Genomic DNA, 288,358 nt, shown 5'->3' on the forward strand with positions numbered 1-288,358 from the left:
TTACACTAAGTCAGTGACCTTACGTATAAAATTTACCAATTTAAACATGTTTCTAACGTTATTGTCAATTTATAATTGTGTTTATTAAAATGATGTAGCCACCGCCGCTGCCGTACTTAGATATAATAATATAATTAATAATTATAATAAAAAACAGCTAGGCTAATACTTAAGGCACCACCTTAGACCCAAGTCATAAAGTGACTTTTAATGCCTTTAAACAGGGTTTCAATGCGTAAGAGCTATTTGTGCTTAAAAATATGGCACAATGGGACATTAATCTATTGGAAATATCTTACCAATGTTATAACTCTAGGCCACAAGTGGAAGTGATAATTTTTTGCAATTTTTAAATTTAAATCATTATTAATAATTATAAGTTTATAGTTTATTGTATAGAAGGCCTAAATTAGAATGACCAATAAATAAATATAATAATAACATTTGGCTTTTTTACAATAGACGAGTTTGATACGTAAAACAACATCAGTATATCTATTGTTATAGTAAAGATATCTAAATCTTCCGTATGAGGTAATTTTTTTAATAGGTAAAAACTACTTTAGTTACGTAATACATAAACTTAATGATGCCTCTGTACAGATATCGAAACTATAGTCGTTGTTCTAGATTTAAGTTATTAATATAAATTAAAACTTTTTATACAAAACTAAAGTGGTCTTTACATATTTTAAATATAATCGTTTGTTACATTGACGATCATATTTCTAGATGGTGCTACAGAGCGCTTAACAAAATGTGTTAAATATGTGATTAGTTTGACTATTTAGCTTAGGCCGAGACTAGTCTCCGGAAGTAGAGTTAACATAATCTTCCGGTACAACAACCGTTTCATTTCCTCTTGAGTATTTAAGGAAGAACTTTTAATTACAGATTATTATAGATACAGAAAGCGAATTGTATGTTGATTCCCGCTCTCATTCAAGGATGATATTAAAGCTAGCAACCGTGGGAATGCGGTGGAAGTGACCTTGAATGTTTCTTCTACGATGACGCTGCAAAAAGCGATCACGCAGAGCTTCAAATCATTCGTTTCTTGAAATATTTCACATCTTTTACCAGAAGGATTTCCTGTTTTCTAGTTAAATTTGGCAGCACATTTCCTTCAATGTGCCTTCGTAATCTGTCGCTCACTTCGTCAGAAACCACGTTAATATGCTCACCGTCTTCCGGAACTTTTCTTATCCTTATTCTCTGAGAATATCAATATGACTGAAACCAGACGTATCTTTAACCCTGACTAACTAACAATTTAAGATAACTAAGTCCGATTAAGTCAATGGTCAAAAGTACTAACGCTAAGATGAGAAAAACTCTCAGAATTATTCTGATACACCACGATTGCAACCTAATTTGTTGGCCTTCATGGAAACAAAGATAATGTAGAACTCCGTACCCTAGAATCCAATTCTCATTAAAGGTTTTATAACGAATCGTTATCACGACCAATTTGGATGACGCGCATCATCAAATTTGGCCGTTATATTATCTTTAGTTGGTTACCATTTTAACAACGGAACTAATCTTTTCGGAGTTCCAGCAGGAAGTGAGTAAACGCTTCTGACTATATGCGATGCAGTTATTTCGAATATAGGGTACGATATTTACATTATCTAACTATCAAGATTTGAAATTTGCCATACTTCACAGTCAAATTCGAAACCGCGTGTATCTCTCATTTAGCTCGCGTTACTCAGTTTTGAGGAAAATATCGAATTCTTTCGAACTACCACTATGTCGAGTTAATAATAATTTAAATTTACACAGCTGAGGTGAAAGATGTACCGTACTGGTGCTACATGGTGCCTACGAAAAATGATCTAAATGTAACTTAACGCAGAATGAAATTGGAAAAAGAAAGGTTTCTCTTCGTGCAGTAAAAATTAAAAAAGCATTGAACCAAGTATTCAAAATTCAACCAAACTTTATTTTAAGTACCATTCGGTAAATAAACTCCTTTCTTATATGAAAAGTTTCCCGCGCTAAATTTATAAGGAACATATGGAAAAGGTTTAATGATTATTGGTCGAAAAATATTTTTTTAAATACGAAATAACTGGAAATGTTATTTACCTTTCAATTAATAGTTTGTGCATTAGTTATGAAATATATAAATTCAAGGGTGTACATCCACAACAAACCACAAGCAGTAAGGGTAATATGCTAAGCCAAAACAGGCAGTCAACAACAGTGGAAACCAAGAAAAATGAACGTTCACAATTAATTACTTTACTTTGATATGGCTGACGTAGAGTCATAACAAAACTTAAACCTTTTTTGACGCTGTAAATAACGCAAGAATGGTTTCAAATAAAATGGCAACGTATGTCGCGGTTGCGGCAAAACATAAACTGGTTACACGTGTAGGTTAAGGAAATTTCTTCTCTAAAAATAAGGATTATCCGCTCATAATAAAGGATAAATATGTAACATGAGTGAGAATGGCAAATTTGACCACGTTTTTGAAAGCTTTATTTTATCCTTAGATTCCTCGATTAAATTAGTTATTTTAAACACAAAGCGGGACATCATACGTCAAATAATAACTCGTAAGTATGCCGTATAATGCTTTTTCTTTAATGAAACCTGGTTGATATATGATATGTTTAACGGAAGTTAGTGAAGCGGAATTTCTCGCGTATTTCTAACAGGAGTTACGAGGAGTAAACGAGTTTTCCATTTTTGGGTTCATTTAATTATGTGACATTTGGTAACATTGTACCTTTATAAAAATGCGGAAACATGTTTTATCTATTTCAAGACCAAGACGCTTTGGCTTGGAGCCAGCTATATTAGCTTCTGGTCCATAAGCAAATGGTGGAAAATATCATAATGAACGGTAGATCCATCAGCTAAGGATATTCTTGGCACTTGACGCGTGACTAATTCAACATCCAGGGCAAGCGGATTCTTAGCTTTTGGTCGGAAATAAGACTTCTAACTTAAAGTAACAGGCTGGGGCATTGCACAATGGAAATAGGGTTGAAGTGTGCGGCTTCCTATCCCTTTCAATAATAATTATAATAATGTGTCGGTGGTACTGGGGTAGAACACTCATCTGTCATGCAAGAACGGATCGAGTTTGGATTCCGAAAGTGACGAAAATACGTATACCGTGAGCATTTGGTTTAAGGGGTTTTCCCTCGAGCTCTTCCATCAAAACTTGTCAAGGTTAAATTTAATAGTTAGTGTAGGGAGCTGTAGGCTTTCCACCACCCTCCTACGCATTGTTACCCGGCCACCTGAATTAATGTCTTGATAAAGCCGCTAGATGACTTGGGCTTAAGCTGCTGCCTTGCGTATTTGCCTAGTTGATTATTTTAAGGTTTTTTACATTGAATGATAAAAAACTAAAGATTTATAACTTTGTCGATGGACAGTTAGGTCTACCTTCTACGATTAATTCACAACAACAACTAAACAAAGAAAATGACGGCCATATTTAGTCACGCTTTCTTGGACAGAAATAAAACCAAACCTTACATTAATATTAATACTACTTTACAAGTCTACGCTTCGTCTTAATACTTCTTCCTTTGAATGGGTTTTTATTGAAGTGTGTGGCTCGAAAAAGTGTACGATACTAAAAGGAGTTTGAACTTAAACTAAAAATCGTCCGCTGTCAGGCGTTATGACTTGTTTAAACATAGATAGCGCCAATTACTCCAGGTTTTTTTTAAACCTGGTGTTAAAAATGTTAAGTTCATTGATCCCCCCCTTAAGATGAAAATGCATTCTCACTTTTATTAGGACAAACACGAAGCTGCATCGTTTGCAGAGATTTTTACCCGAGACTCAGAAAGTGCCTTCGCCATCTTACAGGCGTAGTAGCCATGGGGATAAGGAGCCAATTTAATATTTGTTTTATTGTTGCTTTACTACAAGGTTTTAATATTGGACTAATGAATACAGGATCTTTTTTGAGCTATAATATCTCATAAGCAAGCGCGAAACACTCTTTTTCTTATTCCTCTATTGGAAAAACAATCTATAGTAACAATTGTGCAAGTGCGAAGGTGTCACAAGATGGTGCATTTTGAATGGAGAATAAAAAAAATTAAAGAATTTCATGATGTTAACGAAACCGTAATATATTTTAGTACATTTTAAAATTTCGGAGGATCCAGTAAATAGCCTGCATCCACGGGCAAAGTTACGCCAGTTGGAACGGATGCATGTTTACTCAGCAAGAAAGAAACTGCTTTTTCTTTTTCTTCGAGTTCTATTGATTAAAAAAAATGTCACCATCAATTTCAATGACAAGAACACTTCAAAAGCTTAATATAATAATAATAATAATAATAATCAGCTAGGCACCACCTTAGTCCCAAGTCATCTAGCGACTTATTATGCGTTTAAAAAGTTGGCCGGGTTGCAATAACACCAGGAAATGGAAGCTTGTTCAAAACATTTTCTTGAAATGCCTTGTTTATCGTTTTACTAAGTCAGTATTAACTATCACAGGAGCAACACAGTTCACACGAATCTGAATTTAAAGAAAAAATGAAAAACCAATCTTGATTTAGAATTTGGGAGAACGATTATTTATACCTAATGGTATAAATTAATGGACACCATGGTCCAACTTTCATCTGTAACGATACGAGAGAAGGGAAAAGGTTGCCTGTGTTTGTTTCAATTGCGTAGAAAGATGTTAGTTTTAGGGGTACAAATAATCCAAAAATAAATAAAATTCCATTAAAAAAAACTGGGGCTGCAGCTCTAAAAGCTACATGATATTTACCAAGTTATATAATTTTTCGCTTTCTCAAATATCAAGTAAAATGGCAAAACCAAAGCGCAGGCTATTAATGAACCTTGAATAGCGAGGCCCTGAAATTTAGCTCTATTTAATGTTGTAAATCTCTTTTTGCCAGCGTGCACACTCCTTAAGTTATTCTGTGATGATTGTATCTTTCGATGTATTAGACGTGGTTTTAAGTTTTGTTTCGGTATTATGGTGATAATTTTAACCAGAGCCTTTTATGTTTTACGAAGGCCCGTGCACGGATTTTTGATAATTTTGAAAGGTGACATTTTATTTCGCGGTTTTCGGCGGCCGCACGGAGGTCGTTTTCATTAGTTCGTTACGTCATATGGTCACATGTAACATGATGTTTTGAACGACTATTTTGTAGCAGGTGTCGTGAAGTGTACATTTGTTGATGGTTTTCCTTCGAATTAACATACAAACTTATGAAATATCAAATATAGGAATTGTTTTTATGAATGTACGGTTGTTTTGTAACTAAAAGCTTTATAAAACTATATTCGAAAAATGGAATATTATACTTAAACCTTTGCCAGTTCGTTTTTTTGTTCTGCAGCAAGGAATTAAAAACCAATTTTTATTTAAGGAGGATTAATATAGTGGATTCATCGAGGTAGGCTACATTTGACTGTAATATTAATTGCCAGTATTAATGCTGTGATACTTAAACAATCAAAATTGTGATGTGCATATTACCTAATTGTAAAGGAACAGAAACCTAGACTGTTAATTCGTCTGTGTGAATATACCTAAGAAGCTGACATTTTCCTTATTGATTAATATGATGGTGTTATTACCAACGCCATCGTGGTTTTTGTATATTCCTTCACGGAAGCTAAATCCACCTCCAGAGGTCGCAGTGATCCGTTCTTATATCATATAAGAACATCAGACGTATTCTGCGCGACCTAGTGTTAAGGTAAGTTGAATGTCATCTTACCTTAGAGCTTTTATTGGGAGGGATGCTGGCGACCCCCGCGTTTCACCCCTCTGGACATGATTAGCGCGATCAGAGTGAGTCGACTGACGTGAATCGCAACTTCCGTCATGTTTTCCATAGACTACCAACAGTAACTCAAAAGTTTGAAATTTATTTAGTCTTTGCTGTTTTCCGCCATTTTTCCAATTATTTCCCAAAATGCTGGAGCTGTTCCTGTTATAGCTGCTGTTGCGGAATTAGGCTTAGGATTGTTAGAGAGTTATATAAACTAATGCCGAACTCGAAATCTAGATGGCGATAATGTTTCCAAGCGGGATTCTATTAGCTAATCACGTGTCTCTTTGGTTTTAGTTCTAGAAAAATCTATGTGTCAGTCTACTTTTGTACGTAATCATAATAAACCGTATAATTTTATTTAGCTCTGTATTTTCGATTTATTCCGTAAAAATCTAACAAGGATATCGAATTTTATAGGAGGCAGCGACGAGATCCGTTCCAACTGCCGAATAGAGAGTTTTTAGCACAATATTGGATGCCGAAAGACGATGTGCTAATTATTAAGGCTTTATTTAGAATTGGACAAGCAGTTTGTAGGCGCGTTCGTGATAACTGTTGAACAGGAATTTCAAGCTGCTCTGATGCTTAAGGGCTCTGGTTCGTTTCAACGAGTAGAAGCAAGTAGCTACGAAAATGGGATGAGCCAACCATCTGTCAGTAGGTCAATAGGAAGAGTAACAGAAGCCATTATAGCTAGGATGCCGAATATGTGTGCATTTCCCGCACAATCAGAGTACGCTGAAGAAACCAAGGTACGTACAAATGACTTTATTCAACATATAATACACGAATTCTGAGTTTTACTTTTCAGGGGTTATTCTTGAGTAGATGCGTGTTACCACACGTTCTTGGAGCGTTGGGCAGTACACATGTCAATATAAAAGCACCGAAGTAAAATTCAGTTGACCGCAAGAACAATTATTCCATCAATGTACAAATAGTCTGCGATAATCATCTGAAAATTACCAACATTTTTGCTGGCTGGCCTGGCTGCATCCATGACTCATTTATTTGGAGTCACTCGGGTATGTTACGAGATTTCGTGCATAATAGAATGCCTGTGGGATAACTGCTTGGTGATAATGGGTATGGCTTGCAACCCTGTGTTATGACTCCATTTCTTAACCCTAACACTCCAAAAGAGGTTAAAATTAACATACGCCACAAGCGAGGTATTACATAACTTTCGCCCAAATAGTTCCCAAACATTTATGTCATCTATCCTATCAAAGGGAGGTACGTCATTGAACGTTTGAATGGCATCCTGAAATCCAGATTTAGGTGCCTAGATGACAGCGGAGGGTATCTGTGCTATGAGCCTGGAAAAGCCTGCTGTATCATTACAGCTGGCTGCTATTTACATAATTATAGCATAAGCAACAACGTTTACCATCCCGTCGCACCTGGTAAAAAAACACAATCAATATCAAAGACAATTAAGTGAAATAAATTTTTCCACCTGTAGCTGATGTAATGCCACGATAATTAATTGAGAGAGCAGAAGAAGGCAATCACTACCTGGATCAGGGGAGACTACTTACAATTGAGCATTAGAAGACCAAGGTTAACTTACCGCCTTTCAAAGTCCAATCCATTTGAGTTATTTCATTTCCACACCACCTCGGAGGTAGAAATAATGGCGCGTTTTTGATAACGAGGTATCCCATCCCACCAATTGCGTGAAATGATATTATAACCAGAATACATTTTTATGGAACAGGTTGCTGAGGAGGCTGCACCGGAACACCAGTAATTGCGGCAACTAGTTGACAGAAGGCATCTGTCTTCCTAGGGTCGTTATCAAGAAATTACTCAAAAACATCAGCTGTTCGCGTGGAGCAGTCAGCCAGTGTTTTGAGGTGCGCATTAGTTTCCACCAACTTCTGAAGGTCATCAAAATTTACATTATCGCTGAGGCTTTTAAATGGTTAATGTGCCCTGAATGTTTATTTCGAAATTATATTAACTCTAAATGAATAATGTCTATGACCAAACACTTCAGGTATAATAAGTCTGAAACTAAAAGTGCCATATAATTCAAACTTTCATGGCACATTAACCATTTAAATGGCCTAGTGATACAGTAAATTTTGATGACCTTGAACACCTTTTTCAAGGTCATTCACAAATTATCTCTATTATCAACAGAATCAAAAATTCAATTCGAACTAGAATTTTTCTTATAAATTTTTAACCAAACATTTCTCATTGTTGAAACATTAAATGTGTGCTTCTTTGGTCAATAGCTAAAAAATATAAAAAAATGAAAAAAATCGAAGGTGACGTCATTTCCGTTTTTTGGGGGTTTCTTAGATTATTATTATTATCTTCCAAACCAATATCTGCAGGTAATTTTTGAAGCAAGAATACGATTCCTTGTCCAAAATACACCTCGAAAACCAATTTGCGATAGTTTAAAGGTATTTCGCTGGAAGATATGGCCAAAAATGTTGATTTTTGGGTCGGCGGAGCCTTTGGTGTGGGAAAATTTCAATTGTTCATAAAATGGCCAATTTTATCGATATAGGGCCAAAATTTTGGAAATGGTCATTATTTCAAGGCTACTTACGCACCAAAATGTGATGTACAAATCGGTGAGGTAGTACCTCCTAACCTCTCGATTTGACATGGACTGACCCTGTACAAAATATTACACCATAAATAGACAGAAGAACCATTGTTTTATTTTAAAACTTTTGTATTTCCTTCTCTTTTAGTTGTATTCCTAGGGTGGCATTGTATTAAATTAATGGCAATTGGATATGAATATAAGCACCATTATTGAATGTAAATTCTAAATCCTATGACAATTGCAATTAAACCTTAGTCATGCAGGCTGCAACACGTGAAATTTCTAGTGATTAGAGACTTACGTAACAGGTGGCGGAAAATATGATTTGCATAGATGGCAGTCAAATAACGTTTGGAGGTCACGCTGTAGATGGCAGTCAAACCAAGGTCAAATTACGTTTGGAGGTCACAATGTAGAAGGCAGTATTTGTTTTTGTTTTTTTCTCAAAATCGATGGCACTTCATTATGAGCTTTGGGTTATGCTCAAATAGATGGCAATGAAATATTTCTTCCGGCAACCGCGTAACATAACTTTGACTTTGATTCACCCTGATCCCGCTAATCAGGTCGCTTAGTCCAGAGGGGTGAAACGCGGGGATCACTAGCACCTTATGGGATGCCAGCTACCAGGCCCACTTTGAAGCTTTAAAACAACGGCTTACCACCGCACCTGTACTTGCTTTTTTCCGCCCCTCCCAAAGCATTACCATCTCTGTCGTTGCTAGTCCCACGGGCGCTGGCGCAGTACTCCTCCAAGATAACCAACCTGTTTAATACGCCTCCATTACTTTGAACCCCACACAGTGCCGCTACGCGAACATAGAGACAGAATTGTTGGCTGTGGTATATGCTTGCGAACACTTTAATTATTACATTCTAGCCACAAAAGTCACTATAGAGACTGACCACAAACCACTTCTCTCAATCGTCCACAAGCCGCTACACCTCTTGTCGCCCCGTTCACAGCGACTCTTATTACGCTTGTCGAGATACAGTATTAACCTTGTATATGTTCCTGGAGCCAGTTTACACATCGCTGACACACTCTCAAGAGCGCCACAGCCTTCAAACACATTCGAAACATCTGAATTGGACGGCCCGTGCGCCGCTGTCCACACGTTAACAACACTCTCCGATGAAAAATATTCCAGAAGGCCTTTTCTAAGGATGTTACCATGACAGCCTTACGAAAATACATCGAAACTGGATGGCCCCAAACCAAGAAAGCGGTTCCAAAACCCTTACAGGCTTACTGGCAGTATCAAAACTAACTACACTACTCAGAAGGCCTACTGTACCGCGGCTCGTCTCTCGTAGTTCCACCCTCACTACGCACTGAGGTTCTCACTCAATTACATTCTACTCATCAAGGCACCTCCGCTTGCATCGCGAAAGCCAAGTTTCATGTCTTCTGGCCTAACATGATCACCCAATGGATTCGCACATGTTCTATATGTCAGTCTCGTGCCTCATCCAACTCACATCAACCATTAACCCTTCATCCAATTCCCTCTCTGCCCTGGGAAGTGGTCGGGACTGATCTCTTCCACGTTGATGCCAAAAACATGATAATAATGGTCGATTACTACTCATCTAAGCCCAGGAACCAACTCGCACCACGGCTCACGACGTAATCAAATTTATGACTCCACACTTTGCTCGTCATGGCGCTCCAGCAACGATAATATTGGACAACGGACCACCCTTTTCGTCCCAAAAATTCAAATGATTTCTCACACAATGGGGCGTTCACCACATTACATCAAGTCCTTTCTACCCACAATCCAATGGTCTCACAGAACGGACTATACAGACAATAAAGAATGCTCTAATCAAGGCCAAGGCGTCAGGAAAAGGCCTCAATTACGTACTCTAAGAATACAGAACCACAATACCACTAATCGTATGAAACCATTACCTGCATTGCATAATGGCCAACGTATGCTCCACCAAATTGCCCCACGCTCTTCGCTTCCAGCGCGTGTCATACGAACTGGTCCAGAACCAGAACCAGAATCCTATGTTATCCAAGATTCACAGGGTCACATTTATCGTCTTAACAGCATCGCACTGCGCCCTGACTAAGCCTACTACACGCCCATACGGACTTTCTACGGCAAGTCTTTCCAAAATACCACACATTCTCCAGGAGCGCCCTCTTTCATCCCTTACACCGTTCCAGTTCCCCCTTCTCCGTCGCTGCTTAATCCTAACTCTCCCACTCCGCCCCTTATACTTCCTCGACCTTCTTCCCCTTCCAATCCCCTCTTTCCCTTTGCCAAGCCTTTTACCGTTTGTGACCGTGCAACTACTTCTACTGCCTCCAGTGCAAATTCCAGTTCACAACTGGTTCAACAACCGACCCCCGCATTGTCCCAGGCAACGCTTCCGGGCACCCTCCTACTTTGCGAACGCCCATTTCCACCCGAAGATATCGTATTGTTCACCCGCCCCCTCGCTACCTCAACTCGCTTTAAAAAAAGTTATATATTTAATATTATATAGTTGTGATTCCCACCACCAGATGTGGTTATATATGTATTAAGAAAAAGTACGCCTATATGCACAGGCAGACGGAATAGGCAGATATAAAAATAAGAATTTATACCAGCTAGTCAATGTGACTTAATGTAAAAAAATAAAGTGCATTTGTATTAGTTTAAAATAGTTTTTGGTAATCTTTACTATTACAACAACTACATCTTTAGTTTTAAGCCCTTGCACGCCGTGAATTCAAATTATGGGTCAGGTCTTCATTTTTTCTGCCAGTGTACGTTGTTAAAAAACACATACCCGGCTATTTGACAACAAATATGCTAGACCCTGCGTGGCTTATTTTTTAATATGTAAATTGTAAGTTATATTTTAACTTAGTTCTTAAACACTTTTACTTCACAAACATGAAATTGAATACCCAAGACAGGACGATTTAAGTATCTACCAGGCCTCGTACCATAATTAAAAATGAATATACTAATAGAGTAACCGTATTAATATGGAAAAAATTAGTGGTTGCCCTCCTACGCATTATAACATATGGCATTCAAAGTCACTCGATGACTTAGCCTTAGAAGATGCCTTGCGCTTTCGCCAAGCCTAGCGGATTATTACTTTTCGAATAATACAATAAAAAAATAATTTATTGAAAGCAACGGGGAAGAAAAAGTAAGCTTTCGTCGCCAGTCTCGTGACCGAGCTAGAGGTCGTCTAAGAAGACGACAGTTTTAACTTTCAGTTCAAGTAGTTTACTTTTGTAAATAAATGATACGACTCAATTAATGTTTAAGGACCATTTTTCCAGTAACGTTTTATATAAAATATAAATATTTTTTTATATAAAATATATCATAATTTATAATTTTCTTTAAACATAACGCACCTGAGCTGTTATTATAATCAAGGTCAGGAAAAACAATGAACACTTCACTACTTTATCGTTGCGATTACGATTAAAATAATCAGGCATATATTATAGGCCGAACGAGAGTTTTCAAGGATATGTCAGGAAGCTTTGAAATCACTGAATTCAAAAGAAGTCTTTTAATGATGTTTTGATAAAGATCTCCAAGATAAGAAAATTACGTTAATTAAGCAATTTAATTTTCGGAAATTTAACTTCGTTACGCTGTCATAACAATTAAGATTTGTTTACGGTAACTGTACAAGAACAGAAAAATAATACTTTATTTGTATTTAATATTTTCCTTATAATGTATGTCATTATCAGCCCTTCGAACGAGTAAAAAGAAAGTATATCAGTCCCAATTCTTCATAAGTCAGGGTCAGAATGTAAAGGTTTTCAAAGACTTCTTACAGATTTCTATCGGCTGTAAACGCACATATCATTCGACAACCGGTACAAGCGCACGCTGTCTCGAATTGAGAAAAAGATGGAGTTTAATTTCACAGGAAAACGAGTGGTGGTTACCGGTGCTACTAGAGGTAAGCTGTATTTAAAAAATTCATACCTTAATTTTAAATTTTGAATTTAAAATGTAATGTGTATGTTGTAAAACCGTGCTTACATCAAACATGACTAATATAGCTTAAGGTGATATGAATGGAAATTGTCTATAAAATATGGCTGGCCACAGATCTTATTTGGATAGTATTGATGTTAAGGTCATTTATAATTTATATGGCACCAGCCTTTCAAGCGTTATGGCCGTAAAGACGTTTAAGGTGAAACTATTCGTAAATGGCGTTTTCTGATATTTTTCTATAGCTGCATGGGCTTAGTTAATAAAACAAATCAAACAAATTTATGTTACTCTAAAAGGTAGGCTATTGCCACGTCTATCTTTAACGAAATCCTTTTCATTTGTCTCTTTTTACACAAAGGAAAGATCGTCTGCTACGATAGCGTTCACTGTTATGATAAAAAGCTCGTGATTTTGTTGTTCATTTTGTAGGAGTTCAAATTTAAATATAATTCAGAAATATTTCTAGTTTCTTGTGCAAGACAAAACTATTGAAAACACTGACAATTTAAAAGTGCGCAAAAAGTTTATTTTAAAAACATCAATATTTATATTTAGTATAACATTAATATTTATGTTTTTAAAATAAACCTTTTGTTTTAATTTTTCGATGTCCTTTCACTTTTTAACCAGTAAGATAATTTTTTTGGAATACAGTACGAATTATAGGTTTAAAAATTCAAATTAATGTCGAAATACTTATGATCGCGATATTTATTAATTTTATAAAACCTTTATGTAATAAAAGTATAAGAGAAGAGTGGGATTAATATATTTTGTTAAATAGATTCTAACTAGGATTTTCCAAATTGGTCAATTATAATTTTTCGTAATATGTATGTGATTGATCAATACTTTATGAATGCGTATGTGTTTTCATATTCCCCACAAATCTTCGAACAATGTTAAGAAATATTGCTCAAAAGAAAGGGAAATCTTAGCTCTATGTATATAAAGAGCCGCACAAAGACGAAATTACACTACTTTTAATCGGCTTACGTCAATTGTCGTTGTATTTAAGCAAATACCGCGTAACATTAAAACAGTTTTTTAGTTTTAAAGTTTTACTTAAATTTAAAGGTAAATTCTGAAAGAAGGATTAACAACCTTAGTCTTCTATCGGAAATATATCTGAATTTAACAACTCATGTAATAACACGTGCCTTGAGATAAACAATAAAATATTTATAAAGGCCTTTCCAAACGTTACGTCGTTTTAAATTTATGCAACGTAAAGGTTTTTCAGTGCTAACTTCAAAAATTAAGATTTGCTTTTTTGTTATAGAAATATTAAAATTTTTTTAAAGAGGAAGAATGATATACGCAACACTAGGGGGCTTTCCCGTTGTTGTTTAATAATAATTAAGATATGCCAATGAGAGTGCGTCGCTCGACATTATCAAATATAAACAAGAAAGCCCCCTAGTGCTGCGTAGCGCCATCTACATCAAAGTTTCTATAAAATTATTTCTCATTCAAATTAACTGAATCAACTGCGTCTATATTTGGCCAGGTATTGGACGAGAAACTGCCAGGCTACTGCATAAGCTTGGAGCCCATGTCATAGCAGTTTGCAACAACCAGCAATTTTTGGACGAACTGCTTGCTGAGGTATGAAAATGGAAATATATCATTCCATACATGCTTACTTTTCTTAAAGATTTTATAATTATTAAGAGTTATTTCTAGAATGACCTAAATTTAAGGAATAATTGTTGAATTATACACGAAATCATAAGAATGACAAAATATCCGAAAAAGTTTAAAACCTATCACAAAAAGCAAAACTCTAGCCTAACATAGTTTACTGGTGGAAGTAATTTCTAACTTGTACAGTTCTTAATTTATATCGAAGTCAAAGGTTGATTCGATCCATCGCGACTTTTATTTATTTTCAAAGACCTATGAGTCCAAAAATTTAGATTTTTTTTTTGAAATCTTAAAATTCTGTTAGGGTTTAGCTTTATCTCCTTTTTACATACAATCCCTAGGGATCTGTGTGTATTGGTTTAACGTACTGTGTCCATCGCCGCCGGTGTTCACACGTTTTATCTCGGTATCTTAGATGTACTAAGACACATGATACGTCAATCGATTGGACATGTCTGGACCTCACCGGCAATGTTAACATTGTGGAGAATTTGCCCTTTTTAGTAGTTTTGGCCAATTTTGGAATTTTATTGACTTTTAAGTTTATAGGTTTACAATTTTTTTGAAATAAGGACCAACTTGGTTGAAATTTATACTTTCGGTTAGTACTGATTATTTCTGAACAACGATTTCATATTTTAATTTCGTACCAATTGATGGAGGCGTCATCTAACTCGTTCAAAAACATTAGAACTTCCTGCCAATAGACACAGGCACCATCGATTTCGTTCGTGTTTCGTTTTCCTGGCCATTTTCTGTGCGATTCAATGGTCAAATTTAGTATTCAAACGGACTTGAACTGGATTTAAGCTCAAGCGTGACCGATGCTTTACTTAAGAGTATCTAGAGATTTTGGAATAAATTAACCTCCTACCAACGAATGCGGAAATCATTTAAACTATTTGTGAATTTAATTAACCAAAGCTTCCATAGACACTTCTTCTCCAAAATAGAAACTTCTACACTAATATGTAATATTTCTTTCCGCAGCTTCCAGGTATTAAACTGCTGCATGTTGATTTGGGTAATTGGGAATTAGGAAAGGCTGCTCTGGAGACCGTCGGACCTATTGACCTATTAGTAAATAATGTCGGAATTTCCATTTCTGAATCTGTTCTGGATGTTACCGAGAAGAACTTTAACATGTAAGAAAATGTGAATCAGCATTTACTTCCTTAATTATTCGTAGGATAGGAAATGATAATGAAAAGTGTAGTTTCACTTTCGTTAATCCCCTCAATCGGAAATGGGTTCAACCATGTTTGAGTTTTACAATCTTGTTATTCCCATATTTTTGCCGATGGACACCTCGTAAATCGGACTTCGTGGAAAAATATTTAGATTCAACCGTTTTTTGAGAAACAGAAGTGAAACTACAACTTAAAGAGCCATCGAAAAATTTTGATTTGGAGGGTGGGCATTCGAAAGGGGGAAAATAGCCCTCAGTCGCGTGGTGGAAGAGGAGGAGCACACCGAAATTTAGCCTTAGTCTTTCAAACGATTATTTTCCCTTCAAACAGATTAATTTGATAAATGTATCCCGTCAATAATGTGAACCAGATCGAGTCATTCTTAACTTAGATGTCTGAGGCCTGAATATTCGGGGTCTCGATAGTCCAATGGTAGTGGCGTTGGGACGGTAACCCAAAGGTCGTAGTTTCGATTCCTGCCCGAGGTGATATGATTTTTCTTAGTCACTCTGGTATGGAACAATTCGCAGAGGTATTCGTTTTTTTAAAAGACGCTTCTAATTGTATTAATTCCTGCGTAATAATAAAATAAATTATCAAGATTAATTTGTAATCCTTTTTATTTACATGTAGCCTCACTGATGTAAACTTAAAGTCCACGTTTTGTGTTTCGCAAGTAAGATACTTATCATTTTTGCATTTTCCAATGGAGGAATATCTTAAGCCAGGGTTACATTTACCCCTTAAATCACTTCATTTAGATAACGTGTTTTCGAAACCAGAGCGAGAAATCCCTTCGTGTTGGTTCTGGAAGCCGCTTCGCAAAGTCGGTTCACTTGGAATTCATTTGCAAAATAACAAGGCGGGGAACTTAAAATACTTTTATTTACAAAAAATTATGCGACGAAAATTCGAAATAAGGTCAAATCCGGTTATTATAGCAAACATCATTGACTAATGGTCGTAGGAATAATGTTCGTTAACAAACGGAGCGAGCCAAGAAACAATGGAAATCGCTTCGAAATAAGTTAATAACCGATTTTACCATCAAGTGTAATAAGGCGCCTAAGACCCGAAAAATTCCTCGTCATTAAAAATGTTTTACTTAAGGGCCTCAAAGAAACAAAACATTAAATTTAAATTTTGTCTCCGTGTATATTATTTCTTGGCACTTAAATTGAAAGCTTCTCTTAATTTCCGTGCTTATTATCAAGGGGTATCTTATTGAAGTTTGAAGATGTACATCTGTTTCTTCCTATAGGTTGCCGCAAAATCAATGATTGATCGTGGCACAGGTGGCGCTATTGTCAACGTGTCCAGCGTCTGCGCTTTGGCTCCACTGAAATCCCTTTCGGTGTACTCTGCCTTAAAAGCCGGCACTTCTAACTTAACGAAATCCATGGCTCATGATCTGGCGAAGCATAAGGTAAGGCTCATTTATTCCAATCTTTAAGATTACCGATGAAAAGATAACTAAGCAGTTAAAAAACCACATGGACTATCAAATTAAAATGGTCCTTAACGGGTGATGTTGTGCAATAACTGTTGGCTTTACTAGGGAGTGAGGGTCCCCGTCATGCAAACTTTATGGGCGTTGGCGCACTGGGATATGTTAGACATTATCATATGGTCCTAACTCCACCTCCGACGTCAGTCAGGTAGGGGCTAGAAACTGGGTTTAAGTTAAGGCTAACGGTGATGGTTCATGATATCTGGTATCTCGGACGAGCTGATAGCCTGCTGTGCGTTAGCGGTTCTAAGAATGATATGGTGTGACTCTGTTTCGCAGCCTTTTGAAGGCACACTGAAATATATGGTCATAGCTGTGCCGTGTTACGTGGGTTACATTGTGCTCGTCGTTCCCTTTATGAGCCTTTTTTGAAGGGCTAGGCTCTTTAGTTATGTAGGTAGGGTGTCAGCTGGAAGTTGCTTGAGCATCCATTCTCTATGCCACAGTTGTGCGTGATGTGGGAGCCTATCATTTAATTGCTGCGCCTTTTGTCGAGATGAGTGGCTTGCGTCAAGTGTGCGACTACCCATGACTGTTTTTTGTCACCTGTCCGGGCTTGTGGACGCTGGCACAGTAGGCTTTTTGATTCATTTGAAGCACCAGTATATAAATTTTCTGACCACATGTCATATAAAATGGTTATTTTATAAACAAGAGTGTTAAAGCATCCGCAAGTCGGGTCATTTTACAAGCGGGTTTTTTAAATTACATTTTGACAATCAACGTGCTTCGTCTTTTAAAGGACTTCTTAACTATTTATTTATCTAAAAATTGATCTGTACAATCGGTAAATTGTGTTTTTTTTCCGCGTTTTTGGTAACGTTTTTATTTGTTTGGAAAGTTTTAACAGCAATATTAAACCAATAATGTACTTATTTATTCTTAATGATATTGACTATGTTAAGGCGATCCGCTGACTTATGCTCTAGTTTTCCGCGGCACTTAGTAGAAATTAAACGACGTTCGCCAGATTTCGGTTTTAAAGAGCAAATAAGATACTGTGATGTTTTTAATAAACCATTCTTAAAATCGACATTAACATTTCGATGTTGAAATTTACCCCCTTTCTTCAAATTTTTTGACATTTTGTGAAAGATATATTGAAAGTTAAGAAACTTAAATATTATCAGATTATGAAATGTCTATCTAAGTTTTAAAGAGATTGAAAGCGAAGCTAGCTCTTTTTTGGCATTTCCTAAAATAAGGCTATTTTTGCAGCGCTTTATTAAGTCGCTAAGTTTTGATGACATTTCTCACACGCTCTTAAAGTCGAAGTCTCTGTAAGGAAAAGTTTTATAAAAATTATTTATCGAACAATTATTAGAATTTACATTGGAAAATAGCTCACTGCATAAATAATAATAATTGAGCTATAGCTTGGTTAAAAGTTTTATTTAAAATGGACTAATTGGCTTAATATTTCATTGATAGATTCGGGTTAATGCAGTCGCGCCTGGAGTAGTCAAAACGCATATGTCACAAAATGTAAGCCTAAATGAAGACCTCATGAATCGAATGTTGAGCGAGCTTCCAATACCCGTCTTCATTGGTCAGTATATCGTTCCTTAATAGCTCAATTCTTACTCGTCCGCTTTAGAGGCTTTTCGTTAAGATCAATTTACAATCTGAAGTTCTCGTTACAACCCTGAAACGGTTTGCTTATGAAAAAATTTATTTTTTTGTATTTCTTCTACGATTGTTATCTGCTTTTATCATCCATGCATAAAGATTGTTTTCATTTTTATGTCACGAGGATTAATGAATATTAATAAATTGCATTTTGGTTTTGGTTACATAGACAAAGTGCATGTTTTATTTAATCTATTTCAACAATAAATTCACTTATAAAGAAAAATACTCTTTAAGACAAGTGGTCACTTCGAGAGGTCGGACACTATTATTTTGTACGGGATTTCGGGATTTCGAAGAGATTTTGGCGATTTTATCATTACTTTTTTAAGAGATTTTGGGCTTTCAATGTTAGTTTACCATAGAGAGAGTTAAAAGATTTTGCGATTTAAGACAAAGTGTACGGGATTTTGGTAAATGTCCGACCCCTCGGGTCACTTGCGTAAAAAATTATAATGAATGGGTTCGATGCATGCCCTCAACAACGTATCTAATGTTCTGACTCCGCTAATTTATATTTGCACCTTAAAATTATTATTATAATACCTGAAATAAATACTTCAAAAAGTCGCTTGATGACTTAGGCCTAAGGTGGTGCCTTGGGTATTAGCCTAGCTGATTATTTATTTATTTAAAGTAGGTCTATAAATTTATTTATAGCTTAAAATAAACAAAATATTCATTCTATTATAAAAAAAAAACAAATATGAATTCACTTTGCCTGGATATCGATTCAAATCATTTCGAAGGAGTTAAGTGACCCAGGCTAAATCGCTTTTAACCGTTTCAACCCGTTTCCTGCCTTATAATTGCGAACCTACTTTTAGTAAGGTGTTAGTAGGCGTTACGTTATTTTATGAATTACAAATTAAAAGCCAAATATAAGGTGACATATAACCAACTTGCTACAAAACTCCGTATTATGAATTAATAAAGTAGTTAAGTCAGCACATCAATATGTGTAGGAGCGTAGACGAAGGATTAAGTTTCACGTACAAGTTTTCATGTGCTGGCTTAAACTGTCCAAGGATTCAATAACTTTGTTTTTTTAAATAATATAGAACCGATAGAAATTGCGAAGGCAATATGTTTCCTGTTGAGCGATCACGCGTCTGTTATTACCGGAGTGACTCTGCCCGTCGACGCAGGATACTTGCTGAAACTACCACTTGGAGACGAGATGTGAAAGACCACGTGATGGATTACTTGAAAAACCTCCAGAGTTGGCCTTTGTTAAAATAATAAAACGTTCTTTGATAACTGATTGTTTTCCTGAAATAAAATCAACAATTATTTAAAATTAAAAGTGTTTAGAAATACACTCTTAAAATGGTTGGGTTAAAAAAATATAGTTAAAATATATTTAACCCATCATTAGTAAAAAATAACTAAACTTTGGGTTTTGTCGATTAGATATTTTAAAATGGGTGAAAATTTTGGTTCAAGATATTTGACCCAACTTTTAGTAAAAATTTAAAACACAATTTTAGTCACTTTTAAGTATATTTGGGTTATTTAATACATTCAACCCAATCAGGGGTTTCTTAAAAAGATTCATGTGATCTTCTACGTATAAGACGACAGGCTCGGCAGCGCTGTCTCATTTCTAGAGAAACTAAGACTTCTAATTTGACGAATGCCGAACGTGTTGCTCTCCGTTCTCTTCGAGGTAGGGGTGATATTGTGATTAAACCTGCTGATAAGGGGGGTGCTATTGTAGTTTGGAAGAAGGATCTTTATGTTGCCGAGGCCCTCCGTCAACTTTCCGACACCGATTTCTACGAAGAGCTTCTAGTTGATCCAACATCCGAGTATCAAACTAAGATTATTTCTGAGATCAATGAAATGATCGAGGCTACAGATCTTCCACCCATGGCGATATGCCTTATCGTTGACAACCACCGGACATCTCGCTTCTATGTACTACCTAAAATCCACAAACCTCACAACCCGGGTCGTCCAATTGTCTCCGCCTGTTCCTGTCCTACGGAGTACATTTCGAGTTTCTTGGATAGTGAAATGCAGTCGCTTGTGACCTCTCTTCCGAGTTACATTAAAGACACAAGTGATGTTCTCCGCCATTTCTCTTCTTTCTCCTTTACAGGTAGAGAAAGGTGGTTAATTTCTAAGTATATGAAATCTTTCCTCACGCTGATGGTTTTCGTGCCCGCCAACACTTTTTGAACAAACGGACCGACTAGTACCCTACCACCTATACCGTCGTTAGTCTCGCTGAACTTCTGTTGACGCCGAACGCTTTCTCTTTTGACGGCAAGTTCAACAGACAGGTTAGCGGTGTTGCTATGGGTACTAAGATGGGACCAAGTTACGCGAATTTGTTCGTTGGCTGGACTGAGGAGCAATTCTTTTCAGGTTACGCTGGCCCTACTCCGGATTTACATGGTCGTTTCATCGATGACGTTGCCCAGTCCGCCTCTTGCAGTCGTCGTGACATAGAAACCTTCCTCGCATCCTTTTGCGCCATGCATCCTACCCTGGAGTTCACGGTCGAAGTCTCCGAGACAACTATCAACTTCTTGGATATGTGTATTTCGGTTTCCGGTGATGGCGTGTCCACTACTTTATATCGCAAGTCAACTGACTGTCGTGCATACCTTTTGCCGACATCTTCCCATCCTCGGCACACCACTAATTCAATTCCACTTTCCCAGTTTCTTCGCTTACGCAGAATTTGCTCTTCAGATAATCACTTCAACAACAAGGCCATCGAAATGGGCGATTGTTTTTCGGCAAAAGGTTACTCTGACAAGGTTCTACAGCTTGCTCTTACCAAGGCCTCTGCTCTTACACGCGATGATGCTCTTGCCGTTCACCCCAAGAAGCCCGCCACTGAGAGACCTTCTGTCGTCTTGACGTATCATCCGCAAATTCATCGAATCGAAACTGTTATTCGGAAAAACTATCACCTTTTACAGATGGACCCAGACACAAGCCATATTTTCAGTGATCCGCCTAGATTTTGTTACCGCCGTGATAATAACGTGCGCTCTATCCTTGTTTCTAGCTCCTTGCCGGGACATGACGCCAGCGCGACTTACGAGGGTACCCAAAAGTGCAATCGTCCGCGGTGTAACACTTGCGCTTTTGTGTCTGGTGATCTACTGGTGCGTGGTCCGAAGCGAGATTTCCAGATCAAAGGGTCTTTCACCCGCACGACGTCCAATCTCGTTTACGCTCTTAGTTGTAAAGTCTGCTCGATGCTCTACATCGGTGAGACTGAAAGGCGGCTCGCAGACCGGTTCAGGGAGCATCTCAACGACATTAGAAAGACGCCAGCTAAGAACCACGTCACCCAACATTTTAATCACGTTCACAACATCAATGACGTTTCCATCCGCGTCATGAAAACTACTAATCTTCCCACGAAAGGCCGCCGCGCGGAAGAAAACCGCCTCATTTTTAATTTAGCCACAGAGTTGCCGTCGGGGTTAAACATCAAATTAGTTTTTAGCTAGGGTGGTTCGTATTTTAGTGGGTATTGTTGTGTTTTTTGCGGTCATCCCGACGAACGCCCGCGTTCGACATTGCTCGATTGTCGTCTTTTTCGAACGAGGACGGTTTTTTGGTTGTCGGGTAGGGGTTTGTTCGCAAGCATTTGATGTTTGGTTTCCTCACCTCTCGTTTTTCTTTCGTCGTTTTCTCCCCTTTAATTGTTCATCAAACTTATTGCGAACATCCCCCTTTTATGACAGTCCCTTTTTGCTTTTTTAGTTTTTCTAGTCCCCCCCCCTTTTTGTCGCGTGTTTGTATTCTCTTTTGTTGTCGCGTGTTATCGTCTCGCGCCTCGCGTCTTTAATATTTTTAAACATTTTCAAATTGTCGGTTAGTTGTAATAAAGTTTTTCGCCTTGAAGGCCTATCGGCCGAAGTACCGCATATTTTTCCCCAATTTAAGCTTAGTTTTCTCCCCTACTTCTTGGTCTCTTTACTTGTCCGCGTTTTTACTCCTCACTCTCTAGACCATTGGTGGTTCTCGTGTTTTTTTTTTTTTTTTCATTTCTAGAGTGTTCGAACTTCGAAGCAGCCATTTTAACGGTTGGATTTTTTTCGGCCGTTTGTACTTTATTTAAAGATGCAAAATTGACATTTGTCACCTTTGAAGGACTATAACCTAGGAAATGACATAGAAAAGGTAAGAACTGTCTTTAAATTTTTTTTAGATTATAAATTTTATGCATCACAATTTGCCCAGATTTAACGACAAGATATTACTAAATTTTTAAAACGTGTGCAAACCGAAAATGTGTTTACGGCTTTTTTGGTTTTGTTATTGTTTTTTGTTTATTATTTGTCAAGGAATACAGTAATGCGAAAAGTTTTAACCGCAATTTATTATTTAGAAAGATATGATAAATATAAAATTGTTATTTGCCAGCAATTTTGGGTTAAGTGTAGAATAGCTGCCCCCCACCCGATTTTTTTATATATTTTTTTTTGGATAGAGGGCATTTTTTTTGGGCGAAAATGAATATTAACAAAGATAAGCATTTTTAAACATTGGCCTTTTGCAGTGAATTTTCCCTAGGACGATTCTTTAAATTATTAGATTTTAATGCGTTGTGGATAACGTGGCGCTGATGACGAAAAAGAAAATGTGGAAATGCAAAACATAATAACTTACTTTTATATTTCAGGTATTTTCGCCGTATTTCAATGCATTTTAGGGGTTTTGGCGGGGATAATAGGTTAGGTTATTTATATTATTAGGTTGGATTAATATCGGGTTGACGATACTTGATGCGTCAGGCTTGGTGCTGTCCTCTAGGTTGCGTTATAGATGGCCCATAGGTTTTTTTAGTATGGGGTTGGGGAGGCGCCGGGCGCCCCCAGCGCTCGAGCGAAGCGAGTGCGCGGCGCCGTTAGGCGCCAATACTTAGAATACATTCGACGTTGTTTAAGTCAACATCACACAGATGACATAGTATGGTTAAAAAAAGGCTAAAATGCGTTGAAATACGGGGAAAATTCCCAACCCTTAAAAGTTAGTACTGTTTTGCATTTAAGCCTTTTTCTTTTTCGTCATCAGTCCTACTTTATCCAAAAAGTATTACAATCTAGTAATTTAAAGAATCGTCCTCGTCATCAGTCCTACCTCATCCAACGCATACAGAAATCTCGAAATATGTCGTATTTTCCGTTGTAAAAATTGCTTGCAAGTAGCAATTTTACATCGATCATATCTTTTTAAATAATAACTTGCGGTTAAAACTTTTTGCATTACTGTAATCCTTGACAAATAACAAACCAAAAAAAAACAAAATAAAAACACAAAAAAACAAAAGTACCTATTGTTAAAAAATCCCCTCTTTTAAAATAGGTTAGACCTTGGATTGTTGCTTAGCAAATTCTACAGGGTATTTTAAAACTCGTTATTGTACGTTAATTTCGAAATATTTAGGCCTATTTCTATTTTGGGGATTTTTTAACAATAGTAATTTTTGTTTTTTGTTGTTGTTTTTGTTTGTTATTTGTCAAGGATTACAGTAACGCAAAAAGTTTTAACCGCAGTTCATTATTTAGAAAGATATGAAAAATATAAAATTGTTACTTTACACCAATTTTCACCACGGAAAATACGACATATTTCGAGATTTTTGTACGTGCTGGATGAGGTAGGACTGATGACGAAATAGATTTAACGGCAAGACACTACTAAATTTAATGTAAGAAAAATTGAGTAAAATAGAACCAAAAGACCACAAAACAACACAACCCCAATGAAATTTGGACAAGGTAAAGTAGCCGAGAGCAAAAGTAAGACATCATTTATCTGTCTTAAACAAATATACAACCGATAAACAAGATCCAAATACCAAATACCACTGTGAGCAATTCGGTTAGGGCTATGCGCCAAATTTTTCATACAAATGTTTAATTTTTATTTGTAACGACTACCGAAACGGTATTAAAATGATCTTGCCTTATCTCATTTGTTGTTTCTCTAATTTCAAAATATTTAACAAAATTACATTATTTTAAGGTTTGAGTTAATTGTGGCTTGTGTAAATTGAAATCTCTTAATGTATTTCTAATGTTTATAAGAAAGGTTAAGTCTATAACCTGCAAATTGAGTAGATAATTAACCTATAAATGGGTGGGTTTCACTAGCTTTTGAAAATCTACACGAAATGGCTTTGAGCTTTTAACTAATAAAGTGTTAAGATACCTGTCTGATTGATCCAAAATTAGTTATTTTCTCCAACCCAATATGGGCTAAAATAGAAAGTTAACTAAAATTATGGTTGAATTTTAACTTAAGTTATGGTTACATTTTAACTAAAATTTGGTTTTAAATTTGACCCATATTTGATTAAAGCCAAATATTGGATTGTAATAAATGACACATATTGGGTTCAAATTTAAACAACCCAATAACTATATTTTAGTTGAGACTGAACCCAATATTGGATTGTAATAAATGACTCAAATTGGGTTATAATTTAAACAACCCAATAACTATATTTTAGTTGAAACTGAACCCAATATTGGATTGCAATAAATGACACAAATCGGGTTATAATTTAAACAACCCAATAATGGTTTGAAATAAGTGACACAAATTGGGTTGAAATTCAAACAACCCAATTTTTAGTTGGTTGCATACGGACCCAAAAATGGGTTTCCAGAACAACCCAACCATTTTAAGAGTGTAGATTTCCTCAAATTGCAAATGGTTTAAATTTTAAATGAAAACCATTGCTGAGTGCTAACTATATTTTTAAAGCATAAATTCGAGATACTTAATAATTTTACATATTTAACGTAAATAAATTTAGATAACACATGGTAGACACTTCAATGGATTCAACCAAAAAGTAAACAATTAAACTAAATACACAAACAAAGGTTTAACAATCATTAATTTTAAATGTTTGATAAACCATGGCGTTAGAATTTAAAAATAAAAACAACAGTATTTTAAAAGCCAAGATACTTCATGGTTAAAAATTTTTTGTTTATTTACATTGGCGAGCTTTCGACCGCGGTCCCTTTTCAAGCCGAGAGATTTATTGTAACTCTCGGCTTGAAAAGGGACCGCGGTCCGAAAGCTCGCCAATGTAAATAAACAAAAAAAAATTTAACCATGAAGTATCTTGGCTTTTAAAATACTGTTGTTTCTATTTTAAAAGGTTTAACAAGTTAAAAATATATAATACTTAACACTACAAGTATTCTATCGTCAAAGTGGCTTCGGTATAAGCCTAGCTATTTATTCTCTGGGATACTAATAATTGGGAAGAAAAATGAATACTTCGAACCTTATTTTAAGATGACTACACAATATAGTTTTTCTAAATTTTGGAGTAAAAACCTAAAGCAAAGATATAGAAGGTCTTTGAAACTAAGAATTTAACTATTCCACATATCATTATGTTATTAAATTAGGTTGTTTAACTATCATTAATTGTCTTTTCTTAATTATGTGTTTCATTCGAATTTTTGTTATTTTGTGGAAATATATATATATGATAACAGAACTACCACTACTATTACAACTACTACTACAACTACCACCACCACTGCATTTTTTGAAGGCTACAAAACCTTTTGTATCCTTAAGAGGTAAATACATAATTTAATGTATTATTGTAGAAATAACAACTAAATCCAACGGTGCTCGAACGTTTTATAAAGAGGAGAAGCCAAGATTGCCCGAAATGAAAGTAGACTTTCGCTTATCGTTGTTTTAAGTTCCATTACTCTCATGAACTTCAAGAAGAGTCAATAATCAAAATATATTCTTTTATCGATAAATTTGCCTTTTTTATCTTTGCAATATAATACAGCTAAGCCTAGAATTAGGAATCTGCTTTTAATTTGGAAATAAAAAGTCAGTGCCTTGCCAAGAATGGCTGGATGGTTGCTTCGACCTTTGCTTGTGGCACTGGGTGAAAACTCGGAACCGCTCCTTCTGTATTTGTTGAGTTTTTAAGTTATCTCCCTGTTGGTTGGAGGGGTCTTAAAATCAAATCAAATCATATTCATTATTAATTTTTAAGATTTTCAAAAGCGTTGCTGAGTTTACTCAAAAAAATGGACCATTGAGCTCTTCGTCTTCCCCCTTTCCATAAAACCTTCCTCGGGTTAACGGTAATTTTAAATGTTATGAGATGTTCGCTTGGTTGGAAAGAAGGGCTTGCAACCACCCTACTACGTAATTTGACTTGAGGCATTAGCTTAGCCGATTCAAATTTTGAAGGTTTGTTTAAAAATCCCAAAAACACTGTATATTCATTGGTGCTAAGATTTCCATTTTAGAATTATCGACACTGAAAGTCGAGGTAGATATTTCCAAGGTCTAGATGGCTTTTAGTATATTAGCGTTTGCTTATTTTAAGATTGAAGTTATATTTTTGAGAAATACTTACTAAGATAAGAAAAAATGGAGTTGAAATGTAGTGGAACTTTTCTATTAAGGGGAAAACGTTTCTGTTGCCAATTTTAATGTTTTGGAACACGCTGCCGAGCCATCGAGCACCAATGTAAAGATGTAGCATCACAACTATGCTAAGCTATCGATTAAAACTAAAAGAAAGATGAAAAGTAATAGTAATTAATGTATTGTATTTCGTAAATATTATCATATTATTTTATCACCTGATTTTCGTGTTTAGAAGTTGAGGTTGGTCGGGAGCATTTTCAAAAGAAAATTAAATACATTTTGATGAAGGCTTCAGAGCTAAATTTTGTAATGATGCCTGGAAGAACCCTTAACATCAAAGTAAGATTTAATTTTGTGAAAATAACTTTATTTCTCTCTAATAATGTGACCATTATTAGAATTACTCCAAAGGAATTAAACAGAAACAACAGTTAATTGTCTCGGTCAATTATGCGAAGTAGATCAACCTGGTTTTGACAGGAATATTTTTATTCTATATTAAATTTTTTGTGCGTGAAATCTTTTAACATACGAACATAGTTCCCTGTAATATCACTATTGTTATTTTTTTTATATTTATTCTTTCCTTTTCTCCCTTTTTATAAATACTAATTAGTATATAACTACTGTATTGTCTAAATGTACTTACCACTACATATAAGCTATACTAGCTTCGTCTCTCGCGTTTCAAGCTTTTTTTTTTAAAACAAAGACATAAAAATGCTTGGCAGCCTCCAGTCGATAATTTAAAGACAAAATGGGGAAAGTTAAAAAATTTAAGAAAGCGTGGCAAATTACCGAAGATACCCTAGTCGAACGGGAACCGACGTATCTGGCCAGATATACGTCAAGCCCCCAATAAAGTTGAAACCCAAGCTACTGCCTCCAAGCGACCCGCAATTGAAGACGACTAGCAGGGAGATTACCCGAGGTGTTTATTGCCAATTTTGCCCATCGTCGGGCGTAATGTAGACCTATATGAGATCATATGAACGAAATTGTTTTTGACCACTTACAACAAAATTAATAATATTTCCTTAGTTAACTCAAAAATTGTTACAATTTTACCCCAAAAATGTTCCATTTTACCCAAACTTGATGAAATTTAACTAAATGTGGTCCAAATTACACATTTCATGATTTTCGTATTATTAAATCATTTTCGTAGCTAGGATCCTGTGTAACCAAGAAAATCCCATTCTTTTTTAAATGGAGATTTTTTGTTTTAAGTGATCAACAACATTTTCGGTTTCCAAAGCAAATCGAATGGTTAGTGCAACGTCTCCTTTTGGGAAATTTCCTATCTCATATAGGTCTACATTACACCCGACTTTGAACAAAATCGGCAATAAACACCTCGGTTACTCTCCTTGTAAATTGGGTCTAACCAAGATGACCATGGAGTCTTCGGAAATTATAATTTGTTAATTGAAATGAAATGAATAAATATAAATGTCCCAAAATTCGAAGTTTGAAATAAAAAGCACAAACCGGCAGACCGAGTAAACAACGTAAAAGCGATAACAGGGAAAGAAAGCCGCAGCCCAAAACGAAGATGAACACCCAAGTGTTATTCTTTGAAGCCGAACTCATCAGCCATTAAAACGTCCTTGGAAACAGGTTGCTCCGGATACCTTTCGCACGAAACTTAAATTCGATCTCAGCAATCTTCAAAGACACATTAAAATTAAATATTAAGACACCAAGGATGATAGCATTTTTCCGACACGTTTAGCACGACGCCACAAGAGTTGCTTTCATGAAAGGATTGGGAGTGTTCAACGATGGAACCATTTCATCAATTCTGGCGGAAATTCCTCGGGCACCGGTAAGCGAAGGGACAATCGAGAGTTCTTCAGTAAAACAACGCCGACCACCCGTTCCCCTTGCAGATTCCCAACTGCGGTCTTGATTGTATTCTGACGAAACTTCAACGTCTCGTCGAAGATATCATTCCACGCACATCAAGGAAGAGTGCTTCCCCGCCGAAACAGTTGCCATTTTCTCAGAATTGACCTAATGGTTTCGTTGTATTTTTAATTTCATAAAGGGAAAACAAAACTCACTGTTTAACACATTCTTTAAAAGGTACAAACAATCTTAAGGAACAGGTATTAACTTTTAATAGCTTAATATTTATTCGAATATCCTCTCGCATTTTAATGAAATAATTTATAAATTATTTTAAAAATGGTGTATTGGTCATCAATTTTTAAGAAAGTGCTTTAGCCTATGGTTAAGTAACAACAAACTTTTCATATTACCGGATATAATTGAAAACAAGTTATGTTGGATTCGACCTAAGGTAGATTGTATTTTATTTTCTTGCTCGATTTCTTCGATATAATTTCATAACCTTTGGATCTTAACCCTTCGATAATTTAACTTTCATGCTTATAAAGTTGATTTTAAGAATATTTTCCAACAGGGTTCCCGGATAAATAGCAATCTCTAATTTATTAAAAATAGAAGGCTTTGACAAATAAATAAAGTGTAATTTTTCTATTAAAATAAAAAGAGAACAGGAATTTTTTCTGCAAATGGTATAAAATTGTTATAATTTAAACATCCATCTGGTTTAAAGAAAATTCGTGTGACGGTACGAAATGGACTAGAAGCGGAAAGGTGTAAGCTGCCAGCGAAGGTTTCACCGTCAAAAATAATGTTTCGTTTGAGACCTCGCTCAAACTGTTCAGGTAGGGTGAAAGAGTGGTTAGCACTTTGGACTGGCACAATGGCGGATAAAGAAAAAAACTAAAGGGGGGGGGGCACTAAAAGACATCTTGAGCTATGGGTGTAATAAAAAATCAACAAGTCACATGCAAAGCTTAAGCGTCAAGGGGGGAGCTCTCCTCGCTGGTCCAAGGGATTTTCCTTCGAGTTCTTCTGTGCCCCTTTATATTAAAACTTGATGAGGTTACCTTTAATAGTAGGTATAGCGAGCTGTGGGATCCTGTGGCATGAAGGTCTTTCCACAACCCTCCTGCGAATTATAACCACTTGAATAAATGTAATTAAAAGTTGTTCGATGACTTGGCCTTAGACGGTGCTTTGGTTATTAGCCGAGCCTAGCTGATTATTAGTTATCAATTAAAACAATTCAATAATTAAAAAGGAAAGCAATGAGGATGAAAAGGTAAACTTTCAACGCTATTGTCGTGACCGAGCTAGAGGTCGCTTAAGAATTTAGTTTTTCGCATAACAAAAAGGTCTAGTAATCTACTTTAGAAAATAAATGATACGACCTTATAAAGGTCCTTCTTCAGCGAACGACTATTACTAATTTTTCGTTTCAAGGAAACATTAGTAAAAGTCGTTCGCTGAAGAAAGACCACGGTCTGAAAGCTCCGATTTAAATAAAAAAAATTTTAAAGCCATGAAGTAGCAGCTTTTTAAAAAAAATAATAATAATTCATAATTCAACTCAAAGTTTTAACATTTATAGCATCTGTGTTTCTTTATCCTAAACATTTACAGAACACTGACATTGTTAGTTCTTAAACAACTTGAACTTCACTAACATGAAATTGAATACTCAAGACAGGACGATTTAAGTATCTACCAGGCCTCAAACCATAATTAAAAATGAATATACTAATAGAGTAACCGTATTAATATGGAAAAAATTAGTGGTTGCCCTCCTACACATTGTATCCACCGGAACATATGGCATTCAAAATCGCTCGATGACTTAGCCTAGATGAGGCTTTGCGTTTTAACCAAGCCTAGCTTATTGTTAATTTTAAATTAATCCATTTCAAAAAAAAATTGTAAGCAATGGGGATGGAAAAGTAAGCTTTCATCGCTAGTGTCGTGACCGAGCTAGAGGTCGTCTAAGCAGACGACAATAATAAATACATAATTGATACGACCTCATTAATGTCTAAGAATCAGTTTTCCCGTAACATTACCAAATATTATTCCTAGTTCTGCGGTTCTATATGCTAAGCCATTGCAATTGTTTTTAAAAATCGGTTCTGAATCAAATTCAGTTGGCTAATAAGTTATCATTGTCATCATATTAATTTTCGCTTTTCGTGTCATTCATTCTAAAATATAATTTTTTTAATTTCCTTAAAATTACCAAAATAGAATGCCCCTGAGCTGTTATTATAATCAAGGTCGGGAAAAACAAATACCACTTCTCTACTTTATCGTTGCGATTACGATTAAAATAATCAGGAAAGTAATATAGGCCGAACGAGAGATTTGAAGGAAGCTTTAAAATCACTGAATTTAAAAGAAGTCTTTTAATAATGTTTTGACAAAGATCTGTAAAGATGTGTTTACGGTAACTGTAGAAGAACAGAAAAATAATGCTTTATTTGCAATATAATATTTTCCTTATAATGGATGTCGTTATCAGCTCTTCGAACGAGTGTAAAAAAGTATATCAGTCTCAATTGTTTATAAGTCGGGGTCAGAATGTAAAGGTTTTCGAAGCCTTCGTACAGATTTTTATCGGCTGTAAACGCACATTTAATTCGACAACCGGTACAGGCGCACACTGTCTCGAATTGAGAAAAAAATGGAGTTTAATTTCGCCGGAAAACGAGTGGTGGTTACCGGTGCTACTAGAGGTAAGCTGCATTTGAAAATTCATAAGAAATAATAAAACCACTATTGTACAACAAAAGTTTTTTAAAACTTGCTACGACCGTTTCGACGTCCATAGTAGCGTCGTCGTAAGGCACATTTACAATACTAACACAAAGAGCCAGTTAAGAGCACGAGAGAAACAGACACAATGTTATCACAGTTCGAGTATAACATAAGTTGTATTTACATACGTCAAACAAAACCACAAATAACCCTGGTTTGTGGAAATTTTTATAATGTGAAACAATTTCTTAAGCAGGGCCATCTATATTGTTAATTAAATTATTTTTAATTTTTGATTTGACAATTTCAACCGATTCACTTATATTAAGTTTTATTAAGTTATTTTCGTGCATCGGGCCTTCTTGAACATGATCTACAAGGCCTAATGTGTTTTTAATGTCAGATCAGCTTCGTGCTCTTTTACTCGTGCTGAGAGACATCTTTTGGCTTGCCCTACATAGCCCATTTGACAATTACCCTTATATGGATAAATTTCACTCTCTTCTAAGTTGGTAACCTTGATCCAGAAATACGAAAACAGAATTCAAATAAGTCTCGGTCTCAATCGTAATCGTGAATTGAGTTTGGGCTCACCTTAGATATGAAAACAACCAAAATCAGTCTTGAGCTCGGGCTCAAGTACTATGTTCAGCTCAAGGTTGAGCTCGACGAACGTTAATTTTTAATACGGGCTCAGGCTCGGGCTCCAAGTAATGTGAATCATGAAATGTGTTCAAGCTCGAGCCCGAAGTAATTTGTATCTTAACAGGGACTCAAGCTTGGGCTCACAAGTTTCAAAATTCGTTCTGGAAAACCGCAGCTCGGGCTCGGTTTTAACGTGGAAACTTATCGGTCTCCTCTCAGGCTTACAATATTTATGTAAAATACCTGATATCGGTCTCAAATTGAGCTCAGGCTCACTCGATGAACCCTTGACCCATGGGAAGATGGATATACACAGCACTAGGGCTCTTTCCCGCTTCTGTCTAATAATTATTTAAAATGTGTCACTAAGCGTTCGTCGCGCGACATTATAAAATATAAACAGGAAAGCTCACTAGTGCTGCGTAACGCCATCTTCATCATCGTTTATTTTAAATTATTTATCACTAAAATTAGTTTAATCACCTGTGTCTATATTTGGCCAGGTATTGGACGAGAAACTGCCAGGCTACTTTATAAGCTGGGAGCCCATGTCATAGCAGTTTGCAACAACCAGCAATTTTTGGACGAACTGCTTGCCGAGGTATGAAAACGGAAATATATCATTCCATGCATGATTACTTTTCTTAGAACTTATATAATTATTAAGAGATATTTATCGAAAGAACTTACATTTTGGATTTTTGGTAAATTACACACTTAATCATCAGAATGATATAAAAACGAAAAATTTAAAAAGTCTCTCCTTAAAGGGAATAGAACCTCCAACACGTTCTTTATGGAAGACCCCATCAATTTCCTTTATTCCCTTCACAATCAGCGATTATCAGCGCCGCAAGTGTGAAAAGCCATGGGAGGCAGCGGACAATATTGGAACCCTCGGAGGGCGACAGAAATACCAGAGGTTATATTCCCTTTAAAAACCTTCTGGCTAAATTGTACAGTGTTTCATGTTTATATAAGTTTGAAGTTAATTCGATCGATCACGTCTTTTGTTTGTTCTTGAAGACCTTTGAGTCCGAGAATATCGAAATGTTTGCAATATCCTAAATTTGTGCTAGGGTTTAGCTTTTACTCCTTTTTACATACAATCCTTAGGGATCTGTGTGTATTGGTTTAACGAACTGTGTCCAACACCGCTAGTGTAGGCACGATTTCTCTCGCTACGTTAGAGGTACAATGACACATGATATGTCAATCGATTGCGGGATCAGGGCCGCGGAAGTGGGGAATTGCCCATTGTAGTATTTGCGGCAATTTTGGAATTTGATTGATTTTCGAATTTCATACAGGCGCCATCAAATTCGTTGGAAATCAAAATAATTTCGTACCAATTCATACAAGTGCCATCTAACTCGTTCGAAAAAATAAGTATTTCTTGCCTAATTACTCATTCGAAAACATTAGAGTTTCGTGCCAATTTATAAAGGCGCCATCTAACTCGTTCGAAAACATTAGGATTTCGGGCCATATCACACAGGCGTCATCTAACTCGTTAAAAATCATTAGAATTGCGTGCCAATTCATACAGGCGCCTTCTAACTCGTTCGAAAACATTAGAATTTCGTGTTTTTTCATACAGGCGCCATCTAACTTGATCACGTTTCGCTACTTTTTTTTCAAAACTAGGTAACTCAAAAAATTCATTTTTGTTAAATTATGATGATAAGATATTTGTTAAAATTTCAATTTAATATTTGAATTGTGTTATTTAATATCCGTGATATCTTTTTGGATTTCTTTTATAATTCTTTGTATTCTAGTTCATTATTAGTCGCATAACTAATTGTGCGAAGGTTAATGGTTTTTTTACTTTATTTTTCTCGTTTGAACCACAAATCATTTATACACATATATATCAATAATTATTTGAACTGAAAGACAAATTTATGAAACATAATTATGTACCTATGATTATAGCAAACGCACCAACGTAAATAATATTATAAGCCAATGAAACTACACAAACATAATTATTTAAAAATATTTTAAATGACTGATATCATTGAGATAGAAATATAAATTTTTCTCAACTCTAAACCATGATGATTGAACATTATTTTTTTTGCGTTCTCTAAAAGATTGGAATGAATTTACGATTAACAAAATATTTGTTGTAAATAAGCTTGAATACCATTTTCATGGCGATTTTCTTAAAAATTCATTGGTCAAATTTAGTAGGCCTATTCAAACGGACTTGATCTGGTTTTAAGCTCTAGCGTGACCGATGTAATACTTAAGAGTATCTAGAGATTTTGGAATAAATTAACCTCCTACTAACGAGTACGGAAATCATTTAAACTATTTGTGAATTTTTAATTAAAGAAAGCTTCCATAGACACTTCTTCTCCAATATATTAACTTCTACACTAATATGAAATATTTCTTTCCGCAGCTGCCAGGTATTAAACTGCTGCATGTTGATTTGGGTAATTGGGAATTAGGAAAGGCTGCTCTGGAGACCGTCGGACCTATTGACCTATTAGTCAATAATGTCGGAATTTCCATTTCTGAAACTGTTCTGGATGTTACCGAGAAGAACTTTAACATGTAAGAGAATGTGAATCAGCATTTACTTCCTTAATTATTCGTAGGATAGGTTTATGAGAATGAAAAGTGTAGTTTCACTTTCGTTAATCCCCTCAATCGAAAATGGGTTCAACCATTTATTTAGCCCGAGTTTTTCAAACAATTCTGTTTCCCTTTAAAAATATTAATTTGTTATACTTTTTATTTACATGTAGCCTCACTGATGTAGACCTAAAGTCCACATTTTTTGTTTCACAAGTAAGTTACTTATAACTTTTCCATTTTCCAATGGAGGAATATCTTAAGCCAGGGTTACATTTACCCCTAAAATCGCTTCATTAATGAACTCGTTTTCTAAACCATCGCGAGAAATCACTTCGTGTTGGTTAAGAAAGTAGCTTGGCCAAGTCGGTTCGCTTAGAATTAATTTGTAAAATAACATGGCGGGTAACTTTAAATACTTTTTATTTACAAAAAAATAACACGACTAAAATTCTAAATAATTTCAAATCATGTTTCTTTAGCAAACATGATTAACTAATGGTCTTAGGATAAATTTTTGTAACCAAACGGAGCGAGCCCAGAAACAATACAAATCGCTTCGAACTTAGTTTATTACCCATTTTACCATCAAGTGTGATAACGCGCCTAAGACCAGAAAACTTCCTCATAATAAAAGGAGCAGAACATTCAATTTAAAATTGTGTATTAGTGTACATTAATTCTAGGCACTTAATGAAATTGAAATTTTCGTTTAACTTCCTTGTATATTATCAAGAGGTATCCTATAGAAGTTTGATGATGTACAAATGTTTCTTCTTATAGGTTGCTGCCCAATCAATGATTGATCGTGGCACCGGTGGCGCTATTGTCAACCTGTCCAGCGTCGCCGCTTGGGCTCCGCTGAAATCAATTTCGGTGTACTCTTGCTTAAAAGCCGGCACTTCTAACTTAACGAAATCCATGGCTCATGATCTAGCGAAGCATAAGGTAAGGGTCATTTATTCCAATCTTAAAGATCCACGGTGAGAAGATATCTTATTAGTTAAAAAATCGCATGGTCTGTGAAATTTATATTTCCCTTAACGGGTCACGTTGTGCAATAATTGGTGGATTTACTGGGGAGTCGGGGTCTTCATCATCCAACCCCTAAGGGTAGTGGCACACTAGGATATGTTAGACATGATCAAATGGTTCTAACTCCACCTCCGACGTTAGTCAGGTAGGGACCAGAAACTGGGTTTAAGCTCAGGCGTACGGTGATGGTCCAGGCCACATCTGCCTACTGTGCGTCAGCAGATCTCCATCTGAGGTGCTGTGACCCGGATTCCAGCCTTTTGGAGGCACACTGAAATATGGGGTATCAGCTGTGTTGGGTTCCGTGGGTTGCATTGTGCCCGTCGTTTCCTTTTATGAGCTTTTTCTGAAGGGTTTGGCTCGTTACCTCTGTATGTAGGGTGTCGGCTGGAAGTTGCTAGAGCATCCATTCTCTGTGCCTTAGGTTAGCTTATCATTTCATTGTTGCGTCTTTTGTCGGGATGAGTGGCTTGCGTAGAGTGTGCGACCGTTATTAGTAGGGGTCTACTAACCAAGACTGTTTTTGTCACCTGTCTGGGCATGTGAATGCTGGCGTAGGGCATTCTTATAAGAACACCGCTGTAGTAGGCCTTAATTGATTCATTTGGAGCACCAGTATATAAATTTTCTTACCGCATGTCAAATGAAAATGGCTATTTAAGAAACTGGAATGTGAAATTGCATTTTGACAATCAACGTACTTCGTCTTTCTTAGGACTGCTTTACTATTAATTTACCTACAAATTAATATGTCCAATGGTTAAATTGTTTTCCTATCGGTTTGGAAAGTTTTAACAGCCTAGCTGTTTATTATTTTTATTTTTACATTAAACCAGTAATTTTTTATTTATTCTTAATGATAATGACCATGTTAAGGCGATCCACTGATTTTATGATCTAGTTTTCCTCGAGAAAAAGGAAAATTTAAGCGACCTTCACCAAATGTCGGTATTAAAGAACAAATAAGATAATTTTGATTTTTATTGTTAGGCAGCATTCTTGTTATAATTTTCTCATAATTCACCTAATGGCTTCGTTGTATTTTAAATTTAATAGAGGTATAACTTACTGTTTAACACATTCTTTAAAAGCTTATATACGCAGGAACGACGTCCTGCCTAGCTCACAAAAATATACGATTCCATGAACAATAAGGGAGTAAAATTGTAAAACTTAAGATATTTTGTAAAAGAGATATTGAAAGTTAAGAAACTTAGATCGACATTTCATAATCTTAGGCTATTTAAGTATTACAGAGATTGAAAGCCAAGCTCTCTTTTGGCATTTGATAAAATTAGGCTATTTAGCAGCTTATTATTAATTCGCAAGGTTTGATGACATTTCTTACACGCTCTTAAAGTCGAAAGCTGTGTAAGGACAAGTATTATAAAAATAATCGATCGAACAACTTGATAAAAATTGTATTTAGAATGGACTCTTTATTGTCATGCCATTTCATTGATAGATTCGAGTGAATGCAGTCGCGCCTGGAGTAGTCAATAATGTAAGCTTAAACGAAGACCTCACGAATCTATTGTTGAGCGAGCTACCAATACCCGTTTTCATTGGTCAGTATATCGTTCCTTATTAGCTCAATTCCTACTCGTCCGCTTTAGAGGCTTTTCGTTAAGATCAATTGACAATCTGAAGTTCTCATTATAACCCTTAAACGGCTTTGCTTAAAAAAATTAAGTAATGTTTATGGATTTAATTTTATTTAATTTCTACTACGATTGGTATCTGCTTTTCTCATCCATGCATAAAGATTGTTTTCATTTTTATGAGACTACGTCGGCTTATGTCACGAGGGTTAATGAGCATTTATAAATTGCACTTGGGTTTTGGTTACATAGACAAAGTTTTATTTAACCTATTTCAACAATTAATTCACTGATAACGAAAAATACTCTTTGAGACAAGTGACCACTTGCATAAAAAATTATAATGAATGGTTTCGATGCAAGACATCAAAACAACGTATCTAATGTTCTGACCCCGCTTAATTTATGTATAAATAAAGCTTGACAGAACCTGTGCATTGGATAATTAAGAAAGAAAACACCACTTCAATTACACAGTAGAATTACCATACCTGATGATGCTTGTGAATAGAAGTGAAACTAGTTTTTTTATAAAATTTAAGTTTTTAATCAATTTTAATTTAACTGTGTAATTGAAGTGGGGTTTTCTTTCCTAATCAATTTATTCATAGATTAAAATTAAATAATTAATCATTCTAGTATAAATAAAAAAACAAATACGAATTTGTTAATAATTAATTGATAATTTAGGATATGGTATAGAAATACGATTCACGATCCCCAGCTGTACAAGTTGGTCTAAAATTAGTTGAAAAGTAGAAAAAAAGTCGGTTAATGGTTTTGGTCGGCAGCCTACCAAAATTCGACTTTTTAAAAAAATCTATTTATTGTCGGAAAATGTTCAGATTTTTGTCGGTACCTTTGCAATACAAAACCGTCGGACCAACCTTAAGGGTTAAAGGTCGCCCTACCCGATGGGTCAGATGTCACTCTGGTCGACTATCCGGAAAATGGTGTGTTCGACATTCTTCCTACAATTAAGTTGGTCGTTGGGCCAACCTTATATTTGACAGTGATGTAAGGACTCAATCGACATAATACCACCGTCCATACGTACCTTTGGCCTAACTGCCGTAGACGTTGGACCAACGTTACATTAACATGTGAAATAATTGTAGGTTTGACAATACACCACCGTTGTGGCGTACGAATCCCTACTACTACATTGTTTGCACTGCTAATTGAACGATCTTATAAATAGTCGGCCATGCATTGAAAAATAATCTGTGTTTTGTATAAATGAACTTTATTGAAACAGAATAGAGGGTTTGAATTTTAAACGCAAAAAAATGTCTCTATTTTAAGATTTCATAAACGATTTTGAAATATTCTTCGAAAAACTTCTTTTCCGTGGTCTATGCGTTAAAAGGGATATAAATAATTACTTATTAAAATTAAAATTTTCGAGCTGTACGTTTCTCACATTCATTTACTTATTTTAGTAGGGAAGAAATAAAGTAAAAGAATATCGTTCGCGGAAGTTTTATTTGTCTGTTTGGATGACAACGTTTTGCTGACTAGAACATATACGCTCTTTTTTCGAGATCTCCATGTGAATGTTTAGTAATCTAAATAAGATCGTTCAATTGGCAGAGTAAACTAAGAAGTGGTTGGGGTATTTGATCAGACTTACCATTATTATACAAATAAATCTAACGTTATTCCACCGTCAAAAAAGTCGAACCTACATTATCTACATAAATGATAACAGTCGGCGTTCGGTTCACACCGAGGGATACATATGTTGGTCCTACTATTAGATCAAAGGTTAATGCAACGTAAACCCATCGTCTGAACCAAAAGTCGGCATAAGATTGGACCTAACATTTAAGGTACAGTCGGGTGGATTAACATTGCCGAACATCGGCCTTTGTGACATTTAACCCGGTCGACCCGACAGTACGCCGATAATCGGGCCAACCTTCTTTTAAGGTCATTGGCCTAACGAGTTTATGCTGCCAGATTTGAATAATATTTTAGTGACCCTTCTATCCTGTGACATTTAAGCCGTGTTCACACTTTGCCTTGATATCAATTAAAATCGTTTCGAAGGAGTTTTGTAAAACAATTTTTGTCGCTTTAAACCGATTCAACCCGTTTAATTGTGAACTTACCTTTAGTAACTCGTTGGTAGGCGTGACGATATTTGTGAAAAACAAATGAAAAGCAAAATATAATGTGACATTTTACCAACTTGCTATAATATTCCGTATTAGGAATTAATAAAGTAAATAAGCCAGCGCTTCAAAATCTGGAGTGTAGTCGAAGGATCAAGTTTCACATACAAGTTTTCCAGTGCTGGCTTAAATTTTCCAAGGATTCAATAACTTTGTTTTTTAAATAATATAGAACCCATAGAAATTGCGAAGGCAATATGTTTCCTGTTAAGCGATCACGCGTCTGTTATTACCGGAGTGACTCTGCCCGTCGACGCAGGATACTTGCTGAAACTGCCAATTGGAGACGAGATGTGAAAGACCACGTGATGGATTACTTGAAAAACCTCGAAAGTTGGCCTTTGTTAAAATAATAAAACGTCCTTTGATAACTGATTGTTTTCCTGAAATAAAATCAACAATTATTTAAAATTAAAATGTTTTTAGAAATTGATTTCTTCAAATTCCAATTTTTTTAGTTTTAAATAAAAACCAATGCTGAGTGCTAACTATATTTTTATAGCATATGTATGGGATATTTAATAATTTAACATATTAAACGTTAATAAATGTAGAGAACACGTGGTAGACACTTCAATGGATTCAACTAAAAATAATAAATAAATAAACTAAGTACACAAACAAAAGTTTAACAAGATAAAAATAAATAATACTTCACACTAAAAGCATTCAATCGTCAAAGTTGTTAGATGCCTTGGGTATTAGCCTAGCTTATTATTATTTAATTTGTGATACTTATAATTAACACTACGAACCTTATATAAAAGTTAGAAAAAATTAAGTTAATTAATGAATACATTCAGTTGCACAACATAATTTTTTTAAATCTTTGAATTAAATACTAAAGTCGAGATATAGCAGGCCTTTGAAACTAAGCATTTAACTATTCCACATATCATAATGTTATTAAGTTAGGTTGTTTAACTATCATGAATATTTTTTCAAATTATGTATTACATCCGCAATTTTGTTGGTTTGTAGAAATATATTAATCCGTATAACTAATAATTTGCATTCATGAAAACTGGTTCTATGATAACAGCACTTTTCCCTTTGCACATTTAGAAGGCTACATAACATGCAGCAGCTGTATTATAAAGAAGCACATACATGTATATATATACAATTGTAGAAATTACAGTTAAATCCAACTGTGATCGAACGTTTTATAAAGGGAAGAAGATAAAATTGCCCGAAATGAATCTGGATTTTCGCTTATCGCTATTTTGAGTTCCATTACTCTCATGAACTTCAAGAAGGGCCAATAATCAAAATATATTCCTTTGTGGATTTATTAGCCTTTGTTTCTTTGCGATGTTATAAAGCTTCTCCTAAGTTCATGAATCCGCTTTTACTTTTCAAATTAAATGTTAGAGCCTTGACAAGAATGGCTGGATTTCGATCTTTGCTTCTGGCAACATTTGGGTGAAAACTCGGAACCGCTCCTTGTGCGTTTGTTGAGTTTGTCAGTTATCTCCCTGCAGTTTGGAGAGGTTTTCAAATTAAATTATATTTATTAGTTATTTTTAAGGTGTTTAAAGGGGTTGTTGGGCTTAGTCAAAAACGTGACTTGTGAACCATCGAGCTCTTCGGTTTCCCCTTCTATAAAAGAAGTTAACGGTAATTTGAAATGTGAGCCGGTCACCGGCAAATGGCTTCACGAATCACATGCCACAAGTTGACTTGAGCGTGTACTGTTTCTTGGGTATTAGCTTAGCTCGAATGTTGCTTAAAAATTCATAAACACTTAAGTTTTTATTTTATAAATATCGACAAAATTTCCACGGTCTTGATGGCTTTTAGTAAAATAGCTATTGCTTATTTTAAGATTGTAGTTATGTTTCGAGATTAACTAATTAAGATTAGTACAGGGAGTAAAGGGGTGTCGAAATACGGGCGAACTTTGCGTTCGGACACGGCGTTAGAGCAGAGCGTGCTACATTAAAATAATACGGGCCACTATGACAATATAATGTCATCTATTAGGGATAAAACGTTTATGTTGCCAAATTTCGAAGTCTAGAACACGTTGCCAAGCCATCGAAAACCATTGTAAAAATGGAGCATCAAAATTATGCTAAGCTATCGACTAAAACTAAAAGAAAGAAGAAAAGTAAAGGTAATAAATGTAATGTATTTCGTAAATATTATCACTTTGTTTTAGCAACTGATTATTTTGTTTAGAAATTTCGGTTGACCGTGAGAATTTTCAAAAGAAAGTTAAAGACATTTTGCTGAAGGCTTCAGAGCGACAGTTTGTAAGGGTGACTGGAAGAACTATACACATCAAAGTTAAATATTATTTTATGAAAATAACTTTATATCTCTTGTAATGTGACTATTTTTAGAATTAATCCGAAGATATTATTAAGAATAAAATATTCACCATAACAGAAACGACAGTTAATTTTTCTCGGTCAATTCTGCAAAGTAGATCAACCTGGTTTGAGAGGAATATTTTTTAATATATAACTGTAGCTGTAATTAAGATTTTCTGGACTCATTGAGTGAATCATTTGATTTATTTAATTCGTTCTTGATCCTTAACTCTACAGAAAAAAAACACTGTTGTTTAAGTACTTATTACAAGAATATTCAGTGAGCTTTTTAAGGAATTCATATCAAAAAAGAGAGTCATTCAGGGTATTTCTAAAATTATAAAGCAAGATGCCAAGATTATCCATCAAGAAGCTGGCTTCGCAATAAATCACCGTGAGGTTTTTTGGTCCTCATGCTGGCAACGATTAAGAACAAAAATGCCAAAATGGAAAATAATTTCAAAATTGTCCATGACACAAGATCGAAGAGGTTTCATATTTTTAAAGGAAAAGGGACTGGGATTTTTCCTCCAAGTGGACAATTCATTAGCACCACATTACCAAGCGGGAACAATTTCAATTGAAAACAATAACCGGAATGATTTTATTTGAAATTTTTACAAAGTGGAGAGAACTGTGGAGTAGTGGAAAAAAATAAAAAAAATCAAATTAAAATGCTTCAGCATTCTGCTTAATTGCTACCTTCAACCACAAAATTAGACATAAAATACAGGAATTAAAATAATCAACTCTTAACAAAACTGGCAGACGCAATGAACTAAAAGTAATTAGTAATAACAGGAAAAAAATAGAAACATTATATTTTTAATAACTTAAGTAATTAAAATGGTTGCATTCCTAGTATAAAATGTTTTTACAAATCCAATTGTGGTCTCATATCTGTTAAACGAGGTTTTCGTTTTGTTATTACGTATACAGTTTCCGATTTTTGCACTCAAGTTGTATTCGTTTGTTGTTGTGGTGATATTTAACTACCGTAGGATTTTCTCTAGAGCCTGAGGCGGTTCTTTGCTTACCGAAATAATCCTCTAAAGGGTAATGATTTAATTTGTACATCGATACCGATGAAGGTCTTTTTGCGATCGAAAACGTAATAGCTGATATGGTTGAATACACTAAAAAAAATCGGTGGTCGTAAAAACCATTATTAAACATGAATAAGCTTTAATTATAGCAAAAGCGTAACGATATTAATATTAAAAATTACATAAGAATTGAACAAAACAAATATGAAAATGTAGACCTAGTACACAACGTAAAAGCGACAACAGGGAAAGGAAAGCACAGCCCAAAACCAAGATGAGCGCCGAATTATTATTTTTTAAAGCCGTTCTCTGCGGCCATTAAAATGTCCATAGAAACAGATTGCTCCTGATACCTGTTCGCACGTAACTTTAATTAGTTCTCCAAAAAAAGAGAATCAGCGACCTTCGAAGCCATTTTAATGAATAGAGCCAGAATTAGATTTGGAGAACTTACTACAGAGCCTGGAATTCTGGAAGCGCAAATGCCTTACAAAAGTAAAAGGGGGTAAGTTTTTTTCTCGTTGAAAATTCCACCCCCCCCCCTAAAAAGGAGAGAAGATTCTCTAGGGACGCTGGGTAACGATACCGCCATCTAACGTGAGCTAACGAAATTAAAATAACGTACGTTTTACAAGACTTAGATATTAAGTGTTGTTAGACATGGAAGGGTGGGACAGTGATGACACCTATTTATCTAAGTTACTAATATATTTAAAAAAGTTTATTTGTTCAGTCAAGAACCGCGTAATTTAAAACATATGCTTCAATATTCTATACATTTTTATTTATCTTTAATGCCAAAATTTCTATATACAAATTTACTTACTTCATAATTTGATTCTACATGATAATTAAAATTTATCATCTTTGAAATATCACAAACTAATGTCCCAACAACCATTGATTCTGTAAGGGTGGATTAACTCTTCGTTTTGATGTCAACATTGGTAAATTGGTTTGCTTTTGAATCGTTTTTACACACAATCCTAAGGATTTGTGTGTATTAGTCACACGTACAGTGTAGCCGTTGCCGATGCCGCCGATGCCGCCGTGTCACGCATACCTCTTCAACGGTTAGGGCTAGAAGAGTCAATGATATCTCGTTCGAATGTACAAACATCGCCATTGATAGCCTTTCTTAAAGTTGTCAAATCGGAGCCCAAGAAGTTGGTCATTTGCCCAATTTACAACTTTCGGTGATTTCCTTTATGTGGTAGATATTTTCTTTAAAATTAAGTCCAATAACGTTAAAAAAAATATTATTGGATAGGTTAGGATTCACTTGGAATACAACTTCGGTTATATCAGTAAATATTAAAGTTAAGTATAGTTTTCGGGGTTATTTACCGGACCCCAATGTTCGTGGTTTTATATTTCCGCCTGAAAGTCGACATAACGTTCCTTAATTTAAGTCCGATTTTCATGAAAGTTATATTTTTGAATAGCTGTGGTTTACACTTAACCTAGAACTGCAAATACGTTCCTTAAACTTAATTCTAAGTAAGGTTTTTTGGGCAGCGTATACGGACCCCCGCAATTTCCAACATTGTAAATCCGCGTGTTTATAGAGGTCTACGCGCCCGTTTCCCTCTGGCGTTTTTCAAAGCCGTTCAGAGTGGGCCGCACTTTCAACGTATGAGCAGAAGTAACAATTAAGTATGACACTGATCGGCCTAGTCTTCGGCGTATGACTAGAAGTAACAAATAAGTGTGATCAAAAGTAACTAATAAATGTGATCAGAAGTAACTAATAAGATACTAGAAAAAATAAGTGTGATCAGAAGTAACTAATAAGTTACTAGAAGAAATAAGTGTGACACTCAACGGCTGACTAGTAGTAACAAATAAGTGTGATCAGAAGTAAAAAATAAAAGTGACACTGATCGAAGAAATTTTCGATGCTTTCAAAGTATGACTAGAAGTAACAAATAAGTGTAAATATGTTTATATGTGTGACCGGGGATATATTTTGGTTGCGATACCAGCGTTGCAGGTTGCTGTGAATAGCTCAAACAAACTTAACACATTAGAAGGATTGTGTGTATTCCGACCGTCGTACGTCTTGTTCTCTTTAATTTCCGGCTTAAGAAACCGATTTAAAATTGGCGAAGGCTTAGTATTCTTTGCCGTTTTTTGGTTAATTTTTTCCAATTTTTTTTCGAAATCACATGCTACAGACTTATTTTTCGTTTTATATTTCCTAATTAAATAATAACTATATTGAGTTGATGCATCCTAGGATCGAGGATGCAAATTCATATTCCTAGATGCATCTGTATTACTTTCTAAGCTGTTAATATCCATAAGAGATCGCATAGACGTTTCAGCGGTTTTATCGGCTGCCATTTTTCCGTGTTTCTATAAATTTCCACCAGGTACCGATCTCGGTCTTACTCCCGTGTGGGGGTGGGTGGGGGCAAAATTGTCATCCCACCTAGTCTCCCCCTCTCTCTCTCTGGTAAGTCAAATGATAACTTCCTCTAATCTACTTCTGATAGAGCCCAACCTTGAATGGAACCAGAACTTTCGCGTTAGGCATCTTCAGAGCTTCCGTGGTACCAGTGACGGCGTTAAAGGGAAAGCAAGACCATCACCAACCTTGAAAAATTAAAAAGGCCCTAAATCCTACCAAAAACATCAAATGATTTAAAATTAGCGAGTACATTTGAGATATTAACTTCGAAACCCAAATGATATTATTTATATATTATTTTAAAAATGGTGTATTTGTAATCAATTGTTTAGAAAGTGCTTTAGCCAACCGTAAGCAAGAACAAACTTTTCATATTACCGGATATAAATGTTGCTCGATTTCTTCGATATAATTTCATACACCTTTGGATCTTAACCGTTCGAGAATTTAACATTAATGCTTATAAAGTTTAGAAAATATTTCCAACAGTTTTCCTGGATAAATAGCGTTCAGTAATTTATTGGGCTTGATCAAATAAATATGGCGTAATTTGCTATTAATTTCAAATAAAGAACAGGGTTTTTAATTTAAACCTTCATTTTAACGAAAATTCGTGTGGCGGTACCGGATTGGCTAGTCGCGCAATACAGCGAAATGGTGCAAGCTGCCAGCAAAGGGTTCACCGTCCAGTATGCCTCCAAGAAAATACAACATCAGGGAGACGGTACGTTTAATTACACTGTTTATAAACCACTTTCATGAGGGGAAATTGTAGGGTGGTTCGTGACTTCGAAAGCTGTTATTAGTCGAACGCCTAAACAGACTTAATTTTCAGAATTTGTCGAGCTGTATTTTTAGTACGACAATAAAACTGAATAATATCCAGGTGCTCTTGTTCAATACATCTTGTAATTGATGAAATACAGCGAACACAACCAAGCAGCAACTTACCAAATAATATATTTTTAAACCAAAAGAAAATTAAATTAAGAACATTTCAAGACAATAATCTATAAAATAACTAAAGCATACCTTTACCGTACCTTATTTTTCGGTAGAAACTAATTTTACAATGCATTAGGAGTGCTTTGCTTTTTTTTTATTAAATTAGGTTTTTTAAAACGAATTGCACTAAAATGACTGTCTGGTCAGTATTTATCGTGTTTTATTTTATTTTATTTCGTGGATTCAAATTAACATTTCTATTGTACCAAAATAAGGGAAAATATATAAATAATTACCTTTATTATTTGTAGATGTAATATCCCTTAGTTTTTCGAAATAAATGGAAATTATTTATCTAGTGAGGCCTACATCAACCACACTTTTAAAAAAGGGTAAATGATTTGGATTTCCCTCATGATGGGATAAAAAAAAAGAACATATTTTAAAATACAAAAATATTATCGTTTCAGACCTTTCTGAAACTGTTCAGGTGGGATGGAAGAGTTGTTAGCACTTTGGACTTAAGCAAGAGGAGCCAGGTTTGATCCTAGCTAGTGTCACTGCGTGAAAACTGTAAAGATCTCCTTCTACGTTATAGTTTCAAAGTGCCCTCCTCACTGGTCCAAGGGATGTCACTTCGAGTGAAAACTTGATGTGGTAAACTTTAATTGTAAGTATAGGCAGCTATTGGCTCCTGTGGTAGGAGAGTCTGGCAACCACCCTCCTGCGAATTATAACCACCTGAATAAATTAAATTAAAAGTCGATCGATGACTTGGCATTAAATGGGGCTTTGGTTATAAGCCAAGCCAAGCTGATTATTAGTTTACTATGGATACAATTAAATAATTAAAAAAGGAGAGCAATGGGGATGAAGAAGTTAATTTTCGCCGCTATGGTCGTGACCGAGCTAGAGTTCGTTTAAGGAGCCGGCGGTTTAACTTTAGGTTCGAATAACAAAATGATTTAGTAATCTAGTTTGGAAAATAATTGATACGGCAATATTTGTGTCTAAGAACCGGTATTTTAATAACATTAACAAATGTTATTCCCAGTACTTCGGTTCTATTAGTGTGCTTAGACGTTAAGAGAATCGGTTCTGAACAAATTTCATTTGGCTAATAAGATATTATTGGCATCATTTCATTTCTCGCTTTTCGTTGTTTTCAGAAAACCAAGTTTTCCCAAATAATAATGTTTTTATATAACATATATCATCTTTTTGAATTTTCTTAAATATAACCAAAACAGAATGTCCCTGAGCTGTAACTATAATCAAGGTGAGAAAAACAATTACCAGTTCAAAACTTTATCGTAGCAATAACGACTACAATAATCCGGAATGTATTATAGGTCAGTGACGTAGCTGTGCGTTGCACGTTGACGTGACTGTGCATTGTATGGCAACTGTGGATTTTACAGTTACTTAACTGTGCATTTTACGGAGAGGTTACTGTGCGTTGTACGGTGACGTGGCTGTGCATTGTACGGTGACTGTGAATTTTACAGGTACTAAGATATGCATTTTACGGAGACGTGACTGTGCATTGTACGGTGACTGTGCGTTGTACGGTGACGTGACTGTGTATTGTACGGTGCCATGACTGTGCATGTTACTGTGACATGATTATGCATTGTACGTTGATATAAGTTATTTTACATTGATTTTGCAGTATAAGTAACGGTTGAGACATGTTTCATATTACTGATATAGAAACATCAATTGCACATTGACCAGTAAAATTAGATATTTTCAAACTGTAAATTACCCATTTCTCAAACCTACATTTTTCAATCAAGGTTTAACATTAAATTCATAAAAACCGTTAATTGTGTATTTGTACATTTCACGCTAATACTAAATTCAATTTTTAATCAAACCGTATAAAAGCTACAGAACTATGATTAATTTAAATGAAACCATCTTATTTCAATCACACATTGACATGTTAAGCAACTGAACTGTAAATGACATTTTTAGTTAATTAAAATTATTCTTTTACCAAAAAGGATAATTACTTTGGTGTCATTTGCTTTACATGATCAAGAGTAATAATACATCATAATTATATATTCAAAATATGATCCATATTCTATTTGGTATTAAACAAATCAAACTGCATATCTACTGTAAATAACCTTTAATGCAACAATTTTACATTTAAATTAAACAAAAATATAACTAGTATTGCCATCAACATTTGCCGGAACGAGTTTCATATGAAAATACAATTGCCATATTATTTTGAACCAAGGCTTGTAATGATTACCAGATCTCTCTCCTTTTCGAAATTTACCCTTTTAGTCATAATTCTTTAAATTACTAGACTAGACTACGTTGTCATCATCACGAATAGATACCTTATTGTGGCACAATAAGTAGCGCAAATATAAAATATGTATAAAGTAATAAATATACCAAGAGATAAGGAATACAACTACACACTTTCATTCTTCTAGATGAGCTGGTAATTAAGAGTAACAAATATAAGAAAGAGATCTGGAAATTATAGAACATTGATGTAAATAAACCTTACTATTCCACTGAGAGGGTCAATGAACATAAGGCGCCTGAAAAAAAACATGATATTAAATACAAAGTGTTAGATAAAACGTAATGAAGTAAAAATTGGTCATTATTTCCAAAACATTTTAATACAATAATTTAATATTTTACCAAGAATGAATTTATTTATACCTAAGGAAAATGTATATTTCGAAACATTTTTAAGGGTCCCCCCCCCTTACGATCCTCCACACCCGTGGGGGGAGCTTAAAACTAACATAGTCGCTATTTCCACTCCGGTACCTTAGCCGACTCAATTATCTTATATACCCAAATGCCCCCCAAAAAAATAATCGTAGCCTCCTTATCCATTGGATAAAGTGGGCTGCAGGCTGCAGCCAAGCGACGCCGCATGCCGAAAGGCGGCAGCTGATGTCCATTGCTATGAGGCCACCACAAAGAGAGGGCGGCAATTTGTTTAGCCCAAAGCTACAAAATATCTAAAGAGGGCCCTGAAAGCAATATAAACCACTCTTGTGTGCATGTGTGGTGTACTTAAAACTAACATAGTCGCTACCTTCACTCTGGTACCTTAGCCAACAAAATATAATTTATTCGCCCAACTGCCAAAAAATAATTAATATCCACCACACGAGTGTGGTGTACTTAAAACTAACTTAGTAGCTACCTGCAATCTGGTACCTTAGTCAGAAAAATATAATTCATTTACCCAACTCCCAGAAAACAAAATAGTATAAACCACAACTTGTGCGGTGTACGTAAAACCTACATAACGGCTACTTCCACTCTGGTACCTTAGCCAGATCAATTATTTTATTCACCCAAATCCAAAAATAAAAACAAAGTTAAATCCACCACACCATTGTGGTGTACTTAAAATTTATTAACAAAAAACAAAGCAATATCTACTTATTGCTACCTCCACTGAGGTACCTTAACAAAAAAAATAATTTAATCACCCAAATTATATTTATAATTAAAGAAACCGACGTTCAGTTTCTTTAATGATATGCACTTACATGTAATAAAATATTGTTAGGGATATTAAAGAGGAACAAGAGGTAAAATAATTTAATAAAAATTTTATTTCAGCTACAAAAAATGTATTGTACAACTACCATTGGTAGTAAGCCTTGGTAATTTTTAATCAAATATTTTACCTCTTGTAGCCTAACAGATAGAGTTTAGTAAGGTTGTTGTGGTCTAAAAAGTTCAGATTTACTTTTAGGGGCCTAATTTTGAGGAGCTAAAGAAATCTGACCTTTCTAATAATATGCCTTAGTTAAAATTACTTACAACGAACCACGAGTCCAATGGAGTCCACGATATCTGTTCTACCAGTTACCACTGTCCTGAGAACACTTTGTTAGTTGTATAGCCTTCCTGGATTTAAGTTAAATTAATATATTATATTATAATATAAAATATGTATTTTAAAATTGAAATCATGATGATTACCTTAATTTGAAATAGCCACACAGCAGTGACAGCTTGGATTAATAATAGTCTCTACCTGGATATATCACTCTAAACATTTCTCAACTACAAATGGCTTTTGCGACTGCCGCGCCGCGTCGCGGAGAAATTTGGAAACTCCCGTAACAAAAAAGGAAATTTCCGGTGTGGAAAACACGTGCTTTTAAACCTTTTCATTAGGCTCATAGATCTACTATTTTGATTCAATTTAAAAAAGGTAATTATGATTGAAGCATTATATTTAATCTATTTAAAGTAATTAATTATGATAGAATTTAGTGACAATGTTGGAAAATTGTTACCAGTTAATTTTTAATGCTCCTTTTGTTCCCACTAAATGCTATGAGGATGATGATGAAAGCTGATGATTACTGGAGTTGTTATTGCAGGTTCTTTCAATATTGGTGACAGAATCGATTTTCTGGGTTTTCTCCATATCTTCATAATCCGTGGCGTATTTTTGTCTCTAGGTTAAATTTGTTGATCAAATAGCTTGAAGAGTAGTAAATATAATTAATCTATCTCTTAAAGGTTTGTTTCATTTACAGTCACAAACTTACATTGTCATGAATAGGGTCAGGATGTTGAACAGAAGGCCCATTGCCTTCGACAAAATGCCTACTACATATGTAAGTATTTTCATTGATATTTGAGATATTAAATTCTGGTCTGGCTTCCTGAAGCCAAGCTAACCATCTTTTACAAGTATTAGGATTTGAAATTGGCTTTGCAAATGGAAAAAACTTCACCCCAGCCATATGCTCTTTGTGATAAAAGCGTGAATCACTTCTACAACGTGGATAGGCACACCGGTTTACGCGCATTTTGATAAAAGTTAAAATACCTAACTTTGAATAATAATAATACTTAGTTACTCATGCATAATCTCTAATAATTGTTAACAATACAACTCCCGAAAACGGAATACTCTTTAACCCTAACCGCCGTTTTATTTGAAACGCGGAGAGCAGACAACCTCGGTAAGCAGAACCCGTAACAAACGGAAGCCAAATTAGAGGAACTTCCTTTGAAAAACAAGTCGTCGCGCACTTTTTTTCACTCCCTTTTATGCGCATCGGCAGCCGTGGCGAAATGCACGCGGGAAGGTAGAGTGATATATACAGGTAGAGACTATTATTAATCCAAGGTAACAGCACAGAAAACGCCAACGTGTTACGTGTGTAAATTCCTCGCATTCAGTGTTGCCAATGTTTGAGGAGTAAAAATTACACGAGAGTCAGTGCTGCCAGGTCCCGAAAATCATTGTACTAACGACCGTAAGTCGTTTAAACCCTAAAAACATTTACACCTTCGCAACGCAACAAGAATTGGCTCTAAATATGAATTCTGTACCGTTTATTAGCGTGTCGTTGGCTTTGGTGTGTTTTTTTAAGAGTAATCTTGATTTTTGATACCGAAAAATCTTAAAGAAAAGTTACTTTTCACTGGACGTACATTATTCCTATTTTGCTGATTTTGAAGGAAATTGAAGTGGCAGACGACCATTTAACAGGACTATCAGACATGTTTGTTGTTGAACTGGTTTTTCATTAATAAATGTATGACAACCATAGAAATCGGATAATAACTAGAACAATTTTTGCAATTGTAGATGAGTAAGTATCTTTTAGCCATATCTTTTATCGTAACAAAGGTAGATTTTTTAAGCTACAAAACTAGCGGGAGAGGCCTCCATCGGGATTCGTGATCCACCCCGGGCGTCAAAGGGTCTAGGTATGCCACTACGTAACGTATCTTTGGTTAGTAGCTTAGTCGGTTTCCCGCTAAATTCGAAAATGATAGACATAGTTCAAATATAGTGCTTGGTATAATATTCCCCCGATCTATCCGAAACCAGATATTTTGGCTTAGGTGTTTTAAACACTAAGGGGCTTTGTGCTGATAAAAATCTTGATTGTCCCGTTGTAAATCTCGTTAATGGTCAGACCTATTGTTATTGTGTTACTTATGGTACTACACAGTTGAAATTGTAGTACGCCTCGAAAACAGCTTGAAAATATCGACATGCATGATACTGTCTGGAAACTCTGCTTTACGCTGGAGTTACAAAATTTTCAACCATACCAAATCCCCCAAAATGATTTTAGCCACGCTATCTCCCAAAAGTCACCCGAAAAATACCAAATATTATTAAAATGATTTACAAAATACAAAAATCTGAAGACCATATGCAATAGATAAACTAGATAATTTTTGGAAATAGTGGTTTTTCTAAAAAAAAAAGTAAAATCCTTTTTAGGGTAAAAACAAATCCCACAAAATTAATAATTTTCACCTAAAAATACCTTTAGCCCACTCAGCCAAAAAACACGAAAATTACCACACATTGGCAACACTGTTTACGTAAATTGTTTTTCTTCACGAGTAGTGTTGCCAGATTATGAGATTTCTATGGCTGCACTAATTCGGTTTATTAACTTTTTTCTGGTTCAAAGTTATGTATTCCTTTCATATTAAAGGATTCCATTTGTTAAAATATAGCATCCTTGACAAGAGTCAACTAGTAGTCCGTGGCGTTAGCTTCAGTTTTTGTCAAAATATTTCACTTCCGGTTACCAGTACCAAATTTTGCATATATACCCCTTAAGCAAGGCCCTAAGGTTCCAAAAACCGCCGGGAGACAATCTGTCAGTGGTTGCAGACCCCCACCTGATGACGTAACCTTCGTCTTTTTAAACGTTCATGTCTCATTTACATGTTATCCGACGTTAGTTTATCGTATATCAATTTGAAGGAAATAATATACTCTACAACATCGGTATGCATATTTTCGATAGGACTAACGGTAATTGCTATATACAGACGCCAAATTCGGAACACGTCATCAGGGGGTCACGTTTCCTCAAGGAAGGTTTCCCGAGGGGTTGATCACCCCGCGTAATCGGCGTACAGTACCAATTGGATGACGCGTAATCTTCAAGTCCCTGCCTTTGGCAGTGCTAATCTAAGCGTAATCCGGTGTACGGACTTTAAAAGAGTAGTTAGCCCCTCAAGGTTTCCTAAGAGACTGCGAAATTTAAAAAAAAGAAAAGACTGCAGCCATAACTATTAAGTTTAGCACGAAAAATAAAAAACTTCCGGCACTACACATGAAAAAGGGTTAAAATAATTTTCCATTTAAGTAAAGAAACTTTATTTTCACTGTTAATTTAACGGTACAAGTTAGTTTCAGTGTAATTTTAAATTTCAGAATACCGTTAAAAAGCATAACCTTAATTTACCGTTAATTTAACGGTAAAAAATCCAATTTTGATTTCATCTTAACTAAAAATATCCGATTATCATTAAGTACGGTAACACAACATTACTTCGACCGTTAATTTAACGGTAAACAAGTTGGCGAGCCAAAATATACCTCTCCTCGGAAGAATTGTCCCTAACAGTATTAATTTTTCGAGATGACTCTTAAAGATATATCGCCGCAATTCCGAGGTATTTACTAAAAATGTAATCCCGGTTCAATTCCGGCCGGTATAAAATTTTATTTATAATTAAAATAATTGAGACGAAACAACCGAGTATAATTTATTCAGAATATTATAAATTAAGTAGTTACAACAGCGAGTTAGACGTACTAAAACAATGCACAATTGAATTTAACCCTATTTACGGTACGAGTTTATCAGTTAAATATAATACGAAGCCAATTTTAATGAAAGAAATATCTACAGAGGGTATTTGTATTTTTCTCGCTTACGAAATACTTGCCGCATCTTTAACGCTCATTTTATTTCAAATTAAACATTTTAATCAGTCGAGAAAACGTTTAAAATAAATAACGAAGTAATGACGACCCAGTTAAAAATTAGACCAACATAAGTGTAAGCGCACGATGTATACAACTCGATAAATATAAAAGACATATTTAAAATTAAAAAAACTGATCCTAATAAAACGTGAAAATACCCTCCTAGTCACGCACATTCGAAATACGCGGAAGTAACGTACACTATATCTAGTTTAAAATATTAGAGTATCAAAAAATAAAAATAACGAATAGAAAAATACACAATAACAACCCAATCAATCAGACTTCAGAAACAAAACTCATAGAACAATATTATAACGCAGTCAAGCAATCAGACTTCAGAATCAAAATAATTCATAGAAAATATTATAACGCAGTCAAGCAATAAATTAAATCAAATCAAGCAATAGGAAATATAATATCAAGAAGCGCAACACCTTACCATTCACAAATACGATTTTTCACGTTATTATAATGAAACCGGATAAGCTTTTGGGGATGACTTACGCTCTTAAAGGTTCCTCTAAGACTGGACGATTTTGCGGGAAAAAGGAAATAAACTTAAACAATAGTAGATACAAATATAAGACAGAAAAAACCAACAATACCAAAGATTAGACAAAAAAAAGAACGAAATCTGGATCAGTTAAAAAACACAACAAAAAAGCGTATCCGAAAAAATAAACCTACTGACAATTAAAGAGTTTAACAACGTCATTGAATAATATATTACAGATTTATAACACAACGTAAAAGGAAACCATTTTTTTTTCCGAGAGTCACACGGTATGGTGTCGGCTAGAGCCTTTAGACACCAATAAAAGGAAACAATAACACAGCGGCAACGAATCCATTTTATTAATATTTAATAAAATATAAGATTAATATAATTTATAAATATTTAATTAAATATAAGATTAATATAATTTATAAGTATTTAATTAAATATAAGATTAATATAATTTATAAATATTTAATTAAATATAAGATTAATATAATTTATAAATATTTAATTAAATATAAGATTAATATAATTTATAAATGTTTAATTAAATATAAGATTAATATAATTTATTAATATTTAATTAAATATAAGATTAATATAATTTATAAATATTTCATTAAATATAAGATTAATATAATTTATAAATATGTAAAATGATGTAGAATAAATTATAGTACCTAACGTTATAACTTTGTAAATGACATTCGCCAAAGCTGTTTTTTAGAAAAACACCGCAACTTAACAAGCGTTGGTGGCTGAGTGGTTAAAGTAAATCTCTTGCACGGGGCAGACCCGGGTTCGAAATAATTATAATAATTAAATATCAGATAAATATAATTTGTAAATATTTAATTAAATATAAGATTAATATAATTTATAAATATTTCATTAAATATAAGATTCATATAATTTATAAATATTTAAAATGATGTAGAATAAATTATAGTACCTAACGTTATAACTTTGTAAATGACATTCGGCGAAGCTGTTTTTTAGAAAAACACCGTCACCTAACAAGCGTTGGTGGCTGAGTGGTTAGAGTAAATCTCTTGCACGATGCAGACCCGGGTTCGATTCCCGGCCGGCGCCAATAAATCGCAACTTGATACTAAGGGGCTGTTCACAAATTACGTAACGCAGAAAAACCACTTTTTCGACTCCCCCCCTCCCCCTCGTAACAAAAAGTAACAAATTGAAAGACCCCTCTTCTCAAATTACGTAACAAATATCGACCCCCCCCTTAAATTATTATAGTACGTAACAACTAATATGCTGGTAATAAAGTACAATAAGATCAGGTACTAAATTTTATTGTTTGTAATTTAAACTTGAAATGACAACTGTATTTTTATGCAACACTTTATACCCACCCATGGGTTTTATTGTGGTGTCTTATCGGGGAACGCTTTTCCGTAAGCAGATATGAGGGACGTAAATAGAGCGCTTTTGTCCATTTTTAACAATGAAAAATCAATCTAAACTGAGGAAAAAATTTAAAACTTTAAAATTCACGTGGTAGATCCAGACTAATCGTTCTCGCACTTTTGTCCATCCCGAGCGGGGGAAAATAGGCGAAACTGTAGATCAAGGTCATATGAAATTCTTTTAAACGTGAGTAAACCAATGAAAATGCTTATGTTTTTAATAATTACGACTGTTTCTGAAAGTTATGAAAATTTTATTCTACGATATTAAAAATAATGTGTTACGTATCATTTTAGTGAACCCTCCCCCCCCCGTAACAATTAGTAACGCTTGCACAAACCCCCTCCCCCCCTACCGCGTTACGTAATTAGTGAACAGCCCCTAAGACGAATACCGTGAACAATTGGTGGAAACCCTGCCATTGGACGTTGTGAGGTTGCATAACACTCAGCACTCGGTCCGTCCCAAAGTCATTAAGTAGAAGCTGGAGAGAAAACGCCCGTACAAACACAACATACTCAACATGCACAACCATCAAAACACAAACACAACAAACTCAACACTCACAACCGTCATAACACGAACTCAACATTCACAACCTACGCATAAACATTACAAAAACGTAATACACCAAACCGTCACGACGGTGAGCGAAAAAACACCATCCAAACCAAACCGCAACTGAATCCGTTAACGCTCACCGTCACACGGTGGTTTTGCCAACCCTTCGAGAAACTGCGAACGCAGAGATTTCGAGAAACTGCGTACGCAATGATTAACCTTTGCACGGAAAATGCGAACGCGTTCGCAAGACAGACAGACCCACAGACAGACCCACAGACAGACACGGTGATTGTAGTACCCCACCAGTGTACAAAGTACCCTCGGAGAGGTAAAAAATCCAGTTTAATTTTACTATAATTTTAAATGTCACATTACCGTTAAGTAGCATAACATTAATTTGGCCGTTAATTTTACGGTAAAAATTGCAAGTTTCATTTCACCGTAATTATAAATGTCAGATTACTGTTAAATGGCATAACTAAAATTTTACCGTTAATTTAACAGTACCAAAATCCAACTTTTATTTTACCGTAATTTTAAAATTGCGCAACATTAATTTGACCATTAAATTAACGGTAAAGAAACCAAAGATTCATTTCACCGTAATTTTTACTATCAGATTACTGGTAAATATCACAACATTAATTTGACAGTTAATTAAACGGTAAAAAATCTAAGTTTCATTTCACTGTAATTTTCAATGTCAGATTATTGTTAAAAAGCATAACATTAATTTGACAGTTTATTTAACGGGAAACGGCAACCGACGACGGCCTTGGAAGGAGCCCGGTCGTCTACCCATACGCAAATCATACGTTACAATATGCGAGGAAGCTTTAATTGTAAATTTAAAAAAACTTTCATTAATGAATTGACAATTAAAGAGCTCCAAGATAAGAAATGGAAGTTTGTTAAGTAATAAAATTTTCGTAACACTAATTTAGCAGCTGTCAAACAAATAAGATTTTATTATTTTGACTGTAGAACAGAAAAAAAATACTGTATTAGCCATTTTTTATTTTCCTAAAAGTGGATGTAGTTGTCAGCTCTGCCATCGAATATTATAGAAGTATATCAGTCGCTCTTTTTGTCACGGTAAGGGTATTCAACGCCAAATACTGATTGTTGTTGGCTGTAAACCCACATGTCATTCGAAAACCGGTACAAGCGGACGCTTTCTCGAATTCAGAATAAAATGGAGATTAATTTCGCAGGAAAACGAGTGGTGGTTACCGGTGCTACTAGAGGTAAGCCGTACTTAAAAAATGCATGCCTAAATTTTTAATGTCAAAATAAAAATGTAATTTGTATTTGTTAAAACCGTGCTCACAACAAACGCGGTTAATAAATTATAAGAAGACCTGAATATAAATTTTCCATAAAATATGGTTGGCCACAGGTCGTATTTGGATAGTCTTGGCGCAAAGGTCATTTATAATTTATATGGCGCCAGCCTTTCAAGCGCTATGGCTGTGACGTTGTTTAAGGTGAAACTATTCGTAAATGGCGTTTTCTGATATTTTTCCATGCGTTCATCGGTTTAGTACAAAAGTCAAGATAATAAACCAAATCAATATATATTTATTAAAAGGTGGGCTTTTCCAGTTAATCTTGAACCAAATCTTTGTCTTTCGTTTCTGCTTACATAAAGGAAAGATCGTCTGCTAGGTATAGCGTTCACTCTATTTCGAGAGTCTTTTAATTGATGACTGTTATTACAAAGAACATCGTCATTTTGATATTTATTTTTAGATATTTATTTAAGATATAATTGTTTGGTTTTTTGGAATACAATTTGAATTAAATGTTTTAGAAGAAACTGTTTTTTTTTATAATATTAGGGCTAAATACATAAAAACGCGATATTTATTTATTTAAGAAAAACTTTGGGTGAGCAAAGTCTAAGAGAGAAGGTTGGCTTTAGAGGCCTGCGCCGCCGCCGCCGATACTTTGGAACGCGCCGCCGTTTTTATCTCGTGCGAAATAAATAGGGCGAAATATTGAAAGAGGGATTGGAAAGCCGCCGGCCGTGTTGCCATATGGGCGGTTAAAATTTTGTTTATTTTATGGTACGCTATTTTGTACGCCAATTCTTATTACTATAATCGCATTGATTTTTTCGAACTATCGTTCAAAAGGCCATAAACTTTCCCTGATACCATTACCAAAGGCTAAATTGCCTTCCTAGTTCATTGCTTTAATCATCAGGTAACAGAGATTTCTAAATTACATTCGTAGTTCATTGTTTTAAAAATCAGGTAAGAGCGATTTTGTTGGGCTGGAATTGGGCTGTATCGAAGAAAGAACAATTTTTGTTTGGGCAAGATTTTGGGCTAGTTACCCAATTTTTAGTCCATAAAATTAATCTGGCAACTCCGCCAACGCCATCGCTCCCTCAAAAATTGCGCGCCGTTCGCGGGTTTGAGAACTAAATACACGTAACGTAACTTGTATAGTCCCGTTGCTAATTTAGGAGCTTTCACCAGCTAAAAACATGGGGGAAAAGGGGGATGATGGTTTTACAATTGCCGCGTTCACACTAGACACTCTGGAAACGTTTTAAAACTGTTTCGAAAGATCAAATTGTAAAATCTTGCCGTCAAATGTATTTGTCGTATGCCTATTCATACAGTTGACACCGAAAATTTAAAATTTTATCTTTCGAAACCGTTTTAAAACGTTTCCAAAGTGTCTAGTGTGAACGCAGCTAATGTTAACTTCTCTGGGGGAATTACTCCCTAAAGTTTGGTTCTAGAGGGTTACTGTTGAATGCAAAACATTCTAATCTTTCACCTATGAATGCCAACAGAATTTTATTCATTAATGACAATTTCGAAATTTTCAAAGTTTCCCTTACTTAAAGCAAGTTCTGTGATGTTGTTTTTTTTACAAAAATGGATCCCAATTTATGAAATATATAGGTGCCATAGTTAAAAGTTGAATCTAATATTAAAATTCAATTTGTGATTTTATGATTATTTTTCGGTAATAAATTATTTACTGTTTTTTATCATAATAATGTGCAAATTGAACGATTACAAACAATTTTTCATGAAAATTTGTCTAAACGCCGGCTTACGCTGCCGTCGCCGGTCACTTTTTGTTGCCTTAGAGGAAACATAAGCCACGTTCACACTAGGCACTTTGGAACCGTTTTAAAACGGTTTCGAACGATTAATTTGTAAAATTTTGCTTTCGAATGTATTTATCGTATGGGTATTAATACAGTTAACACCGAAAATGTTCTAGTGATTTGTCTATGCCCACTCATACAGAGATTAACTTTAAAATATTTATAAATGCCACTCTAAACGTTACGTGGTTTTAGCTTTTAAGCGAAGTAAATCTGTTTTTACACACAATCCCAAGGATTTGTGTGTATTAGTCTCACGTACAGTGTAGCCGATGCCGATGCTGCCGTGTCGCGCATTTCTCTTCAACGGTTAGGGCTAGAAGAGACAATGATATTTCCTTCGAATGTACATACATCGCCATTGATAGCCTTTCATAAAGTTTTCAAATCGGAGCCCTAGAAGTTGGGCATTTGCCCAATTTACTATTTTCGGTGGTTTCGCTTTATGTGGTAAATATTTTATTTAAAATTAAGTCCGATAACGTTAAAAAAAATATTATTGGATAGGTAAGGATTCAGCGGGCCTACAACTTCGGTTATATCAGTAAATATTAAATATAGTGTTCAGGGTAATTTACGGGGTTGAGTCTATTTGAACGATTCCCAAATGATCGAACGGGTCCCATTTGATCGAATTTCCATTTGATCGAATTGCATTTCATCGAATGGCATTTGATCGAATGGCATTTGATCGAATGGCATTTGATCGAACGAAATTTGATCGAAAGCTACTGTAGGGTAAAACTACTAGTTTTTGGGAGTAAATCGATAAGGCAACATCTAGTCAGAATGAGATACAGTAGACTCTATAAATAATAATTATTTCTTTAAACTGTACTCAAGAAAAATAATATACAGAAAAAAACTGAGCGCAGTGACGTAAAAAAACAAAATATTATCTCGGACATAATTAATAGAAAGACCTATTAAAAAAACGAACTCTGTACCTAGTTTTTAGCAATAAAAGGGCCGTAAACGTGGTCAGACCCCTCGAATACAACGGTGCATACGCGCCTACGGCGCGCGTACATCAACCTAACCTAACCTAACCTAACCTGACCCTATTTATATATATCAAAAACAACGGGCCGTTATCGTCGATGTCATAAAAAATTCCGTCATATAGTGTATAAAGTCAAAATATCTTCAACTATGTGGCTTAATACAGTTAAAGCAATGAATTATTCCATCATTATTCCTTCTGCACTTAAGCAATGAATTATTCCATCATTATTCTTTATGCACTTAAGCAATGAATTATTCCATCATTATTCCTTCTGCACTTAAGCAATGAATTATTCCATCATTATTCCTTCTGCACTTCATATTGACATTCGGTAAAATAAAAACATACCAACTGGTACTATAAATACTTTTGAATTCGATCAAATAGTATTCGATCATTTGAAGGTTCGATCTTATGAAACAAATGACAAATGGGATTCGATCAAATGGAATTTCGATCAATTGCAACGTATAATGATCGACTGTCAATCACATATTTTTCGATCAAATGGACCAACACCAATTTACGGGACCCCAATTTTCGCGTATTAATATTTTCACCTAAAAATTTACATAACGTTCCTTAATTAGAGTCCGACTTTCATTAAAGTTATATTTTTGAATAGCTGTGGTTTCCCTATAACCTAGAATTGCAATTACGTTGCTTAATTTTAATTCTAAGTAAGGTTTTGTGGACAGCGTATACGTACCCCCCTCAACTTCCAACATTTGAAATACGCATGGTTATAGAGACATTACGCGAATTTCTCTCTGGCATTTTCCAAGGCCGTTCTAATGTGACCCAAAGTAACAAATAAGTGTGGCACTTATCGGAGTAATACGCGATGCTTACAACGTATGAACTGAAGTAACAAATAAGTGTGACACTTATCGGAGTAATACGCTATGCTTACAACGTATGACCTGAAGTAATAAATAAGTGTGACACTTATCGGAGTAATACGCTATGCTTACAACGTATGACCTGAAGTAACAAATAAGTGTGACACTTATCGGAGTAATACGTTGTGCTTACAACGTATGACCTGAAGTAACAAATAAGTGTGAAACTTATCGGAGTAATACGTTGTGCTTACAACGTATGACCTGAAGTAACAAATAAGTGTGACACTTATCGGAGGCCGTTCTAATATGACCAAAAGTAACAAATAAGTGAGACACTTATCGGAGCAGTACGTGATGCTTGCAACGTATGACCTGAAGTAACAAAGAAGTGAGACACTTATCGGAGTAATACGCTATGCTTTCAACGTATGACCTGAAGTAACAAATAAGTGTGACACTTATCGGAGTAATACGCTATGCTTTCAACGTATGACCTGAAGTCACAAATAAGTGTGACACTTATCGGAGTAATAAGCTATGCTTACAACGTATGACCTGAAGTAATAAATAAGTGTGACACTTATCGGAGTAATACGCTATGCTTACAACGTATGACCTGAAGTAACAAATAAGTGTGACACTTATCGGAGCAGTACGTGATGCTTGCAACGTATGACCTGAAGTAACAAAGAAGTGTGACACTTATCGGAGTAATACGCTATGCTTTCAACGTATGACCTGAAGTAACAAATAAGTGTGACACTTATCGGAGTAATACGCTATGCTTTCAACGTATGACCTGAAGTAACAAATAAGTGTGACACTTATCGGAGTAATACGCTATGCTTTCAACGTATGACCTGAAGTAACAAATAAGTGTGACACTTATCGGAGTAATACGCTATGCTTACAACGTATGACCTGAAGTAACAAATAAGTGTGACACTTATCGGAGTAATACGCTATGCTTGCAACGGATGACCAGGAGTAACAAATAAGTGTGATCAGAAGTAAAACATAAGAAAGACATTGATTGAAGGAATATTCGATGCTTTCAAAGTATGACTAAAAGTAACAAATAAGTGTACAATTTTGTGTGGCCGTGGATATATATTAGTTGTGATACCGGCGTTGCAGGTTACTGTGAATAGATCAAACAAACTTAACACATTAGAAGGATTGTGTGTATTCTGACCGTCGTACGTCTTATTTTAAGTTTTTTCCATGAATTAAGATTTCCTTTTGTGTTATATAAATTTTTGTATTGAGGAATAAGGCTCTACACAACACAAGGGGGCTTTCCCACTTCTGCCGAATAACTTATTAACACGTGCTTTTGAGCGTGCATCGCGCGACTTTATAAAATAGAACTGGGAAAGGTTCCTAGTGCTGCGTAGCACCATCTTCATAATAGGTGCAGTAAAAATCTTTCTCATTCAAATTATCTGAATCAACTGCGTCTATATTTGGCCAGGTATCGGACGAGAAACTGCCAGGCTATTGCATAAGCTGGGAGCCCATGTCATAGCAGTTTGCAACAACCAGCAATTTTTGGACGAACTGCTTGCTGAGGTATGAAGATGGACAAACATAGCTCCTTATATGCTCACTTTTCTTAGAACTTTTATAATTATTTAGAGCTATTTATCGAATGACCTAAATTTAAGGAATGTTTGGTGAATTACACACTAAATCATCAGAATGATAATAAAAGCGAAAAAGTTAAAAGTCTTTCCTTAAAAAGCAAAACCCTAGCCAATCTAATTGGGTACCTAGTTTACTGCTGGAAGTTTTTGCTTATTTGTATAGTTTATTAATTTTTTCTAAGTCGGAAGTTAATTCAATCGATCACGTCTTGTATTTGTCCTAGAAGACCTATGAGTCCGAGAATCTCGAAATGTTGCAATATCTTAAAATTGTGCTAGGGGTCTGTGTGTATTAGTTTAACGTACTGTGTCCATCGACGCCGGTGTTCACACGATTTATCTCTGTATCTTAGGGCTACAAAGTCACATGATACGTCAATCGATTGGACATGTCTTGACCTCACCGGCATTGTTAACATTTATGAGATTATGGCCTGGGAATTGGAGCATTTACCGTTTTTAGTAGTTTTGGGAAATTTTTGAAATGAAGTGTACTTAATTTTTTTAAATGAAGACCAACGTGGTTAAAAATTACATTTCTTGTTAGTACTGATCATTTGTGAACTACGTTTAAACATTTTAATTTCGTACCAATTGATACTGGCGCCATCCAACTTGTTCGCGTTGCACTACTTTATTTCCAAAAACTAGTAAAACGAAAATTTCTCCTACGCAATTTAACCCGGCCACCTGAATTTAAAGCAGTAAAAGTCGCTAGATGACTTTTATGAACTGCTCATTAATATAATTATCAATTTCTTTAATTTTAAATTATGTATTTAAAACAAGTAAATAGATCGGGGGATTCTGTGTCTTTAAATGTCCGTGACGTCTTTTATAAATGACTTATCGAAGTTTTCAGATTTTTTTATCATTATTTTTATTCCAGTCTGTTGGTGGTCGCTTAACTAAATTATGACGCCATTTTACGTCTTAGCCATTATTATAATTATTATTAAAGTTTGAACCCCTTATCATTTATACACAAAGCAATCAATAAGTATTTCTACAAAATGACAAACCTATTGAACATAATTCTAGACCTATAATTATCAAAAGAATTCCTTTTAAAATATAAACATATGCCACCGAAACCAATGATCATACACAAAAAAATTATAAAACAATTCTTTGAGTGACTGATATCAAAGAGATATAGAAATATAAATTTTTCTCAACTGTAAAACATTGCGATTGAACAGCAACGATTTTTCTTGCGTAGTCAAAAAGATTTCAATGAATAAAAGGTAAGTAAAACACTGGTCGGTGTAAGTAAGCTTGAAACCCGTTTTTCTCGTGTTTTTATCTAAAAATCATTGGTAAAATTATGAATTCAAACGGACTTGAATTAGCTTTTAAGTTTTAGCGTGACCGACGCGACGCTTTTCTAAGTATTATAGACATTTTTCAGTAATTTCAACTAAAATAACGTGTGAAGAAATCATTGAAACTGTTTGTAAATTTTCATTAAATCAAAGCCTAAATTAACACTTCCTCTCCAAACTTCTACACTACCTTGAAGTACTAATATTTTATATTTATTTCCGCAGCTTCCAGGTATTAAACTGCTGAATGTTGATTTGGGTAATTGGGAATTAGGAAAGGTTGCTCTGGCGACCGTCGGACCCATTGACCTTTTAGTAAATAATGTCGGAACTTTCCTTTCTGAATCTATATTGGATGTTACCGAAAATAATTTTAACATGTAAGAGAATGTGAATCTGTATTTTGTTCCAGTATCTTACGTTGGATATTTAATGAGAATGGAAAGTAAAGTTTCACTAATTTTTAAAACTATTTATTTACATTTAGTCTCACTGATGTAAACCTAAAGTCTACAGTTTTTGTTTCCCAAGTAAGTTATAAGTTATATCTACTACTGTCAGTTCATTTTACAGTGGAGGAATATCTTTAGCCACGTTCACACTTACCCCTTAAATCGAAGTGAAGAGAAGCACATTGTGAAAAACACAACGAAAAGAGACTTAAAACGGTTTTAAAATAAATAAAATTTAATAAATAAATTGTGAATTTTTAAACCGTTTTAAGTCTCTTTTCATTTACCCTTTAAATCGCTTTATTAAGAAAACGTATTTTTAAAAGCAGCGTGAGAAATCGCTAAGTGTTGGCTCAAGTAAATTCACTGAGAATCAATTTTGAAAATGGCAACGCGGGGAACAAAAATTGCTTGTATTTTACCAAAAAAAGTGGGACTGCAATTCAAATATACGTCAAACATTATTACTGTTTCTATAGTTTACATGAATAATAATTGTTTTAGGGAAAATTTTCCTAATTTTCAAAGAACCGGGATGAAGTGATTTAGCAGGTGTCGCTTCGCATTTTTTAGAATTTTGTGATAACTCTCACTTCATTTCAGTCCCGTTTCCAAAATTTTAAACTCAAAGTCTACCCCTCTCACCACCGTAAACTAACTTTTGAGCTCATCTCCTCTCATCGAATTTCGCTAATTAAACTAACCTCGCGCACGCTCCAGCTAGTTTTATTGAATAGTCTGATATCATGTGACGCTCTTTTCCCTTTATGGAAGTAATAAAGTATATCCTTTCACTCTCCTCTCTCTGAAATGCATATTTTGTGAAACCCCTCTCCTTTGGAAGATTCGTGCATCTCACCTCCTCTCAGATTCTCCCGCTGCTCTCACAGGGGTAAAACAACCGTGGTGGTGGAACATTGTACCCTAATAGATATTATATCAATAAATCTGTACCCCCCCCCTAAAATGCCCTTCCAAAAATTACATAACATTTTGGTATTTAAATTTAAAAAACCCTTAGAAATAATAATTATTTTATTTAAAAATTTGATCTTACTTGTTAGTGTATATTCACTTTTGGCACTATATTAAATTGAAATCTTCTATTAACTTCCGTGCATATTATCAAGAGGTATCTTAAAGAGGTTTGATGCTGTAAATTTGTTTCTTCCTATAGGTTGCCGCCCAATCTATGATTGATCGTGGCACAGGTGGCGCTATTGTCAACTTGTCCAGCGTCTGCGTTTTGGCTCCAATGAAATCCCTTTCGGTGTACTCTGCCTTAAAAGCCGGCACTTCTAACTTAACCAAATCTATGGCTCATGATCTGGCAAAGCATAAGGTAAGAACCATTTATTACAATATTTAATTTCCACGGTTTTAAGATTAAAAATAACGAAATATATTACATGTACTGTAAAATTAAAATTATTATTTGTTAAAGCTTTCAAATATACGAACAATTGTTAGAATTTCCATCGGATAATAGCTCGCTGCATAAATAATTGATCTACCACTTGGTTAAAAATTGAATTTATAATTGACTATTTATTGGCTTAAAATTTCATTGATAGATTCGGGTGAATGCAGTGGCTCCTGGGGTCGTCAATACGCAAATGACCCACAATGTAAGCTTAGACGAAGGGCTCATGAATCGAATGCTGAGAGAGCTTCCAATACCCGTCTTTATTGGTCAGTATATCGTTCCTTGTTAGTCCAATTTCTACTCGTGCTCTAAAAGCTTTTTGTTAAGATTAGCTGACAATTTCATCCAAACCAATTTGATGTTATCGTTACAACCCTTAAACGGCTTTGCTTAAAAAAATGTACAATAATGATAACGAATTTAATTTAATAATATATCAACGACGATTTTTATCTGTTTCTATCATCCAAACTACTACTTTTAGGCCTATGAATATAGACATTTTCATATTTGTGAGACAACGTCTACTCGGGTCACGCTAACTAATGGCCACCTATAAATTAAGCTATGGTTTTGTTACATAGACAAGGTGCATTATTTATTTAATCCATTTCAAAAATTAATTCACTGATAACGAAAAACACTCTTTAAGACAAGTGGTCACTTGCGTAAAAATAATAATACATGGATTTAATGCACGCCGTCAATAGCCCTTTTCGCAAACCGAGGGGTCGTAATGGGGGATAAACGCTCACGCATGCGCAAACAGCTGTTGGGGGCCAAGTTACTAGAAGATGGCTTGTTATTGTGCGGGAATTTAATGCGGTTTAATAACGCTGTGTGACCATTTAAGTTAAATCGTGTATATTTATGTTATATATCAACATAGGTTTTACTTAAATAAATGTAAATATATCGTTATCGTGATATTTTGAACTGTTTTCTAAAAGGAAACTAACAGAGTTCCCAGAAGAAGTGATCATAACTAAGCCTTGGAGATATGCCATCTCGCTGTTGCAAAAGTCACTCTCCCTATGATGATAGAAATATTACATTTCATCGAGTTCCAGTAAAACGGCGTAAATTGTGGCAAAGACTATTTAATCGTATAGAATGGAAAGCTGCACGGGATGATAAAGTTTGCAGCAGGCATTTTGTTAGTGGGTATCCAGGGTGGGAACCATCGGATGTTGACTCGGTACCAACACTTTTTATGAAACCTATTATAAATAAAGTAACCCATAAAAATGCTGTATCTGAAAACAATGTAGAGAACGATTCTTTTGAAATAATTAACCCATCTGATGACAACTTGAGCAGCAATGTCTTAGAGCTCTCACGAGAAAGTAGATATGAAAATCGGATTAAAAAGAAGGTATGCTTTTATATTTCTAAATTTGAAGTGAAATAACTTGATTACGGAATACTCATGAGTATTCCGTAATCAAGTTATTTCACTTCTAATTATACTACCATGACAAAAATCAGCCTCTCTATATTTCTAAATTATTGACTCGAACTAATTATTAATATAATATTTTATAGAAAAAATTGGAAAGAGAGTTATTTGATAGTAATTGGGAAAATTTATCTCTTCAATCATCACTTTCATTTCATGACTATGTTGGAGACAACCAGTTTCAACCTGTATTTATTGAAAATAATAAAAAATCCTTTCGAAATATGTTTTAAGTTGTTTCCGTTAAATATCAATAATCTCACTTCTTGTGGAAGAAAATGTTAAACTGAAGCAGGAAATACAGTGGTGGAATAATATCAATCGCAAAAAAGTTGGTCTGTTGAAAAAATACAGAATGATGATAATGTTTCGAAATTCTACACAGGAATGCCTACATTTACTGTGTTTCTATGGTTTTTTAAGTAAATTAATGTGCGAGTATCACTTTTTGGCTAAAGAAAAAATTTTGAAACACGAACTCGACTCGGTAGCGATTGATATTATTCAACTCCTGTATTTCTTGCTTCAGTTTAACATTTTCTTCCACAACAGGATCAGTCATGGTTTGTGAGCCAAAGCCTAACCAAAATAAAGAAGTGAGATTATTGATATTTTACGGAAACAACTTAAAAATTACTTCAAAAGGATTTTTCAATATTTTCAATAAATACAGGTTCAGACTGGTTGTCTCCTACTTAGTCATGAAATGAAAATGATGATTGAAGAGATACATTTTCCCAATTTCTATCAAATAACTCTCTTTCCAATTTTTTCTGTAAAATATTACATTAATAATTAATTCGAGTCAATAATTAAGAAATATAAAAGCATACCTTCTTTTTGATCCGATTTTCATATCTACTTTCTCGTGAGCGCTCTAAGACAATGCTGCTCAAGTTGTCATCAGATGGGTTAATTATTTCAAAAGAATCGTTCTCTACATGGTTTTCAGATACAGCATTTTTATGGGTAACTTTATTTATAATAGGTTTCATAAAACGTGTTGGTACTCAGTCAACATCCGATGGTTCCCACCCTGGATACGCACTTACAAAATGCCTGTTGCAAACTTTATCATCCCGTGCAGCTTTCCACTCTAAACGATTAATTAGTCTTTGCCACAATTTACGCCGTTTTACTGAAACTCGATGAAATTTATTATTTCTATCACCATAGGTAGAGTGACTTTTGCAACAGCGAGATGGCATATCTCCAAGGCTTAGTTATGATCACTTCTTCTGGGAACTCTGTTAGTTTCCTTTTAGAAAACAGTTCAAAATATCACGATAACGATATATTTACATTTATTTAAGTAAAACCTATGTTGATATAACATGAATATACACGATTAAACTTAAATGGTCACGCAGCGTTATCAAACCGCATTAAATTCCCGCACAATAACAAACCATCGTCTGGTAACTTGGCCCCCCGAGCCATACTGCGCAGGCGTGCATAAAATTACGAAAAGGGCTATTACGTTAAATTATATTTGAACCTTAAAATTATCATAATTCAATAAAAAATAGGTCCATTAATTTATATGTTTTTAAATTAAAAATTAATCCTATTTTATAAAATAAAAAACAAATACTTATTTTTAATATACCTTAAATTAATTGATAATTTAGGTTACGGTATAGAAATATGATACGCCATATATTTTATTTAAGTGACACTTCCAACCCTCCCTCCACTTACGCGTTAGTTAAATTTGTGAACGGCTAATTAAAAGCAAAATATAATGTGACATGTTCTCAACTTGCTAAAACAATTCCGTATTAATAATTAATGAAGTAGTTAAGCCAATGCTTCACATTGTGTAGGAGTGAGTAATTGGATTAAGGTTGATGTACAATTTTTAAGTGCTTGCTTAAACTGTTTAAATATTCAATAACTTTCTTTTTTTATAATATAGAACCCATTGAAATTGAATATGTTTCCTGTTGAGCGATCACGCGTCTGTTATTACCGGAGTGACTTTGCCCGTCGACGCAGGATACTTGCTGAAACTGCCATTTGGAGACGAACTGTGATCGATCCTGTGATTGATTACTTGAAAAGAGTTTGCTTATCTCAAAATAATAAAAAGATATTTGATAAATGCTTGTTTCTCTGGAATAAAATCAACAATAATTTAAAAAATAATTAGTTTTTAGAATAGGTTTCCTCAAATTTGAAATTGTTTAAGTTTTAAATAAAAACAATTGCTGTGTTATAGCTATCTTTTTAAAACAAATTCTGGATTTCTAGTAATTAAACATATTTTAAAAAATTTACCATTAATAAATGTAGAGAACACCCGTGTGACACTTTAAGGAATTGAACTATAAAAAAATAAAAAAATTAACTAATTACATAAAAACTGTTTAACAAGATAAAAATAAATAATATTTAACACAAGAAGCATTCAATCGTAGCATCCATATAATTGCGTAGCAAAATTTACATTATATATGGAACCTTATTTTAAAGCTAGAAAAAAAGTGGGAGAAGGTTTTTTTGATGTCTTAACGTCACACGCGTCGGTGTTAACAGTTTAGCTGGCGGAGAAGTAAAAATTATACAACTGTAGTTTTAATCAACAATTCTACCGGTTTTGTCAAAGGCCTATTATTTTATTGGAATGTCTCCGCTACTGCAATGGTCGTTTTCCTTTTTTTAATAAAAGACGGATACTTCATGGTTTCAAATTAATATTTATTTATTTGAAAATTAGAAACCTTTCGGGTTCGAGGTCCCTTGTCAAGCAAAGTGACTCAGTGGAGATTTAAAACCAAAGTGATTGAAATTTTAAACATAAATTACAACAATTAATCAAAAGATAATCTATCATCTCGTAAAATAACAAATAAATTCTGTATTTACCTTTCAGAAAAAATGAATCCGAAAACTACATTCTGGATAGTTGCAGCCTTCTCTCGCTTTGTACTTACAGCTTAAACCGTTAAAGAAAGTGGAAAAGACTACTAATGAATCAACAACACCTGTAAATAGATATTGGAATCAGCGCCTACGTTATTCACAAAGTAGGCCTGATCACTAGATAAAATAAGCTTCGTGTGCGTGGCGTAGATGGTGTTACTGTCGTTTTTGCCAAGAATCTAATCGGTGGGCTGCCAGCCATTCGATTAAGCGTTCTAGTTTGTTATCCGATTTCTATGGAAGCCACTCAAAAAGCGCTTTAATATATACATAACAGAACCATAACAAACGAAATATGAAAATATTTTTCTTTGGAGTTCAATAATTTGCATTTTTTCAAACTACATCACATAAATGAATAAATCTATATTATTTTGTTAGGGAGTTTTAGGAATCACTAACCTATTTAATAGAGGGCAATTTCTTTTCGTAAATGGTGAAAGTGAAATGCTAGATAAGAAAAATCTTCAGTAACCTTTACCTTACCACCGTCTTCTCTTCGCTAGTCGCTGCCGAAACGAGACTTGGTGGCACAGCGACGCTGAAGCTTTAGCGTCTGCTAAAAGTGTACACCTTGTATCAATCGTCTGCTAAGTCTTCTGCTTTGTAGCATTAACTGCATTTATCCCAGACTTGGAAATAGTGATATCCCCCAACACCCATTGTCTTTATTTTTATTAAGGGCCACTGGAATAAAAATAAGACACCAAAATTAAAATAATGTAGACGACGAATTTTTCTAGTGCACAAGATTTATTTAAAACATAAATATTCAATTACAAAAATTAAATATTTATGTTTTAAATTAATCTTGTGCACTAGAAAAATTCGTCGTATATGTTATTTTAATTTTGGTAATTTTTGCGCAAGTTGCTAAACTGTAATTTTAAAAATAAGACATTCGGTTACCATAGAACCTTCCAGCGGCCAACGCGATAAGTTCGCTAAACTACTGGATTTCCGTCTGCTAATTCGTCTACTCACAGTCTAGAGTAGAGAAATAACAACGCAATTTTATTTGATGTTGTGATAACTGACCGCTCTTTTTCTGATACCTCAAAATAATCACGTGCTTGGTTGATACTTTGCCGTGGCGTTGTTGATTTATTGTTTTTTGCACTAAAGGTTTGAGTTATAAATGAGGTGAGAGTCGCTTGTCGCGTCATGACACGAGAAGCGACCCGCACAGTCATGCTGCCGTGAGCGACATTTTAAATCGTGCCCTTGTGCGACGACGATAAACGACCTGACGAATGACAAAGGCTCTGTATGCTTAGGTGGCAAATCTTTGGTGTGGGATTTCACTTAATCTGCTATAAGGTTTATTTCTCAGTAGCTTGAATGTTACATAAGTAAGCCCATCATCAAGAATTCACATTTTAATTTATTTAAAAAAAATTGGTTTAAAAAATGAAACAGTAAAAATTAGTGGAGTTTATTAAGAAATTCATCAAGAGAGGAGCGTGGTGGAAACGTGTTCAAGACGGCGGCCGCGTTGCCCCGCTGATGCACGGCAATGGCTATGCGTTGGCTGATTCCACGGAACGCGGCTACCCGGTTACTCCCCGAATTTTCCGGCCAATCGCGTGTTCCAGGGCCAAAACAAGAGTTTCAACAGCCAAAGCACAGAACTGGAAGCGATGACCAAGGCCCCCATATATTTGTCTTTTTCTTAAATCCAGCCTGGGTTGCGGCCCAGAGAGGGGCTGTAGAAGACGAAGAGAAATACGAAGGCGCTATGGGGTCGGAGCATGTGAAATCCCATACTAAAGATTTACCACCGGACCAAGGGACAAGGTGTAACCGCCTCAGTGGTGCCCCTTGTTTTGTTATGTAATATTTTTTGATTTTCATTCCATTTTATATTTTATGTAAAGTCCCCGAGTGTTTCTAATTTTTGCGTACTCTCCGTCTTCTTTTGAAATCCGGTAAACGAAGTAAGTCTTTATGAATGTCCCCTTGAACCTTTCGTCAGTATGTGATTAAGGTTAAGCTGACGTAACTAACGTAATATCGATATAATAAATTAGTTTCCTTCTTAATAATTATATTTTTATAAATAAACTAGGTAAAGTACCCCCGGTTATAATATGGAAATATCTAAATCTAATGTAGCTATTTTAAGTAAAAATTTAAGTTTAAGTCATGTACATAATAAAGGTTGGCTCCCTAGTCATTTTAAAGTATAAAGTCCCCAAACAACTAGGTGGCCTGATGGCCCAAGATTAGAAATGTATTTTAAGTGTGATCCCCATTAAGTAATGTAAAGTAATGTAGATTTCAGTGTTAAGCCTAGGCTCCAAAGAATTCAATAGAAGGAGGCAGGTAGGAGAGTTTTTATTGTCAGTTTGAGAGAGCCCACTTAAAAAACCTTGAAACTATCATAAACTTCTAAAAATAGCCATAGTATAAATCGTGCATTGGGTCCCTCAGCAACAAGACCAAGCAGGGGCGTAGGAACCAGGGGGGCAGTGGGGGCAATGTCCCTCCCTAGAATTTTGCTGGGAGGGGCAACTAATGTTATTGCCCCCTCCAACCTTTTGGCCAGTTGAAATCTTCAAAAGGCTCAAATTCTCATTTTAAAAGCATATAAAACGTATAGAACCTCAACTGTGTTTAAATTTCAGTCTCTTCCCGTCAATTTACACAGAAGTAAAAAGTACACATGCATTCGAAGAAGCCACACTCCCTTACAAATTCAAAACCATTTTCCAGACCATTTTTCGTTTCTCTTTGCCCCCTCCAAGTTCTAGAACGTTCCTACGCCCCTGAGGCCAAGGTTACCAAAGACGCGATAGGACGAAAGGACCCCCAACTCCCCACCGACCTCAAATTCGTCAAGTCACATAGACCCCAGAAAAGCATGGCCAAAGGTGTAAGCCACCCCCATACGTCCCAAATACCCAATGCCCAAGAAGAGCACCATTATTAAGGAATGAGTGACAAGACTGAGGGCAAAAAAGGACCCCGCACCCTCGAAACAAAAAAAGAAACCAGAAGAGAACCCCAAGAGACTCGCACGCGGAAGCTTTGCTCCGCCATGGCCTGACCCTTCACTTAGAAACTTTAAACTTTAACCCAAACTTAGAAACTTTAGCGAAGTCTAAATGAAATTAAGAGGTCCCCCAGAATTTAAAACGTCAATCCCTGATGACATCCAGCGAGTCCCCAGACGTATTCAGCTACGAAATTCAATGATTCCAGAAAGAAGGCTAATCCACATCCCAAGAGAGCGAGAGTCGTAAATCCAATCCAGAGTTCGAGAGTCCCGTTCAGGTCCGAAAGAGTTATCCCGACGAAGACTGCTGGGAGCCTACTTGCGCAATCCGGAAATCCCGTAACCCGGAACCCCGTACTACAGCAGAGTCGTCAAATTCCAGAGAAAGAGTCCCCAGCCTTCCATAGCAGCTTCGAGTCAAGCGACGCATCGTGAATCAGGAAAGAAAGAGGGTAAATTTTCATTTTACCTGTGAGTTCCCGAGCTATCAGTCACTAAGGCCGAGAACCGAAAGAAAAGAGTAAGTTCACTTTAAGATTTCCAGGTCCCCTCGTATTATTTCATTATTTTGGTTTAAGTTCCCATTATATTATTTTTATTCCACAACCTCCCCTTTTCCTTTCCCCTTTTATAATCATTTTCGGTGGGAGCGTATAACACCGGACTAATTAACATCATTTGATTACTTTCCATCTAATCACCAAAACGCTCCGACCGGAGAGAGGTTATAAAGGGTCATGCCATCTGGGCGTTTGTCGTCGTCCCGCGACAAACCGCGGGGGCTCGAGGACGGAGGGCACACAGGCGGACATGTCACGAGAGCGCTCCGTGCGATGTCGTTGACGGCGGCGTGGCGGGACAGACGACCAGTGATTTTGCAACTTAACCATGGGTCCCGAACGAGTCGACATTGGCACCACAGTTGCAGATGCGCAGAACGCAGATATGGGCACCCAAGCGAAGACCGATGGCGATTCTAAAAGAATCATCGTCGAGATGAGTACTCAGAGACGGAGAAAGAAGTGCGTTCAGCCAGGCGCCGGATTCCTTTGAAACGACAGATAGGAGCCAAGCCTAATCAGGGTCGCAAAAGGCGCGTTCCGTTAGGAGCGAGAGTGGCAATCATAGGCTTATGATAATAACCGTAGAAATTTAGAAAATTTCGTTTCTATAAAATATTTCTATAACAACTACGGATATACCTGTAAAACTTACATTAAATAGTTGTTGCGCATATAACAAGACGAGATATGTAATTTTTGCAGTTTTTGGTGAAAATTACAGTGCCACAAATAAACCTATTTGGTCATTTTAACAGCCAAAATCGTTGATCGTGGATTACAGAAATAGTTCTGTAATCTCTACAGTTCTTAGTACAAATAACAGTTCTGTAACTAAAATATACATAAGGATATTGTACAAAAATAAAATAACTGAACTGTTTTAATTGCTTAAATAAACGTACTGCAAAAATTTCGCACACATTAATACTATACAAAAACTCTGTAGAAAGTACAGAAATTTCTCTCAGTGTACGAGAAAGCAATATGACAGTTCAAAGAGGATGTTGGGGAATTTTGGATTTCAATGATTTCTAGCGGATGAGACTCAATGGTGGTAGATTCAGAGACGTACCTAGTCCAAATGGCGCCCTGGGCCAAAAACCAAAAAGGCGCCCCCAGAACCTTAAGTAGAAATATTTAAATTTTCAATATCTAATTTAAATGAAAATCATCGATTTTGCACCCCTAATATTTTGGCGCCCTGGGCCCCTGCACCTCTAGCCCTACCCAAGGGACGGTTCTGGGTAGATTGGCGGATATACGTTTACTAAGCTTAGTTTGCGGAGTGTGACTCTTCGATATGGAAATTTCAACGTTACGATACGACGATCAAGGGGCGGACGTCTTCACTTTCTGGTGATGCTCTTGCACGATGTCTCGAATGTCTAAGCGCTTCCAAGCGACGTGGACGACTTTGTATCTCGAAAAGAAAGGACGTAACCAGGGTTGAAGCTTGTTTACGAGTAGAATTCGACGATGGATGAAAAGGATTCCCATTTTGGAGATGACGATTGTGCGGAGATTTATCTTATGAACGCCGATATGGCCTTTTTCCGGGGCTTTTTGCGAATGACGAATTCGCGTTGTGCACTTCGCATCTTTAGGGGATAATTTGGGTTCTTTTTGACTTTGTAATTTGAACGTAGGGTCATCACGAAGCGGATTCGGAACTGGGGCATCTTCCATGACAAAAAACTAATACTACCTCTTTCACCCGAGCAGTAGAGTTCTGAGCGTTCTTCAGCTGTTCTCTGGTTTTGTTGTTTATCAATTTTAGGAGGGTTGCAAAAACAGGGTGCTGGATGTGTAGGCTTGGATGTGCTTATTTCTTTTTGTAATGGTTAGGAATGACGTAGAATGACTTACACGTCTTTGATTTGTTGGGGCTGTTGCTATCCTTGAAAAAAAACCTACCGACGCTTCATTAAACTTATGCTTATCCCTTCTCTATCTTGTCTTTGGGGTGATGAGTTGAAACTTTCGCGGTCTCTGGGCATCTGGGTCGGTATGATGGCTGCTCCTGCTGGCCGGGGGTGTTGGGGTTCTTTTGGCCTGGTTGAGGTCTGTAGTACGATCGACATTTTTTATTAATCGCGTTCATTTTATTTTTTCGTCGCATTCATTTAAATGAGGTCGCATTAATTTAACATGATGCCGCATTCAATTTTTTTATGGTTCAAATTTTATTTATTTATTTGTTTATACTCCCAAATCAACAGTTTACTTTTGTGTATAGGTTATTTTGGAGCCACATCGCCTGCAAAAGCAAAACTTGTGCGCATGCGACGATACACCTAATAAATTACACAGTTAGAAAGATTTTCACATACGAACAAGGTTATGTATTTAGTAAGTCATGAGTTTTGCTATATCAGTTTCAAAATCCCATTTTTGTTTATTTTTAACTGATTTTTTCTTATCGATGGAAGCAATTTGCTTATAATATTTAATACCAACATAAGACGCGTGTCTTTGTCCGAAGGACGTATACATTTTAGGCAGAGTCAAATTACCCTGATTTATAAAACGGGTTAATCTACTACAATTTACATTAAACTTATTATCTTGTTTACAGTAACCATCTACTAATACATTGTAAACAAAAAGTTGAGGGATCGACATAATTTGGAATTCTTTATAGAGTTATTTACTAGGGTAGTCATAGGGTTTGCGCTGACATATACGTAGAATTTTATTAACAAGGACAAATAATGGGCGCTAAACTAAGTAATGTGTATTTCCCTAAGCAATAAAGCCATAATACAGCTGAGACTGAATTAAGGCGAAGTATATTATATGCAATAAATTCGATTGTAAAAACTTAAAATTATCATTTTATTACATACATATCTCAGTGATTTGAATTAGTGCTTCACAGATCTGGCTCCGGAGCCGATATTGGCTCCGAAGATGTGTCGGAGCCGGAGCCGGAGCCGAAGCCAAAACTCGGCTCCCCTAAAAAGCCGGAGCCGGATACAAAATCCTAGAGCCGGCTCCGATTGCACTAATTATATTTTTAAGTGCATGTATATATTAAGATAACTCTAATGTTTCTGTGAAAGAATGCACTATTGTGTTTCAAAAGCTAATCAAAGTGTTAAATAAAGCAAAGATAATTTAAACTTCGTACCCTAGATTCGAATACTGAGAGCTTTCCCATTGACGGTTTTGTTACGAAGCGTTTACCCTCTTCCGGCACGTGACCTCAGAAAAATCGGCTCCATCGGTTGCGGTAAGGCGCCATATTTAGGCCTAGATTTGTTTTATTTTCGCGTCTTAGTTCAAAATGGGGAAATCATGTCTTTTCGATTCGTGTAAGAACTATGAGACAGTTCATAAGAAAATTGAAGGAGTGTATTTTATTCCAATTCCCAAAAAAATTACGCAATGGGACAAATGTGAAAAATGGTTGAAAATTATTAACAAGAAAGGTTTTACTTTAGACAAGTTAAAGAGATATCACTATATTTGTTCCAAACATTTCGTGGGGGGTAAAGGCCCTTCAATTGATTATCCAGACCCAGTTCCTGATGTTGTTGACAATGTTTCAATTATTCATATGGTAAAATAATTAAACCTACTTACATATTATACTAAATAAGTATAAGTTTAAAACTTTTCCTTTCCAGTGTGCTGTTAAATTAGATCACTCTTATTGTAAGAGTGATACCTACGTGGTGGGTGAAGGCCCTTCAATTGATTATCCAGACCCAGTTCCTGATGTTGTTGACAATGTTTCAATTATTCATATGGTAAAATAATTAAACCTACTTACATATTATACTAAATAAGTATAAGTTTAAAACTTTTCCTTCCCAGTGTGCTGTTAAATTAGATCACTCTTATTGTAAGAGTGATACCTGCGAGATTGTAAACTGTATTCAAACAGACTCAACAATGGATCAAATATTGGAAAAGATTCTGAAACTACATGTATTAAGGAAAAAACAGCAGGACTGCCTTTAGATGGACTTACTCAGGATATTGTTAAAGAAACAACACAAGATATCAACGTTAATATTCAAACTATTGAAAACCCTAATGAGGAAATGTTTACTGACCATTTAGAAGTGATTCCACCAGATAAAAATATTATAAATTTACTTACATCGTGTAATCTACCTTTAGATGACCTAACTAAAGTGGATAAGCCCCTAGAAAAACTTGGTCAGATATGGAAAATTTAAAATCTTTGGAATGGTTCTTTAAAATCGAAAGCCGAAGTAATGATGGCAATGTAAAACTCATTTCTTTCTCAAAACCATGTTTTGGAAGCTTTTTAAAAGTCAACATATCTTCAACTTTAAAAATATCCTTGTTTTTGGAAAGAAATTAATTCCAGAGAGCCACGCTGTAAACCAAGACATTGGAGGGCATTGCATAATTAATTTCAATGATCTGAAAGTTATATTTGGCAAATTAGATTCGTGGTCTCATTGTGAAGGCACAAATGATAGCCAATTAATGATTTTGAAAGATAAATATCTTAAAAATGGACACTTTTGCCACGTAACACAGACATTTAAATCAAACAAATGTGAACTTCTCGTTAAGAGTGCAAGGACAAAGATTTATAAGAACTGCAGGTTAATTAAAAAAATACTTCAAAAAAGGAAGAAAAGGGAAAAACATGGTAGCAGTGTTGCAAGGACTACTAACACAAGATATTTAGATAAAAATTTAATTGCGCTAAAAGCAAAGGCTCTGAATATTAAAAACATCAGTCTTAAACGTAGGAACAAGTATCTGAAAATGAAAATTGACAGGGTTATACACGAAAAGGGTATAGTTTTGACAGATGATGATAGTTTTGATTTTGAGGAAATTTTAGAAAAAAATCCCTTTGAAAATGCAACTACATTTCAGAAGCTTCTTCTGCAAGAACAGCTTAAGTTAATTCAATCCAAGAAATCAAGGCCTAAAAGTGGCACCCATTTATTATGCAATGGTGCCTGTACATAAGATCAAAATCACCAGCTTCGTACAACGCAATTAGGAAAGTTCTTACTCTGCCATGCCAAAGAACACTCTTTAATTATTCAAGGGACCAAATTGAGAAACCTGGGTTTACTGATGGTTTTTTAACGGAAATGTGCAAAAATGTAAAAATTGAAGATCTAAAACAGGACCAAAAATATGTTTCTCTAATACTAGATGAAATGCAAATCAAACAAGACATAATTTTCCATAGTAACACTGGTGAAATTGTAGGCTTTCAAAATTTGAATGAATTTAGGAACAAAGTTCAACAAATAGAAAATGAAGTTAATGGTATTACTCCGGAAGTAAGTGCAATGCCAATAGCATCACATATTTTTCACTTGATGGTACGAGGTATTACGTCAAAAATAAAGTTTGCGTATGCATTTTTCCCATGTGTGACACTACAATCAGATGATATTTATTCTATTGTTTGGCAAGCAATACGTAATCTTCATCTGGTAGGGTTTCGTGTACTGACAGTTGTTTGTGATAAAGCTTCAATAAACCAACGCTTTATTAAAATGTGCTCCGAAGCTATGCAAAACCAGTGTAGAGACAAAATTGGCTACCGAACCGTAATTTTTTTTAGTGGAGAAGAGATATTCTTTGTTTCAGATATTTGTCATTTAGTCAAAACTTTAAGGAACTGCTTTTCAAATAGCGGAAAATTGAAGAAACATAAAGACAAAGTTTACCGGTACACGCGGTTACTTTTAAAAAACAACAAACATATCCTGTGGGATCATATTCGGAGAATGTATGAAATGGATTCCGTATCACTATTACGTCAAGCTCCTAAACTGACCTACAACCACATACATGTCAGCCCTTTTGGTGCAATGAGAGTTAAATTGGCAGTCCAAGTCATGAGCAGTACTACCGCTAATGCTGTAGAAGACTTAATAGGGGATGATGCTTCGGAAACTGTCAAGTTCCTCCGTCTAGCTGATAAGTTTTTTGACATCTGCAACGTGTCAAACCTTGATGAAGGCAAACATTCAAGAAAGCCTGCCCTAGACCCATTCAGGAGCGTTAATGATTGGAGATTTCAGGTAATGCCCATTTTAACTTTCAAATTTTTTGATATTAATTTTATTTTTAAATAGTGGATTGAAGAAGAATTTCTTACATATTTTAAGGAGTGGGAGGAAGAACTTGAGAGAATTGATGAGCAAAAAGATTTAGACAAATCAAAGATGATTATAAGCAGGGAGACATTAGAAGGAATTAGAATAACTGGTATGGTTGACTGATAAATAATATTATCCGATATAAGAAACTTATTTAATAAAAACGCTTTTAGCTTGCTCTATCATGGGTGCCACTTAGTTTTTGCTCGAGAAAGGAGCCAGTTATGTATTAACTGCTAAGTTTAATCAAAACCTTTTGGAAAACCATTTTGCCAAATTAAGATCTTCCATAGGCTGTGGAGACAATCCAACAGTTGATCAAATTTGCCAGGGTAACAAACGACTCAAGTTAGCTAAGTCTCTTATAGCTTCAACTCAAAATAGAAATTGTACTAAATTAAAAAAAATCAGAGTGGAGAGAAGAAAGCTAGCAAGAAATTTTAAGTTTTCATAAAACCAAACTGGAATGCATTTATTTATTCATTCATTTACTTTTTCATTAAATAACTAAATTCAATTTTTAAAACAATGGTGTTTATTGCACAATGTGAAAATCAATTAAAATTAGACTTTAGTTTCAGTCCGTCTGTTATTTTAATTAATTTTAACATTGTTCAATAAACACCCTTGTTTCAAAACTTTAATGTTGTTATTTCTCTGGATTGCATTTTCCTTTTTTTCTGCATTTGTGTAATCTTTGTAAATTAATAACTTAAACAAATGTTTTTAATTATATTAGAATTTTAAAATATATATTATTAACCTTTGGATCAATTTTTTTGGGTTTTAATAATTATTTGATATTTTAAATGGACTAAGTTCTATACATTTTATCACAAACTTAAGGAACAACCACTTAAATTAGGAATCTACTTCCAATGTTATCACATGAACTCTTTACTTATCATTATTCTTTGCATTGCTTAATGATTTCAATTGTTTCCTTAAATTGTTCGCATTCAAACTAGCTCTTTTATGTTCCTGAAATGCATTTTTTAGGTTTACAGTCACTCCTTTTAAATAACAATTAATCAAAATTTGACGAGATTTCGTTAAGGCTTTCATAGCTGCCTCTCCCGAACTACCCCACAATTCATACCAAATTTCATTAATTTCATTACAGCTGTCCAATTTGGAGATTATCTTATCATATCTATAATCTTTGGATTTTTGATGAAAAAGGTTTTCTTCAATTACTCTAAGCGGTTCAACAAATGGAATAATAATTTTAACCGTCTTCTCAAAATAAGAAAATGCCTTATTTGATAAAAAAAGTAGCCCTCCTCTGTCCTGCTTTAGTGTTCAGCCATGAAAGTCTTCTCCTAATTGGTTTTGTTTTACTAGGCATTTGCTCCAAAATGTTTCACAGTTCTAGAAGCCAATTATTTCATTCACAACATAGTCGGCTACTTGATGTAGGGTTTTTAGATCTTTTTCCATTAAGTCAGCTGGACTTAAAAAACATTTAGCTGTTGTTTTGGTCAACTTTTGCTTCTTAGTTTGTTTTTCAGTGAAATATATGAAAAGACAATCCAAAAACTCCATAACAAATACCGAGATGACAGTTCTCTTTTCAATTTCATTCATTTTTAGGAAACATTTTAAATGTGAAAAGAATGGGAGCATCTCCCGTAAAAAAATTTTATTGATCAAAAGTTTGGTGCGATTAAAATTATACCGCAATTTATCAAACTTGTTTGAACCTGCGATTGAAAAAATTGATAAATAATCCAAAGCTTCATCTGTGATATCAGTGATCAGGTTCTCTTTTAATTCTTCTAAGCAATCCTATTTAAAACAAGATTATTTATAGAAACACGCTTAATTGTAAATCATATATTTACAATAAAAACTTACTTTAACAAATGGTAATTCTGGTGCTTGAATAGCTTCTTTCGGTAATGATGCTAAGCTTGAAGAATTTTCTAAAATTTCAGGCAAATATTCCTTAAGAATGTCGATGTTAAACACGAACCCTATTAAAAGGGTAAATGAAATTGAATGAACTATTAAGTATAGTCAAATTATGCTTGAATCGCTTGTAAGATTATATTACTCACCTTTAGTAAGTCTAGGTTTTTTCTTTCGATTTGAAACTTTTTCAGTGCTATAATTGTGGTCCATCATGTTTTAAACTTTTGAGTTGAACGCAAAACGCGTCAAATTACGCGCCGCAACTTCCAAAAACAAATTAGTTTCTATCCCTAGATGGCAGTAGTGCGCCACCATTGGAGCGAATTTTTTCTGAGTTCCGGCGGGAAGTGGGTAAACGCTATCGGCAACGCGCGAGAGAGTGATTTCGAATCTAGGGTACGAAGTTTAAATTATCTTTGAATAAAGTAAGAAAAAATTCGATTATTTTATAGACCAGTAACATTACCCGAGTTAAATCTATACATAAATAATTTGTATTTATGTACCCTGCTTTACCAAAATATTTTAATTCTTCTTAAAAAAAAATATATATATATATATATATATATATATATATATATATATAATTAGTTTAGGTGATTAAAGAGTGATCGCTAAAAATTACCATAAAATTATTGGAGCCGGCTTCTTTAATTCGGCGGCGGCTCCAGATCCGGCTCCGGCCTTCATCGGATCTGGAGCCGATAGCGTTTAAGTCCGAGCAAAGGTTGGCTCCGGCTCCGGAGCCTGTGCCATGCGGAGCACTGATTTGAATATTGACTGAACATGTATATCCCAAATTAATTGTCCATCAATATAGACACCCAGATATTTAATTGAATTTACTTTTTCTAATTTGGTGCACGTACAAGATAAAGAAGCGCAATCTGGTTTATTGACTATCAAATCAAAATCCAAATTATCATTTAATTTTCTAATAGAAAACATAATAAATTTAGTCTTAGAAATATTCAAGCTCAATAAACTATTCATCAATTCTCGATAAACAATTCTAAGACCCGCAGTAGCGTTTTCAAATTCCGTTTCTAACGAATCGCTAATATGCAATAGCGTAGTATCGTCGGCAAATGAAATTAATAAGTCTGACAATGTGAAGTCACAAAATTCATTAATATAAACAAGGATAAAATGATGATTGCATTCATTTAATTCTTATCGCATTTATATTAAATGATAACGAATTAATTTAAATGATAATGAATAAATTTAAATGATAACGAATTAATTTAAATGATAACGAATAAATTTAAATGATAACGAATTAATTTAAATGATAACGAATAAATTTAAATGAAGACGAATTAATTTAAATGATAACGAATTCATTTAAATGATAACGAATTCATTTTATTCTTATCAAATCAATTTAAAATGAAGTCGCATTCATTAAAGATGATGTCGCATTCATTTAAAATGATGTCGCATTCATTAAAGATGATGTCGCATTCATTTAAAATGATGTTGCATTCATTTTAATGATGTCGCATTCATTTAAAATGATGTCGCATTCATTTTAATGATGTCGCATTCATTTAAAATGATGTCGCATTCATTTTAATGATGTCGCATTCATTTTAATGATGTCGCATTCATTAAAGAGGATATCGCATTCATTTAAAATGATGTCGCATTCGTTTTAATGATGTCGCATTCATTAAAGATGATATCGCATTCATTAAAGATGATATCGCATACATTTAAAATGATTTCGCATTAATTTTAATCTATCACATTCATTTGCATTGATGATGAATTCATTTTATTCTTATCGCATTCATTTGCATTGATGTCGCATACATTTAAATGAGGTCGCATGCATTTAAAATAATGTCGCATTCATTGAAAAGGGTGTCGCATTCATTTTATTCTTATTGCATTCATTTTCCTTTATGTGTTGACGCATTCTTTTAAAATGGTGTCGCATTCGTATCGAGATTATTAGAAACCCTTAATCTATCAGTTTTTTAGAATAACCGTATAGCGTCTAAAATAAAACCAGAGTGCATTTATTAAATTCACATGCATTATATGTTGCCGCATTGAGAAAGGGTGTTGTCACATTGATCCGTGTTAACGACGTCATATAATGTTTTTATAGATTTTTTATAATTTGGGGGCTTCCATTAAATTAGCTCCCTTTTATCTATTACTGGTCACATTGCAAGAACTATATCTATTGATGTCGCATTTCGAAAAATTAATGTCGCATTGGTCCACATTAACACTGTAATGTTTTTTTAAACTTTTTTTTATATTTTGGGGGCTGCCATTAAATTAGCACCCTTCCTCATTTTAGCTATTACTGGTCCCATTCCTATCCGTTTGAGAAGAACTATTTCTATTGATGTCGCATTTGGAAATATGATTGTCGCATTGGTCCGTGTTCACGACGTAATATAATTTTTAAGATAACTTAATTTTTAATGATCCGGGGGATACCATTAAATTAGCCCCCCTTTTTTGTCTTTTATCTCATAATCTAATATGTCGCATTAATTCACATTGATGTCTTTCTCTAATAAAGTTAATTTAATTTATGTATTAGTATGGGGGGCTACTGTTAAGTTAGACCCTCACTTTCTCCCTTAATTTTTTAAAACACTATTTTTTCATATTCGAAATTAAAAGTGTCGCATTTCTTCGCTTGACGTGTTGGTGCTAGGGTAATATACCCAGCTTGATTAACGAAATGAAGGGGGTCGTCGTTAACTTAGCACGCTTTTTATTTTTTAAATATCTCGTTAATGGTTAAGTCGCATCTCTTTTCCTTATTTGTCGCATTTTTTTCGCATTGTGGGTGCATAAAATTGATCGTAATTTTTTCCGGAAATAAAAAAGGGGTGCAACTTAATCGATCCCATGGGCAAACTCTTCCGAGGAGTTGTATATTTTCGCTTTCAAGCGTGTTGTTTTTTCGTCGAAAGGTGCAAAAGGTGAAACTACACCAGTCAATTCCGTATATGTAATATTTTCCTTGATATTCTGTTTACAAGTTTGAAATGATTTGTTGCTTTCTTGGAGCGACTTCAGGAATATCTAAGCGGTATTACATAAAAGGGAGTTTTAGTGACGTCAGCAATCATTCTCTTGAAAATATTGAACTGCATTTTACCCGGGAATTAGAAGTTTCAGCTGAGCCACAGGTAGTTTAAGAGGTACCGTATCTTGGGGTTTCGCCAGTACGTTATAAAAAGCGTACACAAAAAGTCAAGCGCATCATTCCATAATTTTAAGCGTCAGGAGTATATCCAACACTAGTGAATTTTTCTTAAGTGTTCCAAAAACAAGTATCTCGAAAAATTCACTTGGAACAAAAATTAATGGAAATTAATGTTTTCATGTTGCACTACTTGATTTCCAAACCCCCCAGGTTACTCAAAATCTTCATTTCGATAAATAGACAGTCGGCCAAATAAACTGCTCATTTGACCGACTGCTCATTCGCCCAACTTCTCATTTGGCGGTTGAACGATACTAGGTGCGTTTGGTTAGGTATTGTCCTCTTGGTCGCGTCTTAGAAGGCGCAGCTTGGTTATAAAGAACGGGCGGGGGGGGGGGGGCAGCGGTCTGGCCCCCCAGCACTAAAACGAAGCGAAGGCCCGTGGCCGTCAAGCACCGATACTTAGAATACATTGCGCGTTTTATAAATCCACCTAACACGAAAGACATAGTAGGTGGTTTTTTCACCTGTCCTAGGTTTTTTGATCAGATTAAATTAAATGAGTTGTGTCTTGACGAAAAACCAGAGTGCGAGTCAGAAGGGAGTAGTTAAAGGTTAATGGTTATTTATTTGCCGTAGCAGCCATAGTTTTGTTTTAAGATGGCGACCGGTGGTGAGGTCATCTATATATGACTAATTTTTCACATTTAAAAAAAAATAATAATAATCCGCTACGCACCACCTTTTTTAAGTCATCAAGTGACTTTTAAAGTCATTAAATTGCTTTTAAAAATTAGATTTTCCTAAATAAAAGCTTGCCACATGGAAGATGTTCAAAATTCGTCATGTTTTCGTGAAACGAAATTTAAGCAGACGAATTTTCCATGTAAGCTAGATTACTCCCTCTACACCTCCTTTCGAGTAGGAGTACAAAGTGTAACCTTTAAGCTCTGGAACAAACGAACAAAATTAGGGCAGGGTAAATCTTACACAGAGAACAGGCGGATAAAACGTTTTATGGTAAAAAGTTCAAATATTTTGTGCGCGGACAGGGAAAAAAACCACCTACTATAGGACCGGCTAAATTATAACAGTCGGTCAAATGAGCCGTTTATTCGGCCGACTAAGTAGTCGGTCAAACAAGCAGTCGGCCAAATGGACAATCGGCCAAATGGGCAGTCAGTCAAATGGGCTGCTCATTTGGACGACTAGAATTTCGGCGAAAAGAGTAGTCGGCCAAATAAGCAGTTGGACAATTGATCAATTGATCAGATAAGGAGTCACCCAAATGAGCAGTCAGCCAAATGAGCAGTCGGTCAAATGAGCAGTCGGTCAAATGAACAATTGGTCAAATAAGCAGTCGGCCAAATGAGCGGTCGGCCAAATTCACAACAATCATCGAAACTTATCGAAAATTCGAGGAATAGTAATCTGCACACCTAGCCAATGGTGTCTGCTTCTTCTAAAATCAAATGAATTTCAGCAATGCTTGAAATATATACTTAATTACTTGAAGCTTGTTCTGCATATAGAAACTAAATAATTTTTTTTAAATCAACGGTATGTATTGTGCACATTATTTAAATTTTTACACCCGACTGTGGTTTCGGCTTTTTTAGGTCATCCCCTGAAGATGGCCTAGACGGCCTTATCAAGGCGAAACTAGAATTGGGTTGTTAAATTTTAAATATTTTGTGCAATAAAAAATTTATTAAAGGAAAACTGTCACCAAAACCCAAATTTACGACGTTTTTTTAAAGAAAGGTAGAAAATATATTAATAAAAATTATGTCACTAAAATTTTATAGTCATTGGAAAAGTTTTTAAATAGTTACGCTACTTTTTCCGCAACCTAAATCAAATGGCTTTAGAAATCGCGGTTGAACCTACGTGCAGCGCCAAAGAATAAAGCGGCAAAAATTCGAGAAAGGGCGGCATGTAAGGCGTATTAAAAAAACAATTAACTACAATCTACGAATATAACTAGATTAAAAATCCAAGGAGAATGACGTAGCAGACCACAGTTCCGACCAAAAAACGATAAAAAAAGGGAAAAAATATTTCGTTCACGAGATGGCGCTGCAGGTTGGTTCTGAGATTCTCGAGTCGCGGGGATAAAACACGAAATTTGGTTGCTTATAATAAATCAAATACTGGCAATATTAACATGAAATTTTTTGTATAATCATTTTCGGACGTTCTCTATCCATTTAAATGATGTTTGACCAATTTCAGGGTGGTGACAGTTCTCCTTTAAGTTTATTATTCCATGGTTACGATTTCGTAGCGAAGAACGTATTTCAAAGTGATCGTTTATTGAATGTGGGACACGTCGCAACAGCTTAAATTTCAGATTTTTAAAATCTCTGATTGGTAATAGTCAAGGGCAGAGTCACATTACAAATTGCATAGACAGAAGCTTTAAATACACTTAAATCAAATAACAGGAGACAAAGGGAAAAATTATTATTAAAACCAAATTTTAAAAATACGAGACACAAATAGTTTGCCAACATGCTTTATTGATTTGGATAACGTTTTACACAAAATATTTTTTTTGTGCTAGTCGTAATTAATAATCAGTTTTTGCAACACGGCAGATGTAAGATCGAAATTGCTCATAATTTTCAAAATGAAATCTAAAATTAATTTTTGTTATAGTAGAAAATCCCGGAAGCGGGCGTCCCAATTGAAAATGGCTTTGGAAAATCCTAGGCTCTTGATCCGAAAATTGAAGGACCAATCGAATCTAACCTGAGATAAGTATCACTATCTCAACTTCTTGGTTCAACCTAAAGAATCGCGGCCGTGGGGCTAACCACTCTTAGAAAGTCTGTACACCGGATTACGCTTAGATAAACACTGCCAAAGGCAGGGACTTCAAAGATTACGCGTAATCCCATTAGTACAGTCAAAGGTACGGCTCTGTACACCGATTACGCGGAGTGATGGACCCCTCGATCGCGGCTTATGACGTCGACGATAAATTTTAAAACCCTTACTGTTGCAAGATACTAAGTTGTTCGTTTGGCTTTTGCTATACCATGGCCACGATTTATTTGCTTTTCAGACAAAAAGGAAATATTTTTACTGTAAATGTTTATTAAAATTAATGGTAATATTCTTAAATGTTTTGTTTTCTCGAGCTCTTCTACTGTGCCGACCGTCTGGGTTACAAGACGTCGTAAGCAGAGTAATTTATCGAGAAATACAACAAGAACAAAAACAAGTGGATGATACTTAACCAACTGTTAGTGCTTCATAGGCGATTGCCAAATCGGAGTTATAAGACCCCTTGTTGTAAGACTTAAGGCGCTGTAATAAATTATATTCCAATGCACCGCGATTCGATTTTACTATCATTAGAATACATTGAATGGTGATAACGACTATATATCCGCACTGGGGTTAATTTAAACATACTTTATTTTTCCTTTAATGGTATTTTTCATGTAAGACAATTTCCATCTCATATCGCTTACTAAACGAGTGCATACCGAAACGGTGAAGAATTGACACTTCTTGAGTGGCCGCCTTTATCTCCCAACCTCAATCCAATTAAAAAGCCTCTGGTCTAGAATAGCTAACCTTATAGGGCGAAGGATACCGACCGGTTTTTTTATCGATTTGATAAATAAGGACAAAGAAGGCTTCAACAGTTTGCCAGTTCAATATTTACGCTCTTTGACAATTAATATTTGTCGTAGATTTAAGGCATGCGTGAGGAGAAAAGTAGACGCAATTCCTTACTAATTTACGAAGACTTAATATTAATAAGCTCAAATAAAAAATTAAGATGAATAAAAAACAACAATGAATTTGAAAAACAATTAGGACGCCAAAAAAATAAATGAAGTTTACCAAATATAAAATAAAAGCAAGTTTTTTATATCATTGTATTAAAAGTGCATTCAAAATATTTAAAAAAAGCTTTGGCTGTCCTACCCCTCTTCCATTTTTGTAAAATAGGTATATTTTTTGCCTAAATTGTCACGTCCAATTATTTGTTTATGTATTTTACAGCTACGATATGTGCACAGATAAATTGTTTAAGATATTCGAAACAAGTACAAAAAGCATCTTTCTAATTATCTTCGTTGATAGTTACTAAACATAAAACGGCCTGATATTTCGCAAACGAATCCAAATTTCTGAAGTTTCGATTTTCGCATTGACCGAAATACTTATTAATTTCAGTTTATTTTCCTGTTGGACTGCTTGAAGAGCAAAATATATATAATTTGCCTTAATCGCCAACGGATCTGTACTTGATTTAAGGACCAGATTTCACATAGATAAATGATTGAGAGAGAATGTTGGAGTTTCGGGAAAAAACTTAAAATTCAAAGAAGCAGGATTTCTTTCGATCGACCAATCTCCGGTTATCGTTTTCGCTACTTGAAACAAGTTGGCAAGCCAAAATATACCTATCCTCGGAAGAATTTTCCCTAGTGGTATTAATTTCTCGAGACGACCGCAATTCGGAGTTATTTACTTAAAACGTAATCCCGGTTCAATCCCGCCCGGTATAAAATATTAATTTTAACTAAAATATTTGAGACGAAACCACGGAGTTTATTTCATTTATAATAATATAAACAAGCTCACCAAAATAAAAAAATCGCCGTATCATAACGGTTCCTTTACTTCAATATTTTGCCTGTGATGTGTTTTGATTTCAGGGAAAACAGTAGCTCGGCGGTAACACAACAACCTGGGTTCGATTCTTCGTCATGATCGTATTTTACAATTAAATTATTAATTCATAAATTAGTTATAAAATTATAAGTTTAATATAAACTTAGTTCATAAATATTTACAAGATTAAATCAACATAATTTCATTCGTAAAAAAACCAGATTAGGCCTTCATAAATTCATTCATAAAAAATTTAAGACTTTATTACCTATTATGCTTACGATGAGTGTCTTATTTTCAGTGAGGCTAAGCAGCTATCGGTGGTTCTGTGGTAGAGCGCTAGACTGCCAAGCCAAATGGCCTGGCCGCCTGGGTTCGAAACCTAGGTGGCGCATTTGTTTTTAATCAATAGAGAAAACGCTAAATTAGAATTTCTTCTATGCAATAATTTCAATTTCATTTCTATTTCAATTAAACCAAAATTTCGTACTCTATTAAATACGCTTCCGATAAAGCTGAAGGTCTAATTTTCAATGAAGCATAACAAGTGCCGGTGGTTCTGTGGTAGAACGTCCGCCTGTCAAGCAGGAGGTCTCGGGTTCAAATCCCGCCCGATGCGATCGCAAACTGATACTAAAACGAATACCGTAAACAATTGGTGGAAACCCTGCCATTGGAAGTTGAGAGTTTGCATGACACTCAGCACTCGGTCCGTCCCAAAGTCATTAAGAATAAGTTGTAGAGAAAACGCCCGTACGAACACAACAGATTCAACCTCCACAACCATCATCACACATGCACAATAAACTCAACTCCCCCAGCCGGCATAACACGAATTCAACATTCACAACATTCAAATAAACATAACAATAACGAAATATCCAATCAAACTGAGTCAAAACTGTCGCGACGGTGAGCGTTGACGAAAAAAAGGCCAACACAACCAAACCCAACCGCAAATCAATCCGTTAACGCCCACCGTTACACGGTGGTTTTGCCAACCCTTCGAGTGGTTTTACCCTTTGATTGATTACCCTTTGCCCCGAAAATGCGAACGCGTTCGCAGGCCTGACAGACAGACCCACAGACAGACCCACGGACAGACAGACAGACATACAGACAGACAGACACGGTGATTGTATAGCAGTTTACTACTTCGAGGGCGCTGAAGTCTTCTTGATTTGCTTTCAAATCATCGTAGATACCCCATTTATCATTCTTAATTTGAGTTTTATTTCATTTTCACTATCCTTACGAATCTTTATTGTGTAGTTTCTTGTCTGGAAGATCAAATGACAATTTTCGGGAAATTTGTGAGCACTTTAAACACTTAACGATTGAAGAGTTTTGGACCTTTACCTGCCCTTTTTTCTTAGGAAGCAATTTTCTCTGCACTTCATTCAACTTGTAGAACTCTACTATTGGACAGTCTATAGTTTTGCAAGTACTGGTTTCAAATGTCACTTGTTCAGTTAATACAGCATTTAAAATTATCGCGATCTAATGGGGAAGAAATTCCCCTTTCTACCATTTTGTAATAAACGTAAAAATAAAGAATTTATGGTGTTTTTAAAATCTTTACTACCACAAAATGCCACGCTAAAATAGTTGAGCCAAGCTATCAAACGCGCAAGTATTTTTTTAGGGAATAATTCAAGTTTTCCATTTTCATGAATGGCAATTTTGGGTTGCTACCATTTCTTAAAACGATAATTGGTAGAAGTCCTGTTTTAGACAACCAGTCAATTTGAACCATTTCTCTATGAAGCTTAAGACAGCGACCTTTTAGTTACCAACATGTATTTCAGTGCATAGACTTGATTAAAACAAGGAAACAAAAATAAATTTTGGTAATATGAATCGTGTACTCATGTGTAGGTGCTGGTTTGCTCAGATTGTTTATTGTTAGTAGTTATTTTAGTTTAAAGAGTGTAATTTAATATTTTAAATAATGTTTTTGGAAATACTACTGAAATTAAATATTAGTATAAATAATTATAATTGAAAAATACAGCAATTCCAAAATTCTTAGTTATTTTTTTGTAACGAGATGGCGTTGAGAGCCCAAAATGAATTAATATGATAAGAGAATGAATTTGAGGAATTTAAGTAATATTATTCGAGTAATTTCAGTTATATAAATTATTTGATATAAAAAGCAGATAAAATGTTTAAACTGAAAGTAAAATTAAAATGAAAAAATCTAATAAAAACATCTGCGGAAGCGAGCTTCGAACTCACGACCAGTAGTTTAAAAAGCGCGTCCTTAGCCATTACAACGGCCTCTTCGCTGTTTAAGTTGTTCAAAAACGAAAATACTTATGTATATAAAAGCATCCAAGTCTTAACGATGAATTTAGAACGAAATAGCCAGTAATAACCAAATTACAATAGAGAGGTCTATAAAATCGGCCCAAAACCGGCCAAACTTTTCGTACAGACTATAGAGCTAGTTCAGCAGGACTAACAAAATTTGTTATTCTTTTGATTTAGAGAATTTGGCTTATGTCCTGTCTTTATATGAATATTTTAGAGACGTACCTTTTAGGAGTTGTAGAAGGTACCGTAGGTGTTGAAGTATGTTTGGGGTTTTAGAATATTTTCAAGATCATACATTTATTACAAAAAATCATTTTAAATAAGAAAACGGCCCGGAAATCCGGAAATGAGTGAAGCCTAGGCTAGCAACTACGCTACTCCCAAAAATCGACTGTTCTCAATTTCTTACGGGTTTGCTAAATAAATATTTTTAGCTCAAACGAAAAACCAGCCAAACTTTCACCTCCTCCGAACTCAAAAGGGGGAAAGCACAACACACCGATTTTATAGAACGCTCTATTACATACAGGTCAAATCGCTAATTATTTTATTGCAAAAACTCAATTTTCAACTAGATTTTGTATTATTTATGAATTATCTTTAATTTTGAATATAAATTAAACCCGTTTCGCCTGAATGCTCGTATTTTCTCGACGTCGTTCGGCAAAACCACCGTACGTGTGACGGTGAGCGTTAACGGATAAATTTGCGGTTGGGTTGGGTTTGGTTGTTGCTTTTCGTTAACGCTCACTGTCGCGGGAGTTTTAATTCAGTTTGATTGTATATTTTTTTGGAATGTTTATGTGTTGAGTGGGAATGTTGAGTTTGTGTTATGACGGTTGTGTTTGTTGTGTTTGTTGTGTTTGTGGTGATTGTGTTATTTCTCCAACTTCTTCTTATTCTTGACTTTTGGGACGGATCGAGTGCTGAGTGTTATGGCAACCTTCAAAGTGTATACGTCGTATTTTCCAACTTCTGCGGTTTCATTATAACTAGGTCGAAAGTTCGTAATTAATTAATGCTTATTCTTATCGACTTAAAATTTGTGATATTGTCGTATTATTGCGGTGGTGTTGGTTTGGCGTTTAATATTTAAAATTAAGTTAATTGCCTTTTCTGTGCTTTGTCAAAGGTAAGGTGTGTTTAATTTTTTGCTATTAATTTTTTTATTGGTGTTGGGGTTTGGATTGATTCTCTGAAGCCCGATCTATTGGGTTGTTATTATTAATTTTTCTATTTGTTAATCTGGCTCTGAAGCCTGATCGATTGGGTTATTATTATATATTTTTCCATTGGTTATTCTGGCTCTGAAGCCTTATCGATTGGGTTGTTATTATATATTTTTCTATTAATTATTTTTGATCTGCTCTGGTCTGATTGATTAGGTTGTTATTATATATTTTTCTATTGGTCGTTTTGGCTCCAAAGTTTGGTCGATTGGGTTTTTGTATTTTAATTTTTTGATTATGTTGAGCTTTTGGGCGGTATTGTTAGCTTTTACTTATCATTTTTTCGTGTGAAGTGGTTTAAAGAAGGTTTTCGTGTTGTTATTTCGTAAGCGAGAAAAATACAAATACCCTCTGTAGATATATCTTTCATTAAAATTTGCTTCGTATTACATTTAACTGATAAACTGGTTCTGTAAATAAAGTTAAATTCAATTGTGCGTTGTTTTAGTTCGTCTAACTCACTGTTGCAACTACTTTTATAATTCTGAATAAATTAAACTCGGTTGTTTCGTCTTAATTATTTTAATTATAATTAAATTATATACCGTGCGGGATTGAACCATGATTACGCTTTTAGTAAATAACTTGCGGAGATATCTTTAAGGGTTATCTCGAGAGATTAATACCACTAGGGACAATTCTTCCGAGGAGAGGTATATTTTGGCTTGCCAACTTGTTATATTTCATTTCTAACCGGGAAGCTGAAAAACGCATGCGCGCAGTGGTGAAACGAATATCCTTCAACGTGTGTTGCCACGTCAATTTGCCGTTGTATAGCGCTCTTGATGATCTACACAACGCAGACGAAGAGGAATTTCCCCCGCTTGGCTACGTTTTTTCACGTTCCCAATCATACCCGGTCACACAGACACATGGACGACACCAGCCTATAATGACTCGTTTACTTAAGTACACGATTCATAAAAACTTGTCAAAAACTTTTTGATTTAAAAGTAAATTAAAAAAGATCAAAGAATTTAATTGATGGGCTTATGGAAGGTACGGATAAAAACAACAAATTACATATAAATGGAATTCCATTGCTCTAGGAAACTGTTTTTCGCGTTTTCCTTGTAATATGTCCTGCACATTTATCTTTATTCACATCCCTCGAAAAAATTCCAAAACGTCGCTTCTCGGGGGATAATAACGTTTTACACCTTGTAATTAAAAATTTAATTTTTTTAATTACTTTTAAAGAAAATTGGAAATAAACAGCAATGAACGCGTCGGACCTGGTCATTATAAGTTGGACTATGGGTGGTGAAAGCACTTACCATTTGTTTTTATAATGTTATTAGAAAGTCAAGAAATATGCTCTTGCAATAAGACTCAACGGAGTGTTTCTATAAGTGGTTAAGTCTGAACGTGCTGCTCAGTCATTTGATACCTTGCTCTCATATGTTTTAAAATTCAGTTTCTTCAGCAAGATCGAAATTTTACAGATTAATTCAAAATGGTTGACTGGCGCCATCATTTGTTTCGTTAAATACGTTAAATCAACCTATCGCAAAAAAATTCAAAATATGCCCAAATATCAGGAAATAAATTCTTAATATAAATGATAATTAAGGGTATAGCTAATTAATTTTTGAACCTCTGCACGTACGTTAGAATACTTGAGTCGCGCACTTATCTCTCTTTCCGTGCGCATGATACCTAGGAGCTCGCAATGAGCTTAGAAGATTTACGTCTAAATCATCACCACGTGGGATTTTTCAAGAAGCTTAATCTTTTATTTTGGGTTATACTCCCGTTAAATTGAGAAAGGCCATCTTTTTGGCGGGTTAAATTAGGTTGGGCTACTGCAATTAAGCCATAGATCATAAATAATAAAATTTAGCAAGTTAGGTCATTAGGCCAAGGGTTGGAAAAAGAACTTAAGGGTCCCATGCCCAAGCACTTTTTGGTGCCGTCTTTTTGAACTTGAGCCAAAGGTAGATGACGGAGGAAGTTTTTTTATTTTCGCAAAATACACTCCGGATAAGTTGGCCCTAGTACCCAAGACCCGGACTTGGTAGCAGCTGATCAGGGGTGAGGCGCCGAGGCAGTCTGATCAGGGCAGATTTGTTCTTGAGGGCGAGCTTGACTTACAGAAACCTATTTTGTCAGGCGTCAGTCAGGCGCAAAACTCAGATACCTACCTTAATTTGAATTAAGGCTGTAATCATTTTTATTTACTTTCTAGTCTTATGAAGTTACAAGTAATTGTCACTTACCGACAGTAGGGTTTCTAAACACCATTTTTAGTTGAGCTTTACCAAATAAACTTTTACAGCTCGTGAACGATCGAGCGAAATCTGATCCAAACCGAGCAGATTTATTTTGAGGAAGTTTTGATAGAGATAAAATCTGAGCGAGTATAAGATGAGTCGCGTCTATGTTGAAACGAGTTTTAACGAGCAAAAACAACATCCGAGCCGAGCTCACGGCCGGCCAGATTTCATCGAGTGTATTCTTAGTTGAGCCTGAATGAGCAGAGCTAATATCGAGACGAGCGAACTCGAAAACCAGCTTATTTTTTCAACCCTCTCTAAAGAGGAAAAGGTGAAATAAAACAAGTTGGCAAGTCAAAATATACCTCTCCTCGGAAGAATTGTCCCTAGTGGTATTAATTTCTCGAGGTAACCCTTAAAGATATATCTCCGCAGTTTAGAGTTATTTGTTAAAAATGTTATCCCAGTTCTATCCCGCCGGTATAAATTTTTAATTATAATAAAAATAATTGACCGACGAAACGACCAATTTTAATTTTTCAGAATATCATAAGTTAAGTAGTTACAGCAGTGAGTTAGACGTACTATAACAAAGCACAATTGAATTAAACCCTTTTTACAGTACAAATTTATCAGTTGAATATAATACGAAGCAAATTTTAATGAAAGACCTATCTACAGAGGCTATTTGTATCTTTCTCGTTTACGAAATATTTGCCGCATCTTTAACGCTCATTTTATTTCAACACTCGCCCTTGATGAAGATACCATAGAATAGCTATATTCGACATCTGGTAAAGGACGACTCGTAGACTGCCAGTTGACGTTGTGGCACATACCGCATGAAAAAGCCCAAGGCCGTCCAATTTACAATAACATATAATGACTCGCACACCCAGGAAATCAATGACTGCATTAGGAATCGTAGATATCCAAATATCTACACCAATAGAAAATGTATTAACAAGAAGCGAAAAACTTACCATTCACAAAGCACAGATAGCCACTGGCCTAAACGACAGCTCGTATATCAATAAATGACCGTAGACGGAATAGTTAGGGCTCTTTATAAATAAAACAAACGAACTCTATTGATGAACTGCATTAAACATCTTAATCAGTCGAGAAAACGTTTAAAATAAATTACGAAGTAATGGCGACCTAGTTAAAAACCGAGACTACTATGTAAACAACTCGATATTTTCTTCATAAATGAACTATTACCGTTTAAAACTAATACGCTAAACACACCAAAGATACAAAAAAGACTGAAAAAACGAAATAAATAACCAAAAACTAACGGGGTCTACCCTTTAACCATTTAATCTGCTGACTGTGCTAAAACAAGATTTGACCTTTAAATTTTCATACGTAAAATATTTAGACTTTAACAAGTTCACAAAAATTAAAAAACAAAGTTCAATAAACAATATAAACATTTATTGTATTTATCCGTTAAGGAAAAAAACTCGCCTTATCATAATGGTTCCTTTACTTTAATAAATTCCCTAAGCAAGTCAATGGCTCTGCGGTGAGCTATCCGCATTGTAACAATGAGCCCCGAGTTCAATGCCTGATCACGCTCAAATTTTACATTAAAATACTAAAATATTTAATTAAATAAGATTAATATAATTTATAAATATTTAATTAAATATAAGATTAATATAATTAATAAATATTTAATTAAATATAAGAATAATATAATTTATAAATATTTAATTAAATATAAGATAAATATAATTTATTAATATTTGATTAAATATAAGATTAATATAATTTATATATATTTAATTAAATATAAGATTAATATAATTTAAAAATATTTAATTAAATATAAGTTTAATATAATTAATAAATATTTAATTAAATATAAGAATAATATAATTTATAAATATTTAATTAAATATAAGATAAATATAATTTATTAATATTTGATTAAATATAAGATTAATATAATTTATATATATTTAATTAAATATAAGATTAATATAATTTAAAAATATTTAATTAAATATAATATTAATATAATTTATTAATATTTAATTAAATATAAGATTAATATAATTTCTAAATATTTAATTAAGTATAAGATTAATATAATTTATAAATATTTAATTAAAAATAAGATTATTATAATTTATAAATATTTAATTAAGTATAAGATTAATATAATTTATAAATATTTAATTAAATATAAGATTAATATAATTAATAAATATTTAATTAAATATAAGAATAATATAATTTATAAATATTTAATTAAATATAAGATAAATATAATTTATTAATATTTAATTAAATACAAGATTAATATAATTTATATATATTTAATTAAATATAAGATTAATATAATATATAAATATTTAATTAAATATAAGATTAATATAATTTATAAATATTTAATTAAATATAAGATTAATATAATATATAAATATTTAATTAAATATAAGATTTAAATAATTTATAAATATTTAAAAAGATGATAAATTATTTAAGGACATCCGCCAAAGCTGTTTTCGAAAAACACCGTAGCTTAACAACCGTCGGTGGCTCAGTGGTTAGACGAATACCGTTAACAATTGGTTTAAAACCCTGCCATTGAACGTTGAGATTGCATTACACTAGGCACTCGGTCCGTTCCAAAAGTCAATAAGAAGAAGTTGAAGAGAGAACGCCCTTGCAAACTCAACAAACACAACAGACTCACGCCCGCAACCGTCATAACACAACCACAACAAACTCAACACCCACATCCGTCATAACACAAACTCAACATTCACACCCTACACATAAACATTACAATAACGAAATATCCAATCAAGCTGAGATAAAACTGGCACGACGGTGAGCGCTAACGAAAAAACCATCCAAACCACACCCAACCGCAAATTAATCCGTTAAAGCTCACCGTCACACGACGATTTTGCCAACCCATCGACAGTCCTAGCAACTGTGAACGAAGAGATTTCAAGTAACTGCTTACGCAATGATTAACCTTTGCACGGAAAACGCGAACGCGTTCGCAGGACAGACACACAGACACGGTGATTGTATAACCCCTCCTAATGGTGGTAACTAGGGGACTTTGTCCCCTCGGAGAGTTAAAAAGTGTTAATGGTTTTGTTTGATGATTAGGCAGCAGATATAAAAGTCTTAAGTTAAGGAAGCTTCCATGTTACATTAAAATACTAAAATATTTAATTAAATAAGATTAATATAATTTATAAATATTTAATTAAATATAAGATTAATATAATTAATAAATATTTAATTAAATATAAGATAAATATAATTTATTAATATTTGATTAAATATAAGATTAATATAATTTATATATATTTAATTAAATATAAGATTAATATAATTTAAAAATATTTAATTAAGTATAAGATTAATATAATTTATAAATATTTAATTAAATATAAGATTAATATAATTAATAAATATTTAATTAAATATAAGAATAATATAATTTATAAATATTTAATTAAATATAAGATAAATATAATTTATTAATATTTAATTAAATACAAGATTAATATAATTTATATATATTTAATTAAATATAAGATTAATATAATATATAAATATTTAATTAAATATAAGATTAATATAATTTATAAATATTTAATTAAATATAAGATTAATATAATATATAAATATTTAATTAAATATAAGATTTAAATAATTTATAAATATTTAAAAAGATGATAAATTATTTAAGGACATCCGCCAAAGCTGTTTTCGAAAAACACCGTAGCTTAACAACCGTCGGTGGCTCAGTGGTTAGACGAATACCGTTAACAATTGGTTTAAAACCCTGCCATTGAACGTTGAGATTGCATTACACTAGGCACTCGGTCCGTTCCAAAAGTCAATAAGAAGAAGTTGAAGAGAGAACGCCCTTGCAAACTCAACAAACACAACAGACTCACGCCCGCAACCGTCATAACACAACCACAATAAACTCAACACCCACATCCGTCATAACACAAACTCAACATTCACACCCTACACATAAACATTACAATAACGAAATATCCAATCAAGCTGAGATAAAACTGGCACGACGGTGAGCGCTAACGAAAAAACCATCCAAACCACACCCAACCGCAAATTAATCCGTTAAAGCTCACCGTCACACGACGATTTTGCCAACCCATCGACAGTCCTAGCAACTGTGAACGAAGAGATTTCAAGTAACTGCTTACGCAATGATTAACCTTTGCACGGAAAACGCGAACGCGTTCGCAGGACAGACACACAGACACGGTGATTGTATAACCCCTCCTAATGGTGGTAACTAGGGGACTTTGTCCCCTCGGAGAGCTAAAAAGTGTTAATGGTTTTGTTTGATGATTAGGCAGCAGATATAAAATTCTTAAGTTAAGGAAGCTTCCATGTTAACTTCTTTCAAACACAAGTTTTAATTTTTAGAGGAAACAAGTTGGCAAGCTAAAATATACCTCTCCTCGGAAGAGTTTTTAATTTTCAATGAAGCGTAACTATATCCATGGTTCTGCGGTAGAACACTCACCTGTCGTGCAAGAGGGTTCGGGTTCAAATCCCGGCCGCTTAAAAATTATACTACACCCAAAGACAAAAAGAGGTCGCTTTTAGAAAAACATTTTCCCTGTTTCTAAGAAACTGCGTACGCAGTGATTACCCTTTGCCCTCGATTTCTATTGAGGGTGTCATATGTCTTATGTTTGCACAATGTAGCCTAAATTAGTTTTTTTAAAGTAACGAAATTAGAAAGGCAGTAGGTTTTTTACTTAATCGTCTAATTGGCCATTAAAAAAAGGTGACCAAGATTGCTAAATAGATTTGCTCTTTCGGTTGCCATAAAATTGTTTTAACGATTTTTTAGGTTATCTTTCAATCGAAAGCGCTTTAACCTTAAAGACAGCTTCGAGCCTGATGTCAACTTTCGAAAAACTTAAATTAAATACATTTAAATAAATAATAACTTCAATATATTTTCAATTCACTAAATTTTAAATGTTTCTTAAATTTTGTAGTTAGTTGATACCGGAGCTCACTTCTTTACGAGCGCTTATTCTTATTATTCTGTGAACCGAAGTAACCCATGTCAAAGCGGAATCTACGTACTCGTGTCCTCGGTTAAAGCCGGAAATGCTCGAGGCCAGAGTCAGTGCTCGATCCTAGGACTGTCCTGGGAAGTGTGGATGGCGACTTCTTTGTTCGTGATAATCTTATCGTTGTTGCCTCTTTCAAGTAAAGGGTCAAAGGTTCCAATGATGAGATATGTCCTCAATTCTTTAAAATACGTCTGGTTTTCTTTTTCGCATTTATTGCAAAATGGTGAGTATTATTGTTGTTACATACACATTCTTTAAAGGATGCTTTAACACGAAATAATTATGAATACAAAAAGTTAATGTTATAGATAACCGGGGGCTGAGCTTTAGTTTATTAATAACAAATTCAAATTTGTGACTAGTAAGTGGGATGGCGAAGTTGTTGGCATCTTTGCCTAGTAGAAAAACGATGTGGGTTAAATCTTCATTGAGTTAAGAAAATCTCACCCCACTGTCTTAAGGGGTTTTTCCCCGAGTTTTTCAGTTTCAACTTTTCATAACCACTAGACCAGATGGACAATTGTTGTTAGAAGAGGGAGCTGTGTAGGCCCACGTGCGTTTAAGAGCTTGTCGCAACCTTCTTAGGCATTGTAACCCGGCTACCTGAATTAATAGCTTTAAAAGTCGTTGATGAGTTCCGCCCAAGTTTGTGCGTTGGGATTTTCTTATGTATAAAATGATATTTTATAAGCTTTCCTCTTAATAATACTTCCTAAAAACAAGTATCAACAACATTGTTTCCCAGAATTAAAGATTCGTGAAGCGTGAAATGCGCGAGGAATTTAAGATTTTGTCCAAATCAGTTTTAATAATTTTTTTTCCATATTTTAATTTGGGAGCTTAGGGTTTCATTTAAAAAAGGCGTAATGGTATACTTAGGCAAGCCCAACACCAAACTATTTACGCGCGTTTATTTATTATACTATCGAAAATAATCAACTGGTAAATACTAAAATGTTTAATTGGAAATATAATCATAAGTTAATCCAAGATAGTTCTGACTAGTTTGAGAGTTCATGTCAGAGACACCACACTTTAAGAAAGCAAGCCAAAGATTTTCTATCCATTCTGTACAATTTATAAATAACAATCCAAACTGGCTCATTAAACTAACCAATTTCTAAGATATTACTGACAAATTTCGGCTAGTGATTTGAAATGTTATTTATGTTTCCGATAAGTATGGCGTTAACTCTAGGACACGTTATTGGGTTCTCATTTATTAAAACCATCTGTTGAACATTGGTCGTAACGTTCTAAGTTTCACAGATATGAGCACCTAAAAAATTAAATAAAACATAACCTAAATGAACCAAACAATCCGAATTGTTTGCTTAAATTAATAATATTTTTAAATGCAACCATCAGTTTTCTTTAACAAAAGTTTCACAAGTAAGCTTCTTTTAATTATTAATTTAACTATATTAACCTGATGCGTACTACCTTCGCCTTACTGCCAAGTGTAAAACACCGAATTCGTAGAATTTGAGTTACTGAACTCGTACCTCCTGTCACAATGGGATAAAGCTTCACTACCCTCGCCTTCGCTACTAGGTAACATTCGCCCGTATTTGGCTTATAATTCACCTATTATTTTGACATGGAAACCCTTACAGGAAACCAATATGATAGAATTCAAATGTCGGACGAAGAGTTAGACGCGCTAATACCTTTGTTTTTACTTTATATTTTTAAGTATAGATGGTGATATCGTGGGTAATATTTTTAAAGTCCCACGTTTTATTCTGCCTGTACCCCTGGAAATAAACTAGCGAAGGTTTCTTCGTTTGAAACGTGTTTTATAATAATAAAACACTTGTAAGTACGGTTTTTGTTCTATTGGAGGATACTACTTACAAAATAAATTTTACGGTTTTGTTCTTATAAAATGACTTTCTGATATGCCTGATGAAAATGTTTTACAATAATTTTCGTCTTTGAAATCCAGTTTATTAAAGGTCTAGTTTCACTTCGAATCCCGAAAATAGGGTTCAGGCAGGTATGTGCCTACCCCTTTCCTACCCCTCTATTAATGTTGGGCTCGCGCTGACCGTCCCGCTCTCGCCACTAATCGGATTATCTCTCCCGCTCTTCTCCGCGTCAATCACGCTACAGTTTTAAACTGTCGCAGAACATAAGCAAATGTGTAAAAACCACACGACAACTTGGTAGCGCCGTGATCAACTGGGCAGGTAAAGTTTTTTCTTCAGCCTGTCCCCCTTGAAATTAGCTTACCCTCAACACTTTCCCTTGCATTTAAGCTTTCCTCAAAACAGTTTTTTTGGAGAGGGTCGACTGATGTCACTCGGACATTTTCTGCCGGACTGTTGGCATCCCGCTGGCTTTCAAGGAGATCGCATGCTCACTCTCTTTTCTGAGGAATTTCGCTGGGCGCCGCCGTTTTGGCTGAGCCTAGCCCCCCCTCCCCGCAGTTAATGCCGGTGAGTAATTCTACCTTTGCGTTATTGCAAAGTGCCATTGAATAATTTATAGATATTTCATTGCCTAACTCGCGTCAATAGTCAGTAGGGACAGCCTGTTTTTTAGCGTATTTGGATTAGAACGTAAGGGTTATCTTATTTCAATTGAGGTTCCATTGTTTCGCATTCTGCTGTTTCCTACTTTTGGAAGGTGTTGATTTTCTGAATCGCAATTTTCCTTTTCAATAATCAAATCTATCGATTTGTCAATGATTTCAGTCGATGATTTTTGTATTTCATTTTTGCTTTGTTCCATTTTTCTTCAAAACATTTCTTTCTAAATTGGTTTGTAAAATATATAGTTTTTCTGGCTTTAGTTTGATTTTTCTAGGTTTTAACACTTCTATCCGAGAGCCTTTTACGCCCACAATTTGTACCAGCATTTGAAATACCACACAACGCCATATTAAAAAGCTAATGTTATAAGTATATCGAATTGTTTCAGCTATAGTTTTTCGAAGTTTTATTTCCAAACAATAAAACGACCTTGCTCTTCTCGCTTCCTGGAAAATTTATAAGGGGGTCACTAAAATCTCGACTAAAGTTGTAAGGGGCCACCAAATAACTAGCCCACATGTGAAAAAAACCTTCGCCTATAAACATATATATAGCGAAGGCGAGGGTAGTGTAGCTTTATCCCATTGTGACAGGAGGTACGAGTTCAATAACTAAAATTCTACGAATTCGGTGTTTTACACTTGGCAGTAAGGCGAAGGTAGTAGTATTACTATCGGCAGCTATCCGGCGAAGAGGGAGAGGTCGAAAAGAATAGACGAACGAGCATGCCCGACAATCCCCGTCCCAAACTCAGCGGGGTGCCAACAGGCAGGCAGAAAATGTCCCGGTCGCAGAAGCAGGCACGACGCTCAATATTCGCCAAAATCATGTTTTTCGGGAAGTAAAAATGCCAGGGGAGTGTTACAGGTAAGAAAAATTCAAGGCAGACCGGGAGAAGAAAAACTGGGCCTTTAAGTTATATTTTATACAATTGAGGCGTCTTTTACTTGGCAAATTTATTGATATTTTTTAATGCCAACCTCAATCTTAATTTAATTTAATTCTAATTCAAGTTTAATTTATCAAAGGGCGAAACAACTGTTGTATTTTATAGTTTTCATAGAAAATTAAAGTAAGGCAGACCTGGTTGATACATCCTCCACATTAAAAAATGGTCAATTCTCCTTTAAATTTTAAGAATATCATGTCTCTTCAACCGCTTATGAGAAGAATAAAATTCTAAAGCTCTTAAGTAAGGCGGTTCAAAACTATTGAACCGGCGGAGCCACCATGTTTATCATTATTTATGTTATAAGTAACTTAAGGGCATAAGTGTGACACTTCATCTAACGTTACCATTTCACTAAAACCCAACTTGTTTCGTGCGTGGAATGCAAAAGGGTTTCGTATTTGCTGTTTCCAAATGATGAACTAATAGAACCGGTACTTTTTTCACGAGGAAACAGTTTAATAACCTGAGTCTATTATTTATACAAAATACGACTAAAGACATCTGCATGTTAGTTGTATACTTGTGAATTCGTACAGAACAAATATTGTATGAACTTTTCGAAAAGGAACTACATTATTGCATGTAACAACATAGTACTTCGCTGTTTTTGTTCGCAATTTGGAGGTAATATTATAATCATCCACATATTCTTTGAATCGAATAGAAACTCAATTCTTAGGCCACAAGGAGGAGCGACTGTGGCACAACATAATTTTCTTACAAGGCAGAAATCCTTTTCTGCGGGACGCCTGCATTCTTCGATAAGCGTGTGGCCCGAGTTGATCACTTCGCTAACCTTACCCTGATGACGGTGCTGTATATAGTGTTTAAAACCAGTTAAACAATTAATTCCAGGCATTAATTTGATTTAATATTGCACAGATCAGGTAAAATATAAAAGGGCTGGACCAAATCGGAAATAAAATTTTCATTTTCATGGCAAATCCAATAACTTATAAATTATTTACATTTAAGCTAGAACTTAACAAAAATGGAATGAAATGGACAGCGATAGTACAACTTGTAGAAAAAGCTTAAATTCCCCTTGCAAAACGTTAATCAAACCCACTTATTTGGGGAAAATATTTTTTTTATCAATGTCGCTGTTATTTCGATTTTTCAACTCTAGCAAATATATTGTGAGACACAATTACAAGGAAATAATTCAGGAAAAATGAACATTGAAGGTATTACCTCCACACTTTTACTGATTTTAAACCGGCCACCTCACTAGTCGCTACACGCTAAAAAAGAATGGGTCAAATTTGACCCAGAATCTGGGTCCGTATTGCACCAGTCCGAACTTTTGGGCAAATAAAAATATAACCCAATTTGGGTCAAATGATAACCCACCCTTGGGTCAAACAGAAATTACACAAAAAATGTGTGCAGCAAATTAACCCAAAAAACTAGTCAAACCACAAAGCTACCCAACACAAAAGGGTTGAAGTTTTTTTTAACTCGGATAATTGGGTAAATGTTTTTGCCCATTTTTAGGGTTAGAACTCAAATTTTCAAAAGTTAAAATTTACAAAATCTGACCCAAAAGTTTGGTAATTGCAGTTGTCTTAATAGTTGGGTAAATTAAATAAATTGACCTATTAGAAAAGTGGGGGGTCACAAATTAACATAATTAGCTGTCAGATCTGCATTTAAAAGCGTTAAGCCTAGTTCCCCCATAATAAAATTTGCATTATAGTGGACTAAGGCCTCTTGGGTTTGCTTAGCTAACTATTTATTTTATTTATTTTGTTATTAATTATATGATTGATATTTATAGGATCCGATTTTCAATCTAGACGTCCTTCTTTGTGGTTAACTTTCTGTGGCTGGCTGATAGCTTCTTTCGTTCTGATGAAAGCTTATTCTGGAAATTTAAAAGGAACTCTTATCGTCGAAAAAGGGTCTTTCATAAACACAGTCGAAGACTTGGTCGCCAGAGAAGACTTAATTTTGAATATTGTTAATGAAACGTATTTAACTAACTTGATTCTGGTAATACATTTTTGCAATTCATGTTTGAATAACCTATTCAATTAATTACTATTTACGGGGCCTTTAAGGAATGACAAGCTTACTTAGTCGTTATAAGATTGCAACAGAAACAATTTAGCAAAAAAGCTAATAAACACATGGAAATAAATCCGAAGTGCACCACAATTTTCCTGAAACCGTTATTTGGCATAACATATATCAAACGATTAGACGGCCAAAAGAAACCATCGATTTCCGTTTTAACTAAAATATTAACCTCATTAGTAATAACTGTGCGGCACTGGCAGAGGTTTAGTAAAAGATGACCAACACCAAATAAAATTCACGTGACTTTGAGGATAAATTCACGTTTTGCTGGAACTCATTCAGTGATATTGCCAGTCGTAGGATGAGTAAGCTCCCATCTGGAGAAAGTTGGGTTCCTTCTTGGAAGAAGTTTACCAAAATTCAAGTCAATTAATATAAATATAACATTCAACTTTAAGTCCTGGTCGTATTTTTGTTGCTAGTTTGCAAATCAATAAGAACTGTTTCTTCTTCCCTAATTGGGAGCAGAAAAGCGGAGAAAATGTGGGCAAAGCAGAACGAAACTAACAATGCAAAAATCATGCCGATGCCAATAAAACCATTCGTAGCTAAAACAGCCAAATCTTTTTGCTGCGTTACCAAGACTTTATATTTAATTTCAATTTGGTATTGGCAGTTAGCATTTAGCCTCATAAGTATTTTGTAAAACGAATGGCATTGAATGTAAAATTCCCAAATATCGCGGGTGGGGTTAGATCTCAAAAGAAAATGATTTAAAAACTTTAACGGCTACAATTTCTAAAAAGTCACGCACTGGTTCAGAGACAAAATCTTATGGATATAACTAAATCCGCGTTAATACCAGAAAATTACCGAGCCCTTATTTCCGAAAAAAATCCGTATTTTTTAGAAAACAAAGGTATTCTTTCCATGATTAGCATATTATTGTTCAATAATTTAATTTTTGCGGCATTTTTGTCTTATTTTTTTGAATCCATAAATCTGAACCTCTAGACTAGTTTAAAATCTTAAAAAGAAATATAGCATTCAATTTTTAATTTTTATGATTTGTCGGCAAATTTTCCGAATTTAATTTTTCTGGCAGATTAACAACTCGATCAAAATGAAAATTCACACGAGCTCCAAAAATGAACGATATTATCGAATTTTTTAATTTATTAAACCTTCCTTTTGACGAATTTTATTTTCTCGTGACCAACTTCATTTCGAGTTTAAAAAAGCAACTCCAAAACGTTATTAAGTGGTTTTATCTTATTTATCGTTGCTTTGAAAAAAAACCGTTATTTAAAGGATTCATTTAGAATTAATGGTCGACGGTGTTACAAATTATAACGGCAGGGACGACCACGACGGCGTCACCAACATTAAAAATCCATAACTATCATTCGGGTAAGACCATATTCCCGCTTGAAATATAATTCGATGTTGTACTTTTAACTCATGGTATACCACTACTAAAAATATTAAAAGTAAAACCTTTCGATCAGGTTAATGTTAATTTGCATAGTTTTAATGACTACTCACCTCATCAGACTCGGTCTTATTATCGGCAAAGTTTTAGTTCGGGTTCAATCTCCTCTGGTTAAAACCTGGATTAAGTTATGCTTTTCGAAATGACCCATTATGGCTCAGTGTCAAATGGAGTTCGGGCTCAAAATTTTTACTTATGGAACAATTCTATTGTTGGTTTTTGCGTCAAAATAACCATACACAACAGAGAAGCAAACACTCGAAACCAAACAAGGAGTGTATAAAGAATCTTCGCTGAACAAAATTTTTAGTTAAACAAAACTTTTATTCAATTTGTATATTTATTTCGTAAGCTGTGAAATGTGAAGGAACTGGTTAGCTAGCTTTAAATAAAGAAAGTAAACTTAAGCTCTAACTTTTATGGCTAAGTTTAAATTTACGACAATGTTTTAACCCTTATAATTTACGTCTTGAGAATTCAGTGACGGCGCTTCACTCAGGCTAAGTATGCTAAAGCATATGTAAAATTTTTTGTAGCCTATGTAGCCTATAATATAATAATAAGCTGTAAAATAAATAGCGCCTATATATTTTCTAAACTTTTCTAGCCTAATTATAACTTTTAAAATAAAAAGATTTTTTGAATCTATGTTTGAATTAATTTCATCTGGGGTGTGATTCTACTCATATCGTTAAAATTTAAACGAAAATAAGAAGATAATTTCAATTACTGTAGAATTGCTCGCCCCTGACCTATTTATGGGGGGCCCCCAAAACCTTCTATAGCCTACCCTGAATAAAGTCTTAGCACATTGCTTGTGTTAATAACTCAAACACTCCGCTTGCTCACGCTCATCAAATCTCCTAAGCAGTCTATTGGAATATTTTTTTTAATAAGCTCCGCCCCCCGCCATAGCCAATAGAAACACCGGAAAATATCGATAGGAAGCGGGTTACTTCAAGCGCTCAGTTAAGCCTTAGCTTTGACTTGTTATATATTTCTTTTAAACAGCGGCAATTTTTCACTTTCGACTTTCAGTTATTTTACTATATATATTAAACTTTATTTACATATTTTCAAATTTTGTTGTTATTTACATTTGTTTTTATATATCATTTACCTTAATTATTCCTAAGTTTTACGCGAAATTGTTTTAAAAATGGGGCAAGCAAAGGAGTGCAAAATGCAAAGAAGTTTAACCAAGGTTGAAGGAAAGGGAAGAAATTGTAGCTGGGCTAGAATGTGTTTGGTCAACAGAGTTATGAGAATAGTGAAAGGCCAAGATATCATAAGGATCAGAAAAGTCCACCACTAGCCAGAACAAGTGGTGTTTTTATTGGTATGTTAAGTGCGGGGTGTTGTAACATTACTCGTACGAGTACTCCACCGAGCGTGGAAGGTAGTGCTCCCTTTCATTTGGCTTCAAAGAGACGGCAGAATATTTCTAGAAAGTAGAGGTTATCAATATTTAATTTAAATTTAATTGAGCTTCCCATATTGATGATAACACAATGGGAAAAAAAACCAAAGATTGGCAAAGCAAAATATTGCCAATGAAATGGGTATATTTAGAAAAAAAATCAGTTAAGGTATATTACTTACTAGCAGATATAGCTCAGTTACATTTTTAAATAGACGCAAGGGCTGAAAAACCACTTCTAGATCCGCCTAGGCCAACGGTAGGGGAAATTTAAAAAGTTGTATTGTTAACGTTGCTCTTTTCCTACATTCCCTGAAAAACAGATTGACAAAAATTAACATATAAGTAATAATTTGGTATACGTGTTAAAGGTGATAAAAGAAGCCATAAGAAACATCATACATTACCTGTGTCCTCCGAACCCATTGCTACTAGCAATGCTGAAACATTAGACAATGTTGCCCTGTCGGTAGTAAATAATCAAGAACGATTGAATGGGCTTTAGAAAATGATTCTTAACGAAATGGTAGCTCAACATGTTCAATTTTTTCTCTCCTTTTTGAGTCATTTGGACAATACAAATAAAATTATGGTGGCCATACACAACTCTTTTGTTCGGACTGAAAAGGAAATGGAATTTCAGTGATCTCGCCTTTATAAACAAATAATAAATAACCCTGAAATATAATTACATTTACCAGTAGTATGTCTACTCCTTTAAAATAAACTTAATGAAAATTACTGATTACCTTTTCTCTAGCTTTCAGATGTAAAAGTTCCCACAACAATGAAACTTATATCTTTATTATTGTCAGCTGACCAAAGTTTTGGTGATTTTTTTAACGGAGCTGTCTCCATCTGGTTTTTCTCTTAATATCAGTTTGGCGGTAGATTTTAATTTCATTTGGATATTTTACAAAGGTGGTTATCACCTTCCTGTAATTTTTTATCCATAAAAGCAATTTGGGCTTCAATAAAAATTGTACTAAGTATATTAGGGAGTTTTTATCATTGGGTATCAGGTCAAAAGGGATATGTGTTTCCTTTCTCTTTAAATCATAGCTACAATTATAAATAAATACTTCTATTTGATGAATTAAAATAACTTTTATTATAAGTGGAGCATATGTAAAAATATTAAGGTGTAATACAAAAAATTATTTGGCTGTTAAAGTTTACACTGTGAACGATTCGACAAACACTCAACTTGATAATAATTCGCCGTCTTTCCAAAACAAATACAGCACATGATTATGGGGATCTGCAATAAGATAATTTTAAATTTATTAAAACGAAAAGATAATTCTTTCTTCGTTTCGTTTTATTATTAAATAAAAATAGTGGTAAAGGAATTCTAACCTGCGTAGCAGAATCTATGGAGCGCCCTTCAATTCAGGCCTCGGTCATTCCCATTTGTAGCACAAATGGTAAATGTTTCATTGGTAGTGCCAAAAATCATTTTTGTTAAATCAATTCTTAGTATTGGGACACTCACGATACATTATTTTCAGCGGGATGTCTGTTTCGATGTTGTTTACACCTTGATTTATCTCGTTAGCTCGAAGAAACTCCACCTCCATTTTCTAAAAAATGATTATTTTCGCCTCCAAACGCATTTACGAGAGCTCTACGATAGCTCCTGAGCTCTCGTAAATATAGAAAGAATGAGAGTGATGTATGTCTGATGGTATTTTTTGATGGTATGATGGTATTTTCGATGGTATGATGGTATTTTTGATGGTATGGAAATATATATGAAAGTGGATGGTATATAAGCCTGTGGTGTCTGATGGTATTTTTTGATGGTATGATGGTATTTTCGATGGTATGATGGTATTTTTGATGGTATGGAAATATATATGAAAGTGGATGGTATATAAGCCTGTGGTGTCTGATGGTATCTTTTGATGGTATGATGGTATTTTCGATGGTATGATGGTATTTTTGATGGTATGGAAATATATCTGAAAGTGGATGGTATATAAGCCTGTGGTATTCGTAAATACGATTTCTAATACGATACCACATGAATGGAATTTCGGAAACGTTACTTAATTTATTTGAATTATACAATCATGAGTAAAACACGATTTTCGGCACGGTATGATGGTATTTTTGATGGTATGGGGATATATATGAAAGTGAATGGTATATATGCCTGTGGTATTCGTAAATACGATACCACATGAATGCAATTTCGGTAATGTTAATTTATTTTAATTATACAATCATGGGTAAAACCCGATTTTCGTTGTTAATTATACAATCATGGGTAAAACACGATTTTCGGCAAAGGGGCGCGTTTCCCCCGCGTTGTTTACCGCATAATAAAGCGTTTCCGCGGTTTTCCGCGTCTAAACGCGTTTTATCCCGTGTTGGGTGTAGCGTTTCCGGCGGTTTTTCCCCGCAAATCAGCGGGTTTTCCGCGGTGGTTTCCACGTATTAGCGCGTTTTTACCGCGTAAAAAACATACATTCGGGCCGCCTTGTTTGTTAACGAATATCTTAAGTTTTAGTAATAGTGCATGGAATGCGAATGTATTGGAATTGGGTGTACGACTACCACATTATTGCAATTGCAGTAACGTTACCTAAACTATTTTAATAGCACAATGATAAGTAAATCTGAAAGACACGTATCAAACGTCGGTCCAACATTTCGACATGCGACTTTCATTAGATCGAAGTAAATCTGAAAGACTCAAAGGTCGACACATTCCGGGTATAAAAGCCGCAGAGAACCTTTAAAGAAAATGATTAAAACCCCAGACGTGAACTATAAAATAATAATTTGCGTGTATCAAACGTCGGTCCAGCATTTTGACATGCGAGTTTCATTAGATCGATATGTATATTAAATACCATTAATATCAATTCCTTTATTGTTAGGGGGTTTAATATGTTTCCGAAATTTGCTTTGTTGAAGCAAGTTTTCTCAGGGCGAATGGTACCTATTACGTGAAAGAACTGGCTTTCATTTTAAAGAACACCGGGGAAAAGCGGGTATTTTCATTCAAAAGACCGTTTCTGTATTACGAGCTATCAGCTAAAGATAAACAATTATGTTCGTGGATAACTAGAAATATTTGCAATCTTCATGGGAATGACGGATTAAATTAATTTTGTTGATTTAAAAAATATATGTATTGACGTCAGTAAAAAAGCCACAAAATTTTATACCAAGGGCTTGGAAAAGTCATTATTTCTCTCAAAACTATTTGGGAGATAAATTATAAATGTGGAAAATTTAGGCTGTCTGAAACTTTCAGATTTATCTAATGATATCGGCTTACCCCACGGTTTTTGTAAACACCACGTACAAAATGAATCTAATTGCTGTCTATTTAAAGTGCATCAAATTGTGAAATGGGTATGTCAAAGAAGTGTTGTTGAAAATTAAAAGTGGTTTTCAAAGTCCTTAGAATTTTGATTATTCGATTCTCTCATAAACAATATCAATTTCGTGGGAATTTTAAATCCCCCCACTTAAACCGGATAAGAAATTATGAAGCCTATAAAAGCGTGGTACGCGGAAAGTTAAAATACGTTCACAGCTCTAGTCTTCTAGCTTTACCAAGACATAAATAAGGAACATGGACAACAAGAAGGCAGCCGCAGTTGATATGAATGTTGCTGTTACAGCGATTCGATATCGGGGTGTGTCTGGCCTAATTCAGGGTCACCCTGATCTTCCGAGTTTCACCTTCCGATTAATGGAAATTTTGGTTAAAAAATAACATAAAGGTTTTTTAGTTAAAATGGTCCCTAACGAGGTTAGAGGCGAAATAGTGGTATATTTACCGTATTTCCCGAATATTCGAAACATTTTCAACGCTCTAGGACCCGGATCCAGCAACTATGTAAGGGTATGTTACTATTTTCACTTTATTTTTAATTTTATCACGTAAACATTGGTTTGAATTAAATTATTATTTCATATAATCAGATTGATCATCACGATATTTCAATCACCGATGAGGAGGACGCCCAGGCTGCCCAGTTCCTAATTTTTTTTCAAGGGCAGGAGGTAGCAGCTCATGAAGATGTCGAAGCGCTACAGGTAGTGGGGGTGTCAAATCAACAACCGGTAGCGTTGCCGGTAATTATCCCCCACGATGTGGCGGTGACAACACGCGGCAGTCACTCAGCACCGAGCCCCCCTACCCACCACCCCAACTTTACCAGTTGGATTCCCAACGTCTTACGTATCCCCATCGGGGGTTCAGCACGTAGTGGGCGCACCAATACCCTCAACTTCATCAAACCCCCCGATGGTGGGTGAATATCGGGAGGGGGTTGGAAATAGCCACCAACTTCAGGGTGCATTAAGCAATGAACGACCATCGCATCCACCTTATATACACCCATTTCCTTCAACCTCGGCTTCGGCGTCAGGAGCGAATGTACAGTCAACCGCCGCAGACCTGTCCCCCAGAAAACGAAAAAGAGGTGAAGAAGAGGGAGGTAAAAAGAAACGGAACCTGAAAAAGCAAACAGAGAACAAAGACCTCGAAGATATATTAAACATGGAGGTGTTGAAATAGTTGGGGAAAAAAAGATGTGTTATTTGCAATAAAAAAAATTAAAATGATTTTTTTGTAATAAAATAAAAAAAAATATGTCATTTGTTATAAAAAATAATTAAATATATTTCATGCGAGTTTTTATCATCCGCTGTAATAAAATAAAAAATAAAATAATTAAATATATTTCATGCGAGTTTTTTATTATCTGAGATTTTATAGCTCTTGAAATTTTATAAATCGAATCAAATCAAATTTATTATCATATCAAAAAAAGAAAAAAAAATCGGGGCTTATAAATTGAAAAGTGCCAAACGAGTTTAGGAGTCTGTCTCTGGCTGTCGTTCGGGTACCTCGTGCTTTTTTATACTTATACCCAACAAACGGTATATATATATATATATATATATATATATATATAGATTTTCCCGAACATGTTTCCGTGCAATACCTGTGGCAAATCGTTCCTCAAAAAATTATTCTCTAAACCGAAATGTGCGTGAAGTTCATGATGGGAAAAAGTTTGTGTGCGAAATATGTGGGAAACGTTTCGTACGTAACGTAATGTTATTTACACATTCACGGAGTCATCGAGGGTTTAATCCAGATTCCGCCAATGATGTAACGAAAAATAATTCTGAAGACACCACTCAACGAAACTTTACTGTAAATCCCCCCGTTAGTATAATAGCGTCAAATTCGCCTGAAATTAACCCAACCTTGAGCGTGATACTGCAGGAATCAACATACCACCAGTCTGGCAGAGATAATCAAGAACCAATCGGTCAGCGGGAACCAAAAAATGTGAACCCCCAGGAAACGGCGGTTAACCATGAAAACCGTATAGACCGGGGTATGAAAACGGTTGAAGTATCAGATAGTTTTGAAAATGACTCCGATCACCTTATCGCTTTAAACGGGGCCGTGATAACCACTAAATATTACCCGAAGGTAAAACAAACAGATGCTGAAATTTTCATGAATTCGATAAAATGGAGGTTAATTAAGTATTTGGAGGGAAAACTGCGTGAAAAAAGGGAATGAATTGGTATATTTTCATTGTTGTGAAATATACACGTTCCATCAATGGGGGCGAGCAAGAAGCCGAGGCGGTGCCATACTTTCGATCAATAACGCACGCAACGCTTCTACCGGAAAATATCCCCAACCAAATAAATCTATGTGTTGCGCACATAGCAAAGGCAATGCAGGAATTTGAAGATACAGGAAGTAAACCAAGGGATCCGGTAGTATATCGGGGGTTGGATGCGGTTGATGTTTTGTTAGATAACGTAATTGCCGAAGAAGAGATTATTTCTAATGCGTTGAAGCAGAATATCCCGATGAATTTAACTCCGGAGGAATTTGAAAAAAGTGAAACTGAAACTAATTGCTATATTTGTTTAAATGTTTTCACGGTAGAGGATCCTAAATTGAGAGATCACGACCACAACTCGGGTATAATATATTACCTACATTATCAGATTTACAAGTCATTGACAATTATATTTCACAGGTCGTTTTAGAGGTTTGGCTCATCGCTCATGTAATTTAAAAATGCGTGTGGGATCGCATATTCCTGTAGTTGTCCATAATTTATCGCACTATGACGCGCATCTCATTATGGATAAGATAGGACTTCGTAAAGATAACAGGATCAAGTGCATCCCCACCTCATCGGAAATCTACATTAGTTTTTCGTTTGGACGACTAAGATTTATTGATTCTATACGTTTCCTCCCCGCCTCGTTGGAAGCATTAGTGGAAAACTTAGCCATGGGTGGAGTATCAAACTTCGCCATCCTTAACTCCTTCTTCCAACCCGAACTTGTTCCCCTACTACTTAAAAACAAACATATCCTTATGATTATATATCCAATATGTCAAAGTTTCCGGAAAGCCAACTACCACCGAAGGAGGCTTTTTTCAACGTTTTAACAAGCGAACACATTTCTGAAGAATCTTATCTACACGCAAAGAAAGTTTGGGAAGGATTCAAAAAAAAAATTTAGGTATACCACAAAATCTAAACGATTGTTTCATATATATATATATATATATATATGCTCATTTATTATATTTTGTAGGTGAATTTCACAATTTGTATGTAAAAGTCGACACCCTTCAACTGGCCTCCGTATTTGAATCATTCAGGGGAATGTGTTTATCTTATTACGGATTAGACTGCGCACACGCTTATACCGGACCAGGCTTCGCTTGGCAGGTGGCTCTTAAAATGACGAAAGTCGAATTGCATTTGCTTACCGATATCAACATGCACCTTTTCATTGAAAGGGGGATTCGTGGCGGCGTTTCCCTCATCAGCCGACGTTACGCGAAGGCTAATAATCGATATCTCCCCGAAACCTACAATGACATCGAACCAGAAAATTATATCACGTACTTGGATGTCACTAACTTGTATGGAGCTGTTACACGTGATTTTCTACCTATGGGTGACTTTTCGTGGGTTGTGGAAAATGACCTATTAGGTTACACGAAAAAAAATATTTTTGACCTCCCCGGAGATTCACCCTACGGATACGTTCTTGAGGTGGACTTACAATACCCGGACGAATTACATGAGCTTCACGACTGTTATCCGCTTGCGCTTGAATCTAAACAAATCACGAATGATATGTATTCCAGATACTACAAATTTCTGTTGTAGAAGTTAGGACTTCCCGAAAAGGATAGCTTACCAAAGCTAATCCCAAACTTATGTAAAAAAGAACGATACGTTGTTCATTACAGAAATTTAGCTTACTACATCGAAAAGGGGTTGCGATTGGTTAAAGTACATCGTATTATCTCGTTCCGGCAAGGACCGTGGCTTCGTGTTTATATCGATTTTAACACCGATAAACGAAGACACGCAACAACAAACTATGAACGTACATTATTTAAGTATATGAATAATAGCGTATTTGGTTAGTACTTTGATGACGTAATTTAATTATATGGTCTCGAATAACATAATTCATTTCAGGAAAAACGATGGAAAACCTAAGGCGTAGAATTGATTTCACCTCGTTCAAACCCCTGAAATGGCGACAAAAAAGGCCTCATCACCCGCATTTCAGAAGTTCACAATATTTAATAACGACCTTGTTGGAATACATATGGTGAAGAAAACACTTACATTGAATCGCCCCATTTATACAGGTTTCGCAATCCTGGATTTGTCAAAAGTATTTATGTATAGCTTCCATTACGATTTCATTAAGGTAGAGTACGGGAATTCCGCGAGGCTTTTATTCACGGATACCAATAGCCTAACTTATGATATCCAAACCGAGGATGTATATGCAGACTTTAAGCAGCATTCTCACCTTTTCCATTTCCCCGATTATCCTAAAAACCACCCCAACTACGATCCATCGAACCATAAAATATTGGGTACTATGAAAGATGAGCTAGAAAGTACCCCCATTCAGGAATTTGTCGGTTTAAGACCTAAAATGTACAGCGTATTGTCCGAAAGGGGTGAGAAAAAACCTTAAAAGGTATTAGTAAACACACTGTTAAGAATCGTATAAGGCATGCACACTATCGTGATTGCCTGCTTAACGAACGGGTTTCTATTAGTTCTATGAATCGGATCGTCAGCCAAAAACATGAGTTATATACTATAAATCAAAAAAAATTATACCTTAACCCCTGCGACAATAAGCGATACCTTTTAGCTGACGGTAAACGTACTCTATCTTTTGGACACAAGTGGATTAAACTATTATAACGGAAATGTAATGTTTTACCCTTTGGGGATTTTCATGTACACTGTTTGAAAATGTATTAAAAAACATTTATTAGTTTTTGAATAAATCTTGGGTTTTTTTTCATATCATTACATTTATTAGTTTTGAATAAATCTTGGTAATATTTTAAACAATTTTATACCCCTATTACAAATTGCTTATCAAATAATTGTTATTAATTTTTTTTATTTTCGTGTAATAACATTTTCTTGCCATTACTCATCACATGGGATAATATTTTTTCACAGAAATCAACACCTAATTTTTAAACAATTTTATACCCCTATTACAAATTGCTTATGAAATAATTGTTATTCATTTTTTATTTTCATGTAATAACATTTTCTTGCCATTATATATCACATGGGATAATATTTTTTCACAGAAATCAACACCTAAATTTTAAATAATTTTATAACCCTATTACAAATTGCTTATCAAATAATTGTTATTCATTTTTTTATTTTCATGTAATAACATTTTCTTGCCATTACATGTCACATGGGATAATATTTTTTCACAGAAATCAACACCTATAAATGTGTTATTAATGATTGTAGAAGTGATATCAGAATAACTTGAATCATTAGCTGCATTAAGGAAATTAATTTCCACTCGTTCATCCCACGTTAACATTAAACAATCGTGTTGGATTTGGGACGGATGATCAATTTCGCAACCATTACATTTTTTTCGTATATAGCCATCAATTTGACTAATTGCGACAAGTTTTATTTCACCGTAAACACGTTGAACCTCATTGAGGCACGCTATAACTTCATCGTACTTGTTGACAAACGCTTTCCATGTATAAACGGAGATGGCGAACCCAACCTGGGTGGGGAAAAATGTTCCGTAATTCAACCCCACCCCGCGTACCATTTCTCGGATGTTCAATATTCTTCGACCTTGATAAATACTTAAGTAAATTTTCCTTGTATTCGACCCCTCTAAAAACCATGAGGACGGTGGTGTGGATTCGCTTTCGAGAAATGTTGTAATTCGCTCTCGATCCATCCACACTTGTTTAAGTTCAAATTCCGATAGTGTAATACCAGAATCACCATCAACCCGCCCGAGACGTATCGAGCAATCGGGGGTAAGAGCGACCGCCTTTATCGGGGAAATTAGGAAAACTTTCATCCCTTCCCTGAAAACAAACACCAATATATAAACACATTTAATTTATATTAACTTAACCATACTCGCATTTTTAGTTGTGTTGCACCACCGTTCGTGAATACGCAAATAGATTTTATAGTTCGCGTCTGGGGTTCTAATCATTTTCTTTGAAGGTTCTCTGTGGCTTTTATACCCGGAATGTGTTGACCTTTGAGTCTTTCAGATTTACTTCGATCTAATGAAAGTCGCATGTCGAAATGTTGGACCGACGTTTGATACGTGTCTTTCAGATTTACTTATCATTGTGCTATTAAAATAGTTTAGGTAACGTTACTGCAATTGCAATAATGTGGTAGTCGTACACCCAATTCCAATACATTCGCATTCCACGCACCATTACTAAAACTTAAGATATTCGTTAACAAACAAGGCGACCCTTAATGTATGTTTTTACGTGGTAAAACGCGCTAATACGTGGAAACCGCCGCGGAAACGCTTTATTACGCGGTAAACAACGCGGGGGAAACGCACCCATTTGCAAAAATCGTGTTTTACCCATGATTGTATAATTAACACGCTCCTATGCCGAAAATCGGGTTTTACCCATGATTTCATAATTAAAATAAATTAACATTACCGAAATTGCATTCATGTGGTATCGTATTTACGATTACCACAGGCATATAAACTATTCACTTTCATATATATTCCCATACCATCAAAAATACCATCATACCGTGCCGAAAATCGTGTTTTACTCATGATTGTATAATTAAAATAAATTAAGTAACGTTTCCGAAATTCCATTCATGTGGTATCGTATTAGAAATCGTATTTACGAATACCACAGGCTTATATACCATCCACTTTCATATATATTTCCATACCATCAAAAATACCATCATCCCATCGAAAATACCATCATACCATCAAAAAATACCATCAGACATACATCACTCTCATTCTTCCCCTACTCTCGTAGAAGATGCTAGACTTTTTGTGTCGGTAAAACGTCTATGGAACGCGTTTTTGAAAAAGTCTCGTATTTCTACTAGACACGCCCCCTTTTTCGTAACTTAACGAGAGTTTTTCGTCTCTGGAACGGGCCCTTAAACTGTTCTTTTTACCTCTCAAAGTCCCCTAGGAAGGGTTATACAATCACCGTGTCTGTCTGTATGTGTGTGTTTGTCTCTGTGTGTCTGTCCTGCGAACGCGTTCGTATTTTCCGTGCAAAGGTTAATCATTGCGTACGCAGTTTCTCAAAATCTATGCGTTCGCAGTTGCTAGGAATTAGGGAACGACGTCTAAGGGTTGGCAAAACCACCGTGCGACGGTGAGCGTTTACGGATTAATTTGCGGTTGGGTTTGGTTGTTTTTTTTGTTAACGCTCACCGTCGAAACAGTTTTACCTCAGCTTGATTGGACAATTCGTTATTGTAATGTTTATTTGTAGGGTGGATGTTGAGTTTGTGTTGCAACGGTTGTGGGTGTTGAGTTTTTTGTGTTTGTGTTGTGACTGTTGAGTCTGTGGTGTTTGTGTATGTTGTGTTTGTACGGGCCTTTTCTCTTCAACTTCGTCTTATTGACTTTTGGGACGGATTGAGTGCTGAGTGTTATACACACTCTCAACGTCCAACGGCAGGGTTACCACCAATTGTCACGTTATTCGTCTAAGTTTCAATTTTCGATATATTAGCGCCGGCCGGGAATCGAACCCTCGTGCAAGAGATTGACTCTAACCACTGAGCCACCGACGCTTGCTAAGCTACGGTGTTTTTCTAAAAAAACAGCTTTGGCGAATGTCCTTTACGAAGTTATAACGTTAGGTACTATAATTTATTCTACATAATTTTAAATATTTATAAATTATATTAATCTTATATTTATAAATTATATTAATCTTATATTTATAAATTATATTAATCTTATATTTATTTAAATATTTATAAATTATATTAATCTTATATTTATTTAAATATTTATAAATTATATTAATCTTATATTTATTTAAATATTTATAAATTATATAAATCTTATGTTTATATAAATATTTATAAATTATATTAATCTTATGTTTATATAAATATTTATAAATTATATTAATCTTATATTTATTTAAATATTTATAAATTATATTAATCTTATATTTATTTAAATATTTATAAATTATATTAATCTTATATTTATTTAAATATTTATAAATTATAATAATCTTATATTTATTTAAATATTTATCAATTATATTAATCTTATATTTATTTAAATATTTATAAATTATAATAATCTTATATTTATTTAAATATTTATCAATTATATTAATCTTATATTTATTTAAATATTTATAAAGTATATTTAATTAAATAATTAATTATTTAAATGTAAAATTTGATCGTGTTCAGGAATTGAACTCGGGTTCCATTGTTACCATGCGGTTAGTTCAACGCCGAGCCATTGACTTCCTTAGAGAAAATATTAAAGTAAAGGAACTATTATGATAAAACGGGTTTTTTCACTAAACGAATGAATACAATATTTGTGGATATTTTCTAATGAACTTTGTTTTTTAATTTTTGTGAACTTGTTAAAGTCTAAATTGTTTAATTATGAAAATTTAAAGGTCAAATCTTATTTTAGCGCAGTCAGCAGATAAGATGGTTAAAGGGTAGAACCCGTTAGTTTTTTATAATTTATTTTGTTTTTCAGTCTTTTTGTTATATCTAATGTGTGTTTACCGTATTAATTTTCAAGGGTAATTGTTCATTTAGGCAGAAAATATCGAATTGGATACATCGTGCTCTTACGTTGGTCTGGTTTTTAACTGGGTCGTCATTACCTCGTAATTTATTTTTAACGCTTTCTCGACTGATAAAGATATTAAATGAAGGGGTTCGTTAGTTTTTAATTATAAAGAGCCCTAACTATTCCGCCTACGGTCATTTATTGATATACGAGCTGACGTTTAGTCAAGTGGCTTTCTGTGCTTTGTGAATGGTAAGTTTTTCGCTTCTTGTTAATACATTTTTATTGGTGAGATTATTTGGATATCTACGATTCCTAAGGCAGTCATTGATTTCCTGGTTGTGCGAGTCATTAAATGAGATTGGAATTTGGACGGTACGTCACAACGTTAACAGGAAGTCTACGAGTCGTCGACTACCAAATGTCGAATATAGCTATTCTACGGTATCTTCATCAAGCGCGAGTGTTGAAATAAAATGAGCGTTAAAGATGCGGCAAGTATTTCGTAAGCGAGAAAAATACAAATACCCTCTGTAGTTATTTCTTTCATTAAAATTTGCTTCGTATTATATTCAACTGATAAAATTGTTCTGTAAATAGGGTTAAATTCAATTGTGCATTGCTTTAGTACGTCTAAATCGCTGTTGTGACTACTTTATTTATAATATTCTGAATAAATTAAAATCGGTTGTTTCGTCTGAATTATTTAAATTATAATTAAAATTTTATACCGGGAGGGATAGAACCGGGATTATGTTTTTAGTAAATAACTTTGAATTGCGGAAATATAACTTTAATGGTAATCTCGAGAAATTAATACCACTAGGGACAATTCTTCCGAGGAGAGGTAAATTGTGGCTTACCAACTTGTTAAAATTAATATTTTTACTATGTCTTATTATGACATCTAAAAACCTCTGACAATTATTTACTGTAAGAGTAATATGTCCGTGAAAGAACAACCAGGGGTGGATTAACCTCTTCTTCTGCCCTTAGTTTTTTTACTTTCTATCCGTTAGCAAAATAGCCGCCATTTTATAATGGTTAAAATTAATAGCGAAAATACGTTTGTTTTCAATTCGAAAATAATTGCCATTCGAAATTAAGCGAATGTTTATAATAGTTATATTTGATCTTCCGATTCAATAATTAATATTTATTTTCTCAAGTATGCTTTTTTTACCCCCTAAATCCCTAAACCCGTACTTGAACCCGAACCCGAACCCGGGTTTGATGTCTCGCCCTTACTTTCCCTCTACTAAGCAGTTCGTCCAAAAATTGCTGGTTGTTGCAAACTGCTATGACATGGGCTCCCAGCTAATGCAGTAGCCTGGCAGTTTCTCGTCCGATACCTGGCAAAATATAGACGCAGTTGATTCAGTTAATTTGAATGAGAAAGATTTATACCGCAACTATAATGAAGATGATGCTTTGCAGTACTATGGATCTTTCCCGCTTCTATTTTATTAAGTTGCGCGACGCACACTCATCAGCACGTGTTAATTAGTTATTAGAGAGAAGCGAGAAAGGCCCCTTGTGTTGTGTAGCGTCTTATTCCTCAATACAAAAACTTAAAATATTTATATAACACAAAAGGAAATCTTAATGTATGGAGAAAACTTAAAAACACACATTTACGCCGCTTAAAAGCTAAAACCACGTAACGTGTTGAGAGGCATTTAGAAATATTTTAAAGGTTATCTCTATATGAGTGGGCATAGACAAATCAGTAGTTATTAAATAGGTTGGTATATTTAGGAATATTTCCGATACAAGACTTACGTTGTCAAAAACATATTTCATGTTACTCTATGTTTGCTTTAAGATCACAAAAAGTGACCGGTGACGGTGGCGTACGCCGGCGTATAGACAAATCTTTATGTAACATTGTTGTAATCGTTCAATTTGCAAATTATGATGATAAAAACAGTTAATAATTTATTAGGAAAAAATCACAAATCGATTTATAAGCCCTTAAATGTCGTGTCTTGATTAGAATACCACACACGACCTTATGGTTTTCGGTCTTAAATTTATCGGCTTCCCATTGGTCAAATTACGTCGGGTTGAAGCTGTTTAGACTTAAAATTAAACGTAGAACACATTTATAATTGGAACCATTCTTCTAGTCTTTATGGTTCTCGATATAAAATTTGAATGACCTCGAAGACCTGTTTCAAGGTCATTGAAATTTTCATTGACATTTGTCCCCCTGAACCCTCTATGTAACCTGCAAATTTCAAATTCTTAAATAAAACACATTTTGAGTAATTGGCTCTGTATCGTTTTTATTTAACACCAGGTATTATTTATTTCTTAAGGAATTTCTTCAAAACATGTCTTAAAAGAAAAATTCAGATTTGAGATTTAAGTCCACCTGTATTTTCAAACAATATATGTTTTTCCATTCAGTTGGTACATAATATAATAAATATACCTTACGCAAAAAATCTAGATAATACCAACATATCAAACATTTCTGTTTTTTTTTTACATTTATGTTTAAAAGTGTAATATAAAGATAGGGAGTTGGAGGGTTTTAAAAAAATTCCGTCTTCTAAGTAATGATTATTGAGAAATGTTTCTGCGTTTTCTACTTTATGTAAAAACACAATGCATCATATAAGTGAAAAAATTATTTATATTACTTTCAAAGGAAAAACCTGCACTTTATAAGAGATTTATTGAAGGAGGGCAGTTATTTAAAAAACGTACACACGAGGATATCTTTAACGGAGTTCCGTCAGTTTTATTTTTGATTTTAAACTATTTTTTTTTACTTGTGCAAGAAAATAAACAAGGATATAAATTTGCATAAGGGTAATAAGTTTACAATGCGATTTGTTGGATACATGATTAACAAAGAATTAACACCGAATATTCAAGAATTATTCTTTAAAAGGTAAGTTACAAGTTTTGTAAAATTGTTGGATTAGAGACGATTTGTTTTTCATTATTTAACAAGCTTTTGGTTGTACGGCCAATTTGAATTTTTAGCTCGCTGAGGAACTTATGTTCTTTAGGAGAGGTTTTACAATCACCGTGTATGTGTGGTTTTGAAGTGTGTATGTGTGTCTGTTTGGCTGCTGAAACGAATTCGCAGTTTCAGGTGAATTGTAATCACCACTTTTCCAGTTTTAGAAACTGTGGAAAAAGTGTATTGAAACATTAAGATTAATATTCCATGTCATTACACTTTTAGTAACATAATCTTTAATTTGTATATCTAATTTATTTGATGGTGGTGCTCGTAAATGTACTAAAATAATTGCCATTGTATTAATTTAAAAAATCTAAGAACGATTTTTAATTAAGTTTTTAACTGATTTATCTCATTAACAATAAAAGAACTGCCAATCCTTAATAACTCTAGTAAGAAAAAAAAAATGACCATAAAAACTTGTACAATGTAAGTAGAAAAAAATTACGGAAATCAGTTCGGCGAGATATGCCAGAGAAATTAAATGGCCTTTAATCGTAAGGAATGGACATTTTAGAAAGCAACATGACCGCTAACCCTAGACCAAGTAGGTAATAAAAACGTTTGCAAGCCATAATAAGAAGGGTTTTACTATCGAAAGGGCTCAATGTGATTAAAGTAATAATTGCTGTGTATAGCTGATGATTTGGCACTGCCATTAAGTTAGTGTTCGCTAACATTGTGTTGCGTACATAAACATTCCCGATAGGAGTTGTGTTTAATATTTTTCTTGACAAAATTTTTGTCAACACCTTAAGCAGTATTGTGGTCTACATCCTCACTTATTCACTAAATATTATGAAATGTTAATAGTGTCGTTACTCTATTGTGTCTTGATTTACTTTTATTCAAAATGAAGGAGAGTAAAAAGTCGAAATATTGTTTTTCTATTTCACGTCTTTTGGGAATGGAAATTGATCTAAACAATCCGGATGATCAGAACTAGGAACAGTAAGAAAATAAAAATTAGCTTCTAGTTATTTGGAAAATGTTATATAACATATTTTTTCATTTTATTAACATTTTTTTTCTCAGAGTTGAAGGTATTCTTGAAACGGGACTTAACTCCCATTTCCACAAAAAGATGCCTGATTTTTCACAACAGTGCGTTGATCGAATTCGCAGGAATCGGCCAAAACTGGCGTACAATCAATTATCTTGGCTTGACTTGTCTTATTTTCTTCTGCTCTGGTTAATCTTAAATATATTGATCCTCATTTATTCGAGAATCGAGGCGATAATCGTTCTTTAATGATAAAAAAATTCTTTGATTTACAATCGAAAACTTATTAACACATCATGGAAAAACCACCATAAATTACGGAACTAGAAAGTCAAAGTAACACGGGACAGAATCCCCACAAAATAACCTTAAACCACTGAAATTTAGTATTTAAACATCTGTTTAATACAATATTCGCATTGAATTCCTACGGCTGGGCATACACTTTTATAATAATAAGAACAAGTTTTTATATAAGGAATTTTCATTACTTCATATTTATACAGGGTGTCCACTAAAAAACGATCCAGGGCGAATATCTCAGTAACCGTTTTCTCTAGGAATTTAATTTTTTATGTTACGTAACACATGCAGGGGGCAAAGAAGAATGATAACCTCGATGACCTTGAACCATGTCTTCAAGGTCATCCAATAACTATCTCGAGAACCGTAAGTGTTAGAAAGTTGGTTCCAATTAGCAAAGTGTTCCCCGTCACGTTTTATGCTCGGATTCGACCAATAGTAAGTCGAGAAAATTGGTACAAAAATCACAAAGGTCGTTAAAGGGAAAATTGCAAGACAGCGCTATCAAGGTCATACTAAAATTATCTCGAGAACCATTAGGTTTAGAGCAAAAATTCCGAGGGGTTGGTCACTCCATGAACTCGGTGGACACTGTCGCACCTCTGTCTTTGCTAATAAGAGTTCGTGAACTCTTTAAAATCCGTACCTTTAACAGTACTAAGTACGCGAACTCGGTGTGCAGGTCATCCGAGAGTGACTTACACCTCGAAAAATTCCAATTATAAAGTATAATTTAAAGTTATTAATACATAAAATGTGACGAAGAACAACTTTCTTATTGGAATTTTTGCTCTAAACGTAATGGTTCTCGAGATAATTTTAGTATAACGTTGAAGACAATTATGGTTCAAGGTCATTAAATTTTCCAAATATTAAAATCTCCTACCATGAAACGATTATCTAGCAAATTTCAATATTGTAGCACGACTTGTTTTGGAGTTATTAGCTCTATCTTGCAATTTTCAATTTTACGACCTTTGTGATTTTGGTAAAAAATTGCTCGACTCCGATCATTTTCACAATATGTAGGCATAAAACGTGACGGGGAACACTTTTCTAATTGAAACCAACTTTCTAACACTTACGGTTCTCGAGATAGTTTCTGGACGACCTTGAAGACATGGTTCAAGGTCATCGAGGATATCATTCTTCTTTGGCCCCCTGAACGTGCTAATTAACATAAAAATTTTAAGTTCCTAGAGAAAACGGTTTCTGAGATATTCGCCCTGGATCGTTTTTTAGTGGACACCCTGTATAAACCCTAGCGTAACACTGAATCAAATATATCTGCATTTTTGAACCCTTTTACGAAAAGTCGATGTATTATATATTGAACTAAATCTTCTTGAATGCTAAACTTCCAATTAATATGGCATCATTATAATGGTAACCTTTACTTCGCGCCTAAATCTTTGATATGTGAATTACAGCTGTCGCCAAATATTATCAACTTGCGAAAAACGAAATTACAAAAAGAAATGCTTATTAAAGTATAAAAATTAAAATTATTAGTATGATTATATTTTAGAGTCTTTCTTAAGAATACGAACTGTTTTAAAATCAGCTGCTGTCGTTCAACGAAGTAAAAGAATTTCTTTATGACTTGTGGAAAGCTACGTCATATGTTGCTGAACGACATGAAAAACTTGACAAGTGTCCGAATATTGGTCGAATATAGGCTTAAATATAAGTCTAATAACGGACTTAATAGTATAAATATTTAAAAAAATTATATCAAACTGGTAGAGCTAAATTATTTAATGACCTATGACGTTAATTAAAAAACTTAAACCACCTTTAAACACAAAACATATCTGCTAAGAGCTAACTGACCAATGACCTACGTTTTTTTCTGAAGAATTAAATCGGTCTTGCCTAAAATATAAGCTATCTGTCATGAGCAACACAATCTGTTTGAGTCTTACTGAACGCAGCCATAAATTGATAAGCACAATCTGTTTCCAAGTGTTTTTACCTTTAAAATGTTAGTTTGTTTTTGTACCAAAATTTTTTTATACCAAAAACGACGGCACCTGAAGAAACTTCCCTTGGAGAAGTTATTGGATTTAGGTCCTCCGAAGAAATATCATCTTGTGAATACGATTCTTTGTTTTTCTGTTATTTCTAGATTTGTGTTGCTCGTAAAACTAGATCTTAATTTCCTATGGTAGAAGACGTCAATTATTTCAGTAGTTTAGTACTTTGACAAAGAAGCAATCAACTCAAAATTAAAAGTAATTGCATTTTCCCCAAGGTTTCGGCATATTGACAACCTTGATTGGAAATTGGCAAGGTCCACTAAACCGGGAATAGTCTAGCCCGTGCCATATAATTTTATTTGGACATTGTTGCTGAATAGAGTACAAAAGTGCTATTTCATACTTCTCAATGAAAAATGAACTTATCAATATACAAACAAACATACATTACTATCAAGTAAAAATCGCAACAATTTAGACTTTAACACCTAACCCTCACTAGAGGACTAGGTAAAAGTATGCTGTTTTATTTTTTTGGAAGGAAGCGAGGAAATTAAACATGTAATTATATCGGATTCGAGAGAAAATCTAAAAAGAATCGGTCGTAATGAGTGAAAAGTATGTAATGTAACACGACACTAAAATTTTGTTTTGTTGTCCTCCGCTTTTACGATTGGAAATCTAAGGGACTTACTTACATAAAAACATAGCTAAGAGCCTCAGCTAGCGACATATTATTGACAACATTTTTATTGAAAATAGTTTTAATTATTTGCGAATTTATTTTGAAAATGACGCCAAATCATATATTTCTACTTAACAGCTAGATGGCACCACATATCGAATTTTACCGAAGCAAATAAGGTATAGAGTACACAACAATCTTTTACTTAGTGTATCAGACATGACATTCTAACGAGTAGCGGCGACGATATACGCCATTTAAAAAAAACCTACGCTGCCATTTTGAAATGACAGCTATCTTGAATAGCTCGAACATAGAGCCCCACATTACATTTTCCCCTACATCTTTAGCTTGCGTGTCTATGAAAAAACATTGGCGGTTAGTCCCTGAATTGGTAGTCGAAAAGTGGTCAGGCTAATGGACTAATACTAACGTTGGTACTTTTACCGTTTATGAATTAATATCATAAAAAGTTAAGTTCTTGGTATCTTACAATAAACGTATCATTTAGATATGATTGCGATTCTGCGCTTGTGTAAATCTAAACGGAAAATGCAGGACATTATTTCAGTAGCTTTTTGGTCCGTTCATAATTATTCGGTATGCTATCATTTCCCTCAACTCCATTTCAAAATATTGATTTTCATTGGCCGCAATGATGTTTTTCTTCTAAACAAGGCAGCCCAGCCGAAATAAAGGTTGCATATGGTATAATTTAAGCTACTTTTCACTGTGTTAAAAATTTTACATCACACACTTTAATAGTATGCTACTAAAGATGTACGTTACACAGCTTCACTTATAAATTAGTTTAATACATAAGGATATTTTTACTTATGATTGTACATTAAACTCATCGTTCTAAGCTTCTTGTAGTGTCATACTTAAAGGTATTGTTACTTATGATTGTACATGAAAGACGGCTCACCGCTTCACTAAGTGGCGTACTTTGGTGAAAAGTAGACTAGGTTCGATCACGTTCTGCGGTGAACTTTTAAGGGGATCATTCAAATAAAAATGTATCTTCAAACTTGCCAAATTAAAATCCTTTTGAAATAAATTCAATTACTATATTTTAGATTTTGAATTTTGGACATAAAAGGTTTATTTCGATCTACTTAGTTTTGATTTATTTTTGGTGTATACGCATTTTTTCATTAAACTTTCCGTTATATGTAAGCACCTTTAGACGGTTTAAATTTTAATTGAATATTTATAAAATAAGATTAAAATATATATTAAGTACCAAATATTCAGCAGAAAGAGAGAATGCTTAGACGGAAGTCAAAACAATTTGGCAAGACAAAATGTACCTCTTCTTGGGAGACTTTGCCCTTAGGCTTATTAACTTCTGGACACGGCACGCAACGTTGTTCCGCCATTTTCAGAGCTTTCGCCTTAAAACGTGGTCCCGTCCCTAACCCCAACTGTAGTTAATTTTTTAATATAATTTAAATAAATAATAAGAATGTTTTTGCCTTACACCAATTTCAAATATCAATAGAACAAAAAACAATTTAAGACCAAAACTTCATAGAGTAAACAAAGCAACCAAAATTAGAATTGGAAAAATTCCTAATTAACAATTATAGGAACTATAACGATTGTCCTCGTTGGGGGGGGGGATTATTTAACTGGGGCCGAATCAGTGATATTTTGAACAACCAAAAGATTCCCCCTTTTCCGCACGCAAAATTCAAGGATTTAGGATATATTATTTGTCGTTATATCGAATTTTGTTTGATTCGGATAAGAGCACTGATATCTCTTGAGAGTAGGATTTAAAAAATATGGTAGAATAATGGTCAATGCAAATTTGAATTTCATTTTTTATTAACCATAACGAACTTTATGTTGGAAAGTCCCTTCCAACCTTGTTCGGATATATTATCTTTTTTTAACGTTTTACTTTCACGTATCAAGGTCAACCACCGTATCTACTTTGTATTGGCTTACACTGTGGCGCCAAGATTCATGCGTTAATACCATTAGATACTTTCACTGTCAAAGAATTAACCAGAAAAAATAATTAAACAGACAAAAATACTTTTACATGTCTCGTGGATTCAACGTTTTCTGTCCGTTTTCACGCACTACACCCGAAACACGGAATAGTCACTTAAATGCAAGACAGTTCCACCTTTAACAATGCCTGATACACGATTACCTAAACTAAAAGTTAAAATTTATTAAACGTTAGTCCAGACACGCAAACCCGTACTTCGAAGAAATTTAATCTATTTATCGTCTCTTTTAAAACCGAAAAACTTCTCCATCAGGTCGTGGCTTTCTCTTCCGTCAGGACATTAGGCTAAGACGAAACTTCATTGTTTTTTTAATTCAAGGAAGGTAGACCGCGAGCCCGGCGAAGATTTTTGAGGCGTGAGTGGGTCGGGGGGGGGGATAATATGCGGTCCATCCGTCCACCGGATTAATCAGGGCGAGATATGTGTACGGTTCACGCCAACGGGGGAAAACGTGGGAACAGGGGTGGGGACACCCGTGGCGGATGTATTCCGACCACCCGTTGGGGGATTGGTGGTCGTCCTTACACGGCCATCCACAAACTTAGGAGAGATTGTTTGCCACATAGTTCACCATAGCAGTTTCCTGGGATGGTGAGTGCCAGATCCAGGAGTATTAGCTCCTTGGACTTTGGGGGGATTGAAACTGTACTGGGGCTTAACACATCGAAGCCCGCCGCTAGGGTTGACCTCCTTCTTGGGAATCTAGCCTGTGGTGATAAGCGCTGGAAGCGCATATTGTCTACACGGAAAAATTTATTAATGTCTGAACGAGAACCGTTTGTTTATCTTGCAGTAGTGGTAGAAAATGCTATTAAAGCGGTTTCTAATGCTGCGTTTAGTTCAAAAACCTGTTGCCAAATGTTTTCCAATGAGTAGGGTTGGCCTTTTCGGAGAGAGTCTCGAATCTTGAGATGCTTGTTTGTGTAGAGGGGGCAGTATATTAAGAGTAGAGGAGGATCGTATTTGAACCGATTTTTCCAAGATGGCCGCCAAAATGGCGTCATTTTTTTTTCCAAAAACCAGTTTTTGACCTTGGAAAAAGTCAACAAAATATTTTTGTTTTCAATCTCAAATTTGACTTTGAAGATGATCTTTGACCTCAACGCTTGACCCCCGACCACAACCCCTAAGCCTCGGTCTATCACCCCAACAAGTTTGGACACGATCAGACAAGCTCGGACCGAGGTATTGGGGGTAATGTTTAACTATCCCGATTACTTATGTTAATTTACTTTTGGTGTCACTTTTTTTCGTTTTTTAGCCATTTTAAATGCTAATTAGTTAATTGCGAGATAGGGAAACATATTCGCGACCTTCACTTTATAGCCTTGACAACTTTTGGCCCCACCCAAAATACTGTAAACAACTAATAAAGGAGTCTAAACTGTCGATAAAACTATTTCTATAAATAATAATTGTTTTTACATTTAAAAACCAAGGGATATGTGTAAGCGTAAGACGTCTCAAAAGTCAAGCTCTTTAAAAGATAAAAAAATGAAATTGTTTATGGGGAAACCAGAAGTTAAATGCAAATCTCCTGCTGAGAACCCTTGTTATTACGAGGAGCCATGTCGTAAACACGTGTTTAATTTTATCGATAGTTTTAACTTTAGTGTTAAATGCTGGGTTTTTCAAGCTTTGTTTCTGGAACGAAGAATTTTTAAGATGCATTTGATGAACCATTTGACATCTAGTTATTCTAATAAAACGCTTCTTAATATTGACGTTTGCGGTTGCTCTCATTCAAATCAACCGGAATACACAAACGAAGAAGAAATATTAGACGATCAAATTATTGATTATTTGAACGAGTTTAACGTAAAAAATCAAGAGTGGTTAGACAACTTTGTTAATGATAATGGAACCCCAAAGAGAATTCAACGTAAAAAAAGACGATTGCTATTAAGACTGAAGATAGTTTAAATTCAACAATGAAACCAAACGTTGTATTTCCACCGGACTTTGTCATGCCGTCTGATGAACAGATGGAAGCGATTATCTTTTTTTCAAGAATATTGTAAAAATAATCAAATTTAAACTCCTAATGAAGTTGAAACGCCCATTGAAGTTTTAGAAAATCTTGAAAAACTTGTAAAATAATTGAAAATATGTGAATAAATCTGTTTTTTTTTTATAAATATATGGTTCTTATTTTTTCCTACGTAAAATAGATATTTTAACTCTTTCGTGTTAAGGTTTAGCGTGGTAGATCGGTAGCGTTGCAGGATGTTAATCAAATAGTTTAAAGTTCGACTCCGAACCTTTTCGACCTAACACGCTAAATCTTTTATTAATATAAAACGAGATGTTGCACATCTAACCTATCATTATAAACATGTCAAGTTTCGTGGTATTTCTACCTTCGAACGCGTCACCTGATATATATCCGGAAAACACGCCTTCTACCTTTAAAGTACAGTTATCAAAACCTTTAAATTTTAACAATGAAAAATGGAGTTGCGCCTTAGCAGAAATAATTCTACCTGAAACTTATTCGAATATAACAAAGGCGTATTCGCATTTCCAAGTAGGGCACGTCTCAGATGTTATTTCACCCAAAGAAAATCAATGGGATTATATTAAAATTGAAATTGTACCCAAACGTTACGAGGGTGATGTAGACCAAAATAAGAATACTATCCCTACATCTCTTCAAAATAATATACTTAATGAGTTTGCTAAAAGTATTGAAGCCAATCAAACACGTAAATTAAAAATTCAAATAAATACGGTAAAAGTAGATGAAAACGAACCTTATTTAAAATTAAAAATACAGTTACAAAAAGATGTGCAAGTAAGAATACCTCAAGCATCGCCCTTAGCTTCAGTTTTGGAATTTCGAGAAAGTAATTTTGTTGACAGTAATTATATTTCAAATTATCCAATCTCAAATCACGCCAAAACTATTTCTTTAACTTACGCAACAAATTTTATTGAAGTGCGAGTGCAAAAAGCTTTAATTGTAAATAAATTTCAACAAAAATATTTACCATGACAAATTCCAGTAGAAGAATTGGAATCACAACCCACGAGGAAAAAACAAAAAATTAAAAAGAAATCGCCACTAAATTTAGAAGTAAAACAAGAAGAAAAACCAAAACTAAAGCCAAAACTAAATTTAGAAGAAAAACCAAAACTGAAACCAAACAAAATTTAGATAACATTTCACCAACAGAACCTGTAATTCCAAATATTATTGGATACGTCAAACAACTAGAAGTTTTAAAACCTTCCGAAGAAAATAATTTACCAAGTGCTCTTCCAATAGCAATTAATCTACCTTCTCAACCTGCTATTAAACCAATACAATGGAATAGTTACGCGACTGTGTTTGAGGCAGGCAGGTACGAGGGAGAAAGACAATATATTAATGAAATTCAACTGTTTACATTACACTTAATTATGCGTGATTTATTAGAACGATGTAAACCGAGACAATTTGATGGATTAAAAACAGCGAAATAGTCCGATAATGAAGACAATTTATATTATAATTTAGAAATACCGGTAGGGATGGAAATTAAATTTCAAAATCCATTAGCAGATCTTTTTAAAATTCCACCAGACACCTATTTTACTGGTATTCAAAAATTTGGCCCGTTAAATAATTATTCAAATAATATTACTTTTAGTTAGCGTACCAATTTTATCGACATACGTATTGAAACTACAAAAACACCGCAATTTGAGCAAGAAGATTGGGCCTTTTACTCCGTGTCAATTATACAACATTTTCTGTTTGAAGGTCAGAGAGATGATTTTGGAAATCTTATTCCATTATCTTTCCATAGGCAATTAAAAACGAAATTCAACAAGCCACAAACTTTCCCCCTTTAAATCGACTTGAAATTCTTTATGTAATCGAAGAAATAAATCGAGGCTATTATTTAAGAATTTCATTTCCTCCAGACCTACAAGCGGCGTTTACAGGACCTTAGCAAATTTCAAGGTGGCTTGATTAGCAGTCAAAATCCTTTAAAAGTGTATGAGGAAAAATTTATGTCAGACGAAGATTCAGTTATAGATTTTAGATATAATAAAAATATTCCAATTGAACCTCCTAATTGGAAAAATGATACTTATACGTTTGAACGAAATTATTACGAGGCTGATAAAGATTCAAGCGGGAATTTTAAACCGTTATCCCTTCATTTTAAAATTTTAAATGAACTTCAATTTTTTTTGATTCGCATGTCTCTCTTAAGGCTGAATTTTTTAATTTTAAAGAAAATGAAAAATATTATTTTCAAATCGAGTTAATGAGTGGGTTGGAAATTAAAATATTCGGACCTCTAGCGAATCTCTTCCAAATTGAGTACAAAATAGATTATCTCCTCAGTTTATAAAAGCAAAGCATTAGATGCTCTTCAAATTAGATAACAATTAGATAATACAGTTAATTTTATAATTTTTCGAAACGATTTAAACAGAGTTGAGAATAGTCGACGACAAATACGTAATATCGATTTCCCCGATTACGAACAAGGTAAAAATAACAAGCTAAATGTTGCAGACAAATTCCATTGTCGAATTCCAAGTGGTGTTTATCACACCATTGAAGATGTTTTAATTGCGATGAAACACTCATTACCACAGCAAAACTGGGCTAAATTCACCTTTAATTTTAATTCAGATTCGACAGTTTCCGTTAAAGGTTTGGGTGGAAACAGTTTTTTAACCTTTCCAACAGACAACCCCAAACTCGGACAAATGTTAGGATTCGGTACAAATGAAATTGGAAGACCTATTTTTAACGAAATCCGGAATTTATGTTTATACAAATATTATACAGCCCGTAATTACCGGTCACACAAATACACCCCCGTGGATAATTATTAAATTAAACGAAAATAAAAATCGAGCCCAAGTTGAAAGATTTCATTTTTAAGACTATTTTCCCGTACTCTACGATCAAATACAAACCATAGAAATTTCTTTAAGGTCAGATTACGGTGAACTTTTGCCATATAAGACCGGAAAGACTATTGTTAAATTAATATTTAAAAGAGTGGTTTCCTAGTCTAAAGTCCACTTAAAACAGCCTCAGCATGGAGAGATATTATAATCATTAAATCCAAACGGGTCGTGGATAAAACGTGTTTCGAGGAAGTCAATATCAATCAGGGCGTGGTTTCGGATCAATTTTAAAAGTTTAGCTAGATTCGCAACGCTACTTTTTCGCCCCGCGCTAAATCACTCGGTATACAAGGATTAGATTTGGGTAAAAGAGTAATTGATGATGTTATTGCAGGTCAAAATTTCAAGGAATCGTTAAAAAAAATAGTAAAATTGCTGGAACAAATCTTTTAAATAGTCTCGGTGATACCATCTTAAACACACAGAAAGGCTCTGGAATTCGGAGAGTAAGGAAGCGAAAAGTAAAATTACGTAATAATCAAAGAAAACGCAAGAGAACAAAAACCGATTTTCTTGATTAAACATTATTCCTCAATTTGAATCTATGTGTTCGGAGTTGGAGCTTTTTTATGAACCCTTGGTTAATTTGAATATTAAAGGGAATAAATTTGTAGATTATTTTCCTTTAGCACCCTTGTCGAATGCTACAGAGATTGATTTTTCTATCCCCGGGGGAGATTATTCTATCGACTTGTCGAACTTGATGCTTAAAATTCGAATTCGCGTCAAAAAAGACCAGAATGGGACTTTAATCGATATTCCTGCAGCAGAAAAAAAGTTTCCCCATGTAATATTCCACTTCATTCTATTTTTAGTCAAATAGATGTATTTATGAATTAAACTTTAGTACAGTCTAGTAACAACTGCTACCCATACTTAGCATATTTAACAACACTTTTAAATTTTGATAAGGGAGCCAAACAGTCCTACAAGACTGCTGAGGGCTATTACGAAGACGGCTTTTGTGACCCCGCTGTAGCTTTTGATGATAATAATAAAACTAAAGAAAACAATGGAATTTTAAAAAGAAGTAAAGATATTGCAGGATCGAAAGTTTGTTTATTTATGGGCAGGCTTCATGTTGATTGTTGTAAAATAGACAAATTTCTTTTAAACAAAGTAAATTTAAGAATTCGACTCTTGAAAAATTCCGATGAATTTATAATTATTTCCCAAGAAGATGTAAACAACAAATATAAAGTTTTTTTGAGGATGCGATTCTTACTGGTAAACATATTCTTGTAAATCCCGATCTCCAGCTAGCTCATAATGCCATACTTCAAAAACAAAGAGGTTTGTACGACTTGACGCAGACTGTAGTGAAAACTTTAACAATTTCCGCAGGCTCGAGCATTTCGTGAAATCAAATATTTTTTTAGGTAAAATTCCAAATCGCGTAATAATAGGAATGGTAAACAATTCTGCTTACAATGGCTCCAGTCAAGAAAATCCCTTTCAATTTAATCATAATAACCTCTCGTTTTTACAACTCTCTTTGGACGACCAGAATATCCCAGAAACTGCTCTAACTCCAGATTTTAATAAAAACCTCTATACTAGGGCGTATTATTCACTATTCTCGGCAATGGATTTAATTGGAAATAACTCTGGTAATTGTATTAATTACGAAAACTATAAAAACGGAAATACATTATTCGCGTTTGATTTAACTTACGATTCCTCGGCAAATTCTAATAATCTTTCGATTCAACGGAATGGTAGTTTACGAATGGTAATGAAGTTTTCTTCACCCTTAACCAATATTCAAAACATAATTATTATTGGAGAATATGAGAACCGATTTGTCATTAACCAAGAGCGTCAAGTTACATATATTACGGAATAAAAATCAAACAACAAGGACACAGATTGGTTAGTTGCTTCGTGAAATTGTAGTGGTAAAGATGTCTCGAACTTACAGTATCTCGCCTAAACAAGAAGTATCGATAATAGGATATGTCAACCCATCAATCAAAATTTATCGACTTGACACTTGCGCCGAATTTGAACTGAGTTTAGAAGCCTGGCAATCTCTTTTTACATTCGAAAAGGAAATAACAAATTTTTTTGAAGCCCAAGTTGCGAGTTTTCACACCTGGCTCCCTCTTGAAGGTTTAAGGATAAAAATCGACTGCTTCAAGGGACAAAAAGAAAAGCTTCTAGATGTACGGTCTTACGTAAGAGGAAAAACATTTATATCATCTTTTTTATTCAACAAAATATGGATTTACTCTGAACCAAGCAGCGTGGAAAAGATTAAATCATTGTAAATATACAATTGATCAAGAGATCAATTTAATTTTGTCAGCAAAAATATTATGCGTGATATAGTTGTACACGAGCTCACGGATAAAATGTTTGAAATTACCGAAAATTGTCAGAATCCTTACCGCAAAAATTCAATTTCTCACGATCTTTCTTGCAAACTAGTATGTGGGACAGATTTTGAAGATAGAGTTGAAAATATGATATTATTTGCCATTCCACAATTAAACTACGATCATATCGTTGTAAGATTCTAAAAGGAATTTGGTCTTGACCCCTTAGTAGAAGAAAGTCAATTATATTTTGATATTGTGCAAAATAAAAACTTTTGCTATAATCTGTTTTATTATTGATATACATACATTTAAAGATGGTGGTGTCAAAAACCGACAAAGAATTAAATAAAGTTTATAATGATCTTGAAAACCCATACAGCTATTCTAATAGTGTTACTTTAAGAAAAACTTTTCCCAAAATTTCGGAATAAGAAATTAAATATTTTCTCCAAAAACAACCAACTTACACTCAACACAGAGCTAGGAGGTTAAATTTTAAACGTAACAAATTATACGTAACAACGATTGGCGAAACTTTTATGGCAGATTTATTAGACTTACCTCTTTTTCAAGTGTTTAATAATAATTACCGCTTTACGCTCTTAATTCATGAAATTTTATGTAAATTCGTATTTATATATCCATTAAAAAATAAAACCTCGAGCGAAATTGTGAAGGCCTTTAGAGACATTTTCAAAAAACGAGTACCTGTTAATTTATGACGTGGGTTCAGAATTTAGAAACGCCCCATTTCGCGCTCTTTTAAAAAAATATATAGTATACACCATTATCTCGTTTATTCGGAAAAAAGGCCTCTATGATTGAGAGACTTCTTCGCACGGTGAAATCTAAAATATTTAAAATAATTACAAAGACCGGTAATTTACCTTATCTTAATAAATTACCAGCAATTGCAAAATCTCATAACGCTCGAAAACATTCGACAACGGGAATTGCCCCTAAAGATGTCAATAAAAACAATGAATCGGCAATTTGAAAAAAAATTATGGCAATCTTAAAATAATTGGCAGACAAACTTTACAAATTGGGGATAGGGTTCGCTTAGCCGTTGCCAAATCAACGTTTGATAAAGCATACAGAGGAACGTTTACAGCCGAAATATTCGAAATTCATAGAGAAATTACGAGAGAACCTTGTATGTAAATTGTTAAAGACCTGTCAGGCAATATAATTAAAGGGGCATTTTACGCTCAAGAAATGGTTAAAATTCAGGTGTAAAGAGCTACAATCTGTATTCAACATTTTGTCAACCATGGGTAAAGTACACGTTCTCCTAGGGCTTGCTATCGTAATATTTGGCGTTAGCGCTACAATAATGTAATCCGCGATGAAATTAAAAAAACGGAGTCCCGAATATACTTTAGACATTGGAGCTTGTGACAAAGCATACGACCTTGGAAAAGACACGTATCTCGTAAAATGTAACGAGACTTTCGACGTGCGACATTTTAAGAAAGAAGACGGAAGTTTGAAGCCGTCTATTAGGGGAATCAACTTAACTAAAGATCAATATGAAAAATTATGCATTTTGACAGTAATGTGAAAGATGAATACTATTCAAATTCAATCCATATTACGGTGTGACCCACGATCAAGAGATAAATTTATCGGAGTGTTTCCAGCCAACCGATTACCGAAACTTCCAATTAAAAAAAGCTATTGTTTCGTAATTAATACCGACCCTGATACGCTTCCAGGGTCTCATTGGACGGCGGCTTACAAATCGGGCGAAACTCTCGACTTTTTTGTTTTCTGGGAAGATCTCATCGTTATTATGGATTTAAGCTAGAACGATATGGTGAACGTATTCGATACAATACTCATAAATTTCAATCAAATACAAGTCAAAACTGTGGACCCCATGTAATTTATTTTCTAACCTCGAGATGTATGGGAATCTCTTACAGTAAAATAATTAACGAATTGTATAATTTTAAAAATCGTATCGTTTTTTATATTTAGAAAGTTGTTTTTTCTTGGGTTTAGATAGAACAATTCCTCCCCCTTTAAAATTTTTGCAAACGGTTTGTAAATCTTTTAATTGCGTTGGAGAACTATGAGCTAATAAAATTTTACGTATCCCCTCTTTAGATTTGTACAATAAATTTAAATATGGATAATGGGTTTTAAACTTGGCAGATGGGTTTGCAATAGCACTCGTTTTTATTACGTACTGTCTTTTTTGGAGCCATTGTCTGTAATGAACTTGATAATAATATAGTAAATTATTTATTATTGGAAATAACTACCATTTGTGGCTCGTTTTGGTCAAATGTGTACGACCTTAATCGTAAACTATCTGGAGTTGTAACAGATGTGTCTATAAATAGGGAATTGTAAGGCTCGCTAGTAGCCATATCGTCGGCCATTTTAATTAATTTTGTATTATTAGGAGGTATTTGATTAGCTAAATATTGAATTTGGCTTAAATCCCGAGGAGATTTATACAGGTTTAAATATGACATATTAAGAGAAATTAAACTAGATGGTTTGCCTCGAGGAAATAAAGTTTGGGAGAATAATATTACTGAAATTTCATAATGGTGGCTGTCGACTGTGACTAATTTAGCAATTTGGTCATTTTTGTAAAGTTCTTCCGCGAGATCATCTATAACAAGCAAAGAATTTCTATTTGATTCCCAAAAATCGATTCCCAAAAATCAGTTTCCATCGGAGGTAGACCTGGAATATACTCTATATTGGGTAAAACTTGAGTTAAAACTTGGTAACCGGGTTGCCAAACCGAGTAGCAATAAATAATTTTAATAGGAGGTTTATCATTTAATTCATTTCTCCCTTGAATTAATCTGTTAATCCAAGTAGATTTGCCTGACATGGTAGGTCCTGAAACCATAAGGCGAAAAGGTGAAAGAAATTTCATGTAAGACATTGTTGCTTAAACAAAGGTAATATACTACATACTTTGTAAGTAAATTGTTTGTTTTTGTACAATCAACCAAAAAAAACACACATTTTTTTAATTTGAAAAAAATTATTTTATTAAAATATTTTTTATTACTATTTTTTAATCAAAATCATTTGTTAAAAAATAGGGGTGTGCAAAATATTTGGTCAGACCAAATAATTCGATCGAATACCGAATCGAATATTCGATTCGTCGAATCGAATAGCGCTTGGAAAAGTTCGCGAATAATCGAATTTTTGATCAAATAGTCGAATATTCGAAAAGATTATGGAAAAAGTATTTGGTATTTTCAAATAGTTTGCAAACTGGTCGAATAACCGCGGGTCTTTTTCTAATTTCTTGAAGTTCAAGGCCATCCCAGGAGAGCGTAGTGAAATTTCCGAGCTAGTCCTTATATCTGGCACCTCTCTTTAGGCCGCAGCGCCAACGACCTTATAAAGAGTATCTTGCGCGTCCGTTATCGTTTGTATTAAAACTTCTTAGCGAAAGGCAGAAGCTGTGTATTCTAGCGCCTATTGGCTAGATTACTCGCGTGTTCTCTTTTGTTAAGTAATTTTCTAGAATAGCGAAGTAAAACTAAAATTGAGTCTAAAACGTAAGCCAAGTCCAAACCAAAACGAAAAACCGGGAGGAAAGTTGAAGTAAGTAACTTAATGGATTTTTCTGTTTAGAATTTTTGAGTTAACTAATTTAATAATTATTTGCATTTTTTTTTTAATTTGTAACAAAAGATCTGCTCCCTCGCGTTTTACATATATTTAAAAACTTGAAATTTTTATTAAGTGTTTGCAAACTATGGAGTATGTAGCATGTCCTTTGATTTTAATTGTAGTTAGTAGTTACTAAAGGTTAAAAGTCGCTAGAAGACTTGGTCCTGGAGTGGTACATAGGGTATTAGCCTAGTTAATTATTATTATTATTATTTTGCCATGGTACCCAATTAAAATATGTATGATAATTGATAAGTTGATATGCATTATGCAGTATATTTTTGTAGGTTACGATTAACTCATTTTGATCAAATTGACAAAATTGTTCGAAGGAAGGTTGAAAATAAAGAAATTTTGTACAACAATTAGAATTAATTTGAATGGTAAGTTAGAGTTTACCACAGTGGCGTAATATAAAATTCTGGGCCCGCCTACAGCCTGAGACAATGGACCCCCTTCAGTGTTTTTTTTATTAAGAGCCTTAAAGAAGGCTAAGTAAATAGTAAAATTAAAAATTTAAAAGACCATCTTTTAGGACGGGTCCGTCATTATACCATTATTTTACCAAGTTTGCCCAGAGAACTTTGTTCTAGGCTATACTATATTTGGTTTAATATTTTACTATTTTCAAGTAAAACGAACAGTGATTTCAATTACTTTTTTTTGACAAATATGTAAACTATTTGGCTATTTGAAAACCAAATACGTCGAATAATTTGATATTCGAAATACTATTTGGTATTTGATCAGTTAACTGGTCTAAATTTTTGCCCTTAAATATTCGACCAAATTATTTGACGTTATAAATATTCGATTTGGTATTTTCCGTGCTTTGTAAAAAACATTCGATCCCCAAAAAATGGTATTTGCACACCTCTATTAAAAAAAACATTCCTTCACCAGTTATATAAAGTTTCAAAATAAAACATACAACACTTTCTAAAAAAAAGAATAAAAAAGTTAATAATTCCTTCATCAAAAATAAAAACAAAATTATACATTAATTCCCAAATTTTAGTAAAAATTCAATTTTAGAAATTAAAAGTTTAAAACTTAAATTGTTTAAAAATAAAGTATTTATTCTTTTTTCGGGAGAAATTTCATTTATTACAACTATATGGCTGAAGGAAACTTGTTTTGCAGGTTTTTTTGTTCCACACATGATAATTTTACAACTGTTCATTTTCACATTCGAAATAACCGTAAGGTACGCTAGATGTATTATTTTTCAACACGCGTTTACAAAATGTTTTTTTTTTGAAAGTTTTACTTAAGTTGCCAACGCGTAAAAGCATATTGTACTTATCTTTTATTACGTTAAAAGGAATTTTCACCTTAAACTCTGTATTTGGTACAAAAATCATCTGTTTGAAAGCATCAAAGTGAATAATTTCTGAATTTTCCCTAGTGAGTGTTATACCTTTTAATTTTATAACTCTCTGGTTATCTCCAGTTTGGAAGCTGTACGATTTGGGCCCGGTAGATACGAATTTTGTTATGTATGTATTCGGGGTCTCGCACGTTAACTCACCTAAATTACCACCGAGGGGGTAGCCATTCGTTTGGTAAATGTGTAAATTGAACCCCATCCGTATCAAAATAAAGTAGTCGCTTTCCCAACTTATTAATTAATTTGTGTAAATGAATACGCCCATAACTAGTGACAAAGGCAGCTATTGTTACGTTACCTTTTGTAAAGGTTGGTGCCAGATCACTTTCTTTTTTATGCATTACCAAGGCCGTGTCGGGGTTTATTAAATGAAAGTATGTTAATTTATTCGTTGTGTCTGCTATAATCTCGGTTAATTGAGAGTAGCGATGGATGATTTTTGTGGTTGATTTATCCATTCTTAGTACCATTCTTCCATATAACGAATTTTGCGCCAATTTCGCGGAAGTTCTTGAAGATGGATTATCAACAATTTCTTCAGGCTGTAACCTAACCCCATCCACTTCGTATATTGCGTCTAAATATTATTTTTGCTCTTGATACGTTTTAATATTAGGTGGAAATCCCGAATTTTTAACTTTTGCTTTGAAAAATATATCGATATATTGTTGGAAAAAATTATTGGTATGCTTGTAGTGGTACACTTCGAAAATATCTAATAATTTATATTTACATTCTTTCATCGCGTAGTAGATTTCCACCGAGGGTAAAACAACTGTAAGCGCTCGCTCATCCTGAGTATGGTTGCATTTTTCATCATTCTCTTTTACACAACTTGCGCATAAAGGATAATAAAGTTTCTTATTTAAATGAAAAGGAAGAACGGGTAGGTAGAGATCGCGAGGCGGTAGGATTCGACAACTGATAATTCCAAAATAGGCGTCGGGAGCATAATCAAAATTATTTGTATTAATATTAACTTGTTTACAACCAAACTCCTTTTTCTGTAAACAGAATGCGTACAGACTGCAAAAATCAAAATATCGTATTCGTTCTCCAATTGACGAATCTATTTCATGGTACAATTTAATTGTTTCTACACGTCCTCCAACTAAGGAATCTCCAGGGTTAATTTTAGGAATAATTTTAATTTTATTGAAAAATGCCTTCGTCTCAGCATTTTGTTTTAACAAATTTAATATCTCACGTTAAAAAATTTGAATATATGTGTGGTTTGGCAAATTTTCTTTTATAAATTCTTTTCGATCTAGCTCCCTTTCGCGAATTTCTTTGAATGTTTTTTCCTAAAATTGGATTAAAGGTAGCACCAGAAAAAATGTTTTGGGCAGCCGTGCCAGAAATCACCCATTACATCAATAGCTATAGGGGGATTTTTACAGAAACCATCTACAAAATATGGCCCTACGGACTGTTCTCCTTCTAAACTTCTAACAGTTTGCAAATTAAATTATTTTCTTTTCGTACCAAGCTAGATATTTCAAAGGAATCTCACTTTGATTCTGTCTACTTGCTAAACCATTAGCTGGGAAAGTGCATAGTGTAAACGGTTCTAAAAACATGTCGATAAACACATTGTTAAGTGCCCCAGAAAGAGAAATCCCCCCATAATTTGTAATATCAATTTCAATTAGGTCTTTATATAAATTGCGAAATTTATGCATAGCAAAGCGTAATAAATTACAATCTAAAAGGCAATACGCCCTTGATTCTGATTTAATACAATAAACGGTTCAATCTGTTTCCGTGTATACCAGGTTTTAAATTCTCGGTATTCTAACTTTTTCATTTTATTGGGTTCAAAATATTTTTCGTCCGGAATTTTTCCTGAATAGTTTAAAGTCTCTGTGGTCCAGAAGACATAGGGAAAATCTCGATTCAGGCAAGGAAAACATTTTAGGAAAATACCTTAGTGGTGCATTAATATAATTTAAAGAGTCTACAAAATGAATGTCTACCCCTTTAATATAGATAGTAAGAATTTTGGCTCCATCGTAAATAACCTCGGGAACTATTCGATTTATTAACTTTGAAATGATAAACATTCCGTCGAAAGCGTTAAATTATGCGCCATTACAATAACATTAGTAAATTTGGGTTTAATCGTTTTTCTTTTCCGTTTCCCATCAGTAAGTAAAATAGTTTCATGTTGAAACAAAAAATTAAGAAAGTTGTTTATACAGTGTTGGCCTTCAAAAACTATGGTTTCAACAGGGTTATTTAACACTTCACTTTGTGCCACTAACAAGATAGGTTTATGTATATCCTGTTCGACTATAGTTTCAATATCGAAATAAACATACGATCGCGGTTTCTTTTTAAAGGTCGAGTGTTTAACATAATGTTGATTAGGAGAATGATCAATTTTACAAGACTTGCAAGCTGTTTCACATTTGTGAGGTTTTAAAGTTTCAAATTGAATACAACATTTTTCACATCTGTGGAAAAGCTTGCAAGATTCATTTTTAAGATGTAGATTGTAACATTCACCTTGTTTTAAATACCGATTACAAATTTTACATCGAACTAAAGGAACTCCTAAAATTTCGTGAAAATTTGGACTTAAGCACCTTTTACATTTAATATTTGGAACAGCAAAGCAGTGGTGCTTGTTTCTACGTTCGGTGGAATAAAAAACTTTTTCACAGTCTAAGCACGAAGCTACGCCACCCCAAATAGAATGTAAATTTTTAGCTAAATGAACGTGCGTGCCAATTTTTACAAGTAGAATTTTGTTTTCGGAGGTTGGAAAACCTTTAAAATAAATCTGAAAATTTTCTGCCGCGAAAAATATTATTATCTGATATTTTGGGGCTAACAATGTTTGAAATTTAGCTATATCACCGATTTCTACAGCTCCTTCTGCAATTCCTACGTCCTAATGAAATTGTTTAGCGGCTTTAGTTTGTAATATACTACGAAAGTATGTTAATGCTCGATATTCTTTAAGAACCATTGTTAATGGAAGTTTTTTCTTTTTGAATTCAGCAATTTGACAAAGTTTTTGTCCGACTATAATTCCTCGGGCTACGCATAAATAATCTTTATTGTTTATATAGTAAAAGTTGGTTTTAGATTTCAAAAAAAGCATCAAGATCGATAATGTCTCTGTTTTTTAACGCTAAAACATTTCTACCCATTTTTTGTGGGGTTTTTAAAAGAATTATACTAAATTTAATTTCTCCCTCTAGTAAGAAATCTTTTTTCGATTGAGCAATGCGTGAATTATGGTTAAATATTCGAGAAACAGTTAACTGATCGATTTTAATAAATTTAATGTTAATTGGATGTTCTAAATTTTCCGATTGAATTGCAAATCTGAGAAAATCAAAACCTGATGGCTCTTTTTTCACGTATTCTATAATTTCGGTCAGAATCTTTTCGAATACTGTAAAAAATAAATGGGTGGGGATTTCGTTTAAATTTATCAATTCTAATTGAACATCAAGTTGTTTGCAATGCCATTTTTTAGATTTTTTGGAATTAAATTTCTAATTTTATAAAACTTTTAATAATTAAAATTGTTCAAAGGGGAAAAGTCTAATTCACAATATGAATCGTTATCACTGGAGTCTTCCATATTCTAATTTCTTTTGCAGGTCTAAAAATGTTATTCTAATTACTATTAAGAATAATTAATCAATTTTTTTAACTTACATTCGATGGAGGAATAATATTTTTTCCTTCCGTTTGCTCAATCAGTTTTTTAGCTTGTTTGTTGAGTTTATGATTCTAATGACATCCAGGGATAGGCTGCTAGCTAAATATTTCACTCTTTTATAATCAGCTTTCCATATCTCATGCTGTGGTAGTTGTTTAATATTTTTGTAGGAATATATTTGAATATCCAAGTATATCCCCTTGCTTTCTTCCTCGGAGTTTTGGTTTCGTAAGAAATTCCACTTTTCTTGACTTTTACTGATTGTCCGATACCAATTTCTTCGATATTTGACATGCGGCGTACCTCTTGAATAAATTCTAAATCCGACTCGTCAGAATCTAAAAGCATCTCCTCTTCAGTTCTATGAAAAACTGAAACTACCTGGCTCGCGGAGATTTGAGTATCGCTTGTGGAAGCCATTTTAGGCTGTTATATTTCAATACTAAAATTTTGGCCTTTTATATCAACTGCAAGCAATTTATTTTTCATTAATTTTTTGTTAAATTTTTTCAAAATCTAAAAACCTTGAATATAAAAGTATTTAATACTACAAGGATTGAGCCTAGTTATAATTTATCACTATGTAAATCGTATTGAAAATTGCTTGTGAATGTCAATTTAAATATAGACATGTGTGAAAATATAAAATTATTAATTATTTTTTGAAGGATTTTATATTTAATCACTTTTTTATCATTGAATCGAATATTTTCCGTGACAAAAAAGAAAACTCCCTAAGATTATTAATATTTTTGCTTTAAAAATTGATTATGGATATAAGAATCTTGTTAATTACAGGGTTAGTTGTTTTAAAATTCTATGGGAAAAAATATATTTCTGCAGGTATAAAATTTAAGGGAACAGATAAATTATACTTCTGCAGGGTCTATTTGATAAAAAGTTGCTTTTTTGACTTGATTTTAAAACAGGAGGTATAAGATTAAATATTATTAAATTTTTCTTATAAAAGGCTCTCTTTATCATATAATTTTTTATACACCATGGGTTCTCGCGAAGTTTTGGCTTTTTCTGGTAAGATTTCTCATCCACTTGCTATTAACCCTTTTCCTCTTAAATATTTAGCTTTACGCAAAGTTAGGAATCATAACATTTTTAAAAATAACAATATTTCAATTAGACTAGAAAATTATTTGTATGAAAACCGTCTTTCTCGAATCTCAAACATTAATAGAACCCTTAAAAAAATCATTTTTGCCTGCCCCTTTATAAAAAACTCTTTTAAATTATCACCCTCTGTGTTTAGTTCTGTTTTTCTTAAAGAATTAATAATAATACTTGTCTATTCGACGTCCATTCTAATAATTTTACCTGTGGTCATGAGGGTTTTGTGTTTGATAGTTTGATTTCTCACACACAAGCCACCATTGAGGGCTGGTTTTCTTACGAAATTTTACGTTTAATTGGAAAACATATGCGAATGTATCAAAATTTAAATAAGATCCCATGGTTCTACAGCACAAAAATCGTAGAACCCTTCAACGCGACCTTTTGATTATCTTTCAATTGCAGCAATTTTCATATTTTCGAAAAAAAAAAAACAATTATTAATTACATCTGACTTTCGCCTAACAAGATATACTATATGTTTGGAGTTAGGATTGATAGTTATATTTTTTATCAATGATATGGATCGTCAGGAAGTTAAAATAGTTACAAGTTTAGAGTAAGGAATATTTATTTAAAAAAAATAATTACAATAATTAAGATAAATATTTTTATTTAGTCGCAAATAATCTCCTGCAAATCCAAATTTGAACGATTGTCGACAAATTTTACAACTACGACTCAAGGTATTTACAATATTTTATTTATTTATTTAAAAAAACTAAACTATTAATTTTTTAGGACTCATATTTTTATGTTTTTAATCTTTATAAAACAGTGATTGAACATTTTTTATTTAAAAACTTTATTTGTAATTTTTTAGTGCTTAGACATTTTTTATTTAAAAAACTTAATTTGTGTTTTTATTTGTTTATTCGTTTATTTGGTGAAGGTTAAAAAATTTTAAAAAAATGTTTTATATTTTTTATTTAAAATGTTTTCTTTTTAAAAACTAAGTGTTTTTTAAATAACTAGCTTTAGTAATTTAATTCATGTGGTGTAGGTTCTTTTTAATGCTTCATAGTCTACTTTTTCTTTTTAACTAGCTTTATTAATTTAATGTTTGGTTAGGTGTAAATAACTTTCTTTTCTATATCATACAGCCTTTTTTTTCATCTTTTTCCTATCTGGGTTTTTGCTTTTATTAGTACATTTTGTACGAAATTTTATATTTTCTTTTATTACTATTATTATAATTAATTAAAACTTCTTGAAAATTTACTGTTTAAAACTGATGCAAATGAAGTTCCTCTGCATAACTTTTGTTTTGTTTTTTTTTTCATTTCTTCTATATGCTACTTTCTATACTAATATTGTGTTTAAACTATAATGTTTGTTTTTCTTATATATGGTGATTTTATTAATTGTTGATTAGATTAACTGAAATTTTAAAAGTACATTTTGTACTAGATCGTTTAAAAATCGATTATATTTGTCTTTTTTTAGTAATGTTTTAAAAAAAACTTTTTTAAGAAGGATAGGGATAATTAGTTAACCTTAATTGTATTACAGAATTAATAATTATTCCCAAAGGGAATATTGTTAAATTTTAAAATCTAGGTCGAGCTTAGGCTATAAAATCTCAATGTAAATAATTTTTACCAGGAGAAATCTAAAATCATGATGACTGGCAATTTCTATCTAAAGCCTGTAGTTTCTTTGCCGCAATCGTTAAAATTTCTCTCTCTTCGAGTAGTAACCCAGCAAACACACTCGGATCTTGCCTTCGTCCATAGGACATCCCAAAATCCGGGGTTGACGTCGGTTGGACGTTAAAGGACGTCCAAATGTCCGGTTTGTCTCTAGCCGTAGTATGTCCCGGGGACGAGTTTTCGGACGTCCAACGGCGATTACGGCGGTCGTCCCCTGGATGTCTTTCTATAAAACCTAGAGATGTCTTTAGGCCTTTAATTTGGTTCAATCATGGCTCAATAGGGATGAAACTAGGACGTTCATTGGATATCGTATTCTGAACAAATAATTTAAAAAGCCAAACTTGATATTAAAATTTTATTCAAAACATTAAAATACAAGATAATGGAAAAAATCCAGCAACAAGTGTACAATTTGATTGTAATAACACGAACTCTGCAAGTATTAGCAGTAAACATATAAATTACAAAACTAATATAGTTATTTAATTTTTATATAACAAAATAAATTTCGAACTAAACTAAAATTTTAATTTTATTGAAAAATGCCTTCGCCTTAGCATTTTGTTTTAACAAATTTAATATCTCACATTCAAAAATTTGAATATATGTGTGGTTTGGCAAATTTTCTTTTATAAATTCTTTTCGATCTAGCTCCCTTTCGCGAATTTCTTTGAATGTTTTTCCTAAAATTGGATTAAAGGTAGCACCAGAAAAATGTTTTGGGCAGCCGTGCCAGAAATCACCCATTACATCAATAGCTATAGGGGGATTTTTACAGAAACCATCTACAAAATATGGCCCTACGGACTGTTCTTCTTCTAAACTTCTAACAGTCACAGGTTCGAAATGAACTTTAAAAACAGCGAACATTCCCTAACTTTCGGAGAATTCAACGCAAATCTTACTTTTGGAATTACAGTTTAACTATATAAATTATCACAGTATAAAATAAAGCTTTAGGCGAACCGTTCAGTGAGAGTAATGAATAATAAACTTAAAAAGTTAAATTGAAACATGAACAGGTCCAAAATGAACTTTAAAAACAGCGAACCTTCCCTAACTTTCGGAGAATTCAACGCAAATATTACTTTTGGAATTCCAAATTCAATATATAAAATATAACAGTATGAAATTAAGCTTTAGTCGAACCACTCAGTGAAAGTAATGAATAATAAACTTAAAAAGTTAAATTGAAACATGTACAGGTCCAAAATGAACTTTAAAAACAGCGAACCTTCTCTAACTTTCGGAGAATTCAACGCAAATCTTACTGTTGGAATTCCAAATTCAATATATAAAATATAACAGTATGAAATTAAGCTTTAGGCGAACCGTTCAGTGAGAGTAATGAATAATAAACTTAAAAAGTTAAATTGAAACATGTACAGGTCCAAAATGAATAGACTTTGATCAAACATATTTTGTTCCTACCTCTGTAAAAAACACATTAAAAAATCGAGTTAAAATCATTAAAAAATTCAAACAGTTTTTTAATAAAATACTTACTCTTATGATATATTATCAGCAATACTAGAGATTACTATGTTATAATCTTTAACGTTTGTGTAGAACTCATTATGGACTTTATGGTGACCAATTCCAAACTATCTAGTAATGGCGTCGTACAAAAGAAACTACAAACTGGGCTACCAGATATTTTAAAAGGACTTTAACTCGGCCAACTTAGATCAGCTATTTCGCAGTAATTGGCTGATTGTAGAAATAATTCATCAAATGAAAATAATGGAAATAAAAATTAAGAAAATAATAATATAAAAAAATATAAAAATTAAGAACAGATAAAATACATAAATAATTAAGTAGTTTTGATTTAACACGTAATTTCATTAATTCAAGTTAATTAAACTCGTAAATTTAAATAATAATATTCTTGATAAAATTAATATTTTGTGGTTCATTAATCATTATCAGCTCAAATACCAATACAGGTGAAAAAAATTCAAATTAATTACTGATAAACGCACCTCTAGATAGCATTTATGGACGAAACATTTCGGACGAATAGTGGAGATCCATGCGACGTCGATTGGGCTGAATATCGAATGTCGCGAAATTCGTTCTACAAGGACTAAAATGGGACGTCAGTTATTCGTCCCGTAGGACGAATTTTGGACGGGACCAAGCTGGGCTCTATGGGGACGATTTGTGTTTGCTGGGAAGAACGTATAATCTTTTTAAAAAAACAAAATATTTGTACAGAATTCGAAGAACGTTGTTTAAAAACTGTATTTCTAGAATCTAAAATCGTAATCGAGCCATATGGCTCAATTGAGTTTAAATGCCCCTTTTTTAAATATTCATTTAAATTAAACCCCTTATTTTTTATCGCGCCCTATGGCTCGCGAATTGAACAATCGCAAAGATTTTGTTCTTTTTCTGTGCACGATAAAACTTTCAAATGTAATCGTCCAGGAATTGTGAACGATAATTTATTATTCCTCTGTAACTCAATGTTATTCGGCAGGTTTAGCTACGAAATTCTACAATTATCTAGCAAATATATGCAGATATTTTGTAATACTAGTCAAATTTCGTGGTGGAATCATAAAAATTTAACACAGTTTCAGTATGAACTCCACGTATTAGACCAAATCCTATATGTTGGCACTGTCCAACATAACGTTAGGTCTGTTTTAATCAATTCAGACACTCTCGAACTGTATACTTCAGAGGCACTTAACACCAAAAATAGTGTTTTTGTTCGTGCAATGGTAGAGCAGCAAGAAAAAATTAAAGAATTCTTGTGGTAAATATTTTTTTAGATATATTCGTTTTAATAGATTTATTTATTTATATTTATAAATTCTAGCCCGAATTTCAAACCAGTCACGTCGTTTTGTACAGAAGAGGAAAAATATCTTCTACGAATTGATGTTATTATAATTATTTTAAATTATACACTTATAATATTTTAACATTTGTGTTTTTTATATTTTTTAGCCTTTGAATTATTTATTCAACATTTGTGTTTTTTATATTTTTTAGCCTTTGAATTATTTATTTAACATTTGTGTTTTTTATATTTTTTAGCCTTTGAATTATTTATTTAACATTTGTATTTTTTATATTTTTTAGCCTTTGAATTATTTGTTTCCTTTTCTTTAATTCTTTATTATTTGTTAAATTAATTTGTTAGATTATAATTTAGTTTTATTTGTAGTGTTTCCCTTTGTTGATTTAGTATTTAAAAATTATATTGTTTGAAATATAATGGTTATTAATCCATATAATAACTAATTGTATTGATTACTTTTACTAAACAACTTTAACATTGTTTTAAAAATAATAAAACTATTATAATATTTGCGAAAAAATAAAAAACTTTTTTATATTAATATAAATATATATATTTTAGAGTGTTTAAAATATTTTGGGTGGGGTCAAACGTTGTCAAGGCTATAAAGCGAAGGTCGCGAATTTGTTTCCCTATCTCGCAATCATCAAATTAGCATTTTAAATGGCTAAAAAACAAAAACAAAAAAGTGACACCAAAAGTAAATGAACATAAGTAATCAGGGGGTCAAACATTACCCCCAATATCTCGGTCCGAGCTTGTCTGATCGTGTCCAAACTTGTTGGGGTGATAGACCGAGGCTTAGGGGTTGTGGTCGGGGGTCAAGCGTCGAGGTCAAAGATCATATTCAAGGTCAAATTTAGGGTTAAAATTAATTTTTTTTTTTGACATTTCCCAAGGTCAAAACTGGTTTTTGGAAAAAAATTTGACGCCATTTTGGCGGCCATCTTGGAAAAATCGGTTCAAATATGATCCTCCTCTACTATTAAGGTGTGCTCCGTGTCTTCTGTTACTTAGGATGGCAATTTATAAATCAAACGATAAGAAATCACGTAGCCTCCGAAGTTTTTGTATTAGTTTACCTACCGGTGTCTACTAAGGGTGTATGGGTTTGTTCACTGTAATACACTGATGTAAACTAATATTACGGCCTGGGCCAACTTGTTAAGTGATATAGTGCCTTTAAGAGAGAAAGTTGGTCATCTATATATATATATATATATATTCCTTGTATAATTGTCTCTTAAATTTATATTTTTAATAATTTAAAAATAGTTTTTAAATATTTTAAAAATACCAACAGCTGGCGCATTAACAAAAATAAACCAAATTAACCAAACAAATTAAAAAGCTATATGCAAATTTATCAAAAAAATTGTAAAATTATACTTTAAAAAACGAAAAAGAAAGTAAATTTAACTACCAGATAATAGATAACTGCTTAGTTTTTCATGCATAGGAATTGTTTGTTTCCTTTTTAACTTTTTATTATTATTATGCAGTCTGTATAAAAAGTTGGCAGTTTAATTTACTCTCTGATGATGTGGAACTAAGCACCACGAAAATGGTTATACATTGTAAATATTAATCTTAAGTTTATAAAACTTTAAATGTGCTAATTCCACGAAGTTTTTAATTATTTCACAATCATAAAAAGGACTGTCAAAATTCTGAGCTTCTGGGGACTTTTTAAAGTGTTTCCATTACATTTTAAAATATTTGAAATAGATATAAAAATTTTCAAATCATTTTCCCTTTTCGCTTTCAACGTTTCTCAAAACGTTTATAACCAGCTTTAAGACAAATGTTCCCAATGTATTTTTTATTTGTATTTTTCAGCTTTTGCCCTTACAAATGTAAAAAAAAATATTAAAAAAAACTTTCCCCAATTGGTTTTTTAGGTTCTCCCCAATGATTATTTAGCCACGATTAAATTAAACATAGAAATTTGCATATTAACAAGTTTTAATAATCTTTATCCGTATACATTTGATTATTACATTTTAAGTTGCTTATTCATTTATCATTTTCCATAGTTTATATTTATACCATTAGTAGCGCAGTGTTTCCATACAGATGGATATCCATTCAAATCTCGGACGTGCTGTGTGAGACAATATCGTCTTGGTCCACAATCTTGGTCAGTCCGACACTTTATGTCTAAATAAAATAATTTTTTTGTAGTATCAAAGAAAATTGGTTAAACCATTGCCTACGTTATTATAAAGGCCCGTGCACGAGATATTTTTTCGATTTATTTCTGGCATTTTAGTTTGCCAAATCTTACTGCTAGAATCCCTGAGCTGGGCACGTTGGCTACTAAATAACCTTGCCTACGTCAAAAAATGTAGTGCACCGGCCTTCTTATAACGTAGGTCACGCAACCAGTCAGCTTCATGAAAGCGCATTATTAGGTCCAACTCGCAGCGCCATCTCTTGTGATTATGAGGCAAATGAACATGACGTTAAAAATTACCCCTTTTTGGGATGCGTGCCCCAGCCTTTATTATTACGTAGGCAACGGTTAAACAAAAACATACAACACATAAATAAACAGTTAGCGCTAACATTTTCATTTTGATGTCAGTAGACCGATTCACAAAATGCTTGCAGGGAAACCAACGGAAGAAACAAAGCCATTAGAAGTACGATTTTGATGATTTTATTTACAGTTAATGGTGCCATTGCTTAGGAGTAGTCACATATTTACTACTAAAACAACTTTTAATACAATTTTAAGAGAGGTTTTAGAGTAAAAAACCATTAAACAAAAGTTCTTCTCGCAAAAAAAGCAAAAAAATGCGATAAAATATTATTCCGGATTTGAATTAATTTTAAAATATATACATTTTAGATTGGTGGCGTCATCTAGTAAGCATTCGAGTGTTATAAATAGGGCTCTTATGACGTTACCTCTGTAAAAGGATCTTCCCGTTTGTAAAATGTGTATCGTTCACGGGATAAAGACCAACATAGGTATTATCAGAAGTAAATCAACCGAAGTTATTGGAGAGTGCCATTTTTAATGCGGGGAGATAAATTCATCCGAATGACTCCCCCTTCAGTTCCCCCAAATATTGCACTATGGAAGGGTGGGTATCCACATTTGATTTACACGTCATCACCTACTAGTCGCTAGATGGCGATAGTGGAGCTATGACGGTGCGAAATTTGAAAACGTCGATTCAAGGGAGATCCCGTATGGAAAATGCATTTTGTGTTAGAGATATAGCGGTCTGATAAATTAGGCTCAGATAAATTAGGATCATTCACTTCTGGTACTATAGGTTGTCGTATTTTCATGAAAATTTACTTATATTCCGTATTTACATAGTGATGGTTACATTTAACTAGCGCTTCCAACGGTCAACTGATCTGGTCATTCAGGTTAAATTTCCCAGTTAATTGTAATCTGAACAGTTATCTGACTAATGTTTTTAGCATTATATCCTATGGAAACCCAATTAAAAATTATAACTTTGGGTGAAGTTATTTTTCAGCACTTCATCCTAACCTTGTTTTACAATCAGGTAAGCAGATACCGATCTGATCTGTTCTTTCCCCTCAGATCAGATATCGCAACTGATATATGGGAGTTGGTTGGAAGCACTACATATAACTAAATTCCCTAGTGATAACCATAAGTTGATGATAACGCTAAGTAGTCAAATGGGTATGCTGCCTAAAGCAGATACGTTTGTCCATATACACACGCAAAACTTGCCGTTACTAAAACAGTAAATACGGTTTTTCAATTACAGCAAGTCGCGGTTTCACTGGTTTAATAGTCTACCGTTTTTAAACCGAACAGGTATTTGCTGTAATTTTTTTATTCTTACTGTTTGTAAGCTGGTGGCTATAGGTCGATTTACTATTTTTTACCATGAGGATAAGCAAGAGCGCGTAAAAGTTTCCAATTTTAGCTTTTTTAACTTTAAACAGGAATTTATTATAATAACACTAAAGCGCAACGCAAGTGAGCTGGAAATAATTTCAAGATCTTTATAACGTCACCCTTTTTCCTTATTATATTGAAAAATAACCATCGAGTTAAATAATATACTGAGATGACGTATTTTTGATAAAAGTAGCCAGATATTTTTTGGTTTAATCTAAATATGGATTACAATTAACGTAGCTTTATATAAAAAAATTATTTACGGAGTATCATTCTAGCGTGGTCTCATTTGGATTTTATCAATTTAAAGCTCAGTTCACACTATTGCATTAATTGGGCCACTTAGTCAGTAGATATTTCTATAAAGTACCAACGCCGTCTTGTTTGAATGCTGCTCTTCAGCTTTTACAATTCTCAAAGCGCGCTCCAGTCACTCACGAGGAGAGTTCAGATTAACTAGCGCGCGTGCTAATCGTGTGTGCCCATCCTATACTAATTAAGCGCAGTCTCGTGACGTAAGAGCAACATTTAATATTTATACTTTAAATTCAGTTTATTTTATAAAAAGATATATTTAAGTCAGAAACCATTTTGGTGAGTGGCGATTACCCTTTTTAAAGGTTAATAATTAGTGGCAGACGATTTACCAATTTGAAATCTATTGATAGACCACAACTTGACTGTTCACAAAAACTATCCTTAAAAAGGTAGACTAAGCCTTATTCCAAGTACGAAATAATGCGGAAAAAACGGTCTTATATTCCTTGGCAGTGAAACTTTAATAGCTGAAGAGAAATCGGCAAAAGTGAAGAACAGCCCCCCCTCCTTTTATTGTTTTTTTATTGTCTTAGATGAAAGCCCAGTGTGTAAGGAGTACGAAGGTATTTTTTTAGTAACCGCAAATGATAATTAGTTAAGTTAACGCGTTTTGAAAACCGTCAATTTTAACGCATTTTCGACAATAGTTTAATGTGAGTTCTATACTTTTTCTCCCGAGATAGAGCAGGACACGTGAAAGCAAACTTTATGTTTGGTGTGTACTAAGGAATAATACTGAAAATGAAATTTGTAGTGGTAGTGTAGTCTATACTTAACTCTTACAAATAAGGGATTTGGGAGGGAACTGAATATGTTAATGATATGTACCTCAAAGAACGGGTTTTTTAACAATGCAAAAAGTTTTAATAACAATTTATTATTTAAAAAGATATGATCAATGTAAAATTGTTACTTGCCAGCAATTTTTACAACGGGAAATACGACATATTTCGAGATTTGTTTGTTTATTTGATGACGTAGGACTGATGAGGAGGACGATTCTTTAAATGTCTAGATTTTAATATGTTATGGAGACCGTAGGACTGATGACGAAAAAGGAAAAGGCTGAAATGCAGAACAGTACTAACTTTTAAGGGTTGAGAATGTTTCTCGTATTTCAACGCATTTTAGGTTTTTTTTAACCATACTATGACTTCTGTGTGATGGTGACTTATACAACGTCGAATGTACTCTAAGTATTGGCGCCTAACGGCGCCGCGCACTCACTTCGCTCGAGCGCTGGGGGCGCGCAGCGCCTCCCCAACCCCATACTAAAAAAAGCTATGGGCCAACTATAACGCAACCTAGAGGACAGCACCAAGCCTGACGCATCAAGTATCATAAACCCGAAAACAATAAACAAAACCAAAGTACCTATTGTTAAAAATAGCCCAAAGGACTTCGTTAACACGTGTGAAAAATCTACAATTTCAAAGCATTTGCGAGGGTAAGAAAAGTTCTTATCGACTGAATTTCAACTTGTGCAATTGAAAACAGACTATTGGCGCCACCCCAACCCCATTCTTGCTATCACGATGGGCCGCCTATAACGCGACCTAGAGGACATTACCTAGCCATAACGCATCAAGTATGGTCCAAATACGCGGAAAACTAAAATAATTAATTGGTGTTCAATGCTTCACATTGGCCCAAATAATTAATTGATGTTCAACGCATCAAGTATTGTCCAAATACGCGGAAAAGTAAAATAGTTAATTGATGTTCAATTCTTCATATTGGCCCAAATCATTTATTGATATTCAATTAGTATAGACCAAAATGAAAGTTTGTTTTCATGTGTCCTACTCTATCTCGGGGTAGAACAGCCAGTGAAATCTCCTGATAATACCAGTGGAAATTGAAAAATCCCATTCCCGATAACTTTTAATTTATATGTTTGCGGATAATAATTAATACACCATTAAATTCAGCGTAAAAAATGCTACCAATAAATCGAATAAAAATCGAAATATAATAGGGGGGGCTATTCTTCACATTGGCCGAGAAATCCCCCTACCCTTCAGGTGCAAAGGTCACCTTTACTCTCACGGCAGAAATTCTTTTGACAATTGTTGGCGAAATTAGCAACTTTTCCAAGAAAACGATTGGAAGTGGTCATTACGCTCGAGGTCACCGCCTGAAAGGTTTCCACCAGCAATAATGAAAAATAACCACTAGGGCAGTATCTCCGCGACTGCGTCGCCATGCGTCCATTTTTTCTGTAACGGTAATGGGATTTTCGCCGCGCTGCTTAATAGTGGCGTTATTGGTCAATAATAATAATAATAATAATAATAATAATAATCAGCTAGGCTAATACCCAAGGCACCACATCTACTACCAAATAACTCCGTCTTCGAAAGGAACTCAAGCATCCGCGGATCATCAACTAAGATGTAAGAGTAGTATATTGTTTAAACAAATTGAATTGTTAAGCCGTTACAGTTTTTTTTTCAAGGAAAATTGTTCCTAACATCTAACTCGAAAATGTATCTTATTCCATGGCGTATTACGGAAGATAACTACTGTTATTTCGATACTTTTAATATTAAGCGAATTCGTATTAAATAAATATTTTACGGAGAAGATATAAGATACATTTCTTATAACTTGTTTATTTTTCAAAGCGTAATACTTAAAAGTATCCCGGAATTTGCAATAAAATTCAATTCGGACAATGAAGAATAGCCCCCCCCCCCCTATTATTTTTTTTTACGATTTATTGATATCATTTTTTACGCTGAATTTAATGGTGTATTAATTATTATCCGCATCCATGAAAATAAAAAGTTATCGGGAATTTGAGATTTTTACTGTTAGTATGAGCCATTACATTTTCTGAGGTTACGGATTACTACGCCAAAACCACGTGACCATTTTGAATTCGGATCACAATTCCGAGGTTAGGGCGTAGAGAATCATGTGACCAGCAATAGTATCAAAATGTTAACTGCCGCGGGAGAGATAAATTTCGTTATTTCAATTGGAAAAACGCTACCCCCCCCCCACAGAGAATAGAAACTTCTTTCCCTCCACCCCACTAAAGTTTCCTAGTTAAATTTAACACATTTGACCGCAGAGCGGCGCTGGCTCCGAGATTTTTTTAAATTTTCACGGGAATCGGCGACACCTTGATAGGGCCTATTTGACTACTTGGAGGTGTCATTAACTTATGATATAACTCCATTCCCTAGTGGTCTCTAATTTGGTAGTTCAAAATATATTAAACTTTTCAGAAAAAAATTAACATTGAATATCGTGCAATCTGCGTTAGATCACTTCTGAAAACCTAAATTAAGATTTTAAAAACTAGTTTGATATTGTAAATTTCGATTATAAAGCTATAATCTTATTTTAAAATCAGTTAATTTTATTTTTAGAACATATTTTATTATTGTTCGTAACCATTTCTGTGATTTAAATAAAAATAATAATATAGTTCCGAACTGTGTGATTTTAATTACCATTAATATAGTTCCGAATTGTTCGATTTTAATTTCTATTAATATAGTTCCGAATTGTGCGATTTTAATAACCCTTTATACAGTTCCAAATTGTGCGATTTTAATTAACATTAATATAGTTCCGAATTGTGAGACTTTAATTACTATTAATATACTTTAGAATTATGCGATTTTATTTACCATTAATCTAGTTTCAAATTATGTGACTTTAATTACCATAATAGTTTCGAATTATGTGATTTTAATTACCATGAATATAGTTTAGAATTATGTGATTTTAATTACCATTAATATAGTTTCAAATTGTGCGATTTTAATTATCATTAATACAGTTCCGAATTTTGTGATTTTTTAAGTACCACTAATACAGTTCCAAATTATGTGATTTTAATTACCATTAATACAGTTCCGAGTTAAATGATTTTAATTACTATTAATATAGTTCCGAATTGTGATATTTTAATTACCATTAATACAGTTCCGAATTGTTCGATTTTAATTTATATTAATATAGTTTTGAATTGTGCGATTTTAATAACCATTTATACAGTTCCAAATTGTGTGATTTGAATTACCAAAATACAAGTCCGAATTATGTGATTTTAATTACTATAAATATACTTTAGAATTGTGCGATTTTATTTACCATTAATATAGTTTTGAATTATGTGACTTTATTTACCATTAATATAGTTTTGAATTATGTGACTTTAATTACCATTATAGTTTAGAATTATGTGATTTTAATTACCATTAATATAATTTCGAATTATGTGATTTTAATTACCATTTATATAGTTTAGAATTATGTGATTTTAATTACCATTAATATTGTTTCGAATTGTGCGATTTTAATTATCATTAATACAGTTCTGAATTATGTGATTTTTTAAGTACCACTAATACAGTTCCAAATTGTGCGATTTTAATTACCATTAATACAGTTCCGAGTTAAATCATTTTAATTACCATTAATACAGTTCCGAGTTAAATCATTTTAATTACCATTAATACAGTTCCGAGTTATGTGATTTTAATAACCATTAATATAGTTCCCAATTGTGCGATTTTAATTATCATTAATACAGTTACGAATTATATGATTTTTATTACTATTTATATAGTTCCGAATTGCGCGATTTTAATTATCATTAATACAGTTCCGAATTATGTGATTTTTAAGTACCACTAATACAGTTCCAAATTGTGCGATTTTAATTAAAATTAATGAAGTTCCGATAAAATACTAGTATTGCTGTAAATTATAAACTGAACTTGGACTCACTACGACGTTTAGAGACATAATAATAATAATAATAAGTATTAATGCCTTACATACCATCCGAAGCTACCATGTGGTTGCCCAAGATACAAAGCAGCAAGGCAATTGTCACTGTAGATGCGATAAATGTTGAAGTCTTCATGGTACCTGTAGGAAAGTTGGATTCAATATTACAAATATTTTCTTTGCAATGTTGTTATATTTTCAAAGGGAAATCCAAACCTATAGGAAAGCCCCTGGAGGAATTTTGTTAAAAATTGACGTGGCGTCACTCCTCGATTCCTTGAATAAGGAACTATACTTAACATACCTCACCGGTGACGGCCTTTACACCACCGCCTATATATCTTAGAGATACAACGGATAACCGGAACCGATATGCCAAAATTTGATAACAGCATCCGGAAAAAGAAGCGATGTTTGGAAAAAATTAAAAACGAAACCGAAACCAATGTTTATATTCTGATAAATGTTTTTAATCGGTTCTATAATTATTTATACCATGTTTGAAAATTCAAAGGGATTAGGTATGCAATAGATAACCGGAACCGCAGCTTGATCCGAGGTTAGCCGTGAAAATTCTAGGAAGCGGAACCGATAATACAAAAATTTCCTAATCGGAACCGATAAAGTAAAGTTCAGTAACCGGATTCGATATATTCCAAATGAAAATATAACAAGAGCTTACCGTTTGATTGTAGATAAAAGCAGGACAATTCGAAGCGAGCGACAGTCGTTTGATAACTCGTTTCTGCCGCGTTTGATCCTTTTATAGTTTTCGCAAATTGAATGCGTTGTTGATAAATTATGATCCTTGTCACTTGATGCGTTGCCTACTTTATAATGAAGCCCCGTGCACGCTTCTTTGCTTTTTATTTAAGAGATATAGTGCTGCGAGTTGGACATAATAATTGACTTCATAAAGCTCACTGGTTGCGTTGCCTACGTTGTAATAATGGCTCGTACACGATATATTTTTTCAATTTATTTGTGGCATTTTTTATAGGCAATTGTCCTATTCGTTAACGTGTTGTTACCCCCTATCGGCCGAAAATAAAAATATTTTTAGCTCTCCTAGGCACTTGTATTCCCTAGAAGAGATATTACAATCACCGTGTTTGTCTGTCTGTGTCATCGGTTTAGGCTGTGTGAAAGCGTTTTTCAATCCGGTTAGGTTGGCTTCATTTGAAATTTTCGGTGCGTTATTAGCTGTGTTTTGATAATAGCATACTCAAGTTGTGTTGAATTAACTAAATCTCGGCCGAGGAGAGGTACTAATTTGGTTTACCAACTTGTTGAGAAGAACGACGGACTAATGAGCAAGCCTACGACTGCGCTATAAATTAAAAATAATATTGAGCTATAAATATACAGGGTGTTTTTTTTGTTTTAAAAGTGATTTTCAGCAGTGTTTATTGCATTAAACACCAGATTAACAAGTTTCTGACTTTGATAAAGTGAATACTTTAGTACGAAATCTAATCAAAAAAATTGAAAGTTATTTACTTTACTTCAACTACCATTTTTAAATTTTATTATTTTTAAAAGCAGATAATATTTGAACGGTTACACTTTCAAGTAAGTTCGTCTCTTTGAACTTTGGAATTATCGAAGGAAACAAGAACATCTATCATTAAAATATTTTAACAAATTAGATGGTAATTACAACATTTTAATAAGATTTTTCAGTAAAACACCGTTTGATTTATTTTAGATTTTTACCTCTTCGAGGGTACTATGTAAACTAGGAGGGGTTATTCAATCACCGTGTCTGTGTGTGTGTGTGTGTGTCCTGCGAACGCGTTCGCAGTTTCGGGGCAAAGCGTAATGCGTAATCACTGCGTACGCAGTTTCTTTGATTCTAAATTGTGGCAAAACTGCCGTGAAGGTGAGCGTTAACTGATAATATTTGCGTTTGGGGTTTTTTGGTGTTTTGTTCGTCAACGCTCACTGTCACGACAGTTGTGACTTGGTAGTCTTTTTCGAGTTGTTGCGATTGTAATGTGGATGTGTATTGTGCACTTGTGACGTGTTGTGTTTTCTGAGGTTTCTGTTGTTTGTGTTACGTTTGCCATCTAATCTCCAACGTCTATGTATTGAATTTTCGGACGGACCGTATGCTGAGGGTTACGATAAACGTCTCAACGTCCATAAGGCAGGGTGTCCACCAAATGTTCACGGTATACGTCCTGTTATCAATTTGCAATCGCAACGGAATTGTTTTGAACCCGGACCCTTCTGCGTGGCAGATGAGTGCTCTACCAATGAGCCAACGACGCTTGTTTATATTCTTCATTTTTTTTATTTTAGATATTTATTAATTGTGAAATGTGTTAAATTATTTATTTTACGTTTAAGTAGGAATCGAACCCGGGTCACTTGTTTAGCACCCGGATGCCTTACCGATGAGCCATTGGCATCACTATGGGTATAGTACGGAAGAGTACAATACTTCGGTAGATATCTTTTATTGAAATTGGTTTTTGGGAGGGGTTATACAATCATTGAAGCGGTTGTGTCTGTCCGTCTGTCTGTCTGTGGGTCTGTTTGGGCTGCGAACATCTCTAAATTTTAAATACTAGTTAAAGCGAGATAAAAATTAATGTTATATTTGTTTGGGTGGGAAAACTATAAACACCTTACGTAGATGTTTATTTTGTTTTTGTTTCTGTTACTTTAATGTTGAGCTTTGCCTACGTATATTATTTTGCTACTAGGTCGCCTGCTCTATTTACGTCGATAGTGAAGAATTGTCAACGATTTAGTATTTTCTTCTTTTCACCCTTGCAAACAGAATTAACAATTTGGACCAAATAAATTTTCGATGTAGTAGCAACGGGATTAAAATATCGTTAATTTATCGTTGGGGGTGTTGGTAAAATTTCTGGGTTGTTTGCTTATCTTTTTATAAAAAAAAGAATTATCGCCGATTTAACAGTTTTGGTTTAGCATAGTGAGGTGACCAAAACCCCTCCGAGGCTGCGAGTTTTATTTTCACCTCAGTGTGCGACGTGTAAGAATCGAGTCAAGAATGCAATCATTAACTATGCACTTGAGTTAAAGTGGAATAGCAATTATTAATTACTCTTTGTATTGGTACGTGACGGGTAAAAATCGAAGCACGAATGCAATCGTTTATTATGCACCTGGATAGTATTATTAACTTTAACAGCTTGATAATAAATCTGAAATTATAATTGTCACTTTGAAGAAAAACGCTTGTTATTCTTTCCACTACTTCAAAATTATTTTATTTTTAATATTTATCGCTATTTTGTTCAATATGTATGTATAGGTCCTACTTATACATAGTATTTACAGGGTGATACGGAATGCATCTTACCCGAGTTATTAGACAACGCGTCATTAGCAACGAGATGGCGAATGTGTTCTTTGCACGAAGGAGCTTCACCGCATTTTAGCAAGCAAGTAAGGAACCAATTTCAGGTGGATTGGTCGATTGAATCCAGTTTCGCGGCGCTCGTATTCAAATTATCCGAAAAATTTCTTTGTCGACAAATGAAGGACTCCATGTACAAATCTCAAATCTGCGACATTGACAACATACGCCAAAGAATAATTGACGGCTGTGACACTATTCGTAACCAGACTTGGGCAAAACTCTGAGTCAAATTACGACAGTAAATTTAACACTTTATGCTTTTAACTCAACTCATCGCAAAAACGCTCCGCTCTTAAGAGTACATTTTTCACTTTTTCCAAGATTTTCCTCCCTTGTTGAGAAAGATCTTACTGAAAATGTAACTCGCCGAATGAGATCTTTCAAAAGAGCACATTTCGTCAAGGTCACCGTTTTTACTCTTTTCGATGGCGGTAAATTCGAATAGGATCCAAGCAGATACAGAACTTCACGTTTAAACTTGTTTTTTGACCCACGTTCAACAGACATTTTCAATTAAGTATTAAACAAAGAATACGCCCTATAAGTTATGACAGTTTCCCGTAACACCCTGAAGAGATATGTTGCAAATGCTAAATTATCTATTGAACAAGAACCTGCTGGCCTACTCCAAATGTTTGTTACTTCAACGTCATAAGACTGGCATTAATTTTGAAATGAAATGAAATGAAAGTTTATAGTGTATCAAAACAACCCTAGTTACAAAGGTCAGATAAATGATACACGTGGTGTACTTAACTACCAAATTAAAATCTAATTACATATTTATGGTCTTCATAAGTACAGAATATTAATAACATATTTACAAATAATTAATTAGTACATTCCTAGTTTCTTTATGTCAGATATTTAACAATTGTACATGTCAATGTTTTTATAGTGTTTATTAGCAGTAGTTTGTATACGATTAATTCGGTTAAGTTAACTCGCAGTGGTTTGGTACATTTTAGGGTTTCTAGTTTTGTAGGAACTAGTGCTTCCAACTGACTCCCAAATATCATTTGCGATATCTGATATGTGGGGAAAGAACAGATCAGATCGATATCTGATTATCTGATTTAAAAAAAATAAAATAATAAAACAAGGTAGAAATATTAGGATGAAGTGCTAAAAAAATTTCATCCAAATTATAAAATTATTATTTTAGTTTGGTTTCCATGCGAATTAATGATCAAATTATAAGCCAGATAACTGTTCAGAAAACAGTTAACTGGGAAATTAAACCTGAATGACCAGATCAGTTGCTCGTTGGAAGCACTAATCGAAACCGATATATTGATTTAGATAAGATATTTTTCATGGCCTACAGTTATTTAATAATTTATACAGAAAAATATGCTCGGTTTTTGGCGAATAACATCCAATGTGTTCATGCTGATTTCCTTTATTGATTTTGAGTATTTATATATATATGCTCTTTTAGAAAAAATTTACGTAAATATTCAATAAACGTTTTTGGTATATTTCCAATTTTTTTGTAGCAAATAAGAACTGAAGCCTCTCCAGGTAAGTGAACCCTACATAGCCTTCAAACGAATTAAACGGTTCTATAGAAGAATTTTAGGCTTTTTACCTCTTAAAGTCCCATAGAAGGGGTTATACACCGTGTCTGTCTGTGTGTCTGTCCTGCGAACTTGTTCGTATTTTCCGTGCAAAGGTTAATCATTGCGTACGCGGTTTCTAGAAATCTCTGCCTTCGCAGTTGCTAGGAAATAGGAAACGAAGTCAAAGGGTTGGCAAAGCCTCTGTGCGAGGGTGAGCGTTTACGGATTAATTTGCGGTTAGGTTTGGTTGGTTTTTTTGGTAACGCTCACCGTCGCAACAGTTTTACCTCAGCTTAATTGGATAGTTCGTTATTGTAATGTTTATTTGTAAGGTGTAGATGTTGAGTTTGTGTTGCAACGGTTGTGGGTGTTGAGTTTGTTGTGTTAGTGTTATGACGGTTGTGTTAGTGTTATGACGGTTGTGAGTGTTCAGTTTTTTGTGTTTGTGTCTGTTGTGTTTGTACGGGCGTTTTCTCTTATTGACTTTTGGGACGGACTGAGTGCTGTGTGTTAAAGAAACCTCTCAATGTCCATTGGCAGGGTTTCCACCAATTTATCACGTTATTCATCTTAGTATCGACATGCGATTTATTGGTGCCGGCCGGGAATCGAACCTGGGTCTGCTGCGTGCAAGATATTTACTCTTACCACTGAGCCAACAACGCTTGCTTAGCTACGGTGTTTTTTCTAAAAAACAGCTTTGGCGAATGTCCTTTACGAAGTTATAACGTTAAGTACTATAATTAATTCTACATCATTTTAAATATTTATAAATTATATTAATCTTATATTTATTTAAATATTTATAAATTATATTAATCTTATATTTATTTAAATATTTATAAATTATATTAATCTTATATTTATTTAAATATTTATAAATTATATTAATCTTATATTTATATTATACTTATAATTATATTTAATTAAATATTTAAGTATTTTAATGTAAAATTTGATCGTGTTCAGGAATTGAACTTGGGTTCCATTGTTACCATGCGGTTAGTTCAACGCCGAGCCATTGACTTCCTTAGAGAAAATATTAAAGTAAAGGAACCATTATGATAAGTCGGGTTTTTTTACTAAACGGATGAATACAATATTTGTGGATATTTTCTATTTAACTTTGTTTTGTAATTTTTGTGAACTTGTTAAAGTCTAAATTGTTTACGTATGAAAATTTAAAGGTCAAATCTTGTTTTAGCGCAGTCAGCAGATAAGATGGTTAAAGGGTAGAACACGTTAGTTTTTTGTAATTTATTTTGTTTTTTCAGTCTTTTTGTTTTATCTAATGTGTGTTTAGCGTATTAATTTTCAAGGATAATAATTCATTTAGGCAGAAAATATCGAGTTGGATACATCGTGCTCTTACGTTCGTCTGGTTTTTAACTGGGTCATCATTACTTCGTTATTTGTATTTAACGCTTTCTCGACTGATTAAGATGTTTAATGCAGTTCATCAATTGGGTTCGTTAGTATTTATTTATAAAGAGCCCTTACTATTCCGTCTACGGTCATTTATTGATATACGAGCTGACGTTTAGTCAAGTGGCTTTCTGTGCTTTGTGAATGGTAAGTTTTTCGCTTCTTGTTAATACATTTTTTATTGGTGTGGATATTTGGATATCTACGATTCCTAATGCAGTCATTGATTTCCTGGGTGTGCGAGTCATTATATGTTATTGTAAATTGGACGGCCTTGGGCTTTTTCATGCGGTATGTGCCACAACGTCAACTGGCAGTCTACGAGTCGTCGACTACCAGATGTCGAATATAGCTATTCTACGGTATCTTCATCAAGCGCGAGTGTTGAAATAAAATGAACATTAAAGATGTGGCAACTATTTCGTAAGCGAGAAAAATACAAATATCCTCTGTAGTTATTTCTTTCATTAAAATTTGCTTCGTATTATATTCAACTGATAAAATTGTTCTGTAAATAGGGTTAAATTCAATTGTGCATTGCTTTAGTACGTCTAAATCGCTGTCGTGACTACTTTATTTATAATATTCTGAATAAATTAAAATCGGTTGTTTCGTCTGAATTATTTAAATTATAATTAAAATTTTATACCGGGAGGGATAGAACCTGGATTACGGTTTTAGTAAATAACTCTGAATTGCGGAAATATATTTTTAAGGGTCATCTCGAGAAATTAAGACCACTATGGACAATTCTTCCGAAGAGGTAAATTGTGGCTTGCCAACTTGTTAAAATTAATATTTTTACTAAGTTTTATAGACACCTAAAAACATCCGACAATTATTTACTGTAAGAGAAATATGTCCGTGAAAGAACAACCAGGGGTGGATTAACCTCTTCTTCGGCCCTTAGTTTTTTTACTTTATATCCGTTAGCGAAATAGCCGAAATTTTATATTGGTTAAAATTACTAGCGAAAATACGTTTGTTTTCAATTCAAAAATAATTGCCATTCGAAATTTAGCGAATCTTTATAATAGTTATATTTGATCTTTCGATTCAATTATTAATATTTATTTTCTCAAGTAAGCTTTTTTTACGCTTTTGAAAGCGTTTGATTTTCTAATGGGCCTGGGCTGCATGACGCCCTGAATCCCCCTGATTTTCCTAGTCTCATTACCTTCCAGCTTCCAAAAACTAAAAGTTATTCGGGGGAAAGATGTAAGTCCTTACACTCTAAAAAAAGGTGTATACATGATGTTCGAATGGTCTAAGAAAGGTATTTAATCTATTTTTCACACCCCTTTAAAATTATCTATTAACACCAATATAATTTTTGAACGACAAGTTTTCTTTTTCTTTCAAATGTCCACCATTAAAGGTGTTGAAAACGGGTATATGATAAATACAAAACACCCAAATAATTTATTGAACGAAAGGTGCCCCTTTAAATTCGACTCTCTACCAGTTTGCTGATGACCAAATAATTTGTAAAACAATACCTTATGAACCAGACTGTAAACAACTTTAATTCGATCTTAACAAAGTTTCAATTTTGTGCGCATCGAAAAACCTCCCAATTAATCCGTCCAAATCTGCCATTGTTTCTTTTACTAGAAAAACTGATAATATTAAGTATCAATATAAAATTGATAATAATTTAATTCCTCGAAAATTCTCGATTGAAGACATTGGAGTATTTCTCGATAAAGGGTTTTACTCAGGGATGGATGAGACATTAAACTAGATAAGCAAGAGTAAAGGGGGCAACAGAAAGTTTATACTAAACCAACCCAACCTGATCTTGTACGAGATTGAATACTGATAAGAACTTTAACTCTTTCTGTAATGTTCTCCATTTCCAACCGTTATTCTTTCATAATATCAGTCTTAATTAAAAAAAAGCGAAAACGGCCATTGCAGTAGCGGAGGTGTTCCAATTAAATAACAGACCTTTGACCAAAGCGGTAGAATTGTTAAATAAAACAACAGTTGTATAATTTTAACCCCTTCCGCCAATTAAACTGTTAACAACGTCAAGTCATCAAAAACAAATTCTCTAACTTTTTGTTCTAGCTTTAAAATAAGTTTCCATAATGTAAATTTAGCTACCCAATTATAAGGATGCTACGCTGGAATGCTTCTTGTGTTAAATATTATTTAGTTTTATCTTGTTAAACTTTTGTTTGCGTATTTAGTTAAATTATTAGTATTTTTAGTTGATTTCCTTGAAGTGTTTCACGCGTGTTCTCTACATTTATTAACGTTTAATACAATAAAATATGTTAGGTTATTAAATATCCAGAATTTATGTTTTAAAAAGATAGTTATAACACTTAAACAATTTCGTTTTTGAGGAAACCTATTTCTAAAAACTAATTATTTTTAAATAACAATTGATTTTAGTTCAGAGAAACAAGCATTAATCAAAGAACTTTTTTTATTTTCAGAAAAGCCAGCTCTTGGGGGTTTTCAAGTAAGCAATCACAGGATCGATCACAGTTCGTCTCCAAGTGGTAGCTTGAGCAAGTATCCTGCGTCGACGGGCAGAGTCACTCCGGTAATAACAGAGGGGTGATCGCTCAACAGGAAACATATTGCCTTCGCAATTTCAATGGGTTCTATAATATAAAAAATAAAGTTATTGAATATTTGAACAGTTTAAGCAACCACTTAAAAAACTTTACGTTAAACTTAAAAAAAACTACTCACTCCTACACAATGTGAAGCATTGGCTTAACTACTTCATTAATTCCTAATACGGAATTGTTTTAGAAAGTTGAGAAAATGTCACATTATATTTTGCTTTTAATTTGCCGTTCACAAATATAACTAATGCAATACTAAATGTAAATGGAGGGAGGATTGTATTGGAAGTGTCACTGAAATAAAATATATCGCGTATTATATTTCTATACCATTACCTAAATTATCAATTAATTTAAGGTATATTAAAAATAGGTATTGATTTTTTATTTTATAAAAGTATGGTTAATTATTTTATTCAAAAAACAAATAAATTAATGGACCTATTTTTATAGAATTATGATAATTTTAAGGTTTAAATATAATTGAGGTCAAAAAATTAGCTACGTAATTGAGGGCTTGCATTAAATCCATTAATTATAATTTTACGCAAGTGACCACTGGTCTTAAAGAGTGTTTTTTGTTATCAGTGAATAAATTGTTGAAATAGATTAAATAAAACATTGCCTCTTGTCTATGTAACAAAAACCATAGGTCAATTTATAGGTGCTCATGAATCCGCGTGACATGAGTGAACGTTGTCTCACAAATATGAAAAGGCCTATATTCATAGGCCTAAAAATTTGGATGAAAGAAGCAGGTAGAAATATTATTGAATCAAATTCGTAAACATTGTTGTATATTTTTTTTAAACAAGGCCGTTCAAGGGTTGTAACGATAACTTCAGATTGGTTTGAATGAAATTGTCAATTGATCTTAACGAAAAGCAGCTGAAGCGCATGAGTAGAAATTGAACTAATAGGGAACGATATACTAACCAATAAAGACGGGTATTGGAAGCTCATTCGATTCATGAGGTCTTCGTTTAAGCTTACATTGGGAGCCATTTGCGTATTAATGAAGAAAATTGACCTTGTGTGATCTGTAGTTGGTAAATATAAAGTAAAGAGTCCTTTAAAAGAAGAAGCACGTGAGTTGTCAAATTGAAATTTAAGAAACCCGGTTGGCAAAATGACCGTATATGTGAAAGCTTTAACAGTCGGCTTTCTTAAATAATCGTATAAATTTGACAGTACATGTTACTTTTTCCGTACTTATTTATCTTAAAACCGTGGAACCTAAAGATTGTAATAAATGGTTCTTACCTGATGCTTCGCCAGATCATGAGCCATATATTTGGTTAAGTTAGTAGTGCCGGCTTTTAAGGCAGAGAACACCGAAAGGGATTTCAGTGGAGCCAAAGCGCAGACGCTGGACACGTTGAAAATAGCGCCACCTGTACCACGATCAATCATTGATTGGGCAGCAGCCTATTAAAATAAGCAAATGCACATCTTCAATTAACTATAAGATATCTCTTAAGAATATGCACGGACGTTATTAGAAGATTTCAATTTAATAAAGTGCTAAAAGTTAATATACACTAAGACCAAATTTCAAAACTCACGATGGCGGATTTTCTCGCTTGAGGGCCTTAAAGGAGATTTGTCACCACCCTAAAATTGGTTTAAAACCATTTAAATGGATAGAGGACGAAAATGGTTATCCAAAAAAATTCATGTTAATATTTACAGTATTTGATTTATTATAAGCAACCAAATTTTGTGTTTTATCACTCCGGACTCGAGAATCTCAGAACCGCTTGGTTGAACCTACCTGCCATCTCGTGAACGAAATATTCCCCCCCGGCTTTATCGTTTTTCTATTGGAGCTGCCGTCTGCTACGACATTCTCCTTGGCTTCTTAATATAGTTATATTGGTACATTGTAGTTAATCGTGCTTTTAATATGCCTTACACGCCGCCCTTTCTAAAAAAAATTCCGCTTCATTCTTTTGGCGCTGCACGTAGGTTCAAACACGATTACTGAAATTTTTGAAGACGTGTGATGTAGGTTGCGGAAAAAGTAGCATTTAAAGACACAGAATTCACCGATCTTTTTACTTTTTTTAAATATTTAAAATTCAAGAAATTTATAATAATAATAAATTATTCAGGTGGCCCCGTTAAATTACATAGGAGGCTGGTGGCAAGCCTTTCACGCCGCGCGAGTCAACAGCTCCCTACATTAACTATTACCGTTAACCTTAACATGTTTTTATTTTAATTCATCTTGTAGATTAACATAAAAAACCCAAGAGGAGTTATATCCAATCAATTGACGTATCATGTGTCTTTGTACTTCTAAGATACCGAGATAAATCGTGTGAACACCGCCATCGATGGACACAGTACGTTAAACTAATACAGATCCCTAGCACAATTTTAAGATATTGCAAACATTTCGAGATTCACGCACTCATAGGTCTTCGAAGACAAATACAAGACGTGATCGATTGAATTAACTTCCTACTTAGAAAAAATTAAAAAACTATACAAATAAGCAATAACTTCCAGCATTTAACTAGATACTCAATTAGTTAGGCTAGGGTTTTGCTTTTTAAGGAAAGACTTTTTAACTTTTTCGTTTTTTTTATCATTGTGTTGATTAAGTGTGTAATTCAGCAAAAATCCAAAATGTTAGGTCATTCGAGAAATAGCTCTAAATAATTATAAAAGTTCTAAGAAAAGTGAGCATATAAGGAGCTATGTTTGTCCATCTTCATACCTCAGCAAGCAGTTCGTCCAAAAATTGCTGGTTGTTGCAAACTGCTATGACATGGGCTCCCAGCTTATGCAATAGCCTGGCAGTTTCTTGTCCGATACCTGGCCAAATATAGACGCAGTTGATTCAGATAATTTGAATGAGAAAGATTTTTACTGCAACTATAATGAAGATGATGCTTCGCAGCACTATGGATCTTTCCCGCTTCTATTTTATTAAGTTGCGCGACGCACACTCATCAGCACGTGTTAATTAGTTATTAGACAGAAGCGAGAAAGGCCCCTTGTGTTGTGTAGCGGCTTATTCCTCAATAGAAAAACTTAAAATATTTATATAAAACAAAAGGAAATCTTAATGTATGGAGAAAACTTAAAAACACACATTTACGCCGCTTAAAAGCTAAAACCACGTAACGTTTTGAGAGGCATTTAGAAATATTTTAAAGGTAATCTCTATATGAGTGGGCATAGACAAATCAGTAGTTATTAAATAGGTTGGTATATTTAGGAATATTTCCGATACAAGACTTAGGTTGTCAAAAACATATTTCATGTTACTCTATGTTTGCTTTAAGATCACAAAAAGTGACCGGTGACGGTGGCGTACGCCGGCGTATAAACAAATCTTTATGTAAAATTGAGATTATTTATTTTTAGCAATGAATCCAACACTGAATGGCCCAAGGAAAACTATGACACCAAATTCTGTAAAAAGGTTAAAGATACTATCGCCTATTTCCTATGTTATTACGAAGACGGGACCATGGCTATAGGGGACGACACGCAGAACGCGTCAAGTAGTGTCGACAATTATTCAGGAAGAGACATTTCAGCGCTCTATCCAAAGATGGCTAAGCGAGGCAACAATGCCAAGTCATCTTAATTATTGCTGTACTTAAAAGATGTGGTAGCACCACCCCAAACAGATATTTTGCAATGGTGGAAGGTGACTATATAGCCAGGCTCCCGGGGAATGCAATTTCCACCGTCAGCCATCGTTAGTTTTGGTCTAAATAACGTTTGTTTATATTTTAACACAGTTGCACGAAGTGGACTATATGAGAGTAGCATGCATGGCCCGTGATTACCACGGAAATCCTGGGTCTTCGGTAGCCTCTGAACGACAGATCTCACAAGGAACTAACGTACTGACTCCTGAACGTGGTTCCATTTTTTCGGGAGGAAATTACGGCTATTCTATGTTTAAAAAATTGGTGGAATCGATATAATGTAATTAGGGCAATATATTGAATTTCAACCTATTCACATGTGTAAATTCAGAATACTTTGGATTCAAATAAATATTTAGCAGAATAAACTGGTGATTTAATGATCTTTAATCAGTTTTGCGTATGCACTCTATTGTCGGATATCAAGATCCGAAACCGGTCAGATATCTAATCTCGATCTTATTTCAGAAACAGATTGCTTTTTTTCAGATGTAGGGACCACAGCGCTTTCTTTAAGCTTTTTTCAAGTCAGCTTTTTTGTCTAAATCGCGCTTTTTCATAACAGCAATTCTTTATAATAAAGCATTTCTGAAAATAGTTTTTTTTGTCGAAACAGCGTTTCACAAAACTGCGCTGCTTTCTATAAAATTCAAAATTTCGAATTCATATACAGGGTGCTACGGATAAGAGTACCGAAACTTTCTATAAGCATTCTATGGGTCTATATGAGTAAAAAATGCCTAATAAACACGGGTCCTTAAGTGTTTCGTTTCAGGGATATGGGCTCCCAAAAAACTACCCAAAACAACCGGACACAGCCTTAAATCTGGCAAACAATATTCTTCCTTGAACCAAATTGTTTTCATTAAACTATCAATTTTTTTTATCCATGAGGCGATAAACTTTAATAACAAGTGGCAAAAGTTCATTAATGTCCTTTTAGAAGTAAAATAAGTTTGAAGACAACACTGACAAAGAGAGTACCCGAGGTGTTTATTGTTGATTTTGTTCAAAGTCGGGCCTAATATAGACCTATATGAAATATGAAATTTCCCAAAAGGAGACGTTGCACTACCCATTCGTTTTGCTATAGCAACCGAAATTGTTTTTGATCACTTAAAACAATAAAATCTCCATTTAAAAAAGCATGGGATTTTCTCGGTTTCACAGGGTCCTAGCTACGAAAATTTTTGAAAATCACGAAATGTGTAATTTGGACCACATTAAGGTAAATTTCATCAAGTTTGGGTAAATTGAAACATTTTTAGCGTAAATTTTTAACAAATTATCGGTAAAATAAGGGAAAAATTTTATTTTTGTTGTAAGTGGTCAAAAACATTTTCGGTTGCCATGGCAAATCGAATGGGTAGTGCAACGTCTCCTTTTGGGAAATTTCATATTTCATATAGGTCCACATTACGGCCGACTTTGAACTAAATCGGCAATAAACACCTCGGGTCCTCTCCTTGTGAGTGGAAAAACTGAAGAATTCACAGAAATATTTTACAACCCCCCGTTCTGTATTTATTTTTAATTCAGTACTGCACTGTTTAAATTACTCTATTCAAGAAATATTAACAGTATAAATTACAGGACGTTTTTAGGTATTTAAAATGCAGGGGCTTCATGTAGTATTTAGCGTTGAATAGTAATATATACATACATTTTCAGTATATATTACAATTTGTTTTACAGTATAAATAACAGGATGTTTTTAGGTATTTAAAATATAGGGGCTTCATGTAGTATTTATCGTTGAATTGTACTATTTGTTTATAGTAAATATTAGAGGATTGTTTCAGATATTTGTAATAAAGGACAAACATGTAGTTTCTATGGTTAAAAGTTATATATGTACATATTTGCTCAATACATATTACTATGTATTTATAGAAAAAAATGAAGACGTTTTAAGGTATTTAAAATACAGGTAGTTCCTGTAGTTTTTGTGGTCGAAGTTGAATTGCTACCAAACAGTAATAATCCATAAAAATTCATTATTTGTTGTAAGCCAACTTATATGAAGAAAATATTTTTAGTGACATCTCGTAAAAGCACCAATGGAGTCATATTTTGAATTACCCATCTAATTAAAACAAATTAATGTATATACATTTAAATGCAAATTCATCGCGTTAGTGTTTGTGGTTTGAACTAAGTTTAATACCTGTCTGGATTCCGAGCCAAGGAGTTGCATTACTATGTTGTGCACGTGTTTATGTCTCTTGCTTTGGACTCTAGTTCTGCTGGAGCTTATTCGTATGTGTTTAGCTAATGTGTTGAATATTTTTTTTTTACAATTAAAGTACCTCATTGGTTAAAAATTAATTACGGAAATGTTTAGTGTACATAAAATCATTTTAATAAAGGGTAGTAAGAACAAACGAAATATATAATATTTCCTGGCTATATACACGCAGTTTTTAAATGTAAATTCCGTAAAATTTACAGGCGTGTTAGAAATTTTAATTATTATTTCAGTTGTATACAATACAATGATTCTGGTTGAAAATTTTACTATGCGATATTTGTATAAATTACAGGAATCTCAAGTAAAAGATATTTACGAAACTTTCTGTAAAAATACAGAACATTCCTGGCTACTGTGCGTCCAGGAGTTCCATGTAATTTCTACCAAATATTTTTATCTCAGTGAAAGTCATTTTAATTTAGTGATAAAAATGAGGTAAAACCTTTCCTCCTTTTTCGGCGTGAATCTTTAAATTTTGCTTGAATAGAGAAGGTGAAACTACGAAAGTTCCGTCCATATACCATTTTCTATTACCCTGCAATCTAAATATAAAACCTAAATTAATGCACAACATTAAAATGTAGTAAATATTTCCATAATTATCTTACATAATTACATAATCAATAGTGCCGAATATTATTATATTGCGATAATCACTTTGGTATAAAAGGAACGATGCCACAGATCTCTGATTACAAACATTCTTCTCGTACAGCAATACTTTCCCTTTTATGTGGCAGATTCGGAAAAGTTCCAGTGCCACTTTTGTACGAGGTTTATGAAAAAGAACTGAAATTGGGGAAAATCGCTGCAACGGCGGGCTCCCGAGAAGCATCACGCACTACAAATATTTTAAAAAAGAAAAAAAAAGAAAACCCAAATATTAGAGAATTATTGTAAACAGAAAAACAAAACATACCATAATTAAAGGAAGAAAATATCACACTTACAACGGGCGCGTTTCTTCATTTAAGATTTCAACGCAGTAACTTTTCAATTGTTCCCAGTTACCAAGTGCATGGCATTTCAGTAACTGTAATATAAACTGCGTAACATTATATTTGCAATCAATCTTAACAATCATGCCCCAATATTTCAGAGCTGGTCGTACGGAACTAGTGGCCATTTACTACGCGGAAGGTGCAAGAAATCTACGACGAGTGAGTGAGATCTTTGAGCAACGATATACAGATAGAAGACCATCCAGAACTAAAGTGAGGCGAGCTGTAAATGACATTCACCAGTTAGGTAACGTACAATCTCGATTTCATGGGCCTGGTCAGCGGGATTTGACCGTTGAAAACACCGTTATAGCCTATTTAACCGCATTCCCACGTAGTAGTAGTGCCGCGGCGAGTAAGCATTTGGCTTGCAGTAAAACTCGCATTTGGGAAATTTTACATAGGCATAAGTACCATCCTTACAGAGCAATGCTTCACCACGGTTGACAAGATGGAGACGCTCAACAACGGCTAGATTTTTGCAACTGGCTGCTAAATTCCGTACACGACGACCCACAAAACATGCTATTCTCGTATGAATCCTCGTTTGCAAGAAATGGCCCTTAAAGTCACCAAAATAATTATGTTTGGGAAAACACAAATCCACACTGGGGATATGAACACCGTCACCAATTTCCATTTGGGCGCTTGAATGTTTGGATTGTTCTTGTTGGAAACCGGTAAATTGATCTAGTATTCATACCGCAAAATCTGAATGGCCAGAGCTATTTAGATTTCTTGAGAAAAGAGCTAGAACAACCAGTTGACGAACTGCCGTTGGCGCAACGAGCAAGACTGTGGATTTATTGCATTAAACACCAGATTATTAAGTTTTTGACTTTCATAAAGTTACACTACTCTCCCAATGGAATTCAAAAAAAGTTATTTAAGCTTGCCCAATTTGTCACGCTTTCAAGTCGTATTTTGTCACTGAAAAAGATGTCTATATTTTTCGCGCCAACGCTATTTGTACGTTTTCAGTGACTCTCTAGAATTTTCTTATTGACAATTTTCTTATAGCACCTATCGGTTAAAATTTAAATTTTCAACAAACGTGAAACAATTTTTCGATTTAGATGCAATTTTGTTAGAAAGTGTCCCCCGGCACGTATAATGTACAGTACAAATTTCAACTATCTAGGAAACAGTTTTTGAAAAAAATCACTTTTTCGAACATAAAAACACCCTGTATAAAAATGCTTTTATCAAAGCAGTTGAAATATTGAATTAAGGGGGAGTAATAGAGGTCTATGAAGGCGCAGATATTGAAAATGTTTTAGGTTTAAAGAGTTTTGTTTTAGGAATTTTCAAAAGCGAAATATGTTTCTAAAATAATTTCCGTCGATTTTCCCACCTTTTAAATATTTTCAAACCCTCCCCTTAAATGTGAGCCTTGAAACTTCAACCTTGAAACTTCAACTTGTAAAATGACAGCATTTAACTTCTTTATATACATAGTGAATCACGTGACACTGAAATCACTGTATATATACACATAACAAATACTAAACTATAAAAAAGTTATAAAAAATGAGATTTGCAATAAATTTAACAAGACTGTGTTCAAGTTAACAGAGAAAATTTAAATGTAACTATAGCTTCTATTTTCACGATCAACAGATGGCATTCTCTTCCTATAGAGAGAGCCTGCAAGTGCAAAGAGAGCTTAGTGTGGCTTAGAAAAGATAAGTCATGGTTTTTTTTCCAATAACAATAAATTCTAATTGGTTTTTCTAGAAAGAAATATAGCGTTTAAATGTAACTATTACTACCAGCGCTTACTCGACTGGTGTGGAGCTACAGATTTTCATTAGGCATGCCAAAACTTTATAAAGATCCGTGTTGTTATATGTAATTCTACTATGTATTAATGGGGTTAATTAATTCATGATACTATTTTAAACCAAAAGTTTTAAAAATGCAGACTATGGCAGATATAATTTAGTATATAAATAAAATTCATCAAGATAATTAGCTTACATAGAACGTTGCCAACTCTTTAAACCGTTTAATTTCTTTTATATTCATATAACATTTTAAATTTAACATATAAAAAAGCGAGTACTTATTTGCAAAATAACTCTGCACAAGCTAGTTAAAACAACGTAGCAGACGTCTATCGGATTGAAAATCAACGCCAGAAGCCCAGAAATAAGCTTTTCATTTGAATAATATTGTGCCGTATCAGACTATGTAGCCTACCTCGTATTGTTTTTTTTTCTAGATTTTGATTATACAGCCCTATTAATTTATCCATGTCTAAAATTTAAAAAAATCGGAACTAAACACGCGTATTCCTTTACAATTTTCACATTTTACTATTACGGTTGCAAGGCTCAAATTAAAGGAAAGGGTTTTAAAAAATATAAAAAAAATGGGGAAAATCGATGAAAAATATTTAAGAAATACATTTCGCTTTTGAAAATTCCAAAAACAAAACTCTTTAAAACAAAAATATTTTCAATATCTACGCCTTCATAGTTCTCAACTACTCCCCCTTAATTCAACCTTTTAACTACTTTGATACGAGCATTTCTTATTTATATAATAATAACCCAACTAAGTAACAAGTTAATTAAAATACCCAGGAATCATGAAAAAGTTAATCTAAATACCCAAAGTAAAAAACATTGTATAAGAAGAAATATGCAATAAAAATAATAATAATAACGCAATCAAACATCAAAGGAATTCAAATACTTAGAAATTCCGAAAATGTCAATCCATATACCCACGGTAATGAAAAATGTAATAGAAAATACCAAAAAGCACCTTACCATTAACAATTTTAACATTAACAATTCCCGGCTTATAACGTATACAAAAATCTTAACTGAATAGTGAAGGCTAAACAACAGAGCATATCTGAAAATATAAAACCAACGTAATGAACCACATTAATTACAGGTCGGTCAAGACCGTAATACAACCTCTCCTCGGAGTGGGTTTATTTGGCTTACAACACTATAACCACGCTTTATCAAAACTGTTACAACGGCGATACATTTGTTTTTAGAAAAGAAAAATAAGAAAGCGTGCCGTAAATACAAAAATTGAACCTATTATTGTTACTAAGTAGAAACAGTTGCACAGGCTAAAGGCGTTTTTTCACCGGAACCTCTGATTGTAATAACAGTATTCCGTGTACGTGATTTACTATGGATAATTATATTTAAATATTAAACAAAAAATTCCTTATATGAAATTGTATTTCTCTTAAAATACAAAATTGTTATAACAAAATTTCCTTATCAAAATATTTTTGAGTCAGAATCATGTGAGTAAAATTTTAGATTTAAAATAAAAAACGATTATAGCAAAAATGTTATTTGACTAAATTTTTAAATGGAAGACATTATTATTATTATTAGTATTATTTTTTAAGCCTACCCAAAGGCAAGTAGGCGTTTATTTAAAATGAAATCAATTACATACAAGCAATTCGAAGTATAACAAAATTAAAAAGAAAAAGACCGGTATTTAAAAACAAATTTTCATATATAGTTTTTGTGTTTTAAAATCACAAATCCCTGATTTTAACAATTCGTTAAAATCTGAGTTCTCATATTTTTTGGAGAAACCGTATTCGGATAAACAAATTACAAAAATTTTCTTATTAAAATAAGAGTACAACATTATGCTAGGATTTACTACTTTTAAGTTCATACGTATGTGGTAAGAATAGTAAATTGCGAGTTTTACTATACTAAAGATTATATTTAATATTGAAATTTTTTTCACTAAAATACAACCAGTAAAAATCTTTCTCCGAGTTAAATTCAGGTTCGAAATGTTTTATAAAAACTACAATCGCATTTAAAAAATTATTAGTAATCACACAATCAAAAAATATGTGTTTTAAAGTTCCACGGGAGTTTTCACAAAAGGGGCAGATGGCACTGAGGTTATACAACATTTGAGCTAAGATAGGTGTTGTTATGTTTTGGGTTACAATTCTCCATAGAATATTATTTTCCTTTGGTAAAAAACTGTGATACCATACAGGGTTTATATTGTAACTAATATTTTTAATATTTGGTTGGTATTTTAGAATTTTATTCATTAAGTTTTCAGATATTTTGGAGATAAATAATTTTTAAAAACCTGTTTACTAATTTTTTCTAGAGGAATAATTTTTTCGTTTAAACATAATAACAAATTTGTTTCATTTGGTTTGTTGACTATCAGGCCCGAATTTGCCAGTTCTTGTAATATAAAAACTTCACTCCATTTTTTAAACATTATTAAGTATTGATTAGTTAAAGTTCTTTCTGTACATGCTCTTAACCCTTTGTTTAAAAAAGGATTTTTAAAATTTAAACTGTCTCTATTGAAAATGTCCTTTAAGAATCTAAAACCAGGGGTTTTCCACTTAGGGTGGTAAAATTCAATTTCAAGAAAAGGGTTATATAGAATAGTGAGTTTTAAAAAATTATCTAGATCTGTAGGCTTCTTTAACCGGATTGGAACTGTCTTCCAGAAATCGAAGAGGTCTCGGTAATATTTAGGAAGAAATTCGTATTTAAGTTCAATTTTTGGAAAGGCAAAAACTTTCAGACCTAGGCTATATACGTTTGAATTTTGTAAGTAAAAACTGACGAAGGAGCCCTCTATTGGGTGACAAAGACCCAGATTTAATCTTTGAAATTTGATTAAAACGAAGTTTTTCCATCTGGTGGATAATTCTTGGAGGCCGAAACCCCCAAGTGTTGTTTTCTGTTTGACGTCATCTTGATTAATCCAGTGTTTATCATTGCACCAAACGACATTTATGCATTTTTTAAAAAGAGTGGTTGATAAATTATGATATAAAAATAACGCTGGAAGGACATAATATAGTTTACTGAGAAAAATATTGCATAGTTGTGCTCTTGCTTTATATGAAGTATTTTCTGATATCGTTAATATTTTATTTAATTTCTCGACTGTCTCTTCAGCTATCTGGTCAGCGTGACGTTTCAAAATGTTTTCTTCGGTTGTAAAGGTGACACCCAAGATTTTTATCTCATCACTACTCCAGTTGATATTAATTGGCTTATCTGTTCTGCCCCTCCATGAGCCGAGCCATAAACCAAAACTTTTACCTGTGTTTAATTTCGCGTTACTGACATTACTGTACGCTAAGCACTCTCGCTCGAGCAGCGCAAAACCCTCATTCGATAAAATAAAAACGTTAATGTCATCCATATAGGACAAGTTCGTGAGTGGAGAAGTGAAAAAAGGCAAATGTATTGATACTTATTATTATTATTATTATTATTTTTATTATTTTTATTATTATTATTTTTATTATTATTATTACAAGACCTTTAAAATTTCATACGTAAAAAATGTAGACTTTAAAAACTATTAATATCCTCTTCCGCTTCAGCTGAGCTTATAAATTTTAATGAAGCGTAACATGTATCGGTGGTTCTGTGGTAGAACACTAGCCTGTCATGCAGGACGGCTTGGGTTCGAAACCAGTGCCGTATTTCCGCCTACTCCAACCTAGGCCATGGCCTACGGGCTCATTCTTGGAAGGGACCCTCCAGTGACCGTAATTACTGTATTCGAAGGCATTAATCTATAATATCAATCTAATTTATATTGGAGAAATTCCAAGGTAGAAGATCTGGTTTTAAAATTACAAACATTTCTGCCCGGCAGTTTACGGACGCAGCCTTAAATAGCGATGTTGCATAATTATCGCATATTTAGTCGACGAATTTTAAGAGCTTTTATTTAGTAATATAACCGTAGAGCTCAGACTTTTACGCTGAATCAAGGAAATTCAGGCACAGCCTAGTTCCAGGAATAAGGGTAAATGCAACCCGTGAAAAGGGGGCCCATACTCCTTATCTGCCTATGGGCCCAGAATCTCTTAGTCCGACCCTGTTCGAAACCCGCCCGATGCGATTGCAAAATGATACTATGACGTATACAGTGAACATTTGGTGGACACCCTGCCAGCACTCGGTCCGTCGCAAAAGTCGTAGATTCTTCATGTCCAATCGCAATTCTCAAAAGAAAATTATAATACACCCAATGACAAAAAGAGGGTGCCTGTGGAAATCTTTTCCCTGATTCTAAGAAACTTCGTACTCAGCGATTACGCTTTGCTCCGAAAATTGGAAAGCGATCGCAGCCCAGACAGAAAGACAGACATACACACACACACACTGACAGACACGGTGATTGTATAACCCATCCTAGTGCACTTTGTCCCCTCGGAGAGGTAAAAATACTGGATTTCTAAAAGGATTTTCGGATTGGCAAAATATGGGGAAACAATTCCTATAGAGGGTGGTTTCAAACTGGAGAATTTTGTTGCACATATTTATGAAGGGGCTAGTGTAATGAGTGAACACGTAGAAGGAGTAAGTGTGAAAGTAGAAGAAGCAGAAGGTGGCCATTGCCCGTACATTCATTGGTACGCCAATTTAGTTTTAGTTGACTATTGTTCCAAAATATCGACCGTTAGGGAACTACTTGGTTTGGTTCAAGCCTTTTACAACTTTCAAATCAATTCGGTAAATAGAAGTGAATATTTTGAAAACTCCGAAGAAGCTCTAGGCTACGATATACTTAAATTCCACAAAGCTGCGACACTCGATAGTGGAGCAAAAAAAAGTAAATTAACTATTTTAGAAATAGACTCGATTCCGTAGTTTTAACTTTAAAAAATCTGACTAAAAACCCGACTAGGCTGCCCAGTGATAGACCAGATGAGGTTCTTCTATTTCGAATAAATATAATTTTTTCTCTGAAATGAAATACGACTATTAGAAAACTCTGGTCTATAAGATTTCAGATTTCAGATTTCCGATTTATGATAAAACCTGTACATAAATATAACCCCTTTGTAACGGGGCGGCGTCACCATATAAGGGAGCACTGTTAAAGGTACAAGCAAAAGTATACAAAATGAAAGGATAATAACTAAAGAGCGTTTAGTTTGAATGGAATAAGAGGAAGGTATATGTAGTGTTTTACTACAGCAGAGCTACTTCCCGGATTAAAGAGGGTATCTGAAGAATTACAGATTAGCCAGCCGCCATTCTTCTTTTAGTTTGTTCCACGTAACGAGGATATGTTAAATCATTCCCTAGTCAGTTCCTATACGATCAGTAAAACCTAGCGCATCTTCCATAGTTATAGTCGAGTAAACCAGTCGCCACTCCAGGAAATCAGGGTCATTTTCGATTTTCGGACAATGAGACTAGACATGCTCAAGGTATTCAAAACGACAACTTCGGAGTTTACAATTCGGCGACAAACAAGTGAGGTGCTGTTGCCTCTCTCTCGTCAGTAGAGACCCAGTGCGTGCATCGAATAAAAGACAGCAGCTCCAGAAGCCACCGTAAAACGGTTCGGGATGGGGTTTTCCTTTTGCGCTATAGTGAAGTAAACTAGACTTCTTTAGAACTTCAGTACGCCAGTGTAACTTAGCAGCCTCTTGAATTTCCCGAGTAACTATACTGTCCCATTGATGCTGAGTAGTGGCATATCAGTAAGTTGTTCCCCTACAATATTAACGATCTAGTTGCGCAATGCGTTTAAATGGGCGAGTTTCTAGTACCTGTTCTTGACGTAGAAAACGGAAAAGAATACCTGGGAGCATTGTCGTAGGTATGAGAAGGAGACGACCGATAAATTTTAATTAAATACAAGCTTCCCTTAACTCCATATCGCTCCATCCCATTTCGCTCTTGATGGAAGCATTCGCTGGAAAAGGACCCGCAGAGAGTGCACTACGTCCCACTTCTCTCTGTGCTTACTCAAAAGCTAATAGCGAAGCCCGGGAGAATACGAGGACATCATTAGCATTTGTGATGGTTGGGACAGCGACCGTCTCCATCAGAGTTATTGAGACACTGTACCTATAAAACCGCGTGAGCCATGTTCTTTACCGCCCAACAGAGTTGAGTTGTCTTTGTCACTAGATCATGTTCGTGTCCCTCAGTATAGTTTTCTTTTGCTGAGAATAGGACTCCAAGATATCTATAGTCGTGAAAAATGACTATGATTTCGTCTTGAAATTTCAACAATGGGGGAATAGCCTCGGTAGTACAAAATACCATGACTTTAGATTTTGAAAGGCTAAATTTCAACCCTTAAGTGGATGCAAATACTGAGCAATTGTCCAAAAGAAGCTGGAGCCCCACCGGGGAATTTGTTAGCAATAATACGTCATCAGCAAACAGAAGGCGCGGGATATATAGTGTTTCCGCAACTGCAGTTTGGATGGTTCTTGCCTTGTAAGTGTGAGCCCCTTTTCCTGTCTCTGACAAGGTTATAGCGAAATTGAATATATAATAAATAAAACTGGGGACTGTGGACATCCTTGACGCAGACCAATATGGGAAGTTAGTGGACCTGTTGTAACTCCTTGAGAAGTATAAATGAATGAGGTTTCGACATAGAGTTTCTGAATCTGGTTGTCTACATCAGAAGGGAATCCAAAATAGTTGAGAGTCTCCCATAGTTTATCATGGTAAACGCGGTCACAGTCCTTATGTAGATTCAAGAAAGCTGTGTAGAGTGGGATATCTCGCATTTTGTTTAAATCAATAAGCTGAGTTCGAATGAAAATGTTGTCCGAGATCCTACGTCTCCTGCGAAATCCATACTGGGCTTCGTGAAGCAGACCATTTGACTCCAGGTACTCGCTTATTCGCTCTTTCCACATACTAGCATATAATTTATACAACGTCGAAGCTATAGCGATACCCAGGCAGCAAGGGCAACGTTTCAGATTGGTAGATTTTTAATGTTTAAGTAGAATAAACGTTTAAGGTTTTATATTAACTACCAAACTACGTTGATATTTATAGGGAGCAAACTACCAAATCCATATCACTTAAGTTTTTTAAAAATACCTACGTAGAAAAAACGTTTAAAATAATTTAGTTAAAGGTATAGGGAATTTATTTGTGTGAATTCTGATTCCAGAGTGGGTCTTTGCGATTAAATGTTTGAAATGACCTCCCCCAGCCTCTTTTTAGGTTTTCTAGGTGGAAATGTAATTCCACCAATAATTCTGAGGTTCAGTCGAGTGTGAATTCTGATTCCAGAGTGGGTCTTTGCGATTAAATGTTTGAAATGACCTCCCCCAGCCACTTTTTAGGTTTTCTAGGTGTAAATGTAATTCCACCAATAATTCTAAGGTTCAGTCGAGTGGAAATTCTGATTCCAGAGTGATGTCGTTGCCACTTTTAATGTTTTTTAGTAGAAATAGATGATTTATTATTTAACTCTGGCAAAATCATTTCAGTATATTTACAATTCTTTTGTCAAAATCAAAATTTTAAATAGAAATGAGATCTCTTATTAGTTTTGTGCACATTTATGCTAAATATTACCACTTGATCCAGTATAGGAAATTTGAGTTAATTTGTTTTGGCAGCCACCCTATATAAATTTTTAGGAAATTTTAAACATTTTTTTATTTGCAACCACAATTTAATCATAAATTAAACCAACTTGGGTAATACTTCAAAGCTTAACATTCTTGATAACAAGCTTTTTTAATTTTTGAGTAAAATATTTGGGATCTTAAATCAAAATTCAATATATTGAAGTCATCACTTTGAAGTTAAGCTTTAGTTTTCCTAGAGTGAAAGTTGTATTGAAATTTTAATTGAAATAGTTTTTAAAGATATAGTGGCAGAATGGAAAATTTTGAAGTATCAGAGCGTCAGAAAAGGCGACGTGTTTCTACGACAGTGAACTCGCAAATGCTAGATATATTTGCTGCACAGATTGAACAAAATGTAGACAATACAGAAAATGTTTTAACGAAAGCACCATTAGTTGAACCAAATACAGTAGATCAAAATTTTCCCTTGGAACCATTCGGTAGCCCAGTAAATCCAGAATTACCTTCAGGTTTTAGAAATTCCAGTAGCTCTTCGGAGGATAGTATAGAAGCTGGAGACCAGGAACTAGTCAATGACCTTTTTCCAGTTTAAGATGAAAATTTGGAAAACCAAAATCACCCTCAATCCTTGAGGAATGATTTGCAGAAATGGGCTCTCGAACATAAAATCAGTCACGAAGGCTTAAATGACTTGCTCAGTATTCTTAAACCTCATCACCCTAATCTTCCGCTTAATTCAAGAACATTATTAAAACATAACCCCTTATCCGCATTAACTGTAGATGTTTTAAATAATGGGGAGTATCACCATTTGGGAGTAAGAAATGAGCTTATTACAAAAATTGAATCTGGCTTGATTAATCCGGAGTCAGATCAAATAACAATCTCGATTCATATTGATGGGTTACCCATTTATAAAAGTGTCAGAGGAGAGTTTTGGCCCATTCTTGACCGTACTACTGATACAGTTGACTCTACACCCTTTCCAGTTGGAATATTTTATGGTCCTGGAAAACCTGATCCACTCAAGAAATTTCTTTGTAAATTTATTGAAGAAATTCTCGATATACTAATTAATGGGATTTATGTTCAAGATAAGATTTTCACTGTGAAAGTCGAAGCCATTATATGTGATGCTCCTGCACGAGCATATTTAAAATGTATAAAGTACCACAGCGGATACTGGGGGTGTGATTTTTGTGAAACAAAAGGTCAATACTTAGATAAAGTTATTTTCGATGAATTTGATGCTCCCCTTAGAACTGATCTGAGCTTTCGTAATAAAACTCAAATGGAACATCACACGCCTCAACAAGATTCGCCATTTTTGGAATTACCAATCGATATGATTTATAACTTTCCCCTTGACTATATGCACCTTGTGTGCATTGGTTGAGTTAAGCGGATAATCAAGAGTTTATCACAAGCCAAATCTAAAGTAAAACAGCCATCTCATGTTATCACTGAACTCTCCCTCTACCTTTTCGAATTTTCTCACCACAAACCAGTAGAATTTTCTCGTAAACCTCGTAACCTTAAAGACAATGACATTTGGAAAGCCACGGAGCTCAGACAATTTTTATTGTATACTGGTGTTTTTGTTTTCAAGTCAATTCTACCCGACAACTTGGTGCAACATTTTCAACTTTTGCATTGCGCCATTTATATTCTATGTATGCCATCTCCGGAAGATGAATTTATTACCTACGCTGAATCGCTTTTAGAACCGTTTGTCGCGAGTGCGCACAATTTTTATGGCCGGGGAATTTATTTGTATAATATACATAATTTGGTGCATATTGCTAAGCACGCTAGAATATATGGTAGCTTAGATAATTTCTCCTCGTTTCCATATGCGTCTTATTTAGGAAGACTAAAAAAACTTGTACGAAGCCCCCATAAGTCTTTGCAACAGGTCGTAAACCGTTTAACTGAATTGAGCCAAGTGAAATTTGAAATTTCCTCCAAGAAGAAAATTGAGCCAAAAATATAGCATAATAATGGCCCACTAGTTGATAATATTCGGGGTAAACAATATAGAAAACTATTATTCAATGGCTTTGTCTTTTCTATTAAAAATGGTGACAATTGTTGCAAAATGCAAGATGGAACTATAATTTTACTTGAAAATATAGTCAAAGAGCATACCAAATATTTTTTTATTGGGAGGTATTTTAAAGATGTTGCTGATGAATATACATATCCGTGCAATACTTCTAAACTGGGAATTCTTAAAGTTGAAAGACTATCTAGTTTGAGGTCTTGGCCATTAGAATTGGTTGACCAAAAATTTTATTTTTTGCCTCTTGGAAATTCATGTGGAGTCTCAATACCTTTATTACACACCTTCTGACTATTGCATCAATCTATCATATATGTTATGATATTCCAATTATCAGTGGTAAGGAAATTTTCTAGATTGCTATTTAACTGAGACAATCGTAGCTGCACGGGCTTGGAAGTATTGTTTCAGGTTTGCGGTACATTATGTTCTATGGACAAGACACACTTGCTAGCCCGTGCAGCTACAGAGACAACTACAAATTAAAAAAACTATACAGGGTCTTTTTTTTTGCTCGGAAAAGTGTTTTTTTTCAAAAACTATTTATAGTACCGATTTCAAATTTGGAAGGTCAATTCTCTATACCGGGGGACATCAGTTTGAGAAATTTGAGCGTTTTCGGTAATGTTTTTCACCAATTTTGAAAAATTATTTTTCGACCACTAGGTGCGAGATAAAAAATTTCTATTATAAAGTTGTAGGCCGTCATCGAAAACCCATAAAAATTGTTCACTCGACGAAAAACAACTTATTTATCAGTGAAAATTCGAGCTTGAAAAATTTACAAGTTGGTGAAGCCAAATTACGATTGTTTGAAACGATAATTGAAAAGGGAACAAGTCTAATACAAACGTAGTAGAGTTTTCACACTTGAAAAAATGTACACGTTTGGTTTTTAAATGCAGATATTTTATTCACATAAATTTTTACAAAACATTTTCAATAATATCACCATTGGCTGCAACACAGGTTTGTGCGCGGACAATTAAGTTATCAAACGCTTTCTCTACCATTTCTGGTGTGACGTCTCGGCAAGCACTGATTATTCGTCTAATGAATTCCTCCCTAGTTTCAATGGGCGTGGCGTATACCTTTGCTTTAACGAATCCCCAGAGAAAATAATCCAGCGGTGTTAGGTCAGGTGACCTTGCTGGCCAATGCACTGGACCATTTCTCCCTATCCACCTTTCAGGAAACTCGTTGTTGAGGTGCTCAGTTACTTGCCGGGAAAAATGCGGAGGGGCGCCATCTTGCTGAAACCACAACTGACGTCTTTCAGCCAATGGAAGGTCGTCGATTGCGTCACTCAGTTCGTTCTGTAGAAAATGTAAATACCTTTGGCCGTTGAGGTTCGTCGGCAGGAAAAAGGGACCAATCAAACGGTTTCCAACAAGTCCAACCCAAACATTGACCCGTTCAAATTGAACCTGGTGATGATATTCAAAACCCCAATGTGGGTTGATGTCAGACCAAAGATGGCTGTTTTGATGATTAAAGGGCCCATCTCTAGAAAATGACGCTTCGTCGGAGAACAAAACATGGCGCAAAAATTGTCTATCTTCTTGGACAGCATTTAGTAACCAGTTGCTAATTGCATAACGTCTTTGATGGTCTCCGTCAATTAGTCCTTGGTGGAGCGTAGCTCTGTATGGGTGATAGCGATTCTTACGAAGAATTTTCCACACACGATTTGCAGAAAAACCCAAATCAGCAGCGGCGTTAGCGCAACTGTGACGAGGATATGCCACAAAGTACGCGAGTACATTGTTCTCGAAGTCTAAATCCGGTTGACCCAATCCGCGAAACCTAGGTTGCAAGTTACCAAATTGATTGAAATCGTGAATTGCTCGTCTTACTGTATTTACAGATGGTGCTCCATTTGGATGTCTTTCTGCGAAGATTTCAGTCACTCTTCTAAGGTTTTGCGCTGCTTCTCCATAGTAAATGGCAACTATCTCGGTACGCTCAGCTACTGAATAACGAGGCATTGTTCGAAATATTATCAAACACTGATAATAATCTCCCAAAGTTTTCCTTTAAATACCCAATGCATGTTTAGGATTGACCTATAGCCTCGTGTTTTTTAAATCCGGTCGTTTTTTTAACCAAAGTTTCAACTGGATTAGGTAATTCGGTTTCAATTATCGTTTCAAACAATCCTAATTTGGCTTCACCAACTTGTAAATTTTTCAAGCTCGAATTTTCACTGATAAATAAATTGTTTTTCGTCGAGTGAACAATTTTTAAGGGTTTTCGATGACGGCCTACAACTTTATAATAGAAATTTTTTATTTCGCACCTAGTGGTCGAAAAATAATTTTTCAAAATTGGTGAAAAACATTACCGAAAACGCTCAAATTTCTCAAACTGATGTCCCCCGGTATAGAGAATTGACCTTCCAAATTTGAAATCGGTACTATAAATAGTTTTTGAAAAAAAACACTTTTCCGAGCAAAAAAAAAGACCCTGTATTCTAGAATAGAGGAATTTATAAAAGTTTCCTGTAATCTTAGTGGGTTTTTTTAGCTTTCAAGTGTGATTCATTTCATTAAATAATTATGTTTTGGTTTTAGAAACAGATTTTGGTCGTTGAGTTTAGGGAGCTGTCCGATACGGGTGAAAAAGAAATAAGTATTATACGTTCTTCGTGGTATAATCCCGTAAAAAAACAATGTTTTTGACCACCATTTGTATCAAACCAGAAAATGGTTAAAGCATTGTTAAATAATGAAAAACCAACTTCAAGATGGAGAGTATATGCTATCACAAGAATGTTTTACGAAACGGGTAGGTCTTTTTATCTACGTTAATTGCTAATATTATTGTAACCAGGCCAAATGTTTAAATTGCAGATGACTTTAAAATAGCCAAAGACAAAATGATTAAATTTGAAACACAGTCAGACGTAGGCACAGAAAATGAAGGTGTTGATGTAGAGACAGGAAATAAGAGAAAGCCCAAAGTTCCTGATAGGTATGGTAGGGAAGAAACGGACGAGGACTCCAGTGATAATGGTAAATTTGCAAAAAAAAACTAACCACAATGACATTTAATTATTACAATTTTATGGGCTTTTACCAAGGCAAACAAAAACACAAGAAGAAAAGATTATCAAAGACTACACCCAAGAAGAAAACAGTAAAGGACACTACACCGACTAAGCATCTTCCATTAGTTCCGGAGTTCCCAACGTTAGGTAAGTACTGGTATCATTAATTTTATACATTTTCCAACACATAACAATGTTATTTTGGGAGGAAAAGGGAAAAACTTAAGAGATTGTACATGCTTAGTATTAGGGCTACATGTAGCTGTACGGTTTCATCTGCCTGTAATCGGTGTTCAGATATTTTGGTAGTAGTGAACCTCTTAATTGAGAGATAATAAGATTCATATAATGATTTCATTTAGTTTAGCTTTACCAATGGTTTTTCGATTGACAGCTTGTTAATAACGACTTGCCTTTTGTATCATTATAATTTTTACGGTATAAAGTAATAAACTTTTAATCCAATTCTAATGTACTGTTAATTTAGGAAATAAAAACAAACCAGGTGGGAAAAGTGACAACTCTAGTTCTGAGAATATTTTCCAGAAGTCAACATCAATTTGCAGTGCAATTTCTGGTACTCTAATAAATACGACTTAATTAGTAATAATCAGCTAGTCTAATACCCTAGGCACTAATAGAGGCCTAAGTCATCTTGCAACTTGTAAGACCTTTTAACCAGTGCCTATGGGTTATAATGCGTAGGAGGGTGGTGGCTAGCCCTACATGCCACTAACTATTACCGTTAACATCAGCAAGTTTTTATAGAAAGGGGAAACCCAAGATCTTTGGGGGAAAACCCTTAAACCAGTGGGGAGATAACTTTCAATCTCTACTCAGGAGTTGGTCTGAATTTTCACCCTATTCCACTAACTGGGATCGAACCGGGCTCCTTTTGCTGCAAGGCAAAAGTGCGAACCACTACGCCACCCCATATTCATGGTCATAGGTGTGCCCAACTTTTTCATTTTGTGCCCTCTAATTTTTAATTTTTACCCCCTTATAATTATAATTTTGCACACTTGTATTAAACCCTTATTCCAGATACCGTGAAACGGCGAGTTTACAACGTTTTATATTTATGATATAACTGTTAACAATGGGTTCTACACTATAAGTTAGCGGTCTCCATCTCTAATCAAGGAGATTCCAATAATTATAATAATTTACTTCCTATAATTATTGCGCCTGCTTTAATTAAAATGTAATATGATTTTGTAAGATGTGAAATTTTATCAATTTATCTACCAGGCATATTTGGGGAATTTGGCTACCCCTTTCCCTTACTTGGCAACCTAGTTTTCTCAAATTTTGTGTTCCTCTGTTAAATTTTAGTTTAGGCCCACCTAGCCCTATCCGTGCGCAGATCTATGTTTATTGTGCATTGTTTCCCTTATAGAATCAACTTGTTTTAATGAGATTCAAAGTTCGGATTCTGAATTTGATGATGCTCTTCTTACCCAAAACCGAATTCGAAAAGATGTTCCAAAAATGGCTGATTTCAATGGTAAGAATATACTAGACAAAAAATCACGCAACACATTTCAAATTCATTTGCTGAGTCTCATATCATTTTCAAATGTATATAATTATAGTTAAGAAGAACTCTGCATCTTCTCTTGCTGCCTCAAATTTATCAAGCAACTCCAACTGTGATCCTACTGTTAGTAAGAAAGGTAAACCATACTTTATATTCTGACTTGGAATACCGTGAAAAGTTTTGAAAACCGGCTGGATAAGTCAGGGCATTTGAAAATTAAATCTTAAAGTAAGGGAAATTTATTATTCCATAGAATATATCGACTTTTATTTATTTATTATTATCAACATAAATTACCCAAAAATTATAATAAATTACTATAGTTTACTTTATGTTATCTTATTATCAATTACCTGGTGTACAAAATTTCTACCAGATACTATCCCTTATTATTAGCTCAATTTCAAACAATTTGTTTGGTGTCTGGTTTTTTAATATAGCCTGAGAGTATAAACATGTACTGTGCTGCATTTTTAAAAATTCTCTGAATTGGATTGTTTGTACAAATGTAGTAACATTTACTATTTTTTTCTAAATAGTTATAGAACAAATTCTGAAAAATCAAGAGCATATTATACATCAAGTTGATTTAATCGCCCAAATGCTGAATAAAACTCTTATAGAGAAGTGTACCATTTCGAAATTGGACTTAGAGAAATACGAACTGCAGATACCGGCAAACACTATTGAGGATTTGGATGCCATTGAAAGGTTTGCCAGTTCTGGAGCCAATAAAGATACATTGGTAATAAACTTTCAAGATTAACGTAAAAATGTTTTATTCAAAGATTATCTTTGGGTTAGATATCGTACTTAGGAGGTCTTGGGGGCAAATCAGTTGGTGATTGCACGAGAAAAGTAATGTCATCACTACTGTCTGGTAACCTTGGTATTAATTTAAATTGGGCGGGGCGTAACAAAAAAGGATTTAAATCTCTAATTCTGAAAGACGTCATTATTGGTAATTTCAAGCTATTTGTAGTTGTTAAATCATAAATTAAAATTCAAATGGTTATAGCTGCAGTACGTTCAAATAAAATTTTCAATAATGCTGAAGAGCTTCAAATTGCCAATGCAGTAAAATATTGGCTGAAGTTTTCAAAGACAAGGTTGAGAAATAGGAAACAGTTGAATTCAAATGTTTCTTCTCAAATATCTCCAGCCGTTTCTACTGGAGAAAATAGCTGTGATGATTTAGAAGCGTTTAAACTTCTGACAAATATGTCACAGTAGAATTCCAAGATAGGATAAACTACCTTACGTGCCTTCAATACTTTTTACATGGTTACTTTAAAATACTTGTAAGAAAGTACCTGTTTTTTTGTTCATTGTAAGCCAAGTAGTGTTCATACAAAGTTTATTTTCCATTTTTCTTTATAATTGAAATCCTGTTAACATCTACAAATGCATGTCACAGTATAAATCCAAGATGAGATAATTAATTCTACTACTTAAAGTTCCCTCAATACTTTGTACATCGTTACTTCAAAAAGTTTTGTGATAAATAAAGTACCTGATTTTAATTTTTTTTATAATTGAAATAGACGTTAGTGTTCTTGCGTAGTATAAAAATAGTGAATCACTATAACATGCAATTATAGTGCATGAAACCATCGTATACTGTCAACTAATTTAAAAAAAACTATTTAAAAACGTTGAATGAAGGTTTTATATATATTCATACATAAGTATATAAAGGTTTATTAATCGTTGCTTGCAACGTTTTATAGCAGTTAATTAACCGTTTCAACAACGTTTTCCTAATAACGATATAAATGCGTTGTTTATAATAACGTTAGTATTTTGAAGATTATTATGGGAAACAACGTTTTTTAAACGTTGCTAGACTCGTTCTGTCACCGTACATCGTCAACGTCGCACTCAACGTTTAATCTCAACCTAAAATTAACCGTTATTGAACGGTTAATCAACGAGTTTTTTCTACATGGGTAGGTTTAAAAGCGTCAAGCTCTTCCGCCTTCCTACCCTTTCCCTTGAAAACCCTTGTCACTCGAGATTCCGTCCAACTACGAGGTACAGTATCATGTTGCATGACGACATTAAACACCACCAGTAGACATTGGCCAGCAAGAGGCCCCAGCGCAGAAATGACCTAGGGATATAAACCATCAGATCCTGCGGCTTTACCTTTTTTCACTATCATCAGAGCCAGCATATATACTCATTTTTATTGAACGGCTCAAGCAAACGGTCATGAGATGATCGACTACATTCAAGTATAGGCCACTTCACACTATTATCACAAGGATAACTTGAGATTTCTTCTTCCAGTTCTGTGATGTATTCAGTCAATCTAGTAGTCATCATCGGCTTGTCAACAGGTGACACATAAAGGTCTATATAAAGGTATGATGGCATCTGACCCTAACTCGGAAAACTTCCTAAAGGAAATCAATATAATAACACATTGTTAAACATACGATATAGGTTTCATTTCGACATAGAATCCTTAAAAAATCAAATTAATATTCTGGTAGATCTATTTATTTCCCAAAAATTAACAGCGTAAGCGACTGCTTACACAATTTTATGACATTGGAAGGTGGCTTCCCTGACCTTGTTAAGTACTTCCAGGTTGTTTCATGCATCCCTGTTGCAAACACCTCAGAAAGAAGTTTTCTTTCCCTGACAAGAAAAGAATCACGTCAACGAACAACTAATGGGATAATTTAGACTTTCAAATCCGGCTACGTTGTCCATTAATCGGGATTTGCCGAATTGTTTACAATAAAACCCTTATTTCGTGGTTGACGAATTTGGTAAGAGCTCTTATCGTAGAGTGTCATTCTTTGATTAAATTGCCAGGGAAGAAAATTTTATCTTCTCTGAGATAACGTTTAATTTAATATATTTGTGTCATAATTTTAAAATTTTAGCTAGAGCCAAATTAATTCTTTAAAATAGAGCATTTCTAAATTAAAATATATAGATGGGGGGTCTAAATCAGACCGGGCCAAGAGAACGTTTAAATTAACATATTAGTGTCATAATTTTAAAAATTGAACTATAGTCCAAAACATTCTTTAAAATAGAGCATCTCTTAATTAAAGTATTTATATTTTTATGTTCCTCCTATTATAATTTGAAATTTTGTTTTAAATTAATACAATCTTTTTTAAATTAATCACTTTGGTCTGTACAGATTTATAATCATCTTCGTGGACAAATATTATGTGTTCTCTACACAGAAAAAAACATTTAGCATTTAAACACATTTTTCACAACTAAACATGCGATTTTCCTAAACGGGAAAAAATTATGATAAACTCCTAAACGCCTTCGTGTTGTAAAATGAAACGTCCAAATTCTGAACACTTCGTACGCGTTGCGACGCATTCATAGGTGTTTATTTCGCTAACGTTTTCGGGAAGTAAACGTTGTTCTTAACATACGGTTTAGGTTTTAAACAAACCGTTTATGCGGACCCGTTTCTAAGTTACGCGCTAGCCAAGTGTCGTCAGGAGCCATTTTACTTCAGACCAGCTAGGCAGTTAGAATCTGTTCCATTGCGCCGAATCCCATTCGAGCAAAAAAGCCGCACTTTGGCAGATTTATGATTCGGTTTTATTTGTTGCAGCATCTGTCAGAACAGCATGCAGTGTTATTTAACCTAACCGAACCTGGAAATATTTAAAGTGGTCATTTCATTTGACCACTACCACCTCAATTTTCTTACTTTTCCTAAGCCTAACTATTTCCACTTAATTTTTTAAAGGAGACGAAAACTAAAAATTGTTATTATTTTGACACCCATTTTTTATACTATGCTATTTTATAAAGTATTTTTTTATGAAAATACAAATTTTAAGCAATTTATTTTTTACATAAAAATTTAGCGTAAAAATTGGCAGCTACACAGTCTAGTAGAGAAAGGGATATTTATATTTTATTTTTCAATAGGTTTTTAATGTTCTCGTGATAATTATTTACCGCGTTTCTATTTCTTTTGTTTATATTTTTACCTCTCCAAGGGGACAAAGTCCCCTAGGAGGGGTTATACAATCACCGTGTCTGTCTGTCTGTGGGTGGGTGGGTCTGTCTTCGGGGAAAGTATGCAGTTTCTCGAAATTTCTGCGAAGGGTTGGCAAAAACACCGTGTGACGGTGAGCGTTAACGGATTGACTCGCGGTTGGGTTTGGTGTCGTTGGTCTTTTTTTCGTCAACGCTCACCGTCGCGACAGTTTTAACTAAGTTTGATTGGATATTTCGTTATTGTAATGTGTATGTGAAGGTTGTGAATGTTGAGTTCGTGTTATGACGGTTGTTGATGTTGAGTCTGTGGTGTTTGTACGGGCGTTTTCTCTCCAACTTCTTCTTTATGACTTTGGGACGGACTAAGTGCTGAGTGTTATGCAACCTATCAACGTCCAATGGCAGGGTTTCCACCAATTATACACGGTATTCGTCTTAGTACCAATTTGCTATTTATTTGCGCCGGCCGGGAATCGGACCCGGGTCTGCCTCGTGCAAGAGATTTACTCTAACCACTCAGCCACCAACGCTGGTTAAGTTACGCTGTTTTCTATAAAAAACAGCTTTGGCGAATGTTCTTTACAAAGTTATAGCGTTAGGTACTATAATTTATTCTACATCATTTTAAATATTTGTAAATTATATTAATCTTATATTTAATTAAATATTTATTAATTATATTAATCTTATATTTAATTAAATATTTATAAATTATATGAATCTTATGTTTAATTAAATATTTATTAATTATATTAATCTTATATTAATTAAATATTTATAGATTATATTAATCTTATATTTAATTAAATATTTATAGATTATATTAATCTTATATTTAATTAAATATTTATAGATTATATTAATCTTATATTTAATTAAATATTTTAGTATTTTAATGTAAAATTTGATCGTGATCAGGAATTGAACTCGGGTCGCATTGTAACAATGCGGATAGTTCACCGCCAAGCCATTGACTTCCTTAGGGAAAATATTTAAGTAAAGGAACCATTATGATAAGGCGGGTTCAATAAACAATATCTGTATATATTGTTTATTGAACTTTGATTTTTTATTCTTTGGTACGGTTTTTGTTTTGTTTTAAATTTTTGTTAAATTCTTTACAAAATTTCGATAAAACACAAAAAGTAGTTCAATGTTACCTTTTAATAACACTTAGAAAAAGGATAATTATTCAAAACTCCCGGGGAAACTATATTAAAGTAATAATATAGCGCCACCGTGTGGAGAACTATCAATCAAACCGGGTAAAAAATATAATCTCTTCAATTTTTCGAACTTTAGTTAAATCTCGACTGGTCAAAAAACACAAAATAAAGGTATATAAGGCCGTAGCCGTCAACATAGAAGATTTAGTCTTTCTTAGCTCTTGGCTGTCAGACGAACTACTACAGGAAGGGATCATGGTGTCGGTCAAAAGTTATGAGGTAACTTTGCGGTTTTAATTAGTATGTTCGGTCTTCGGTCGAGAAAAGGGTAAAATTGTGTTTCGCGTTTGGAACGTGAGTGAATGAACAGAACGTGTTTAAGACTGAAAGTGTTAAAGTAATTGTGAACAAACTCAAGTCAACGGTAAGATAAAATTGATTGATATTATTTTTTGAATTGGAATAACCTAATTATACCCTTGAAATTATCAACTCAACTTGTCAGGCTAATTAAGTAGATTGGAAGCAATTAGTAGGGAACAGCTCTCAGCTGTTAATTAAGACAGTTTATAGTTAGGTTGTTTGAATTTAGTTAAAATTACTCGGTATAATTTAAGTGTAAGTGTGTTTTGGTTTATTTTTCAATCATGATGAACTAAAACAAATCTAGTCTTAGACACTTGAGTACCAGTTCTGTACAATAACGTAGAAGGGATATATATTGTTGGGTTATTGATGAAAGTTAAATCTAGAACGTTCCATAGACTGTTCAGAATAAAAATAAACATTTATAATTTTGCATAATTCTGGTTGTCATTTTATTTTCTAATCACTCGCCCACAGCATTACAGTTCTGGCAATCCCGAATCAAATAAATTTTCGATATAACGGCGACGGAAAATTATTCTCGTAAATTTATCGCGCGGCCTTAGGGAATATTCTTTTAACAAAATTTCGATAAACGGTCGTTTAACTAAACTCGGGCCGATTCCGTTAAAATTGTAAACCAAAAAGCGAACGATCGTTATAATACCCTCTGTAGATATTTATTTCAATAAAATTTGCTTCGTATTATATTCAACTGATAAACTTGTATTGTAAAAAGGGTTTAATTCAATTGTGCCTTGTTAGAGTACGTCTAACTCACTGTTGTAACTACTTAACTTATGATATTCTGAATAAATTATAATTGGTCGTTTCGTCTCAATTATTTTTCTTATAATTATAATTTTAAACCGGGCGGGATAGAATTGGGATAACATTTTTAACCAATAAATCTTAATTGTGGAGATATATCTTTAAGGGTTATCTCGAGAAATTAATACCACTAGGGACAATTCTTCCGAGGAGAGGTATATTTTGGCTTGCCAACTTGTTATACTATGCTATTTTGATAAATTTTATTAGATACAAATACAAATTTTAAGCAATTTATTTTTGACATAAAAATTAAGCGTAAAAATTGGCAGCTACACAATCTAGTAGAGAAAGGGATATTTCTATTTAAATTACTATGGGTTTTTAATGTTCTCATGATAATTATTTACCGCGTTTCTATATCTTTTGTTGATATTTTTATATACTTACTTTACTTCGACTACATCTTTTCCCGCATCTCTATCTCATTTGTGGTTTTCGTACTATCTTTGTAATTTTTTAACTTCTTCGATGAAGATAATTAATGCTGGCTTTCAGGTGAATCTCATGTTCAACTGGTTATGAAAACCTTCCAGGTGGTTATTCGTTCGCATTAGAAAGTTACCGAAGTGGTTCCACATTTCCGGTGGGTGTAAGGAGTTTTCAAGAGGTGTGCAAATACCATTTTTTGGGGATCGAATCGAATATCAAATATTTTTTTCAAATCACGGCAAATACCAAATGGAATATTTATAACGTCAAATAATTTGGTCGAATATTTTTAGGGCAAAAATTTAGACCAGTTAACTGATCAATTACCAAATAGTATTTCGAATATCAAATTATTCGAAGTATTTGGTTTTCAAATAGCCAAATAGTTTGCATATTTGTCAAAAAAAAATAATTTAAATCACTGTTCGTTTTACTTGAAAATAGTAAAATATTAAACAAAGTTCCCTGGGCGAACTTGGTAAATCAGTGGTATAATGACGGGCCCGTCCTAAAATATGGTTTTTAAAATTTTTAATTTTACTTAGCCTTCTCTAAGGCTCTTAATAAAAAACACTGAAGGTGGTCCATTATCTAAGGCTGCAGGCGGGTCCAGAATTTTTTATTACGCCACTGTGGTAAACTCTAACTTACCATTGTACAAAATGTCTTTATTTTCAACCTTCCTTCGAACAATTTTTTCGATTTGATCAAAATGAGTTAATAATTATAGTGCATATCAACTTATCAATTATCATACATATTTTAATTGGGAACCATGGCAAAATAATAATAATAATAATAATTAACTAGGCCAATACCCTAGGTACCACTCCAGGACCAAGTCTTCTAGCGACTCTTAACCTTTAGTAACTACTAACTACAATTAAAATCAAAGGACATGCTCATACTTCAAAGTATGCAAACACTTAATTAAAATTTCAAGTTTTTAAATATATGTAAAACGCAAGGGAGCAGATCTTTTGTTACAAATTAAAAAATTGCATTTATATTAATTTTAACTCAAAAATTCTAAACAGAAAAATCCATAGAGTTACTTACATCAACTTTCCTCCCGGTTTTTAGTTTTGTTTAGGACTTGGTTTACGTTTTAGACTCAATTTTAGTTTTACTTTGCTATTCTAGAAAATTCCATAACAAAAGAGAACACGCGAGTAATCTAGCCAATAGGCGCTAGAATACACAGCTTCTGCCTTTCGCTAAAAAGTTTTTATACAAACGGTATGGATAACGGACGTGCAAGTTACTCTTTATATGGTCCTTGGCGCTGCGGCCTTAAGAGAGGTGCCAGAAATAAGTACTATTTCGGCTTCAAAAGTCGCTTGATGACTCAGGCCTAAGGTGGTAACTTGGGTATTAGCCTAGCTGATTATTATTATTATTATTATTAAATTTCACAGCGTTCTTCTCTTGAAACTCAACAGAAATAAGGACTCCCCTGGGATGGCCTTGAACTTCAACAAATTGTCAAATTAGAAAAAGACCCGCGGTTATTCGACCATTTTCCAAACTATTTGAAAAAACCAAATACTTTTTCCCTATTTTTTCGAATATTCGACTATTTGATAAAAAAATTCGATTATTTGCGAACTTTTCCAAGCGCTATTCGATTCGACGAATCGAATATTCGATTTGGTATTCGATCGAATTATTTGGTCTGACCAAATATTTTGCACACCCATAGTTTTCCAACCAGGTCCCAACAAAATAGTTCATAAACGAAACGAGATTTGGATTTTCACGACGAAATTCCTTTTTTTTTGCGGTCGCTCAATTGTGATTATTGCATCGGTTGATTAGAAAATAGAAAGCCCGCCTTTGGGCTAATTTCATCAAGAAAATTGGCGGAATTCGGTGCAATGGGAAGATACCGGCAATTATTGAAGGGACTATTGGTGTCGCATTCTGGACTTAGGGCTCTATTTTATGGTTAGTATAGTTTTTGTTTTATAATCATGATATATTATACGATGGTGAATAAGATGGACTTTCACTCGCGCTATCGGGACCCATAACCTATTGGAAATTATAAGATTAAGGCGAAGGGGCAAAGTAGTTTAAAACGAGGAGTCAAACAATGATCCAGAGTTTTGGATATGTTTTGTTAAAGTTTGTCTCTTCGTTTTTCACTACTTAGGCACTTCGCCTTAATCTTATAACTTCCAACACCCGGGTCAGGTTTTAGCAGGCTGATTTGTTTCTCAGATTTTGCCCTTACAAAATCTTTCCCCAAACGGGTTTTTCAGGTTCTTCACAATGATTATTTAGCCACGATAAAATAAAACATAGAAATTTTCACATAAGCAAGCTTTTAATAATCTTAATTCGTATACATTTTATTATTACATATTAAATTGCTTATTCATTTATCATTTTCCATATCCTGATCTTAGACCTTTATTAGTGCAGTGTTGCCATAGAGATTCATATCCATTCAAATCTTTGACGTGGTATTTAATACAACGTTGTGTTCTTTTACAATCTTTGTCAGTCTGACACTCTATGTCTACGTAAAATAATTTTTGTAGTATCAAAGAAAATCGGTTAAACCGTTGCTTACGTTATTATAAAGGCCCGTGCACGAGATATTTTTTTATTTATTTCTGGCAATTAAGTTCGCCAAATCTAACCGCTAGAATATCTCTGAGCTCGACACGTTGGTTGGATCAGCCTTGCCTACGTTTTATTAATTTAGTGCAACGGCCTTTTATAATGTAGGCCACGGTATCTCTTGTGACTATTAGGCAAAGGAACAAGACGTTAAAAACTACCCCTTTGTTGGGAAGCGTGCCCCGGCCTATAATAAATCGTAGGAAACGGTTAAACAAGAACATGCAATATATAAAAGTACAGTTAGCTCTAACATTTTGATTTTGATGTCAGTAGACTGATTTACAAATTGCTTGCAGGGAAACCAACGTTAGAAACAAAGCCATTAGAGGTTCGATTTTGATGATTTTATTTACACTTAATGACGCCATTAATAAGGAATAGTCACATATTTACTACTAAAGCAAATTTTAATACAATTTTCAGCGAGGTCTTAGAGAGAAAAATACGATAAAATATTATTCCGGATTTGAATTAATTTTAAAAATTTTACATTTTAGATTGGTGGCGCCATCTAGTAAGACTTAGAAGGTTATGACGTTACCTCTGTAAAAGGATCTTCACGTTTGTAAAATGTGTATAACGGGAAATAGATCAACATAGGTACTATCAGAAGTAAATCAACTGATGTTATTGGGGAGTGCCAATATTTTAAAAGCCAGTTTCCTTAACGCGGGGAGATAAAAATACATCCGAATGACTCTCCCTTCAGTTCCCACCAATTATTGCACTACGGAATAGTGAGTATCCACATTCGATTTATACGTCATCATCTACTAGTCGCTAGATGGCGATAGTGGAGCTATGAGGGTGCGAAATTTGAAAACATCGATTCAAGGGAGATCCCGTATGGAAAATGCATTTTGGGTAAGATATATAGCGGTCTGATAACTTAGGCTCATTTACTTCTGGTACTATAGATTATCGTATTTTAATGAAAATTTACTTTTATTCCGTATTTATATAGCGATGGTTACATTTAACTAGCGCTTCCAACGGTCAACTGATCTGATCATTCAGGTTAAATTTCCCAGTTAACTGTAATCTGAACAGTTATCTGACTAATATTTTTAGCATTATATCCTATGGAAAAAAAATTAAAAATTATAATTTTTGATGAAGTTATTTTTCAGCACTTCATCCTAGCCTTGTTTTAAAATCATATAATCAGATACCGCAACTGATATCTGGGAGTCGGTTGGAAGCACTACATAGCATTCAATTCCCTAGTGATAACCATAAGTTGATGATAACGCTAAGTAGTCAAATGGGTATGCCGCCTAAGTCACCTTTGTTTGTCCATATACACACGGAAAACTTACCTTTACTAAAACAGCAAAAACTGTTTTTTTCATTACAGCAAGTCGCGGTTTCACTAGTTTATCAATAATGTGTTTTGATTTCTACCGTTTTAAAACCAAACAGGCATTGCCCGTATTTTTGTAATTCTTACTGTTTGTAAGCTGGCGGCTACAGGTCGATTTAATATTTTTTTACAGTAAGGAAAAGCAAGAGCACGTAAAAGATTCCACTTTTAGCTGTTTTTAACTCAAAACAGGATTTTTGTTGTTATTTACAGCAAAATTGTTGTAAATAATATAAGAATTTTCTATTAAAAGATATATTCATGAATGCTGTTCTTAAGACATCGGTAATTTTCAACTAAACATTGAATGTGGTGGTTGATAATATATATTATATATTTTTTAGACAGTCCACTTCACAACCCATTTCTGTTTGATAAGGCTTATCGGACGGGATAAGGGGTGTATTATAAAACATTAAAGAGCAACGCAAGTGACTTGGACATAATTTCAAGATCTTCATAACGTTCACCCTTTCTTCCTAATTATATTTAAAAATAACCATTGAGTTAAAAAATATAATTAGATGACGTATTTTTCATAAAAATAACCCGATATTTCTTTGGGTTAATTACAATTAACGTTGATTAACGTTGCTTTATAAAAAAAAATAATTTTCGGAGTATCATTCTATTGTGGCCCCATGTGTATTATATCAATTTAAAGCTCAGTTCACACTATTGAAATAATTGGGTCACTTAGTCAGTGGCGTAGCCATAAATTTGGGAAGGAGGGTATTCAACTAATTTAAGCCAGAAAATAATATAGCGTGAACAGAAAAAGGTAGAAGAATGGTAACAAATTTTCGTTCACACTATTCTACGCCGCTTGTAAGAAGTTCGTCGTCGTCATCCGGACCTTCGCACCGTAATCCGGCTCGTTAGTTACCGACATCCGGGCATCCGTGCCGTGAGGGAGACGAACGGACAGTTTCAAACTGTCATCGCGAAACAAGAAGTCCCCAGTCAAGAAAACGCGTGTGCGTGTGTCTTGCGTAATCCGGAACCCCGTTACCTGGAAGCCCCCGTAACCCGGAATCCCGTAAATCGAAGAGCAGCCACGAAGAAAATCTAGTGATAGTTACCAAATTTCGTCTCCCCCCCCCCCCATAGAATACCCAGGGTCAAGTCTAAAATAACTGTTTAAACGTAGAGAGAAAATGTCTAAGAAAGGTGCAGTCCCTCGCTATTGTCCGAAGAAATAGACCACCGAGTTCAAGAGCTCATATCCACTTGGTATCTTTGTACTGTTAAGAATAAATTTTGTCAATCGTGTTTTTCCCCTCGCCTTAGTATAATTTTTTAAGTTTTTGGAGTTTAAAATTAATAGTAGTCGGCCATAATTGTAGTGTTTTATTTTAATCATAGTTACCAGAGTTTAGTGTATATATTTTATTTGTTTCCCCTCGCTGATTTAAGTCAGTATGTCCGAAAGAAAAGATGTTAGAACTGACCCTATTGAGAATCGTAAGAAACTCTTTTAATCTATTGTGCATGTTACCCTTCGCTTAAAAGTAATAACTAGCATTAGGGCTGGCCTAACCATCATACTAACGAATAGAATTATCCTATCAGTCCCCCTGCATTGTGGTTCATTTTTCTTTTGTATCTAGTGTATAAATGTTAAAATAAAGATTTTCTGATTGACTGAACTCGAATCTCCCCCAGTTTTATATATTTTTTTCTTTTCCCCTGTATGTAATCTCCTCTTTCGGATTAAATTCACTTCACGATAAGGTCACGACTCGCATTTTGTCGCCATCTTTTCCCGCCTTTATGTATTAATATCTTTGAGCAAGGGCTAGAAATATTTCTGTGAACAATCAATCATCACGATTCAGAATTTCCTAAAAAGGTTGCATAAGCCGTTATAGTTTTTTTTTCAAAGAAAATAATTCTTAACACCTAACTCGAAAGTGTATTTTATTAAATGGCGTACTACGGAAGTTAACTATTGCTATTTCGATATGTTTTATAATAAGTGAATTTTTATTAAATTAAGAGTGTACGGAGTAGAAAACAGATAATTTTCTTATAACTTATGATTATTTTTTAAAGCGTAATAATTAAAAAAGTACGCCGGAATTTGCAATATAATTTAATTCAAAAAGAGGTTAGTTAACAAGTTGATCATTTCGGCTATGATCATTTTTTAATAGAAATAATTAAGCATTAATTAAATAAGTACATTTATTGCACTAGGTTCTTCTAGGGATGCAATCGGAATTTGATTTTTAGAAAAAAAGAGCAATTAAAATTACTTGTAAGTTCCGATTTATCATAATTTAGATTTAAGCACAGAATATCTGCGCTTGCGTCATTGGTTATCTCCGTCATAAAACGGCCGCCATTATTTTTTATGAGGTTACGGATTACTACGCCAAAAACCACGTGACCATTTTGAATTCAGATCACAATTCCGTGGGTAGGGCGGGGAGAAACACGTGACCAGCAATAGTATCAAAAGGTTATATCCAAGCAAAACGCGTTACCATGACAATGAAAATAGACCACACGTACGTGCAAGCTCCAATATTCTGAGACGTTCACAAATTACGTAATGCAAAATAATATCGGCATCCCAACACTTTTGATATTTTTTCTTATATATTTTAAATAAACGGTACACGTATACAAGCTTGTAGCTTTAAATAGATTAATATTATCACAGAATTTGCATTGTCAAAGGCAGTGGCGCACCCATGGGGCCGATTTTACATGGTCTTTATTTTACTTATTTGACCCGTGAATAGGCGATAAAAGCTACTCTTTCTCTGTTCATCGCGATTTTTAATACAGCGAGTATTGTACCTTTCTTAATTATTTTATTTTTTTCTGGTAAGATTTTTTGTTAATCGTCTTTCTACGTAACTAAAGTAGTCTTTCTTCGTTTCTTTTAACCCTTTTATATTTTCACATATAAATTGATGTATATTAATGCAAGTGATACATAATAAGCGCATCTATATTAAAACTATTTTTTTTATCAATTCCAGGCAAATAAATGCTAGCGCATCGCTATCTCCGCCTATAGGCTAGTCGAACCACCACCAGTGACAAAGCGAAAAACAGTCCCGGTTTCTCTCTGTCCCGTGCCGCTGGTGTCTTCGCCCGGTTTGCCCCCCACCTTTGGTACCTTTACTGACTAAGCAAAAACACTTAAAATTCTATAGTTCAGCCACTGACGAAGCTTTTTTTTGAGATACACACACATCGGTGTCGACCCGAGGCCTTAGACACCAGTACACACACAATAACTGATTAATCAGGGCGAGATATTGCAACGGCCACGCCAACGGGGGGATACGTGGGGACAGGGGTGGGAACACCCTTGGCGGAAGTATTCCGACCACCCGTTAGGGGATTGGTGGTCGTCCTCACACGGCCATCCACAAACTCTGCCTCCCGGACGCCTGGGATTACAGGAGTGAGCCACTACTCCCGGCTCCACTGACGAAGCGAAAGGCAGCAGCTTCTCTCTCCGTTTGAGCTGTCTTTATCTTCGCCACCCCGCCTTGGGCTTCGTGACAGTCTAAGCAAACATTCTTGAAAGATCGAACGTACGACCGACGATGACCGACGTACCAACCGCTCCTTATAAAATAGATCTCGTTTTAAGCAGGGATAGCTTGAACTGCCGCGAGATAGATAAATTTCGATATTTCCCTTGGAATAAACGTCCCCCCCCCCGCAGAGAAAAGAACCTTCTCTCCCTCCACCCCACTAAAGTCGCCTTGTAAAATTTTCCACATTCGACCGCAGAGCGGCGCTGGCTCAGAGATTTTATGAAATTTTAAATTTTCTCGAGTTTGTCGTAAAATATTCTAGACAGAGATGCCACCTTGAAAGGGCCTACTTGACTACTAAGAGGTGTCATTAACTTATGATATAACTCCATTCCATAAAGGTCCCTTATTTGGTAGTTCAAAATCTATTAAAATTTTCAGAAAAAATTAACATTGAATATCGTGAAATATGCGTCAGATCACTTCTTAAAACCTAAATTAAGATTTTAAAAACTAGTTTGATATTGCAAATTTCGATTATAAAGCTGTAATTTTATTTAAAAATCGGTTAATTTGATTTTTAGAACAGATTTTTTTATTGTTCGTAACAATTTCTGAGATTTAAATAATAATAATAATAATATAGTTATGAATTGTGTGATTTTAATCACCACTAATAAAGTTCCGATAAAATACTATTATTGGTGTAAACAATAAACTGAAACTGGACCCACTAGGACGTTTAGATACATTTAATGCCTTACTTACCATCCGAAGCTACCATGTGGTTGCCCAAGATACAAAGCAGAAAGGCAATTGTAACAGTAGAAGCGATAATTGTTGAAGCCTTCATTGTACCTGTAGGAAAGTTGGATTTAATATTACCAACAGTTTCTATGGAATTGTATAATATTTTCAAAACGAAATCCAATCCTATAGGAAAGCCCCTGGAGGAATTTTGTTAAAAATTGACGCGGTGTCGCCCCTCGATTCCTTGAATAAGGAACTCTACCTAACATACCTCAACGGTGACGGCCCTTACACAACCGCCTATATATCTTAAAAAACAACGGATAACCAAAAACGATGTGCCAAACTTTGATAACAGCATCCGGAAAAAGAACCGATGTTTGGAAAAAATTAAAAACGAAACCGAAACCAATGTTTATATTATGATAAATGGTTTTAAGCGGTTCGATATTTATTTACTTCCATGTTTGAAAATTTCAAGGAATAAGATATGCAATAGATAACCTGAACCGCAAACGGATCCGAGATTAACCGTGTAAATTTTAGGAAGTTTAACCAAAATATTGTATTCGGAACCGATGAAGTCAAGGTTAGTAACCGGATTCGAGATATTTCAAATAAAAGTATGACCAGAGCTTACCGTTTGATAGTAAATAAAAGCAGGACAATTCGAAGCGAGCGACAGTCGTTTGATAACTCGTTTCTGACGCGTTTGATCCTTATATAGTTTTCGCAAATTGAATGAGTTGTTGATAATTTATGATCCTTGTCACTTGAGGCGTTGCCTACGTTATAATAAAGCCCTGTGCACGAAATCTGTTTTCAATTTATTTGTGGCATTTTTTATAGGCAATTGTCCTATTTGTTAACGTGTTGTTACCCCGTATCGGCCGATAATAAAAATATTTTTAGCTCTCCGAGGCACTTGTACTCCCTAGAAGAGATTTTACAATCACCGTGTTTGTCTGTCTGTGTCATCGGTTTAGGCTGTGTATTAACGTTTATCAATACGGTTAGGTTGGCTTCATTTGAAATTTTCGGCGCGTTATAAGCCGTGTTTTGATAATAGCATACTCAAGTTGAGTTGAATAAACTAAATCTCGGCCAAGGAGAGGTACTTATTTGGTTTACCAACTTGTTGAGCAGAACGACGGACTAATGGGCAAGCCTAAGACTGCATAAATATAATAATAAATCATATTGAGCTATAAATAAAACAAAAGTACGTTTTCCTTTCCACTTTATTAAGTTTTTAAAGTCAACGTTTAATATTCATTAACTAATTCATTTAAAATTAATTAATTAATTATTTTAATTTAAAATAGGGCCGTGAAGAGAACCCAGTGTTGGAGATACGCGACGCCGCCCGCCCCCTTGACACATGTAAACAAAACTAATTGCGGTTTAATTGTTTTTATATGACATATACAGTGGCGTAGCCAGAAATTCCTCAAGGGGGGGTCTAAGTATGTGAATGTTAAGAGGGCAGTCGAGAAGGGGGTGGAAATTTAGTACAGTCCAAGGTAGACACAAGGGGGGGGGTTTGGACACGGAAAACCCCCCCCCCCCCACCCCTTGTCTACGCCACTGGGCGTATATATATATTGATGGTTAAATATATAGTCACAAAGTATAAAATATAACGTCAACATATATACGCAATATAGAAAACCATTTAGGCGTGAATTCGTACTTAACATCGATGTGCTTGGTGCGAGAGTTGGTTCTCTCCCTGTGAGACAGTTTAATACATCCGTGATTGTCCTCGTAAAGTATTGTTGGTAAGACTGTTGGACAACCCATGCCATTGAGAAGTCTACGTAGCCAGATGACTTCTTGAGCTGCGTTGTCGACTACTATATACTCAGCTTCAGTTGTTGATAAGGCGACCGTGCTCTGCTTTCGACTAAACCAGGTTATTGAACCATCACCCAATTGGAATAAATAACCATCCTCTTCTGAATGTGATCCAGATTTCGCCTTTCTCAAATCAGATCCGCCTTCGTTCAATCGTACGTTCCTACTTATGGTGCTTTCTGTTGTTTGTTTTTATCGGGGAAGGTGGGTATCTCCCATTTCCCGAGGATTTTTCGAAAACTTTCGGCGGGTTTGCTAATAAAATACCTGCAACTACCTTAGATAGAACAGTTCATATAGATCAACAGGTTTTTTTTCCAAAACGTTGGCCGCCACAGTAAAACAAAATGGATCAAGACCTGATTTTGTTAGAGATATAGTGCCTTAGGGTTTCGTTGATACACGGTGCGGAAATGAACAACTATAGAACGATGCACATTTTACACACGTGAAGATCCTTTTACAGAGGTAACGCGATTAGAGGCCTATTTATAACACTCGAAGTTTTATATTCGTGGCGACATCTAGTATAAATTTTAAAATTAATTCAATTTCGGAATAACATTTTATCGTATTATTTTTAGATTTGTACATGGAGTCCTTCATTTGTCGACAAATAATTTTTTGGATAATTTGAATACGGAGCACCGCGAAACTGGATTCAATGGACCAATCCACCTCGAAGTAAATGTCCGCTAAAATGCGGTGAAGCTCCTTCGTGCAAAGAACACATTCACGATCTCGTTGCTAATGGCGCGTCGTCTAATAACTCGGGTAAGATGCATTCCGTATCACCCTGTATATACTATGTATAAGTAGGACCTATACATATATATTGTACAAAATAGCGATAAATATTAAAAATAAAAAATTTTTGAAGCAGTGGAAAGAATAACAAACGTTTTTCTCGAAAGTGACAATTCTAATTTCAGATTTATTATATAGCTGTAAAAGTTAATAATACTATCCCGGTACATAATTAGCGATTGCATTCGTGCTTCGATTTTAACACGTCACGTACCAATACAAAGGGCAATTAATAATTGATATTCCACATTAACTCAAGTGCATAATTAACGATTGCATTCTTGACTCGATTTTTACACGTCGCACACTGAGGTGAAACAAAAAACTAAAATAGGTCAAACGGTTTTTTTACTGAAAAATCTACTTAAAATGTGGTAATTACAATCAAATTTGTTAAAATATATTTCGATTATTCCAAAGTTCAAAAAGACGAACTTACTTGAGAGGCGTAACCATTCAAATATTATCTGCTTTTATAAATAATAAAGTTTAAAAAATGGTAGTTTAAGTAAATTAAATAACTATAATATTTTTTTCATTAGATTTCGTACCAAAGTAATCACTTGACCTTTCGAATATTGTATTAAGACCTATTGAAATTTAAGAGCCATAATCAATTATAAGTTTTAGGTTTCTGAAAAAAGCACGGATTCGCATTTTTGATTGGGCAGCTAGCCATTGAAACCTAATGGTCCTCAAACACTTTTCTAACTAATGAGTCATTAACTCAATGAAATAAATGAAATTAAAAGCTATTGTCTCTTACTAATAATTTGTTTTTTACTTGACCTCAAATTTCTGTGAACAATAATCGGATTTTAACCGAACGAAGTTTATTATAACATTTTAGAGTTTGCTATTTCACTTTATCTTTGAAACATTTTGTCCGCAACCTACCAGTGAAAAATATCATTTTTTCAAAACCATGAAAAATGTCCAGAATTTCGTTAGAAGGAAAATATAGAACTAAAGTTCCTCATCGTACTTATAGGTATATTCCCATTCGATCGAAATCTCATTCGACCGAATTCAATATGTTTCCGAAATATAGCCCAAAAGGCGGATTCGGTTCATTGGGACCTTTTGTTTTGTTTTTTACTTCTGCCCTGAGATATAGCAGGGTACGCAAAAAACGTTATACCTAAACAAAATTGCTACAGGTGTACTAACGGTAAGGTTAGGTTAGGTTAGGTAGGTTAGGTTAGGTTAGGTTAGTCTCTCACTTCCCTATGATGGCGCGCTTTTATAAATATATTTATGCTTTGAACTTTTCATTTATATCAAGAATACAATAATTCGAACAATTTCATTTTTTAATGTGAATTAACTGGCTCCAATAAGACTATCAACACTTATTTATATAAGAAGTAAACCTATTTAAAAAACGTATCGAAAATCAAAATTTGATGTACACTCTGTTTGAAAAGTCTTCGACAGGTGAAATTTTTGCCCTCTTTTTAATTCTGCTAGAAAACTATAATAGATAGTTCGATGAAACCAATTGCAACTTTTATTTATTTGCCAATATCTTTCGTTATTTATCGGTTTCGTCCGCCAAAAATTAATAGTTTGGCGGGAACCGTCAAAACTCATTTTTGACAACTTTTTAAATATTGGTTCTACGGCACTGACTCGCGCGTTTTTGAATTCACAATGGTTGATTCATATTTAGAAAGTGGAAAAATTATCCCTCTACAACCAACGGTTGAGAAGTTATAGCGTTTCCAAACTTTCCTCGAAACTAGAAAACACCTAAAATGCATCAAGCGATTATAAATAACGCAACTTCGACGACAATTTGGAAACGCGATAACTTCTCAACCGTTGGTTGTAGAGGGATAATTTTTCCACTTTCTAAATATGAACCGGCCATTGTGAATTCAAAAACGCGCGAGTCAGTGCCGTAGCACCAATATTTAAAAAGTTGTCAAAAATGAGTTTTGACGGTTCCCGCCAAACTATTAATTTTTGGCGGACGAAACCGATAAATAACGAAAGATATTGGAAAATAAAGAATAGTTGCAATTGGTTTCATCGATCTATCTATTATAGTTTTCTAGCAGAATTAAAAAGAGGGCAAAAATTTCAGCTGTCGAAGACTTTTCAAACAGAGTGTACTATAAAAAATAATATAAACGTGCAAAATTGGGCTGTAAACCGCACAATTGGGGTATTTTCGATCGAATGGGACTCAATGTTAAATCGTTTTCGAACGAATGGGATTTCGGTCGAATGGGACCAAAGCTACTTATACAATACATGATTTTGGTGAAAAACGTTTTATTATTCAGTTGCAAACAATCTGTATTGCAAATTTCAATGGTGCAGAGAAGGGTGCGTAAAATCTACCTCAACGCTTTATTCAATGTACCAGAAATAGTCATTCCTTACCTAAAAAAAGAAGCTAATCATGAAAAGGTCTCTTTTGTAAACCATCCTAGGAACGCCCGAAACGTTAAATTATCAAAAAAATCAGTCCTTTTTCTAACACAGACATTGTTATCATTCAAATCTTTGAAGTGCTGTGTGAGACAATATTGTCCTGCTCCACAATCGCGGTCAGTCTCTCACTTTATGTCTACGTAAACGAATTTTCTTTGTAGTATCAAAGAAAATTTCGGTTAAACCATTTACATTTAGTATTGCATTATTTATATTTATGAACGGCAAATTAAAAGCAAAATATTATGTGACATGTTCTCAACTTGCTAAAAAAATTCCGTATTAGGAATTAAAGAAGTAGTTAAGCCAATGCTACACATTGTGTAGGAGTGAGTAGTTGGTTTAAGATAAACGTAATTTTTTTAAGTGCTTGCTTAAACTGTTTAAATATTCAATAACTTTCTTTTTTTATAATATAGAACCCATAGAAATTGCGAAAGCAATATGTTTGCTGTTGAGTGATCACGCGTCTGTTATTACCGGAGTGACTCTGCCCGTCGACGCAGGATACTTGCTGAAACTGCCATTTGGAGTGTGATCGATCCTGTGATTGATTACTTGAAAACCCCCAAGAGTTTGCTTTTCTGAAAATAAAAAAAGTTCTTTGATTAGTGCTTGTTTCTCGGAACTAAAATCAATTGTTATTTAAAAATAATTAGTTTTAGAAATAGTTTTCCTCAAATTCGAAATTGTTTAAATATTATAACTATCTTTTTAAACCATAAATTCTGGATATTTAATTACTTAACATATTTTAGTTTATTAAACTAAAAATACTAATAATTTAACTAAATACGCAAACAAAAAATTAACAAGATAAAAATATATAATATTTAACACAAGCAGCATTCCAGCTTAGGATCCTTATAATTGGGTAGCTAAATTTACGTTATGGAACAAAAAGTTAGAGAAAGTTTTTTTGATGAGTTGACGTTGTTAACAGTTTAATTGGCGGAGGGGTAAAAATTATACAACTGTTGTTTTAATTAGCAATTCTACCGCTTTGGTCAAAGGCCTGTTATTTAATTGGAACACCTCCGCTACTGCAATGGCCGTTTTCGCTTTTTTTATTTAAGACTGATATTAGCAACAATAAGGAATATTTAAAAACTAAGTTAACACTCGACGGATACTTCATGGTTTCAAATTCATATTTATTTATTGGAATAAATTCGGGTCCGAGGCCCCATGTCAAGGAAAGTGACTCGGTGGAGATTTAAAACCGAAGCGATTGAAATTTAAAAAATTATTTTTTTGCATTTCTCTACTAACATATTTTCAACAATATTTTACACAAGCTTACGTGAATTTATCTTTTTTGGTCATTTACCAACTAATTAATTATTGAATTTTTTCATTTTAACGGATATTTTGGCCACGTAATATTTATAGCTGCTATCTTTAAAAACAGCGCTGACTAGAAATAACACGGTTTAGTAACTTCTAACTTCACTATGACAATAAGCGCTCATCAAGTAAAAACCGATTTTACCCAGATTTGCTTTACTGAACGTACTCAAGATTTCCGAAATGTAACTTAAAAAGTCTTCGACCATGGGAGTTTTCTACTTATCGAAACGTGTAAACGATAGAAAAATGAAACCACATGCATTTTTATTATTTTTACCTCTCCGAGGGGACAAAGTCCCCTAGGAAGGGTTATACAATCACCGTGTCTGTCTGTCTGTATGTCTGTCTGTCTGTGTGTCTGCCCTGCGAACGCGTTCGCAATTTCCGTGCAAAGGTTAATCAATGTACGCAATGTCTCGAAATCTCTGCGTTCGCAGTTTTTCGTAGTGTTGGCAAAACCACCGTGTGACCAGAGTGGGGCAATATCATACAAAGCATTGAAAAATAAATCATTCATTAAAATGTTCTATCATTGTTTTAATACATCGATAAACGTGCAGGTTTTATCTCGATAAGGTTTTTAGTTTTATTTACTGATAAGGTGTCATGTTTTATTTTTTTTAGTTCTTGTAGAATTTTATTACTTATTCTTGATTGAAGTTTAGACCTTTAACACAAATGTTAAATAAATTAACTTCCAAGGTTTTGAGTGAACCTTTTTAAATTTTATTCCCTCGCCGTATTATCACCGTAACGCGCATCAACGTTTTTTTTATCTCTATTAGCAACTTGCAATATAAAATTTTATTTTTATTTAAAATAAATTGTTGTTTTCTTTTATCTTCCAATAAATAAAATATTTGTTGATAACTTTAATTTATCATCAATCGCAAATCAATATTTCACTTTCAATCTTTGTGATTTCTGTGTAACGTGCATTCTAGGTCTAGCCTAAAGGCATCGCCAATATGGCAAAACCTTGTGCCGAAATATTTGTTGCGCGCCTGCTACCCACCAAGAAGCCACTTGTTGTCAGCCTAAATATTACGCATCAGGGTGTTTCTGACTAACGGAAAATATTTATCCGGGCACAATGGTTGTCCACAGGGGAGACTTAGGTCGGCTAAGCTGGGTAAACTTCCCGTCCGCCAAGAAGTGCACAGTGTTCTGAGAAACCAACTTTATGGCCATGAAATCTACACCGTATCTACATACAACCATAAGTAACATAATACCAATAAGTATGACAATTAACGAGATTTACAACGAAACTGATTTTCATAGTGATTGTGCAATCAAGGTGTTATATCAGTACAGAGCCCCTAGTGTCTAAAATATGCGAGACTTTCGCCTAAGCCAAAATATCTGCTTATCGAGAAATAAGCGGAATATTGGCTTAAGTGATCAAAATTAAAAAAAGGTTTTATTCGGCACCACGAGTAGGTTTTTTTGGCATGATTGGCACGCGAACTTTAAAACTAAGCCAAATTTTCTCGCTATTTCAGATATTAGGCTTAAATTATTAACCAAAAGTATTCGCCAAGGACGGTTATGAAGTTGCGAGTCCAAGTCACAGGTTGAAGAGAGTATCAGTGTCGAAAAAAGGTTCGCTTAGAAAATTACCATTGAAGCAATTGGAAGTGTCATACTTATTTTTATTATGTTACTTATGAAACTGACATAATAATGACAATTTAAAATAATTTTGGATGGCAAAATATTTATTTTGATATATTAAAGTTTAATATTGGTAAAAATATCCTCTTAATGCCATTGACTTGGCAAGATCAAGCATTATACATTTCAAGACTTAACAATATTATTGGTCATATTTGATTTCAGTACAACTTTCATCTCAAACATTGTATCAGAAAGTTGACGAGTTTTGGGCAAATTGGTCATAGTTGCGTAGGAAAACAATCTTTCTACTGGTGCTGACGAAGGCAATGGAGTATTATATAACAAGAAAATGTCCTTTATTATCGGGTAGTCATTAAGCATTGTTAAATCTGATCGGGAATCTTGAAAAAACTGCAATAAATTAAGTTCCGCTGAAGATGAATAATTCTCCCGTGTCTGGGTTATTGGGTCAAATTCAAAGAAACCATCATTTTCAAACGATTTCAGTTCTGGTTCCACCGCAGAGTAATCGTTTAATTTGTCGCTGATAATACATTTCATTTTATTGAGCAGTTTCTCTCGCGTAAGTGGCTCAAGACAAGTTAACCATCTGTCTTTAAATCGTGGGTAAGAAAGAGCCGCTATAGCTGCAAATATGGCGTTATCTGAATCAAAATCCCAAAACTCTTGAAATCTAAAAACAAAATTGGATATTGTTTATGGTAATATGTAATATTTGCAAAGTAGTCACAAAGCCACCTAGAAGTTAATCTGACGGACAGACTTCTGAAAAGGAAAGCGCTACTACTTAGCGCTAGTTCCTATTTAAATTTAATATTTTTAACCTTTCAAGTCCAAATAAAGATTCCTTTATACATCCCTAAGATTTTCTTAGGGATTCACCTATCACGTTATTTAGGTATTTTAAAGAATGTTTATAAAAGATAGCCCAGTTTCAAATATTTGATTAACCGTTTAATTATTTTTTAAATCTCAAACTTGAACGCAGCGCTCGAAACGACATTTTTGATAATTTTACGAATAACTTTGTGCGAAAACGGTATAAGGTAGAAGGCTGCGGTTTGTTTTATTTTGATATAAATAGATATTAGACCAGGTTCCGGAGAAATTAGGTTTTCAATTTATGACATTATTCTTTTAATATTAATTAAAATTATAATAATAAAATTGGGTTACCTTTTCGCGTTCTAGAATAGCTCTAAATTTATCTTTAGTGTTGAGTTTTAGGCTGTCTACCCTTTTAAAATTCATCATAGAAAATTTCTTTCATTTACTTAATTTACGGACAAGATGGGATTAGTTAAAAAAATTGTTTTGGAGTGCATAAAAAGGAAATAAACTTCTGATTACAAAAACAATTCCTTAGTGCAGAATAGGTCAACACAGCGTGAAGCTAAGGGAAAATCAATTTTAAAATTTTAAAAAGGAAACGCTGTTACCATCTAGTGCTTTTATTCCTTACTAAACATTCATAGAGCTCACCCTTGAATACGAAGAAATTACTGAATACAAAGACTTAAGTGTTGGTGATACTTTGAGGTATAAATATTAGTTTTAACGACCCACGGGGTCACTTCTGACTAGGCTTATGTCTTCACCTGTTAACTCTAACCAAAACCAAACATTAATAACGTAATTGAATTATTGCAAAACTAACCGAAAGCCGGTAGAATCGGAGGAACTTTTACTTCAGCATTACCCCCACGAAAACAGCGACGCGTACTCTCAAGGCGGCCAAAAACAAACTTTCTTGAAATGTCCGCGTTGCTTGCTTCCAAGGCGGCTGATAAACATTACTAGTATATTTTCTTCACTCGAGGTGGCGTATGCTTCTCCCCGCGTGCCAAGACCATGCCGACTAACTTCTGGTAGTTTAATAGACTTACGGTATCGGAAAAATAAGGGTACCAAAAATCTAATAACTCGAGATTACGAGAAAGTCGCATATTCTTACCTGACGGTGATGCTCTGCATTAGCGACTTGACGAATGGTTGACAGCATTCAAGGTTTAGCTTTTCTAATTTCCGGCGTAAGGACACTAGGCACGGATAAAATATACCGTAGTACGTATTTTTTTCGCCTTGAAGAATGTCCAAAGCCTCAGCTAAAGGTTCAACAGAAATCAAATATTCTTCTATGTACGTGTATTCGTCAGCATTCAAAATAGCCGTTTTCAAACCTAAGGATTTACATAGGTCGGCGTGTTTTGGTTTTAAGTGAAGTATCTGCTTAAGGGAATCATACAACGAATTCCACCTAGTCGGTACTGGTCTTATCAATGAGTGCCCCAAGTTTGATTGGATAATTTCGGCAGATTTGGGACGACCAGAGGCATTCCACAATGAAGAACACTTCTTCGTTACTCGCTCGTTTAACTCTAACAATTTCTCTGAACTAGAAATTGTTTTGTTCAAGTCAGTAGTCGTACATAGGTTCAAGGTATGAGCGCAACACCGTAAATGTTTAGGCAGGGCTTTTATTTTATCTTCCGAACAATTAGCAAAAATTTCCAGTGAAACCGATACGCAGTCATAGTCGTCAGGAACTTCATCTTCGTTCTTATCGCAATCATCGATGGTTACTCCAAATACTTTAAATGCTTTGACAAAATTGCTAGCGTTATCTGTAACCGTTGTAATTATTTTAGCAGCATCCAGCCCCAAAGTCGCTGTGAATATCGGCTAAAATCTCACGAATTCGTTCGTAGCTATGAATTCCTCTAAACCGTTTACACGCTAGAGCAGCTGACCTTCGGTCGTATGTATTTGTATCTACCGAATGAGCAGTTACCCCAAAAAAACTGCGTTTGGGTGACGACCAAATGTCCGCAGTGGTACAAACGTACTTCACGTTACTGAATATGCTTACCAACTTTGAATTTTTGGTCCATTTGTCTTCCAAGTGATCGACGACTAATTACATTTGAAACACCTAAATTTTCAAACATTTGTTTGAAAAACGGATCTTCTACTATGCGCAATGGTACCATCGCGTGTATTACGAAATTTAGAACATTAGAGTCGAATTCGTCCTGGGAGAAAACTTTGGGTAAATCTTTTCTATTTAGATGCGATGTACTTGCACGTAAGCGCAGTCGTTGTTCTGATAAATGGAGGACGAACTCGTTAAACGACTTGTCGCCATGTTTACGTTTAAAATGGGATTTGAAATTCGACGATGATGTGACCTGTCCTTTTATAGATATTTCTTTTGGTTGGCAAAGGATGCATTTGGCACCTACGGTGTTCGGGCTATTAACGTCATACTTCAAAAATTTGAAATATTTACCATCAAATATTGTCGATGCCGAGATACTCGTAAAACACTCTGCCATGAGGGCTTAGTTGTTGATGATGTCAGAAGCAATAATTAAATCTACAAGACAGCCAGTCTACTAATGGCGATAAACAAATTTTATCGCCTGTTAGCAAAAACGTCTCTAAATTTATTTATTTTTCGTTTTTTGAAAACTTTAAAAAGATGATTCATTTCTTATCACCAGTTGAAAAAAAGGCAATGTAAGAAAATTATTTTATAGCTTGTGGATTGAGAAATAAAATAAATTAGCTATAATTATTTCCCGTAGGTAAATGGGTAAAACATTATTCACTGTTAACGTTCGTTGCATGATAAAGAAGGATAAATAATTATCGTTTATCATTCTAATCAAACACTAAGCATACCGTATTTTTTATCAGGCATTGCCCAATGAATATTAACTAATTTAGATTAAACACACTACCCCTAATTATAAATTAATTTGAAATATTATTTTGTCATTTCGGTTTGATAATATTTTTAGTTTATCCAAAAGTTACAATTTTGCCCAACTCTGCGTGTGACGGTGAGCGTTAACGGATTATTTTGCGGGTTTGGTTTGGATGGTGTTTTTTCGCCCACCGTCGTGACGGTTTGGTGTATTACGTTTTTGTAATGTTTATGCGTAGGTTGTGAATGTTGAGTTCGTGTTATGACGGTTGTGAGTGTTGAGTTTGTTGTGTTTGTGTTTTGATATTTATCTTATATTTAATTAAATATTTATAAATTATATTAATCTTGTATTTAATTAAATATTTATAAATTATATTAATCTTGTATTTAATTAAATATTTATAAATTATATTAATCTTATATTTAATTAAATATTTATAAATTATATTAATCTTATATTTAATTAAATATTTATAAATTATATTAATCTTATATTTAATTAAATATTTATAAATTATATTAATCTTATATTTAATTAAATATTTATAAATTATATTAATCTTATATTTAATTAAATATTTATAAATTATATTAATCTTATATTTAATTAAATATTTATAAATTATATTAATCTTATATTTAATTATATATTTATAAATTATATTACTCTTATATTTAATTAAATATTTATAAATTATATTAATCTTATATTTAATTAAATATTTATAAATTATATTAATCTTCTATTTAATTAAATATTAATTAATTATATAAATCTTATATTTATAAATTATATTAATCTTATATTTAATTAAATATTTATAAATTATATTAATCTTATATTTAATTAAATATTTATAAATTATATTAATCTTATATTTAATTAAATATTTATAAATTATATTAATCTTATATTTAATTAAATATTTATAAATTATATTAATCTTATATTTAATTAAATATTTATAAATTATATTAATATTATATTTAATTAAATATTTATAAATTATATTAATATTATATTTAATTAAATATTTATAAATTATATTAATCTTATATTTAATTAAATATTTATAAATTATATTAATCTTATATTTAATTAAATATTTATAAATTATATTAATCTTATATTTAATTAAATATTTATAAATTATATTAATCTTATATTTAATTATATATTTATAAATTATATTAATCTTATATTTAATTAAATATTTATAAATTATATTAATCTTATATTTAATTAAATATTTATAAATTATATTAATCTTCTATTTAATTAAATATTAATTAATTATATAAATCTTATATTTATAAATTATATTAATCTTATATTTAATTAAATATTTATAAATTATATTAATCTTATATTTAATTAAATATTTATAAATTATATTAATCTTATATTTAATTAAATATTTATAAATTATATTAATCTTATATTTAATTAAATATTTATAAATTATATTAATCTTATATTTAATTAAATATTTATAAATTATATTAATCTTATATTTAATTAAATATTTATAAATTATATTAATCTTATATTTAATTAAATATCTGAGTATTTTAATTTATTGAACTCAGGTCGCATCATTACAATGTAGATAGTTTACCGCCGAGCCATTGACTTCCTTTAGGAAAATAAAAAGTAAAGAAACCATTATGATAAGGCGGGTTTTTTACCTTTTAATAACGCTTAGAAAAAGGATAATTATTCGAAACACCCGCGGAAACTATATAAAAGTTATAATATAGCGCCACCGTGTGGAGAACTATCAATCAAACCGGGTAAAAAATATAATCTCTTCAATTTTTCGAACTTAAGTCAAATCTTGACGGGTCTAAAAAACACCAAATAAACGTATATAAAGTCGTTGCCGTCAAAATGGAAGATTAAGTCTTTCTTAGTTCTTGGCTGTCAGACGGGGTCCTGGTGTCGGTCAAAAGTTATGAGGTAACTTTGCGGTTTTAATTAGTATGTTCGGTCTTCGGTCAAGGAAAGAGTTAAATTGTGTTTCGCGTTTGGAACGTGAGCGAATGGATTTAAGTGTATGAACAGTGCGTGTTTAAGACTGAAAGTGTTAAAGTAATTGTGAACTAACTCAAGTCAGCTGTAAGATAAAATTGATTGTTTCTATTTTTTGAATTGGAATAACCTAATTATACCCTTGAAATTATCAACTCAACCTGTGAGGCTAATTAAGTAGATTGGAAGTAATTAGTAGCTCTCAGCTCTCAGCTGTTAATTAAGACAAGAGTTTATAGTAAGGTAGTTTGAATTTAGTTAAAATTACTCAGTATAATTTATGATATTTACTTAAGTGTAAGTGTAAGTGTGTTCTGGTTTATTTTTCAATCACGATGAACTAAGACAAATCTAGTATTGGACACTTGAGTACCAGTTCTGTACAATTACGTAGAAGGGATATATATTGTTTGGTCATTGATGAAAGTTAAATCTAGAACGTTCCATAGACTGTTCTGAATAAAAATAAACATTTATAATTTTGCATAATTCTGGTTGCCATTTTATTTTCTAATCACTCGTTCACAACATTACAGTTCTGGCAATGCCGAATCAAATAAATTTTCGATATAACGGCGACGGAAAATTATTCTCGTAAATTTATCGCGCGGCCTTAGGGAATATTCTTTTAAGAAATTTCGATAAACGGTCGTTTAATTAAACTCGGGCCGATTCCGTTAAAATTATAAACCAAAAAGCGAACGGTCGTTATAATACCCTCTGTAGATATTTATTTCATTAAAATTTTCTTCGTATTATATTCAACTGATTAACTTGTACTGTAAAAAGGGTTTAATTCAATTGTGCATTGTTAGAGTACGTCTAACTCACTGTTGTAACTACTTAACTTATGATATTATGAATAAATTAAAATTGGTCGTTTCGTCTCAATTATTTTAATTATAATTAAAATTTTATACCTGGCGGGATAGAACTGAGATAACATTTTTAACAAATAACTCTAAATGGCGGGGATATATCTTTATGGGTTATCTCGAAAATTAATACCACTAGGGACAATTCTTCCGACGAGAGGTATATTTTGGCTTGCCAACTTGATTTTATTTCCTTTCCTTTGAAGTTGTCGGTTTTTGCAAAGCAACAATATTTTCGTCGGAAACGCCAAATGTCGATTTTGAAAGCTAACAAGGTAAATCGTATAAATACAAATGTAAGGTAAGTATAAGTCATCAGTGCATCGCTTCCCAAATATTGAGGAATATGTATGTAATCAGCGAAGAACAATGAGTGCTAATTAGAACGTCCAGACAAGCAGGAGCTACTTGGGCGGACACAGCAGCCAGATTTTTATGTTCTGTATCTGGAGCGAGATATCGCTACGCGCAGTTTATACGACATGAAACAGTGGCGGTAAGTTGAACGTTTTTATGTTTTGGACGCCATTTCTTTACCGAATTACGTTACCAAACTTTAGGACGGATGCCCAAGAGAGGGAATTCGTTCAAATCGCTGGCAGGAATCCGTTGTTGTCTATCAGAAAACTCCAAGGTCAATAGGCGTTAGTTGGTTTAAGGGTCACTACCCCAACTGTATGGGCCAAATTAAAGATATGAAGCTTACGACGCCGACGTTCTAAATGCAAGCCTTTATTAACGCAGCGACATACAGCACTTTGTCGGGAATTTGGTCGAGAATTACTACGCTGGCCACGAGACGTTTTGGACCGTTTCATTTGGTTCTCAGATCTTTTTAGCTTTAATAATTCCATTTTATTATGTCTACAGATTTTTCAAGGCTCCATGAATGTGCCAACTGTCTAGGTCACTAGGTAAAAAAAGCAAAGGGACTTTTTGAAGTTCACGACGAGAACTAAAATCAGCGGGTGATCCTTTAGAGGTTAACGGTAACAGTTAGTGTAGGGAGCTGTAACCCGACCTAATGAAATAATGGCTTTAAATGACGCTTGAAGACTTAGGATTTGGTGGTGCCTTGGATATTAGCCTAGAGAAATAAGAAAGATTTTACTACGGACATAGGGGTTACATACTATGCTGGAAAGTGTTGACCAGTTGACGCCCGGGACATATAGCATTAAACACGGCTTAAGCTGATTTCACACTCGACGGGAAATTAGCAGAGTAAAGTTGAACGTTAGCGGTATGTCGAATGGGAATCAATTTTCAGCTCTGCGTTTATTATCGTCTTTCCGGCATATTTTCGGTCGAGTGTGAAACCAGCTTTAATAGGCCTATAGTATTATACTTGAATGAATATAGTATTAAACTCCGCTGAATATAGTATTGTACACGTCGTAATACAGTATTATACATGGCGTAATATAGCATTATACACTGCCTAAAATAGCATTATACACTGCGTAATATAGCATTATACACGGCATAATAAAGCATTATAAAAGGAGTATTAAATCATTTTACACGGCGTTATATAGCATTATACACTGCGTAATATAGCATTATACAAGGCATAATAAAGCATTATACAAGGAGTATTAAAGCATTATACACGGCGTTATAAAGCATTATACACTGCGTAATATAGCATTATACACGGCATAATAAAGCATTATACAAGGAGTATTAAAGCATTATACACGGCGTTATATAGCATTATACAAGGAGAGAGATAAGGGAGGCGATCTACCGATATGGGGTCCCGCGGGGGGGGGGAAACGAATTCCACCTATCAGCGAAATAACATATACATATAGATATGTCGGCCCGACAACAGCCAACGTCGATACTTAACGAATTCCACCTTTCAGCGAAACTTAATATATCGATATAAATGTCGGCCCGACAACAGCCAACTTCGGTACGTAATGAATCCCACCTATCAGCGAAACAACATATACATATATAAATGTCGGCCCGACAACAGCCAACGTCGGTACTTAACGAATTCCACCTATCAGCGAAATAACATATACATATAAATGTCGGCCCGACAACAGCCAACGTCGGTACTTAACGAATTCCACCTATCAGCCCCATAACACATAACTATAAAATGAGTCGGGCAGACGAATGCCCAAGTTGGTACGTAAACAAACCCCAACTGTCAGACCAATTGCATATATAGATTTAAATGTCGGACCAACGCTACATTTCCTCCAGAAATATTAGTTGGTCCGACGTACACCAGCGTTGGTGCGTACTGAAACCCAACAGCTACGGCGTAAAACCCATCCACCCTTTGAATTAACAAATTAATTTACTTAAACACATATGGATTTGTATGTTTTAAAGAAATGTTTAATTCACTTAATACCATTTATTAATTGCACAAAACTTTATAGGAACTCAATTATCATATTAAACGAGTGTTTCTAACAATCAATTAAGATACACAATACTGGCTAATCGTTTTTAGTGAAATATTTCCGCCAGTAACCAGATACGCTATATCTGGACTTTATAGAATTGTACATTTGGTATTCATCGCTATTATTAATTTGAAAAAGAACGGAAAACAAATCAATGCCGTTTAAATTCGTTACATTTTATGGTGCACAAACAAATTAGATATACAAAATAGTTCAATTATAGATCCCCGTCTTGTTTTTAAGGTACAAAATAATTTTAGTTAAGAACAATTATAATTGTCAAAAACTATAGTTGAGATAAATGTGAAATTATCACGATATACTCTCTCGGGGAGGACCCTTTTCTTTTGGAATTTTCAGATAAATCGTGAAATTTATCACAGTTTTGTAATTTTTATTTTTTGAACGATAGGTGGTAGACGAAAAGTTTCACTCATCAAGTTGTAGAGCGTACTCGAAAACTTTAATGAAGTTGGTTTGGTCAAAAACGGACAATTTTTCACTGAAATAATACGTCATGAAAAAAAACAAGTTGGTACTACCCAAAAAGGTTTACGTCTCATGAAAAAGAAAGAGAAACCTATCTAATTTGAAATGATCGTACGTTTGTAAAGATAAAAAACGGACTGTTTTTTAAGCCAAATCATTTTAAATAATTATTTAGATAAAATACAATTTACATAGTAGAATTCCAGAATTCAAGCGTCTTATTTTAAATGTGGTTCAGTAATTCCACCGTCCGCTGCAATACAATAATACAATAATATCCTATATTTAAAGTCAAAATCTGAAGAAATTAAAAAAATATATATTTTATTTTCCCCTTGGAAATCTTTAAAACGTAACAGTTTTTAAACATGCTTATTTCCAACACTGTTTGGCGATAGTTTTCGACTATTTCTCTTGATACGCTTTTTTATATTAACTACCCTATTCAATTACCTCGTGTGAGCCGCGAGCGTAAGCTTCGTCGTCTGCTTTAAATTATTTGTGTCCTATTGGTTTTAACCCCAAATTGACTTCTTATATTTTCCTTTATTTCACTGAGATATGTTATATTATTCCTATTAAGGATTTTAAAATATTATGTAGTCACCATCCTAATTTTGAAGTGAACAATTTCCTCATTTTCTATAAATATAGGTTTAATTAGTTGCAGCTCCTATAATTTGTCTAAGAATGGCTTGATTTTGGATAGTGGATGCCATAGATATTTGGTATATTCAATCTGGCAACGTTGCACTAATTTGAAGTTTACGCCACCCAAGGTCACTGAAGATACCGAGGCCCAAAACTTAAGTTTTAGCTAAGCCATTTAAGCTCGCAAATCAAACGATCTTACCTTTTATGTAACTACACATACATGTAGTAATTCTAAATATTAACAACTAAACATTTAATAATATTTTATATCATTAAAGTATTCAATTCAACGTTATTACCTGCTCATAAAGTTTACACATGCATCCAATTCTAACGAACCGACGTAGTCTAGTTAATCTTAAGTTCATTTGCAGTGTTGCCGACTTATCAAGAGTTTACCCGCCAACTATTTTATAAGAATAGCCCAAAAATACTGAAACATTTTAATAAAAATAAATCGTGACATTGAAAAACATTTACAAATTTGCATTACTATTATTTTTGATCAAATATGTGCGTTAAATCCTGGGATATAGTTCATTTTCGCACATTTATTGCTAATGAAATCTAAATGATTATTTCTTCAGCCCATCAGTTTAAAAAAAATCCCGACGCTGCTGCGACGACGTTCCAACGAAACTATTTTCACTGGTTTAGCCCCTCGTCATATCTTTCAGGTTTTTATATTTCAAATCTGACTTCTAAGGTAATTCAATGTATTTTACTTGTAATTTAAATGCATATTTGAGAAATATATGATTTATCAATGTGCGAGTTGGCCCAAAGTAGGTGTGACTCATTTTTGTTTTTAAATATGACCACGTACCAACTACCACAGATTCACACAAAAATGACCAATAGCAGACCGGAAATGGCCATTTGTACAAATCTCCCGACACAGTAGATGTTCGCCAGTTTATTAACAATTCAATCCGAACGTATATTTTTCGCGTAATTGTAAAACATATGAATACGACGTAGGCGCGACGACGTCCTGACGATACCATGTCAAATCCAACTTTTTTCACTGGTTTAGCCCCTCGTCAAATCGTTCAAGTTTATATATTTCAAATCTGACTTCTAAGGTAATTCAATGTATTTTACGAGTAATTTAAATGCATATTGAGAAATGTATGATTTATCAATGTGCGAGTTGGCCCAAAGTAGGTGTGACTTATTTTTGTTTTTAAATATGACCACGTACCAACAAATTAAAAAAGGACCAAAAGCCAACTAAAAATTGACCATTTGCAATGGTCGCACTTAGGTCGGCTGTCGACCGAGACCATTAACCGACTTTCCAACCATTTCCCTACCAAAAACCGACTAGACTGTGCTGCCGGGGATGTCGTAGAAAAATAAACCGTTTTTATAATACACTCGGCTCTTTTTTACCAAAACGACACTTTTAGCTAGAAAGGGGGGACACCCGCTGTGTCTATTTTACGTAGGTGGCTAAGGGCAATTCACTACCTTTTGCCCCTTAGGAGGGGTTATTCCGTAAGACGGATAGCTTTGCTCGTAGTAAAAGTGTTTGAAAATAATGTTACAAGGGGAAAGTGTTTGTCGGTGAAAATAGTTATGGATAGATACACAAAAGGCTCGACCCATTGAACTACTTGGATTTATTACATAACACCACCAAAGATTCCACTCGCATGCTGAGAAAAGTGTTTGACAGCGACGGATAGGGCTTTGACAAATGGTTGAGAAATAATGAGGGACCCATTGACCTATAGTTAAGTAGGCTAATTACTCGGGTTTATAGCTACTGGCTGTTTGCATAACATCATGTCAGCCCGCTGTGGCTATTTTACGCTACCCTTTTACACCCCTTAGGGGCCCATATATATAAGATGGAAAGTGTTTTAAAATACTGGTTTGGAGGCGGAAAAGTGTTGGTCGGCGAAAACCCATTGAACTATTTATTACCACCTCGAAAGACAGGTGCCTTAGGGGGACATTCACTATGACGGATAGGTTTTGACAAGTTGTTGAGGGGACCTATTTAACTACTCGGGTTTATAGCTGTTTGCATAACATCGTGTCAGCTGATTCCACACCACCTACCGAATAGGGACAGGGGGAGATAAATCATCTAACCTATTGACCTGCCGAAAATGGGGGGGGGGGGGGTGATACTTACCACCTAGGTTTTATGAGGGGCCGGGTTATAACATCCTAAATCGTCTAACCTATTGACCCAACCTCGTAAATCAGCTAACCTTTTGACCTAGCGAATATTGCCGTTGGCTGTTGTCGGGCCGACATTTATATATGTATATGTTGTTTCGCTGATAGGTGGGATTCATTACGTACCGACGTTGGCTGTTTTCGGGCCGACATTTATATCGATATATTAAGTTTCGCTTAAAGGTGGGTTTCATTACGTACCGACGTTTGCTGTTGTCGGGCCGACATATCTATATATGTTGTTTCGCTGATAGGTGGGATTCATTATGTACCGACGTTGGCTGTTGTCGGGCCGACATTTATATCGATTTATTAAGTTTCGCTGATAGGTGGAATTCGTTACGTACCGACGTTGGCTGTTGTCGGGCCGACATTTATATATGTATATGTTATTTCGCTGATAGGTGGGATTCATTACGTACCGACGTTGGCTGTTTTCGGGCCGACATTTATATCGATATATTAAGCTTCGCTTATAGGTGGGATTCATTACGTACCGACGTTGGCTGTTGTCGGGCCGACCATTATATGAAAGTAAACCGTAACGTTGGCACAATGTCCAATACAACCGTCGCCGGAACGTCGGTCCACGATACAATAAGTTAAGTCGGATCGACGTATTTCTGATAAGTCGGGCTCGGTGGACATTCGACCCCAGCGGGCCGCTTTTTTTGCCCACTAGTCAGGCCCTTGAGATGCCATCGACGTAGGCCCAACGTTTTTGTGCTGCTGGGGATTCTATGATTTGTAGAGACTATGGCGAATAAACTGAAAAAGTGGCCCCCAACGTTTTACATCAGGTGTGGATTCTTAGCGCTAAAATGGTTATAACAAACGAGTGTTCCCACCAAAAATGTTTTTTTTTGCGCGTAGAATTTTATGGAGGCCCATAAACTAGTAGCGGGAATAGAACCTCTTCACTATTTTAGTTTCAACTACGAGGGATTCTCATAGATTTTTGTTTTTACATCCCAAATGGCCCTACGTATGGGGGACGGGGCAAAGTGTGTATGGGGGTCCTTTTGGGTATAAAAACCAAGGGACTTGGTCCCTAAGACATCACAACTCTGTTCTTTTTTGTATCCAACCAAGTCCACTTGAAATCTATCTCCGCTGTTCTCGGATGAGGACGTAGCCATGTAAGTTTTTATCAATTTTTATATATTTAGCTTGGTGATCTATTCCAAAATTAAATGGTAACCCTGTATGCGTAACAATTTCAATATGCAAGATACTCGAGAATGGTAAAATAGTCTATATTTAAATTTAAAGTGCGAAAACTATAATTGTATAGTCGAAATGTATTTTAACATATATATGAATTCATGTTTACGAAAGGTTCTTTTTAAACGTAACTTAGTACATTGATTGAGTATTTTGAAATATTTGAATATCGGAATTTTTTGATGTATTAAAAGTAAGATGTTTTTATAGTATTTTCTATGTATTTGCATATCTGAACTTGCGGTTCAATTTTGGGTATATGCACCACTTACACGCTAATGATATTAAAATGAAGTTTAAAAATATTTCCATTTGAACGAGTCCCTTTTTTATATCCGCAAAGTACTGAACGATTCTATCTTATGGATTAAAATAGTTCTAACAATCATATCTATTAGTGCAATTACAACATTTGAGAAAGACACTTTTCCCATTGTGAAAGTGGAATCCAAAAAAAGAATCACTTTAAATTTAAATATAGACTATTTTACCATTCTCGAGTAACTCTTTTTTTTCTTTAAAAGCTGAAGAAATATTAGAAACGACATCAGTGATCAATTAATTGTTTCCGAGTATGACAGACGATTTTCGATATTAAAGAGTCATTTTTCAAAAGTAAGATTGTTTTAGGTTATTTTTTTTAAAGCTACCTTAGAAATCACATTATTTTTATATATAATTATTTAGTTGTAATGTTAATTCTTAATAACTGGTAGTCTTCACTAGAAACTATTATAAGAATTATATATGAAATTATAACCAAGCGTGTATTTACCACTAGTGAATGCAATATCTGTCGCGATAAATATTTCTGGGTTCAGTTAATGTGATGATTCGAGTGAAAAATTTGTATATGAAAAAGTTATTGGATTGAAGGAAACTTCGGTGTTTTCAGGGCGATAATTAAGGGAAGTTGCCTTGCAATATAGTTGAAAATTAACTTTTTAAGTCTGTGTTCACCCATTGAATAGGTTAGGAAGTGCAAAAATTTCATTTAGCAAGCTTTTCTTAAATTTTGGGTATCCACCCTGTATCATTTAAAAGCTCAAGCATTGTTTTTATCAAGTAAATTTTAATCATATCTTAAAACAAGCTTCCCTAAGTCTGACTAGCTTTGTAAGGTAATAATTAAATAGCTAAATATTCTTTGGGTTTAATAATTGTGCTTCTTAGTGAAAATTTTACATATATTACAGTATTAGGTTGGCTAATTATTTTTTTCACCTGCTACCATTCTCAACAGGTGAACGTAGAATAAAAAAAGATAATTTTTCACTATATTTAAAGCCAACTTTCCTAACATTTCACTATGAAAGCACTGAAGCTTCTTTCAATGCGATAACTTTATTATGTGCAATTTTTTCCCAGAATTACAATTATTGAATCGAAAAAAAAAATATGTAACCACCTTAGAATTACCCAACACAGGTATTCAGAAGAGATGGTGTTCAATTTTAAAAAAATTACTTTTTTTGGATCCACCCTATATCAGTTATATAAAACCTACAATTATTTTTTTTTTATTCTAATTTAACCATCACTTTAAAAACCTTGGGGGGAGACAAGTCAGAATAGTTCCGTAGAGTACTAATAACGTAGATAAATATTTCTTGGTTCAGTTATGTGTAGGGAAGCTTGTTTTAGGATAAGTTTAAAATTAAGTTGGAAAAAAAGCTTGAGCTTTTAAATATATGATACAGGGTGAATACTAAAATTTCAAAATAAAATTTAATAAAAGCTTGCTAAATGAAATTTTTTCACTTCCTGACATATTCAATAGGTGAACACAGACTTAATAAGAAAATTTTCAACTATATTTAACGGCAACTTCCCTTAAATTTCACCCTGAAAACACTAAAGTTTCATGCAATCCAATAACTTTGACTTTTGAAATTTTTTCACTCAGAATCATCACATTAAATGGGAGCCTCTCTGTAACGTAAAATTAAAAGCTCAAGCATTTTTTTCCCAAATTTAATTTTAACTTATCTTAAAACACGCTTCCCTAAGTCTAACTAGCTCTGTTTGTTAATAATAAAATAGCTAAATATTTTTTTAAAGTCAATAATTTCGATTCTGAGTGAAATATTTGCATATATTACAGTATTAGTTTAACTAATTAATTTTTTTATCTGCTACCATACTCAATGGGGTGAACATAGAATAACAAAGGTAATTTTCCACTATATTTAAAGCCAACTGCCCTTACATTTCAATATGAAAACACTGAAGCTTCTTGCAATGAGATAACTTAATTACATGCAATTTTTTCACAAAATTACAATAATTGAATCGAAAAAATATCCAACTCAGTTTATCAGACTTGGGCAAAGTGGTTTTTAAGTGATGGTGTTAAATAATAAAATATACTTCAGCTTTTGAATAAGATTTTTTTCTATCCAACCAATATCCTTTATAAAAAAGCTGAAATAATTTATCCATTCAATTCAACAAGCATTAAAAACCCCGGTTCAAGTCAGAATAGCTGTGTAAAGTACTAATAACGTAGAAAATGGTTTGGGTTCAATTGACCTGATGAAAAATTTTCATATGGTTAAGTTACTGGACTGATGGAAGCTTCAGTGTTTTCAGAGCGAAGTCTTAATTACATGTTCTAAGTTTTTTTAAAAACCAGTTTATTTCTAGAAATGAAAATGACATGTTTTATCGAGGCAAACTTTTTCCGTGTGAATAGAGAAATGAAAATTAAAGAGTTAGCTATTTACGATACGGAAACGACGAAGCATAACATCTGGACCTTTAAACAACCATATCCATATTCCAGTCTTACGGAAGAAGATAAATGGCAGTGTAGATGGTTGTATTGGAACATTTGCGATCTCCGTTGGGACGACGGACAGGAAGACTACAACAGCCTACGAGCCATCGCAAATTATATAAAAGAACAAGGGTTCACGTTTTTTTTGTAAAGGTTTAGTAAAGGCCAAAGTTTTATCGGATTTCATAGGAGTTAACGTCAAGAACGTCGAGGATTTAGACTGTCCTAAATTATCTACCATTCTGTGTATAAATGCTCCTAAACATTGTCATTTTCACCGTGACCCTAATAATTGCGCCGTTGTGAAATCTCACAAAATCGCTGTGTGGTTCCGGAAAATCGTGGATGAGAAAATATAATTCGTTTTAATATTATTTTTGCTTTTTTTCATCACATTGGTTTTACGTTATTTCTGTTTTCTAAAATTACGATTCTTAAATAGCGTAACGTATTAAAGTTGAATAAAGAGTTTTTCATTTTATTTTAATTTTAGTGTTTTTATAATATCTTTCTGACTATATATGTATTGTTTAACTTCTTTCATTTTTAAAATGTAATTGCTTGATTTAAATAAAGCGTGAAAATTATTAGTTTCGAAATGATATTTACAAATCTTATCCACTCTAAAGTCCATCTTTCGGGTATTAGTAAGTATTTCATACAAACTAACTTAATTAAGTATTTTTAGAAGTGAAGAGAAACACATTGTGAAAAACCAGATGAAAAGAGACTTTAAACGGTTTTAAAATTCTAAAAATATCTATTTAAAAAATCCAACGTTTCGGAGCAACTGTTCCTCCTTCTTTCATCCAAGCATGTATCCCCTTTTATCCTAGTTTTTCTCCAAAAAATAGCCAAAAATCTTAAATAAGTAGGTCTCGGTCCTATTTATCACCCACCGCCCAAATTGTCAGCCTTATTATGTAATAACAAAGAACCAACTGCCCTCCTCGACAAGGCCATCATTTATAAAATCTCCTGTGATTGTGGTGATTATTACGTTGGGCAATGCCGTCGCCCTTTTCATCAAAGGCGTAAAGAGCACCAAAATATAAACAACCCGTATAATAATTCTCCCCTTAGCTAACACCTTCGTGTTTTGGACATAATGCTAGGAGGGGACTCAATAGACATACTAGCTCAACCAAAATTACATAAAACTCATTGTAATGTACGCGAATCCATCGAAATTTAAAAAAATAAACCTGCGCAATGTTTAAACCGTGACGATGGTCCCTTTAACTTAGCCTCGTTTTCCCCACTTTTTAAACGTTTTTATGCGCGGATTTCCCTTGGGGGGACGCGGTCTGGGGCGCTGATTTCTCGGGGGGACGCGGTCTGCGGCGCGTCGCGGTTAATTTAAAAATCAAATGAAAACATAGATTTAAGTGTTTTGCGCGGTTAATTTGAATTTGAAACATGGATTTTAGTGTTTTGACGTCATAGAATATTCGTTGTTAAAGTAACGTAGAATGGAAATATTTTTAAACTTTATTTTAATATCATTGTAGTACTTAAATATACTCGGCACTTGAACCTATATCACGAGTATTTCTTAAAACGAATATACATCTAAACTCTACTTTTAACGCAACAAAATACAATTCCGATATTCAAATATTTAAAAATACTTAGTGAAAAGAGACTTTAAACGGTTTTAAAATTCACAATATATTTATAACTGGTCCCCCTGCTTCAGGGATTTTTACAAGTCTGACAGTACAATGGTAAAACTTTGGGACGAAAAAATATTTATGCACTTTATACATATAGTGTGGGGGCTACTGTTCTTTAGCCGCGAGCGTTTTTTCTCGAAGGCGAGTCGACCCGTCGAAGTGTTATATGAGCAACGTGCTCGATATCTTCGTTCGCGCTCGAGGCTAGTATTGTCGGAATGGTGGATTCTGAGAGAGGAGGAATTGGTTTGTTGTGTGTGAGGGGGTTAGGACCATAAAAACGTTTAAAAAGTGGAGAAAACGTGGCTTAGTTAAAGGGACCATCGTCACGGTTTAAACATTGCGCAGATTTATTTTTTTAAATTTCGATGGATTCGCGTACATTACAATGAGTTTTATGTATTTTTGGTTGAGCTAGTATGTCTATTGAGTCCCCTCCTAGCATTTTGGCCCAAAACACGGGTTATTTATATTTTTGTGCTCTTTACGCCTTTGATGAAATGGGCGACGGCATTGCCCAACGTAATAATCACCACAATCACAGGAGATTTTATAAATGATGGCCTTGTCGAGGAGGGCAGTTGGTTCTTTGTTATAACATAATAAAGCTGACAATTTGGGCGGTGGGTGATAAATAGGATCGAGACCTACTGATTTAAGATTTTTGGCTATATTTTGGAGATAAACCAGGATAAAAGGGGATACATGCTGGGATGAAAGAAGGAGGAACAGTTGCTCCGAAACGTTGGATTTTTTAAATAGATATATTAAGAATTTTAAAACCGTTTAAAGTCTCTTTTCATCTGGTTTTTCACAATGTGTTTCTCTTCACTTCTAAAAATACTTAATTAAGTTAGTTTGTATGAAATACTTACTAATACCCGAAAGATGGACTTTAGAGTGGATAAGATTTGTAAATATCATTTCGAAACTAATAATTTTCACGCTTTATTTAAATCAAGCAATTACATTTTTAAAATGAAAGAAGTGAAACAATACATATATAGTCAGAAAGATATTATAAAAACACTAAAATTAAAATTAAATGAAAAACTCTTTATTCAACTTTAATACGTAACGCTATTTAAGAAAAGTAATTTTAGAAAACAGAAATAACGTAAAACCAATGTGATGAAAAAAAAGCAAAAATAATATTAAAACTAATTATATTTTCTCACACACGATTTTTCGGTACCACACAGCGATTATGTGAGTTTTCACAACGGCGGAATTATTAAGGTCACGGTGAAAATGACAATGTTTAGGAGCATTTATACAAAGAATGGTAGATAATTTAGGACAGTCTAAATCCTCGACGTTCTTGACGTTAACTCCTATTAAATCCGATAAAACTTTGGCGTTTACTAAACCTTTACAAAAAAAACGTGAACCCTTGTTCTTTTATATAATTTGCGATGGCTCCTAGGCTGTTGTAGTTTTCCTGTCCGTCGTCCCAACGGAGATCGCAAATGTTCCAATACAACCATCTACACTGCCATTTATTTTCTTCCGTAAGACTGGAATATGGATATGGTGGTTTAAAGGTCCAGATGTTATGCTTCTCCGTTTCCGTATCGTAAATAGCTAACTCTTTAATTATAATTTCTCCATTCACACGGAAAAAGTTTGCCTCGATAAAACATGTCCTTTTCATTTCTAGAAATAAACTTGTTTTAAAAAAACTTAGAACAAGTAATTAAGACTTCGCTCTGAAAACACTGAAGCTTCCATCAGTCCAGTAACTTTACCCTATGAAAATTTTTCATCAGGTCACATGAACCCAAAAACATTTTCTACGTTATTAGTTCTTTGCACAGCTATTCTGACTTGAACCGGGGTTTTTAATGCTTGTTGAATTGAATGGATAAATTATTTCGGCTTTTATATAAAAGATATCGGTTGGATAGAAAAAAATTTTATTCAAAAGCTGAAGTATACTTTATTATTTAACACCATCACTTAAAAACCACTTTGCCCAAGTCTGATAAGCTGAGTTGGATATTTTTTCGATTCAATTATTGTAATTCTGTGAAAAAAATTGCATGTAATTAAGTTATCTCATTGAAAGAAGCTTCAGTGTTTTCATAGTGAAATGTAAGGGCAGTTGGCTTTAAATATAGTGGAAAATTACCTTTGTTATTCTATGTTCACCCCATTGAGTATGGTAGCAGATGAAAAAAAATAATCAGCCAAACTAATACTGTAATATATGCAAATATTTCACTCAGAATCCAAATTATTTTTAACATACAGAGCTAGTTAGACTTAGGGAAGCGTGTTTTAAGATAAGTTAAAATTGAATTTGGGAAAAAAATTGCTTGAGCTTTTAATTTTACGTTACAGAGTGGCTCCCATTTAATGTGATGTGTCTGAGTGAACAAATTTCAAAAGTCAAAGTTGTTGGATTGCATGAAACTTTAGTGTTTTCAGGGTGAAATTTAAGGGAAGTTGCCGTTAAATATAGTTGAAAATTATCTTATTAAGTCTGTGTTCACCTATTGAATATGTCAGGAAGTGAAAAAATTTCTTTTAGCAAGCTTTTATTAAATTTTATTTTGAAATTTTAGTATTCACCCAGTATCATATATTTAAAAGCTCATGCTTTTTTTTCCAACTTCATTTTAAACTTATCTTAAAACAAGCTTCCCTACACATAACTGAACCAAGAAATATTTATCTATGTTATTAGTACTCTACGGAACTATTCTGACTTGCCCCCCAAGGTTTTTAAAGTGATGGTTAAATTAGAATAAAAAAAATAATTTCAGGTTTTATATAACTGATATAGGGTTAATCCAAAAAAAGTATTTTTTTTTCTAATTGAACACCATCTCTTCTCAATACCTGTGTTGGGTAATTCTAAGGTGGTTACATATTTTTTCGATTCAATAATTGTAATTCTGGGAAGAAATTGCACATAATAAAGTTATCACATTGAAAGAAGCTTCAGTGCTTTCATAGTGAAATATAAGGACAGTTGGCTTTACATATAGGGGAAAATTATCTTTTTTATTCCATGTTCACCCGTTGAGAATGGTAGCAGGCGAAAAAAATAATTAGCCAACCTAATACTGTAATATATGTAAAATTTTCACTAAGAAGCACATTTATTAAACCCAAAAAATATTTAGCTATTTTATTATTACCTTACAAAGCTAGTCAGACTTAGGGAAGCTTGTTTTAAGATATGTTTAAAATAAACTTGATAAAAACAATGCTTGAGCTTTTAAATGATACAGGGTGGATACCCAAAATTTAAGAAAAGCTTGCTAAATGAAATTTTTGCACTTCCTAACCTATTCAATGGGTGAACACAGACTTAAAAAGATAATTTTCAACTTTTTTGTAAGGCAACTTCCCTTAATTATCGCCCTGAAAACACTGAAGTTTCCTTCAATCCAATAACTTTAGCATATACAAATTTTTCACTCGAATCATCACATTAACTGAACCCAGAAATATTTATCGCGACAGATATTGCATTCAATAGTGGTAAATACACGCTTGGTTATTAATTCATATATAATTCTTATAATAGTTTCAAGTGAAGGCTACCAGTAATTAAGAATTAACATAACAACTAAATAATTATATATAAAAATTATGTGATTTCTAAGGTAGCTTTAATAAAAAATAACCTAAAACAATCTTACTTTTGAAAAATGACTCTTTAATATCAAAAATAGTCTGTCATACTTGGAAACAATTAATTGATCACTGATGTCGTTTCTAATATTTCTTCAGCTTTAAAAAAAAGAGTTACTCGAGAATGGTAAAATTGTCTATATTTAAATTTAACGTGATTCTTATTTTGGATTCCACTTTCACAATGGGAAAAGTGTCTTTCTCAAATGTTGTAATTGCATTAATACATATGATTGTTAGAACTATTTTAATCCATAAGATAGAATCGTTCAGTACTTTGCGGATATAAAAAGAGGGACTCGTTCAAATGGAAATATTTTTAAACTTCATTTTAATATATTTAGCGTGTAAGTGGTGCATATACCCAAAATTGAACCGTAAGTTCAGATATGCAAATACATAGAAAATACTATAAAAACATCTTAACTCTACTTTTAATACATCAAAGAAATTCCGATATTCAAATATTTCAAAATACTCAATTAATGTACTAAGTTACGTTTAAAAAGAACCTTTCGTAAACATGAATTCATCCAATTGTTAAACGTAGCTTCCAGATTAGATGGTGTATGTATTATGTGTAAGACTCTTGTCAGAAAGATGAATTCTGCTTTTAATATGTTAAAATACATTTCGACTATACAAATATAGTTTTCGCACTTTAAATTTAAATATAGACTATTTTACCATTCTCGAGTATCTTGCATATTGAAATTGTTACGCATACAGGGTTACCATTTAATTTTGGAATAGATCACCAAGCTAAAAATATAAAAATTGATAAAAACTTACATGGCTACGTCCTCATCCGAGAACAGCGGAGATGGATTTCTAGTGGACTTGGTTGGACACAAAAAAAGAACAGAGTTGTGATGTCTTAGGGACCAAGTCCCTGGGGTTTTATACCCAAAAGGACCCCCATACACACTTTGCCCCGTCCCCCATACGTAGGGATGAAAACACAAAAATCTATGAGAATCCCTCGTAGTTTAAACTGAAATAGTTAAGAGGTTCTATTCCCACTACTAGTTTATGGGCCTCCATAAATTCTACGCGCAAAAAAAACATTTTTGGTGGGAACACTCGTTTGTTATAACCATTTTAGCTCTAAGAATCCACAACAGATGTAAAAAGTTGGGGGCCACTTTTTTAATTTATTCGCCATGGTCTCTACAAATCATAGAATGTCGTAGAAAAATAAATCGTTTTTATAATACACTCGGCTCTTTTTTACCAAAACGACACTTTTAGCTAGCAAGGGGGGACACCCGCTGTGTCTATTTTAAGTACGTGGCTAAGGGCAATTCACTAACTTTTGCCCCTTAGCGGGGTCTATTCCGTAAGACGGATAGCTTTGCTCGTAGTAAAAGTGTTTGAAAATAATGTTACAAGGGGAAAGTGTTTGTCGGGGAAAATAGTTATGAATAGATACACAAAAGGCTCGACCCATTGAACTACTTGGATTTATTACATAACACCACCAAAGATTCCACTCGCATGCTGAGAAAAGTGTTTGACAGCGACGGATAGGGCTTTGACAAGTGGTTGAGAAATAATGAGGGACCCATTGACCTATAGATAAGTATAGGCCATTTACTCGGGTTTATAGCTACTGGCTGTTTGCATAACATCATGTCAGATGATTCCACCACCCCTACCTAATAGGGACGCTAAAGGGGGGGGGATCCTCCAATTATCGATAAATCATTTGACCTATTGTCTACCCTTTACCGGGACTTGTAGAATATCTATCTCTTTGGTTTATCAATATGGGCGTCGCTATACACACAACACCGCAAAATTTTACTAATCGAGTGAGTCATTGAGTCAACCCATTACGTCATCCTGATTACGTCATCAAATTATTATCGCTATATAGAAGACATTCATCCCCGTCATCCATCGGCAGTACACTACAAACCGTTTCTCGAGCATCATGTCTAAACGAAGCTGTGTAGATAACGTTCCAGGGCCGACTAAAATGTCTAAATTTGACCCGACTCAGCGGAAAATTAACCCTCGGTATTCACTTTCATCCGAGCTTTTCGTTACAATGGGGTTTACGTCTGAACTCGATATAGCTGTAGCCCTATCTAATAAAATCACACACCAGGTCTTTGAGATGTCTTCGCGCGCCTGGGATGATTTATACGGGCACTGGGAACAAATAAATGATCCACAAAGGCTCCCCGTTCGATCACCGTTCCCGCTATCTGATGCGCTAGTGACCGCCGCCATGTCTGACCAAAAAGAATTAACCTTGCAAAGTACTATATCCGAAGCGTCGGTCGTAATCAAAGCGCCGGAAACTCGAGAATTGGACAGACTCAAATATTTCATTAATTCGCACATTCAAGTCCTTAAAGTGAACCAAAAACTCTTTGAATTAATGGGTTACGTTATAACCGATAATTAACGTAAAATTTACGAAATATTGTATAAAGAGCCATGCGCACCAAACAATTTATTTCTATCCGTTGAACATGAAAGGTATGATACCGTTGTACGCTACGCGTCCAATTACGTAACAACATTTAAAATTATTGAAGATTTTAAAGAAACAGTTGCCAATCAAAATATGTTTTGTGTATTTAACTTGTACAATTTGTTCGCTATGGTATCTACAAACCATAAATATATTAAAAATAAATTGTTTTATCTTTAAGCGTTTTTTTAATCCGCTTAATGTACTGTAATATTTAAAAAAAACTTATAATATGTATACACTCTGCTCTTTTTTTTCCAAACCACTTTTACCGATGACCACCCGCTATTTTACGCTACCCTTTTACAACCCTTAGGGGCCCTAAGACAGCGAAAGTGTTTGAAAATAATGGTTTGTCGGCGGAAAAGTGTTTGTCGGTGGAAAGTGTTTGTCGGCGAAAACCCATTGAACTATTTATTACCAACTCGAAAGAGAGGTGCCCTAGGCCCGACATTCACTATGACGGATAGATTTTGACGGACCTATTTAAACGGTGTATAGCTGTTTGCATAACATCGTGTCAGCTGATTCCACACCATCTACCGAATAGGGACAGATAAATCATCTAACCTATTGACCTAAAATGGGTGGGGCTTACCACCTAGGTTTTATGAGGTGGTATAACATCGTAAATCATCTAACCTATTGACCTCGTAAAACAGCTAACCTTTTGACCCCGCCGAAAATGTACGCAAAATGGGAAAGGGGGGAATGCTTACCCCCACGGGGGCCTGTTTAACCCCCGTTTCCCCCGCCCGCGGGACCCCCCTATCGGTATACACACTCCCTTATCTCTTGTGATTATGGCTGTTAAATTTCAATATGTCTTAATACTTTATTCGAAAGGTCAAATGATTACTTAAGTACGACATCTAATGACAAAAAATTATTGATATTTACTTAACTTCAACTACCATTTTTACATCTCCGAGGTGACAAAGGGTAATCACTGTGTTCGCAGTTTCTCGAAGGGTTGGCAAAACCACCGTGTGACGGTGAGCGTTAACGGATTGATTTGCGGTTGGGTTTGTTTTGGTTGGTCTTTTTTCGTCAGCGCTCACCGTCGCGACAGTTTTAACTCAGTTTGATGAATATTTCGTTATTGTAATGTTTATGTGTAGGTTGTGAATTTTGAGTTCGTGTTGTGACGGTTGTGGGTGTTGAGTTTGTTGTGTTTGTGTTATGATTGTTGTGGATGTTGAGTCTGTTGTGCTTGTATGGGCCTTTTCTCTCCAACTTCTTCTTAATGACTTTAGGACGGACCGAGTGCTGAGTGTTATGCAACATCTCAACGTCCAATGGCATGGTTTCCACCAATTGTACACGGTATTCGTCTTAGTATCAATTTTGCGATTTAATGGCGCCACCAACGCTTGTTAATTAACGGTGTTTTTCTAAAAACTGCTTTGGTGAATATCCTTTACAAAGTTATAACGTAGGGTACTCTAATTTATTCTACATCATTTTAAATATTTATAAATTATGTTAATCTTATATTTAATTAAATATTAATAAATTTTATTAATCTTTAATTTAATTTATAAATATTTAATTAAATATATTTTATATTTACTTAAATATTTATAAATTATATTAATCTTATATTTAATTAAATATTTATAAATTATATTAATCTTACATTTAATTAAATATTTATAACTTTTATTAATCTTATATTTAATTAAATATTTATAAATTTTATTGATCTTATATTTAAATAAATATTTATAAATTTTATTAATCTTATATTTAATTAAATATTTATTAATTATATTAATCTTATATATAATTAAATATTTATAAATTATATGAATCTTATATATAATTAAATATTTATAAATCATAATAATCTTATAAATAATTAAATATTTATAAACTATATTAATCTTATATTTAATTAAATATTTATTGTTTCGTTAACGCCTATCGTCGCTACGTTCGTTACGTAACAAGTCCTTTTTATTGACTTTTGGGACGGGCCGAAGTGCTGAATGTTATGGCAACCTCTCAAATTGCAATGGCAGGGTTTCCAATAATTGTTTACGGTATTCGTCTTAGTAACAATTTGCGATCGAATCGGGCGGGATTTAAACCCGAGACCTCCTGCTTGCCAGGCGGACGTTCTACCACAGAACCACCGACACTAGTTACGCTTTTTTTTTGAAAATTAGACCTTCAGCTTTATCGGAAGCGTATTTAATAGAGTACGAAACTTTGGTTTAATTTAAATGGAATTGAAATTGAAATTGAAATTATTGCATCGAAGAAATTCTAATTTAGCGTTTTCTCTATTGATTAAAAACAAATGCGCCACCCGGGTTTCGAACCCAGGCCATTCGGCTTGGCAGTCGAGCGGTCTATCACAGAACCACCGATAGCTGCTTAGCCTCACTGAAAATAAGACACTCATCGTAAGCATAATAGGTAATAAAGTCTTGAATTTTTTTATGAATGAATTTATGAAGGCGTAATCTGGTTTTTTACGAATGAAATTATGTTGATTTAATCTTGTTTGCTAATCTTTGGTATTGTTGGTTTTTTCTGTCTTATATTTGTATCTACTATTTTTTAAGTTTAGTTCCTTTTCCCCGCAAAAACGTCCAGTCTTAGAGAAACCTTTAAGAGCGTAAGTCGTGCCCAGAAGCTTATCCGGTTTCATTATAATAACGTGAAAAATCGTATTTGTGAATGGTAAGGTGTTGCGCTTCTTGATATTATATTTCCTATTGCTTGATTTGATTTAATTTATTGCTTGACTGCGTTATAATATTTTCTATGAATTATTTTGATTCTGAAGTCTGATTGCTTGACTGCGTTATAATATTGTTCTATGAGTTTTGTTTCTGAAGTCTGATTGATTGGGTTGTTATTGTGTATTTTTCTATTCGTTATTTTTATTTTTTGATACTCTAATATTTTAAACTGGATATAGTATAACGTTACTTCTGCGTATTTCGAATGCGCGTGACGTGGAGGGTATTTTCACGTTTTATATAAGATAAGTTTTTTTTAATTTAAATATCTTTCGTTTTATTTGTATTTTCGTTTTTTCAGTCGTATATTTTTATCGAGTTGTATACATCGTGCGCTTACACTTATGTAGGTCTGGTTTTTAACTGGGTCGTCATTACTTTGTAATTTATTTTAAACGTTTTCTCGCAGATGTTTAATTTGAAATAAAATTAGCGTTAAAGATGCGTCAAGTATTTCGTAAGCAAGAAAAATACAAATACCCTCTGTAGATATTTATTTCATTAAAATTGGCTTCGTATTATATTTAACTGATAAACTTGTACCGTAAATAGGGTTAAATTCAATTGTGCATTGTTTTAGTACGTCTAACTCACTGTTGTATCTACTTAATTTATTATATTCTGAATAAATTATACTCGGTTGTTTCGTCTCAATTATTTTAATTATAATTAAAAGTTTATATCGGGCAGGATTGAACCTGGATAACGTTTTTAGTAAATAACTCTGAATTGCGGAGATCTATCTTTAAGGGTTATCTCGAGAAATTAATACCGCTAGGGACAATTCTTCCGAGGAGAGGTATATTTTGGCTTGCCAACTTGTTTAAACTTTATTATTTTTAAAGCAGATTGGAACGGTTACGCCTTTCAAGTAAGTTCGTCTCTTTGAACATTGGAATAATCGAAGGAAACAAGAACATCTATCATTAAAATATTTTAACAAATAAAATGGTGATTACAACATTTTAAGTAAAAAACCGTTTGATCTATTTTAGATTTTTTGTATTTAACTCAGTGTGCGACGTGTTAAAATCTAGTCAAGAATGCAAACGTTAATTATGCTCATGAGTTATAGTGGAATAGCAATTATTAATTGTCCTTTGTATTGGTACGTGAGGTGTACAAATCGAAGTACGAATGCAATCGTTAATTATGCACCTGGATAGTATTATTAACATACAGCTAGATAAAAAATCTGAAATTAGAATTGTCACTTTGAAGAAAAACGCCTGTTTTTCTTTCCATTACTTCAAAATAATTTTAATTTTTAATATTTATCGCTATTTTGTTCAATATAGTATAGGTCCTACTTATACATAGTATATACAGGGTGATACGGAATGCATTGTACCCGAGCTATTAGATGACGCGCCATTAGCAACGAGATCGCGAATGTGTACTTTGCACGAAGCAGCTTCAAAGCATTTTAGCGGACATTCACTTTGAGGTAGATTGTTTGATTGAATCTAGTTTCGCGGCGCTCCGTTTTCAAATTGTCCAAAAAAATTATTTGTCGACAACTGAAGGACTCCATGTACAAATCTCAAGTCTGCGGCATTGATGACCTACGCCGAAGAGTAATTGACGGCTGTGACACTATTCGTAACCAGCCTTGGGCAAAACTCTGAGTCAAATTACAACAGTAAATTTAAAACTTAACTCTTTAACTCAACTCTTCGCAAAAACGCTCCGCTTTTAAGAGTACATTTTTCACTTTTTCCAAGATTTTCCTCCCTTGTTGAGAAAGATCTTTCAAAAGAGCACATTTCGTCAAGGTCACCGTTTAAACTCTTTTCGATGTCGGTTAATTCGAATAGGATCAAGGCAGATATAGAACTTCACGTTTAAACTGGTTTTTAGGTTTGACGGCAGATTTTCGACAGCCCATAACATTTAAACGAAAAGGTTATGGGCCCATGTTTAACAGACATTTGTAATTCAGTATAAAACAAAGAATACGCCCTATAAATTACGACAGTTTCCCGTAACACCCTGTTGAGGTATGTTGCTAAGGCTAAGTTATCTATTGAACAAGAACCTGCGGGCCTACTCCAAATGTCCGTCCGTCCGTCCGTCCTGCGAACGCGTTCGCATTATCCGGGCAAACGTTAATCATTGCGTACGCGAGACCTCCTGCTTGACAGGCGGACGTTCTACCACAGAACCACCGACACTTGTTACGCTTCATTGAAAATTAGACCTTCAGCTTTATCGGAAGCGTATTTAATAGAGTACGAAATTTTGGTTTAATTGAAGGGACCGACTGAATAACGTGCATCCGGATTTACGTGGAAAAGTTAGTAAAACCTGAATAGCGTGGAAACTGAATAGCGTGGAAACTGAATAGCGTGGAAACTGAATAACGTGAAAACTGAATAACGTGGAAACTGAATAACGTGGAAACTGAATAACGTGCATCCGGATTTACGTGGAAAAGTTAGTAAAACCTGAATAGCGTGGAAACTGAATAGCGTGGAAACTGAATAACGTGAAAACTGAATAACGTGGAAACTGAATAGCGTGGAAACTGAATAGCGTGGAAACTGAATAGCGTGGAAACTGAATAACGTGGAAACTGAATAGCGTGGAAACTGAATAGCGTGGAAACTGAATAGCGTGGAAACTGAATAACGTGGAAACTGAATAACGTGGAAACTGAATAACGTGGAAACTGAATAACGTGGAAACTGAATATCGTGGAAACTGAATATCGTGGAAACTGAATAGCGTGGAAAAGTTTACTTTTGGCGTTGCTAGAAGCCGCCACTAACTGAATTTTAAAGGCGTCGTTCTTCATATAAACAAGTTGGTCGAATCGTACACATAATTTCACTCGCTGATTTCTTCAGTGTAACATTAAATATTTATTCCTCTCTTTTCTCGGCTTTTTTAGAGGCTGTTATTTTCTAAGATGATGTTCGCGGTGGTGGTAATCACTTCACGCCGCTATTGACTGCTTTAAAACGTGCCGCGAAAGGGAAATATCTCATCAACGGTGTATAAAGAAATTTCAATTGATACTTCGTTAGATAGGTATTGATCAACTCTATATTATGGGTATTTCCACGAGAGATTGACTCGTGCACCCTACCATCGTGAAATTTAGTGAAAACTTGTATTTCACTTGTGCTAACGTAGCCAAATTTGGAATTTTTGGAGCGTATCTCATGTCTGCAACTCTGTTTCTCAGAAACTACCCCCCCCCCTTACGCGGTTTACTTTCAAATAGTCGTAAGCCACTTCCGGTCACTAGCAGACAAAAACTTTAGTCATGGCTGGATGGGAACGGCTGCCGACAGATAATTGCTGCCCTACGTATAACTTGTGTTTATTGGACTGTCTCGAGCAATGCGCTAAGGGTCCTTGCTGGTATACAAACGTTAGACCTGCTGGTGAGTCAGGAAGCTGCTGTATTCAGGTCCTTCTGTTTCAGAGAAGACAGCAAGATGGAGTTACAAGGTGGTAACTACCTCTACCCAGGTGACCCACGGGAGGACCACCCAGCGGTCAAGGGAATTATAAACATCAAAGAGCAGCTACCAATAGGGTAGAGGTGTTTAATGACGGTTCGTTGTCCAGAAGGGGTGCCAGCGTGGCTTTTGTTGTGTAAAAGAACGGTGTAGATGTCTATAACGTGGTCACTTGCATTAATGAAAAGGTAGATGCGTTTTATCTTGAGTTCTTAGCAATACATGAAAGTATTTGCTGGTTAAGGACGCAAGGTCAATGTCCAGGTGATGTTGCAACGGTTTATACGGATTGTATTTTTGCTATTAACGCAATAAGCAGTCATAAAAACAATCATGGCTTATGCCATAAAATGCGTAAGATGTTGCAACGGATGGTGACGCCGGTCACGTTGACTTGGATAAAATCACACACTGGGTATGTAGGGAATGAGAGGGCTAACGGAGAGGGTCCGTGCAAACTGGCCACCTCGGCGGAATGGGTAGCCTGCTGTGGGGCGGCGGGCCTCCACATGCGGGCACGACGGTCCTGTTTCCCGGCCTTTTGGAACAACACCGGGATCCCCGGTGCCGGCTGTGCCGGGTTACTTCGACTGCTATGTGCTCGTCATTCCCCTTTAGGAGCTCTTTCCAAAGGGTTTGACTCCTTACCTGTGTAGGTAGGGTGTCGGCTGGAGTTGCTACAGCATCCATTCTAAATCCTACTGCTGTGTGCGAAGTGGGGATTGGTCCACCCATTGCTGCACCTTCTGCTGGGTTGAGTGGCTTGGGTCAAAGGTGCGACCATCAGTAGTAGGGTTCTGCTACCCTTACGGGATTTATCACCTGTCCGGGCTAGGTGGACGCTGGCGTAGGGTACTATGATGATAGGCCTCCGGTGGTATGGTCTCTTTTACTAGGTACACCGGGCTATAAATTCTGACACACTGTATTGGATGTTCTGTCACCTGTCCAGGCTGTGGACGCTGACGGAACGGTTTTCTGCGGCTGCGGCTGGACGGGAGCGGCTGATTGCGGCTGCGGCTGGATGGAACGGCTGGCGGCGGCTGCGGCTGGATGAAACGGATAGCTGCGGCTGCAGGGGTTGGGAGCACCGGTATATAAATTCTGATCACATGGCTGCAGCTGGACGGCAACGGCTGGCTGTGACTGCGGATGTAGGGAACGGCTGGCTGCGGCTGCCGCTTAACGGAACGACTGGCGGCGGCTGGACGGCAACGGCTGGCGGCAGCTGTGACTAAAAGGAACGGCTGGCTGTGGCTGCGGCTGGACGGGAAGGGCTGACGGCGGAGAACTCGTTGTAGAAGCGGCTTATTAGACTCTAAGTCGGACTCATTCTCCCTCCAAAATAATATTTATTTTTTAAATCTAATCAGGAATTTGAGAATAGTTCGAGGTCGGAAGTTACAGCGTCGTGGCTGGACGGGAACGGTTTACGGCGGTGGTGGCAGGACGGAAATGGCTGGCGGTGGCTGGACGGGAGCGGCTGGCGGCGTCAGAACTCGTTGTAGAAGCGGCTTATTAGACTCGAAGTCGGACTCGTTCTCCCTCCCAAATAATATTTTATTATATAAATCTGATCAGGAATTTGAGAAAAGTTTGGGGTCGGAAGCTATAGCGTCGTGGCTGGACGGGAACGGTTTACGGCGGTGGTGGCAGGACGGAAATGGCTGGCGGTGGCTGGACGGGAGAGGCTGGCGGCGTCAGAACTCGTTGTAGAAGCGGCTTATTAGACTCGAAGTCGGACTCGTTCTCCCTCCCAAATAATATTTTATTATATAAATCTGATCAGGAATTTGAGAAAAGTTTGGGGTCGGAAGCTATAGCGTCGTGGCTGGACGGGAACGGTTGGCGGAGGAGGCTGCAGGACGGAAACAGCTGGTGGTGGCTGGATGGAACGGCAGCTGCGGCTGTGGCTGGACGGGAACGGCTGACGGCGGTGGCGGGAGGACGGAAATGGCTGGCGGTGGCTGGACGGGAGCGGCTGGCGGCGTCAGAACTCGTTGTAGAAGCGGCTTATTAGACTCGAAGTCGGACTCATTCTCCCTCCCAAATAATATTTCTCTTATAAATCTGATCAGGAATTAGAGAAAAGTTCGAGGTCGGAAGTTAGAGCGTCGTGGCTGAACGGGAACGGTTTACGGCGGTGGTGGCTGGACGGGAACGGCTGTTTACGGCTGCGGCAGGACAGGAACGTTTGGCGGCGGTTGCGACTGGACGGAACGGCTGGCTACGGCTGCGACTGGACGGAACGGCTGGCTACGGCTGCGGCTGGACGGAACGGCTGGCGCTGTCAAGACAGGAACGTACTAATTTTTTTTCTTGTATACTTTTGCCATTAGTGTTGATATTATATACTCTTGACCTACACCAACGATTATAATATATAAATTCCCCTGACTTTTAGAAAAAACTGCTGTTGACCATCTTGTTGTCGCGTATAAGAAGTAATGTTTAGCACATTAGTAATAATTAATTACATGTAATTCGAACGTTCAATACGTCAGACTTGAAATTTAAACCCCTAATAGATAAAAACTAGCCCTTGTGGTTTAAGAGTAATAAAAATTTAAATTAATCTTTAACCCCATATAAATTTCGAGCGATACATAATAATTTTTTTATACAGATCATAGAAACAAATAAAAACAGAATCTAAATATTTAGATATGAAAAATTTTAATAAGTGTTTTTAGTGTTATTTTATAAAATAGAAATATTTATTCTTCTGGTAAACAGTATTTGCAGAAATACTTCGGCACATCATTAGGTAATTATTCACAGTTTCCTTCACTTGGTTTCAAACAAGTGAAACAAATCCAGTCTTAACAATTCTTGCACTTTAATCCTTCATCGTTCTTTTTCCTCATACTCTGAAGTTAATTACATGTAGCTCCTCTTTTTCCACGCTTAGACGAGGGGTAGGTCACTTCCATTTTGGGTGCGTCTTAATCATAGTAAAATTATTAAATCAGGGTAATCGTGATTAAATCAGGGTAATCGTGATTAAATCAGGGTAATCGTGATTAAATCAGGGTAATCGTGATTACATCAGGGTAATCGTGACTAAATCAGGGTAATCGTGATTAAATCAGGGTAATCAAGATTAGAAAATCTAATCATAATTTAAACAAGATTTCATCATTCTAATCAGGATATAATTTTTAATCCTTATTAAATCATTTAACCAGATCGAATCGAGATTTTATAATTAAAATCTACACTAAAGTACGATAATTTAATATTAATTATTGATGGTTCTTTCGTAAATGTATTTGATTGAAATGATAAAAAAATAACTTATCGCATTTTATTTAAAACATCCGAAAACATCACAGCTTTGTAACAAGTTTTCACCGCTTAGTAATTAAGGTAAAATTGTAATAGAAACGCCTTTTTTCATGTAACATTATTCTGATCTGCTCGTTCTAATCCCGTACAATTGTAATCATTCCATTCACCGATATAATCATTCTGATTCTCCTTCAAATTTCTAATCGCGATTTAATCATACTAATCATTATTAAATCGTTTCAATCGGGATTTAATTATTTTAATCAGATATTTTCATTTAATCATGAATAAATCGTTTCAATAGGGATTTAATTATTTTAATCAGATTTTTTCATTTAATCATGATTAAATCAGATTTTTCCATTTAATCATGATTAAATCAGATTTTTCCATTTAATCATGATTAAATCAGATTTAAACATTCTAATCATGATTAAACGTGATTTAATCAACAGAATCGTGATTAAATTGAATTTAGTCAAAATAATCACGATTGAATCGGATTTAATCTTTCGAGGGGTGCGTCGTTAATCAAGGAAGTGACCTGCCCCTCAGATTTAACAGTTTTCTTCAAAATTTTCTCTCGGTTCCTCCGGCGTTAATTTTTTAACACTTCCTTTTCTCGGGCAAACGTTTCTATTTGAAGTTTTGCTTCTTCAAAATACTTCATACATTCAGCACTTTTTAGATGTTGTAGAGTTTCTTGACTTTACGTGCCGTAGTTTTATTAAATTCTATTCGTTTTGGATATGTTATAAAAGGGAATATAAATTACCAATACATATTCTTAAAGAATTAATGCATACTAAGATAATTATATAACTGAATTCATCTAAATCAGTGGGAATCTTAATTTTTCAACAGCCCCTTTCCGCGCCGCTACCCAGGCTGAAACAAAGAAGATATCCAAATACTTGGTGCTTGAGTAACACTATATGTTTAAAGCAGTGGCCATCGAAACTCTTGGCTCCTTCGGTTTGGAACTGACCAACGCTATACATGTAGGTCGTAGGATTTGATCCGTCACTAATAGCCTTTTCCATTGGGAACCTCCGAGCACTCCCGGAGTGCTCCAAAATCAAAATCGCATTCCATTGGGAAAAAAAGGGGCAACTCCAAGAGGGAGGATCGTCTTCCATTGACCAAGGTACTCCCTCCCGGAGTGCTCCCAGCTTCACCAACTCAAGAGTCGGAGGGAAACAAAAGAGTGTTCCGAAAACGTTTCGTATTTCATTGGGAGCTACTAGGGCGCCTCCTACAGAGAGCAGTGACGTCATTCAACAAATCCGGATCACACTCTGAGGTTCCCAATGGAAAACGCTATCAGTTTCCTACTTTAATCCAGCGCTTCGCCGTCGTAGTTCAACGAGGTACTTCCCTGGATGACTATTAGTTCATTATAAAAAAATTACAACAAGTTACAATTAAAACTCTCAAAATAATTACTACTTGGACTTAAAAAGCTAGGGAAGCACTGATTCTATAATCTGTATAAATTATATTTAATTCTTATGTATCGCTCGAAATTTATTTAGAATAAAAGTTAGTTTTAATTTGAAATACTTTAGCTAGTGATATAAACACTGTTATTAGAAGTATACAAGAAATCAAAAAATAACTACAACGAGTTCTGTCGCCGTCGTACGTCCCTGTCTTTACGCCGCCAGCCGCTCCCGTACAGCCGCAACCGCCGCCAGCGGTTCCGTCCAGTCACCGTTGCCGTACAGCCGCCACCACCGCCAACTGTTCCCGTCCAGCCTGCACCGCCGCCAACCATTTCCGTCCATCGAAAGCGCCGCCAACCGTTCCCGTCCAGCCACCGCTAGCTATTTCCGTCGAGCCACCACCACCGCCAACCTTTCCCGTCCACCCACCGCCAGCTATTTCCGTCCAGCCGCCACCACCGCCAACCGTTCCCGTCCAGCCACCACCAGCTATTTCCGTCCAGCCGCCCCCACCGCCAACCGTTCCCGTCCAGCCACCGCCAGCTATTTCCGTCCAGCCACCACCACCGCCAACCGTTCCCGTCCAGCCGCCACCGCCGTAAACCGTTCCCGTTCAGCCACGACGCTCTAACTTCCGACCTCGAACTTTTTTCAAATTCCTGATCAGATTTATATAATAATATATTATTTGGGAGGGAGAACGAGTCCGACTCCGAGTCTAATAAGCCGCTTCTACAACGAGTTCTGACGCCGCCAGCCATTCCCGTACAGCCGCCACCACCGCCAACCGTTCCCGTCCAGCCACCGCCAGCTATTTCCGTCCAGCCGCCCCCGCCGCCAACCGTTCCCGTCCAGCCACCGCTAGCTATTTCCGTCCAGCCACCACCACCGCCAACCTTTCCCGTCCACCCACCGCCAGCTATTTCCGTCCAAGAGGGAGGATCGTCTTCCATTGACCAAGGTACTCCCTCCCGGAGTGCTCCCAGCTTCACCAACTCAAGAGTCGGAGGGAAACAAAAGAGTGTTCCGAAAACGTTTCGTATTTCATTGGGAGCTACTAGGGCGCCTCCTACAGAGAGCAGTGACGTCATTCAACAAATCCGGATCACACTCTGAGGTTCCCAATGGAAAACGCTATCAGTTTCCTACTTTAATCCAGCGCTTCGACGTCGTAGTTCAACGAGGTACTTCCCTGGATGACTATTAGTTCATTATAAAAAAATTACAACAAGTTACAATTAAAACTCTCAAAATAATTACTACTTGGACTTAAAAAGCTAGGGAAGCACTGATTCTATAATCTGTATAAATTATATTTAATTCTTATGTATCGCTCGAAATTTATTTAGAATAAAAGTTAGTTTTAATTTGAAATACTTTAGCTAGTGATATAAACACTGTTATCAGAAGTATACAAGAAATCAAAAAATAACTACAACGAGTTCTGTCGCCGTCGTACGTCCCTGTCTTTACGCCGCCAGCCGCTCCCGTACAGCCGCAACCGCCGCCAGCGGTTCCGTCCAGTCACAGTTGCCGCCAGCCGTTGCCGTACAGCCGCCACCACCGCCAATTGTTCCCGTCCAGCCTGCACCGCCGCCAACCATTTCCGTCCATCGAAAGCGCCGCCAACCGTTCCCGTCCAGCCGCCGCCGGCTATTTCCGTCCTGCAGCCTCCTCCGCCAACCGTTCCCGTCCAGCCACGAAGCTATAATTTCCGACCCCGAACTTTTCTCAAATTCCTGATCAGATTTATATAATAATATATTATTTGGGAGGGAGAACGAGTCCGACTCCGAGTCTAATAAGCCGCTTCTACAACGAGTTCTGACGCCGCCAGCCATTCCCGTACAGCCGCCACCACCGCCAACCGTTCCCGTCCAGCCACCGCCAGCTATTTCCGTCCAGCCGCCACTGCCGCCAACCGTTCCCGTCCAGCCACCGCTAGCTATTTCCGTCGAGCCACCACCACCGCCAACCTTTCCCGTCCACCCACCGCCAGCTATTTCCGTCCAGCCGCCACCACCGCCAACCGTTCCCGTCCAGCCACCACCAGCTATTTCCGTCCAGCCGCCCCCACCGCCAACCGTTCCCGTCCAGCCACCGCCAGCTATTTCCGTCCAGCCACCACCACCGCCAACCGTTCCCGTCCAGCCGCCACCGCCGTAAACCGTTCCCGTTCAGCCACGACGCTCTAACTTCCGACCTCGAACTTTTTTCAAATTCCTGATCAGATTTATATAATAATATATTATTTGGGAGGGGGAACGAGTCCGACTCCGAGTCTAATAAGCCGCTTCTACAACGAGTTCTGACGCCGCCAGCCATTCCCGTACAGCCGCCACCACCGCCAACCGTTCCCGTCCAGCCACCGCCAGCTATTTCCGTCCAGCCGCCCCCGCCGCCAACCGTTCCCGTCCAGCCACCGCTAGCTATTTCCGTCCAGCCACCACCACAGCCAACCTTTCCCGTCCACCCACCGCCAGCTATTTCCGTCCAGCCGCCACCACCGCCAACCGTTCCCGTCCAGCCACCACCAGCTATTTCCGTCCAGCCGCCCCCACCGCCAACCGTTCCCGTCCAGCCACCGCCAGCTATTTCCGTCCAGCCGCCCCCGCCGCCAACCGTTCCCGTCCAGCCACCGCTAGCTATTTCCGTCCAGCCACCACCACCGCCAACCTTTCCCGTCCACCCACCGCCAGCTATTTCCGTCCAGCCGCCACCACCGCCAACCGTTCCCGTCCAGCCACCACCAGCTATTTCCGTCCAGCCGCCCCCACCGCCAACCGTTCCCGTCCAGCCACCGCCAGCTATTTCCGTCCAGCCACCACCACCGCCAACCGTTCCCGTCCAGCCGCCACCGCCGTAAACCGTTCCCGTTCAGCCACGACGCTCTAACTTCCGACCTCGAACTTTTTTCAAATTCCTGATCAGATTTATAAAATAAAATATTATTTTAATGATTGTTAGACTGTTTTTTTATTTCAGTAATTTAGTATCTGTTTTTTAAAAAACTATTCGCAACCAAAAGAAATAAAAGGGGGCGCTTCGGTTAGTCCAAGATGGCGCGATCTCAAGGAAACAAATAGGCGACTTAACGTAGTAAGCTAGATAATTGGGACGTTTAAATTAGACTGATAGAATTATTTTGAAGGTGTGTTTGTAATATTTTGCACTAAAATGGTTACGTATTGCTGCGTGTTTGATTGTAAAAACAACGGTACCATGGAAGGTATGAGGTTTCATCGTTTTCCTTCAAAACAGCCGAAATTAGCTAAGGCTTGGGAAGTTGCGTTAAAAATGGGAAAGACACCCAGTAAAACTATGGTTGTTTACTCTTCACATTTTAAAAAAGATGATTATAAAAATATTCCTGAAACACATAAAGGTAAGTCAATTCTGGTGTAATACTAAACGTTGTTTTTAATCTTGATCTTGATATTATTTTACAGATCATTTCAAATATCCACCTCGCCTACGGCCCTTAGCAATTCCTTCTGAGAAACTACCTCTTCGTAAGCATGATAGAAAGACAACACCTTCATCTCAAAGGAGAGCAAATATATATATTGTAAGGAAAAATAGGCAACCTTCTCTCAACAAGATCAGCGAACCCGAGAGTAACGAAGACGAAGATCCGGAGCAAGAACACTTGGAACCTCAACCGCCTCTACCAGTTGAAATAGCTCAAACTGATGATAATGCCATTAATACTTTAGAAAAAGGAATCATGGTAAACACGCTAGCAGAACATAAATGTAAAGTAGCTGCTAATTGCGGAGTATTGGAACAAAAAACTGTTGTGTGTTTGACAGGAGTTCAATCGATGGAACTTTTTGATGAGATTGTTCAAATAGTTAAAGAAGAATTTCCAAGTAATAGTGCATTACCAGTCGCGGACAGAATTTTACTTACATTTATGAAACTTAAATTAGGTATTACGTACACTGCTCTCGGAGCTCTTTTCGGTCTTTGCCAGCAGATAACGGCTAATTATTTCAAACAAACAATATGCCAATTAGTTACGGTTTTAGAATCATCAGTTCCATGGCTAGAGAAAGAGGAAATCATGGAATCTATGCCACTTTGCTTTAAAGATTATGAACATACGAGGACGGTGTTAGATTGTACAGAGGTCTCCGTTGAAAAGCCTAGGTGTCTAAAATGCAAGATAAAAACTTACTCTCATTACAAAGGTACCAATACCGTTAAAGTGTGCATTTGTGTATCTCCATCTGGTGTGATTACTATGGTGAGTCAGGCGTTTGGGGGTAAATCATCTGATAAACAAATTACCGAAAAGTGTGGAGTTCTTGAGAAGTGCATACCGTATGTAGATGCCATTATGGTGGATAAAGGGTTTGCAATTGAAGACTTGTGTAGTGTAAGAGCGCTGAAGTTAATTAGGCCGCCTTTTCTTAAAAGAAAGGCTAAAGGACAAAACACTAGAAAGAGGGGCCAATTTTCCCGAGAAGATGCCTTGCTAACTTCAAAAATCGCTAGCGCTAGGGTTCACGTTGAGCGAACAATTCAAAGATTGAAAACTTTCAATATTTTTAACAAAAGCATACCGTGGGATTTACTTCCTTACATTAACAAAATGTTCATCGTTGCGAGTGCTGTTGTAAATTTGTCAACATCTATATTGGCAGATAATAAATTTTAGTACAATCATAAATTGCTAAATATTTTATTAACTCAAAAATAAACAAAAAGTAAAATAATACTGTAATTCAAGTCTGAGGAACAATGGTTTAGGAACGAATTGCAATTTTTAATTGCATAATAACATTTATCCTGAACCAATATTGCTTAGGATTTTAGTTCTATATATTTTTTCAAAAATATTTAAAATAAACAAATTGCAATTTAATTAAAAGCTTAGTAACAAATACTTCAGCTATTTTAACTTCAACTACTTCTTTGAATAAATGACTAGGTGTGCTAGCGAGAGCCCTAAAATTGCCAGGTTTAGTTGAATTTGTCCATAGAATTTATGTTTGGTTTTTAATTTCAACGTCTCCTCTTTGTGGTTCAAAAAATTCAAATCTTTAACTATTTCATCAAGGGGCTTATCATTTCCCGCTGTAGGACATTTCACTTCAATCAAAATTGACTTATTTAATCCATCCGGCGAACAAGCCAGGTACGGATGATCTGGGTGTATGACTAGACCAATTCGTGTAACATTTACTCAAAATTTTTCCTCATACTTGGCAATGGCAATAGGTTCGTTAATAATTCCATACTGAGTATTTTCATTTCCACGAAATTTTGATTCAATCATTTTGGCAATCTTCTCCGAGGGGTCTTTCTGATAAGTGTAAAACTCATAGCACCTGCTTGCGGTCATTCTCTTTCCTCTGTTTGACAACCAAAAATCGCCAGTCTGGGTAATTGTTGTAATTGCAATTTGTAGAGCCTCCTCACTTGTGACTGTGATGTTAGTTTCATAGAATTTTTTTCAGTTTCAGATAGTCCATCAACTAAGGTTCCAAGATTTTCATCCAACACCTTCATATTTTCACAGTCAAGCATTATGTTGAAACGTATTTTGATATCATCAAAAGTGTCAGAGATGGCAGAGCTTGCGGTGGCTGGATTTTTATCTTTTAATGGAGATTTAACAAATTCTTTCCTAATTTTTGGGCCAGGTCAAAATATGTTTATGAAGCGCCGTTTCGTACTTGGATGAACGAAGAAGCCTTAATAAGATACTCCGTTGCTTATTTTTATCAAATGATGGAACCGCATACTTGGGTGGCCCAACACTACACATATCACTAATGGGTTCCCCTTTGTGCATTTCAATCGATTGCTTCTTGAGTTTTCCCCATTTCCGAGTAACGTCAGTACAAGACTTCGTTTCTTTACATAATGTGTTACTCTTATTAACGAGTAAAAAAACGGCAATACAATGCTTGCAATATCCACCGCTCCCACTTGGACATGTACAGATCACTTGAAATTCTGTGAAATCCACATTTAGTTCTAAAGTTACATGGTGGGGCTCCTCAGTGAAGGCAGAAGACTGCAGTACAAGAGCCTCCACTTTGTACCCTTTAAGCTTCTCGGACGTTCCAGTAATACTGCAGGAAATGATATGATTACTTCTTAGTTCTTCCTCTCCTTGTTGTAAACAATTGACTTTGGTTCCAAAATATTGTATTATTTTAATTAGAGGCAGTCTGACATCAACTTCTATTTTAAAAACAAATTAATGTTTAAAATGCAACCTAAAGAACAAGCTTAGGCATAGGTCTAGTTTAGACTTTTTAAATAATATTTACCTTCTTCAGCATCGACAGTAGGGGTATTTCGATCCATTTCCGTGGTGCTGGTTTTTTCTGAGAATAAGTACTAATTAATAATTCATTAATTTTCGAAATACATGTAGAATACTTACACCAAGTGTATGTATGCCTAGACATGCCTCCAGCTGACAGCAGTACTGTTTCCTTTAGATCGTAGTTCTGCTTTTTCGCCACTACGTGGCGATACCATATCTTTTGGTTGCGAATATATTGTCGAGAGAAAGACCATAGTTATTTGGTAAAACAGTGAGGTTATCTTGCGATTGAGTTTTAGTAAGATGCAAAATGATTTTCCAAACACATGCAGAACTCTTCGCTCATTCGCTGACCACTCCCGCTCACTTGCAGACCATAGCTCAAGTCATGGATTTTCCAAGTCCAACTTTACTATTATTCTTTAAATTTCATTAAAAAAATCTGCGACTACATAAATTTTACCTCGTATAGTGAATTTTTAAACCTAATTGGCTATAACGCAATTTCCTTCGATAAATATTGTTCCACCAGGTTACTCATAAACTTCATTTCTAGTCTAAAATTTAGTGCCACTCGTTCTTAGATAATTAATATAATAATAATATTCAATTTATATTTATTTGTTAATTAACCTTTTTTTTAGAAATTTTTGATTTATAAAATCTTACTATTTTATCAAATTTATTTATTTTTGTTTTAAAACTATAGTCAGGGCCGTCTTTTTACTTTTTCCGCCAAAAAATCTGCCACCCTTTTATTTATACAAAATCGTCTTTTCGGTGCAATGCATAAATAGGCCAAATAATTATCGAATAAAAATAATTTCGAGAAAAGAGAATAAGCAATAATACATTTTTCACTAAATAATTCAGCAAGTGAAACAATTTGTATGATTTTGCCCAACTTGTTTAAATGGAAAACGACGCCTTTAAAATTCACTCAGTGGCGACTTTTAGCAGCGACAAGGGGAAACATTTCCACGTTATTCAGTTTCCACGATATTTAGTTTCCACGCTATTCAGTTTCCACGCTATTCAGTTTCCACGCTATTCAGTTTCCACGCTATTCAGTTTCCACGTTATTCAGTTTCCACGTTATTCATTTTCCACGTTATTCAGTTTCCACGTTATTCAAGTCGCTGTCATTTTCCACGTAAATCAGGATGCACGTTATTCAGTTTCCACGTTATTCAGCGTCTCCAATTGAAATAGAATTGAAATTGAAATTATTGCATCGAAGAAATTCTAATTTAGCGTTTTCTCTATTGATTATAAACAAATGCGCCACCCAGGTTTCGAACCCAGGCATTAGGCTTGGCAGTCGAGCGCTCTATCACAGAACCACCGATAGCTGCTTAGCTTCACTGAAAATAAGACACTCATCGTAAGCATAATAGGTAATAAAGTCTTGAATTTTTTATGAATGAATTTATGAAGGTCTAATCTGGCATTACGACAAAACTGGTAAAAAAGACCGTATATTTAATAAAAATAAATCGCAGTACTTCGGCAAAATATGCCTTCAAGGCGGTACAAGATTTGAAAGAAGACTAAGATTTGAAAAATTAAAAGCACGCGCGGTGGAATGCCTAATGAACGCGAGCCGTAAAAAGAGAGCTAGAAATAACTACACAGAAAAACTAAAGGGGGAAAAATATTACAGAAATAGAAAATTTAACGGAACGAAAGCTTTTCGTTCAGTCCGGCTGGGAATTCCGTTCCGAATTTGAAAATCAGTCGGTTTTCTTCAGTAACTCTAAAAGGTCGGTCACCGTTAAGAACCTTGAGAACGCGGATAGAAACGGCAGATATGGTGTGGACGTCGTTGAAGTGTCTAGTTACATGATTTTTGTCGCGGTTGCTTCTGATATCAAGTAAGTGTTCGCGGAAACGATCAGCGAGGCGTCGACCAGTCTCGCCGACGTAAACTTTGTCGCAAACTTTACAAGACAAAGAGTAAACGAGGTTGGATGTTATACAGGAAAAGGATCCTTTAATATGATAGTTCGATTTAGGGGTTGTAACCACCAAGTCGGAACTAACATAAGCGCATGTGTTGCAACGAGGGCGATTGCATCTCGTGGTGCCGGAATGAGTGCCGGATGGATCATCTTCGGGGAACGAACTAGAAACGAGAATCGACCGAAGATTCTGGTCGCGACGGTAACAGAACCTGGGCGGTTCAGTGAAAACATCCCTCGTGTCTTGGTCGATCTGTAGTAGGTGAAAGTTCTTACGAAGGATGTTTTCGACCTGTCGAACTTGTGGATGGTAAGTTAGAACCACCGCGGGACGATTTGTTGGTTCAGGACGAATTTTGTTTGCGAGAGCTTCGTTTCTAGTTGTCTTGGATGCACGATTGAGAGCCGATGTTAACACATTCTCGTTGTAGCCTCTTCTCATAAAACTATCGCGCATTTCCAAAGCTTGGCGTTGAAAATCGTCGTTGGAGGAGCAAATACGTCGAAGACGTAAAAACTGGGAGTACGGTATGGACCTAGTCGAGTGTCGTGGGTGACAAGAAGATGGTAAGAGGTAAGAGCGACTATCCGATGGTTTGCGATAAATGCTCGTGGAAACGCCGTCCCCATCGACAGAGATAGTCATGTCCAAAAAAGATATTGAGACGTCTGATACGCTGATGGCGAATTCCAAAGAGGGGTGCATGTGGCAAAAGGTGTCTAGAAAAAGATCAAGCTCCTGGCGGCTACAAGAGGCGAGCTGGGCGATATCATCGATGAAGCGGGCGTGAAATTCAGGAATAGGTTCCAAGTAACTAGAGAAGAAAAGTTCTTCCGCCCAACCGACAAACAAGTTTGAGTAACTTGGACCCATTTTCGTACCCATCGCGACACCTCTGACCTGCTTGTAGAACTTTCCATTGAAAGTGAAAGCGTTAAGAGTCAAGACAAGCTCAGCCAATCGTACCAACGTTTCTGTAGGAGGGTAACGGTCGGGACGACGGTCGAGGAAATGTTGAAGCGCTAGTAAACCATCGTTGTGCGGAATAACGGTATATAAAGATTTTATGTCCAAGGTAATGAGCCACCGGTGAGCCCCGATGAATGAAAATTCCGATAACTTACGAAGAGTGTCACTGGTATCCTTCACGTAACTTGGCAAGGCAGCGACAATTGGCTGCATAATCTCGTCCAGGAAACTCGAAACAGAGCTAATTTCGAGTTTCCTGGACGAGATTATGCAGCCAATTGTCGCTGCCTTGCCAAGTTACGTGAAGGATACCAGTGACACTCTTCGTAAGTTATCGGAATTTTCATTCATCGGGGCTCACCGGTGGCTCATTACCTTGGACATAAAATCTTTATATACCGTTATTCCGCACAACGATGGTTTACTAGCGCTTCAACATTTCCTCGACCGTCGTCCCGACCGTTACCCTCCTACAGAAACGTTGGTACGATTGGCTGAGCTTGTCTTGACTCTTAACGCTTTCACTTTCAATGGAAAGTTCTACAAGCAGGTCAGAGGTGTCGCGATGGGTACGAAAATGGGTCGATTTTCAACGCCAAGCTTTGGAAATGCGCGATAGTTTTATGAGAAGAGGCTACAACGAGAATGTGTTAACATCGGCTCTCAATCGTGCATCCAAGACAACTAGAAACGAAGCTCTCGCAAACAAAATTCGTCCTGAACCAACAAATCGTCCCGCGGTGGTTCTAACTTACCATCCACAAGTTCGACAGGTCGAAAACATCCTTCGTAAGAACTTTCACCTACTACAGATCGACCAAGACACGAGGGATGTTTTCACTGAACCGCCCAGGTTCTGTTACCGTCGCGACCAGAATCTTCGGTCGATTCTCGTTTCTAGTTCGTTCCCCGAAGATGATCCATCCGGCACTCATTCCGGCACCACGAGATGCAATCGCCTTCGTTGCAACACATGCGCTTATGTTAGTTCCGACTTGGTGGTTACAACCCCTAAATCGAACTATCATATTAAAGGATCCTTTTCCTGTATAACATCCAACCTCGTTTACTCTTTGTCTTGTAAAGTTTGCGACAAAGTTTACGTCGGCGAGACTGGTCGACGCCTCGCTGATCGTTTCCGCGAACACTTACTTGATATCAGAAGCAACCGCGACAAAAATCATGTAACTAGACACTTCAACGACGTCCACACCATATCTGCCGTTTCTATCCGCGTTCTCAAGGTTCTTAACGGTGACCGACCTTTTAGAGTTACTGAAGAAAACCGACTGATTTTCAAATTCGGAACGGAATTCCCAGCCGGACTGAACGAAAAGCTTTCGTTCCGTTAAATTTTCTATTTCTGTAATATTTTTCCCCCTTTAGTTTTTCTGTGTAGTTATTTCTAGCTCTCTTTTTACGGCTCGCGTTCATTAGGCATTCCACCGCGCGTGCTTTTAATTTTTCAAATCTTAGTCTTCTTTCAAATCTTGTACTGCCTTGAAGGCATATTTTGTCGAAGTACTGCGATTTATTTTTATTAAATATTCGGCCTTTTTTACCAGTTTTGTCGTTTAATTCTTATATATTGACCGTTGGTGGCCTCCTACTTTTAATTATGAAATTATGTTGATTTAATCTTGTTTAATTTTTGTGAACCTGTTAAAGTCTAAATATTTTACGTATGAAAATCTAAAGGTCAAATCTTGTTTGAGGTTATTTTTTTCCACGAAAAAGTCCAGTTTTGGACGAATTATTACAGTGTGTAGGTCGTGTTGTTTAGCTTATCCGGTTTCATAATAATAACGTCGAAAATTCCTGTTTGTTAATGGTAAGGTGTCGCACTTCTTGTTATGATGAAATTTTCTATTGTTTGGTTTCTAAATTTTTGAAGGAATTTGTTGCTTGATTGCGTTATATTTTTTTTCCGGTTATTTTTTCTTTGAAGCCTGATCGATGGAGTTAATATTATATATTTTCTATTAAGTATTTTTGTTTTGAAGGCTGATCGATTGGGTTAATATTAAATATTTTTACGGTGTTTTCTTGATTAAGATGTTTAATGCAGTTCATCAATTGGGTTCGTTTGTTTTATTTATAAAGAGCCCTAACTATTCCGTCTACGGTCATTTATTATTTAGTCAAGGAGCTTTCTGTGCTTTGTGAATCGTAAGTTTTTGCTTCTTGTTAATTCATTTTTATTGGTGTGGATATTTGAACATCTACGATTCCTCATGCAGTCATTCATTTCCTGGGTGTGCGAGTCATTATATGATATTGGAAGTTGGACGGTATAGGTCTTTTTCATACGTCCTAGTAGCACAGACCTGCCGATTTTCTGTCGGGAAAAAGCCGGTGGTGTTGGGAAACTGATGGTGCTGGTTTGATGAAGGCAACCTTCTGTATCCCATCACTTAAGGAATTTAGCCAGCAGCTAACCACCAGATTCCCGACAACAATTTTTTCAATGTTTTTTTTTACCATTTAAAGACTTTAAGGTATATAATATTTAATAATATTGCTACTTTAAATTTAAGTTTTACTTTGAATTTACTTTAGATACGAAATTTTGAGTACATAAGTTTGATGGGCCTTATTTGATGGGCCTGGATTAGTGTTGGCAGCGCCGACACATTCCCAGCATAAGCCGATTATTTTTAACAAACGACAATGCTATTCTTTTATGAATTAATTAGTGTTTTAAGTGATTTACCAATTGAATAGCAGCTCTGAACTTAAATTTGAAATGTATAATAACGTACAGTAAGCTGTATTAAGGCCGACATATGGTAATTTTGAAATTATTTAAAATACTTTAATGTAAATTTCATTTACAACGGTACCTTTCTATTTTTATATTTACATTATTTCTACTACTAAATTAATAATAATTTATCATAAACGTACTTTAAATCGTCTCCTGAAAGCAAAAACCACGTAACTTTATACTAAGTATAGTTAAAGTTACGTAGTATTCGCTTTCAGGTGTCGAAATATAAAGCCCGCGTTCAAGTGATGCCAGATCACTCGATAGTCGGTACCATAGAAATCGTATTTTCTAATTAGCGTGCGCGGCAAAATTTCAAAAGACGTTCTAGTTAGTTTTGCGACAAACACTTTAAATTAAAAGTAATTAATACTATCATAATTTCTTTTGGTGTAATAAATCCTTTCTACAATAATTCGGTCAGACAAATCTGGCAACGCTGTAAGGGATAAAACCTTCTCTGGCTCCCATCTCTCGCTAACGACGCTAAGCCTAACGGCATCGTGGTCGCAACTCCGTGCCTTTGTTGACGCTTTATATGGATTCAAGAATTGGAGTTTTAATCCATTCTAATCATATTAGAAGGTAAATGTATTGTTATTATATATTTTTAATATTTTAAACCTTTATTACTTTAACGGTATAAACATATAATATATTTAGTAGAAAATTGGAAGACTGGGAGACAGTGCTTTTAAAAGTTAATGGTGTTTTGATGTTTTATTCAGTTATTGAATATTCTCCTGGTTTTGAAATAGTTTTACTCTCTTTAAATTTACATATTATTGGAATAATGTTTTCAGATTATTAGGTAGTTAGGGTAGACTGATATTTTTAGCCTCATTATGCTTAGTAAATGGAAAATGAGAAGGAGACGAGCTACGTATTTGAAAAGCGTAGTCAGAGGCCCAAGCTAATGAAACTTTAAATTTTGATAATTTGGACAATGTTGAAATTGAAACTAATTGCAATCCTGATGAAAGGGCAGATTGTACTGGAGCATTTCACATGGGTAGAATTGAAACTGGGAATGAGGAAATGGGTGCTATTTCAAATAAACCTGATGAAATGGTACTTGTCTTTTTACTCCAACAAACATGCTTAATAAGCTTTGAAATATGTTTAAGGCCATGTTTATTATAATAATTATTTTAATTTCTAGAAGATGGTGACGAAACATTTAAAAGGACTGTGATTCAAGTGTTAACATATTTGAATATGAAAATGGACTTCATACTCAATAATACTCTTATGGTGGAAATAGCCTGGAGTTGCCGGAAATAGAAGGCTTTCCAAAATTGCCAATTAGTTCAATCTATGAACTTAAAACTGCTAAGAAAGTTCTGGAGTGAGAAGTAAATAGAAAAGAATATTTACTGTTACTTAAATGTTTAGTTAACTATATTTTACTTGATATTTACAGATTAAGATTTTCGTATCTTACGGAGAAAAACAGATCTCAGACTGCTGTAAAAGAATATTTGACCGAGCTATCTCACATGAAATAGTGCGTCCGTTCAATTGGGTTGGTTCGAGAGAAAAATATGCATTTTCCGGAATAAGTATTTCATAGTAGGTAAAGTTATCCCAAAAATTTTCAAAACTAACTCAAAGTAAAACTGAAATTATTTTTTGACTCAGGTGCAATCCGGTTAAACTTCAAGGGAGTTAAAGAATATATTGTGGCTTCGGTTTTAGAAAATTCATAAGAGGAGCTCCAGACAGAAAAGGAGGTCGCGAAAGACTCAGTAAAAAAAATGTGATGACGCTAATGACTTACAATAAAACTATTGTTTAAAATTAATAAAAAAATTTATTTTCTGTATTTATTTTTTGATTCTTCTAAGAATTAGGCATTTTTAAATGAATTGACGAATGTTTAAATGATTGTAAAGACAGTAAAATTTTGGCTTAATGTATAAGTCATAAATAGTAACATCAGACTCACCCTAACGTTATTAACGAAGTTATGTAGGCTGAACAACTGGAAAAATAAAGGCTAAATATATGTGCGATATAAACTATATACGTGTACCGTGTAGGCCAAATAGATGCGTAAGTGTAGGCTCAATGGATGCCTAAATGCAGACCCAGTGGATGCATAAGTGTAGGCCCAGTGGATGCGTAAGTGTAGGCAAAATAGGTGCGTAAATGTAGGCCCAATACATGCGTACGTGTGGGCCCAATCGTCGGAAGAATATAGGTCACATTGTTGGGAATATGCTGGTTAAGTGTGGGAAGCCCAACACCAAATCCGCCTGTTGGTCAGGTAGGACATGTCCGATTGCTGACCGCTGCCACGCCGACACAATTTCACCAGCTGCCGGGCCAGCGATTTTGTGCTACTAGGGCGGTATGTCAACATAGACTAGTAGATTTGTATACCCCCGTACCGTACAACGTCAACAGGAAGTCTACGAGTCGTCCACTACCAGATATCTACGGTATCTTCATTAAGGGCAAGTGTTGAAATAAAATGAGCGTTAAAGATGCGCCAAGTATTTCGTAAGCGAGAAAATTACAAAAAGCCTCTGAAGATATTTCTTTCATTAAAATTTGTTTCGTATTATATTTAACTGATAAACGTGTTCTGTAAATAGGGTTAAATTCAATTGTGCATTGTTTTAGTACGTCTAACTCGATGTTGTAACTACATAATTTATATTATTCTGATTAAATTAAACTCTGTTGTTTCGTCTCTATTATTTTAATTAAAATTAAATTTTTATACCGGGCGGGATTGAACCAGGATTACGTTTTAAGTAAATAACTCTGAATTGCGGAGATATCTTTAAGGGTCATCTCAATTAATTAGTACCACTAGGGACCATTCTTCCGAGGAGAGGTATATTTTGGATTGCCAACTTGCTAAAAATGAAATATTAAAACAAGGTAGAAATATTTGGATGACAAAATAGCTTCATCCAAATTATAAAATTATTATTTCAATTTGGTTTCCATGGGATTTAATGATCAAATGATAAGCCAGATAACTGTTCAGATTAGAGTTAACTAGGAAATGTAATTCGAATGACCAGATCAATTGACCGTTGCAAGCACTAATTGATTTTAGATAAAATGTTTCACATGGCGTACGTTTATTTATTAATTTATACAGAAAATATGCTCGGTTTTTTCCCGACTAACATCTAATGTATTCATGTTGATTTCCTTAAAAAAATTAAGTAGTTATATATATGCTTTTTAGAAACGTTTTACGGAAATTTTCAATAAACCTTTTTGGTATATTTCCAATTTGTTTGTAGCAAATAAGAACCCTACATAGTCTTCGAACGAATTAAACTGTTACATAGAAGAATGTTATGTTTTTTTAGATTAATATATTTACCTAGTTTTATTCTGACACCTAAAAACCTTCAACAATTATTTACTGTAAGAAAAATATGTCCTTGAAAGTACAACCAGGTGTGGATTTACCTCTTCTTCTGTCCTTAGCACTTAAAAATTTTTATACCCCCGGGCCCCTATGATATAAATTATAAACAATAATAAACAGTAAAGTTCAATTTTAAATTTGGAAATGACTCAATAGCACTCAAAAGCAGTGTGTTCAATTTTTGAGAGTAGAAATTTTCAATTTTTTCTTAAATATTAACCATGTAAGTTTCTAAATTGTGTAAAATATAAACTTTCAGTTGCCTCCTTTACTCTTGTTGACCTAAGCAGCTGCTTATCTAGTTTAATGTCTCATCCATCCCTGAGTACAACCCTTTATCGAGAAATACTCCAATGTCTTTAATCGATAATTTTCGGGGAATTCAATTATTATAAATTTTATATTGATACTTAATATTATCAGTTTTACTAGGAAAATAAACAATGGCAGATTTGGACGGAATAATTGTTAGTTTTTTTCGATGCGCCCCAAATTGAAACGTTGTTAAGATCGAATTAGAGTTGTTTACAGTCTGATTCATAAGTTATAGTTTAACAATTTTTTTGGTAGAGTCGAATTTTTGAAACCTAATGTAGATCGTAAATGTTCATGTACACTCTGTTAAATAAGTCTTTGCCTGTTGGAATTTTAGCACTTAATTTTTAATTTCTCAAAACGTTTTACTGATAGAAAGACGAAACCAATTTTATTCTTAATATTTTTCGATCCTCTTTCAGATACGACCATCAGTTCGGTTGATAAATATAAAACTTACCCGGAATTGACGAATATCATTTTGGACAACTTTTAAAATAAAAGAGTTACGCCACTGAAAATTATAATAATGGATTCGGGATGGTCGATTTATATTTATGAAGTGTTAAATCTACGTCTCTAAGACCAATAGGTGACAAGTTATTGGCTTTCAAACTTAAGGAAGGGAATCGGTTTTGTATCAAAGGCAAAATCGACCTTTTCACTATACACGCCTAAATTTCACAGCATTTCAAAACGCCGGACAAATAATATATTGAGGGATACGTTAAGCGAAAGAAAATGACTGAACTATTATGGGAAAGGCAAAATAGAAAGACTCGGGTTTCTTTCCCTCTCGTGGATCAGCGCGATAGCTAATTGGCAGTGATTTACAGCGTTTGGACCAGAAATGTCAATTTATTTTATTCCCTCCACTTGTGTAAAATGTATCAGGTAAAATTTAACATTTTTCATAATATATCGAACAGTGTCCGCGAATAAAATCCAGAACTGAACAGAAAAGAGAAATAAACGATCATTTATCGTACAAACGTGAGGTCTAGAGAGCTTTGCATGACGATAAAAACCTGATCTGTCTTTCGTAAACAGACATTGAAGCTGTTTATTTTTCAATCTGTTGATTTACTGGTTGAATTTCGAGTTGCTCCAAAGCGAAGCGTGGAAAACGCCTTATATTGTCACGGTCCGTGCGCACGACTTCTAGTTGCTTGAAATTAACGCGCACACGGTTTTTTTGTTTTAATATAGAGTAATGGCACTCCGTAGCTTTGGCCATGGCAGCTATTTTGGTCGCAATTTTTTATCTATAGGGAAAAGCATTTTGTTCCTAAATTTTCAACTCTGAATGTTTTCCACACGTTTTGCGCATGAATATAATCAGATTCGGGTAAAGTCTTGTCAGTTAAGTCATTGAAAAAGCAATCGATGGGCGGCAGGCTAGTCTCTGCGAACCGTTCTGCGGTATCCATGTACGAATATGGATATACGACTTTCCGTAGAAGTAACTTCACTTCTTCCTGTTTGAAAACCGAGTTCAATAGGGGAAACTTGTTTAGTCCACCTTTTGCTAAATTACCAACTTGTCTCTAAAGAAACTGGTAAAAATCGTATAGAGTCAACGAAACGGAGCTTGTCTAGTGTGAAGGAAATGTAAGTTTCGCTATTTCTTGCTATACAATCAACATTTTTCTTTTTATCATTTCAATATGTTGCATGATGAGATGCGCGTCATAGCTGTGGAATAATATTGTTAAGTATGAATTATTAAAATATCGACAAGCAATATAGAACCTGCTTAGATTGTAAAGAAAAACTGGGATAAATTTGCGTGCTTTTAACTTCAAATTGCTACTTTGGCACGCACATCCCATGTAGGCTCCCGTGTAGTGGTCGCAGTCGCGGGTTTTGGCTGAAGTTTTTGCAAATGCTTCTTCACACACGTAACAGTGTGTCGCTGACTGGTAGGAATATGCTTCCGCGTCTGTAAGTTGCATGGGTATATTTTCCTTCAACTTATCAGATATGATCGCAGATTCGTCTAAAAGCATTTTTAAAAACTTCAATGCTCTATCCTTTCCTCTGTATGTCTCGTGTTTTTTGATATTACCTATTACATAATTAAGTTAAATAGTGTTTAAAAATGTAAAATATAATAAATTACCAGTGGGACCGATAATGACGTATAAAAAGCCGCATGTGACGTATAAAGAGAGTGTCGTGGTTGATGAAAGCGTAGTATCAGGGAAAGATTCAAAATCCGCCACTTTAATATATGGAACCTGAAATAAATTAAATTATATTTTGAAAAAATGTATTAATCCAAAATTTTACAATTAATTACCATTTGCTTCATGCCGAAATTTTTTAAATTCAATACAGGCTCGTTATGCGGCAATGTCACACGCTATGGCTCATGCACATTACAATCTCGCATGTGGTTAACGTGAACTTCCTCTGTATGACTTCTTCTGTGACTACGACGACAGTAAAATGTTTTGTGTCCGTGTTTAGTGAATCTACTTAAGAGACTACTAAGATGACATAGTGCTTATTTTGTCCCTTTGACAACCAAAGAAGAGCAATTTCTTTGATTCGGGTACTTTTCTTTCACTCACATAAGGCGGGAAAACACCTTCTTCATAGGCGAAGATATTTATGGATGAATTATTCACCTCTTCAAATTTTTTCAGTTTATAAGTATCAAGTTCGAAGGGAAATGTTATTCCTGAAAAATCCAGTTCATTCAGGTTATTCTTGTAATTACTAATACAACTAGGGTTGGTTGAAGCTGGGTAAAGTTTGGCTAGTATAGACCACAAAAAACATTTATTGTCACTGAGGTCTTGGGGTCAACATTTACCGTTGCCCGTTTAGTTTCAATCACAGCTGGTGGTAATTAAAAATATGTGCCTCCTACGAAGTAGGGCTCGGTGTCGGTAAACTTTTAACCGTAACTAAGACACAAACGAATTTTTTCGAAAAATATTTCTTTGAATAAAAATGTTGTTAATATTTTTCGATAAATTTTATTCGTATAATTTGATTAATACGTATTTTTTTAAATAAAGTTATCTTTTGATGTAATTAATAGCTAATATGTTCAATAGTTTTTTTCTTAGTTCAATTATTATACAATAATCTAAAATTCGCCTAAAGTTTTTTTCAACCGAAAAATTAAATTATTCTATCACTTTTTGGCCAAAACTTTGTTAGATTATTTTCCGTGAGTTTTTCTTTATTAATAGTTGGTAATATTTAAAAAATTAACATTTATCAACTACCGGGAAAAAACCTTTAGACTTTTGGTTTCTTATCGAACTAAAAAAACGATTTTTAAAACGTATGCGCATTGTAGTTGAAATAAATATTCCACGGCCGGGAGTAGTGGCTCACTCCTGTAATCCCAGGCGTCCGGGAGGCAGAGTTTGTGAAAGGCCGTGTGAGGACGACTACCAATCCCCCAACGGGTGGTCGGGATACTTCCGCCACGGGTGTCCCCACCCCTGTCCCCACGTATCCCCCCGTTGGGGTGGCCGTTACACATCTCTCACCCTGATTAATCAGATATTGTGTGTGTTCTGGTGTCTAAGGCCTCGGGTCGACACCGATGTTTGTGTATCTCAAAAAAAAATATTCAACGTTTAATTGTTGCGATTAACCATGGCTGAAGCGGTTGAGTGCGAGTTGCTAGAACCTCATGGGCGTAAACTTAGAAGCCACGTGTGGAGTCACTTTGTCGTGGATAGCGGTATTACAAGCTGAAAATATTGTGACAAGTAAGAATAAACCATTACTTCTCTTTTTCCATCGACGACCCTTATTTATTTATTGGTATTATTTTAGGAAATATTCAGTAGGAAATAAAAGCCTTGGAACAAGCCACCTGCGTTATCACTTGGGAAAAAAAACACCCTGAAATAAGTTTAGTGGCTAGCGTTCTACCAACGGTAAAATATTCGTTAAAACAACTATAGTTACAAAGTTTACAGTGGCGCATTATCTAACACCACGGCCCACAGGCTTAAGCAGCATTCGTATCGGTCCCCTTATCTTTAATCAAGTTCCCGGGTCTTTCGGCTATCGATTCGAGTATCGCATTCGTATTTTTAATCTTATTTATTTTAGGGTCACGTTTTAAAATGTTCATTAATTCCTGTCCACCGTAGGTTCATGTTAGCCTAACTATTATTCTTTAGGCTTAAGCCTACTCAATCTTATGCTTAAACGTCATTGGCTGACCCAAGTAAGTTTACCTAAATTATTTTAGGCCAGTAAGACAGACTTGGATTACGCCATGGACTGTGAAAAAATGGATTGTGGCAACAGATCAACCGTTCACGGCGGTCGAACACCCAGCTTTTAAACAAATGCTGCTATCAACGAACGTGAACAAAACCACGGCAATTATAAATTCATCCCGAAAAGCGCGAGAAAAATCAAAGAAGAGTTATTATCTTCTTACGATATTGAATTTCTTCGAGTCGTTGATAAATGCAAGGTAAACTTCCATCAAATTATGATTATCTCAGGCACCCAGAAGAATAATGGTCTAAGAAGGGAATAACTTGATTTAAACAATTCGATATCATAAGGCTGTTCCTGGTCAAGAATCATATACTCTTGACGCGTGGACATCAAATAACCATTTCTTGGCATCACAGCCCATTGGATAGACGGAAATTGGACAATATCGAACACGCTTCTGGGATTTGTACCATTTTCTGAGCGCCACACGGGAATGAATATTGCCTCCATTTTCAGCAACCTGGTACAGAACACAACTTCCAAGATGAGTCGCCATTACTCGCTGCTAATCTCGAATGTAACACGTATTTTCCTTACGCGCTCCGTACCTTTTCTCTTAACCACACAAAAATGAAACTTTCTGACCTTGGCTGGGCGCGAGAGCGAAGGAAAAGGGGGTGACAACGATCGTAGCAGCAGCGAAGAGTTTCTCACAGGATCGCTGATCCTCTCACAGAAAAGTAGTTATAGGAACTGTCTATATAGCGAGAGAAAGCGTGGCGGTTGAGGTGTCGGACATTCACCCAAAATATGTATGGAATTTGGAAATCCGGGATTTTAAAGAAATCTAGGTCGGATATCTTGGAAAGTGTACGGCGTTTCTTTGAATGTCTGACCCCTCAGTGGTGGTCGACAACGGCGTAGCGGCCGTTAATTCGATGACTTTGTTTAGTTAACTTCTGACTTCACCATTAATATTATTTGCGAAGAGGTTCTGGCTGTCACGATGGACAACGCAGCAAATAATGAAACTTTTACTAAAGAACTAGCGGCCAAGCACGCAGAATTTGGAATTTGATTCAGTGCCGAAACCCGTGTGCGTTGCTTTGCTCACGTCCTAAACCTAGTGGCCCAAAGCGTATTGAAAAATTTAAAGTCCAAGCCTCAGTGTGAGGACGAATTCGAATACGAAGAGCCAGTTGAAGTTCTAAACTCGGAAATATCCATTGGAACATCTGTAGCTAAGGTAAATATATCAGGTTTTCTATTTGTATAAGTCTAGGGTTTGTTACGGTTGAAAGAGGACAAAATTGCATTTATGTCTTAATGTTTAAGATATTGTAATTTACACATGGTCTTGGTTTCATTAACTTTGGAGTCTGCAAATGACATCATGTGGACTCTCCAAAATATTTCAGTTTGGATGACGTCAATTATGTAACTACATTATAATTTTTTGAGTTTCAAGCAATCTCGAGTATTTGTACGCTCCCTAAAAACCTTGGTATTCCAGTATTTTGGAAACCATAAGACTATCAAGGCCCCTAAGTTTGAATTTGCCATAAGAGCCTAGGTATTCAGCACTAGATAAGCGTTGGAGAAAGCCTACACTACCTGGGGGAGAAAAAAGGAAATCATCCCGACCACCCATCACCCCTACCGTCTTCCTCTAGGTAGCAGTTTTCGGTGGCATGTATTGGGAAATCGGTGCCTTAGTTTCAGTTTTTCAATGCAAGGTGGATTCGTGTATTTAGTTTGGACCGTCAGTTGTCTAACGTTAAAATACCCTTCGTTTCAAACTTAGGGGGCCTTGATAGAATTACGATAAGACCTATTGCTTTTTAGATTTTGCTATAATTATTTAGGTTTGTCTTTATGGCAGAAATTAATTGTTCCGCTTATGGGCTTAGAATGAAGCCTTCAAGGTTATCGAATTCAAGGTAGATACGCATTTCCCTCCAGGCTTAATTTGACATAAGTTTAAGAATTATATTATATTTGGCACCCAGGGCAAAACACCTAAATTTGCGACTTCCGGCTCCGACTGCCAGGGCCATGCAGAGCTTCTGTGATTCCCTGAGCAAATTTTATACCCGAGAGCCCTTAAGGTCCGCACTTTCATCGAGGCCTAAAACATTATTCTCCTATTGATGTCAATTTATTTAACAAATATTCGTGTAAATAATTTTAATTTTTCAATTTTAAACTAAATATTTCGCACTGTTAGTATTTTGTAAATATTAATAACTAATCCTGCGAGCTTAGCTACTCAACGTTGTAACAAGGACCCCAAATGGGAAAGTAATCACAATGAATTCAACCCCTTCGTGCCTAAAAACATTCGTAACCTTTTGTAGATTTGCAACCATCCCTTTCGAACACTTCAGTGTGACCCTACGTTTCCGGGCTTTTTAATCCATCCTACGTGAACCCTTTCCTACTGGGCTCTGGGGTTTTCCCTCCTGCCGCCTTTGGCTACATCGCGCAGCTTAGACCTGGTTTCCAACAACTTAATTTTATTATTTCGGGCGGTCTTTGGGTGCCCTCCTTGCCACCGGTGTACGAGACGGCTGAACCTGCTCCCCCCTCGCTACGCCTCTATGAATTGTGATATTGCAAATGATACGAAGTTTGGGAAGAGGTTTTTAGGGGTTTTCAAATTGAACCTCGGTTCGGAAAAAATCAAAAGAGAAAGCGCCAACTCTAATTACTGAATCCCTTGAAAATCTACGTCATTTGTGTACTACAACAATCCTATTTCGGCATGATAACCATAGAACCACTCGGTGAAGGACGCTTAAACAAACTTGCATATTTTAATATTATGTTACCATTGGCATCGCCAAGGTTTCAAGTTTTGGGGGCGTTAAAAGGGAATATAAGCTAAAACGCGTTCTTTATGGAAGACTGCTACAATTTATGGGATTACCTCTCAGGTAAACCACTAACCATTGCCGAAACGTCTAAAGTCCTAGGAGGGAGCGGCCAGCAGCGCAACCTTAGGAGGGCGATAGAAATACTAAAGGTTCTATTCCCTTTAAGCCACATGTACAGTTGGTCGCTAAAAAAAGGTCCCAGGGTGAGTTTGCCTCCCTGCGTCCGTCTTTAGACGGACATATGACGGACGCGGGGAAGCAAACTTGTCCAGGGACTTTTTTGCGACAAACTGTACGCTTAGGGGAAGTAAGGGCCGTACTAGTTTATTTTAACTCACTTCTCGTACCTTTCGTAACATTCATATAGTTCTACCCCTTCGACGACTTAAAGCCAACGCCCCTACAAATATAATTCATGTTAACGAAAATTAAATTTCGTTCGTAAATTATATACAGGAAGGTAATTATACAGGGTGTCTTCATTTGATCGGCCCAGGCATTTTTCTCAAAAACTAGACTTTTAGAAATTTGAATTTTTCAGTATGTACACTCTGTTTAAAAAGTCTTCGACGGGGGAAATTTTGGCCCTCTTTTTAATTCTGCTAGAAAACTATAATAGATAGATCGATGAAACCAATTGCAACTATTATTTATTTTCCAATAGATTTCGTTATTTATGGATTTTGTCCGCCAAAAATTTATAGTTTGGCGGGAACCGTCACAACTCATTTTGGACAACTTTTTAAATATTGGTTCTACGGCACTGACTCGCGCGTTTTTGAATTCACAATGGTTGGTTCATATTTAGAAAGTGGAAAAATTTTCCCTCTACAACCAACGGTTGAAAGGTTATCGCTGTTACAAACTTTCGTCGAAACTAAAATGCATCAAGTGATTATTAATAACGCAACTTCAACCTATAGTTAATTAAAGGCTGGTTTAAAATTGTGTTAACAATTATTATAAACAAATTATAACGAAAATAGCTTTTTAAAAGCTATAGCGTATGAAAAAGGATATTCTAAAAACCACTTGCCAAGTTGTCCTAGGAATTTGGTTTATTTAAACCAGTCTTTAATTAAATATATCTTCAATGTTGTATTATCGCTGTTGAAGTTGCGTTATTAATAATCGCTTGATACATTTTAGGAGTTTCCTAGTTTCGACGAAAGTTTGTAAACGCGATAACTTCCGAACCGTTGGTTGTAAAGGGATAATTTTTCCACTTTCTAAATTTGAACCAACCACTGTGAACTCAAAAACGCACGAGTTAGTGCCGTAGAACCAATATTTAAAAAGTTTTCATAAATGAGTTATGACGGATCCCGCCAAACTATTAATTTTTGGCGGATGAAATCCATAAATAACGAAACATATTGGAAAATAAATAATAGTTGCAATTGGTTTCATCGATCTATCTATTATAGTTTTCTAGCAGAATTGAAAAGAGGGCAAAAATTTCACCTGTCGAAGACATTTTAAACAGAGTGTACTCTCTCGGGGGAGATCGTTGTTATTTGTAAATTTCAGATGGTTGATTTCTTATAAAATTTAAATCTAATATGCTAGATATACTTAAGACCTTGGAACGAGAGATGGTTTACTCATATGTTCGTGACACCTTTGGGGGGAAGCAGAGAGAATCTGGTTTATTGTAATCTGGCGAATGAGATAAGATATCAGACTGATGATCTCAATCGCCAGGTTACAATACTTCTCTCTGCGGTAAACGCGAAAACTTTTTTTTTGCAGCTGACGAAAAAAACAAGTGAAAAAATGCGGGTTTCCCGCAGTACTGGCCACTTTGACTATTATGTCTTCGTAGCTAACATTAATACCACCCTTGTAGCACAATAGGGTCGGGCCGACGTCGACGATCAAGATAAATGGCAAGGTCAGCCGTACGTCCCGCCACCTCTGTTGAAACGGTCGAAATGTCCTACCCAAAATTACCGACGTTATCCCGACATAAAATGTACTGTATAATTACGTCGAAATGACGTCGGCCCGACTTCCTAACGGCGTCGGGAAGACTTCCTTTTTGATATTTTATGTGACTGAAAATGACCACATAAAGTCGTAAATATAGCTATATACGTGTATGTAATTGGTGAAGTCCCATGACCGGGAGTGAAACAATCAATTTCTTTCCGTTAATCGGAAAGCTCTTGAATCTAGGGTACAGAGTTCTATAGTTTATTAGGGCTTAAGATAAGTGTCAAATATATCTTCATTAATAATATGTTACCCTAACATATTTAGCGATACGAATGTAACCTACTCGAGTTGAGAGATTTTTAATAAGGAAACATTCTCAGATTGAATATATGATCTTTTTCGAAAAAATAAAATACAGAAAAGAAGTTATTTTAAAAATATTTCAATTTGTTTTATTAAATCACAAAAGTTTCACAGTTTCGAGCGATTTATTGGCAAATAAAATGTCGGATATAAGTCGGCCGTTGGTCGGGCTTTAAATGTGTCATGTCTTTTTCAAGTCATGACAGCTATTACAATTGAAGGTCGGCGTTCGGACTCTAAATATTTCCAATGTTAAGACTTGGCAAGTGGTCCAAATTTTAAGTCGCCATACCGACTTTAAAAGCGACCAAAAACGTACTTACGCGGAACTATCTCTAAAATGTTTAAGACTTTTAGAGTCAGCTAGTGATCCAAAATTTTAAGTCGCCATACCGACTTTAAAAGTGACCAAAAAGTACTTACAAGGCATTATCTCCCAAACCTTTAGGACTTTTAGAGTCGGTATTTGGACCAGGACCGAAAAGCAACTTTTAGACCAAACCCCGACCTTAAATCGACTACAGGGGCAAGGTAGGAACAAAACTCTAAAAGGTCTGTATCTTTGCTGGGCTGCCGGCGCCATCTATTTCAAATAATCAAACTACAAATCGTTTTGTTTTAATATTGTCGTGATATAGTGCCCTTAAACGCGATTTTATAATATTGAGTTTTGCCGATTTTGATGCTTTCTCTCGTATTAAGTTTGAATTGGTGAGATGGTTTAGTCAAAAGTTCAATTTTATCCCATTTTACAGTTTGCTTCGATAAGAAGACTATTGCTGATTTTTCAAATTTTGTATACCTTTTTGGTTTATTTTTGTTTATGCGCCATCTATTGGTATCTTTACAAGAAATATATATATACAATATATATATATATATATATATATATATATATATATATTATATATGTGACCCACCTTGTCTCTTAAAGGCACTTTATCGCTAAACAAGTCGGCTTAGGCCGTAATATTATTTCCACATCAGTGTATTCGAGTGGGCGAACCCATACAAACTCAGTAGACACAGGAAGGCAAACTAATACAAAAACCTTTGTGGCTACGTGATTTCTTATCATTTGATATATAAATTGCCATCCTAATTTAAAGAGTGTATGCCGCCCATCATCAGGAGACCCGGGTGTACAAACTAAAATAAAAGCTGTTGAGCCCTTGTGATTTCCTATTGTTTGATATATAATTAACCATCCTATGTTAAAGGGTGGGCACCACCCACCCTCAGGATACGTGGCATAATCTGGAAATCCGCGATAGTTTTATTTCAGTCGGAACACTCGACACAATTTCACAAATGTAGCAAAGACCACAATATTTGTCGTCTACTGCTACTAGTGTGCCTCCCGAGCAATTATTTAGCGCGCCAAGTTAATGTTTTACTTGCTTCAAATATTTCTTTATGTTTCAACAGGCGCGTCCAAAACTTTATAAGTACAAACACAATAACCGTCGCATAAATATCCAAACAACGTACATAATGATAGTATCGCACTGAAGTTTGAAAAGTATCGAGACACGTGTTTTATAGCAGATCGTTAAAACTTGTAAATTAATAGTTGTGTTTCTGAATCTTAAGTTTTGAAGGTAAGGCTAATTCTTTTGCATAATATAATCAATGGCCTGGGTAGATTTTGTCTAGAAAATCTGGAATTTCAACTTATGCATTTGCTTACATTTCACAAATGACAATGATTATTGAAAGAAATAATATGGACTCCATTTAGAACGATATAATCAACTGAAATCAAAACGAGTCATAGAAATCCCGTCTTTTTATTTTTTTTGTGAAATGAGGCAGGGGCGTAGGAACCAGGGGGAGGCAATGCCCCTCCCGAGAATTTTGCTGGGAGGGGGCAACTAATGTTATTGCCCCTTCAATTTTTTGGTCAGTTTAAATCTTAAAAAGCTCAAATTTTTATATTTAAAAGCTTATAAACCTTATAGAAGCTCAACTGAGTCTTTTCCCGCCAACTTACATAGTATTCAAACAGTAACACATGCATTCGGTGAAGCTACACTCCTTTAAAAATTCAAAACCATTCTCATTTTATAATTGTGGATTTGTGTATCTTAAATTCATAAACGACTCTAAAGACTAAAATACACTTCGTATGATAACTGTTGTTACTGTTAATGCCTTAATGACATTCGCGACCTATTACTCACTCTACATCGGGGCCTAAGCTCCTAAACCCCCGTTTCGTTTCTTTTTGCCCCCTCCAACTTCTGAAACGTTCATACGCCCCTGAAATGAGGAGCGGAAGGGAAGGCAATGTCTCCCCAAAACTTGAAAGTACATCATCCCCCATCCTCCATCTTGAAACGATGAAACCGTGAAAATTTTCAAACAAAAGATTTCATTTTTACCCTACTTTGTTGAATAAACAAATAACGCGCTTACGTGAGTTCCCTACGAGAGTATAGAAGCAATAATGTTTTTATTATTTTACATTAAGTCATCTAAATCGTGTTTCTGGTCGGACTTGGGAGTCTGAACTCCAGACTTCCAAGTTCTACCAGAACCTTTGTTTTTAATGCTCCAGACGCTGATTGTCGTGATTTATCTAAATCGTTTCACTAAGGGCTTCAAGCCATTTTTAAGCGTTTTATATATATTTAACATGCAACTACGTGTTAAATCTAATTGTAGAAGGCAATACAGGTTAGCCCTGTTAGATGGGCACTTTCTGCTAACTCATGACCGATGATCAGTATCTGTTCACCGATATTCGATCACTATTGAAAAGAACCATTCGTTTCGAAACTTCGGGAAAGTTTATTTTTGAATGAATGGCTACGAGTGGCGCGAGTTCACAACTGTTTGCCGAAAATTATTTGATCATGTGATATTTAAAATTCAGAAAATCGAGAATTACTTTATAAAATGTTTTTGGGGAAATCAAATAAGAAAAAAAAAATACCATCGATCGCTTTTTACCTCTCCGAGGGGACAAAGTCCCCTAGGAGGGGTTATACAACCACCGTGTCTGTCTGTGGGTCTGTCGCATTTTCGGTGCAAAGTGTAATCACTGCGTATCAAGTTTCTCGAGATCTCTGCGTTCTCAGTTTCTCGAAGGGTTGGCAAAACCACCGTGTGACGGTGAGCGTTAACGGATTCATTTGCGGTTTGGTTTGAATGGTGTTTTTTCGCTCACCGTCGTGACGGTTTGGTGTATTACGTTTTTGTAATGTTTATGCGTAGGTTGTGAGTGTTGAATTTGTTGTGTTTGTGTTCTGATGGTTGTGCATGTTGAGTCTGTTGTGTTTTTATGGGTGTTTTCTCTCCAACTTCTTCTTAATGACTTTGGGACGGACCGAGTGCTGAGTGTAATGCTACCTCTCAACATCCAAAGGCAGGGTTTCCACCAGTTGTACACGGTATTCGTCTTAGTATCAATTTGCGATCGCATCGGGCGGGATTTGAACCCGAGACCTCCTGCTTGACAGGCGGACGTTCTACCACAGAACCACCGACAATTGTTACGCCTTATTGAAAATTAGACCTTCAGCTTTATCGGAAGCGTATTTAATAGAGTACGAAATTTTGGTTTAATTGAAATAGAATTGAAATTGAAATTATTGCATCGAAGAAATTCTAATTTAGCGTTTCTCTATTGATTAAAAACAAATGCGCCACCCAGGTTTCGAACCCAGACCATTCGGCTTGGCAGTCGAGCGCTCTACCACAGAACCACGGATAGCTGCTTAGGTTCACTGAAATTAAGACAAGCATCGTAAGCATAATAGGTAATAAAGTCTTTTTTTATTAATGAATTTATGAAGGCCTAATCTGGTTTTTTTACGAATGAAATTTTAAAGGTTAAATCTTGTTTTAGCGTAGTCAGCCGAGATAAGAGGGTTAAAGGGTAGACCCTGTGGGTGGTCCACTTTGTTAGTTTTTTGTTATTTATTTACGGGTATTATTAACGACCTATATATAGTTGTGTTAATTCAAAGACGATAATTTAACGTTTATTGCTTTAAGAGCTGGCGGTTAGTCAAGTGGCTCTCGGTGCTTTGTTGATGGTAAGGTTTTTGCTTCTTGTAAATATATTTGGTGTGGATATTTGGATATCTACGATTTCTAACGCAGTCAATGATTTCCTGGGTGTGCGAGTCATTATATGATATTGGAAATTGGACGGCATTGGTCTTTTTCATGCGGTATGTGTCACAACGTCAACTGGAAGTCTACGAGTGTTGAAATAAAATGAGCGTTAAAGATGCGGCAAGTAAGCGAGAAAAATACAAATACCATCTGTAGATATTTCTTTCATTGAATTTTGCTTAGTATTATATTCAACTGATAAACATGTACTGTAAAAAGGGTTAAATTCAATTGTGCATTGTTTTAGTAAGTCTAACTCGCTGTTGTAACTACTTAATTTATAATATTCTGAATAAATTAAACTCGATTGTTTCGTCTGAATTATTTAAATTAAAATTTAAATTTTTACCGGGCAGGGTTTGAACCGAGAATACGTTTTTCGTAAATAACTCTGAATTGCGGAGATATCTTTGGGGGTCGTGTCGAGAAATTAATACCACTAGGGACAATGCTTCCAAGGAGAGGTATATTTTGGCTTGCCAACTTGTTAATTTTCTAATGAGATTGAATATTGGTTGAATCGTGAACGGAGTTCACGCCGAGAACATATCAAAGAATTTCAAGGTTCAAAATACCGTTGTTATCTATCAATTATTATTATTATTTGCTCATATAGAAAGGATGGTAAAATATTATCATTATTTCTTTTAATTACTTTTATCTGTATTAGTTAACCATAAAATCGTTTTTTGAGTGAATAAAAATAAACAAAAAATAAATACCGGGAAATGGTTTGCAACCATTATCATCGTTTTATGTACAATCACTTGGTAAATAACTTTTAGCTCTTTAAAAATAAATGGATTTAATGTAGCTTTACTTTTTCACGTATGCTCAGATGGCGACGGAAATCGAATACTTACTTTGTAACGATGGAAGACAAAGGTTCACAACCAGAGCCAGAACCAATAAATCATCGACATGAAACGTTAGTTAAATGCCCCTCTTTTATTAAGAAGTTTAACTCTGGGAGTTAAATCATTGGTTATCTAGAAAACATTCTAGATAACCAATGATTACAGTTTCATTTACCTAAGGTCATAAGTGGCATAACTACCCTAACGTGTTTCCAATAGAAAATCTTCAACGAGAGCTTGTTCTACATAGACCAAAAAAACTTAGGACTTGCGAATTCCGTACAATATGGTTTTTGTAATGCTCGCGCCGCAGACGCCGCTTCGCAAACACATTTCGTATTTATAGGCATGCCGCCGGGTCGGGTCGGGTCGGATTCGGGTAATCATTTTCAACCCGAAACCTATCGAAAACCAACGAAAATATTTAAGTAAATCCATTAATATTTAGGACTGCCTAAGAGAGCTATATTTTTACCATTTTGAAACTAAGAAACCAAAAAAACCAGAAAAAAATTAAATCACTCAAATACTTTAATTGAACGAAATATTTAGTATTTTTTGTTTTCGTTTACACAGGGTTTTTTTTATAGTAATTGGGAGAAATCCCTACTATTACAGGTCCCCACTGCTGATTTCAGCAGTGTAAACTTAAATAATAAATATTTCGTTCAATTAAAGTATTTAAGTGCCTTGGTTTTTTTGGCTTATAAATGGGTTAGTATCATCATAGTCTCTTTAAGACACACTGGTATCATAATGGTAAATATTTACGTCGTTGAGGAAGTCCAAAATATTAATGGAATTACATATAACTTTTCGTGGTTCATTATCTCATCAAATGAATCAAGAAAATCCATCTTCAATTTAGTTAACGAATTTTATTGATAAATTATTTTTCATATCACCATATAGGTTTGTCGGGTTAAGGGTCGGTCGGGTTCGGGTAAGGACAATTTTTGCCGGGTCGGGTTCGGGCTACACCCTTCCGAGAGGGTGTGTGGGTGTGTATTTATATGTATGTATGTATGTATATACATGCATATGTATATAAATATATCATATATATTTCAAACTCCATATATATTTATGAAAATTAAAATACTATAGCCCCCCCCCCGTCTCAAAAACGTTCCGACGCCACTAGAGAACACAGAAGCTGTCGTTCACCGTCGCTATGTTTCTGACGCAATTCAGCCCTAGTGAAAACTGGACTCAATACCAACCAAATTTCTGCTGCCCATTTTTTGTTTATTGTATCGATATTACCAAAAGTCTATAAGAAATACCCTTCGGGGGAGGGGGGAGTATCTACCTCCGAGAATTTTTCGGGTACGCTTTTATCACGTTAAAGATTCCGGGCGTGCACAATTTCCAGCGGCCTAAAAGGTTCAAAAAGAATAATGCGTGTTCCTTATTAATCCGAAAGGTGCGCGATCAGGCAATCTACACTTTCAAGGTCTTTAAAAATGCACGCGCGTATTTTCAATACGTTCTCGTAAAGTTATTTCTTTAGTTATTGTCGAAGACAGGATGCTTCGAATTTTAAGAGAGGCGATATAGACAGTTACATACTTCCCTCCGAAGGGCTTTTATTAGAGACATCTGATATTAACCGTTACGTACGAGTTAGATGATAACTATGTTTCATTTTTTATAGAAAAAACACCAAGGAGTTTCACTTGAATCCCTTGACGACAAGCTGGAAAAAAACTCGCGTTTTCGGGAGTCATATGACTTATCACTTAGAAACGTGAGAAAGTCTCCACAAACATCTGCCCAACAATTATGCTTCAAGCAGTGCATGGTAGATTCCGTGGCCGTAGATGGCCTTCCGCTCCAATTTACTGAAGGAATGGCGTTTAAAGCTTTTATAGCCATGTTCCTACCTCATATTCCGCTACAAAGCCGCCGCACCATAGCCAGAGATTTGAAAACATTCGTTTCTCAAAATATTAACTCTAAGCTAAAGCATTCGTTACACGGCGTTTCGTATCTCCACCTAACCTTGGATTTATGGAGCTCACGATCGCGAGAAGCGGTTATAGGGGTTGATGAGTCTTTTCAGCTTGTACATCGTACCCTCGCTTTTGCTCCATTCAATGCAGCCCATACAGGAGAAAACATTCTCTCTACCCTTGAAGGAATCCTTGAAAATCTCGGTGTCTCATCAACACAGGTAGTTTTTATATTAAAAATTGAAGGGAATATTACGTCTCGTGTGTTAGTTTTTATTTTTAACTATAAACTTTTCATAAAAGTAGGCTTAACCGTACGTCTTAATTTCGGGAGCCTTCCTCGTGTAAAATAATAAGTTCGGTGGCCAATCATGAGCGAGAATCTTTCTAGCAAAACTCGAAGGCAGGGCGTACTCTCTTCGGATTGTCGCGAGTTCAAATCAGGCTTTGACGCTTCACATATTTACATTAATTTTCTTAAAACGTTTTCAGAAAACTTAAATTTTATACCTAAAAACTATATTATGTCCTTATTTTTAAAATTGTGTTTAAAAGAAATAATGTGTTTACATAATATATAAAAATACTAATGGCAAAAAATGTGAAGCGTCGAAGCCGGCGACCACCTGATTCGGAAGAATTCTGCCTTCGAGCTATGCTGTAAAGATTCTCGCTCCTGATTGGCCGCCGTACTTATTCTTTTACATGAAGTCTCCCGTAATTAAGATATTCGGTTAAGTCTACTTTTACGAAATGTTTTTAATTAAGTAAAAATTTAGTGTAATCAGAGTCAAAACCGACTCATTTCGGTTGCACTAACCCTTTAAAGGGTTGCACCGGCTTTGAAGAAAAACCCTGAATAAGTTTATGTAGATCTACCCATTTACGTTTTCGTATCTACCAATTATAAGATATAATTCGTATGGAGCCCCTTTTATCGAAATTTTCGAGATAAACTAGTAACATTTCGACGCCGATGCTAACTCTAACGAAGTCAGGTAAGGGGTGTTTTAACTTTTTTCTAATTGTCTATAAATAATTTAGATTGTGACCGTCTGTGCTGACAACGCCAGCAATCTCACCAAGGCCTTCAACCTTCAAGCTTTATATGCGGAACCGTGGGAAGATGATGATTTAGATGGTAGTGACAGCGACGAATTAGATGATGGTAATAGAACGGACTGTGGTGCAGCGAGCATTTCGAGCAACAACACCATTGTAATGTAGGTATTTTATTTTTTTGCATGGAACGACGACAGTTGGATTGTCGTACAAGAAACCATCGAAAGAGCAAAGTGGACCAGATTGTCTCGCGTTGCCCATACATTGCAGTTAGTTGTGGTTAACAATATACAAAATGACATTTCGTGCAAATCAGTTGTCGACTACGTCAATGGCGTCATCTCCAGTGAAAACACGCTGGAGTTCTTTGTACTTTACAATGGAGCGTTTTTTTAAAATAATGTTATTATAAGAAAGTAATTTCTTTAAGTTAGACCCCGATTTAGGGCAATTTTTATGTCGATTTTTTTTGTCTCTGCGCATGGCCGTTTTAAAACGGCTAAGGGTTAAATACTCGTTCGTGGCTAGGCAACAGTATCCCACAATCATCTTTAATAGATCAAATTTCGCTTCATGAAGATTTGAAATTTAAAAACTTCGTATCAGGTGGCGCCGCTGTAAGTCGCATACATGTATAACTAAACTTAATTTGTCGTGGAAGAAATCAATGAATATATTTAAATTTATTGCGCGCCGCCTATCCATAGCAGTCAAAGATAAACAGTAGTGAAGGCTCTAACGTTGAGATCCCCCCCCCCCAAAAAAAAAGCGGTGTATCCTTCACTTTCTCCGGACGCTGCTAGGTTTTGGCGGCCGTTTGGGGAAGTGCGTAACAAAATGAGTACATTCGTTCTATGGCAGAGTCTTAAATTTATTATATGCATTTTACTTCTCTGAAATGTATTTCTCTGCTAGCCCGGCATGAAGACTGCAATTTCAAATACCATCATGGAAGCTATTAATTCGGAAAAAAGTTCCTTCGCTACTCATGGCATCATGGGAATGTTTACCAAAATCGGGGAGATCCGAAATTTGCTATCACCGCTGAAAGACGCTACCGACTGTTTGAAAGGGGATGGTCCACAAATTGCGATGGTGGTTATGAAGTTGTTAGAGGCTTTCGACAGCATTTACAGTAATACGCCCACCAAATATGTAGAGCTCAAAAATAATATCTTAAAAGACATGGAAAGTCGCTTCAGCGCCCATCTTTCAGATCCATTTTACCTAATTCCTGCAATGGTTGATCTAAGGCAAAAACTATTTATTTTTTAAGGTAATAATCAAGAAAAGAGATAACTTGGCATAACTATTTGTCATATTGAATGCACTGTTGAAGATGGTTTTATGGAGAAATAGTAAAGGAGACTTAATAACGCAGCCGGGAACTTTGTGGTTACATTGTCGGATCGGGTGGCAATGAAATAAAATGGGGTAGATCCAAGGTTCGTAAAAATGCTAGCCGTACTATGGGGCAGATCGTGGTAAACTCTTTACACGTAAAGAAAGTTAAAGCCCAGTTCACACTATATAATTAATTAGGCCAATTAATTGTAGTAAACATATTGTGAGCAAGAAAATTGTATAGTGTGATCAGGAAAATTGTAACCATTGTTCCACCCTTTTGCTAATCACACCATATACAATTTTCTTGCTTACAAATAGTTTACTACAAAAAAGTGGCCCAATTTATTGCATAGTGTGAACTGGGCTTAAAAGTCTATCCACGTGCGACCCTCTTTCCTATTATTGCCCATCTCTTCGACGAAGCACACCATATACAATTTTCTTGCTTACAAATAGTTTACTACAAAAAAGTGGCCCAATTTATTGCATAGTGTGAACTGGGCTTAAAAGTCTATCCACGTGCGACCCTCTTTCCTATTATTGCCCATCTCTTCGACGAAGCGAACTGTAACCACGCAGTTCCTTTTCCATCCGCGTTATTACGCTTTTTACACTGTTTCTCCATGCTGGTCTTAATTTGGCGCTAGGCGTCGTCGCAAATAGATCTAATACTTTTCGGGAGCGAATTGTTGCGGAGTTGCGGTTGTTCCTAATTTTTTTAATGAATGCCTGAAAAATATATCTTATTTTCTTTCATAGACTGCTTCAGCAACCCTGTATGATCAAGTATGCACCTAGAGTTCAAAACCCCACGCAGGAAACACGCTATAGAAACCTTGGAGACGTATGCTTCGGAGTTTTTCATTCCAACGAACCAGGACGACGCTACATTGGAAAAAGAAGCTTCAACCTCAAGTTACTTTTCAATTATGAGGAAAAAATACAAAATTAGAACCAGGTTTACTTAAAGACCTAATATGTCGCTATGTGGAAGAAGGAAAAACAAACCCAGATTTATCGTGCAAATTATTATACTGGAAAGAGAAACAATATACGTATCCAGCTCTCGCGGCGCTGGCCAAAAGACATTTGTCAACTCCAGCAAATTCAGCTGGTTGTGAAATAATGTTTTCCGTGGGTGGCTCCTTAAAACGACCGAAACGCGGAAGGCTAGGTGTTAATATAATTGAATATGGCTCGCTATACCAAGAATATAGAAGGCCGCGCATACAGAAAATATTAAATAAATGTCAGCAAGAAGAGAAAACGGTTGAAACCGAAATGTAAATCTTAATAACACGTGACTTACACAGTTTTAAACAATAAATGTTATTGAGTCTTCAATGCTTAGGTTCTTTTTATAGGGATATACATGGACACCACGATGTATTCTCGGTTGTGAAAAGTGTAATTAAATATTAATCTGTCTTGGAAGAAAAATAAAAGGAAGATAAATTTGAATCGGCGCACTTCTTCCCCAAAAACCCTTCAGTATATATGTAGGTGAGCTGCTTTCCCGATTGTCCGGCGTTCAGCGTAGTCAATATTACCTAGTATTGTGAACTGCAAGTTATAAACAGGGCCGGATTTAAGGGAGGAGTGAAGCCGTGGCTAAAGCCACCGCAAGAATGGCGCCCCACCATAGAAATTCCTAGGTAATATTTTCTAACGAATACCGAATGATATACTAAATTATATTAAAAAATCTCAATTCTGACAACGAAAGAGCAGTTCTCACACTTCCACTAGGGAGCTTCTATAATGGGAGACCTTGAAAGATAATTAGGGACCCCCCACACCTTTTAATCCGGCCCTGGTTATAAGATACTACATGTATTTAGCTTTAGCGCTTCTACGTGATAGTTATTTCTTATATACGTTCTGGGAGCCAGTTGTGATTTATCCATTAAGCGCGCCTAGGGGCTCCCTTTCGACCTATTGAAATGAGCTCCATTTTTTCATATGAAAAATATTTAAAATCGGCTTTTAGTTGTTAATAAATTAAGATGCTGAACCAGCCCTGGGCTGGGAGCAGTTTGCCCTTCCCCAAGACATTTGTTCGAGGGAATATAACCTCGCGCTTTTGGGTTGAGAACACCAATGGTTCTTTTTTCACCACTCTGCCTTTGTCTTCAGTTATTTTGGTTTGCCGTTTAGTGATTTTTTAGAGGGTCATTCGTAAAGAACGCCTGATATGTTATATTCCCTTTAAGGAAGATAACCCATGTAGCTCCTCTCCCGTATCCGTTATTTCTGTTATAATTAGGGAGAGATATTATTACGTAAATAGTGCAGCTACAATAGACTTTCTATAAAACATTGAGTTCGGGGGTGGGGAAAGGAAAACGGTTTTAGCAAGAATGATTTACATCGACCTTAGTATGTATTCTCCTATCGATGATTGCAGGGTAATTTAACAAAAAGTAAATGTTCAATATTTACCTTCTAGATTTGATGATAACTATAAAAATACGCTCTGTTATTCATCGGTTAATTAAACGTAAAATTGCTAAAATTACCAAATATAAGATAATAAAACTATTTTTAAAGGACGTTTAGTTAAAAAATCTTTATAAAATCACTAAGTCTAATTATAGCTTGGAACAAAGATGGGCACGTTTTGTTCACGAACAAAAGAAAACCGAGATCAGAGCACGAAATATTACATTCCCAAATAAAATACTATTTCTTACCAAAATTATGTTTTGTCATATAATTGAGTGAATGTTATTAGATATAACACTTATTAAATAGTTTTACGGATATCACTTCGTAAAATGACCTTAAGCTCTATATCTACCTAAGATTTGTTATTGAAAAGT

At 34.8% G+C, this 288,358-nt stretch overlaps 7 protein-coding genes and 1 long non-coding RNA gene across 15 annotated transcripts; 5 read left to right on the plus strand and 3 right to left on the minus strand.

Annotated features, from left to right (window-relative positions):
• The first annotated feature begins 12,155 nt into the window (after positions 1-12,155).
• LOC149949491 (carbonyl reductase [NADPH] 2-like) lies at positions 12,156-19,580 on the plus strand. Its single transcript, XM_090167826.1, has 7 exons — positions 12,156-12,303; positions 13,855-13,952; positions 14,982-15,136; positions 15,815-15,857; positions 16,443-16,607; positions 18,123-18,240; positions 19,382-19,580. Exons 1-7 carry the CDS (start codon positions 12,252-12,254, stop codon positions 19,504-19,506), a joined length of 756 nt encoding a protein of 251 aa, XP_090023952.1. The 5' UTR covers positions 12,156-12,251; the 3' UTR covers positions 19,507-19,580.
• Positions 19,581-31,022: 11,442 nt separating this feature from the next.
• Positions 31,023-39,789, plus strand: LOC149949492 (L-xylulose reductase-like). 3 transcript variants are annotated; one of them, XM_090169238.1, is made up of 7 exons: positions 31,063-31,303; positions 32,474-32,571; positions 34,384-34,538; positions 34,733-34,775; positions 35,343-35,507; positions 37,060-37,162; positions 39,545-39,789. In XM_090169238.1, exons 1-7 carry the CDS (start codon positions 31,252-31,254, stop codon positions 39,667-39,669), a joined length of 741 nt encoding a protein of 246 aa, XP_090025364.1. In that variant the 5' UTR covers positions 31,063-31,251; the 3' UTR covers positions 39,670-39,789. The 3 variants fall into 3 exon arrangements, with proteins under 3 accessions (XP_090025366.1, XP_090025364.1, XP_090025365.1); XM_090169239.1 differs by lacking the exons at positions 31,063-31,303; positions 32,474-32,571 and adding exons at positions 32,657-32,674; positions 32,741-32,892; XM_090169240.1 differs by lacking the exon at positions 37,060-37,162 and having other exon boundaries at positions 31,023-31,303; positions 39,545-39,636.
• A 17,714-nt stretch (positions 39,790-57,503) lies between these two features.
• On the plus strand, positions 57,504-213,528 carry LOC149949493 (L-xylulose reductase-like). The gene is made up of 7 exons (XM_090169433.1): positions 57,504-57,606; positions 62,818-62,915; positions 64,540-64,694; positions 64,802-64,844; positions 65,944-66,108; positions 66,341-66,458; positions 213,385-213,528. The coding sequence occupies exons 1-7, from the start codon at positions 57,504-57,506 to the stop codon at positions 213,501-213,503; spliced, it is 801 nt and encodes a 266-aa protein (XP_090025559.1). The 3' UTR covers positions 213,504-213,528.
• On the minus strand, positions 153,900-161,740 carry LOC149949494 (uncharacterized). The gene is made up of 3 exons (XR_016479950.1): positions 161,603-161,740; positions 160,972-161,061; positions 153,900-154,112 (listed from the first exon to the last, which is right to left on the minus strand). It is a non-coding gene; the product is annotated as an uncharacterized LOC149949494 (long non-coding RNA).
• LOC149949495 (uncharacterized) lies at positions 201,923-209,682 on the minus strand. 3 transcript variants are annotated; one of them, XM_090167828.1, is made up of 4 exons: positions 209,553-209,682; positions 208,500-208,662; positions 207,878-207,967; positions 201,923-202,136 (listed from the first exon to the last, which is right to left on the minus strand). In XM_090167828.1, coding segments are annotated over exons 1-4 (369 nt in total). In that variant the 5' UTR covers positions 209,668-209,682; the 3' UTR covers positions 201,923-202,135. The 3 variants fall into 3 exon arrangements, with proteins under 3 accessions (XP_090023954.1, XP_090023955.1, XP_090023953.1); XM_090167829.1 differs by lacking the exon at positions 209,553-209,682 and having other exon boundaries at positions 208,500-208,620; XM_090167827.1 differs by lacking the exon at positions 201,923-202,136 and having other exon boundaries at positions 207,874-207,967.
• A 40,760-nt stretch (positions 213,529-254,288) lies between the features above and the next one.
• Positions 254,289-255,774, plus strand: LOC149949496 (uncharacterized). Its single transcript, XM_090169434.1, has 2 exons — positions 254,289-254,496; positions 254,561-255,774. The coding sequence occupies exons 1-2, from the start codon at positions 254,289-254,291 to the stop codon at positions 255,772-255,774; spliced, it is 1,422 nt and encodes a 473-aa protein (XP_090025560.1).
• A 3,297-nt stretch (positions 255,775-259,071) lies between these two features.
• On the minus strand, positions 259,072-260,541 carry LOC149949497 (uncharacterized). Its single transcript, XM_090169436.1, has one exon. It carries the CDS (start codon positions 260,539-260,541, stop codon positions 259,072-259,074), a length of 1,470 nt encoding a protein of 489 aa, XP_090025562.1.
• Positions 260,542-268,071: 7,530 nt separating this feature from the next.
• On the plus strand, positions 268,072-286,904 carry LOC149949498 (uncharacterized). 4 transcript variants are annotated; one of them, XR_016479951.1, is made up of 9 exons: positions 270,055-270,544; positions 270,612-270,715; positions 271,036-271,266; positions 271,361-272,259; positions 282,830-283,348; positions 284,172-284,295; positions 284,387-284,458; positions 285,105-285,465; positions 286,296-286,904. XR_016479951.1 is itself a non-coding variant. In XM_090169242.1 (8 exons), the coding sequence occupies exons 5-8, from the start codon at positions 282,974-282,976 to the stop codon at positions 285,149-285,151; spliced, it is 618 nt and encodes a 205-aa protein (XP_090025368.1). In that variant the 5' UTR covers positions 270,055-270,544; positions 270,612-270,715; positions 271,036-271,266; positions 271,361-272,259; positions 282,830-282,973; the 3' UTR covers positions 285,152-285,728. The 4 variants fall into 4 exon arrangements, 1 of the variants encoding a protein (XP_090025368.1); XR_016479952.1 differs by lacking the exons at positions 270,055-270,544; positions 270,612-270,715 and adding an exon at positions 268,072-268,418; XM_090169242.1 differs by lacking the exon at positions 286,296-286,904 and having other exon boundaries at positions 285,105-285,728.
• Positions 286,905-288,358: the final 1,454 nt, after the last annotated feature.

The sequence above is a fragment of the Leiobunum rupestre genome, chromosome 3 (genome assembly GCF_980474605.1).
Source record: "Leiobunum rupestre chromosome 3, qqLeiRupe1.1.hap1, whole genome shotgun sequence".
Classification (NCBI taxonomy): domain Eukaryota; kingdom Metazoa; phylum Arthropoda; class Arachnida; order Opiliones; family Sclerosomatidae; genus Leiobunum; species Leiobunum rupestre.

What these genes read in the sequence shown, in the direction of transcription:
- LOC149949491 (XM_090167826.1), top strand. Translation starts at nt 12,252, where the DNA reads ATGGAGTTTAATTTCACAGGAAAACGAGTGGTGGTTACCGGTGCTACT. An exon ending in ACCGAGAAGAACTTTAACAT is followed by an intron (nt 15,137 to 15,814) that starts GTAAGAAAATGT and finishes ATTTACATGTAG; the next exon opens with CCTCACTGATGTAAACTTAA. An exon ending in CCACGTTTTGTGTTTCGCAA is followed by an intron (nt 15,858 to 16,442) that starts GTAAGATACTTA and finishes TTCTTCCTATAG; the next exon opens with GTTGCCGCAAAATCAATGAT.
- LOC149949492 (XM_090169238.1), top strand. Translation starts at nt 31,252, where the DNA reads ATGGAGTTTAATTTCGCCGGAAAACGAGTGGTGGTTACCGGTGCTACT. An exon ending in GGTTACCGGTGCTACTAGAG is followed by an intron (nt 31,304 to 32,473) that starts GTAAGCTGCATT and finishes ATATTTGGCCAG; the next exon opens with GTATTGGACGAGAAACTGCC. An exon ending in ACCGAGAAGAACTTTAACAT is followed by an intron (nt 34,539 to 34,732) that starts GTAAGAGAATGT and finishes ATTTACATGTAG; the next exon opens with CCTCACTGATGTAGACCTAA.
- LOC149949493 (XM_090169433.1), top strand. Translation starts at nt 57,504, where the DNA reads ATGTCATTCGAAAACCGGTACAAGCGGACGCTTTCTCGAATTCAGAAT. An exon ending in GGTTACCGGTGCTACTAGAG is followed by an intron (nt 57,607 to 62,817) that starts GTAAGCCGTACT and finishes ATATTTGGCCAG; the next exon opens with GTATCGGACGAGAAACTGCC. An exon ending in CTACAGTTTTTGTTTCCCAA is followed by an intron (nt 64,845 to 65,943) that starts GTAAGTTATAAG and finishes TTCTTCCTATAG; the next exon opens with GTTGCCGCCCAATCTATGAT.
- LOC149949495 (XM_090167827.1), bottom strand. Translation starts at nt 209,667, where the DNA reads ATGGCATGGGTTGTCCAACAGTCTTACCAACAATACTTTACGAGGACA. An exon ending in ACCAAGCACATCGATGTTAA is followed by an intron (nt 208,663 to 209,552) that starts GTACGAATTCAC and finishes TTTCGTGCACAG; the next exon opens with GGCTTTATTATAACGTAGGC. An exon ending in CTTTTATTTACTATCAAACG is followed by an intron (nt 207,968 to 208,499) that starts GTAAGCTCTGGT and finishes ACTTTCCTACAG; the next exon opens with GTACAATGAAGGCTTCAACA.
- LOC149949496 (XM_090169434.1), top strand. Translation starts at nt 254,289, where the DNA reads ATGGTTACGTATTGCTGCGTGTTTGATTGTAAAAACAACGGTACCATG. An exon ending in TATTCCTGAAACACATAAAG is followed by an intron (nt 254,497 to 254,560) that starts GTAAGTCAATTC and finishes ATTATTTTACAG; the next exon opens with ATCATTTCAAATATCCACCT.
- LOC149949497 (XM_090169436.1), bottom strand. Translation starts at nt 260,541, where the DNA reads ATGCAGCCAATTGTCGCTGCCTTGCCAAGTTACGTGAAGGATACCAGT.
- LOC149949498 (XM_090169242.1), top strand. Translation starts at nt 282,974, where the DNA reads ATGGTAGATTCCGTGGCCGTAGATGGCCTTCCGCTCCAATTTACTGAA. An exon ending in TCGGTGTCTCATCAACACAG is followed by an intron (nt 283,349 to 284,171) that starts GTAGTTTTTATA and finishes TAAATAATTTAG; the next exon opens with ATTGTGACCGTCTGTGCTGA. An exon ending in CAGCGACGAATTAGATGATG is followed by an intron (nt 284,296 to 284,386) that starts GTAATAGAACGG and finishes GAACGACGACAG; the next exon opens with TTGGATTGTCGTACAAGAAA.